The 249,574-nt window shown below is 45.5% G+C and overlaps 2 protein-coding genes across 5 annotated transcripts; both read right to left on the reverse strand.

Annotated features, from left to right (window-relative positions):
• Positions 1-67,679: 67,679 nt before the first annotated feature.
• On the reverse strand, positions 67,680-69,829 carry LOC109883902 (protein LRATD2-like). The gene has a single exon (XM_031793552.1). The coding sequence runs from the start codon at positions 69,350-69,352 to the stop codon at positions 68,489-68,491; it is 864 nt and encodes a 287-aa protein (XP_031649412.1). The 5' UTR covers positions 69,353-69,829; the 3' UTR covers positions 67,680-68,488.
• Positions 69,830-119,637: 49,808 nt separating this feature from the next.
• On the reverse strand, positions 119,638-235,324 carry LOC109886244 (protein FAM91A1). Of its 4 annotated transcripts, XM_031794999.1 has the most exons (25): positions 235,071-235,142; positions 232,231-232,315; positions 221,854-222,005; positions 220,572-220,629; positions 202,502-202,569; positions 202,043-202,156; positions 197,362-197,452; positions 196,263-196,325; positions 190,112-190,218; positions 189,856-189,894; positions 186,621-186,733; positions 174,150-174,259; positions 173,033-173,151; positions 168,591-168,677; positions 166,679-166,808; positions 155,305-155,453; positions 153,557-153,691; positions 153,013-153,126; positions 152,589-152,661; positions 152,233-152,379; positions 147,535-147,633; positions 135,339-135,462; positions 134,982-135,051; positions 127,436-127,591; positions 119,638-127,392 (listed from the first exon to the last, which is right to left on the reverse strand). In XM_031794999.1, the coding sequence occupies exons 1-25, from the start codon at positions 235,140-235,142 to the stop codon at positions 127,360-127,362; spliced, it is 2,508 nt and encodes an 835-aa protein (XP_031650859.1). In that variant the 3' UTR covers positions 119,638-127,359. The 4 variants fall into 4 exon arrangements, with proteins under 4 accessions (XP_031650859.1, XP_031650858.1, XP_031650860.1 ...); XM_031794998.1 differs by having other exon boundaries at positions 119,638-127,591; positions 235,071-235,324; XM_031795000.1 differs by lacking the exon at positions 232,231-232,315 and having other exon boundaries at positions 119,638-127,591; positions 235,071-235,323.
• Between the last annotated feature and the right edge of the window lie 14,250 nt (positions 235,325-249,574).

Genomic DNA, 249,574 nt, shown 5'->3' on the forward strand with positions numbered 1-249,574 from the left:
GTTCATCTGCCTCACCTAAAGCCCCTTCTGGTGGGAAGCTGCTATAGACCACCAAGTGTTAACAGTCAGTATCTGGATAATGTTAAATACTGTTGAAGTAATATGGCTACAGGTTCATCTGCCTCACCTAAAGCCCATTCTGGTGGGAAGCTGCTATAGACCACCAAGTGTTAACAGTCAGTATCTGGATAACGTGTGAAATGCTTGATGCTGTCCCTAGGAGGGGTGTGCCACAAGAGTGGGTTAAGTTGCTGACGTGGTCTTCCTGTCCTGTCCCGCCCCCCCCCTCTAGTGGTGTAGGGGATGTGCTTTGGTAAAGTGGGTTATGTCCTGTCTGTTTGGCCCCCCCCTGGGGGTATCATCGGATGGGGCCACACTATTTCTCCTGTCTTATCTGGTGTCCTGTCTGTCTGTCTGTCTGTCTGTCTGTCTGTCTGTCTGTCTGTCTGTCTGTCTGTCTGTCTGTCTGTCTGTCTGTCTGTGTCTGTCTGTCTGTGTCTGTCTGTCTGTGTCTGTCTGTCTGTGTCTGTCTGTCTGTGTACATACGTACGTACCTGAGCCCATGCCCTATGGCCATGCCTCAGGACTACCTGGCATGATGACTCCTGGCTGCCTCCAGTCCACTTGGTCATGCTGCTGCTCCAGTTTCAACTGTTTGCCTGCGGCTATGGAACCCTGACCTGTTCACCGGACGTGCTACCTTGTCCCAGACCTGCTGTTTTCAACTCTCTAGAGACAGCAGGAACGGTAGAGATACTCTGAATGATCGGCTATGAAAAGCTAACTGACATTTACTCCTGAGGTGCTGAACTGTGGCACCCTCTACAACCACTGTGATTCTTATTATTTGACCCTGCTGGTAATCTATGAACATCTTGGCCATGTTCTGTTATAATCTCCACCCGGCACAGCCAGAAGAGGACTGGCCACCCCTCATAGCCTGGTTCCTCTCTAGATTGCTTCCTAGGTTCCGGCATTTCAATGGAGTTTTTCCTAGCCGCCATGCTTCTACACCTGCATTGCTTGCTGTTTGGGGTTTTAGGCTGGGTTTCTGTACGGCACTTTGTGACATCAGCTGATGTAAGAAGGGCTTTATAAATAAATTTGATTAATTGATTGATTAATGATGCAGAAATGTGCTTGAAAGCAGCATCCATCAGATGTAGTGATCACAATATAGTAGTCTAGGAAAAACATAGTTCCAAAGGCTGGGCCTAATATAAGAGGTCATACAATATGTTTTGTAGTGATGACATTGTTTATTCCAGTTACTAATAAGCATGCACCCATTAAGAAAATGACTGTAAAAACTTATATCCCTGTGGCTTGATGAGGAATAAAAAAAAATTAAGTCTGGCTGTACAATCGATTGGCAAAAGTACTGAAAATTGAGAAATCATGTGACTAAACAGAATACAAAGAAGAAACTACACTATGAAACAGATAAATTATGTAAGGAATTATAGTAGAGCTTTGAAATTTTGTGAAAAATCACCATCCATCATTCCTTCAATTCTAACCAGTTTCCCAGTCCCTGCCAATGAAAACATCCCCACAGCAGGATGTTGCCACCACCATGCTTCACGGTGGGGATGTTATTCTCGGGGTGATGAGAGGTGTTGGGTTTGCGCCAGACAGTGTTTTTCGTGATGGCCAAAAAGCTACATTTTAGTCTCATCTGACCAGAGTACCTTCTTCCATATGTTTGGGGAGTCTCCCACGTGCCTTTTGGTGAACACCAAACGTGTTTGCTTATTTTTTTCTTTAAGCAATGGCTTTTTCTGGTCACTCTTCCGTAAAGCCCAACTCTTTGGAGTGTACAGGTTAAAGTGGTCCTATGGACAGATACTCCAATCTCCACTGTGGAGCTTTGCAGCTCCTTCAGGGTTATCTTTGGTCTCATTATGTTCCATAATGTCCAATACTAGTGTCCAATTAGCTGCATTTGCTAGCACTTTCAGTTCACGTGTCCAAAAGCTGACGCTGGTCCAGGAGAACTCAGACGAAAACTTCAAAAATATATATTCCAAGTCAAATAAACTGGTCAAACTAAGTAGAGAAACAATCTTCAGGATGTTATTTTCATATATATCCAATAATGTTCCAACCAGAGCATACGTTTTCATCTGCTGCCAAATGGAACAATGGTGACATCCACAGACAAATGCGCAACAGGGAAACTGCATTCTGCCAGGACAGTGACTATTGCCCCTCCCATTCGATCAAAGTTCACACCAGAGGCTCCATTCCATGTTCTACTGAAGGAGGACATCTAGTGGAAGGCGTAGGAAATGCTAACAGATCCATATCTTATTTGGAAGGGAAGAGGCAATGACATAAAATTAGACACGCATTCAGAACTTCACTTCCTGTTTGGAAGATTGCCTACCCTATGAGTTCTGTTATACTCACAGACATAATTCAAACAGTTTTAGAGACTTCAGAGTGTTTTCTATCCAATAGTAATATGCATATATTAGCAATCTAGGACAGAGTAGGATGCGGTTCACTATGGGCACGCAATTCATCCAAAGTGAAAATACTGCCCCCTATCCCCAACAAGTTTTAAAATTCATTTAAAATTCCTTCATATTTATATGAGGTTACAGTCTCAATCTCCTTGGACTGACAGGTAGTAATATGTGAAAGGTTCAGAGATCTATTTCTTGCTTTAGAAAACACCATTAGTTGTCCATGCTAGGTAAAGCTCCGCCTTATCTCAGCTCACTGGTCACGATGGCAACACCCATCCGTAGCACGCGCTCCAGCAGGTGCATCTCACTGATCATCCCTAAAGCCAACACCTCATTTGGCCGCCTTTCGTTCCAGTACTCTGCTGCCTGTGACTGGAACGAATTGCAAAAATCGCTGAAGTTGGAGACTTTTATCTCCCTCACCAACTTCAAACATCAGCTATCTGAGCAGCTAACCGATCGCTGCAGCTGTACATAGTCTATTGGTAAATAGCCCACCCTTTTTCACCTACCTCATCCCCATACTGTTTTTATTTATTTACTTTTCTGCTCTTTTGCACACCAATATCTCTACCTGTACATGACCATCTGATCATTCATCACTCCAGTGTTAATCTGCAAAATTGTAATTATTTGCCTACCTCCTCATGCCTTTTGCACACATTGTATATAGACTCCCCCTTTGTTTTCTACTGTGTTATTGACTTGTTAATTGTTTACTCCATGTGTAACTCTTTGTTGTCTGCTCACACTGCTATGCTTTATCTTGGCCAGGTCGCAGTTGCAAATGAGAACTTGTTCTCAACTAGCCTACCTGGTTAAATAAAGGTGTTCTCAACTAGCCTACCTGGTTAAATAAAGGTGTTCTCAACTAGCCTACCTGGTTAAATAAAGGTGTTCTCAACTAGCCTACCTGGTTAAATAAAGGTGTTCTCAACTAGCCTACCTGGTTAAATAAAGGTGTTCTCAACTAGCCTACCTGGTTAAATAAAGGTGTTCTCAACTAGCCTACCTGGTTAAATAAAGGTGTTCTCAACTAGCCTACCTGGTTAAATAAAGGTGTTCTCAACTAGCCTACCTGGTTAAATAAAGGTGTTCTCAACTAGCCTACCTGGTTAAATAAAGGTGTTCTCAACTAGCCTACCTGGTTAAATAAAGGTGTTCTCAACTAGCCTACCTGGTTAAATAAAGGTGTTCTCAACTAGCCTACCTGGTTAAATAAAGGTGAAATATAAAATAAATAAAAAAAAATGTTTAGTTTTGTCAGTATTGAGGATAAGCTTCAATTGACACAGGGTATGTTGAACAGTATAAAAGCAGCAAGTTCTGGAAAGCGAGAAACAAGGCACAACAATTAATAACAGCATCACCAGCATAAAAGCGAGGTTGCGCATCTTGTACATTTTTCTCTAAATTAGTTATATAAATAGTGAATAAGAGTACAGAGCTAGCGTCCCACCTCGACAACTTCCGGTGAAATTGCAGAGCACCAAATTCAAATGAAATTACTATAAATATTTAACTTTCATGAAATCACAATACATCAAAAATAAAGTTTAACTTGTTAATCCAGCCGCCGTGTCAGATTTAAAAAAGGCTTTACGGCGAAAGCAAATCATGTGATTTTCTGAGGACAGCGCTCAACACACAAAACATTAAACAGTTAGCAGCCAAGTAGATTAGTCACGAAAGTCAGAAATAAAATTAAATCACTTTGATGATCTTTGTATGGTTGCAGTTACACAATTAATGTTGTTTTGTTTGTTCTATAAAGTCCCTCTTTATATCCAAAAACCTTTGTTAGAGCGTTTTGTTCAATAATGCAATGGCTCAAATGCGGTCACAAGAGGCAGATGAAAATTCCAAATAGTTTCCGTAAAGTTCGTAGAAACATGTCAAACGATGTTTATAATCAATCCTCAGGTTGTTTTTAGCCGAAATAATCAATATAAAAGAAGGCGTGCTCTTGGGGTTGCGCACCAAACAGGTTGGGGATTTTCCACTGGCCTCTCATTGAAACTGCTCATTCTCCCTCATTTTTCAGAATAAAGGCCTGAAACAATGTCTAAAGACTGGTCACAGATAGTGGAAGCCATAGGAAACAGAATCTGGGTCCTAACCCTTTAAATGGTGGCTTTGATGGAAAAACACCCATTTCAAAATAATAGCACTTCCTGGATGGATTTTCCTCAGGTTTTCGCCTGCCATATCAGTTCTGTTATACTCACAGACATTATTGTAACAGTTTGGGAAACTTTAGAGTGAGATGTTGAACAATCAAGATAATTTCACTGTAAAGAGGTTTAGACATCAGGTGCATCAAAGAGCAGGGGGGGGGGGGTCTATCAGCCAATCACAGTTATAGAGAGCAGAGGGCGGGGGTCTATAACAGCCAATCACACATACAGAGAGCAGAGGGGGGTATATAGCAGCCAATCACAGTTATAGAGAAACCCTTGGAACAGACTTGCTGGGCCAGGTTTCAGAAAACATAATTACATCAGCATCAGTTGATTTAGACCAAATCCTAAACCCCATCAATTTTTGAAAACATGAAAAATACCAAAGCCAGAAGTAGATTTAAAATCAGAGGGGGTTTGGAGACATTGCATATCAGGGCCAGGGTTAGGTTGCACGTTACCTGATATCAACAACAGAATAATAACTAGGCATTTTCTCTGAGAGATGTAAGAAATAGAGGCCAAGGAATGGTAAGAGGAGAGAGGGACTGTGTGTATGTCTGAGGCTGGATGTGAGTGTGTGCGAGTGTGAGTAGATTGGATGTGAGGGTCGATTGAGAGAACGGGTTGGGGAGCTGCCGCTGACAGCCAGGTGGAGAGGGAAGAGGAGCAGGTTGGACCAGACACTCTACAGAGGGAAGAGGAGCAGCCTGGACCAGACACTCTACAGAGGGAAGAGGAGCAGGTTGGACCAGACACTCTACAGAGGGAAGAGGAGCAGGTTGGACCAGACACTCTACAGAGGGAAGAGGAGCAGGTTGGACCAGACATTCTGCAGAGGAGCAGGTTGGACCAGACACTCTGCAGAGGGAAGAGGAGCAGGTTGGACCAGACACTCTACAGAGGAGCAGGTTGGACCAGACACTCTGCAGAGGGAAGAGGAGCAGGATGGTCCAGACACTCTGCAGAGGGAAGAGGAGCAGGTTGGACCAGACACTCTACAGAAGGAAGAGGAGCAGGTTGGACCAGACACTCTGCAGAGGGAAGAGGAGCAGGTTGGACCAGACACTCTGCAGAGGGAAGAGGAGCAGGTTGGACCAGACACTCTGCAGAGGGAAGAGGAGCAGGTTGGACCAGGCACTCTGCAGAGGAGCAGGTTGGACCAGACACTCTGCAGAGGGAAGAGGAGCAGGTTGCCGTGGCGAAGATCTTTGTGGGCTATACTCAGCCTTGTCTCAGGATGGTAAGTTGGTGGTTGAAGATATCCCTCTAGTGGTGTGGGGGCTGTGCTTTGGCAAAGTGGGTGGGGTTATATCCTTCCTGTTTGGCCCTGTCCGGGGGTGTCCTCGGATGGGGCCACAGTGTCTCCTGACCCCTCCTGTCTCAGCCTCCAGTATTTATGCTGCAGTAGTTTATGTGTCGGGGGGCTGGGGTCAGTTTGTTATATCTGGAGTACTTCTCCTGTCCTATTCGGTGTCCTGTGTGAATCTAAGTGTGCGTTCTCTAATTCTCTCCTTCTCTCTCTTTCTTTCTCTCTCTCGGAGGACCTGAGCCCTAGGACCATGCCCCAGGACTACCTGACATGATGACTCCTTGCTGTCCCCAGTCCACCTGGCCATGCTGCTGTTCCAGTTTCAACTGACCTGAGCCCTAGGACCATGCCCCAGGACTACCTGACATGATGACTCCTTGCTGTCCCCAGTCCACCTGGCCATGCTGCTGCTCCAGTTTCAACTTCCACCTGACTGTGCTGCTGCTCCAGTTTCAACTGTTCTGCCTTATTATTATTCGACCATGCTGGTCATTTATGAACATTTGAACATCTTGGCCATGTTCTGTTATAATCTCCACCCGGCACAGCCAGAAGAGGACTGGCCACCCCTCATAGCCTGGTTCCTCTCTAGGTTTCTTCCTAGGTATTGGCCTTTCTAGGGAGTTTTTCCTAGCCACCGTGCTTCTACACCTGCATTGCTTGCTGTTTGGGGTTTTAGGCTGGGTTTCTGTACAGCACTTTGAGATATCAGCTGATGTACGAAGGGCTATATAAATAAATTTGATTTGATTTGATTTGACCAGACACTCTACAGAGGGAAGAGGAGCAGGTTGGACCAGACACTCTACAGAGGGAAGAGGAGCAGGTTGGACCAGACACTCTACAGAGGGAAGAGGAGCAGGTTGGACCAGACACTCTGCAGAGGAGCAGGTTGGACCAGACACTCTGCAGAGGGAAGAGGAGCAGGTTGGACCAGACACTCTACAGAGGGAAGAGGAGCAGGTTGGACCAGACACTCTACAGAGGAGCAGGTTGGACCAGACACTCTGCAGAGGGAAGAGGAGCAGGTTGGACCAGACACTCTACAGAGGGAAGAGGAGCAGGTTGGACCAGACACTCTGCAGAGAGAAGAAGAGCAGGTTGGACCAGACACTCTGCAGAGGGAAGAGGAGCAGGTTGGACCAGACACTCTGCAGAGGGAAGAGGAGCAGGTTGGACCAGACACTCTACAGAGGGAAGAGGAGCAGGTTGGACCAGGCACTCTGCAGAGGGAAGAGGAGCAGGTTGGACCAGACACTCTGCAGAGGGAAGAGGAGCAGGTTGGACCAGACACTCTGCAGAGGAGCAGGTTGGACCAGACACTCTGCAGAGGGAAGAGGAGCAGGTTGGACCAGACACTCTGCAGAGGGAAGAGGAGCAGGTTGGACCAGACACTCTACAGAGGGAAGAGGAGCAGGTTGGACCAGGCACTCTGCAGAGGGAAGAGGAGCAGGTTGGACCAGACACTCTGCAGAGGGAAGAGGAGCAGGTTGGACCAGACACTCTGCAGAGGGAAGAGGAGCAGGTTGGACCAGACACTCTGCAGAGGGAAGAGGAGCAGGTTGGACCAGACACTCTGCAGAGGGAAGAGGAGCAGGTTGGACCAGACACTCTGCAGAGGGAAGAGGAGCAGGTTGGACCAAACACTCTACAGAGGGAAGAGGAGCAGGTTGGACCAGACACTCTACAGAGGGAAGAGGAGCAGCCTGGACCAGACACTCTGCAGAGGGAAGAGGAGCAGGTTGGACCAGACACTCTACAGAGGGAAGAGGAGCAGGTTGGACCAGACACTCTACAGAGGGAAGAGGAGCAGGTTGGTCCAGACACTCTACAGAGGGAAGAGGAGCAGGTTGGTCCAGACACTCTACAGAGGGAAGAGGAGCAGGTTGGTCCAGACACTCTACAGAGGGAAGAGGAGCAGGTTGGTCCAGACACTCTACAGAGGGAAGAGGAGCAGGTTGGACCAGACACTCTACAGAGGGAAGAGGAGCAGGTTGGACCAGACACTCTACAGAGGGAAGAGGAGCAGGTTGGTCCAGACACTCTACAGAGGGAAGAGGAGCAGGTTGGTCCAGACACTCTACAGAGGGAAGAGGAGCAGGTTGGTCCAGACACTCTACAGAGGGAAGAGGAGCAGGTTGGTCCAGACACTCTACAGAGGAGCAGGTTGGACCAGACACTCTACAGAGGGAAGAGGAGCAGGTTGGTCCAGACACTCTACAGAGGGAAGAGGAGCAGGTTGGTCCAGACACTCTACAGAGGGAAGAGGAGCAGGTTGGTCCAGACACTCTACAGAGGGAAGAGGAGCAGGTTGGTCCAGACACTCTACAGAGGGAAGAGGAGCAGGTTGGTCCAGACACTCTACAGAGGGAAGAGGAGCAGGTTGGTCCAGACACTCTACAGAGGGAAGAGGAGCAGGTTGGTCCAGACACTCTACAGAGGGAAGAGGAGCAGGTTGGTCCAGACACTCTACAGAGGAGCAGGTTGGTCCAGACACTCTACAGAGGAGCAGGTTGGACCAGACACTCTACAGAGGAGCAGGTTGGACCAGACACTCTACAGAGGGAAGAGGAGCAGGTTGGTCCAGACACTCTACAGAGGGAAGAGGAGCAGGTTGGTCCAGACACTCTACAGAGGGAAGAGGAGCAGGTTGGTCCAGACACTCTACAGAGGAGCAGGTTGGTCCAGACACTCTACAGAGGAGCAGGTTGGTCCAGACACTCTACAGAGGAGCAGGTTGGACCAGACACTCTACAGAGGAGCAGGTTGGACCAGACACTCTACAGAGGAGCAGGTTGGACCAGACACTCTACAGAGGAGCAGGTTGGACCAGACACTCTACAGAGGAGCAGGTTGGACCAGACACTCTACAGAGGAGCAGGTTGGACCAGACACTCTACAGAGGAGCAGGTTGGACCAGACACTCTACAGAGGAGCAGGTTGGACCAGACACTCTACAGAGGAGCAGGTTGGACCAGACACTCTACAGAGGGAAGAGGAGCAGGTTGGTCCAGACACTCTACAGAGGGAAGAGGAGCAGGTTGGTCCAGACACTCTACAGAGGGAAGAGGAGCAGGTTGGTCCAGACACTCTACAGAGGAGCAGGTTGGTCCAGACACTCTACAGAGGAGCAGGTTGGACCAGACACTCTACAGAGGAGCAGGTTGGACCAGACACTCTACAGAGGAGCAGGTTGGACCAGACACTCTACAGAGGAGCAGGTTGGACCAGACACTCTACAGAGGAGCAGGTTGGACCAGACACTCTACAGAGGAGCAGGTTGGACCAGACACTCTACAGAGGAGCAGGTTGGACCAGACACTCTACAGAGGAGCAGGTTGGACCAGACACTCTACAGAGGAGCAGGTTGGACCAGACACTCTACAGAGGAGCAGGTTGGACCAGACACTCTACAGAGGGAAGAGGAGCAGGTTGGTCCAGACACTCTACAGAGGGAAGAGGAGCAGGTTGGTCCAGACACTCTACAGAGGGAAGAGGAGCAGGTTGGTCCAGACACTCTACAGAGGGAAGAGGAGCAGGTTGGACCAGACACTCTACAGAGGGAAGAGGAGCAGGTTGGACCAGACACTCTGCAGAGGAGCAGGTTGGACCAGACACTCTGCAGAGGGAAGAGGAGCAGGTTGGACCAGACACTCTACAGAGGGAAGAGGAGCAGGTTGGACCAGACACTCTACAGAGGAGCAGGTTGGACCAGACACTCTGCAGAGGGAAGAGGAGCAGGTTGTTCCAGACACTCTGCAGAGGGAAGAGGAGCAGGTTGGACCAGCCACTCTACAGAGGGAAGAGGAGCAGGTTGGACCAGACACTCTACAGAGGGAAGAGGAGCAGGTTGGACCAGACACTCTACAGAGGGAAGAGGAGCAGGTTGGACCAGACACTCTGCAGAGGGAAGAGGAGCAGGTTGGACCAGACACTCTGCAGAGGGAAGAGGAGCAGGTTGGACCAGACACTCTACAGAGGGAAGAGGAGCAGGTTGGACCAGACACTCTGCAGAGAGAAGAAGAGCAGGTTGGACCAGACACTCTGCAGAGGGAAGAGGAGCAGGTTGGACCAGACACTCTGCAGAGGGAAGAGGAGCAGGTTGGACCAGACACTCTACAGAGGGAAGAGGAGCAGGTTGGACCAGGCACTCTGCAGAGGGAAGAGGAGCAGGTTGGACCAGACACTCTGCAGAGGGAAGAGGAGCAGGTTGGACCAGACACTCTGCAGAGGAGCAGGTTGGACCAGACACTCTGCAGAGGGAAGAGGAGCAGGTTGGACCAGACACTCTGCAGAGGGAAGAGGAGCAGGTTGGACCAGACACTCTACAGAGGGAAGAGGAGCAGGTTGGACCAGGCACTCTGCAGAGGGAAGAGGAGCAGGTTGGACCAGACACTCTGCAGAGGGAAGAGGAGCAGGTTGGACCAGACACTCTGCAGAGGAGCAGGTTGGACCAGACACTCTGCAGAGGGAAGAGGAGCAGGTTGGACCAGACACTCTGCAGAGGGAAGAGGGGCAGGTTGGACCAGACACTCTGCATAGGGAAGAGGAGCAGGTTGGACCAAACACTCTACAGAGGGAAGAGGAGCAGGTTGGACCAGACACTCTACAGAGGGAAGAGGAGCAGCCTGGACCAGACACTCTGCAGAGGGAAGAGGAGCAGGTTGGACCAGACACTCTACAGAGGGAAGAGGAGCAGGTTGGACCAGACACTCTACAGAGGGAAGAGGAGCAGGTTGGTCCAGACACTCTACAGAGGGAAGAGGAGCAGGTTGGTCCAGACACTCTACAGAGGGAAGAGGAGCAGGTTGGTCCAGACACTCTACAGAGGGAAGAGGAGCAGGTTGGTCCAGACACTCTACAGAGGGAAGAGGAGCAGGTTGGACCAGACACTCTACAGAGGGAAGAGGAGCAGGTTGGTCCAGACACTCTACAGAGGGAAGAGGAGCAGGTTGGTCCAGACACTCTACAGAGGGAAGAGGAGCAGGTTGGTCCAGACACTCTACAGAGGGAAGAGGAGCAGGTTGGTCCAGACACTCTACAGAGGAGCAGGTTGGACCAGACACTCTACAGAGGGAAGAGGAGCAGGTTGGTCCAGACACTCTACAGAGGGAAGAGGAGCAGGTTGGTCCAGACACTCTACAGAGGGAAGAGGAGCAGGTTGGTCCAGACACTCTACAGAGGGAAGAGGAGCAGGTTGGTCCAGACACTCTACAGAGGGAAGAGGAGCAGGTTGGTCCAGACACTCTACAGAGGGAAGAGGAGCAGGTTGGTCCAGACACTCTACAGAGGGAAGAGGAGCAGGTTGGTCCAGACACTCTACAGAGGGAAGAGGAGCAGGTTGGTCCAGACACTCTACAGAGGAGCAGGTTGGTCCAGACACTCTACAGAGGAGCAGGTTGGACCAGACACTCTACAGAGGAGCAGGTTGGACCAGACACTCTACAGAGGGAAGAGGAGCAGGTTGGTCCAGACACTCTACAGAGGGAAGAGGAGCAGGTTGGTCCAGACACTCTACAGAGGGAAGAGGAGCAGGTTGGTCCAGACACTCTACAGAGGAGCAGGTTGGTCCAGACACTCTACAGAGGAGCAGGTTGGTCCAGACACTCTACAGAGGAGCAGGTTGGACCAGACACTCTACAGAGGAGCAGGTTGGACCAGACACTCTACAGAGGAGCAGGTTGGACCAGACACTCTACAGAGGGAAGAGGAGCAGCCTGGACCAGACACTCTACAGAGGGAAGAGGAGCAGGTTGGACCAGACACTCTACAGAGGGAAGAGGAGCAGGTTGGACCAGACACTCTACAGAGGGAAGAGGAGCAGGTTGGACCAGACACTCTGCAGAGGAGCAGGTTGGACCAGACACTCTGCAGAGGGAAGAGGAGCAGGTTGGACCAGACACTCTACAGAGGAGCAGGTTGGACCAGACACTCTGCAGAGGGAAGAGGAGCAGGATGGTCCAGACACTCTGCAGAGGGAAGAGGAGCAGGTTGGACCAGACACTCTACAGAAGGAAGAGGAGCAGGTTGGACCAGACACTCTGCAGAGGGAAGAGGAGCAGGTTGGACCAGACACTCTGCAGAGGGAAGAGGAGCAGGTTGGACCAGACACTCTGCAGAGGGAAGAGGAGCAGGTTGGACCAGGCACTCTGCAGAGGAGCAGGTTGGACCAGACACTCTGCAGAGGGAAGAGGAGCAGGTTGCCGTGGCGAAGATCTTTGTGGGCTATACTCAGCCTTGTCTCAGGATGGTAAGTTGGTGGTTGAAGATATCCCTCTAGTGGTGTGGGGGCTGTGCTTTGGCAAAGTGGGTGGGGTTATATCCTTCCTGTTTGGCCCTGTCCGGGGGTGTCCTCGGATGGGGCCACAGTGTCTCCTGACCCCTCCTGTCTCAGCCTCCAGTATTTATGCTGCAGTAGTTTATGTGTCGGGGGGCTGGGGTCAGTTTGTTATATCTGGAGTACTTCTCCTGTCCTATTCGGTGTCCTGTGTGAATCTAAGTGTGCGTTCTCTAATTCTCTCCTTCTCTCTCTTTCTTTCTCTCTCTCGGAGGACCTGAGCCCTAGGACCATGCCCCAGGACTACCTGACATGATGACTCCTTGCTGTCCCCAGTCCACCTGGCCATGCTGCTGTTCCAGTTTCAACTGACCTGAGCCCTAGGACCATGCCCCAGGACTACCTGACATGATGACTCCTTGCTGTCCCCAGTCCACCTGGCCATGCTGCTGCTCCAGTTTCAACTTCCACCTGACTGTGCTGCTGCTCCAGTTTCAACTGTTCTGCCTTATTATTATTCGACCATGCTGGTCATTTATGAACATTTGAACATCTTGGCCATGTTCTGTTATAATCTCCACCCGGCACAGCCAGAAGAGGACTGGCCACCCCACATAGCCTGGTTCCTCTCTAGGTTTCTTCCTAGGTATTGGCCTTTCTAGGGAGTTTTTCCTAGCCACCGTGCTTCTACACCTGCATTGCTTGCTGTTTGGGGTTTTAGGCTGGGTTTCTGTACAGCACTTTGAGATATCAGCTGATGTACGAAGGGCTATATAAATAAATTTGATTTGATTTGATTTGACCAGACACTCTACAGAGGGAAGAGGAGCAGGTTGGACCAGACACTCTACAGAGGGAAGAGGAGCAGGTTGGACCAGACACTCTACAGAGGGAAGAGGAGCAGGTTGGACCAGACACTCTACAGAGGGAAGAGGAGCAGGTTGGACCAGACACTCTGCAGAGGAGCAGGTTGGACCAGACACTCTGCAGAGGGAAGAGGAGCAGGTTGGACCAGACACTCTACAGAGGGAAGAGGAGCAGGTTGGACCAGACACTCTACAGAGGAGCAGGTTGGACCAGACACTCTGCAGAGGGAAGAGGAGCAGGTTGGACCAGACACTCTACAGAGGGAAGAGGAGCAGGTTGGACCAGACACTCTGCAGAGAGAAGAAGAGCAGGTTGGACCAGACACTCTGCAGAGGGAAGAGGAGCAGGTTGGACCAGACACTCTGCAGAGGGAAGAGGAGCAGGTTGGACCAGACACTCTACAGAGGGAAGAGGAGCAGGTTGGACCAGGCACTCTGCAGAGGGAAGAGGAGCAGGTTGGACCAGACACTCTGCAGAGGGAAGAGGAGCAGGTTGGACCAGACACTCTGCAGAGGAGCAGGTTGGACCAGACACTCTGCAGAGGGAAGAGGAGCAGGTTGGACCAGACACTCTGCAGAGGGAAGAGGAGCAGGTTGGACCAGACACTCTACAGAGGGAAGAGGAACAGGTTGGACCAGGCACTCTGCAGAGGGAAGAGGAGCAGGTTGGACCAGACACTCTGCAGAGGGAAGAGGAGCAGGTTGGACCAGACACTCTGCAGAGGGAAGAGGAGCAGGTTGGACCAGACACTCTGCAGAGGGAAGAGGAGCAGGTTGGACCAGACACTCTGCAGAGGGAAGAGGAGCAGGTTGGACCAGACACTCTGCAGAGGGAAGAGGAGCAGGTTGGACCAGACACTCTGCAGAGGGAAGAGGAGCAGGTTGGACCAGACACTCTGCAGAGGGAAGAGGAGCAGGTTGGACCAGACACTCTGCAGAGGGAAGAGGAGCAGGTTGGACCAAACACTCTACAGAGGGAAGAGGAGCAGGTTGGACCAGACACTCTACAGAGGGAAGAGGAGCAGCCTGGACCAGACACTCTGCAGAGGGAAGAGGAGCAGGTTGGACCAGACACTCTACAGAGGGAAGAGGAGCAGGTTGGACCAGACACTCTACAGAGGGAAGAGGAGCAGGTTGGTCCAGACACTCTACAGAGGGAAGAGGAGCAGGTTGGTCCAGACACTCTACAGAGGGAAGAGGAGCAGGTTGGTCCAGACACTCTACAGAGGGAAGAGGAGCAGGTTGGTCCAGACACTCTACAGAGGGAAGAGGAGCAGGTTGGACCAGACACTCTACAGAGGGAAGAGGAGCAGGTTGGACCAGACACTCTACAGAGGGAAGAGGAGCAGGTTGGTCCAGACACTCTACAGAGGGAAGAGGAGCAGGTTGGTCCAGACACTCTACAGAGGGAAGAGGAGCAGGTTGGTCCAGACACTCTACAGAGGAGCAGGTTGGACCAGACACTCTACAGAGGGAAGAGGAGCAGGTTGGTCCAGACACTCTACAGAGGGAAGAGGAGCAGGTTGGTCCAGACACTCTACAGAGGGAAGAGGAGCAGGTTGGTCCAGACACTCTACAGAGGGAAGAGGAGCAGGTTGGTCCAGACACTCTACAGAGGGAAGAGGAGCAGGTTGGTCCAGACACTCTACAGAGGGAAGAGGAGCAGGTTGGTCCAGACACTCTACAGAGGAGCAGGTTGGTCCAGACACTCTACAGAGGAGCAGGTTGGACCAGACACTCTACAGAGGAGCAGGTTGGACCAGACACTCTACAGAGGGAAGAGGAGCAGGTTGGTCCAGACACTCTACAGAGGGAAGAGGAGCAGGTTGGTCCAGACACTCTACAGAGGGAAGAGGAGCAGGTTGGTCCAGACACTCTACAGAGGAGCAGGTTGGTCCAGACACTCTACAGAGGAGCAGGTTGGTCCAGACACTCTACAGAGGAGCAGGTTGGACCAGACACTCTACAGAGGAGCAGGTTGGACCAGACACTCTACAGAGGAGCAGGTTGGACCAGACACTCTACAGAGGAGCAGGTTGGACCAGACACTCTACAGAGGAGCAGGTTGGACCAGACACTCTACAGAGGAGCAGGTTGGACCAGACACTCTACAGAGGAGCAGGTTGGACCAGACACTCTACAGAGGAGCAGGTTGGACCAGACACTCTACAGAGGAGCAGGTTGGACCAGACACTCTACAGAGGAGCAGGTTGGACCAGACACTCTACAGAGGAGCAGGTTGGACCAGACACTCTACAGAGGAGCAGGTTGGACCAGACACTCTACAGAGTGAAGAGGAGCAGGTTGGTCCAGACACTCTACAGAGGGAAGAGGAGCAGGTTGGACCAGACACTCTGCAGAGGGAAGAGGAGCAGGTTGGACCAGACACTCTGCAGAGGGAAGAGGAGCAGGTTGGACCAAACACTCTACAGAGGGAAGAGGAGCAGGTTGGACCAGACACTCTACAGAGGGAAGAGGAGCAGCCTGGACCAGACACTCTGCAGAGGGAAGAGGAGCAGGTTGGACCAGACACTCTACAGAGGGAAGAGGAGCAGGTTGGACCAGACACTCTACAGAGGGAAGAGGAGCAGGTTGGTCCAGACACTCTACAGAGGGAAGAGGAGCAGGTTGGTCCAGACACTCTACAGAGGGAAGAGGAGCAGGTTGGTCCAGACACTCTACAGAGGGAAGAGGAGCAGGTTGGTCCAGACACTCTACAGAGGGAAGAGGAGCAGGTTGGTCCAGACACTCTACAGAGGAGCAGGTTGGACCAGACACTCTACAGAGGGAAGAGGAGCAGGTTGGTCCAGACACTCTACAGAGGGAAGAGGAGCAGGTTGGTCCAGACACTCTACAGAGGGAAGAGGAGCAGGTTGGTCCAGACACTCTACAGAGGGAAGAGGAGCAGGTTGGTCCAGACACTCTACAGAGGGAAGAGGAGCAGGTTGGTCCAGACACTCTACAGAGGGAAGAGGAGCAGGTTGGTCCAGACACTCTACAGAGGAGCAGGTTGGTCCAGACACTCTACAGAGGAGCAGGTTGGACCAGACACTCTACAGAGGAGCAGGTTGGACCAGACACTCTACAGAGGGAAGAGGAGCAGGTTGGTCCAGACACTCTACAGAGGGAAGAGGAGCAGGTTGGTCCAGACACTCTACAGAGGGAAGAGGAGCAGGTTGGTCCAGACACTCTACAGAGGAGCAGGTTGGTCCAGACACTCTACAGAGGAGCAGGTTGGTCCAGACACTCTACAGAGGAGCAGGTTGGACCAGACACTCTACAGAGGAGCAGGTTGGACCAGACACTCTACAGAGGAGCAGGTTGGACCAGACACTCTACAGAGGAGCAGGTTGGACCAGACACTCTACAGAGGAGCAGGTTGGACCAGACACTCTACAGAGGAGCAGGTTGGACCAGACACTCTACAGAGGAGCAGGTTGGACCAGACACTCTACAGAGGAGCAGGTTGGACCAGACACTCTACAGAGGAGCAGGTTGGACCAGACACTCTACAGAGGAGCAGGTTGGACCAGACACTCTACAGAGGAGCAGGTTGGACCAGACACTCTACAGAGGAGCAGGTTGGACCAGACACTCTACAGAGTGAAGAGGAGCAGGTTGGTCCAGACACTCTACAGAGTGAAGAGGAGCAGGTTGGTCCAGACACTCTACAGAGGGAAGAGGGGGAATACATACACACCACTTTTCACTTTTAATTATTATTTTTTTGAATTGTTTGTAACAACTTATTTTTTGCATTTCACTATTTTGTTTATGTCCATTACATGAAATCCAAATAAAAATCCATTTTAATTCCAGGTTGTAATGCAACAGAATAGGAAAAATGCCAAGGGGGTGAATACTTTTCTGTAAATCTGCTTGTTGTTTAACCGACAAGAACTACCAGATATATGTCCTCACATTTGTTAGGATTTTGTAGTTGCGTTACGTAAGTGGTGATTAGGGAGGGCTAGATTAGAAATCAACTGGCTAACTGGAAGTTCCCTGTTGCTGGGACGCTGCCAAGGACTCTACTGATGCTGCACGCACAAACACACACAGACACACACACAGACACACACACACACACACACACACACACAGACACACACACAGACACTCACAGACACACACACGCACAAACACACACAGACACACACACACACACAGACACACACAGACACACACAGGTGATGCAATTACCTAACATGTCAGAGCCAGCCTGCCTGGGCTACCTGACAGGACCTTCTAACTTAGTGACAGCGACGCTGATGCATGATATAGAGGGTGGATATAGTATGGTGCATGATATGGAGGGTGTATATAGTATAGTATGGTGCATGATATGGAGGGTGGATATAGTATGGTGCATGATATGGAGGGTGGATATAGTATGGTGCATGATATGGAGGGTGTATATAGTATAGTATGGTGCATGATATAGAGGTTGTATATAGTATAGTATGGTGCATGATATAGAGGGTGGATATAGTATGGTGCATGATATGGAGGGTGTATATAGTATAGTATGGTGCATGATATAGAGGTTGTATATAGTATAGTATGGTGCATGATATAGAGGGTGTATATAGTATAGTATGGTGCATGATATAGAGGGTGTGTTTACAGTATGGTGCATGATATAGAGGGTGTTTACAGTATGGTGCATGATATAGAGGGTGTGTTTACAGTATGGTGCATGATATAGAGGTTGTATATAGTATAGTATGGTGCATGATATAGAGGGTGTATATAGTATAGTATGGTGCATGATATAGAGGGTGTTTACAATATGGTGCATGATATAGAGGGTGTATACAGTATGGTGCATGATATAGAGGGTGTATACAGTATGGTGCATGATATATAGGGTGTATACAGTATGGTGCATGATATATAGGGTGTATATAGTATGGTGCATGATATAGACGGTGTATACAGTATGGTGCATGATAGAGGTTGTATATAGTATAGCATGGTACATGATATAGAGGGTGTATATAGTATGGTGCATGATATAGAGGGTGTATATAGTATAGTATGGTGCATGATATAGAGGGTGTATACAGTATGGTGCATGATATAGAGGGTGTGTTTACAGTGTAGAGCATGATATAGAGGGTGTTTACAGTATGGAAAAGTGTTTGAGAAGTTGGCCTGTGAAACTACACATGTACGGTGATGGTCTGTGAAAGTATGGTATGCAAGCGTGTGTCTGCTCACTGCTCACTCACACACTCCCTAACCCTCACTGTTGGGGGTTAGGGAGTGTGTCTGTGTGTTGAGGGTTAGAGAGTGTGTCTGTGTGTTGAGGTGTGTCAGTAGTCTGGGACATTAAGGCAGCTGGTTCTACACTGTATTACAGTAGTCTGGTGATGTCAGTAGTCTGGTGATGTCAGTAGTCTGGTGATGTCAGTAGTCTGGGACATTAAGGCAGCTGGTTCTACACTGTATTACAGTAGTCTGGTGATGTCAGTAGTCTGGTGATGTCAGTAGTCTGGGACATTAAGGCAGCTGGTTCTACACTGTATTATAGTAGTCTGGTGATGTCAGTAGTCTGGTGATGTCAGTAGTCTGGGACATTAAGGCAGCTGGTTCTACACTGTATTACAGTAGTCTGGTGATGTCAGTAGTCTGGTGATGTCAGTAGTCTGGTGATGTCAGTAGTCTGGGACATTAAGGCATCTGGTTCTACATTGTATTACAGTAGTCTGATGCCAGATCTGTGTGCGTAGCTAACTCCAGCACAGACAGATCCGGGACCAGTTTAGTATCACAGTACATTAAGTTATGTTTTTAAACCAGTTGGGCCTGCAGGGGATCACAGTTTCTGCTCTAAGCCCCTGCTTTACAGGGTCCCTGGTCTAAAGTCGTGCCCTACCAGGGTCCCTGGTCTAAAGTAGTGCCCTACCAGGGTCCCTGGTCTAAAGTAGTGCCCTACCAGGGTCCCTGCTCTAAAGTAGTGCACTACCAGGGTCCCTGCTCTAAAGTCGTGCCCTACCAGGGTCCCTGCTCTAAAGTAGTGCACTACCAGGGTCCCTGGTCTAAAGTAGTGCCCTACCAGGGTCCCTGGTCTAAAGTAGTGCCCTACCAGGGTCCCTGGTCTAAAGTAGTGCCCTACCAGGGTCCCTGATCTAAAGTAGTGTACTACCAGGGTCCCTGGTCTAAAGTAGTGTACTACCAGGGTCCCTGGTCTAAAGTAGTGTACTACCAGGGTCCCTGCTCTAAAGTAGTGCCCTACCAAGGTCCCTGGTCTAAAGTAGTGCACTACCAGGGAATAGGGTTCCATTTGTGGGACATTCAGCATCTCTGTAGCTCGTGCTCCCGGAGGCGGAGATGGTTTGGCTCAGCCAGGTGCTCCATTGATGTAATGGAAACTGGGTAGTATTTAAATGTCACTATGGCCTGATTTATACCAAGCCCCAGAGGAATCTGAGGTATTGCATTGAACTGGGTTCAATATCACATTAATATTCCAGGCTTTGTGGAGCAATATGGAAGGAAGGTATTTCCACACACACAGACTATCACAAATCACTGGTGTAAAGGACGTCACACTGCTTGCTTAACGAGTAGCTCTTCCTCCTGATTCGGCCCATTCCTGGCGCAAACTCGGGACCTTTGCCTTGCTAGCACCTTTGCCTGCCTTCCTGAAGCATCTACCAGTTGGTGCCACGTGAAAAGCTGGTGCAAACTGGTGCAAGTGGGGACACTTCAGGCTGAGGAGTAAGTTTCACACATCCCCATGTGTTGCGCTGGCATACCACAAGTTAGGGGTAGGGTTGCGAAGTTACTGGTAATTTACCAAAGTTATCATAATCTTCTGTAATTTTGATAATTAACAGATAATCTATGGCAATCTATGGTAACTTTGGTAATTTATATTTGAATAACAAACAAAACCATATCTGTGTCCCTATTGTCCATGACTTTCTGCTATTAGACCATGTGGTTTAAGGGAAAATAGCGTAATTAATGAAAGAAACATCTGATCAACCACGGCATCCCACAAGCCAAACACTGGTTGGATGAAACATCTAATCAACCACGGCATCCCACAAGCCAAACACTGGTTGGATGAAACATCTGATCAACCACGGCATCCCACAAGCCACACACTGGTTGGATGAAACATCTGATCAACCACGGCATCCCACAAGCCAAACACTGGATGGATGAAACATCTAATCAACCACGGCATCCCACAAGCCACACACTGGTTGGATAAAACATCTAATCAACCACGGCATCCCACAAGCCAAACACTGGTTGGATGAAACATCTAATCAACCACGGCATCCCACAAGCCAAACACTGGTTGGATGAAACATCTGATCAACCACGGCATCCCACAAGCCACACACTGGTTGGATGAAACATCTGATCAACCACGGCATCCCACAAGCCAAACACTGGATGGATGAAACATCTAATCAACCACGGCATCCCACAAGCCACACACTGGTTGGATAAAACATCTAATCAACCACGGCATCCCACAAGCCAAACACTGGTTGGATGAAACATCTAATCAACCACGGCATCCCACAAGCCAAACACTGGTTGGATGAAACATCTAATCAACCACGGCATCCCACAAGTCACACACTGGTTGGATGAAACATCTAATCAACCACGGCATCCCACAAGCCACACACTGGTTGGATGAAACATCTGATCAACCACGGCATCCCACAAGCCACACACTGGTTGGATGAAACATCTAATCAACCACGGCATCCCACAAGCCAAACACTGGTTGGATGAAACATCTGATCAACCACGGCATCCCACAAGCCAAACACTGGTTGGATGAAACATCTAATCAACCACGGCATCCCACAAGCCAAACACTGGATGGATGAAACATCTAATCAACCACGGCATCCCACAAGCCACACACTGGTTGGATAAAACATCTAATCAACCACGGCATCCCACAAGCCAAACACTGGTTGGATGAAACATCTAATCAACCACGGCATCCCACAAGCCACACACTGGTTGGATGAAACATCTAATCAACCACGGCATCCCACAAGCCAAACACTGGATGGATGAAACATCTAATCAACCACGGCATCCCACAAGCCACACACTGGTTGGATGAAACATCTAATCAACCACGGCATCCCACAAGCCACACACTGGTTGGATGAAGCATCTAATCAACCACGGCATCCCACAAGCCAAACACTGGTTGGATGAAACATCTAATCAACCACGGCATCCCACAAGCCACACACTGGTTGGATGAAACATCTGATCAACGACGAAATCCCACAAGCCAAACACTGGTTGGATGAAATGACGTTGAACCAATGTGGAAATAACGTCTGCGCCCAGGGGGATTATTTTTGATGAACTCTGAAACTCCTCCAACTATTGACTTTTTTTCCACAACTGCAACCTGTTTGGTCCTAAAACATTTACAACAAAGATATATTTACATCCTGACCTAGTGAGCAGGGCCTTCGGAGCTGGACAACTGGCCAAAATGAGAAATCGGAGGAGAAGGACCTTAGTCGGGGAGGTGACCAAGAACCCAATTGTCACACTTACAGAGCTCCAGAGTTCCTCTGTGGAGATGGGAGAACCTTCCAGAAGGACAACCATCTCTGCCTCACACCACCAATCAGGTCTTTATGGTAGTGGCAACACGGAAGCCACTCTTCAGTAAAAATGCACATTACAGCCCACTTGGAGTTTGCCAAAAGGCACCTAAAAACTCTCAGACCATGAGAAACAAGATTATTTGGTCTGATTATGTCACGCCCTGGTCTAAGTATTTTGTGTTTTTCTTCATGTATTGGGTCAAGCCAGGGTGTGGCATGGAGTTTTTGTATTGTGGTGTGTTTTGTCTTGGGGTTTTGGTGTGTATGTATTTGGGATTGTAGCTAGTGGGGTTATCTAGCAAAGTCTATGGCTGTCTGGAGTGGTTCTCAATCAGAGGCAGGTGCTTATTGTTGTCTCTGATTGGGAACCATATTTAGGCAGCCATATTCTTTGAGTTTGTCGTGGGTGATTGTCCTTAGTGTCTTTGTTCCTGTCGCTGTGTTAGTTGACAAGTATAGGCTGTTTCGGTTTTATCGGTAGTGTTTGTGTTATTTCGTGTTTACTTTTGTTTGATTAAAAATGGATCGCAATCTACACGCTGCGTTTTGGTCCGACTCTCCTTCACCACACCTAGAAAACCGTTACAGATTAAACCAAGATTGAACTCTTTGGCCTAAATGCCAAGCGTCACATCTGGAGGAAACCTGGCACCATCCCTTCGGGGGAAGCATGGTGGTGGCAGAATCATGCTGTGGGAATGTTTTTCAGTGGCAGGGACTGGGAGACTAGTCAGGATTGAGGGAAAGATGAACGGATCAAAGTATAGTGAGATCCTTGATGAAAACCTGCTTCAGAGCACTCGGGACCTCAGACTGGGGAGAAGGTTTTACCTTCCAACGGGACAACGACCCTAAGCACACAGTCAAGACAACCCAGGAGTGGATTTGGATCAAGTCTCTGAATGAGTGGCCCAGCCAGAGCCCAGACTTGACCCCAATCAATCATCTCTGGAGATGCATGAAAATAGCTGTGCAGCAACACTCCCGCTCCAACCTGACCATCCAACCTAAATAACAGCTGGTGCACAATATCTAAGGAAGCCTCAAGGTTTTGCTCGCCTGAGGTAGAGTATCTCATGATAAGCAGTATCTACCTAGAGAGTTTTAATCTGTATTTTTCATAGTTGTCTACATACCACCACAGACTGATGCTGGCACTAAGACTGCACTGAAGGAGCTGTCTTCCGCCATAAGTAAACAGAAAAACGATTTCCCAGACGTAGCGCTCCTAGTGGACGGTGACTTTAATGCAGGGAAACTTAAATCGGTCTTACCAAGTTTCTATCAGCATGATACATGTGCAACCAGAGGGAAAAAAAACAACTCAGGACCACCTTTACTCCACACACAGAAACAAAGCTCTCCCTCAACCTCCATTTGGCAAATCTGACCATAATTATATCCTCCTGATTCCTACTTACAAGCAAAAATGAAAGCAGAAAGTACCAGTGACTCAAATCAATTAAAAAGTGGTCAGATAAAGCAGATGCTAAGCTACAGGACTATTTTTCACCCAGACTGGAATATTCCGGGATTCCTCCAATGGCATTGAGGAGTACACCACCTCAGTCATTGACTTCATCAATAAGTGCAGCCCCACAGTGACTGTACGTACATACCCCAACCAGAATCCACGGATTACAGGCAACATCCGCACTGAACTAAAGGCTAGAGCTACTGCTTTCAAGGAGCGAGACTCTAACCCGGAAGCTTATAAGAAATCCCGCTATGCCCTCCGACGAACCATCAAATAGGCAAAGCATCAATACAGGACTAAGATCGAATAACACTACACCAGCTCTGATGCTCATCGGATGTGGCAGGACTTGCAAACTATTACAGACTACAAAGGGAAGCACAGCCGACAGCTGCCCAGTGACACGAGCCTGCCATACGAGCAAAACTACTTCTATGCTTGCTTTGAGGCAAATAACACTGAAACATGCATGAGAGCACCAGCTGTCCCGGAAGACTGTGTGATCACGCTCTCCGCAGCGGATGTGAGTAAGACCTTTAAATAGGTCAACATTCACAAGGCCACAGGGCCAGACGGATTACCAGAATATTTGCATTCCCCCCCTTTAACACAACTGCTTTTCTCTGTTGTTGTTATCATCTATGCATAGTCACTTTAATAACTCTACCTACAGGTACATATTACCTCGACTAACCAGTGCCCCCACACATTGACTCTGTATCGGTACCTCCCTGTATATAGTCTCGCTATTGTTATTTCACTGCTGCTCTTTAATTACTTGTTACTTTTATTTCTTATTCATATTTTTTTTACTGCATTGTTGGTTAGGGGCTCGTAGCATTTCACTGTAAGGTTGTATTTGGCACATGTGACTAATACAATTTTATTTTATATGACAGAGCTTAAGAGGATCTGCAGAGAAGAATGTGAGAAGCTGTTCTCTGTCCAGTGTGCTGGCCTTCTAGGCAGAGTTCCTCTGTCCAGTGTGCTGGCCTTCTAGGCAGAGTTCCTCTGTCCAGTGTGCTGGCCTTCTAGGCAGAGTTCCTCTGTCCAGTGTGCTGGCCTTCTAGGCAGAGTTCCTCTGTCCAGTGTGCTGGCCTTCTAGGCAGAGTTCCTCTGTCCAGTGTGCTGGCCTTCTAGGCAGAGTTCCTCTGTCCAGTGTGCTGGCCTTCTAGGCAGAGTTCCTCTGTCCAGTGTGCTGGCCTTCTAGGCAGAGTTCCTCTGTCCAGTGTGCTGGCCTTCTAGGCAGAGTTCCTCTGTCCAGTGTGCTGGCCTTCTAGGCAGAGTTCCTCTGTCCAGTGTGCTGGCCTTCTAGGCAGAGTTCCTCTGTCCAGTGTGCTGGCCTTCTAGGCAGAGTTCCTCTGTCCAGTGTGCTGGCCTTCTAGGCAGAGTTCCTCTGTCCAGTGTGCTGGCCTTCTAGGCAGAGTTCCTCTGTCCAGTGTGCTGGCCTTCTAGGCAGAGTTCCTCTGTCCAGTGTGCTGGCCTTCTAGGCAGAGTTCCTCTGTCCAGTGTGCTGGCCTTCTAGGCAGAGTTCCTCTGTCCAGTGTGCTGGCCTTCTAGGCAGAGTTCCTCTGTCCAGTGTGCTGGCCTTCTAGGCAGAGTTCCTCTGTCCAGTGTGCTGGCCTTCTAGGCAGAGTTCCTCTGTCCAGTGTGCTGGCCTTCTAGGCAGAGTTCCTCTGTCCAGTGTGCTGGCCTTCTAGGCAGAGTTCCTCTGTCCAGTGTGCTGGCCTTCTAGGCAGAGTTCCTCTGTCCAGTGTGCTGGCCTTCTAGGCAGAGTTCCTCTGTCCAGTGTGCTGGCCTTCTAGGCAGAGTTCCTCTGTCCAGTGTGCTGGCCTTCTAGGCAGAGTTCCTCTGTCCAGTGTGCTGGCCTTCTAGGCAGAGTTCCTCTGTCCAGTGTGCTGGCCTTCTAGGCAGAGTTCCTCTGTCCAGTGTGCTGGCCTTCTAGGCAGAGTTCCTCTGTCCAGTGTGCTGGCCTTCTAGGCAGAGTTCCTCTGTCCAGTGTGCTGGCCTTCTAGGCAGAGTTCCTCTGTCCAGTGTGCTGGCCTTCTAGGCAGAGTTCCTCTGTCCAGTGTGCTGGCCTTCTAGGCAGAGTTCCTCTGTCCAGTGTGCTGGCCTTCTAGGCAGAGTTCCTCTGTCCAGTGTGCTGGCCTTCTAGGCAGAGTTCCTCTGTCCAGTGTGCTGGCCTTCTAGGCAGAGTTCCTCTGTCCAGTGTGCTGGCCTTCTAGGCAGAGTTCCTCTGTCCAGTGTGCTGGCCTTCTAGGCAGAGTTCCTCTGTCCAGTGTGCTGGCCTTCTAGGCAGAGTTCCTCTGTCCAGTGTGCTGGCCTTCTAGGCAGAGTTCCTCTGTCCAGTGTGCTGGCCTTCTAGGCAGAGTTCCTCTGTCCAGTGTGCTGGCCTTCCAGGCAGAGTTCCTCTGTCAAGTGTCTGTGTTCTTTTGCCCATCTTAAGCTTTTCTTTTTATTGTCCAGTCTGAGATATGGCTTTTTCTTTGCAACTCTTCCTAGAAGGCCAGCATCCCAGAGTCTCCTCTTCACTGTTTAAAAAACAAACATTTATTTAACTAGGCAAGTAACTTATTACGGATAGGCGGGACAGTTATTTTCAATGACGGCCTAGGAACAGTGGGTTAACTGCCTTGTTCAGGGGCATAACGACAGATTTTTACCTTGTCAACTCTGGGATTCAATCTTGCAACCTTTCGCTCTAACCACTAGGCAACCTGCCACTACATGTTGATGTTAAGACGGGTGTTTTGCGGGTACTATTTAATGAAGCTGCCAGTTGAAGACTTGTGAGGCATCTGTTTCTCAAACTAGACACTCTAATGTACTTGTCCTCTTGCTCAGTTGTGCACCGGGGCCTCCCACTCCTCTTTCTATTCTGGTTAGAGCAAGTTTGCGCTGTTCTGTGAAGGGAGTAGTACACAGCGTTGTACAAGATCTTCAGTTTCTTAGCAATTTCTCGCATGGAATAGCCTTCATTTCTCAGAACAAGAACAGACTGACGAGTTTCAGAAGAAAGTCTTTGTTTCTGGACAATTTGAGCCTGTAATCGAACCGACAAATGCTGATGCTCCAGATACTCAACTAGTCTAAAGAAGGCCAGTTTTGTTGCTTCTTTAATTAGTACAACAGTTTTCTGTGCTAACATAATTCCAAAAGGGTTTTCTAATGATCAATTAGCCTTTTAAAATGATACATTTGGATTAGCTAACACAACGTGCCATTGGAACACAGGAGTGATAATGGGCCTCTTGCTGATAATGGACCTCTGTGCGTCTATGTAGATATTCCATTAAAAATCAGCCGTTTCCAGCTACAATTGTCAACAACATTAACAATGTCTATACTGTGTTTCTGATCAATTTGATGTTATTTTAATAGACAAAAAGGCTTTTCTTTCAAAAACAAGGACATTTCTAAGTGACTCCAAACTTTTGAACGGTAGTGTGTGTGTATATATATATATATATATACAGTACCAGTCATAATTCGTACACACCTACTCATTCAAGGGTGTTTCTTTATTTTTACTATTTTCTACATTGTAGAATAATAGTGAAGACATGACTATGAAATAACACATATGGAATCATTAAGTAACCATAAAAGTGCTAAACAAATCTAAATGTATTGTATATTTGAGATTCTTCAAAGTAGCCACTCTTTGCCTTGATAACAGTTTATATGGATAGTGGAATTCTCTTCTAAATGTTTGTTCAAATATGGGCCTAATTGCACTCCAGTCTTACTACCCAGTGGCCACTAGAGGGCAGCATTCTAGTGCTTATTGCACTCCAGTCATACTACCCAGTGGCCACTAGAGGGCAGCATTCTAGTGCTTATTGCTCCTCTTCCCTCCTCCTCCTCTCTCTCTACTGTGTGTGTGTGTGTGTGCGTGCGTGCGCGTACAGACACAGTGTGCTGGGCCGACAGGATTTTTCCATTCTTTATTATTATTATGGGTCATGTGAGTTATTTTCTGCATGAGTGGTTGGTCTCATTTAGCTCTGAACATTTAGGTATAAACATTCAGTTATTAACATTTAGCTAAAAACATTTAGCTATGAACATTTAGCTCTGCCATCTCTTAATGCCACTGTCTCGAAGAGGGAGTGAAAATTAAACAAACATGTTTTCTATGAGGAAGTAGATTCTACAGGAACACTCCTGCCAACTGTTGGATTGTCCATGTGACATTGTTGGCAAACAGCAAACAATCAGGGACCTGTGACCTTGTTGTGAGGTATGGTTATATCATAAACATTTATCAAAACAAAAATGAGACAGATCGGCTATATTCGGTCTTATGTAGAAACATTTTACATTTTGTTTTTTCCATTAGATAAAAGTTTCGAATCAGAGCTAGAAAATAGCAACTCTCTGTTGGCTGGGCTCCCCTCTTGTCCTCTCCCATCTAGACTACTGCAACTCTCTGTTGGCTGGACTCCACTCTTGTCCTCTACCTTCTAGAGTCTCCAACTCTCTGTTGGCTGGGCTCCCTTCTTGTCCTCTCTCATCTGAACTACTGCAACTCTCTGTTGGCTGGGCTCTATTCTTGTCCTCTCCCATCTAGACTACTGCAACTCTCTGTTGGCTGGGCTCCCTTCTTGTCCTCTCTCGTCTGAACTACTGCAACTCTCTGTTGGCTGGGCTCCCCTCTTGTCCCCACCCACCTAGACTACTGCAACTCTCTGTTGGCTGGGCTCCATTCTTGTCCTCTCCCATCTAGACTACTGCAACTCTCTGTTGGCTGGGCTCCCTTCTTGTCCTCTCTCGTCTGAACTACTGCAACTCTCTGTTGGCTGGGCTCCCTTCTTGTCCTCTCCCATCTAGACTACTGCAACTCTCTGTTGGCTGGGCTCCCTTCTTGTCCTCTCCCGCCTGGACTACTGCAACTCTCTGTTGGCTGGCCTCCCCTCTTGTGCCATTAAACTTCTGCAACTTATCCAGAACGCCAAAGCCCGCCAACCTTCCCAAGATCATCCATGTCACCCTGCTCCTCCTCACACTCCACTGGCTTCCAGTTGAAGTTCTCATCCACTACAAGACCATGGTGCTTACCTACGGAGCAGCAAGAGGAACTTCCCCTCCCTACCTTCAGGCTATGCTAAAACCCTACTATGCCTGTGATAAGTGGTTATCCCACATATCTATCTTAAGATGAATGCACTAACTAAGACGGTCTGGAAAAGAGTGTCTGCTAAATGACTAACGTGTAAATGTAATTAATGTAACAGGCTTTTAAAATCCAATTTGTACTCAAAATATCAAAGGAAATTGTAAAATGTATCAAATAATATAGTCTTTGTTGCTATTATCACCATGTAATGTTGCCTTTTTGAAATAAACCAAATCGGTCACACTTTAATTGGACAGTTCAGATTTTAATACTATCAACAAATTATCTGTTGATAAGCAGCTGCTTGTTAAGGTTAGACTAAGTGCTAGGATTAGGGTTAAGGTTAGGTTAAGGGTTAGGTTTAGTGCTAGGGTTAAGGTTAGGATAAGGGTCAGGGTAAGGGTTAGGTTTAGTGCTAGGGTTAAGGTTAGGATAAGGGTCAGGGTAATGGTTAGTAGATAGTTTGTAGAGCATCTACAGATGGACTATCCAAATGAAGTGTTACCAACCATTCTCTCAACTTGGTCCACAGCCAGGTAGGATCCAGGCTGATGTTTTTTGGGGAAGGAGGGTTGGAAAACCGACAGTTGAAGTCGGAGGTTTACATACACTAAGTTGACTGTGCCTTTAAACCACTTGGAAAATTCCCGAAATTGATGTCATGGCTTTAGAAGCTTCTGATAGGCTAATTGACATAATTTGAGCCAATTGGAGGTGTACCTGTGGATGTATTTCAAGGCCTACCTTCAAACTCAGTGCATCTTTGCTTGACATCATGGGAAAATCAAAAGAAATCAGCCAAAACCTCAGAATTTTTTTTTGTAGACCTCCAGAAGTCTGGTTCATCCTTGGGAGCAATTTCCAAATGTCTGAAGGTACCACGTTCATCTGTACAAACAATAGAACTGTCACGGCTTTCTTCCTGGGAAGGAGAGGCGGACCAAAACGCAGCGTGGTTTTAGTTCATGGTTCTTTAATAAGAAAACTCAAACATGAACAAACTACAAAACAATAAACCGTAACAGTCCTGACTGGTGCATAAAACACAAAGACAGGAAACAATCACCCACAAAATACCCAAAGAATATGGCTGCCTAAATATGGTTCCCAATCAGAGACAACGATAAACACCTGCCTCTGATTGAGAACCACTCTAGGCAACCATAGACTTACCTAGACAACTAAACTGAACACAACCCCATCAATCTACAAAACCCCTAGACAAGACGAAACACAATAAATCCCCCATGTCACACCCTGGCCTAACCAAAATAATAAAGAAAACAAAGAATACTAAGGCCAGGGCGTGACAAGTACGCAAGTATAAACACCATGGGACCACGCAGCCGTCATACCGCTCAGGAAGGGAAAGCGTTCTGCCTCCTAGAGATGAATGTATTTTGGTGCGAAAAGTGTAAATCAATCCCAGAACAACAGCAAATGACCTTGTGAAGATGCTGGAGGAAACAGGTACAAAAGTATCTATAGCCACAGTAAAACGAGTCCTTTATCGACTTAACCTGAAAGGCCGCTCAGCAAGGAAGAAGCCACTGCTCCAAAACCACCATTAAAAAAGCCAGACTACGGTTTGCAACTGCACATGGGTACAAAGATTTTACGATTTGGAGAAATGTCCTCTGGTTTGATGATAAGGGTTAGGGTAAGGGTTAGGTTAATGACCATCGTTATGGTTGGAGGAAAAATGGGGAGGCTTGCAAGCCGAAGATCACCATCCCAACCGTGAAGCACGGCGGTGGCAGCATCATGTTGTGGAGGTGCTTTGCTGCAGGAGGGAATGATGCACTTCACAAAATAGATGGCATCATGAGAAACTAAAATTATGTGGAAATATTGAAGCAACATCTCAAGACATCAGTCAGGAAGTTAAAGCTTGGTCGCAAATGGGTCTTCCAAACGAACAATAACCCAAAGCATTCTTCCAAAATGGCTTAAGGACAACAAAGCCAAGGTGTTGGAGTGGCCATCACAAAGCCCTGGCCTCAGTCCCATAGAAAATGTGTGGGCAGAACTGAAAAAGCATGTGCGAGCAAGGAGGCCTACAAACCTGACTCAGTTACACCAGCTCTGTTAGGATGTTATTGTGGGAAGCTTGTGGAAGGCTACCCAAAACGTTTGACCCAAGATAAACAATTTAAAGGCAATGCTACCAAAAACGAATTGAGTGTATGTAAACTTCTGACCCACTGGGATTGTGATGAAAGAAATAAAAGCTGAAATAAATTGTTTAAATGTATTTGGCTAAGGTGTATGTAAACTTCTGACTTCAACTGTACAATAGCCCTAGAGCAGTAGCTCTAACAAATGGTTTTCTTTACATTGGAGAGGGACACAAGGCAGGGATGTTTTACCATCAGTACCATTAGAACCATTCAAAACATTAGAGCCATTAGAACCACTAGAGCCATTAGTACCATTAGAACCATTAGAGCAATTAGAGCCATTAGAACCACTAGAACCATTAGATCCATTAGAACTATTAGATCCACTAGAACCACGAGAACCATTAGAACCATTAGAGCTATTTGAACTCCTGGAACCATTAGAACCACTAGAACCATTAGAGCCATTAGAGCCATTAGAACCATTAGAGCCACTAGAACCATTAGAGCAATTGGAACCATTAGAGCCACTAGAACCACTCTAACCATTAGAACCATTAGAACCACTAGAACCACTAGAACTGTTAGAACCACTAGAACCAATAGAACCACAAGAACCATTAGAAACACGAGAACCATTAGATCCATTAGAACCATTAGATCCACTAGAACCACGAGAACCATTAGAACCATTAGAGCTATTTGAACTCCTGGAACCATTAGAACCACTAGAACCATTAGAACCATTAGAACCATTAGAACCATTAGAGCCATTAGAGCAATTAGAACCATTAGAACCATTAGAGCCATTAGAGCCACTAGAACCACTCGAACCATTAGAACCATTAGAGCTACTAGAACACCTGGAACCCTAAGAACCACTAGAACCATTATAGCCATTAGAACCATTAGAGACACTAGAACCATTAGAGCAATTAGAACCATTAGAGCCATTAGAGCCACTAGAACCATTAGAACCACTAAAACTATTAGAAACCCTAGAACCAGTTGTACCATTAGAGCTATTAGTGCATTAGTACCATCAGTACCATTAGAACCATCAGTACCATTAGAACCATTAGTACCATTTGAGCCATCAGTACCTTTAGAACCATTAGTACCATTAGAACCATCAGTACCATTAGAACCATTAGAGCCATTAGAGCCATTAGAGGCATTAGTACCATCAGAACAATTAGTAGCATTAGAACTATTAGAACCATTCATACCATTCTTACCATTAGAACCATATGTACCATTAGAACCATTCGTACCGTCAGTACCATTAGAACCAGTATAGCCATTAGAACCACTAGAACCATTAGAACCACTAGAACCATTAGAACCACTAGAACCAGTAGTACCATTAGAAAAAATAGTACCATTAGATCTATTAGTGACATTAGAGCCATTAGTGCTTCTACACCTGCATTGCTTGCTGTTTGGGGTTTTAGGCTGGGTTTCTGTACAGCACTTTGAGATATCAGCTGATGTAAGAAGGGCTATATAAATACATTTGATTTGATTTGATTTGATTAGTACCATCAGCAACATTAGAACTGTCAGTACCATTAGTACAATTAGAACCATCAGTACCATTGGAACGATCAGTACCATTAGAACCACTAGAACTATTAGTACCATTCAAACCATTCAAACCATTAGTACCATTAGAACCATAAATACCATTAGAACCATTAGAACCACTAATACCATCAGTGCCATTAGAACCATTAGTATCATTAGAACCATTCGTACCATTAGAACCATTCGTACCATTACAACCATTATTACCATTAGAACCACTCGATCCAGTAATAAAATTAGAACCATTAGAGCCATCAGCAACATTAGAATCATCAGTACCATTAGAACCATTAGATCCACTAGAACCACGAGAACCATTAGAACGATTAGAGCTATTCAAACTCCTGGTACCATTAGAACCACTAGAACCATTAGAGCCATAAGAGCCATTAGAACCATTAAATCAAAATCAAATCAAAAATCAAATCAAATCAAATCCATTAGAACCATTAGAGCCACTAGAACCACTAGAACCATTAGAATCACTGGTACCATCAGTACAATTAGAACCCTTAGAACCATTAGTACCATTAGTATAATTAGAACCATTAGTACCACTAGAACCATTAGAACCCCTAGAACCAGTAGTACCATTAGAGCTATTAGTGCCATTGGTACCATCAGTACCAATAGAACCATCAGTACCATTAGAACCATTTGTACCATTAGAACCATCAGTACCTTTAGAACCATTAGTACCATTAGAACCATATGTACCATTAGAACCATTCATACCCTCTCCCATCAGAATATACACCAGATACTGAGAATTAACCTCCCATCAGAATATACACCAGATACTGAGAATTAACCTCCCATCAGAATATACACCAGACACTGAGAATTAACCTCCCAGAGAAACAACAGATATAAGACTATATCTCCTTCCTCTGGCTAAGGAGAGGTTGTTAGATATTTTTTCTCTAAACTCCCACAGACTCATCCCAGCAGAGATCTAGAGCTTCTAACTAACCTCCCACAGGCTTAGCCCAGCAGAGATCTAGAGCCTCTAACTAACCTCCCACAGACTCTTCCCAGCAGCGCTCTCGAGCCTCTAACTAACCTCCCACAGACTCAGCCCAGCAGGACCTCTAACTAACCACCCACAGACTCAGCCCAGCAGAGATCCAGAGCTTCTTCAATAACTCTGGAAATGAAGATGACACATAGTATCTCTCATCCTGGTCCCTTGTTCTCTGAGCAGATGGCAAGAGGCCGTCAGATTCTACATTCACACACACACAGAGAGAGAGACAGCTGTCGATGGAGCTTGACTTAGCAGGGAGCTGGGTGGGCTGTCTGCCTACTGCTAGTTAGGTTAGTTAGATGCTTCCACCACATCAAAATTACATGACCAATATGTTCACATTGCTCACACTTTGAAGAGTTCTGCCAAATATACACCCTTAGGGGCTATTTCCATCATGTGTCTGTTCAGGTCAAATTAAGAGACTAACATTTAGACAATGAACATCGGAGATATTGTAAATGCAGGCCGGGCTACTGTACATCTAACAAGCTCCCCTTAGCCAGAGTAATGAGATATATTCCGCATCCCAAGTGGCTACCTATTCCCTATGTTGTGCACTACCTTGGACCAGGGCCCTTTGGGACACATCCATACTTGACAATTAGAGAGTAGACTATGAGTAGTGTCTGAGTAATGGTTATTCAAGGGAGCAGTCTGACAACTACCAGTATCATGGAGCATGGGACTACAGCTGCTACAGTAACCACTGGTCTACACCCAGACACTACATATGTGACCGACGGGGGTTCAAACCCAGGTCTCCTGAGCTCCACAAAACTGTGTTAGTCTACTGAGCTAAAGCCTAGATATTCAGGTCTCAGGCAAGGTTACAATTAGAATGTGAGTGATTCAGCAAACCACCTCTGTCACACAGATACCACTCTGAAAGCAGCTCACTGAAGAAAAAAACGATCTGCCATTCTGCCTTTGAGCAAGGCAGTTAACGCCCAACATCAACTGTTCCCCGGGGCGGAGATGACATGGATGTGGATTAAGGCAGTCCCCCATACCTCTCTGATTCAGAGGGTTAAATAGGAAGACACATTTCAGTTGAATGCATTCAGTTGTATAACTGACTATGTTTCCCCCCTTTCCTTTCCCTGAATATTACCAATTCAGTTTAGAGACAAAAACATATTTCAACCACAATGATTATTTACGGCAAGTGAGTTGCCACTCCTGCCTCACACTCCATCCACATTGAATATGAAAATTGACATTCACACGGTTATGAATCACTCGCTTTCAGAGAGTCATGCTTTAAACAAATAATTACTCACTCAGCCTGGTTGCATCCCAAGTGGAACACTGCTTTGGACCAAGGCCAATAGGAGGGTGAACATACAGTACCAGTCAAAGGTTTGGACACACAAACTCATTCAAGGGGTTTTCTTTATTTTTACTATTTTCTACATTGTAGAATAATGGTGACAACATCAAAAATATTAAATAACACATATGGAATCATGTAGTAACCAAGAAAGTGTTAAGAAAATCTAAATATATTTTAGATTCTTCAAAGTAACCACCCTTTGCCATGATGACAGCTTTGCACAAACTTGGCATTCTCTCAACCAAGAACAGCTCAACTAAACAAAGAGAAACGACAGTCCATCATTACTTTTAGACATGAAGGTCAGTCAATCCGGAAAATGTCAAGAACCTTGGAGGTTTCATCAAGGTCAGTCGCAAAAACCATCAAGTGCTATGATGAATCTGACTCTCATGAGGACCGCAACAGGAAAGGGAGACCCAGGAGCTCTGCTGCAGAGGATAAGTTAGAGTTAACTGCACCTCAGATTTCAGCACAAATATATGCTTCACGGAGTTCAAGTAACAGACGCATCTCAGCATCAACTTTTCAGAGGAGACTGCATGAATTGCTGCAAAGAAACCACTACTAAAGGACACCAATAATAAGAAGAGACTTGCTTGGGCCAAAAAAAACATGAGCAATGGACGTTAGACCGGTGGAAATCTGTCCTTTAGTCTGGAGTCCAATATTTTAGTTATTTGGTTACAACCGTGAGACGCAGAGTAGGTGAACGGATGATCTCTGCATTCAAGGGACACTTAACCAGCATGGCTACCACATCATTCTGCAGCAATACGCCATCCCATCTGGTTTCTGCTTAGTGGGACTATCATTTGTTTTTCAACAGGACAATGACCCAACACACCTCCAGGCTGTGTAAGGGCTATTTGACTAAGGAGAGTAATGGAGTGCTGCATCAGATAACTTGGCCTCCACAATCACCCGACCTCAACCCAATTGAGATGGTTTGGGATGAGTTGGACCGCAGAGTGAAGGAAAAGCAGCCAACAAGTGCTTAGCATCTGTGGGAACTCCTTCAAGACTGTTAGAAAGCATTCCTCATGAAGCTGGTTGAGAGAATGTGAAGAGTGTGCAAAGCTGTCAAAGCAAAGGCTGGCTACTTTGACAAATCTAAAATCTAAAATAAATTTTGATTTGTTTAACACTTTTTTGGTTTCTACAGTGCCTTGCAAAAGTATTCATCCCCTTGGCATTTTTCCTATTCTGTTGCCTTACAACCTGTAATTTAAATGGATTTTTATTTGGATTTCATGTAATGGACATAAACAAAATAGTCCAAAATGGTGAATTGAAATGAAAAAAATAACTTGTTTAAAAAAAATTCTAAACAGAAAAGTGTACATATGTATGTATATATGTATACTGTATGTTTTCACCCCCTTTACTATGAAGCCCCTAAATAAGATATGGTGTAACCAACTACCTTCAGAAGTCACACAATTAGTTAAATAAAGTCCACCTGTGTGCAATCTAAGTGTCACATTATCTGTCACATGATCTCAGTATAATTGTACCTGTTCTGAAAGGCCCCAGAGTCTGCAACACCACTAAACAAGGGGTACCAACAAGCAAGCAGCACCATGAACACCAAGGAGCTCTCCAAACAGGTCAGGGACAAACTTGTGGAGAGGTACAGATCAGGGTTGGATTATAAAAAAATATCTGAAACTTTGAACATCCCACAGAGCACCATTAAATCCATTATTTAAAAAATGAAAGAATATGGCACCACAACAAACCTGCCAAGAGAGGGCCACCCACCAAAACTCACGGCAAGGCAAGGAGGGTATTAATCAGAGAGGCAACAAAGAGAACAAAGAGAACCCTGAAGGAGCTGCAAAGCTCTACAGCAGAGATTGGAGTATCTGTCCATAGGACCACTTTAACCTGTACACTCCAAAGAGTTGGGCTTTACGGAAGAGTGGCCAGAAAAAGCCATTGCTTAAAGAAAAAAATAAGCAAACACGTTTGGTGTTCAGCAACAGGCATGTGGGAGACTCCCCAGACATATGGAAGAAGGTACTCTGGTCAGATGAGACTAAAATTGAGCTTTTTGGCCATCAAGGAAAACTCTATTTCTAGAACAATCCCAACACCTCTCATCACCCTGCTGTGGGGATGTTTTTCATCAGCAGGGACTGGGAAACTGGTCAGAATGGAAGGAATGATGGATGGTGCTAAATACATGGAAATTCTTGAGAGAAAGCTGTTTCAATCTTCCAGAGATTTGAGACTAGGATGGAGGTTCACCTTCCAGCAGGACAATGACCCTAAGCATACTGCTAAAGCAACACTCAGGTGGTTTAAGGGGAAACATGTAAAGGTCTTGGAATGGCCTAGTCAAAGCCCAGACCTCAATCCAATTGAGAACCTGGTATGACTAAAGATAGCTGTACACCAGCGGAACCCATCCAACTTGAAGGAGCTGGAGCAGTTTTGCCTTGAAGAATGGGCAAAAATCCCAGTGGCTATATGTGCCAAGCTTATAGAGAAATACCCCATGAGACTTGCAGCTGTAATTTCTGCAAAAGGTGCCTCTACAAAGTATTGACTTTGGGGGGAGGGGGAGGGGGGGTATTGTTATGCAAGCTCAAGTTTAATTTTTTTTTTGTCTCATATCTTGTTTCTTTCACAATAAAAAATATTTTGCACCTTCAAAGTGGTAGGCATGTTGTGTAAATCAAATGATACAAACCCCCCAAAAATCTATCCAGGCAACAAAATAGGAAAAATGTCAAGGGGGTGAATACTTTCGCAAGCCACTATACAATAGTTGTAAAGATTGTGTCTGATGCTCTGCTTTTTTGACACCACTCTCCAAAAGCAAGTCCTACAGGCTCTAGTTGTGTCTAATCTTGATTATTGTCCAGTTGTGGTCAGTAGTGTGGTCCAAGGAAAGAGTTAATCTGCAGCCGAACGTCTGTTCATTGTCATTAAAGGCTGATAGAAATACTTTGTATTGTTTCACATCTTCAAAGTGGATGTTGTGTAAATCAAATCATACAATCTCCCCAAAAAATCTATTTCTATTCCAGGCAACGAAATAGGAAAACTTCCAAGGGGGTGAATACTTTCACAAGCCTCTGTAGAACATAATTCCATGTGAGTTATTTCATAGTTTTGATGTCTTCACTATTATTCTACAATGTAGAAAATAGTTTTAAAAAAATTATATATATTTATACATTTTTTATATATATATATATCAAATGTCTTACCGAGCATTTCAAAAAGTCCACTCAAGTTACTCCAACTGTCTTCTGCCTGTGATTAGAGGACATCATCTTCATGGGGCGGCAGGTAGCCTAGTGGTTAGGGTGTTTGGCCAGTAACCAGCAGGTAGCCTAGTGGTTAGAGTGTTGGGCCAGTAACCAGCAGGTAGCCTAGTGGTTAGAGTGTTGGGCCAGTAACCAGCAGGTAGCCTGGTGGTTAGAGTGTTGGGCCAGTAACCAGCAGGTAGCCTAGTGGTTAGAGCGTTGGACCAGTAACCAGCAGGTAGCCTAGTGGTTAGAGTGTTGGGCCAGTAACCAGCAGGTAGCCTAGTGGTTAGAGTGGTGGGCCAGTAACCAGCAGGTAGCCTAGTGGTTAGACTGTTGGGCCAGTAACCAGCAGGTAGCCTAGTGGTTAGAGCGTTGGGCCAGTAACCGAAAGGTTGCTAGATCGAATCCCTGAGCTGACAGGGTAAAAATATGTGGTTCTGCCCCTGAACAAGGCAGTTAACCCACTGTTCCTAGGCTGTCATTGAAAATATGAACGTGTTCTTAGCTGACTTGCCTAGTTAAATAAAGGTAGCGTTTTTAAAAAGTCATCCATCAGTGAGTTGATGGATTGAATAGTCGGTAAATGGAATACAATGTAAAATTGTGCAACAGAGAGTAAAGACCAACAGTAGATTTATCTAAGAGTTATTTTTATCATTACTAGCCTATTGTACCCTACTGTACATGTTCAGAAGAAGCCATCCACTGGCTATCAACAGGACAATATACTCTTGATGGGCTTTCAGCAGGACAATTTACTCTTGATGGGCTATCAGCAGGACAATTTACTCTTGATGGGCTATCAGCAGGACAATATACTATTGATGGGCTATCAGCAGGACAATAGACTATTGATGGACTATCAACAGGACAATAAACTATTGATGGGCTATCAGCAGGACAATTTACTCTTGATGGGCTTTCAGCAGGACAATATACTATTGATGGGCTATCAGCAGGACAATTTACTCTTGATGGGCTATCAGCAGGACAATATACTCTTGATGGGCTATCAGCAGGACAATAGACTATTGATGGACTATCAACAGGACAATAAACTATTGATGGGCTATCAGCAGGACAATATACTCTTGATGGGCTATCAGCAGGACAATATACGATTGATGGACTTTCAGCAGGACAATAGACTATTGATGGACTTTCAGCAGGACAATAGACTATTGATGGGATATCAGCAGGACAATAGAATCTTGATGGGATATCAGCAGGACTCTTGATGGGATTTCAGCAGGACTCTTGATGGGATATCAGCAGGACAATAGACTCTTGATGGGATATCAGCAGGACAATAGACTCTTGATGGTCTATCAGCATGACAATATACTCTTGATGGGCTATCAGCAGGACAATAGACTCTTGATGGGCTATCAGCAGGACAATAGACTCTTGATGGGCTATCAGCAGGACAATAGACTATTGAGGGGATATCAGCAGGACTCTTGATGGGATTTCAGCAGGACTCTTGATGGGATATCAGCAGGACAATAGACTCTTGATGGGATATCAGCAGGACAATAGACTATTGAGGGGATATCAGCAGGACAATAGACTCTTGATGGGATTTCAGCAGGACTCTTGATGGGATTTCAGCAGGACTCTTGATGGGATATCAGCAGGACAATAGACTCTTGATGGGATATCAGCAGGACAATAGACTCTTGATGGGATATCAGCAGGACAATAGACTCTTGATGGGATATCAGCAGGACAATAGACTCTTGATGGGATTTCAGCAGGACTCTTGATGGGATATCAGCAGGACTCTTGATGGGATATCAGCAGGACAATAGACTCTTGATGGGATTTCAGCAGGACTATTGAGGGGATATCAGCAGGACAATAGACTCTTGATGGGATATCAGCAGGACAATAGACTCTTGATGGGATATCAGCAGGACAATAGACTCTTGATGGGATATCAGCAGGACAATAGACTCTTGATGGGATATCAGCAGGACAATAGACTCTTGATGGGATATCAGCAGGACAATAGACTCTTGATGGGATTTCAGCAGGACTCTTGATGGGATATCAGCAGGACTCTTGATGGGATATCAGCAGGACTCTTGATGGGATATCAGCAGGACAATAGACTCTTGATGGGATTTCAGCAGGACTATTGAGGGGATATCAGCAGGACAATAGACTATTGAGGGGATATCAGCAGGACAATAGACTCTTGATGGGATTTCAGCAGGACTCTTGATGGGATATCAGCAGGACTCTTGATGGGATATCAGCAGGACGATGGACTCTTGATGGGATTTCAGCAGGACTCTTGATGGGATATCAGCAGGACGATGGACTCTTGATGGGATATCAGCAGGACGATGGACTCTTGATGGGATATCAGCAGGACAATAGACTCTTGATGGGATATCAGCAGGACTCTTGATGGGATATCAGCAGGACTCTTGATGGTCTATCAGCAGGACAATAGACTCTTGATGGGATTTCAGCAGGACTCTTGATGGGATATCAGCAGGACTCTTGATGGGATATCAGCAGGACAATAGACTCTTGATGGGATTTCAGCAGGACTCTTGATGGGATTTCAGCAGGACTCTTGATGGGATATCAGCAGGACTCTTGATGGGATATCAGCAGGACTCTTGATGGGATATCAGCAGGACTCTTGATGGGATATCAGCAGGACAATAGACTCTTGATGGGATATCAGCAGGACTCTTGATGGGATATCAGCAGGACTCTTGATGGGATATCAGTAGGACTCTTGATGGGATATCAGCAGGACGATGGACTCTTGATGGGATATCAGCAGGACAATAGACTCTTGATGGTCTATCAGCAGGACAATAGACTCTTGATGGTCTATCAGCAGGACAATAGACTCTTGATGGGATATCAGCAGGACAATAGACTCTTGATGGGATATCAGCAGGACAATAGACTCTTGATGGGATATCAGCAGGACTCTTGATGGGCTATCAGCAGGACTCTTGATGGGATATCAGCAGGACTCTTGATGGGATATCAGCAGGACAATAGACTCTTGATGGGATATCAGCAGGACTCTTGATGGGATATCAGCAGGACTATTGATGGGATATCAGCAGGACTCTTGATGGGATATCAGCAGGACGATGGACTCTTGATGGGATATCAGCAGGACAATGGACTCTTGATGGGATATCAGCAGGACTCTTGATGGGATATCAGCAGGACTCTTGATGGGATATCAGCAGGACTCTTGATGGGATATCAGCAGGACGATGGACTCTTGATGGGATATCAGCAGGACTCTTGATGGGATATCAGCAGGACAATAGACTCTTGATGGGATATCAGCAGGACTCTTGATGGGATTTCAGCAGGACTCTTGATGGTCTATCAGCAGGACTCTTGATGGGATATCAGCAGGACAATAGACTATTGAGGGGATATCAGCAGGACTCTTGATGGGATATCAGCAGGACAATAGACTCTTGATGGGATATCAGCAGGACTCTTGATGGGATTTCAGCAGGACTCTTGATGGGATATCAGCAGGACTCTTGATGGGATTTCAGCAGGACTCTTGATGGTCTACCAGCAGGACGATGGACTCTTGATGGGATATCAGCAGGACTCTTGATGGGATTTCAGCAGGACTCTTGATGGGATATCAGCAGGACTCTTGATGGGATATCAGCAGGACTCTTGATGGGATATCAGCAGGACAATAGACTCTTGATGGGATATCAGCAGGACAATAGACTCTTGATGGGATATCAGCAGGACAATAGACTCTCAGGTTTAGGGACTTTAAATGTATTAATACATGTTTACGAGGCATGTCACTTCACCCATGTCTTTGCATAGCCCACTACATGCACTGGTTTCTAACCACATCTGGATGGATCCATAACGAATTACTATGGGAATAAATATCACTGAATGACAGAAATATTGGAATAAAACAGACTAATGAAGGCAACACATTGTTGCGTACTGGAACATCCACAGTCATCCAATTGTTATAATAGGATTTGAAGCAATAGCCTACCCGCATGTGGTCAACTATTTCAGCACCGAAACACGCTGCTCTGAGACGAGCATGGGGACTGGTCTTGATAAATCAATCAGATTTTTATTTTTACTGAATCTCCGTTTGGGTATCAGTTAGACTAGAATTATGCTGTGGAAATGTTAGGTTTACTCTGCTCTTCACTCAGTCACTTAGGTCTCCTCCCAACTGGTCACGTTGTACAGCGCCATATTGTCTAACGGAAACCCTACATAGGCTACTGCAAAATGCATTTTCGTTTTTTCTTGGAATAGAAACACCATAATATTAATCACTTACATTAAGCTACATTTAGAACAGTATATGTTGTAAAGTCTAGTACAACCAATATTAAAAACAGTCAAATGCATTTGTGAATTATATCACTTTAGCTATTATTCACGCACAATATACACACACACTTTACCCAACACAAACATTAGTTAACGTTACATTAATGACTTGAAGTTGAGCGTTTTGATTCAAGTACACCGCGGTTACATCAGAGTTCATGCTAAATTTACCTACCTAATCTTTGTCATGCAATATTTGCATAATTGTATACATGGCTTACCAGAATGAAGGAGACTCTGCTGCGTCACCCTGGGGGGAAAACTACTAAAGACAGGGGACACTGTGACCAATGACAATGAGTTGGAAGGAGCGAAGGCACAGCTCAGGTAAAAGCAGAACATAAGAAAAGAAAAACAACAAATGCTTAAAGCAACTCGCCTCCCCCTCTCTCTGTCCCTCAGTGTGTCAGCTGTAATCACTAGTCTCTCCCTGTCTCTCTCTCTGTTCTCTCTCTCCGTTGATCTATTTCTCTCTCTCTCTGGCTCTGTCTCCCCCTCTCTCTGTCCCTCAGTGTGTCAGCTGTAATCACTAGTCTCTCCCTGTCTCTCTCTCTGTTCACTCTCTCCGTTGATCTATTTCTCTCTCTCTCTGGCTCTGTCTCCCCCTCTCTCTGTCCCTCAGTGTGTCAGCTGTAATCACTAGTCTCTCCCTCTGTTCTCTCTCTCCGTTGATCTATTTCTCTCTCTCTCTCTCTGGCTCTGTCTCCCCCTCTCTCTCCCCCTCAGTGTGTCAGCTGTAATCACTAGTCTCTCCCTGTCTCTCTCTCTGTTCTCTCTCTCCGTTGATCTATTTCTCTCTCTCTCTGGCTCTGTCTCCCCCTCTCTCTGTCCCTCGGTGTGTCAGCTGTAATCACTAGTCTCTCCCTGTCTCTCTCTCCGTTCTCTCTCCGTTGATCTATTTCTCTCTCTCTCTGGCTCTGTCTCCCCCTCTCTCTGTCCCTCAGTGTGTCAGCTGTAATCACTAGTCTCTCCCTGTCTCTCTCTCTCTGTTCTCTCTCTCCGTTGATCTATTTCTCTCTCTCTCTCTGGCTCTGTCTCCCCCTCTCTCTGTCCCTCAGTGTGTCAGCTGTAATCACTAGTCTCTCCCTGTCTCTCTCTCTCCGTTGATCTATTTCTCTCTCTCTCTCTGGCTCTGTCTCCCCCTCTCTCTGTCCCTCAGTGTGTCAGCTGTAATCACTAGTCTCTCCCTGTCTCTCTCTCTGTTCTCTCTCTCCGTTGATCTATTTCTCTCTCTCTCTGGCTCTGTCTCTCTCTCTGGCTCTCTCTCTCTCTCTCTCTCTCTACCTCTGTCTCTCTCTGTCTCTCTCTCTTTCTGTCTCTCAATTCAATTCAAGGGGCTTTATTGGCATGGGAAACATGTTAACATTTCCAAAGCAAGTGAAGTAGATCATAAACAGAAGTGAAAAAAACTATTAAACTGTACAGTAAACATTACACTCACATAAGTTCCAAAAGAATAAAGACATTTCAAATGTCATATTATGTCTATATACAGTGTTGTAACGATGTGCAAATAGTTAAAGTACAAAAGGTAAAATAAATAAGCATAAATATGGGTTGTATTTATAATGGTGTTTGTTCTTCACTGGTTTCCCTTTTCTCGTGGCAACAGGTCACATCTTGCTGCTGTGATGGCACACTGTGGTATTTCACCCAGTGGATAAATTCTTTGAGAATATGTGTGAATCTCTCTCTCTCTCTGTGTCTGTCTCGCAGTGTCAGCTGTAATCATTTTGCCTCTCGCTATCTGTTCTCTCGCTCTGTCTCTCTACATCTCGCAGTGTGTCAGCTAAAATTACTAGCTTCTCTCCATCTCCCAGTGTGTCAGCTACAATTACTAGCTTCTCTCCATCTCCCAGTGTGTCAGAAGTAATTACTACCTTCTGTCCATTTCTGTGTGTCAACTGTAATCAATAGCCTGTCTCTGTCTCCTAGTATGTAAACTGTAATCACTAGTCTCTCCCCCTCTCTCTCTGTGTGTGTCAGATGTAATCAATAGCCTCTCTCTGTCTCTGCCTCTCAGTGTGTCAGATGTAATCAATAGTCTCTCTGTGTCTCTCAGTGTGTCAGATGTAATCAATAGCCTCTCTGTCTTTGTCTCTCAGTGTGTCAGATGTAATCACTAGTCTGTCTCTGCCTCTGTCTCTCAGTGTGTCAGATGTAATCACTAGTCGGTCTCTGGCTCCCAGTGTGTCAGATGTAATCACAAGTCTGTCTCTGTCTCTCAGTGTGTCAGATGCAATCATATAGTCGCTCTCTGTCTCTCAGTGTGTCAGATGTAATCACTGGTCTCTCTCTGTCTCAGTGTGTCAGATGTAATCACTAGTCTCTCTCTGTCTCTCAGTGTCTCAGATGTAATCACTGGTCTCTCTCTGTCTCTCAGTGTGTCAGATGTAATCACTAGTCTCTCTCTGTCACCCAGTGTGTCAGATGTAATCACTAGTCTCTCTCGGTCTCTGTGTCAGATGTAATCACTAGTCTCTCTCTGTCTCTCAGTGTGTCAGATGTAATCACTGGTCTCTCTCTGTCTCTCAGTGTGTCAGATGTAATCACTAGTCTCTCTCTCTCTGGCTCTCTCTCTCTCTCTGTGTCAGATGTAGTCACTAGTCTCTCTCTGTCTCTCAGTGTGTCAGATGTAATCACTAGTCTCTCTCTAAGTGTGTCAGATGTAATCACTAGTCTCTCTCTCTCTCTCTGTCTCCCAGTGTGTCAGATGTAATCACTAGTCTCTCTCTAAGTGTGTCAGATGTAATCACTAGTCTCTCTCTCTCTCTCTGTCTCTCAGTGTGTCAGATGTAATCACTAGTCTCTCTCTAAGTGTGTCAGATGTAATCACTAGTCTCTCTCTCTCTCTCTCTCTCTCTGTCTCCCAGTGTGTCAGATGTAATCACTAGTCTCTCTATCTCTCTCAGTGTGTCAGATGTAATCACTAGACTCTGTCTATCTCTCTGTCTCCCAGTGTGTCAGATGTAATCACTAGTCTCTCTCTAAGTGTGTCAGATGTAATCACTAGTCTCTCTCTCTCTCTCTGTCTCCCAGTGTGTCAGATGTAATCACTAGTCTCTCTATGTCTCTCAGTGTGTCAGATGTAATCACTAGACTCTGTCTATCTCTCTCTGTCTCTAAATTCAATTCAGTAGACTTTATTGACATGGCAAGTTACATTTCTTACATTGTCAAAGTACACATAAAACAGCAATGGTGGGCCCAGCATTAGTAAGCCATCAATAATAGTAGTAGTGGAAATGGTTTCACTATTAACAGGAGCTACACCAACAACATTAATGAGAGTAATAACACATTACAGCAATATTAGTAGACCAGTCTCAACCTGACTGAGAAGACACATGACGTGGTAGTAGACCAGTCTCAACCTGACTGAGAAGACACATGACGTGGTATGAAAGACAAAACAAAACTAAATGGAAATATTATCGACATTACACTTATCACTAGCTGTCCCTCAGGTTGTGGCAGAAGGACACATATTTGGCCTCCAAAACTGCACATTGAGGCTTTCCACCCAATAAATATGAGATTTTTTATTAGTCTTTTATAGTTTCAAATTCTTTGTACTGAATGATAATTTTGGGGAAGGAAGATTCTCTTCAGTCTAAGTATTTGTCACAGTGTAATAGGAAATGCAGCTCTGTCTCTACCTCTCCCCTGGAGCAGAGTGAGCACAGCCTGTCCTCTCTGGGCAGCCAGGTTTATCTGTGATGACCGGTCTCTATAGCCAGCCTGTCCTCTCTGGGCAGCCAGGTTTGTCTGTGATGACCCGTCTCAGACTGTGTTCACTGAGTCAAATCAAATATGATTTGTCACATGAGCCTAATACAAACAGGTGTAGACCTTACAAGCCCTTAACCAACAATGCAGTCAAGAAAAATGAGTGTTAAGTAAAAAATAGATTAGTAAAAAATGTAATTAAAATAAATTGTTAAAGAGCAGCATTAAAATAACAATAGCGAGGCTATATACAGGGGGTACAGGGAACAGAGTCAATGTGCGGGGCACCAGTTAGTCGAGGTTATTTTTGGTAGTATACATGTAGGTAGAGTTAAAGTGACTATGCATAGATAATAACCAGAGAGTAGCAGCAGCGTAAAGGGGGGGGGGGGCAATGCAAAAAGTCTGGGGAGCCATTTTACTAGCTGTTCAGGAGTCTTATGGCTTGGGGGTAGAAGCTGTTAAGAAGCCTTTTGGACCTAGACTTGGCGCTCCAGTACCGCTTGCCGTGCGATAGCAGAGAAAACAGTCTATGACTAGGGTGGCTGGGGTCTTTGACCATTTTTAGGGCCTTCCTCTGACTTCGCCTGGTACAGAGGTCCTGGATGGCAGGAAGCTTGGCCCCAGTGATGTACTGGGCCGTACGCACTACCCTCTGAAGAGACTTATGTTCAGATGCCCGAGCAGTTGCCATGCCAAGCGGTGATGCAACCCGTCAGGATGCTCTCAATGGTGCAGCTGTAAAACCTTTTGAGGATCTGAGGACCCATGCCAAATCTTTTCAGTCTCCTGAGGGGGAATAGGTTTTGTCGTGCCCTTTTCACTACTGTCTTGGTGTGTTTGGACTATGATAGACCATAATAGTTTGTTGGTGATGCAAGGAACTTGAAGCTCTCAACCTGCTCCACTACAGCCCCGTCAATGAGGATGTGTGCGTGCTCGGTCCTGTAGTCCACAATCATCTCGTTTGTCTTGATCACGTTGAGAGAGAGGTGTCACCACACGGCCAGGTCTCTGACCTCCTGCCTAAAGGCTGTGTCATCATCGTCAGCAAAGTCAATGATGGTGTTGGAGTCTGTACCTCGTCAGTGTTTTCCTCAGTTTTCTATCAGTCACAGTGGTCAAATCAAATCAAAGTTTATTTGTCACATGTGCTGTGTTGTGTCTTTACTATAATTAAATTGAAGACTTAGTTTTATCAAAGATTCTCTGTAATTAGTATTACACGATTAGACTGATTAATCATGTAACCGTAATTAACTAGGAAGTCGGGGCACCAAGGAAAATATTCAGATTACAAAGTTATCATTTCCTAAAATAACTTTTCAGAAATGTTATCTGATCAATTAGTCTTTGAATTAATTAATTATTTACTTTACCTCACGTTAGTCTCATTCCAAACGTCGTAAATTGTTGGTTATCTGCACGAACCCAGTCTTCACTATAAGTCATCCATACATCAATTGTCTTAAATCATTTATTTATTACTAACTAAGTAATTCACAGAAATGCATAAACAAACAAACAAATGTGGTTACAAAAAATAATAGGAGAATGTGCCCCTAGTGGGCTAAACCGGCATGGCGGCTTGTTAGACTAAAGGGGGAGTGGGGGTCACTACAGAGTTGATAATTATAACAATTGAAATGCTAATCCTTTACACATGAACGCTCACTCATTCGGGAACAATTGCAATCAATCAATATATTTACGCTCTTGATCGCTGGTGAAAAGTTTGTTTCTTTTGTAGAATTGTCCGTCTCTCTCTCTCCGTCTTGGTTATAGTGGATAGTTCAGAGTGACATTCATTCATGTTGTTGTAGGATGGATGTTTCAGCAGTTGTCATTCTTCGCGTTCAATGATACCGAATTCCTAGCTGCAGACTAGTAATTAATATCAAAGACTTGTTCTTATTCTGTCGGTATCGATAGTCTAAGAGTTTAACCACGTGGTATGGTTAAAAGATTCAGCAGTCTGGTCTGCAACCTTTGTCCTCTCCTAATGGAGAAAAACATGGTCTGGTGATAATTTCTCAAAGTTGGATTTTATTCGGAATTGCAGAAAAGGGCTGTCCCAGGACACCTGACCCTAACTGGGCTCAGGGGCGGTCCTCTGATTTAGTTAACTCCAATTCCCTTTTTGAGTTTTCATTCAACAGTCCCAAATCACATTGTAAAATTGTGTAAACAGTATCATACTCACTCACTCATCTTATACAACAATTAGATGTAAACCTCATATCTGAGACTATTATATAAACAGCGTTATGGTAATGTGGCCACACCCTCTCCCATGAGCTTCCCCAAGTTGTAACAAACGGACCAGTTCGTAGCTGGATTCTTCACCGATCTTCTATACTTTCTCCGGAACATGACATTTGTTCGTACCTCAAGTTCTGTGAGGTGGAAGAAATTCCCCTGTTCTCTATGAACATTTACTCTCTCTATATTGTGTGTCCATGAGGAGATCCTCAGGATCCTCAGACCTTACAGTAAAATGCTGAATACAACAGGTGTAGACCTCACAGGCTCTAACCAATAGTGCAAAAAAGGTGTCAGATAGTAAATGGTGTCAGACTGTCTGTTTAGAGACAAATAGCATTAAAGCTTACTTAGATTTTTTTGTGGTGTCTTTCCAATAGGTGATTATTTTTTTGCTTTGTGATGATTTGGTTGAGCTAGATTTTCTGAGTGCTGTCCTAAGGCTCTATGGGGTTGGTTTGGGTTAGTGAACTGAGCCTCAGAACCAGCTGGCTGACTGCTGTCCTAAGGCTCTATGGGGTTGGTTTGGGTTAGTGAACTGAGCCTCAGAACCAGCTGGCTGACTGCTGTCCTGAGGCTCTATGGGTTTGGTTTGGGTTGGTGAACTGAGCCTCAGAACCAGCTGGCTGACTGCTGTCCTAAGGCTCTATGGGGTTGGTTTGGGTTAGTGAACTGAGCCTCAGAACCAGCTGGCTGACTGCTGTCCTGAGGCTCTATGGGTTTGGTTTGGGTTGGTGAACTGAGCCTCAGAACCAGCTAGCTGAGGGGACTCTTCTCTTGTTTCATCTCTTGACATTGTAGAGCTGTGTGATGGAATGTTTTGGGGTCACTTGTTTTTAGATGGTTGTAAAATTTGATGGCTCTTTTTTCTATCTGAATGAGGAGGGGGTATTGGCCCCATTCTGCTCTACATGCCTTATTTGGAGTTTTTCTTTGGCACATGCATTTCAGTCTTGCAAAACTCTTTGAGCGAGATTGTAATTAGAATTTTGATTTGAATCTTCCTTTAAATGGCATAGAATGCTCTTGCGTTGCCTCTCAGCTTGTTTACAGCCATGTGAAAGCTGTGTTGCTGATATTTAGTCCTCGATACGTGTAGTTTTTGGTGTGTTCTAATAGAACTGTGTCCAAATATAATTTATATTTGTGACCGTGATTTCCGGACCTCTTTTGGAATGTCGTTTTTTTTTTTAGCTTAGCCGTCAGAACCTGTGCAGATGAACTAGATGCTGCTGTAACCCCTCCTTAGTGGCACCCACTACGTTGTAAAATACACTGTTGGAAAATACACTGTGTCTGTAAAATGTATAAGCTGGAAGTAGAAGCCTAAGTGTTGTTGTCCATTAGTCTACTCCAATTAGGGGAGGGGTGGTAGGGTTAGGGGACAATAATGTATGGGGGATTGGAAATGATGCAGACAATTACATTGATGGAAGCTACAATCTATCTGCAGTATTAAAGCTGATCTACATATACAGGGCATTCGGGAAAAGTATTCAGACCCTTTTACAACATTTTGTTACAGCCTTATTCTAAAACGAATGACATAATTTTCCCCCTCATCAATCTACACACAATAGCCCATAATGACATCACAATAGCCCATAATGACATCACAATACCCCATAATGTCATGTCCTCCATCATTCTTCAATGGAAGAAGTTTGGAACGACCAAGACTCTTCCTAGAGCTGGTCGCAAGTCCAAACTGAGCAAATGGGAGAGAAGGGCCTTGATCAGGGAGGTGACCAAGAACCTGATGGTCACTCTGACAGAGCTCTAGAGTTCCTCTGTGGATATGTGAGAACTTTCCAGAAGGACAACCATCTCTGCCCGCACATCTAGCATCACTACTCTGGACGGTTCTGACTTAGAATATGTGGACAACTACAAATACCTAGGTGTCTGGTTAGACTGTAAACTCTCCTTCCAAACTCATATTAAATATCTCCAATCCAAAATAAAATTGGCTTCCTATTTCGCAAACAAATCCTCCATTGCTCACGTCGCCAAACATACCCTCGTAAAACTGACTATCCTACCGATCCTCGACTTTGGCGATGTCATTTACAAAATAGCCTCCTAAACCCTACTGAGCAAATTGGATGCAGTCCATCACAGTGCCATCCGTTTTGTCACCAAAGCCCCATATACCACCCACCACTGCGACCTATGCTCTAGTCTGCTGGCCCTCGCTATATATTCATTGCTAGACCCACTGGCTCCAGGTCATCTATAAGTCTATGCTAGGCAAAGCTCCGCCTCATCTCAGCTCACTGGTCACCATAGCAACACCCACCCTTAGCACGCTCTCCAGCAGGTATATCTCACTGTTCATCCCCAAAGCCAACACCTCCTATGGCCGCCATTCTTTCCAGTTCTCTGCTGCCAATGACTGGAATGAATTGCAAAAATCACTGAAGCTGGAGACTTATATTTCCCTCACTAACTTTAAACCTCAGCTATCTGAGCAGCTAACCGATCGCTGCAGCTGTACATAGTCCATCTGTAAATAGCCCACCCAATCTACCTACCTCATCGCCATATTGTTTTTATTTATTTTCTGCTCTTTTGCACACCAGTATCTCTACCTGCACATCATCATCTGCTCATCTATCACTCCAGTGTTAATCTGCTAAATTGTAATTACTTTGCTACTATGGCCTATTTATTGCCTACCTCCTCACGCCATTTGCACACACTGTATATAGACGTTTTCTATTGTGTTATTGACTGTATGTTTGTTTATTCAATGTGTAACTGTGTTGTTGTTGTTTGTTGTAAATGAGAACTTGTTCTCAACTGGCCTACCTGGTTAAATAAAGGTGTTCTCAACTAGCCTACCTGGTTAAATAAAGGTGTTCTCAACTAGCCTACCTGGTTAAATAAAGGTGTTCTCAACTAGCCTACCTGGTTAAATAAAGGTGTTCTCAACTAGCCTACCTGGTTAAATAAAGGTGTTCTCAACTAGCCTACCTGGTTAAATAAAGGTGTTCTCAACTGGCCTACCTGGTTAAATAAAGGTGTTCTCAACTAGCCTACCGGGTTAAATAAAGGTGTTCTCAACTAGCCTACCTGGTTAAATAAAAGTGTTCTCAACTGGCCTACCTGGTTAAATAAAGGTGTTCTCAACTAGCCTACCTGGTTAAATAAAGGTGTTCTCAACTAGCCTACCTGGTTAAATAAAGGTGTTCTCAACTAGCCTACCTGGTTAAATAAAGGTGTTCTCAACTAGCCTACCTGGTTAAATAAAGGTGTTCTCAACTAGCCTACCTGGTTAAATAAAGGTGTTCTCAACTAGCCTACCTGGTTAAATAAAGGTGTTCTCAACTAGCCTACCTGGTTAAATAAAGGTGTTCTCAACTAGCCTACCTGGTTAAATAAAGGTGTTCTCAACTAGCCTACCTGGTTAAATAAAGGTGTTCTCAACTAGCCTACCTGGTTAAATAAAGGTGTTCTCAACTAGTCTACCTGGTTAAATAAAGGTGTTCTCAACTAGCCTACCTGGTTAAATAAAGGTGTTCTCAACTAGCCTACCTGGTTAAATAAAGGTGTTCTCAACTAGCCTACCTGGTTAAATAAAGGTGTTCTCAACTAGCCTACCTGGTTAAATAAAGGTGTTCTCAACTAGCCTACCTGGTTAAATAAAGGTGTTCTCAACTAGCCTACCTGGTTAAATAAAGGTGTTCTCAACTAGCCTACCTGGTTAAATAAAGGTGTTCTCAACTAGCCTACCTGGTTAAATAAAGGTGTTCTCAACTAGCCTACCTGGTTAAATAAAGGTGTTCTCAACTAGCCTACCTGGTTAAATAAAGGTGTTCTCAACTAGCCTACCTGGTTAAATAAAGGTGTTCTCAACTAGCCTACCTGGTTAAATAAAGGTGTTCTCAACTAGCCTACCTGGTTAAATAAAGGTGTTCTCAACTAGCCTACCTGGTTAAATAAAGGTGTTCTCAACTAGCCTACCTGGTTAAATAAAGGTGTTCTCAACTAGCCTACCTGGTTAAATAAAGGTGTTCTCAACTAGCCTACCTGGTTAAATAAAGGTGTTCTCAACTAGCCTACCTGGTTAAATAAAGGTGTTCTCAACTAGCCTACCTGGTTAAATAAAGGTGTTCTCAACTAGCCTACCTGGTTAAATAAAGGTGTTCTCAACTAGCCTACCTGGTTAAATAAAGGTGTTCTCAACTAGCCTACCTGGTTAAATAAAGGTGTTCTCAACTAGCCTACCTGGTTAAATAAAGGTGTTCTCAACTAGCCTACCTGGTTAAATAAAGGTGTTCTCAACTAGCCTACCTGGTTAAATAAAGGTGTTCTCAACTGGCCTACCTGGTTAAATAAAGGTGTTCTCAACTGGCCTACCTGGTTAAATAAAGGTGTTCTCAACTGGCCTACCTGGTTAAATAAAGGTGTTCTCAACTGGCCTACCTGGTTAAATAAAGGTGTTCTCAACTAGCCTACCTGGTTAAATAAAGGTGTTCTCAACTAGCCTACCTGGTTAAATAAAGGTGTTCTCAACTAGCCTACCTGGTTAAATAAAGGTGTTCTCAACTAGCCTACCTGGTTAAATAAAGGTGTTCTCAACTAGCCTACCTGGTTAAATAAAGGTGTTCTCAACTAGCCTACCTGGTTAAATAAAGGTGTTCTCAACTGGCCTACCTGGTTAAATAAAGGTGTTCTCAACTGGCCTACCTGGTTAAATAAAGGTGTTCTCAACTAGCCTACCTGGTTAAATAAAGGTGTTCTCAACTAGCCTACCTGGTTAAATAAAGGTGTTCTCAACTAGCCTACCTGGTTAAATAAAGGTGTTCTCAACTAGCCTACCTGGTTAAATAAAGGTGTTCTCAACTAGCCTACCTGGTTAAATAAAGGTGTTCTCAACTAGCCTACCTGGTTAAATAAAGGTGTTCTCAACTAGCCTACCTGGTTAAATAAAGGTGTTCTCAACTAGCCTACCTGGTTAAATAAAGGTGTTCTCAACTAGCCTACCTGGTTAAATAAAGGTGTTCTCAACTAGCCTACCTGGTTAAATAAAGGTGTTCTCAACTAGCCTACCTGGTTAAATAAAGGTGTTCTCAACTAGCCTACCTGGTTAAATAAAGGTGTTCTCAACTAGCCTACCTGGTTAAATAAAGGTGTTCTCAACTAGCCTACCTGGTTAAATAAAGGTGTTCTCAACTGGCCTACCTGGTTAAATAAAGGTGTTCTCAACTGGCCTACCTGGTTAAATAAAGGTGTTCTCAACTGGCCTACCTGGTTAAATAAAGGTGTTCTCAACTGGCCTACCTGGTTAAATAAAGGTGTTCTCAACTAGCCTACCTGGTTAAATAAAGGTGTTCTCAACTAGCCTACCTGGTTAAATAAAGGTGTTCTCAACTAGCCTACCTGGTTAAATAAAGGTGTTCTCAACTAGCCTACCTGGTTAAATAAAGGTGTTCTCAACTAGCCTACCTGGTTAAATAAAGGTGTTCTCAACTAGCCTACCTGGTTAAATAAAGGTGTTCTCAACGAGCCTACCTGGTTAAATAAAGGTGTTCTCAACTAGCCTACCTGGTTAAATAATGGTGTTCTAAACTAGCCTACCTGGTTAAATAAAGGTGTTCTCAACTAGCCTACCTGGTTAAATAAAAGTGTTCTCAACGAGCCTACCTGGTTAAATAAAGGTGTTCTCAACTAGCCTACCTGGTTAAATAAAGGTGTTCTCAACTAGCCTACCTGGTTAAATAAAGGTGTTCTCAACTAGCCTACCTGGTTAAATAAAGGTGTTCTCAACTAGCCTACCTGGTTAAATAAAGGTGTTCTCAACTAGCCTACCTGGTTAAATAAAGGTGTTCTCAACTAGCCTACCTGGTTAAATAAAGGTGTTCTCAACTAGCCTACCTGGTTAAATAAAGGTGTTCTCAACTAGCCTACCTGGTTAAATAAAGGTGTTCTCAACTAGCCTGCCTGGTTAAATAAAGGTGTTCTCAACTAGCCTACCTGGTTAAATAAAGGTGTTCTCAACTAGCCTACCTGGTTAAATAAAGGTGTTCTCAACTAGCCTACCTGGTTAAATAAAGGTGTTCTCAACTAGCCTACCTGGTTAAATAAAGATGTTCTCAACTAGCCTACCTGGTTAAATAAAGGTGTTCTCAACTAGCCTACCTGGTTAAATAAAGGTGTTCTCAACTAGCCTACCTGGTTAAATAAAGGTGTTCTCAACTAGCCTACCTGGTTAAATAAAGGTGTTCTCAACTGGCCTACCTGGTTAAATAAAGGTGTTCTCAACTAGCCTACCTGGTTAAATAAAGGTGTTCTCAACTAGCCTACCTGGTTAAATAAAGGTGTTCTCAACTGGCCTACCTGGTTAAATAAAGGTGTTCTCAACTAGCCTACCTGGTTAAATAAAGGTGTTCTCAACTAGCCTCCCTGGTTAAATAAAGGTGTTCTCAACTAGCCTACCTGGTTAAATAAAGGTGTTCTCAACTAGCCTCCCTGGTTAAATAAAGGTGTTCTCAACTAGCCTACCTGGTTAAATAAAGGTGTTCTCAACTAGCCTCCCTGGTTAAATAAAGGTGTTCTCAACTAGCCTACCTGGTTAAATAAAGGTGTTCTCAACTAGCCTCCCTGGTTAAATAAAGGTGTTCTCAACTAGCCTCCCTGGTTAAATAAAGGTGTTCTCAACTAGCCTACCTGGTTAAATAAAGGTGTTCTCAACTAGCCTCCCTGGTTAAATAAAGGTGTTCTCAACTAGCCTACCTGGTTAAATAAAGGTGTTCTCAACTAGCCTCCCTGGTTAAATAAAGGTGTTCTCAACTAGCCTACCTGGTTAAATAAAGGTGTTCTCAACTAGCCTACCTGGTTAAATAAAGGTGTTCTCAACTAGCCTCCCTGGTTAAATAAAGGTGTTCTCAACTAGCCTACCTGGTTAAATAAAGGTGTTCTCAACTAGCCTACCTGGTTAAATAAAGGTGTTCTCAACTAGCCTACCTGGTTAAATAAAGGTGTTCTCAACTAGCCTACCTGGTTAAATAAAGGTGTTCTCAACTAGCCTACCTGGTTAAATAAAGGTGTTCTCAACTAGCCTACCTGGTTAAATAAAGGTGAAATATATATAAATAAATAAAACATCTCTATTTAAAACATCGCTTTATGGAAGCCACTCTTCAGTAAAAAGCACATGACAGCCCGCTTGGTCTTTACCAAAAAGCACCTAAAGGATTCTCAGACTGTGAGAAACAAGATTCTCTGGTCTAGATGAGACCAAGATTGAAATCTTTGGCCTGAATGCCAAGCATCACGTCTGGAGGAAACCTGGCACAATCCCTATGGTGAAGTATGGTGGTGGCAGCATCATACTGTGGAGATTTTTTTTCAGCAGCAGGGACTGGGAGACTAGTCAGGATAAAAGATGAATGGAGCAAAGTACAGAGAGATCCTTAATGAAAACCTGCTCCAGAACGCTCAATACTTTAGACTGGGGCGAAGGTTCACCTTTCCAACAGGACAGCGATCCTAAGCACACAAGCAAGACAACGCATGAGTTGCTTCAGGACAAGTCTCAATGTCCTTGAGTGGACCAGCCAGAGCCCTGACATGAACCCAATCGAACATCTCTGGAGAGACCTGAAAGTAAATGCTGTGCAGCGACGTTCCCCATCCAACCTGACAGAGCTTGAGAGGATCTACAGAGAAGAATGGGAGGAACTCCCCCAAATACAGGTGTGCCAAGCTTGTAGCGTCATACCCAAGAAGCCTCGACGCTGTAATCAATGCCAAAGGTGCTTCAATAAAGTCTCAGTAAAGGGTCTGAATAAATATGTAAATGTGATATATATATATATATACACTTTACAAACATTTCTAGAAACCTGTTTTTGCTTTGTCATTATGGCGTATTGTGAGTAGATTGATGAGAGGGGGAAAGACTGGAATTTATTCCGTTTTTAATCCAACCACTAGGCTACCTGGGGCAGCATTGTGTTAGAGTGTTGGACTAGTAACCGAAAGGTTGCAAGATCGAATCCCTGACAAGGTTGACAAAAGACTAAATAAATATGTGGTTCTGCCCCTGAACAGGCAGTTAACCCACTGTTCCTAGACCAGTTGCCCCACTGTTCCTAGACCAGTTGCCCCATTGTTCCTAGGCCAGTTGACCCACTGTTCCTAGGCCAGTTGACCCACTGTTCCTAGGCCAGTTGACCCACTGTTGCTAGACCAGTTGACCCACTGTTCCTAGACCAGTTGACCCACTGTTCCTAGACCAGTTGACCCACTGTTCCTAGACCAGTTGACCCACTGTTCCTAGGCCAGTTGACCCACTGTTCCACTGTTCCTAGACCAGTTGACCCACTGTTCCTAGACAAGTTGACCCACTGTTCCTAGACCAGTTGACCCACTGTTCCTAGACCAGTTGACCCACTGTTCCTAGACCAGTTGACCCACTGTTCCTAGACCAGTTAACCCACTGTTCCTAGGCCAGTTAACCCACTGTTCCTAGGCCAGTTGACCCACTGTTCCTAGGCCAGTTGACCCACTGTTCCTAGACCAGTTGACCCACTGTTCCTAGACCAGTTGACCCACTGTTCCTAGACCAGTTGACCCACTGTTCCTAGACCAGTTGACCCACTGTTCCTAGGCCAGTTGACCCACTGTTCCTAGGCCAGTTAACCCACTGTTCCTAGACCAGTTGACCCACTGTTCCACTGTTCCTAGACCAGTTGACCCACTGTTCCTAGGCCGTCATTGAAAATAAGAAATGGTTCTTAACTGACTTGTAAAGGTCAAATAAAAATAAAATACACTTTTAGAATAAGGATGTAATGTAACAAAATGTGGAAAAAGTATATACAGTGCATTCTTAAAGTTCTCAGACCCCTGCAGAGAAATTTCATGAATCAGGATTGAGGCCTAAATTGCAACTTGGAAAATGGCCCGTTTTTATTATTGGGAAAAAGTATTGTGTTCGTGATCCGTCCATCCATGCATTCGTGCTTGTGAATGGAATTTGCAGTGCCAATTTCCTATAAATAGTGGAACAGCAGAGTGTTTTCAACAATAAACGCCTAGGCAAGTGGTTTCTCTTATTGTGCTAATTCATTCTTGGAGCGAATGTGATGCCGAACACCTGTTCTCTGTCAATGGAAGAAGAGTCCTTCATCGGTACTATAGAACAGGGCTAGTTGGTAGCTAGCCAGTAGATCCCTGTAGGGGTAGAGCCTAGTTAATTGTATAATTGGGTAAAGCTCCTGTATGCCCTCACGCTTTCAGATCCTATCCAACCTTACTGGGAGAGAGCCTCTGATAATTACAACTCCTGTTCTCCTGGTTCTAACACATGATCTAACTCCGTTAGAAACAGAGGAACAGATAGGCTAGTGTAACCGATGTGAAATGGCTAGCTAGTTAGCGGTGCGCGCTAGTAGTGTCTCAATCGTGACGTCACTTGCTCTGAGACCTTGAAGTAGTTGTTTCCCTGCAGCTTTTGTCGAACGATAGGAAAAAGATGCTTCAAGGGTGACTGTTGTCAATTTGTGCAGAGGGTCCCTGGTTCAAGCCCAGGTTGGGGTGAGGAGAGGGACGGAAGCAACACTGTTAAACTGGCAACATGTATAGACTGAAGCCTCCACATATTCCATTGACTGACAGTGCTTACTTCACACCAGCTGAAAATAAACCCCTAGATCTTGATACAGGGATTGACATTAAGGTCTGAAAGGCTCTTGCTCATCGGACAAGTCAGCACTATGTTTGGATTCCCCAAAGACTATTGTCACTTGCCCGAAAATGTGAAAATAGTTGTTTACACACAAAATTGCCATTACTTTGTCACTAAGTAAAAAAAAAACAGAAGAAGAAAAACAATGTTTTAATGAGTCCTGCTTCGTCGGATGCTCAACTTTGCAGAGCATGAGACGCTCCTATTCATTTCAATGGAACCTGGGCGTAAAAACGAGCCGACTACGAGAGAAACTTGAGCTGATCCAGCAAAAAAAAAAAAATGAAAAAACTTTTTGTTTCTATTTCACAAGATTTCGACGCACAGCTCACGCCAATAGGATGCCTTGAGAAAGTATTCATACCCCTGGACCTATTCCACATGTTGTTGTGTTACAGCCTGAATTCAACATGGATTCAATTTACACAATACCCCATAATGACAACCTGAAAACACATCTCACACCCGAGTCAATACATGCTAAAAACACCTTTGGAAGCAATTACAGCTGTCTTTTCCTGGGTAAGTCTCTAAGATCTTTGCATACCTGGATTGTACAATACTTGCTAATTATTCTTTTAACTCTTCAAGCTCTGTCAAGTTGGTTGTTGATTATTGCTAGACAGCCATTTTCAAGATTTTCAAGCCGATTTAAGTCAAAACTGTAACTCAGCCACTAAGAAACATTCAAATACGTCTTGGTAAGCAACTCCAGTGTATATTTGGCCTTGTGTTTTAGGTTATTGTCCTGCTGAAAGGTGAATTTATCAGTGTCTGTTGGAAAGCAGACTGAACCAGGTTTTCCTCTAGGATGTTGCCTGTGCTTAGCTCTATTCTGTTTCTTTTATCCTAAAAAACATCCTCGTCTTTGCCACTTGAAAATATGAAGAGTGGTACTCTGTGATGCGTTGTGTTAGATTTGTCCCACATAAAACACTTTGTATTCAGGACATAAAGTTCATTTCTTTGCTAACATTTTTTCAGTTTTACTTTAGTGCAAACAGGATGCATATTCTGTACAGGCTTCCTTCTTTTCACTCTGTCACATCCATCCGTTTTCTCTGTAACTGTTTTAAAGTCACCATTGGTCTCATGGTGAAATCCCTGAGCAGTTTCCTTCCTCTCCAGCAACTGAGTTAGGAAGGATGCCTGTCACTTTGTAGTGACTGGGTGTATTGACACTCCATCCAAAGTGTAATGAATAACTTATATTAATGGGATAGTCAATATCTGCTTTTTGTCAGTCCACCCTCAACACTAAAAACCTTCCTTTGTGGTTGAATCTGTGTTTGAAATTCACTGCTCGCCTGTGTGTATGTGTGGAGTACAGAGGTATTCAGGACACCAGGGGAGTCTCTCCAGTTGGATTTCATTTAATTTAGAATAGGAGGGATTCAGGACACCAGGGGAGTCTCTCCAGTTGGATTTCATTTCATTTAAATGGAATATTGAAGCCCATTTGTAAAGGCTATTAGCCAGACAAACCCCACTGAGTTCAACAATAAATAGTGAATTTATCCTCAAGCCTACTACTCTTTTCCTCTTAATAGGCTATTTGATGTGTAATTTTTACAAGTTTATAAATAGCAGCTAAATACTGTATATAGATAGTACACCACATTACAATTCCTAGTTAACTAGTGTTGATAGTACACCACATTACAATTCCTAGTTAACTAGTGTTGATAGTACACCACATTACAATCCCTAGTTAACTAGTGTTGATAGTACACCACATTACAATCCCTAGTTAACTAGTGTTGATAGTACACCACATTACAATCCCTAGTTAACTAGTGTTGATAGTACACCACATTACAATTCCTAGTTAACTAGTGTTGATAGTACACCACATTACAATCCCTAGTTAACTAGTGTTGATAGTACACCACATTACAATCCCTAGTTAACTAGTGTTGATAGTACACCACATTACAATCCCTAGTTAACTAGTGTTGATAGTACACCACATTACAATCCCTAGTTAACTAGTGTTGATAGTACACCACATTACAATCCCTAGTTAACTAGTGTTGATAGTACACCACATTACAATCCCTAGTTAACTAGTGTTGATAGTACTCTGCATAATGATCCCTAGTTAACTAGTGTTGATAATACTCTGCATTATAATCCCTAGTTAACTAGTGTTGATAGTACTCTGCATAATGATCCCTAGTTAACTAGTGTTGATAGTACTCTGTATAATGATCGCTAGTTAACTAGTGTTGAGGGTGGACTGATAGTACTCTGCATAATGATCCCTAGTTAACTAGTGTTGATAGTACTCTGTATAATGATCCCTAGTTAACTAGTGTTGATAGTACTCTGCATAATGATCCCTAGTTAACTAGTGTTGAGGGTGGACTGATAGTACTCTGCATAATGATCCCTAGTTAACTAGTGTTGATAGTACTCTGTATAATGATCCCTAGTTAACTAGTGTTGATAGTACTCTGCATTATAATCCCTAGTTAACTAGTGTTGATAGTACTCTGCATAATGATCCCTAGTTAACTAGTGTTGATAGTACTCTGCATAATGATCCCTAGTTAACTAGTGTTGATAGTACTCTGCATAATGATCCCTAGTTAACTAGTGTTGATAGAACTCTGTATAATGATCCCTAGTTAACTAGTGTTGATAGTACTCTGCATAATGATCCCTAGTTAACTAGTATTGAAAGTACTCTGCATAATGATCCATAGTTAACTAGTATTGATAGTAGTCTGCATAATGATCCCTAGTTAACTAGTGTTGAGGGTGGACTGATAGTACACCACATTATAATACCTAGTTAACTAGTGTTCATAGTACTCTGCATAATGATCCCTAGTTAACTAGTGTTGATAGTACTCTGCATAATGATCCCTAGTTAACTAGTGTTGATAGTACTCTGCATAATGATCCCTAGGAACTAGTGTTGATAGTACTCTGCATAATGATCCCTAGTTAACTAGTGTTGAGGGTGGACTGATAGTACTCTGCATAATGATCCCTAGTTAACTAGTGTTGATAGTACTCTGTATAATGATCCCTAGTTAACTAGTGTTGATAGTACTCTGCATTATAATCCCTAGTTAACTAGTGTTGATAGTACTCTGCATAATGATCCCTAGTTAACTAGTGTTGATAGTACTCTGTATAATGATCCCTAGTTAACTAGTGTTGATAGTACTCTGCATAATGATCCCTAGTTAACTAGTGTTGATAGTACTCTGCATAATGATCCCTAGTTAACTAGTGTTGATAGAACTCTGTATAATGATCCCTAGTTAACTAGTGTTGATAGTACTCTGCATAATGATCCCTAGTTAACTAGTATTGATAGTACTCTGCATAATGATCCCTAGTTAACTAGTGTTGAGGGTGGACTGATAGTACTCTGCATAATGATCCCTAGTTAACTAGTGTTGAGGGTGGACTGATAGTACACCACATTATAATACCTAGTTAACTAGTGTTCATAGTACTCTGCATAATGATCCCTAGTTAACTAGTGTTGATAGTACTCTGCATAATGATCCCTAGGTAACTAGTGTTGATAGTACTCTGCATAATGATCCCTAGTTAACTAGTGTTGATAGAACTCTGTATAATGATCCCTAGTTAACTAGTGTTGAGGGTGGACTGATAGTACTCTGCATAATGATCCCTAGTTAACTAGTGTTGATAGTACTCTGTATAATGATCCCTAGTTAACTAGTGTTGATAGTACTCTGTATAATGATCCCTAGTTAACTAGTGTTGATAGTACTCTGCATTATAATCCCTAGTTAACTAGTGTTGATAGTACTCTGCATAATGATTCCTAGTTAACTAGTGTTGATAGTACTCTGCATAATGACTCTGGTATGAGGCTGACTGTATGTAAAGCATGTAGAAACAGGCTAGTACTCTGGTATGAGGCTGACTGTATGTAAAGCAGGTAGAAACAGGCTAGTACTCTGGTATGAGGCTGACAGTAAAGCAGGTGGAAACAGGCTAGTACTCTGGTATGAGGCTGACTGTATGTAAAGCAGGTAGAAACAGGCTAGTACTCTGGTATGAGGCTGACTGTATGTAAAGCAGGCTAGTACTCTGGTATGAGGCTGACTGTATGTAAAGCAGGTGGAAACAGGCTAGTACTCTGGTATGAGACTGACTACAGCAGGTAGAAACAGGCTAGTACTCTGGTATGAGGCTGACTGTAAAGCAGGTGGAAACAGGCTAGTACTCTGGTATGAGGCTGACTGTAAAGCAGGTGGAAACAGGCTAGTACTCTGGTATGAGGCTGACTGGAAACAGGTGGAAACAGGCTAGTACTCTGGTATGAGGCTGACTGTATGTAAAGCAGGTGGAAACAGGCTAGTACTCTGGTATAAGGCTGACTGTATGTAAAGCAGGCTAGTACTCTGGTATGAGGCTGACTGTATGTAAAGCAGGTGGAAACAGGCTAGTACTCTGGTATGAGGCTGACTGTATGTAAAGCAGGTGGAAACAGGCTAGTACTCTGGTATGAGGCTGACTGTATGTAAAGCAGGTGGAAACAGGCTAGTACTCTGGTAAGAGGCTGACTGTATGTAAAGCAGGTGGAAACAGGCTAGTACTCTGGTATGAGGCTGACTGTAAAGCAGGTAGAAACAGGCTAGTACTCTGGTATGAGGCTGACTGTATGTAAAGCAGGTGGAAACAGGCTAGTACTCTGGTATGAGGCTGACTGTATGTAAAGCAGGTAGAAACAGGCTAGTACTCTGGTATGAGGCTGACTGTATATAAAGCAGGTGGAAACAGGCTAGTACTCTGGTATGAGGCTGACTGTATATAAAGCAGGTAGAAACAGGCTAGTACTCTGGTATGAGGCTGACTGTATGTAAAGCAGGTAGAAACAGGCTAGTACTCTGGTATGAGGCTGACTGTATATAAAGCAGGTGGAAACAGGTTAGTACTCTGGTATGAGGCTGACTGTATGTAAAGCATGTAGAAACAGGCTAGTACTCTGGTATGAGGCTGACTGTATGTAAAGCAGGTGGAAACAGGCTAGTACTCTGGTATGAGGCTGACTGTAAATCAGGTGGAAACAGGCTAGTACTCTGGTATGAGGCTGACTGTAAAGCAGGTGGAAACAGGCTAGTACTCTGGTATGAGGCTGACTGTATGTAAAGCAGGTGGAAACAGGCTAGTACTCTGGTATGAGGCTGACTGTAAACAGGTGGAAACAGGCTAGTACTCTGGTATGAGGCTGACTGTATGTAAAGCAGGTAGAAACAGGCTAGTACTCTGGTATGAGGCTGACTGTATGTAAAGCAGGTGGAAACAGGCTAGTACTCTGGTATGAGACTGACTACAGCAGGTAGAAACAGGCTAGTACTCTGGTATGAGGCTGACTGTATGTAAAGCAGGTAGAAACAGGCTAGTACTCTGGTATGAGGCTGACTGTAAAGCAGGTGGAAACAGGCTAGTACTCTGGTATGAGGCTGACTGTATGTAAAGCAGGTGGAAACAGGCTAGTACTCTGGTATGAGGCTGACTGGAAACAGGTGGAAACAGGCTAGTACTCTGGTATGAGGCTGACTGTATGTAAAGCAGGTGGAAACAGGCTAGTACTCTGGTATAAGGCTGACTGTATGTAAAGCAGGCTAGTACTCTGGTATGAGGCTGACTGTATGTAAAGCAGGTGGAAACAGGCTAGTACTCTGGTATGAGGCTGACTGTATGTAAAGCAGGTGGAAACAGGCTAGTACTCTGGTAAGAGGCTGACTGTATGTAAAGCAGGTGGAAACAGACTAGTACTCTGGTATGAGGCTGACTGTATGTAAAGCAGGTGGAAACAGGCTAGTACTCTGGTAAGAGGCTGACTGTATGTAAAGCAGGTGGAAACAGGCTAGTACTCTGGTATGAGGCTGACTGTAAAGCAGGTAGAAACAGGCTAGTACTCTGGTATGAGGCTGACTGTAAACAGGTGGAAACAGGCTAGTACTCTGGTATGAGGCTGACTGTATGTAAAGCAGGTGGAAACAGGCTAGTACTCTGGTATGAGGCTGACTGTATGTAAAGCAGGTGGAAACAGGCTAGTACTCTGGTATGAGGCTGACTACAGCAGGTAGAAACAGGCTAGTACTCTGGTATGAGGCTGACTGTATGTAAAGCAGGTAGAAACAGGCTAGTACTCTGGTATGAGGCTGACTGTATGTAAAGCAGGTGGAAACAGGCTAGTACTCTGGTAAGAGGCTGACTGTATGTAAAGCAGGTGGAAACAGGCTAGTACTCTGGTATGAGGCTGACTGTAAAGCAGGTAGAAACAGGCTAGTACTCTGGTATGAGGCTGACTGTATGTAAAGCAGGTGGAAACAGGCTAGTACTCTGGTATGAGGCTGACTGTATGTAAAGCAGGTAGAAACAGGCTAGTACTCTGGTATGAGGCTGACTGTATGTAAAGCAGGTGGAAACAGGCTAGTACTCTGGTATGAGGCTGACTGTATATAAAGCAGGTAGAAACAGGCTAGTACTCTGGTATGAGGCTGACTGTATGTAAAGCAGGTAGAAACAGGCTAGTACTCTGGTATGAGGCTGACTGTATATAAAGCAGGTGGAAACAGGTTAGTACTCTGGTATGAGGCTGACTGTATGTAAAGCATGTAGAAACAGGCTAGTACTCTGGTATGAGGCTGACTGTATGTAAAGCAGGTGGAAACAGGCTAGTACTCTGGTATGAGGCTGACTGTAAATCAGGTGGAAACAGGCTAGTACTCTGGTATGAGGCTGACTGTAAAGCAGGTGGAAACAGGCTAGTACTCTGGTATGAGGCTGACTGTATGTAAAGCAGGTGGAAACAGGCTAGTACTCTGGTATGAGGCTGACTGTAAACAGGTGGAAACAGGCTAGTACTCTGGTATGAGGCTGACTGTATGTAAAGCAGGTAGAAACAGGCTAGTACTCTGGTATGAGGCTGACTGTATGTAAAGCAGGTGGAAACAGGCTAGTACTCTGGTATGAGACTGACTACAGCAGGTAGAAACAGGCTAGTACTCTGGTATGAGGCTGACTGTATGTAAAGCAGGTAGAAACAGGCTAGTACTCTGGTATGAGGCTGACTGTAAAGCAGGTGGAAACAGGCTAGTACTCTGGTATGAGGCTGACTGTATGTAAAGCAGGTGGAAACAGGCTAGTACTCTGGTATGAGGCTGACTGGAAACAGGTGGAAACAGGCTAGTACTCTGGTATGAGGCTGACTGTATGTAAAGCAGGTGGAAACAGGCTAGTACTCTGGTATAAGGCTGACTGTATGTAAAGCAGGCTAGTACTCTGGTATGAGGCTGACTGTATGTAAAGCAGGTGGAAACAGGCTAGTACTCTGGTATGAGGCTGACTGTATGTAAAGCAGGTGGAAACAGGCTAGTACTCTGGTAAGAGGCTGACTGTATGTAAAGCAGGTGGAAACAGACTAGTACTCTGGTATGAGGCTGACTGTATGTAAAGCAGGTGGAAACAGGCTAGTACTCTGGTAAGAGGCTGACTGTATGTAAAGCAGGTGGAAACAGGCTAGTACTCTGGTATGAGGCTGACTGTAAAGCAGGTAGAAACAGGCTAGTACTCTGGTATGAGGCTGACTGTAAACAGGTGGAAACAGGCTAGTACTCTGGTATGAGGCTGACTGTATGTAAAGCAGGTGGAAACAGGCTAGTACTCTGGTATGAGGCTGACTGTATGTAAAGCAGGTGGAAACAGGCTAGTACTCTGGTATGAGGCTGACTACAGCAGGTAGAAACAGGCTAGTACTCTGGTATGAGGCTGACTGTATGTAAAGCAGGTAGAAACAGGCTAGTACTCTGGTATGAGGCTGACTGTATGTAAAGCAGGTGGAAACAGGCTAGTACTCTGGTATGAGGCTGACTGTATGTAAAGCAGGTAGAAACAGGCTAGTACTCTGGTATGAGGCTGACTGTATGTAAAGCAGGTGGAAACAGGCTAGTACTCTGGTATGAGGCTGACTGTATGTAAAGCAGGTAGAAACAGGCTAGTACTCTGGTATGAGGCTGACTGTATGTAAAGCAGGTAGAAACAGGCTAGTACTCTGGTATGAGGCTGACTGTATGTAAAGCAGGTGGAAACAGGCTAGTACTCTGGTATGAGGCTGACTGTATGTAAAGCAGGTGGAAACAGGCTAGTACTCTGGTATGAGGCTGACTGTAAAGCAGGTGGAAACAGGCTAGTACTCTGGTATGAGGCTGACTGTATGTAAAGCATGTAGAAACAGGCTAGTACTCTGGTATGAGGCTGACAGTAAAGCAGGTGGAAACAGGCTAGTACTCTGGTATGAGGCTGACTGTATGTAAAGCAGGTAGAAACAGGCTAGTACTCTGGTATGAGGCTGACTGTATGTAAAGCAGGTGGAAACAGGCTAGTACTCTGGTATGAGGCTGACTGTAAAGCAGGTGGAAACAGGCTAGTACTCTGGTATGAGGCTGACTGTATGTAAAGCATGTAGAAACAGGCTAGTACTCTGGTATGAGGCTGACTGTATGTAAAGCAGGTGGAAACAGGCTAGTACTCTGGTATGAGGCTGACTGTATGTAAAGCAGGTAGAAACAGGCTAGTACTCTGGTATGAGGCTGACTGTATGTAAAGCAGGTGGAAACAGGCTAGTACTCTGGTATGAGGCTGACTGTATGTAAAGCAGGTGGAAACAGGCTAGTACTCTGGTATGAGGCTGACTGTATGTAAAGCAGGTGGAAACAGGCTAGTACTCTGGTAAGAGGCTGACTGTATGTAAAGCAGGTGGAAACAGACTAGTACTCTGGTATGAGGCTGACTGTAAACAGGTGGAAACAGGCTAGTACTCTGGTATGAGGCTGACTGTATGTAAAGCAGGTGGAAACAGGCTAGTACTCTGGTATGAGGCTGACTGTATGTAAAGCAGGTGGAAACAGGCTAGTACTCTGGTATGAGGCTGACTACAGCAGGTAGAAACAGGCTAGTACTCTGGTATGAGGCTGACTGTATGTAAAGCATGTAGAAACAGGCTAGTATTCTGGTATGAGGCTGACCGTAAAGCAGGTGGAAACAGGCTAGTACTCTGGTATGAGGCTGACTGTAAAGCAGGTGGAAACAGGCTAGTACTCTGGTATGAGGCTGACTGTAACAGGTGGAAACAGGCTAGTACTCTGGTATGAGGCTGACTGTATGTAAAGCAGGTGGAAACAGGCTAGTACTCTGGTATGAGGCTGACTGTATGTAAAGCAGGTAGAAACAGGCTAGTACTCTGGTATGAGGCTGACTGTATGTAAAGCAGGTAGAAACAGGCTAGTACTCTGGTATGAGGCTGACTGTATGTAAAGCAGGTAGAAACAGGCTAGTACTCTGGTATGAGGCTGACTGTAAAGCAGGTGGAAACAGGCTAGTACTCTGGTATGAGGCTGACTGTAAACAGGTGGAAACAGGCTAGTACTCTGGTATGAGGCTGACTGTAAAGCAGGTGGAAACAGGCTAGTACTCTGGTATGAGGCTGACTGTAAAGCAGGTGGAAACAGGCTAGTACTCTGGTATGAGGCGGACTAAAGCAGGTAGAAACAGGCTAGTACTCTGGTATGAGGCTGACTAAAGCAGGTGGAAACAGGCTAGTACTCTGGTATGTGGCTGACAGTAAAGCAGGTGGAAACAGGCTTGTACTCTGGTATGAGGCTGACTGTATGTAAAGCAGTTGGAAACAGGCTAGTACTCTGGTATGAGGCGGACTAAAGCAGGTGGAAACAGGAAGTAAATGATGAAAAGACTATGGTTGTGTTCCAAACGTTACCCTGTCCCCTTCATAGTACACTACTTTGGAGGCCTGGGCAGAAGTAGTGCACTTCTTTGGAGCCCTGGGCAGAAGTAGTGCACTATAGGGAATAGGGGTCCACTTGGAAAGCATCCATTTTGGCCTAGAGAGTGTCTGAAGAAACACACACCTGTAGACAGCCAGGAATAAAAGCCAGTTCGATTGCAAAGATGTAATGATAATTTACTTGACTCAGATGATTGGTACGGTACAATAAGCGAGATGATTGATCAACCTATGCTCTGCAACATGTTTTCATCAGAATGAGATAACCTTACGCATATAGGTATGTTTGTATGATAGTTTCCTGTTAGAGACATGAAAACATGCAAAGTATATTATCATGTCAATCATTATGATCCATAAACAAATCATATTCTGCACCTTTGAGACAATTTTCTCCATCAATCAAAAAACAGAATGTGCCATTTGATTCTATTCATCAAAAACAGAATGTGCCATTTGATTCTATTCATCAAAAACAGAATGTGCCATTTGATTCTATTCATCAAAAACATAATGTGCCATTTGATTCTATTGATCAAAAAATAGAATGTGCCATTTGATTCTATTCATCCAAAAACAGAATGTGCCATTTGATTCTATTCATCCAAAAACATAATGTGCCATTTGATTCTATTGATCAAAAAATAGAATGTGCCATTTGATTCTATTCATCCAAAAACAGAATGTGCCATTTGATTCTATTCATCCAAAAACAGAATGTGCCATTTGATTCTATTCATCCAAAAACAGAATGTGCCATTTGATTCTATTCATCAAAAAACAGAATGTGCCATTTGATTCTATTCATCAAAAACAGAATGTGCCATTTGATTCTATTCTTCAAAAAACAGAATGTGCCATTTGATTCTATTAATCAACATGTATTATAAAATGTGTGTTTGGTACTCCACTTAGTGGTCTGTGATTAGATAGGAAAGGGACATCATCATCTTAAATCCATCAGATCACCGAGCAATCTGTGCAGTTATTGGATCACTGAGTGGATTCCTTTTGATCTCTTCCACACTGTTCAAATGATTGGCCAGCTCCTGGACCACTGATGTCCTTCCCACCTGGTCGTGTCTCCTCTTCTCCATGACCAAGTCCTCTAAACACTGAAACTCCAGCAAGTGAGACTGTTTATCTGACATCAGGATCTTTAACCTGTATGGCTGTTTTCCTATCCGGATCTCCCCGCCCATTTTGAACTCCCGTTTGCCAAACCTGCACCAAGCGGCAAAGCACTCTGAATTTCTCCAGCTCAACTCTCTGTCTTTAGCTCCTACCTGTTCCATAGCGTTCTGAACCACCATCTCGGCGCTGAGGGCTTTGAATTTATACAGCTCGTTGACTATCCTACATCTCCTTCCCTGGCTGGCGTCTGTCAGGAAGCTGTTCTTTATCTCTGCTCTGTGCAGGTGCACCACCTGGAAGTCACCGACATACACCGCCCAGTGGGGGTACTGCCCCGTGGTTACAAACTCCACCAGGTCACCTGCCTTGCATTTGTGTAGTAGATTCTCGGGGGAGTATATTTCCATGCCCGCGGTCTTGACGCTCTTCTCATAAATACATTCCTCGCGGTGGTAAACAGCGCAATCCACCTCGTTGCGCTTGTCGTAGTGTTTCTGTTCTGTACCAGTGTGGTGCTCCTTATCTGCTCCGTCTACGTTACTGTTTTCACCCTCCTGTTCCTCGTCATCTGTTGAGAAAATGTATGACACTCCGATCCGAGGACCCTCCTCAGTGTCCAGCCCGTTGGGGTCCACTGTGGGAACTTCTGCGTAACTTAGATGTGACAGTTTCATTTTATCCACCTGGTTGCCCATGCCCCCTCCCTGGTAGCTGATAGTGAAGATGTTGACGTTCCTGAAGGATGCTGCCGGGCTGTCCACCTCTTAAAAGCCGAGGATCATCGCCATCTGTAGCCGCCTCTGTAACACACAACCTGGGTAAACTAATGACAACCTCCCAATGGACTACGATCCATTTGTAGCCGCAGGTCACCCCCCCCAAAAAACTAAGTAGTACTCCCAAGCAGCGGACGGCTGTGAGGAAGCCTATTCAAATCAACAAGTGCCTTGATGTGGATTGATGTTGCCTAGTCTATTCTACGTGCGTAAAGTTAGAACATCATGCACAATACGATTAGATCGATCAATAGGCTACAGGCTCTTCGTGCCCGATGACTAAATGTATGTTATGTCCGTGCTCGCTGACAAAGTAGGCTGCATGAATAGTTTCCGTCAACAACACAGAGGCGATAGCGAAGCCTGCGGAGTAACTGTGGATTCGACTGCAGGCAGATCTCGACTTGGCACAGCTACAGCAACAAACAATCTCATTTAAAGCTGTAGTGCGCATTTTCTTTTCATGATCTTTTCCCAACTCCCATAAAGCATGGGCTAAAAAGTTAGTGATGGCATGAAATATACAACCCATTCTGCTCATAGGCCTACATTACATTCTACTCCTTGGGAATGAATAAGATTTAATCAATGTGTAAGACTTGACATAACTAATTCAGCAACATTTATTTACTCTATAACATTGTACATAGCACACTGATATTACAAAGATATTACTAACAAGCCTGTTTGTGGAAGAGGGATTGGTTTTGTTATAGCTTACACAAATGATATTTTCACCCTGCTGTTGTCTTCCTTCTACCCGTAACAGCATGGCACTAACATTGTCTAGTCTACTAAACTGTTCCTTACTGTCTCACATCCTCTAGTCTACTAAACTGTTCCTTACTGTCTCACATTGTCTAGTCTACTAAACTGTTCCTTAGTGGCCTTAATGTCTCACATCGTCTAGTCTACTAAACTGTTCCTTAGTGTCTCACATCGTCTAGTCTACTAAACTGTTCCTTACTGTCTCACATCGTCTAGCCTACTAAACTGTTCCTTACTGTCTCACATCGTCTAGTCTACTAAACTGTTCCTTACTGTCTCACATAATCTAGTCTACTAAACTGTTCCTTACTGTCTCACATCGTCTAGTCTACTAAACTGTTCCTTACTGTCTCACATCGTCTAGCCTACTAAACTGTTCCTTACTGTCTCACATCGTCTAGTCTACTAAACTGTTCCTTACTGTCTCACATAATCTAGTCTACTAAACTGTTCCTTACTGTCTCACATCGTCTAGCCTACTAAACTGTTCCTTACTGTCTCACATCGTCTAGTCTACTAAACTGTTCCTTACTGTCTCACATCATCTAGTCTACTAAACTGTTCCTTAGTGGCCTTACTGTCTCACATCGTCTTGCCTACTAAACTGTTCCTTAGTGTCTCACATCGTCTAATCTACTAAACTGTTCCTTACTGTCTCACATCGTCTAGCCTACTAAACTGTTCCTTACTGTCTCACATCGTCTAGCCTACTAAACTTTTCCTTACTGTCTCACATCGTCTAGCCTACTAAACTGTTCCTTACTGTCTCACATCGTCTAGTCTACTAAACTGTTCCTTACTGTCTCACATCGTCTAGCCTACTAAACTGTTCCTTACTGTCTCACATAGTCTAGCCTACTAAACTGTTCCTTACTGTCTCACATCGTCTAGCCTACTAAACTGTTCCTTACTGTCTCACATCGTCTAGCCTACTAAACTGTTCCTTACTGTCTCACATCGTCTAGCCTACTAAACTGTTCCTTAGTGTCTCACATCGTCTAGCCTACTAAACTGTTCCTTAGTGTCTCACATCGTCTAGCCTACTAAACTGTTTCTTACTGTCTCACATCGTCTAGTCTACTAAACTGTTCCTTACTGTCTCACATAATCTAGTCTACTAAACTGTTCCTTACTGTCTCACATCGTCTAGTCTACTAAACTGTTCCTTACTGTCTCACATAATCTAGTCTACTAAACTGTTCCTTACTGTCTCACATCGTCTAGCCTACTAAACTGTTCCTTACTGTCTCACATCGTCTAGTCTACTAAACTGTTCCTTACTGTCTCACATCATCTAGTCTACTAAACTGTTCCTTAGTGGCCTTACTGTCTCACATCGTCTTGCCTACTAAACTGTTCCTTAGTGTCTCACATCGTCTAATCTACTAAACTGTTCCTTACTGTCTCACATCGTCTAGTCTACTAAACTGTTCCTTACTGTCTCACATCGTCTAGCCTACTAAACTTTTCCTTAGTGTCTCACATCGTCTAGCCTACTAAACTGTTCCTTACTGTCTCACATCGTCTAGTCTACTAAACTGTTCCTTACTGTCTCACATCGTCTAGCCTACTAAACTGTTCCTTAGTGTCTCACATCGTCTAGCCTACTAAACTGTTCCTTACTGTCTCACATAGTCTAGCCTACTAAACTGTTCCTTACTGTCTCACATCGTCTAGCCTACTAAACTGTTCCTTACTGTCTCACATCGTCTAGCCTACTAAACTGTTCCTTACTGTCTCACATCGTCTAGCCTACTAAACTGTTCCTTAGTGTCTCACATCGTCTAGCCTACTAAACTGTTCCTTAGTGTCTCACATCGTCTAGCCTACTAAACTGTTTCTTACTGTCTCACATCGTCTAGTCTACTAAACTGTTCCTTACTGTCTCACATAATCTAGTCTACTAAACTGTTCCTTACTGTCTCACATCGTCTAGTCTACTAAACTGTTCCTTACTGTCTCACATCGTCTAGCCTACTAAACTGTTCCTTAGTGTCTCACATCGTCTAGCCTACTAAACTGTTCCTTACTGTCTCACATCGTCTAGCCTACTAAACTGTTCCTTACTGTCTCACATCGTCTAGCCTACTAAACTGTTCCTTACTGTCTCACATCGTCTAGTCTACTAAACTGTTCCTTAGTGTCTCACATCGTCTAGCCTACTAAACTGTTCCTTAGTGTCTCACATCGTCTAGCCTACTAAACTGTTTCTTACTGTCTCACATCGTCTAGTCTACTAAACTGTTCCTTACTGTCTCACATAATCTAGTCTACTAAACTGTTCCTTACTGTCTCACATCGTCTAGTCTACTAAACTGTTCCTTACTGTCTCACATAATCTAGTCTACTAAACTGTTCCTTACTGTCTCACATCGTCTAGCCTACTAAACTGTTCCTTACTGTCTCACATCGTCTAGTCTACTAAACTGTTCCTTACTGTCTCACATCATCTAGTCTACTAAACTGTTCCTTAGTGGCCTTACTGTCTCACATCGTCTTGCCTACTAAACTGTTCCTTAGTGTCTCACATCGTCTAATCTACTAAACTGTTCCTTACTGTCTCACATCGTCTAGTCTACTAAACTGTTCCTTACTGTCTCACATCGTCTAGCCTACTAAACTGTTCCTTACTGTCTCACATCGTCTAGTCTACTAAACTGTTCCTTACTGTCTCACATAATCTAGTCTACTAAACTGTTCCTTACTGTCTCACATCGTCTAGTCTACTAAACTGTTCCTTACTGTCTCACATCGTCTAGCCTACTAAACTGTTCCTTACTGTCTCACATCGTCTAGCCTACTAAACTGTTCCTTACTGTCTCACATCGTCTAGCCTACTAAACTGTTCCTTAGTGTCTCACATCGTCTAGCCTACTAAACTGTTTTACTGTCTCACATCGTCTAGTCTACTAAACTGTTCCTTACTGTCTCACATAATCTAGTCTACTAAACTGTTCCTTACTGTCTCACATCGTCTAGTCTACTAAACTGTTCCTTACTGTCTCACATCGTCTAGCCTACTAAACTGTTCCTTAGTGTCTCACATCGTCTAGCCTACTAAACTGTTCCTTACTGTCTCACATCGTCTAGTCTACTAAACTGTTCCTTAGTTTCTCACATCGTCTAGCCTACTAAACTGTTCCTTACTGTCTCACATCGTCTAGCCTACTAAACTGTTCCTTACTGTCTCACATCGTCTAGTCTACTAAACTGTTCCTTACTGTCTCACATCGTCTAGTCTACTAAACTGTTCCTTACTGTCTCACATAATCTAGTCTACTAAACTGTTCCTTACTGTCTCACATCGTCTAGTCTACTAAACTGTTCCTTACTGTCTCACATCGTCTAGCCTACTAAACTGTTCCTTACTGTCTCACATCGTCTAGTCTACTAAACTGTTCCTTACTGTCTCACATAATCTAGTCTACTAAACTGTTCCTTACTGTCTCACATCGTCTAGCCTACTAAACTGTTCCTTACTGTCTCACATCGTCTAGTCTACTAAACTGTTCCTTACTGTCTCACATCATCTAGTCTACTAAACTGTTCCTTAGTGGCCTTACTGTCTCACATCGTCTAGCCTACTAAACTGTTCCTTACTGTCTCACATAGTCTAGCCTACTAAACTGTTCCTTACTGTCTCACATCGTCTAGCCTACTAAACTGTTCCTTACTGTCTCACATCGTCTAGCCTACTAAACTGTTCCTTACTGTCTCACATCGTCTAGCCTACTAAACTGTTCCTTAGTGTCTCACATCGTCTAGCCTACTAAACTGTTCCTTAGTGTCTCACATCGTCTAGCCTACTAAACTGTTTCTTACTGTCTCACATCGTCTAGTCTACTAAACTGTTCCTTACTGTCTCACATAATCTAGTCTACTAAACTGTTCCTTACTGTCTCACATCGTCTAGTCTACTAAACTGTTCCTTACTGTCTCACATAATCTAGTCTACTAAACTGTTCCTTACTGTCTCACATCGTCTAGCCTACTAAACTGTTCCTTACTGTCTCACATCGTCTAGTCTACTAAACTGTTCCTTACTGTCTCACATCATCTAGTCTACTAAACTGTTCCTTAGTGGCCTTACTGTCTCACATCGTCTTGCCTACTAAACTGTTCCTTAGTGTCTCACATCGTCTAATCTACTAAACTGTTCCTTACTGTCTCACATCGTCTAGTCTACTAAACTGTTCCTTACTGTCTCACATCGTCTAGCCTACTAAACTTTTCCTTAGTGTCTCACATCGTCTAGCCTACTAAACTGTTCCTTACTGTCTCACATCGTCTAGTCTACTAAACTGTTCCTTACTGTCTCACATCGTCTAGCCTACTAAACTGTTCCTTAGTGTCTCACATCGTCTAGCCTACTAAACTGTTCCTTACTGTCTCACATAGTCTAGCCTACTAAACTGTTCCTTACTGTCTCACATCGTCTAGCCTACTAAACTGTTCCTTACTGTCTCACATCGTCTAGCCTACTAAACTGTTCCTTAGTGTCTCACATCGTCTAGCCTACTAAACTGTTCCTTACTGTCTCACATCGTCTAGTCTACTAAACTGTTCCTTAGTTTCTCACATCGTCTAGCCTACTAAACTGTTCCTTACTGTCTCACATCATCTAGTCTACTAAACTGTTCCTTAGTGGCCTTACTGTCTCACATCGTCTTGCCTACTAAACTGTTCCTTAGTGTCTCACATCGTCTAGCCTACTAAACTGTTCCTTAGTGTCTCACATCGTCTAGCCTACTAAACTGTTTCTTACTGTCTCACATCGTCTAGTCTACTAAACGGTTCCTTACTGTCTCACATAATCTAGTCTACTAAACTGTTCCTTACTGTCTCACATCGTCTAGTCTACTAAACTGTTCCTTACTGTCTCACATCGTCTAGCCTACTAAACTGTTCCTTAGTGTCTCACATCGTCTAGCCTACTAAACTGTTCCTTACTGTCTCACATCGTCTAGTCTACTAAACTGTTCCTTAGTTTCTCACATCGTCTAGCCTACTAAACTGTTCCTTACTGTCTCACATCATCTAGTCTACTAAACTGTTCCTTAGTGGCCTTACTGTCTCACATCGTCTTGCCTACTAAACTGTTCCTTAGTGTCTCACATCGTCTAGCCTACTAAACTGTTCCTTAGTGTCTCACATCGTCTAGCCTACTAAATTGTTCCTTAGTGTCTCACATCGTCTAGCCTACTAAACTGTTCCTTACTGTCTCACATCGTCTAGCCTACTAAACTGTTCCTTACTGTCTCACATCGTCTAGTCTACTAAACTGTTCCTTACTGTCTCACATAATCTAGTCTACTAAACTGTTCCTTACTGTCTCACATCGTCTAGTCTACTAAACTGTTCCTTACTGTCTCACATCGTCTAGCCTACTAAACTGTTCCTTACTGTCTCACATCGTCTAGTCTACTAAACTGTTCCTTACTGTCTCACATAATCTAGTCTACTAAACTGTTCCTTACTGTCTCACATCGTCTTGCCTACTAAACTGTTCCTTAGTGTCTCACATCGTCTAATCTACTAAACTGTTCCTTACTGTCTCACATCGTCTAGTCTACTAAACTGTTCCTTACTGTCTCACATCGTCTAGCCTACTAAACTTTTCCTTAGTGTCTCACATCGTCTAGCCTACTAAACTGTTCCTTACTGTCTCACATAGTCTAGCCTACTAAACTGTTCCTTACTGTCTCACATCGTCTAGCCTACTAAACTGTTCCTTAGTGTCTCACATCGTCTAGCCTACTAAACTGTTCCTTAGTGTCTCACATCGTCTAGCCTACTAAACTGTTTCTTACTGTCTCACATCGTCTAGTCTACTAAACTGTTCCTTACTGTCTCACATAATCTAGTCTACTAAACTGTTCCTTACTGTCTCACATCGTCTAGTCTACTAAACTGTTCCTTACTGTCTCACATCGTCTAGCCTACTAAACTGTTCCTTAGTGTCTCACATCGTCTAGCCTACTAAACTGTTCCTTACTGTCTCACATCGTCTAGTCTACTAAACTGTTCCTTAGTTTCTCACATCGTCTAGCCTACTAAACTGTTCCTTACTGTCTCACATCATCTAGTCTACTAAACTGTTCCTTAGTGGCCTTACTGTCTCACATCGTCTTGCCTACTAAACTGTTCCTTAGTGTCTCACATCGTCTAGCCTACTAAACTGTTCCTTAGTGTCTCACATCGTCTAGCCTACTAAATTGTTCCTTAGTGTCTCACATCGTCTAGCCTACTAAACTGTTCCTTACTGTCTCACATCGTCTAGCCTACTAAACTGTTCCTTACTGTCTCACATCGTCTAGTCTACTAAACTGTTCCTTACTGTCTCACATAATCTAGTCTACTAAACTGTTCCTTACTGTCTCACATCGTCTAGTCTACTAAACTGTTCCTTACTGTCTCACATCGTCTAGCCTACTAAACTGTTCCTTACTGTCTCACATCGTCTAGTCTACTAAACTGTTCCTTACTGTCTCACATAATCTAGTCTACTAAACTGTTCCTTACTGTCTCACATCGTCTAGCCTACTAAACTGTTCCTTACTGTCTCACATCGTCTAGTCTACTAAACTGTTCCTTACTGTCTCACATCATCTAGTCTACTAAACTGTTCCTTAGTGGCCTTACTGTCTCACATCGTCTAGCCTACTAAACTGTTCCTTACTGTCTCACATCGTCTAGTCTACTAAACTGTTCCTTACTGTCTCACATCGTCTAGCCTACTAAACTGTTCCTTAGTGTCTCACATCGTCTAGCCTACTAAACTGTTCCTTAGTGTCTCACATCGTCTAGCCTACTAAACTGTTTCTTACTGTCTCACATCGTCTAGTCTACTAAACTGTTCCTTAGTTTCTCACATCGTCTAGCCTACTAAACTGTTCCTTACTGTCTCACATCATCTAGTCTACTAAACTGTTCCTTAGTGGCCTTACTGTCTCACATCGTCTTGCCTACTAAACTGTTCCTTAGTGTCTCACATCGTCTAGCCTACTAAACTGTTCCTTAGTGTCTCACATCGTCTAGCCTACTAAATTGTTCCTTAGTGTCTCACATCGTCTAGCCTACTAAACTGTTCCTTACTGTCTCACATCGTCTAGCCTACTAAACTGTTCCTTACTGTCTCACATCGTCTAGTCTACTAAACTGTTCCTTACTGTCTCACATAATCTAGTCTACTAAACTGTTCCTTACTGTCTCACATCGTCTAGTCTACTAAACTGTTCCTTACTGTCTCACATCGTCTAGCCTACTAAACTGTTCCTTACTGTCTCACATCGTCTAGTCTACTAAACTGTTCCTTACTGTCTCACATAATCTAGTCTACTAAACTGTTCCTTACTGTCTCACATCGTCTAGCCTACTAAACTGTTCCTTACTGTCTCACATCGTCTAGTCTACTAAACTGTTCCTTACTGTCTCACATCATCTAGTCTACTAAACTGTTCCTTAGTGGCCTTACTGTCTCACATCGTCTTGCCTACTAAACTGTTCCTTAGTGTCTCACATCGTCTAATCTACTAAACTGTTCCTTACTGTCTCACATCGTCTAGTCTACTAAACTGTTCCTTACTGTCTCACATCGTCTAGCCTACTAAACTTTTCCTTAGTGTCTCACATCGTCTAGCCTACTAAACTGTTCCTTACTGTCTCACATCGTCTAGTCTACTAAACTGTTCCTTACTGTCTCACATCGTCTAGCCTACTAAACTGTTCCTTAGTGTCTCACATCGTCTAGTCTACTAAACTGTTCCTTACTGTCTCACATAATCTAGTCTACTAAACTGTTCCTTACTGTCTCACATCGTCTAGTCTACTAAACTGTTCCTTACTGTCTCACATCGTCTAGCCTACTAAACTGTTCCTTAGTGTCTCACATCGTCTAGCCTACTAAACTGTTCCTTACTGTCTCACATCGTCTAGCCTACTAAACTGTTCCTTAGTGTCTCACATCGTCTAGCCTACTAAACTGTTCCTTACTGTCTCACATCATCTAGTCTACTAAACTGTTCCTTAGTGGCCTTACTGTCTCACATCGTCTTGCCTACTAAACTGTTCCTTAGTGTCTCACATCGTCTAGCCTACTAAACTGTTCCTTACTGTCTCACATCGTCTAGGCTACTAAACTGTTCCTTACTGTCTCATATCGTCTAGTCTACTAAACTGTTCCTTAGTGTCTCACATCGTCTAGCCTACTAAACTGTTCCTTACTGTCTCACATCATCTAGTCTACTAAACTGTTCCTTAGTGGCCTTACTGTCTCACATCGTCTTGCCTACTAAACTGTTCCTTAGTGTCTCACATCGTCTAGCCTACTAAACTGTTCCTTACTGTCTCACATCGTCTAGCCTACTAAACTGTTCCTTACTGTCTCACATCGTCTAGGCTACTAAACTGTTCCTTACTGTTTCACATCGTCTAGTCTACTAAACTGTTCCTTACTGTCTCATATCGTCTAGCCTACTAAACTGTTCCTTAGTGTCTCACATCGTCTAGCCTACTAAATTGTTCCTTAGTGTCTCACATCGTCTAGCCTACTAAACTGTTCCTTACTGTCTCACATCGTCTAGCCTACTAAACTGTTCCTTACTGTCTCACACCGTCTAGTCTACTAAACTGTTCCTTACTGTCTCACATAATCTAGTCTACTAAACTGTTCCTTACTGTCTCACATCGTCTAGTCTACTAAACTGTTCCTTACTGTCTCACATCGTCTAGCCTACTAAACTGTTCCTTACTGTCTCACATCGTCTAGTCTACTAAACTGTTCCTTACTGTCTCACATAATCTAGTCTACTAAACTGTTCCTTACTGTCTCACATCGTCTAGCCTACTAAACTGTTCCTTACTGTCTCACATCGTCTAGTCTACTAAACTGTTCCTTACTGTCTCACATCATCTAGTCTACTAAACTGTTCCTTAGTGGCCTTACTGTCTCACATCGTCTTGCCTACTAAACTGTTCCTTAGTGTCTCACATCGTCTAATCTACTAAACTGTTCCTTACTGTCTCACATCGTCTAGTCTACTAAACTGTTCCTTACTGTCTCACATCGTCTAGCCTACTAAACTTTTCCTTAGTGTCTCACATCGTCTAGCCTACTAAACTGTTCCTTACTGTCTCACATCGTCTAGTCTACTAAACTGTTCCTTACTGTCTCACATCGTCTAGCCTACTAAACTGTTCCTTAGTGTCTCACATCGTCTAGTCTACTAAACTGTTCCTTACTGTCTCACATCGTCTAGTCTACTAAACTGTTCCTTACTGTCTCACATCGTCTAGTCTACTAAACTGTTCCTTACTGTCTCACATCGTCTAGCCTACTAAACTGTTCCTTAGTGTCTCACATCGTCTAGCCTACTAAACTGTTCCTTACTGTCTCACATCGTCTAGTCTACTAAACTGTTCCTTAGTGTCTCACATCGTCTAGCCTACTAAACTGTTCCTTACTGTCTCACATCATCTAGTCTACTAAACTGTTCCTTAGTGGCCTTACTGTCTCACATCGTCTTGCCTACTAAACTGTTCCTTAGTGTCTCACATCGTCTAGCCTACTAAACTGTTCCTTACTGTCTCACATCGTCTAGCCTACTAAACTGTTCCTTACTGTCTCACATCGTCTAGGCTACTAAACTGTTCCTTACTGTTTCACATCGTCTAGTCTACTAAACTGTTCCTTACTGTCTCATATCGTCTAGCCAACTAAACTGTTCCTTAGTGTCTCACATCGTCTAGCCTACTAAATTGTTCCTTAGTGTCTCACATCGTCTAGCCTACTAAACTGTTCCTTACTGTCTCACATCGTCTAGCCTACTAAACTGTTCCTTACTGTCTCACATCGTCTAGTCTACTAAACTGTTCCTTACTGTCTCACATAATCTAGTCTACTAAACTGTTCCTTACTGTCTCACATCGTCTAGTCTACTAAACTGTTCCTTACTGTCTCACATCGTCTAGCCTACTAAACTGTTCCTTACTGTCTCACATCGTCTAGTCTACTAAACTGTTCCTTACTGTCTCACATAATCTAGTCTACTAAACTGTTCCTTACTGTCTCACATCGTCTAGCCTACTAAACTGTTCCTTACTGTCTCACATCGTCTAGTCTACTAAACTGTTCCTTACTGTCTCACATCATCTAGTCTACTAAACTGTTCCTTAGTGGCCTTACTGTCTCACATCGTCTTGCCTACTAAAATGTTCCTTAGTGTCTCACATCGTCTAATCTACTAAACTGTTCCTTACTGTATCACATCGTCTAGTCTACTAAACTGTTCCTTACTGTCTCACATCGTCTAGCCTACTAAACTTTTCCTTAGTGTCTCACATCGTCTAGCCTACTAAACTGTTCCTTACTGTCTCACATCGTCTAGTCTACTAAACTGTTCCTTACTCTCTCACATCGTCTAGCCTACTAAACTGTTCCTTACTGTCTCACATCGTCTAGCCTACTAAACTGTTCCTTACTGTCTCACATAGTCTAGCCTACTAAACTGTTCCTTACTGTCTCACATCGTCTAGCCTACTAAACTGTTCCTTACTGTCTCACATCGTCTAGCCTACTAAACTGTTCCTTAGTGTCTCACATCGTCTAGCCTACTAAACTGTTCCTTAGTGTCTCACATCGTCTAGCCTACTAAACTGTTCCTTAGTGTCTCACATCGTCTAGCCTACTAAACTGTTTCTTACTGTCTCACATCGTCTAGTCTACTAAACTGTTCCTTACTGTCTCACATAATCTAGTCTACTAAACTGTTCCTTACTGTCTCACATCGTCTAGTCTACTAAACTGTTCCTTACTGTCTCACATCGTCTAGCCTACTAAACTGTTCCTTAGTGTCTCACATCGTCTAGCCTACTAAACTGTTCCTTACTGTCTCACATCGTCTAGTCTACAAAACTGTTCCTTAGTGTCTCACATCGTCTAGCCTACTAAACTGTTCCTTACTGTCTCACATCATCTAGTCTACTAAACTGTTCCTTAGTGGCCTTACTGTCTCACATCGTCTTGCCTACTAAACTGTTCCTTAGTGTCTCACATCGTCTAGCCTACTAAACTGTTCCTTACTGTCTCACATCGTCTAGCCTACTAAACTGTTCCTTACTGTCTCACATCGTCTAGGCTACTAAACTGTTCCTTACTGTTTCACATCGTCTAGTCTACTAAACTGTTCCTTACTGTCTCATATCGTCTAGCCTACTAAACTGTTCCTTAGTGTCTCACATCGTCTAGCCTACTAAACTGTTCCTTACTGTCTCACATCGTCTAGTCTACTAAACTGTTCCTTACTGTCTCACATCGTCTAGCCTACTAAACTGTTCCTTACTGTCTCACATCGTCTAGCCTACTAAACTGTTCCTTACTGTCTCACATCGTCTAGCCTACTAAACTGTTCCTGAGTGTCTCACATCGTCTAGCCTACTAAACTGTTCCTTACTGTCTCACATCGTCTAGCCTACTAAACTGTTCCTTAGTGTCTCACATCGTCTAGCCTACTAAACTGTTCCTTACTGTCTCACATCGTCTAGCCTACTAAACTGTTCCTTACTGTCTCACATCGTCTAGTCTACTAAACTGTTCCTTAGTGGCCTTACTGTCTCACATCGTCTAGCCTACTGAACTGTTCCTTACTGTCTCACATCGTCTAGCCTACTAAACTGTTCCTTAGTGTCTCACATCGTCTAGTCTACTAAACTGTTCCTTACTGTCTCACATCGTCTAGCCTACTAAACTGTTCCTTACGGTCTCACATCGTCTAGTCTACTAAACTGTTCCTTACTGTCTCACATCGTCTAGCCTACTAAACTGTTCCTTACTGTCTCACATCGGGTTGATATTGCTCCCTTTATCTGGCTGTCTCAATGTAAACACCTGACAGCTGCAACATTGGTTAGATTGTAAATGGCACCCTATTCCCTATATAGTCTACTACTTTTTACCTTTTTTGTGGTAGTGCATTATGTATGGAATTGGGAGCTATTTGAGAAGTACCCGTTGACATTTTCAGGACAAGCAGACTCCATGAGAGCCAGCCTTGGAAGTGGGTTATTATGTAGCTGTGAGAACATGGGCCCAGTATGGACCGGAATGTCTTTTGGTAAATAGCCTAAAGAGAATGTGTGTTATAGAGAAAAACATGTGTGAGCAGGAGAGTAGAAGAGAGAGAGACAAAGAGAGAATAAGAATGAGAGAGAGACAGAGAGCATTAGAATCAGAGAGAGAAAAAAGGACAGTGAGACTAGGAGAGAGAGACAGAAGGAAGGAAGGACAGCGACAGAGGGAAGGACAGCGACAGAGAGAAGGACAGCGACAGAGGGAAGGACAGGGGGAAGGACAGCGACAGAGAGAAGGACAGGGGGAAGGACAGTGACAGAGAGAAGGACAGGGGGAAGGACAGTGACAGAGAGAAGGACAGGGGGAAGGACAGCGACAGAGGGAAGGACAGGGGGAAGGACAGCGACAGAGGGAAGGACAGAGGGAAGGACAGCGACAGAGGGAAGGACAGAGGGAAGGACAGAGGGAAGGACAGCGACAGAGGGAAGGACAGAGGGAAGGACAGCGACAGAGGGAAGGACAGAGGGAAGGACAGCGACAGAGGGAAGAACAGAGGGAAGGACAGCGACAGAGAGAAGGACAGGGGGAAGGACAGCGACAGAGGGAAGGACAGAGGGAAGAACAGCGATAGAGAGAAGGACAGTGACAGAGAGAAGGACAGGGGGAAGGACAGCGACAGAGGGAAGGACAGGGGGAAGGACAGCGACAGAGAGAAGGACAGAGGGAAGGACAGCGACAGAGGGAAGGACAGAGGGAAGGACAGCGACAGAGAGAAGGACAGTGACAGAGAGAAGGACAGGGGGAAGGACAGCGACAGAGGGAAGGACAGAGGGAAGGACAGCGGCAGAGAGAAGGACAGGGGGAAGGACAACGACAGAGGGAAGGACAGCGACAGAGAGAAGGACAACGACAGCGGGAAGGACAGCGAAAGAGAGTAGGACAGTGGGAAGGACAGCGACAGAGAGAATGACAGGGAGAAGGACAGAGGGAAGAACAGCGATAGAGAGAAGGACAGTGACAGAGAGAAGGACAGGGGGAAGGACATCGAAAGAAGGAAGGACAGGGGGAAGGACAGCGACAGAGAGAAGGACAGAGGGAAGGACAGCGACAGAGGGAAGGACAGAGGGAAGGACAGCGACAGAGAGAAGGACAGAGGAAAGGACAGCGACAGAGGGAAGGACAGAGGGAAGGACAGCGGCAGAGAGAAGTACAGGGGGAAGGACAACGACAGAGGGAAGGACAGCGACAGAGAGAAGGACAACGACAGCGGGAAGGACAGCGAAAGAGAGTAGGACAGTGGGAAAGACAGCGACAGAGAGAATGACAGGGAGAAGGACAGCGACAGAGAGAAGGACAGGGGGAAGGACAGCGACAGAGAGAAGAACAGCGACAGAGGGAAGGACAGCGACAGAGAGAATGACAGCGACAGAGGGAAGGACAGCGACAGAGGGAAGGACAGCGACAGAGAGAAGGACAGCGACAGAGAGAAGGACTGCGACAGAGAGAAGGACTGCGACAGAGAGAAGGACTGCGACAGAGAGAAGGACTGCGGGAAGGACAGCGATAGAGAGAAGGACAGTGGGAAGGACAGCGATAGAGAGACAGACAGAGAGAAGGACAGCGATAGAGAGAAGGACAGCGATAGAGAGAAGGACAGCGACAGAGAGAAGTACAGCGACAGAGGGAAGGACAGCGACAGAGAGAAGTACAGCGACAGAGAGAAGTACAGCGACAGAGAGAAGTACAGCGACAGAGAGAAGAACAGCGACAGAGAGAAGAACAGCGACAGAGAGAAGGACAGCGACAGAGGGAAGGACAGCGACAGAGGGAAGTACAGCGACAGAGAGAAGGACAGCGACAGAGAGAAGTACAGCGACAGAGAGAAGGACAGCGACAGAGAGAAGGACAGCGACAGAGAGAAGGACAGCGACAGAGAGGACAGCGACAGAGAAGGACAGCGACAGAGAAGGACAGCGACAGAGAGAAGGACAGCGACAGAGAGAAAGAAAGACAGAGAGAAAGACAGGGACAGAGAGAAGGACAGGGACAGAGAGAAGGACAGCTACAGAGAGAAGGACAGGAGGAAGGACAGCGACAGGGGGAAGGACAGCGACAGAGAGAATGACAGCGACAGAGAGAATGACAGCGACAGAGAGAAGAACATCGACAGAGAGAAGGACATCGACAGAGAGAAGAACAGGGACAGAGAGAAGGACAGGGGGAAAGACAGCGACAGAGAGAAGGACAGGGACAGAGAGAAGGACATGGACAGAGAGAAGGACAGCGACAGAGAGAAGGACAGCGACAGAGAGAAGGACAGCGACAGAGAGAAGGACAGGGACAGAGAGAAGGACAGGGGGAAAGACAGCGACAGAGAGAAGGACAGGGACAGAGAGAAGGACAGCGACAGAGAGAAGGACATCGACAGAGAGAAGGACATCGACAGAGAGAAAGACACCGACAGAGAGAAGGACATCGACAGAGAGAAGGACAGGGACAGAGAGAAGGACAGGGGGAAAGACAGCGACAGAGAGAAGGACAGGGACAGAGAGAAGGACAGGGACAGAGAGAAGGACATCGACAGAGGGAAGGACAGTGACAGAGGGAAGTACAGCGGGAAAGACAGCGACAGAGAGAAGGACAGGGACAGAGAGAAGGCCAGCGACAGAGAGAAGGACAGGGACAGAGAGAAGGACAGGGACAGAGAGAAGGACAGGGGGAAAGACAGCGACAGAGAGAAGGACAGGGACAGAGAGAAGGACAGTGACAGAGGGAAGTACAGCGGGAAAGACAGCGACAGAGAGAAGGACAGGGACAGAGAGAAGGACAGGGACAGAGAGAAGGAGAGCGACAGAGAGAAGGACAGCAACAGAGAGAAAGACAGCGACAGAGAGAAAGACAGCGGGAAGCACAGCGATAGAGAGAAGGACAGGGGGAAGGCCAGCGACAGAGAGAAGGACAGCGACAGAGAGAAGAACAGCGACAGAGGGAAGGACAGCGACAGAGGGAAGGACTGCGACAGAGGGAAGGACAGCGACAGAGAGAAGGACAGCGACAGAGAGGACTGCGACAGAGAGAAGGACAGCGGGAAGGACAGCTATAGAGAAAAGGACAGTGGGAAACACAGCGATAGAGAGAAAGACAGAGAGAAGGACAGCGATAGAGAGAAAGACAGCGGGAAGGACAGCGACAGAGAGATGGACAGCGACAGAGAGAAGGACAGGGGGAAGAACAGCGACAGAGAGAAGGACAGGGACAGAGAGAAGGACATCGACAGAGAGAAGGACAGCGACAGAGGGAAGGACATCGACAGCGAGAAGGACATCGACAGAGAGAAGGACAGGGGGAAGGACAGCGACAGGGGGAAGGACAGAGGGAAGAACAGCGACAGAGAGAAGGACAGAGGGAAGGACAGCGACAGAGAGAAGGACAGAGGGAAGGACAGCGACAGAGAGAAGACAGCGACAGAGAGAAGGACATCGACAGAGAGAAGGACAGGGGGAAGGACAGCGACAGGGGGAAGGACAGAGGGAAGAACAGCGACAGAGAGAAGGACAGCGACAGAGAGAAGGACAGAGGGAAGGACAGCGGCAGAGAGAAGGACAGGGAGAAGGACAGCGACAGAGGGAAGGACAGCGACAGAGGGAAGGACAGCGACAGAGAGAAGGACAGCGGGAAGCACAGCGATAGAGAGAAAGACAGTGGGAAGGACAGCAACAGAGAGAAGAACAGGGGGAAGGCCAGCGACAGAGAGAAGGACAGGGGGAAGGACAGCGACAGAGAGAAGAACAGCGACAGAGGGAAGGACAGCGAAAGAGGTAAGGACAGCGACAGAGAGAAGGACAGCGACAGAGAGGACTGCGACAGAGAGAAGGACTTCGACAGAGAGAAGGACAGCGGGAAGGACAGCGATAGAGAGAAGGACAGTGGGAAGGACAGCGATAGAGAGAAGGACAGCGACAGAGGGAAGCCAGCGACAGAGGGAAGGACAGCGACAGAGAGAAGGACAGCGACAGAGAGAAGTACAGCGACAGAGAGAAGTACAGCGACAGAGAGAATGACAGCGACAGAGAGAATGACAGCGACAGAGAGAAGGACAGCGACAGAGAGAAGGACAGCGACAGAGAGATGGACAGGAGGAAGGACAGCGACAGGGGGAAAGACAGCGACAGAGAGAAGGACAGCGACAGAGAGAAGGACATCGACAGAGAGAAGGACAGGGGGAAGGACAGCGACAGGGGGAAGGACATCGACAGAGAGAAGGACAGGGGGAAGGACAGCGACAGGGGGAAGGACAGAGGGAAGAACAGCGACAGAGAGAAGGACAGCGACAGAGAGAAGAACAGAGGGAAGGACAGCGACAGAGAGAAGTACAGCGACAGAGAGAAGGACAGCGACAGAGAGAAGGACAGCGACAGAGAGAAGGACAGAGGGAAGGACAGCGACAGAGAGAAGGACAGCGACAGAGAGAAGGACAGAGGGAAGGACACCGGCAGAGGGAAGGATAGAGAGAAGGACAGCGACAGAGGGAAGGGCAGCGACAGAGTGAAGGACATAGAGAAGGACAGCAACAGAGAGAAGAACATGGGGAAGACCAGTGACAGAGAGAAGGACAGCGACAGAGAGAAGGACAGAGAGAAGGACAGCGACAGAGAGAAGGACAGAGGAAAGGACAGCGACAGAGGGAAGGACAGCGACAGAGGGAAGAAGGAAGGACAGAGTGAGAAAGAGAGAGGTAGAAATACATCTGAGAGTATCCTCCACTAAATCTGCACTAAACGAGCGCACACACGTGCATGTTGTTCTAAAAGTTCACTTGTTCAGTGGATAGGAATATATACATACAGTGAGGCAAAAAAGTATTTAGTCAGCCACCAATTGTGGCTTAAATAGATGAGAGGCCTGTACTTTTCATTATAGGTACACTTCAACTATGACAGACAAAATGAGGGGAAAAAATCCAGAAAATCACATTGTAGGATTTTTTATGAATTTATTTGCAAAGTATGGTGGAAAATAAGTATTTGGTCACCTACAAACAAGCAAGATTTCTGGCTCTCACAGATCTGTAACTTATTCTTTAAGAGGCTCCTCTGTCCTCCACTCGTTACCTGTATTAATGGTACTCTCATCTTTTTAAGTGGGAGAACTTGCACAATTGGTGGCTGACTAAATACTTTTTTTGCCCCACTGTACATATAGTTGGAGTCAGAAGTTTAAGAACACCTGAACCAAATACTTTTAAACTCAGTTTTTCACAATTCCTGACATTTAATCCTAGTTCAAATTCCCTGTTTTAGGTCGGTTAGGATCACCCCTCTATTGTAAGAATATGAAATGTCAGAATAATAGTAGAGAGAATGATTTATTTCAACTTTATTTTCCCTAACCCTAACCCAGTGGGTCAGAAGCGTGGTCCCATGGTGTTTATACTTGCATACTATTGTTTGTTCAGATGAATGTGGTAGCTTCAAGCGTTTGGAAATTGCTGCCAAGGATGAACCAGACTTGCGGAGGTCTACAATTTTTTTCTGAGGTCTTGGCTGATTTCCCCATGATGTCAAGCTAAGAGGCACTGAGTTTGAAGGTAGGCCTTGAAATACTTCCACAGGTACACCTCCAATTGACTCAAATGATGTCAATTAGCCTATCAGAAGCTTCTAAAGCCATGACATAATTTTCTGGAATTTTCTAAGCTGTTTAAAGGCACAGTCATCTTAGTGTATGTAAACTTCTGACCCACTGGAATTGTGATACAGTGAATTATAAGTGAAATAATGTCTGTAAACAATTGTTGGAAAAATGATTTATGTCATGCACGAAGTAGATATCCTAAACAACTTGCCAAAACTATAGTTTGTTAACAAGAAATTTGTTGAGTGGTTGAAAAATGAGTTTATGACTCCAACCGGAGTATATGTAAACTTCAGACTTCAACTGTGTGTGTGTGTGTGTGTATATATGTGCACACACACACCCATATATATATATGCACTTATACATATATACACACATATATATACACATATATATAAGTGTATACGTATAGGTGTATACACTATATACTCAACAAATTTTTCTAATGATCAATTAGCCTTTTAAAATAATAAACTTGGATTAGCTAACACAACGTGCCATTGGAACACAGGAGTGATGGTTGCTGATAATGGGCCTCTGTACGCCTATGTAGACATTCCATAAAAAAAATCTGCTGTTTCCAGCTACAATGGTCATTTACTACATTAACAATGTCTACACTGTATTTCGGATTATTTTTATGTTATTCTAAATGGACAATTATTTTTTATTTTTGCTTTCAATTGACCCTAAACTTTTGTTGTGTCTTTGGCTATGCCGGATTAAGTGATATGACATGCTATTCTATAAAATCCTTTCTCTGTAATTAATATTACCTGATTGAGCTTATCATGTAAATGTAATTAACTAGAAAGTCGGGGCACCACAAAATGATATTTATAGAGCTGTTATCTTCCGAATAAACTCTTAAAGACCGAGTAATATTTTACATCAATAGCAATCAATATTAATCGTCACCTTATTTCAGTCTCATCTGAAAGTTGTAAGTTCTTGGTTATCTTCACGAACCCTGGCTAACAAGTTGAATCAGCAATACAAAATTGTGTTTAATTATTTATTTACTAAATACCTAACTAACCACACAGAATTATATACAGAATGAATCATACCTTGATTACAAATTATTACATAAAGGAAAACGTCCCTAGTGGGCGGAACAGATATGACAGCTTGTTACACAAAAGAAAAGGGGCTGGGTTTGAGTGAAAGAGCGGGAAGACTGAGGAACAAAGGGCGAAGCTGTGCTATTGTAAATACAGTATTTTATGCATTCTAAATTACCACCCATTTGGAAAAGGAAAATGCAATAAATATTTACTCTGAGCTGCGCTTCAATAGGTTGGTGGTAGATGGATGGCCATGTTGCCCAACAGAGTCCTTTGAAGAGTCTCTGGTGGTGAACGGGATACGTTGTAGTGTCGTCGTTGGGTGGTAGATGGGATACTCCATCTGTCCTGGATGTTTTTTAGCTGCTGTTGCTAACTCAACGGCTAGGATGTCTCACTTCTTTAGTGAATAAGAGTTCAAAGTTCATACCATTCACAACCAAAGCTCACGCTGAGGTTGGCTTCGTTCTGTAGATGACATGTTAGTCCTTTTTAACGTATGGACCGTCGTCCTCACGTCCTCGGAACAGGAGGTTACATTTTCGTCAAGGGCTTATATAGTGGAGGGAGAAAGGTGTGTTTTCATAGTTTATAACCCATGTCCCTTCACAGGGGCGGGCCACTGATTGAGCAGAGCCCTATCTTATGAAAACCCAATCTCTCATTTGGAAGCTGATTTAATCTTTTCACCAAACATTTAAATTGCACTACGATTCAATGTGAATCTATAATGTGTAGACTTTCCCTATGTTAACCAAGGGGTTTTCAATAGTCACATCAGTAGGTTAGAGAGAGGAAAAAGGGGGGGGGGGGTGGTATTTATGACTGTCAGACCTACCCCCAGGCCAGCGTCATGACACTTTTGAACGGTAGGGTATGTATCTCACTCTGAACAACTCAGTAGTTGGTAGTTACTGTATTTCTGACTGCTATTCTTTCTTTCTGCAACATGAAATCACTATCAGTCAGCATGTGGAACATTCAGGATCTAAACTCAACAACCTATCAGTCAGCATGTGGAACATTCAGGGCCTAAACTCATCAACCTATCAGTCAGCATGTGGAACATTCATGGCCAAAACTCATCAACCTATCAGTCAGCATGTGGACCATTCATGGCCAAAACTCATCAACCTATCAGTCAGCATGTGGACCATTCAGGATCTAAACTCATCAACCTATCAGTCAGCATGTGGACCATTCAGGATCTAAACTCAACAACCTATCAGTCAGCATGTGGACCATTCAGGATCTAAACTCATCAACCTATCAGTCAGCATGTGGACCATTCAGGGCTTAAACTCATCAACCTATCAGTCAGCATGTGGAACATTCAGGATCTAAACTCATCAACCTATCAGTCAGCATGTGGACCATTCAGGATCTAAACTCAACAACCCTATCAGTCAGCATGTGGACCATTCAGGATCTAAACTCAACAACCTATCAGTCAGCATGTGGACCATTCAGGGCCTAAACTCATCAACCTATCAGTCAGCATGTGGAACATTCAGGGCCTAAACTCATCAACCTATCAGTCAGCATGTGGACCATTCATGGCCTAAACTCAACAACCTTTGGACTGAAGAGGTTAGCACTGGAGGTCAACAAACATTCTGCAGGAGACATGGTGTAAGGCTGACGTTGTCACTCACTGCCTTACAGGCTACAGAGAGGTCACTGCCCCACAGGCTACAGAGAGGTCATCATTCTGCAGGAGACATGGTGTAAGGCTGGTGTTGTCACTCACTGTCCCACAGGCTACAGAGAGGTCACTGCCCCACAGGCTACAGAGAGGTCACTGTCCCACAGGCTACAGAGCGGTCACTGTCCCACAGGCTACAGAGCGGTCACTGTCCCACAGGCTACAGAGAGGTCACTGTGCCACCGGCTACAGAGAGGTCACTGTGCCACAGGCTACAGAGAGGTCACTGTCCCACAGGCTACAGAGAGGTCACTGTGCCACAGGCTACAGAGAGGTCACTGTCCCACAGGCTACAGAGAGGCCATTGTGCCGTCACAGAAACACAGCTCTGTCAAGAGGCAGAGACCCTGGAGGACTGATCATTTGATACAAATCCGAACTACAACATCTAATTGATCCCTTCAAAATTGGTAAATATCACATTTGTTTAAAACTGAAAAAATAACTTGTACTGACAGAAAAATATATGTTCCTTTGCGCAATATATATCCCCCCTCAGAATCCCGATATTACTCAGAGGAGATCCCCCCCCCCCCTCAGAATCGCCATATTACTCAGAGGAGATCTCCCCCACCCCTCAGAATCCCCATATTACTCAGAGGAGATCTCCCCCCACCCTCAGAATCCCCATATTACTCAGAGGAGATCTCCCTCCCCCCCTCAGAATCCCCATATTACTCAGAGGAGATCTCTCCCCCCCCCCTCAGAATCGCCATATTACTCAGAGGAGATCTCCCCCCACCCCTCAGAATCCCCATATTACTCAGAGGAGATCTCCCCCCACCCCTCAGAATCCCCATATTACTCAGAGGAGATCTCCCCCCCCCCTCAGAATCCCCATATTACTCAGAGGAGATCTCTTCCCCCCCCCCCCCCCCCCCAGAATCCCCATATTACTCAGAGGAGATCTCCCCACCCCCCTCAGAATCCCCATATTACTCAGAGGAGATCTCCCTCCCCCCCTCAGAATCCCCATATTACTCAGAGGAGATCTCTCCCCCCCCCCCCTCAGAATCGCCATATTACTCAGAGGAGATCCCCCCCCCCCCTCAGAATCCCCCTATTACTCAGAGGAGATCTCCCCCCCCCCCCCCAGAATCCCCATATTACTCAGAGGAGATCTCCCCCCCCCTCAGAATCCCCATATTACTCAGAGGAGATCCCCCCCCCCTCAGAATCCCCATATTACTCAGAGGAGATCTCCCCCCCCCCTCAGAATCCCCATATTACTCAGAGGAGATCTCCCCCCCTCAGAATCCCCATGTTACTCAGAGGAGATCTCCCCCCCCCCAGAATCCCCATATTACTCAGAGGAGATCTCCCCCCACCCTCAGAATCCCCATATTACTCAGAGGAGATCTCCCCCCCCTCAGAATCCCCATATTACTCAGAGGAGATCTCCCCCCCTCAGAATCCCCATGTTACTCAGAGGAAATCTCCCCCCCCCCCCCCAGAATCCCCATATTACTCAGAGGAGATCTCCCCCCCCCCCCCCCCCCCCCTCAGAATCCCCATATTACTCAGAGGAGATCTCCCCCCCCCTCAGAATCCCCATATTACTCAGAGGAGATCTCCCCCCCCCCTCAGAATCCCCATATTACTCAGAGGAGATCTCCTCCCCCCCTCAGAATCCCCATATTACTCAGAGGAGATCTCCCCCCCCCTCAGAATCCCCATATTACTCAGAGGAGATCTCCCCCCCCCTCAGAATCCCCATATTACTCAGAGGAGATCTCCTCCCCCCCTCAGAATCCCCATATTACTCAGAGGAGATCTCCCCCCCCCTCAGAATCCCCATATTACTCAGAGGAGATCTCCCCCCCTCAGAATCCCCATGTTACTCAGAGGAGATCTCCCCCCCCAGAATCCCCATATTACTCAGAGGAGATCTCCCCCCCCCTCAGAATCCCCATATTACTCAGAGGAGATCTCCCCCCCCCTCAGAATCCCCATATTACTCAGAGGAGATCCCCCCACCCTCAGAATCCCCATATTACTCAGAGGAGATCTCCCCCCCTCAGAATCCCCATATTACTCAGAGGAGATCTCCCCCCCCCCCCCCCCCCTCAGAATCCCCATATTACTCAGAGGAGATCTCCCCCCCCCTCAGAATCCCCATATTACTCAGAGGAGATCTCCCCCCCCCCTCAGAATCCCCATATTACTCAGAGGAGATCTCCTCCCCCCCTCAGAATCCCATATTACTCAGAGGAGATCTCCCCCCCCCTCAGAATCCCCATATTACTCAGAGGAGATCTCCCCCCCCCCTCAGAATCCCCATATTACTCAGAGGAGATCCCCCCCCTCAGAATCCCCATATTACTCAGAGATCTTCCCCCCCCTCAGAATCCCCATATTACTCAGAGGAGATCTCCCCCCCCCCCCCTCAGAATCCCCATATTACTCAGAGGAGATCCCCCCCCCCTCAGAATCCCCATATTACTCAGAGGAGATCTCCCCCCCCCCAGAATCCCCATATTACTCAGAGGAGATCTCCCCCCCCCCCTCAGAATCCCCATATTACTCAGAGGAGATCATCCCCCTCCTCAGAATCCCCATATTACTCAGAGGAGATCTCCCCCCCCCTCAGAATCCCCATATTACTCAGAGGAGATCTCCCCCCCCCCTCAGAATCCCCATATTACTCAGAGGAGATCTCCCCCCCCCTCAGAATCCCCATATTACTCAGAGGAGATCTCCCCCCCCCCCCTCAGAATCCCCATATTACTCAGAGGAGATCTCCCCCCCCCCTCAGAATCCCCATATTACTCAGAGGAGATCTCCCCCCCCCCTCAGAATCCCCATATTACTCAGAGGAGATCTCCCCCCCCTCAGAATCCCCATATTACTCAGAGGAGATCTCTCCCCCCCCAGAATCCCCATATTACTCAGAGGAGATCTCCCCCCCTCAGAATCCCCATATTACTCAGAGGAGATCTCCCCCCCCAGAATCCCCATATTACTCAGAGGAGATCTCCCCCCCCCCTCAGAATCGCCATATTACTCAGAGGAGATCTCCCCCCCCCCCCCCCTCAGAATCCCCATATTACTCAGAGGAGATCCCCCCCCCCCCCCTCAGAATCCCCATATTACTCAGAGGAGATCTCCCCCCCCCCCCTCAGAATCCCCATATTACTCAGAGGAGATCTCCCCCCCCCCTCAGAATCCCCATATTACTCAGAGGAGATCTCCCCCCCCCTCAGAATCCCCATATTACTCAGAGGAGATCTCCCCCCCCTCAGAATCCCCATATTACTCAGAGGAGATCTCTCCCCCCCCAGAATCCCCATATTACTCAGAGGAGATCTCCCCCCCTCAGAATCCCCATATTACTCAGAGGAGATCTCCCCCTCAGAATCCCCATATTACTCAGAGGAGATCTCCCCCCCCCTCAGAATCGCCATATTACTCAGAGGAGATCTCCCCCCCCCCCCCCTCAGAATCCCCATATTACTCAGAGGAGATCCCCCCCCCCCCTCCTCAGAATCGCCATATTACTCAGAGGAGATCTCCCCCTCAGAATCCCCATATTACTCAGAGGAGATCTCCCCCCCCCCTCAGAATCGCCATATTACTCAGAGGAGATCTCCTCCCCCCCTCAGAATCCCATATTACTCAGAGGAGATCCCCCCCCCCCTCAGAATCCCCATATTACTCAGAGGAGATCTCCCCCCCCCTCAGAATCCCCATATTACTCAGAGGAGATCCCCCCCTCAGAATCCCCATATTACTCAGAGATCTTCCCCCCCCTCAGAATCCCCATATTACTCAGAGGAGATCTCCCCCCCCCCCCCTCAGAATCCCCATATTACTCAGAGGAGATCCCCCCCCCCCTCAGAATCCCCATATTACTCAGAGGAGATCTCCCCCCCCCCCAGAATCCCCATATTACTCAGAGGAGATCTCCCCCCCCCCCTCAGAATCCCCATATTACTCAGAGGAGATCATCCCCCTCCTCAGAATCCCCATATTACTCAGAGGAGATCTCCCCCCCCCCTCAGAATCCCCATATTACTCAGAGGAGATCTCCCCCCCCCTCAGAATCCCCATATTACTCAGAGGAGATCTCCCCCCCCCCTCAGAATCCCCATATTACTCAGAGGAGATCTCCCCCCCCCCCCTCAGAATCCCCATATTACTCAGAGGAGATCTCCCCCCCCCCTCAGAATCCCCATATTACTCAGAGGAGATCTCCCCCCCCCCTCAGAATCCCCATATTACTCAGAGGAGATCTCCCCCCCCTCAGAATCCCCATATTACTCAGAGGAGATCTCTCCCCCCCCAGAATCCCCATATTACTCAGAGGAGATCTCCCCCCCTCAGAATCCCCATATTACTCAGAGGAGATCTCCCCCTCAGAATCCCCATATTACTCAGAGGAGATCTCCCCCCCCCTCAGAATCGCCATATTACTCAGAGGAGATCTCCCCCCCCCCCCCCCTCAGAATCCCCATATTACTCAGAGGAGATCCCCCCCCCCCCCCCCCTCAGAATCCCCATATTACTCAGAGGAGATCTCCCCCCCCCCCCTCAGAATCCCCATATTACTCAGAGGAGATCTCCCCCCCCCTCAGAATCCCCATATTACTCAGAGGAGATCTCCCCCCCCCCTCAGAATCCCCATATTACTCAGAGGAGATCTCCCCCCCCCTCAGAATCCCCATATTACTCAGAGGAGATCTCTCCCCCCCCAGAATCCCCATATTACTCAGAGGAGATCTCCCCCCCTCAGAATCCCCATATTACTCAGAGGAGATCTCCCCCTCAGAATCCCCATATTACTCAGAGGAGATCTCCCCCCCCCTCAGAATCGCCATATTACTCAGAGGAGATCTCCCCCCCCCCCCCCCTCAGAATCCCCATATTACTCAGAGGAGATCCCCCCCCCCCCCTCCTCAGAATCGCCATATTACTCAGAGGAGATCTCCCCCTCAGAATCCCCATATTACTCAGAGGAGATCTCCCCCCCCCCCTCAGAATCGCCATATTACTCAGAGGAGATCTCCCCCCACCCCTCAGAATCCCCATATTACTCAGAGGAGATCTCCCCCCCCCACAGAATCCCCATATTACTCAGAGGAGATCTCTCTCTCCCCCCCCCCCCCCCAGAATCCCCATATTACTCAGAGGAGATCCCCCCCCCCCCCAGAATCCCCATATTACTCAGAGGAGATCTCCCCCCCCTCAGAATCCCCATTTTACTCAGAGGAGATCTCCCACCCCCCCCAGAATCCCCATATTACTCAGAGGAGATCTCCCCCCACCCCTCAGAATCCCCATATTACTCAGAGGAGACCCCCCCCCCCCACCTCAGAATCCCCATATTACTCAGAGGAGATCTCCCCCCCCCCCAGAATCCCCATATTACTCAGAGGAGATCTCCCCCCCACCTCAGAATCCCCATATTACTCAGAGGAGATCTCCCCCCCCCTCTCAGAATCCCCATATTACTCAGAGGAGATCTCCCCCCCCCCTCTCAGAATCCCCATATTACTCAGAGGAGATCTCCCCCCCCCCTCTCAGAATCCCCATATTACTCAGAGGAGATCTTCCCCCCCCCTCAGAATCCCCATATTACTCAGAGGAGATCTCCCCCCCCCCCCCTCAGAATCCCCATATTACTCAGAGGAGATCCCCCCCCCCCCCCTCAGAATCCCCATATTACTCAGAGGAGATCTCCCCCCCCCAGAATCCCCATATTACTCAGAGGAGATCTCCCCCCCCTCAGAATCCCCATATTACTCAGAGGAGATCTCCCCCCCCCTCAGAATCCCCATATTACTCAGAGGAGATCCCCCCCCCCCTCAGAATCCCCATATTACTCAGAGGAGATCTCCCCCCCTCAGAATCCCCATGTTACTCAGAGGAGATCTCCCCCCCCCCAGAATCCCCATATTACTCAGAGGAGATCTCCCCCCCCCCCCTCAGAATCCCCATATTACTCAGAGGAGATCTTCCCCCCCCTCAGAATCCCCATATTACTCAGAGGAGATCTCCCCCCCCCTCAGAATCCCCATATTACTCAGAGGAGAACTCCCCCCCCCCCTCAGAATCCCCATATTACTCAGAGGAGATCTCCTCCCCCCCCTCAGAATCCCCATATTACTCAGAGGAGATCTCCCCCCACCCCTCAGAATCCCCATATTACTCAGAGGAGATCTCTCCCCCCCCCCCCCTCAGGATCCCCATATTACTCAGAGGAGATCTCCCCCCCCCCCCCCACCCAGAATCCCCATATTACTCAGAGGAGATCCCCCCCCCCCCTCAGAATCCCCATATTACTCAGAGGAGATCTCCCCCCCTCAGAATCCCCATATTACTCAGAGGAGATCTCCCCCCCCTCTCAGAATCCCCATATTACTCAGAGGAGATCTTCCCCCCCCTCAGAATCCCCATATTACTCAGAGGAGATCCCCCCCCCCTCAGAATCCCCATATTACTCAGAGGAGATCCCCCCCCCCCCCCTCAGAATCCCCATATTACTCAGAGGAGATCTCCCCCCCCCCCATCAGAATCCCCATATTACTCAGAGGAGATCTCCCCCCTCAGAATCCCCATGTTACTCAGAGGAGATCTCCCCCCCCCCCAGAATCCCCATATTACTCAGAGGAGATCTCCCCCCCCCCTCAGAATCCCCATATTACTCAGAGGAGATCCCCCCCCCCCCTCCTCAGAATCGCCATATTACTCAGAGGAGATCTCCCCCTCAGAATCCCCATATTACTCAGAGGAGATCTCCCCCCCCCCCCCCCTCAGAATCGCCATATTACTCAGAGGAGATCTCCCCCCACCCCTCAGAATCCCCATATTACTCAGAGGAGATCTCCCCCCCCCCCTCAGAATCCCCATATTACTCAGAGGAGATCTCCCTCCCCCCCTCAGAATCCCCATATTACTCAGAGGAGATCTCCCCCCCCCCTCAGAATCCCCATATTACTCAGAGGAGATCCCCCCCCCCCTCAGAATCCCCATATTACTCAGAGGAGATCTCTCCCCCCCCCCCCCTCAGAATCGCCATATTACTCAGAGGAGATCTCCCCCCACCCATTAGAATCCCCATATTACTCAGAGGAGATCTCCCCCCACCCCTCAGAATCCCCATATTACTCAGAGGAGATCTCCCCCCCTCAGAATCCCCATATTACTCAGAGGAGATCTCCCCCCCTCTCAGAATCCCCATATTACTCAGAGGAGATCTCCCCCCCCCCCTCTCAGAATCCCCATATTACTCAGAGGAGATCTTCCCCCCCCTCAGAATCCCCATATTACTCAGAGGAGATCCCCCCCCCCCCCTCAGAATCCCCATATTACTCAGAGGAGATCCCCCCCCCCCCCTCAGAATCCCCATATTACTCAGAGGAGATCTCCCCCCCCCCCATCAGAATCCCCATATTACTCAGAGGAGATCTCCCCCCTCAGAATCCCCATGTTACTCAGAGGAGATCTCCCCCCCCCCCCCAGAATCCCCATATTACTCAGAGGAGATCTCCCCCCCCCCCTCAGAATCCCCATATTACTCAGAGGAGATCCCCCCCCCCCCTCCTCAGAATCGCCATATTACTCAGAGGAGATCTCCCCCTCAGAATCCCCATATTACTCAGAGGAGATCTCCCCCCCCCCCCTCAGAATCGCCATATTACTCAGAGGAGATCTCCCCCCACCCCTCAGAATCCCCATATTACTCAGAGGAGATCTCCCCCCCCCCCTCAGAATCCCCATATTACTCAGAGGAGATCTCCCCCCCCCTCAGAATCCCCATATTACTCAGAGGAGATCTCCCCCCCCCCCTCAGAATCCCCATATTACTCAGAGGAGATCCCCCCCCCCCTCAGAATCCCCATATTACTCAGAGGAGATCTCCCCCCCCCCTCAGAATCCCCATATTACTCAGAGGAGATCTCCCCCCCCCCTCAGAATCCCCATATTACTCAGAGGAGATCTCCCCCCCTCAGAATCCCCATATTACTCAGAGGAGATCTCCCCCCCCCTCAGAATCCCCATATTACTCAGAGGAGATCTCCCCCCCCTCAGAATCCCATATTACTCAGAGGAGATCCCCCCCCCCTCAGAATCCCCATATTACTCAGAGGAGATCCCCCCCCCTCAGAATCCCCATATTACTCAGAGGAGATCTCCCCCCCTCAGAATCCCCATGTTACTCAGAGGAGACCCCCCCCCCCCCCAGAATCCCCATATTACTCAGAGGAGATCTCCCCCCCTCAGAATCCCCATGTTACTCAGAGGAGATCTCCCCCCCCCCCAGAATCCCCATATTACTCAGAGGAGATCTCCCCCCCTCAGAATCACCATGTTACTCAGAGGAGATCCCCCCCCCCCCTCCTCAGAATCGCCATATTACTCAGAGGAGATCTCCCCCTCAGAATCCCCATATTACTCAGAGGAGATCCCCCCCCCCCCTCAGAATCGCCATATTACTCAGAGGAGATCTCCCCCCACCCCTCAGAATCCCCATATTACTCAGAGGAGATCTCCCCCCCCCCTCAGAATCCCCATATTACTCAGAGGAGATCTCCCTCCCCCCCTCAGAATCCCCATATTACTCAGAGGAGATCTCTCCCCCCCCCCTCAGAATCGCCATATTACTCAGAGGAGATCTCCCCCCACCCATTAGAATCCCCATATTACTCAGAGGAGATCTCCCCCCCTCAGAATCCCCATATTACTCAGAGGAGATCTCCCCCCCCTCTCAGAATCCCCATATTACTCAGAGGAGATCTCCCCCCCCCCCCCCCCACCCAGAATCCCCATATTACTCAGAGGAGATCCCCCCCCCCCCTCAGAATCCCCATATTACTCAGAGGAGATCTCCCCCCCTCAGAATCCCCATATTACTCAGAGGAGATCTCCCCCCCCTCTCAGAATCCCCATATTACTCAGAGGAGATCTCCCCCCCCCTCTCAGAATCCCCATATTACTCAGAGGAGATCTTCCCCCCCCTCAGAATCCCCATATTACTCAGAGGAGATCCCCCCCCCCCCCTCAGAATCCCCATATTACTCAGAGGAGATCCCCCCCCCCCCCTCAGAATCCCCATATTACTCAGAGGAGATCTCCCCCCCCCATCAGAATCCCCATATTACTCAGAGGAGATCTCCCCCCTCAGAATCCCCATGTTACTCAGAGGAGATCTCCCCCCCCCCCAGAATCCCCATATTACTCAGAGGAGATCCCCCCCCCCCCTCCTCAGAATCGCCATATTACTCAGAGGAGATCTCCCCCTCAGAATCCCCATATTACTCAGAGGAGATCTCCCCCCCCCCCCTCAGAATCGCCATATTACTCAGAGGAGATCTCCCCCCACCCCTCAGAATCCCCATATTACTCAGAGGAGATCTCCCCCCCCCCCTCAGAATCCCCATATTACTCAGAGGAGATCTCCCTCCCCCCCTCAGAATCCCCATATTACTCAGAGGAGATCTCCATATTACTCAGAGGAGATCCCCCCCCCCCCCTCAGAATCCCCATATTACTCAGAGGAGATCTCTCCCCCCCCCCTCAGAATCGCCATATTACTCAGAGGAGATCTCCCCCCACCCATTAGAATCCCCATATTACTCAGAGGAGATCTCCCCCCACCCCTCAGAATCCCCATATTACTCAGAGGAGATCTCCCCCCCTCAGAATCCCCATATTACTCAGAGGAGATCTCCCCCCCCCTCTCAGAATCCCCATATTACTCAGAGGAGATCTCCCCCCCCCCCTCTCAGAATCCCCATATTACTCAGAGGAGATCTTCCCCCCCCTCAGAATCCCCATATTACTCAGAGGAGATCCCCCCCCCCTCAGAATCCCCATATTACTCAGAGGAGATCCCCCCCCCCCTCAGAATCCCCATATTACTCAGAGGAGATCTCCCCCCCCCATCAGAATCCCCATATTACTCAGAGGAGATCTCCCCCCTCAGAATCCCCATGTTACTCAGAGGAGATCTCCCCCCCCCCCCCCAGAATCCCCATATTACTCAGAGGAGATCCCCCCCCCCCCTCAGAATCCCCATATTACTCAGAGGAGATCTCTCCCCCCCCCCCCTCAGAATCGCCATATTACTCAGAGGAGATCTCCCCCCCCCCCCTCAGAATCCCCATATTACTCAGAGGAGATCCCCCCCCCCCCTCAGAATCCCCATATTACTCAGAGGAGATCTCTCCCCCCCCCCCCCTCAGAATCCCCATATTACTCAGAGGAGATCTCCCCCCCCCCCATCAGAATCCCCATATTACTCAGAGGAGATCTCCCCCCTCAGAATCCCCATGTTACTCAGAGGAGATCTCCCCCCCCCCCAGAATCCCCATATTACTCAGAGGAGATCTCCCCCCCCCCCTCAGAATCCCCATATTACTCAGAGGAGATACCCCCCCCCCCCTCCTCAGAATCGCCATATTACTCAGAGGAGATCTCCCCCTCAGAATCCCCATATTACTCAGAGGAGATCTCCCCCCCCCCCCCTCAGAATCGCCATATTACTCAGAGGAGATCTCCCCCACCCCCTCAGAATCCCCATATTACTCAGAGGAGATCTCCCTCCCCCCTCAGAATCCCCATATTACTCAGAGGAGATCTCCCTCCCCCCCTCAGAATCCCCATATTACTCAGAGGAGATCTCTCCCCCCCCCCCTCAGAATCCCCATATTACTCAGAGGAGATCTCTCCCCCCCCCCCCTCAGAATCGCCATATTACTCAGAGGAGATCTCCCCCCACCCCCTCAGAATCGCCATATTACTCAGAGGAGATCTCCCCCCACCCCTCAGAATCCCCATATTACTCAGAGGAGATCTCCCCCCCTCAGATCCCCATATTACTCAGAGGAGATCTCCCTCCCCCCCTCAGAATCCCCATATTACTCAGAGGAGATCTCCCCCCCCCCCTCAGAATCCCCATATTACTCAGAGGAGATCCCCCCCCCCCTCAGAATCCCCATATTACTCAGAGGAGATCTCTCCCCCCCCCCCCCTCAGAATCGCCATATTACTCAGAGGAGATCTCCCCCCACCCATTAGAATCCCCATATTACTCAGAGGAGATCTCCCCCCACCCCTCAGAATCCCCATATTACTCAGAGGAGATCTCCCTCCCCCCCCCCCCCCCCCCCCCCCCCCCCTCAGAATCCCCATATTACTAGGAGGAGATCTCTCCCCCCCCCCCCAGAATCCCCATATTACTCAGAGGAGATCCCCCCCCCCCTCAGAATCCCCATATTACTCAGAGGAGATCTCCCCCCCCCCCTCAGAATCCCCATTTTACTCAGAGGAGATCTCCCACCCCCCCAGAATCCCCATATTACTCAGAGGAGATCTCCCCCCACCCCTCAGAATCCCCATATTACTCAGAGGAGATCTCCCCCCCCCACCTCAGAATCCCCATATTACTCAGAGGAGATCTCCCACCCCCCCAGAATCCCCATATTACTCAGAGAACCCCTCCCCCCCCTCAGAATCCCCATATTACTCAGAGGAGATCTCCCCCCCCCCCCCCCCCCTCAGAATCCCCATATTACTCAGAGGAGATCTCCCCCCTCAGAATCCCCATGTTACTCAGAGGAGATCTCCCCCCCCCCCCCAGAATCCCCATATTACTCAGAGGAGATCCCCCCCCCCCCCTCAGAATCCCCATATTACTCAGAGGAGATCTCCCCCCCTCAGAATCCCCATATTACTCAGAGGAGATCTCCCCCCCTCTCAGAATCCCCATATTACTCAGAGGAGATCTCCCCCCCCCCTCTCAGAATCCCCATATTACTCAGAGGAGATCTTCCCCCCCCTCAGAATCCCCATATTACTCAGAGGAGATCTCCCCCCCCCCCCTCAGAATCCCCATATTACTCAGAGGAGATCCCCCCCCCCCTCAGAATCCCCATATTACTCAGAGGAGATCTCTCCCCCCCCCATCAGAATCCCCATATTACTCAGAGGAGATCTCCCCCCTCAGAATCCCCATGTTACTCAGAGGAGATCTCCCCCCCCCCCAGAATCCCCATATTACTCAGAGGAGATCTCCCCCCCCCCCCCTCAGAATCCCCATATTACTCAGAGGAGATCCCCCCCCCCCCCTCCTCAGAATCGCCATATTACTCAGAGGAGATCTCCCCCTCAGAATCCCCATATTACTCAGAGGAGATCTCCCCCCCCCCCCTCAGAATCGCCATATTACTCAGAGGAGATCTCCCCCCACCCCTCAGAATCCCCATATTACTCAGAGGAGATCTCCCCCCTCAGAATCCCCATGTTACTCAGAGGAGATCTTCCCCCCCCTCAGAATCCCCATATTACTCAGAGGAGATCTCTCCCCCCCCATCAGAATCCCCATATTACTCAGAGGAGATCTCCCCCCTCAGAATCCCCATGTTACTCAGAGGAGATCTCCCCCCCCCCCAGAATCCCCATATTACTCAGAGGAGATCTCCCCCCCCCCCTCAGAATCCCCATATTACTCAGAGGAGATCCCCCCCCCCCCTCCTCAGAATCGCCATATTACTCAGAGGAGATCTCCCCCTCAGAATCCCCATATTACTCAGAGGAGATCTCCCCCCCCCCCCCCTCAGAATCGCCATATTACTCAGAGGAGATCTCCCCCCACCCCTCAGAATCCCCATATTACTCAGAGGAGATCTCCCCCCTCAGAATCGCCATATTACTCAGAGGAGATCTCCCCCCACCCCTCAGAATCCCCATATTACTCAGAGGAGATCTCCCCCCTCAGAATCCCCATGTTACTCAGAGGAGATCTTCCCCCCCTTCAGAATCCCCATATTACTCAGAGGAGATCTCTCCCCCCCCATCAGAATCCCCATATTACTCAGAGGAGATCTCCCCCCTCAGAATCCCCATGTTACTCAGAGGAGATCTCCCCCCCCCCCCCAGAATCCCCATATTACTCAGAGGAGATCTCCCCCCCCCCCCTCAGAATCCCCATATTACTCAGAGGAGATCCCCCCCCCCCCTCCTCAGAATCGCCATATTACTCAGAGGAGATCTCCCCCTCAGAATCCCCATATTACTCAGAGGAGATCTCCCCCCCCCCCCTCAGAATCGCCATATTACTCAGAGGAGATCTCCCCCCACCCCTCAGAATCCCCATATTACTCAGAGGAGATCTCCCCCCTCAGAATCCCCATGTTACTCAGAGGAGATCTTCCCCCCCCTCAGAATCCCCATATTACTCAGAGGAGATCTTCCCCCCCCTCAGAATCCCCATATTACTCAGAGGAGATCTCCCCCCCCCCCCCCCCTCAGAATCCCCATATTACTCAGAGGAGATCTCCCCCCCCCCCCCATCAGAATCCCCATATTACTCAGAGGAGATCTCCCCCCTCAGAATCCCCATGTTACTCAGAGGAGATCTCCCCCCCCCCCCCCAGAATCCCCATATTACTCAGAGGAGATCTCCCCCCCCCCTCAGAATCCCCATATTACTCAGAGGAGATCCCCCCCCCCCCCTCCTCAGAATCGCCATATTACTCAGAGGAGATCTCCCCCTCAGAATCCGCATATTACTCAGAGGAGATCTCCCCCCCCCCCTCAGAATCGCCATATTACTCAGAGGAGATCTCCCCCCACCCCTCAGAATCCCCATATTACTCAGAGGAGATCTCCCTCCCCCCCTCAGAATCCCCATATTACTCAGAGGAGATCTCCCCCCCCCCCTCAGAATCCCCATATTACTCAGAGGAGATCCCCCCCCCCCTCAGAATCCCCATATTACTCAGAGGAGATCTCTCCCCCCCCCCCCCTCAGAATCGCCATTTTACTCAGAGGAGATCTCCCCCCACCCATTAGAATCCCCATATTACTCAGAGGAGATCTCCCCCCACCCCTCAGAATCCCCATATTACTCAGAGGAGATCTCCCCCCTCAGAATCCCCATGTTACTCAGAGGAGATCTCCCCCCCCCCCCCCCCAGAATCCCCATATTACTCAGAGGAGATCCCCCCCCCCCCTCAGAATCCCCATATTACTCAGAGGAGATCTCCCCCCCCCCCCCCTCAGAATCCCCATTTTACTCAGAGGAGATCTCCCACCCCCCCAGAATCCCCATATTACTCAGAGGAGATCTCCCCCCACCCCTCAGAATCCCCATATTACTCAGAGGAGATCTCCCCCCCCCACCTCAGAATCCCCATATTACTCAGAGGAGATCTCCCACCCCCCCAGAATCCCCATATTACTCAGAGGAGATCTCCCCCCCCCACCTCAGAATCCCCATATTACTCAGAGGAGATCCCCCCCCCCCTCTCAGAATCCCCATATTACTCAGAGGAGATCTTCCCCCCCCTCAGAATCCCCATATTACTCAGAGGAGATCTCCCCCCCCCCCTCAGAATCCCCATATTACTCAGAGGAGATCTCCCCCCCCCCCCCAGAATCCCCATATTACTCAGAGGAGATCCCCCCCCCCCCTCAGAATCCCCATATTACTCAGAGGAGATCTCCCCCCCCCCCCAGAATCCCCATATTACTCAGAGGAGATCTTCACCACCCTTGAGGAAGAGACGTGTCATTTCCAGACCCAGGGAAATGTGCTCATCTGTGGGGACACAAATGCGCGCGCAGGAACACTACCTGATCTAACGAGCACACGAGGGGACAGCTTTATTACAGGCCATAGTGTCTCTGTCTTCATCTCCCCATAGAAACAACAGTGACAGACCACACGATGGGACAGCTTTATTACAGGCCATAGTGTCTCTAACTGTCTTCATCTCCCCATAGAAACAACAGTGACAGACCACACGAGGAGACAGCTTCATTACAGGCCATAGTGTCTCTGTCTTCATCTCCCCCATAGAAACAACAGTGACAGACCACACGAGGAGACAGCTTCATTACAGGCCATAGTGTCTCTGTCTTCATCTCCCCCATAGAAACAACAGTGACAGACCACACGAGGAGACAGCTTCATTACAGGCCATAGTGTCTCTGTCTTCATCTCCCCCATAGAAACAACAGTGACAGACCACACGAGGAGACAGCTTCATTACAGGCCATAGTGTCTCTGTCTTCATCTCCCCCATAGAAACAACAGTGACAGCACCGTCAACAACAACAGAAGGGATCTGTTGCAGCTCTGTAGAAGCCTGGGTCTGCACTTTGTCAATGGTAGGTTACGGGGGGACTCTTTGGGGAGATTCACCTACTGCTCACCTCTTGGTCACAGCACAGTAGACTATATGATCACAGACATCGACCCTTTCTCTCTCAGCTCATTCACTGTCAAGCCACTAACACCTCTGTCTGATCACAGCCAAATTACATTGTTCCTCAAAAGAACAGACATGGAAACAACCAGACATTCACAGCCCAGTCAGCTGTACAACATCAGACATTCACAGCCCAGTCAGCTGTACAACATCAGACATTCACAGCCCAGTCAGCTGTACAACACCAGACATTCACAGCCCAGTAAGCTGTACAACACCAGACATTCACAGCCCAGTGAGCTGTACAACATCAGACATTCACAGCCCAGTAAGCTGTACAACATCAGACATTCACAGCCCAGTAAGCTGTACAACATCAGACATTCACAGCCCAGTCAGCTGTACAACATCACAGCCCAGTCAGCTGTACAACACCAGACATTCACAGCCCAGTCAGCTGTACAACATCACAGCCCAGTCAGCTGTACAACATCAGAAATTCATACCTATGGGACCAAAATAGCAGAAAGCAACCTGTAACCAAAATATCCAAACACTCCTAGATAACTTCCTGGACACCACATTCACTCACAGTGAAGAAGGCGTCAATCTGGCAGTACAAAACATCAACTATATATTCAGGAAAACGACAAAAGAAGCACAACTGAAATTGATAATAAACAAAACAAAAAAGGCCACAGATGACAACTGGTTTGATGCAGATTGGAAATTTATAAGGAAAAACTTAGAACATTATCCAACCAAAAGCACAGAGACCCAAATAATGGTGAATTACGCCTTTATCACTGGCAGACTTTAAAACTCTATAAACGTACATTCAGAACCAAAAAAGAACAACAGCAAGCTGCTGACACTAATTGAGGAGTCCGTAAACACAAACAACTTCTGGCAACACTGGAAAAACCAAAAGAAAATTAAAACAAGAGGAATTAGATATACAAAATGGTGTCATTGGGCCGGCAGGGTAGTGGTTAGAGTGTAGAGGAGGTAGAGTAGTGGTTAGAGTGTAGAGGTGGCAGGGTAGTGGTTAGAGTGTAGAGGTGGCAGGGTAGTGGTTAGAGTGTAGAGGAGGCAGGGTAGTGGTTAGAGTGTAGAGGAGGCAGGGTAGTGGTTAGAGTGTAGAGGAGGCAGGGTAGTGGTTAGAGTGTAGAGGAGGCAGGGTAGTGGTTAGAGTGTAGAGGAGGCAGGGTAGTGGTTAGAGTGTAGAGGAGGCAGGGTAGTGGTTAGAGTGTAGAGGAGGTAGGGTAGTGGTTAGAGTGTAGAGGTGGCAGGGTAGTGGTTAGAGTGTAGAGGTGGCAGGGTAGTGGTTAGAGTGTAGAGGAGGCAGGGTAGTGGTTAGAGTGTAGAGGAGGCAGGGTAGTGGTTAGAGTGTAGAGGAGGCAGGGTAGTGGTTAGAGTGTAGAGGAGGCAGGGTAGTGGTTAGAGTGTAGAGGAGGCAGGGTAGTGGTTAGATTGTAGAGGAGGCAGGGTAGTGGTTAGAGTGTAGAGGAGGCAGGGTAGTGGTTAGAGTGTAGAGGAGGCAGGGTAGTGGTTAGAGTGTAGAGGAGGCAGGGTAGTGGTTAGAGTGTAGAGGAGGCAGGGTAGCCTAGTGGTTAGAGTGTAGAGGTGGCAGGGTAGCCTAGTGGTTAGAGTCTACACTATGCTACCCTGCCGCCTCTACACTCTAACCACTAGACTACCCTGCCGCCTCTACACTCTAACCACTAGGCTACCCTGCCGCCTCTACACTCTAACCACTAGACTACCCTGCCGCCTCTACACTCTAACCACTAGGCTAGTGTAGAGGCGGCAGTGTAGCCTAGTGGTTAGAGTGTAGAGGCGGCAGGGTAGCCTAGTGGTTAAAGTGTAGAGGCGGCAGTGTAGCCTAGTGGTTAGAGTGTTGGACTAGTAACCGGAAGGTTGCAAGTTCAAACCTCCGAGCTGACAAGGTACAAATCTGTCGTTCTGCCCCTGAACAAGCAGTTAACCCACTGTTCCTAGGCTGTCATTTTAAATAAGAATGTGTTCTTAACTGACTTGCCTGGTTAAATAAAGGTTAAATAAATAAAATAAAACAAAACATGGACAACCCATTTTAAAACACAAATTGATGCAACCGCAGAACCAAATTCATGAGAAGTTGAATGGATTAGAAAAAGCTATAAAGGACAATCAAAATCCATTGGACTCCCCAATTACTGACCAGGAGCTCTATAAGAAACTAAACTATTACTGACCAGGAGCTCTATAAGAAACTAAACTATTACTGACCAGGAGCTCTATAAGAAACTAAACTATTACTGACCAGGAGCTCTATAAGAAACTAAACTATTACTGACCAGGAGCTCTATAAGAAACTAAACTATTACTGACCAGGAGCTCTATAAGAAACTAAACTATTACTGACCAGGAGCTCTATAAGAAACTAAACTATTACTGACCAGGAGCTCTATAAGAAACTAAACTATTACTGACCAGGAGCTCTATAAGATACTTCAGGCCCTCAAATGTAAAAAAAAGGATGCAGACCTGATGGAATCCGAAATGAGCTAAATGTCAATTGATCCAGATCTGTCAATTTGTACAAAATATATAGAGTACTGCACACACAACAATTACTGAGGTTTACATTTATTTATGCTGAGTAGTTTGTGTCGGGGGGCTAGAGTCAGTCTGTTATATCTGGAGTATTTCTCCTGTCTTATCCGGTGTCCTGTGTGAATTTAAGTATGCTAACCTACAAAGCATTACATGGGCTTGCTCCTACCTATCTCTCTGATTTGGTCCTGTCGTACATACCTACACGTACGCTACGGTCACAAGACGCAGGCCTCCTAATTGTCCCTAGAATTTCTAAGCAAACAGCTGGAGGCAGGGCTTTCTCCTATAGAGCTCCATTTTTATGGAACGGTCTGCCTACCCATGTCAGAGACGCAAACTCGGTCTCAACCTTTAAGTCTTTACTGAAGACTCATCTCTTCAGTGGGTCATATGATTGAGTGTAGTCTGGCCCAGGAGTGGGAAGGTGAACGGAAAGGCTCTGGAGCAACGAACCACCCTTGCTGTCTCTGCCTGGCCGGTTCCCCTCTTTCCACTGGGATTCTCTGCCTCTAACCCTATTACAGGGGCTGAGTCACTGGCTTGCTGGGGCTCTCTCATGCCGTCCCTGGAGGGGGTGCGTCACCTGAGTGGGTTGATTCACTGTTGTGGTCATCCTGTCTGGGTTGGCGCCCCCCCCTTGGGTTGTGCCGTGGCGGAGATCTTTGTGGGCTATACTCAGCCTTGTCTCAGGATGGTAAGTTGGCGGTTGAAGATATCCCTCTAGTGGTGTGGGGGCTGTGCTTTGGCAAAGTGGGTGGGGTTATATCCTTCCTGTTTGGCCCTGTCCGGGGGGTGTCCTCGGATGGGGCCACAGTGTCTCCTGACCCCTCCTGTCTCAGCCTCCAGTATTTATGCTGCAGTAGTTTACGTGTCGGGGGGCTGGGGTCAGTTTGTTATATCTGGAGTACTTCTCCTGTCCTATTCGGTGTCCTGTGTGAATCTAAGTGTGCGTTCTCTAATTCTCTCCTTCTCTCTTTCTTTCTCTCTCTCGGAGGACCTGAGCCCTAGGACCATGCCCCAGGACTACCTGACATGATGACTCCTTGCTGTCCCCAGTCCACCTGGCCATGCTGCTGTTCCAGTTTCAACTGACCTGAGCCCTAGGACCATGCCCCAGGACTACCTGACATGATGACTCCTTGCTGTCCCCAGTCCACCTGGCCATGCTGCTGCTCCAGTTTCAACTTCCACCTGACTGTGCTGCTGCTCCAGTTTCAACTGTTCTGCCTTATTATTATTCGACCATGCTGGTCATTTATGAACATTTGAACATCTTGGCCATGTTCTGTTATAATCTCCACCCGGCACAGCCAGAAGAGGACTGGCCACCCCACATAGCCTGGTTCCTCTCTAGGTTTCTTCCTAGGTATTGGCCTTTCTAGGGAGTTTTTCCTAGCCACCGTGCTTCTACACCTGCATTGCTTGCTGTTTGGGGTTTTAGGCTGGGTTTCTGTACAGCACTTTGAGATATCAGCTGATGTACGAAGGGCTATATAAATACATTTGATTTGATTTGATTTGACAAAGAGAAAGAGAGAGAGATAAGGACAAAGAGAAAGAGAGAGAGAGAGAGAGATAAGGACAAAGAGAGAGAGATAAGGACAAAGAGAGAGAGAGAGAGAGATAAGGACAAAGAGAGAGAGAGAGAGAGAGATAAGGACAAAGAGAGAGAGAGAGAGAGAGAGATAAGGACAAAGAGAGAGAGATAAGGACAAAGAGAGAGAGAGAGAGAGATAAGGACAAAAGAGAGAGAGAGAGAGAGATAAGGACAAAAAGAGAAAGAGAGAGAGATAAGGACAAAGAGAGAAAGAGAGAGAGATAAGGACAAAGAGAGAGAGATAAGGACCGAGAGAGAGAGAGAGAGAGAGAGAGAGAGGGAGAGAGAGAGAGAGCGAGAGAGAGAGAGAGAGAGCGAGAGAGAGCGAGAGAGAGAGATACGGACAGAGAGAGAGAGCGAGCGAGAGAGAGAGATAAGGACAAAGCGAGAGAGAAGGAAGGAAGGACAAATAGAAAGAAGGAAGGACAAAGAGAGAGAACGAAGGACAAAGAGAGAGAGAGAAGGAAGGACAAAGAGAGAGACACTTACTAGTCTGAGGCCAAACCACACAACTAACAATATTGGACACTTTCTGGAACACAAAGCCTTCAGTATCTCATCCTGGAATATCCTGAGGTCATCTGCCTTTGGCCTAAAGAGCAGGAACCTTGACTTCATCAAAGAAATCCAGACAAATGTCATCCTACAAAAAACATGGTATAGAGGAGATGGACCCACTGGTTGCCCTCTACGTTACAGAAAGCTGGTAGTCCCATCCACCATACTACCAGGTATGAAATAGGGAAGGGACTCAGGGGGTATGCAAATTTGATATAGAGCAGACCCACTCTATTAAATTAATCAAAAGAGGAACATTTGGCTAGGAATTCAAAAGGAAATGATCTCAACAGAGTAAAATGTCCTCCTGTGTGCTACCTATATCCCCCCACTAGAATCCCCATACTTTAATGAAGACAGCTTCTCCATCCTGGAGGGGTAAATCAATTATTTTCAGGCCCAGGGACATGTACTAGTCTGTGGCGACCTAAATGCCAGAACCAGACAAGAACCTGACACCCTCAGCACACAGGGGGACAAACACCTGCCTGGAGGTGACAACACTCCCTCCCCCATATGCCCAACTACGACAGCATAACAACAAAAAAAAACGGATCACAACTCCTGCAGCTCTGTCGCATGCTGGGTATGTACATAGTCAATGGTAGGCTTCGAGGGGACTCCTATGGTAGGTACACTTATAGCTCATCTTTTGGCAGCAGTACTGTAGACTACTTTATCACTGACCTCAACCCAGAGTCTCTCAGAGCGTTCACATTCAGCCCACTGACACACCTATCAGACCACAGCAAAATCACAGTCTACTTGAACAGAGCAATAGTCAATGATGAGGCATCAAAGCCAAATGAACTGAAAACTATTAAGAAATGCTATAGGAAAGTAGTGTGGAAGGAAAGTAGTGTGGAAACCTACCAAAAAACTATTCGACAACAAATCCCTTTCAGACAACTTCCTGGACAAAACATTGCACTGTAATAGTGAAGGTGTAAACCTGGCAGCAGAAAATCTAAACAGTATATGTAACCTCTCAGCTTCCCCATCAAATAAAAAAAATGCCTGTGGGGTTGATGGTATTCTCAATGAAATGATTAAATATACAGACCACACATTCCAATTGGAATGAAATATTTAACATCATACTCAGCTCCGGCATTTTCACCAATATGTGGAACCAAGGACTGATCACCCCAATCTGCAAAAGTGGAGACAAATTTGACCCCAATAACTACCGGTATAAGCGTCAACAGGAACCTTGGGAAAATCCTAGCAGACTAGTTCATGTCCTCAGTGAAAACAATGTACTGAGCAAATGTCAAATTGGCTTCATACCAAATTACCATGTGACAGACCACGTATTCACCCTGCACACCCTAATTGACAAAGAAACAAAGGCAAAGTCTTTTCATCCTTTGTTGATATCAAAAAAGCTTTTGACTCAGTTTGGCACGAGGGTCTGCTATACAAATGTCACTCGTTTCAGGAAACTTTGCGTATGCCACTTAACAGCCATTTAAACCTTTTGGCAGAAATGCCTTCTGGAACATGTTAACTTTCATGTGCCTTAATAACAAACTTGGATGCCATCTGTAAATACGTTTAAAAAGGTTAAAATTACGAGCCTAGTTGGTTTAGCCACAGATTTTTTTTTTGCAATCTTCACACTAGGGGCGGCAGGGTAGCCTAGTGGTTAGAGCGTTGGACTAGTAACCGGAAGGTTGCAAGTTCAAACCCCCGAGCCGACAAGATACAAATCTGTCGTTCTGCCTCTGAACAGGCAGTTAACTCACTGTTCCTAGGCTGTTATTGAAAATAAGAATTTGTTCTTAACTGACTTGCCTGGTTAAATAAAGGTTGAGATAATGAGTGGGCTGGACATGCCGAGAGAGGAGTTCAGATTGGTCTCCGTATAGAAGGCTTCAGCCTATTTGAGCTGGTCAGTCTGTGCTGGTAATCCTGTCAAACGCGGCTTTTTAAAAATGTGTTGTGTAAAAAAATATATAGGACAAAATATACATCACGACAAGAGCACCACAACACTACATAAAGAGAGACCCAGCATGGTATCAACACAACATCGGCAAAATCAGTTATGAAATTGTTGCCAGCAGAGCTGGTTAGGCTGTTTTCATGTTATCCAGAGCTAAACCAATCATCGGCCAGAGTGTCAAGTTTTCGCTCTGAACGCTCTGAGAGCGAAATGAGATGGGTGGGGCTAAAGCTTAACCCTCCTGCTGTGTTCCGGTCCAATTGGACCAATTAACAAGTCCTCCCTCTAAAAAATGTAGTTAATTTAATCTGATTGTCATAAGGTTCCATGACTTTGTCCACACAGAGCATCTGAACACACAAAATCCATTTGGATGATCTTCAACACATTTTATTTAACTTTTTATTCAACTTTTGCACACCTGTGGTGTTCCTGGTCAAAAATGACCGGTCATTAGAAATGAATGGGTGAGACTAATCAAATTGAGTTCAGGCACATTCACACACTTCCTCTCTCAGACCTTCCTCACTTCCCTTCTTGACTTCCATGGCATCCCCCACGGGAACCTTTCCCTATTAGAATCTTTCCCCCAAGGGAACCACATCTGTTGGAATTCTCACAAACAATCACAACTTTCCTCACAGCTCTGGTATATAAAGCTTATTTGAGGCCTTGATCCCAATTCATTCTGTGGCAGCACAATGACCAAACGATATACTTATGTGATCTTTGATCAGGGCACTGGTGAGGAGGAGAGAGTCCTTGTTAAACTGACACAAAGTAGTCAGTGATAAATAGCACAGAGTATTTGTTATAGTCAAAATAATCCTTACATTAGGCTTTTTTTTTTTTACTCAAAAACGAGTTGTATGAGCTCAGGTCAACGAGGCCTACAGGCCATAAAGAGCTAATAGAAGTTCAAAACATGTAATGTTCACAAGAACTTGAATTGCTAAAAGTATCTAACACAACATTAGGTGATAATATATATATATATTATAATGGATTTATAATCAGCTATAATGGGGCGGTCATTTTGGACCGGGAACACAGAATTAATTAACATGAAACGAACACAACCTGAGGGTTAAGAGGGTGTGAACGATGATGAATGGGACAAAGAGGAGCTCTTCACTCAGTACCAAAACATTCAAGCGCCATTTTCTCAAAAGTGAGTTTACAAGTTGATCAACTTTCAAAGCAGAATTACTTTCCCATTGTTCCTCAAATGCAGTGTATGAAATACCATTTTGTAGCTCTGAATCTCTACTGTTATCCAATGTTAATAAAAACACCATTTTGAATTTTGCTATATAAGACCGATTTGAGCTGGTCACTCCCAAATTGACGGAAAGTGGTGTTGGGGGAAAAACATACAACATTATACAATCCATGAACACAAACAACAAGTGTGTGGTTAAAATTGGCAAAAAATATATATATTTCCAATCTGAAGTCAAATGTCTACTGTTTTTCTGTATTTGCTGATGATCTGGTGCTTCTGTCCCCAACCAAGGAGGGCCTACAACAGCACCTAGATCTTCTGCACAGATTCTGCCAGACCTGGGCTCTGACAGTAAATCTCAGTATGACCAAAATAATGGTGTTCCAAAAAAGGTCCAGTCACCAGGACCACAAATACAAATTCCATCTAGACACCGTTGTCCTAAAGCACACAAAAAACGATACATACCTCAGCCTAAACATCAACATACCTCGGCCTAAACATCAGCGCCACAGGTAACTATACATACCTCAGCCTAAACATCAGCGCCACAGGTAACTTCAACAAAGCTGTGAACGTGCTGAGATACAAGACAAGAAGGGCATTCTATGCCATCAAAGGGAACATCAAATTTGACATCCCAATTAGGATCTGGCTAAAAACACTTGAATCAGTTATAGAACCCATTGCCCTTTATGGCTGTGAGGTCTGGGATCCGCTCACCAACCAAGAATTCACAAAATGGGACAAACATCAAATTGAGACTCCACATGCATAATTCTGCAAAAATATCCTCAGTGTACAACGTGGAACACCAAATAATGCAGAGCAGAATTAGACCAATAACCGCTAATGAAATCCAGAAAAGAGCTGTTAAATTGTACAAACACCTAAAAGGAAGTGATTCCCAAACCTTCCATAACAAAGCCATCACCTACAGAGAGATGAACCTGGAGAAGAGTCCCCAAACACAAACACACCCCACAGAGCCCCAGGACAGCAACACAATTAGACCCAACCAAATCATGAGAAAAGAAAAAGATAATTCTTTCCAATGTGTCAAGTAATTAACATAAAAACAGAGCAAACTAGAATGCTTTTTGGCCCTAAACAGAGAGTACACATTGGCAGAATACCTGACCACGGTGACTGACCCAAACTTATGGAAAGCTTTGACTACGTACAGACTCAGTGAGCATAGCCTTGCTATTGAGAAAGGCCTCCGTAGGCAGACCTGGCTCTCAAGAGAAGACAGGCTATTGTGCACACTGCCCACAAAATGAGGTGGAAACTGAGCTGCACTTCCTAACCTCCTGCCAAATGTATGACCATATTAGAGACACATATTTCCCTCAGATTACATAGACCCCCAAATAATTTCAAAACAAATCCAATCTTGATAAACTCCCATATCTACTGAGTGAAATACCAGTGTGACATCACAGCAGCAAGATTTGTGACCTGTTGCCACGAGAAAAGGGCAACCAGTGAAGAACAAACACCATTGTAAATTCAACCCATATTTATGTTTATTTATTTTCCCTTTTGTAATTTAACTATTTGTACATTGTTACAACACTGTATATATACATAATATGACATTTTAAATGTTTACTGTTAATTTGTATTGTTTATTTCACTTTGGCAATGTCAGCATATGTTTCCCATGCCAATAAATCCTTTTGAATTGAAACGTGTACCACCAGCAGGGCTACCAGCAAGGCTACCAGCAAGGCTACAGTACCAGCAGGGCTACCAGCAAGGCTACAGTACCAGCAAGGCTACAGTACCAGCAGGGCTACCAGCAAGGCTACAGTACCAGCAGGGCTACAGTACCAGCAGGGCTACCAGCAAGGCTACAGTACCAGCAGGGCTACCAGCAAGGCTACAGTACCAGCAGGGCTACCAGCAGGGCTACAGTACCAGCAGGGCTACAGTACCAGCAGGGCTACCAGCAAGGCTACAGTACCAGCAGGGCTACCAGCAAGGCTACAGTACCAGCAGGGCTACCAGCAAGGCTACAGTACCAGCAGGGCTACCAGCAAGGCTACAGTACCAGCAGGGCTACCAGCAGGGCTACAGTACCAGCAGGGCTACCAGCAGGGCTACAGTACCAGCAAGGCTACCAGCAAGGCTATAGTACCAGCAGGGCTATCAGCAAGGCTACAGTACCATCAGGGCTACTAGCATGGCTACAGTACCAGCAGGGCTACCAGCAAGGCTACAGTACCAGCAGGGCTACCAGCAAGGCTACAGTACCAGCAGGGCTACCAGCAAGGCTACAGTACCAGCAGGGCTACCATCAGGGCTACCAGCAAGGCTACAGTACCAGCAGGGCTACCATCAGGGCTAACAACAAGGCTACAGTACCAGCAGGGCTACCATCAGGGCTACCAGCAAGGCTACAGTACCAGCAGGGCTACCAGCAAGGCTACAGTACCATCAGGGCTACCAGCAAGGCTACAGTACCAGCAGGGATACCAGCAAGGCTACAGTACCATCAGGGCTACCAGCAAGGCTACAGTACCATCAGGGCTACCAGCAAGGCTACAGTACCAGCAGGGCTACCAGCAAGGCTACAGTACCATCAGGGCTACCAGCAAGGCTACAGTACCAGCAGGGCTACCAGCAAGGCTACAGTACCAGCAGGGCTACCAGCAAGGCTACAGTACCAGCAAGGCTACAGTACTAGCAGGGCTACCAGCAAGGCTACAGTACCAGCAGGGCTACCAGCAAGGCTACAGTACCAGCAGGGCTACCAGCAAGGCTACAGTACCAGCAGGGCTACAGTACCAGCAGGGCTACCAGCAAGGCTACAGTACCAGCAGGGCTACAGTACCAGCAGGGCTACAGTACCAGCAAGGCTACAGTACCAGCAGGGCTACCAGCAAGGCTACAGTACCAGCAGGCTACCAGCAAGGCTACAGTACCAGCAGGGCTACAGTACCAGCAAGGCTACAGTACCAGCAGGGCTACCAGCAAGGCTACAGTACCAGCAAGGCTACAGTACCAGCAGGGCTACCAGCAAGGCTACAGTACCAGCAAGGCTACAGTACCAGCAGGGCTACCAGCAAGGCTACAGTACCAGCAGGGCTACCAGCAAGGCTACAGTACCAGCAGGGCTACCAGCAAGGCTACAGTACCAGCAAGGCTACAGTACCAGCAGGGCTACCAGCAAGGCTACAGTACCAGCAGGGCTACCAGCAAGGCTACATTACCAGCAAGGCTACAGTACCAGCAAGGCTACAGTACCAGCAAGGCTACAGTACCAGCAGGGCTACCAGCAAGGCTACAGTACCAGCAGGGCTACCAGCAAGGCTACAGTACCATCAGGGCTACCAGCAAGGCTACAGTACCAGCAGGGCTACCAGCAAGGCTACAGTACCAGCAGGGCTACCAGCAAGGCTACAGTACCAGCAAGGCTACAGTACCAGCAGGGCTACCAGCAAGGCTACAGTACCAGCAGGCTACCAGCAAGGCTACAGTACCAGCAGGGCTACAGTACCAGCAAGGCTACAGTACCAGCAGGGCTACCAGCAAGGCTACAGTACCAGCAAGGCTACAGTACCAGCAGGGCTACCAGCAAGGCTACAGTACCATCAGGGCTACCAGCAAGGCTACAGTACCACCAGGGCTACCAGCAAGGCTACAGTACCAGCAGGGCTACAGTACTAGCAGTGTGTTGGAGGATACACTGGCATGCCCCGGGGTGACAAGCTATTTCAGGATGATTGGTAGATGTGCCTGTCTCTCCTCTGCGGACGACACAGCCTGCCTGTCTAACATCCTCATCCACAGCCTGTCTCCCCTCCTCTGATTACCCAGCCTGCCTGTCTATCGTTCTTAGGTGACATGACCCACTTCCTGCCCTTTCTGCCCCCTGGTGTATTGTGCTTCCTGGTAATTACTGTGGCTGGGAGAGCTAGTGGCCAATCAGACGGCCTCATGGAGGGAGGATAAGGCACAGGCTGGTGGAGGACCGAATGCATTCAACCAGACAGCACAGGTTACAATAAATTACACCAGAAACCATTTGTGGTAGCTGGGACAGGGGTGGTGAATCAGGCAGCCTGGTGGAGGGAGACAGCCTGGTGGAGGGAGACAGCCTGGTGGAGGGAGACAGCCTGGTGGAGGGAGACAGCCTGGTGGAGGGAGACAGCCTGGTGGAGGGAGACAGCCAGGTGGAGGGAGACAGCCTGGGGTGAAAACCTATTTACCATAGACACCCCACAAGCACTGGAACAGCAAATGACAACACACCAGAAACCATTTGTGGGTCCTGGGACTGGGATGGCAGGAGGCACCAAGCAGTGCAGGACACAATGACACAACACCACAGCAACTAGCACAGCTACAACTAAAGTGATTACCCATCTTACACATGGCAGAAGAATATATGAAGGCATACCAGAAAAAAGCCAAAGGAGATGGACTGTATATGACAGAGTTTAGTTACAGTTGAAGTCAGAAGTTTACATACACTTAGGTTGGGGTCATTAAAACTTGTTTTTCAACCACTCAACAAATTTCTTGTGAACTAACTATAGTTTTGGCAAGTCAGTTAGGACATCTACTTTGTGCATGACAAAGTAGATGTGCCTGATGAAACAAAAATAGAACTGTTTGGCCATAATGACCATCGTTATGTTTGGAGGAAAAAGGGGGAGGCTTGCAAGCCAAAGAACAAATCAAATCAAATGTATTTATATAGCCCTTCGTACATCAGCTGATATCTCAAAGTGCTGTACAGAAACCCAGCCTAAAACCCCAAACAATGCAGGTGTAGAAGCACGGTGGCTAGGAAAAACTCCCTAGAAAGGCCAAAACCTAGGAAGAAACCTAGAGAGGAACCAGGCTATGTGGGGTGGCCAGTCCTCTTCTGGCTGTGCCGGGTGGAGATTATAACAGAACATGGCCAAGATGTTCAAATGTTCATAAATGACCAGCATGGTCATATAATAATAAGGCAGCACAGTTGAAACTGGAGCAGCAGCACGGTCAGATGGAAGTTGAAACTGGAACAGCAGCATGGCCAGGTGGACTGGGGACAGCAAGGAGTCATCATGTCAGGTAGTCCTGGGGCATGGTCCTAGGGCTCAGGTCCTCCGAGAGAGAAAGAAAGAGAGAATTAGAGAGAGCATATGTGGAACACCATCCCAACCGTGAACCACGGGGGATGCAGAACCATGTTGTGGGGGTGCTTTGCTGCAGGAGGGACTGGTGCACTTCACAAAATAGATGGCATCATGAGGGAGGAAAAGTATGTGGATATATTGAAGTAACATCTCAAGACATCAGTCAGGAAGTTGAAGCTTGGTCGCAAATGGGTCTTTCAAATGGTCAATAACCCCAAGCATACTTCCAAATTTGTGACAAAATGGCTTAAGCACAACAAAATCAAGGTATTGGAGTGGCCATCACAAAGCCCTGACCTCAATCCCCTTGAAAATGTGTTGGCAGAACTGAAAAAGCATGTGCGAGCAAGGAGGTCTACAAATCTGACTCAGTTACACCAGCTCTGTCAGGATGTTATTGTGGGAAGCTTGTGGAAGGCTACCCAAAACGTTTGACCCAAGTTAAACAATTTAAAGGCAATGCTACCAAATACTAATTGAGTGTATGTAAACTTGACCCCCTGGGAATGTGATGAAAGAAATAAAAGCTGAAATAAATAATTATCTCTACTATTATTCTGACATTTCACATTCTTAAAATAAAGTTGTGATCCTAACTGACCAAAGAAAGGGAATGTTTACTAGGATTAAATGTCAGGAATTGTGAAAAACTGAGTTTAAATGTATTTGGCTAAGGTTTATGTAAACTTCTGACTTCAACTGTATATAGACAGATACACATACATACCACAAACACATTAGTTGGGGGGGTATTATTTTATTGTAACATACAGTATTGATATTTACATTGAATAATAACAGGCGGTGAACAAGATGTCAGGAGGAATGCCACATTTTGTTCCCACTTCATGACACACATTCTTTGTATATCGTTTAATTTTACATTTTTGTGACTGTCCCATCGAACAAGCTACAACAAAGATTCCTAAAATGCATGGTTGGCATTATATAAAACAATTGGTAAATAATGGTAACTATTGGTAACTCTAACACTGTGATGGAGGTTATGACGGTGGATGTTCTGGTAAGGGTCTACCCAGGGATGGCTCTAGCATTTTGAAGACCCTAAACGAGATTTGGTTGCAAGCGAAACATTTTGGTTCCTCCCCCCTCCTCCGCTCCCGACGGCGGAGAGATTTTTGTGTGTAGAATTTTCTTCAATTCTACACATTTTGCCATGACTTACACTTCCGGGTATTTCAAGGTATTTTCTACATTGTAGAATAATAATGAAAACATCAAAACAATGAAATCACACATTTGGAATCATGTAGTAACCAAAAAAGTGTCAAACAAATCAAATAGCCACCCTTTTTCTTCATGACAGCTTTGCACACGCTTGGCATTCTCTCAACCAGCTCCACGAGGTAGTCACCTGGAATGTATTTCAATTGACAGGTTAATTTGTGGAATTTGTTTCCTTCTCAATGCGTTTTAGCCAATCAGTTGTGTTGTGACAAGGTAGGGGGAGTATACAGAAGATAGCCCTATTTGGTAAAAGACCAAGTCCATATTATGGCAAGAACAGCTCAAATAAGCAAAGAGAAACAACAGTCCATCATTACTTTAAGACATGAAGGTCAGTCAATACGGAACATTTCAAGAACTTTGAATGTTTCAAGTGCAGTCGCAAAAACCATCAAGCGCAATGATTACACTGGCGCTCATGAGGACCGCCACAGGAAAGGAAGACCCATAGTTACCTCTGCTGCAGAGGATAAGTTCATTAGAGCTACCAGCCTCAGAAACTGATTGAATCAGGCCTTCATGATCGAATTGCTGCAAAGAAACCACTACTAAAGGACACCAATAATAAGAAGAGACTTGCTTGGGCCAAGAAACATGAGCAATGAACATTAGACCGATCGGAATTTGTCCTTTGGTCTGGAGTCCAAATTTGAGATTTTTGGTTCCAACCGCCGTGTCTTTGTGAGATGCGGTTTTGCTGAACGGATGATCTCCGCATTGTGTATTTCCCATAAAGCATGGAGGAGGTGGTGTGATGGTGTGGGGGTGCTTTGCTGGTGACACTGTCAGTGATTTATTTAGAAGTCAAGGGACACTTAACCAGCATTCTGCAGCAATATGCCATCCCATCTGGTTTCTGCTTAGTGGGACTATCATTTGTTTTTCAACAGGACAATGACCCAACACACCTCCAGGCTGTGTAAGGGCTATTTGACCAAGGAGAGTGATGGAGTGCTGCATCAGATGACCTGACCTTTTTTATTTTATTTTTATTTTACCTTTATTTAACTAGGCAAATCAGTTAAGAACAAATTCTTATTTTCAATGACGGCCTGGGAACAGTGGGTTAACTGCCTGTTCAGGGGCTGAACGACAGATTTGTACCTTGTCAGCTTGGGGGTTTGAACTTGCAACCTTTCGGTTACTAGTCCAATGCTCTAACCACTAGGCTACCCTGCCGCCCCATCAAGCGCAATGATTACACTGGCGCTCATGAGGACCGCCACAGGAAAGGAAGACCCATAGTTACGAAGACACCTCCACAATCCCACGACCTCAACCCAATTGAGATGGTTTGATGATTCCAGGTGAAGCTGGTTGTGAGAGTGCCAAGAGTGTGCAAAGCTGTCATCAAGGCAAAGGGTGGATATTTGAAGAATCTGAAATATATAATATATTTCGATTTGTTTAACACATTTTTGGTTACTACATGATTCCATATGTGTTATTTCACAGTTTTGAGGTCTTCACTATTATCCTACAATGTTGAAAATAGTACAAATAAAGACAAACTCTTGAATGAGTCGGTGTTCTAAAACTTTTGACCGGTAGTGTATGCCATGTTAATGATATAAGTGATATTAGTGACTAACAAAATCAATGGGGGGGGGGGGGGGGGGGGGCCCTGGAAGTCAGGGCCTCTGGACACGTGCCCTGCGTGCCTGGTCGATATTTGACCATGATTACTACAAGCTGGCTAGACTAACTTACCAATCTAACAGTTGTTAGCGGACAAGGCTAATTGAGTGACTGTCAGTGACCGACATAAGAGAAAAACTGCAGATGCACAACCACATGTCCAACTTTCACCTGGTGTTACTATTCTAACTCTCTGTGAGTTGAGACCCCGACTGAACTTATGTCACTTATACCTGGAGCCGGCCCTGGGTCTACCAGACAGATAGGGGTCTGATAGATCAATCCATCGATAGGAGACTAGTTATGAAGGGTAGGGGTCAATAATAGATCAATCTATCGATAGGAGACTAGTTATGAAGGGTAGGGGTCAATAATAGATCAATCTATCGATAGGAGACTAATATGAAGGGTAGGGGTCAATAATAGATCAATAATAGATCAATCCATCGATAGGAGACTAGTTATGAAGGGTAGGTGTCTGATAGATCAATCCATCGATAGGAGATTAGTTATGAAGGGTAGGGGTCAATAATAGATCAATAATAGATCAATCTATCGATAGGAGACTAGTTATGAAGGGTAGGTGTCTGATAGATCAATCTATCGATAGGAGACTAGTTATGAAGGGTAGGGGTCAATAATAGATCAAGCCATCGATAGGAGACTAGTTATGAAGGGTTTAGGTATAGGTTAGGTTAGGTATTGGGTAGGTTGATGAGGTGATGGTGTAACACACACAATGGTCTCTACACACTCATCATCGTCATCAACAACGATAAACAACCACTATGGGGTGGAAATGGGAGACTGAACCATCCCATGCAAATAAAACAACCACTATGGGGTGGAAATGGGAGACTGAACCCTCCCATGCAAATAAAAAGGAAAACAGAGCACGGATGGATCACTGAGTGTACTGCTGAGTGTACTACTGAGTGTACTACTGAGTGTACTACTACTGAGTGTACTACTGAGTGTACTGCTGAGTGTACTACTACTGAGTGTACTACTACTGAGTGTACTACTGAGTGTACTGCTGAGTGTACTGCTGAGTGTACTACTACTGAGTGTACTGCTGAGTGTACTACTACTGAGTGTACTGCTGAGTGTACTACTGAGTGTACTACTGAGTGTACTACTGAGTGTACTACTGAGTGAACTACTACTGAGTGTATGCTGAGTGTACTACTACTGAGTGTATGCTGAGTGTACTACTACTGAGTGTACTGCTGAGTGTACTACTGAGTGTACTGCTGAGTGTACTACTACTGAGTGTACTGCTGAGTGTACTGCTGAGTATACTACTGAGTGTACTACTGAGTGTACTGCTGAGTGTACTGCTGAGTGTACTGCTGAGTGTACTACTACTGAGTGTACTGCTGAGTGAACTACTACTGAGTGTACTACTACTGAGTGTATGCTGAGTGTACTACTACTGAGTGTACTGCTGAGTGTACTACTGAGTGTACTACTACTGAGTGTACTGCTGAGTGAACTACTACTGAGTGTACTACTACTGAGTGTACTACTACTGAGTGTACTGCTGAGTGAACTACTACTGAGTGTACTGCTGAGTGTACTACTACTGAGTGTACTGCTGAGTGTACTGCTGAGTGTACTGCTGAGTGTACTGCTGAGTGTACTACTACTGAGTGTACTGCTGAGTGTAATACTGAGTGTACTACTGAGTGTAATACTGTACTCCTATTCCCGAAGTGGCATTACAGATTCTGACAGGGAAAAACTCCCACTATGAATAAACAGTATCATAGATAGATTGGATTGTAATATGGTTCTTCTCTGTGAGGGATTAGGTCCAGGCTTTGGTACTGTCTGGATAACCCAAGCAGACCTGGGTTCAAATAGTATTTGTTTTCTTAAAAAAAAAAAGACAAGCTCAGGTCAAGCTTTCTTCTGATTAGAATGACCAAAAGCCAACTGCACCTCCGGGAGTCATCACGAGCAACAACAATACCACTATGGGTGATAGTAAACTAGGATGAAAACGGAACAGGGTTTTGAGTCAACATGCTGTATGATGGATCCATAGGCTATAGAAGAGAAGAGCACCACACCAGTCTCACTGTGACATTTAAAGTCCCCACATTTTATCATGAAAGCAACAACACGTTAATGACAAAGTATTTTCTGAAATATTTAGTTCAGTGGTATCATGCAGGGTTGGGTTGGTTCTGATCATAGGACAATACGAGGAGGAGGAGGGGTTGGATTGGGTTGGTTCTGATCATAGGATAATATGAGGAGGAGGGATTGGTTCTGATCATAGGATAATACGAGGAGGAGGGGTTGGATTGGTTCTGATCATAGGACAATATGAGGAGGAGGGATTGGTTCTGATCATAGGATAATACGAGGAGGAGGGGTTGGATTGGTTCTGATCATAGGACAATATGAGGAGGAGGGATTGGTTCTGATCATAGGATAATACGAGGAGGAGGGGTTGGGTTGGTTCTGATCATAGGATAATACGAGGAGGAGGGGTTGGATTGGTTCTGATCATAGGACAATACGAGGAGGGGTTGGGTTGGTTCTGATCATAGGACAATACGAGGAGGAGGGTTGGGTTGGTTCTGATCATAGCACAATACAAGGAGGAGGGGTTGGTTCTGATCATAGGATAATATGAGGAAGAGGAGGGGTTGTGTTGGTTCTGATCATATGACAATATGAGGAAGAGGGGTTGGTTCTGATCATAGGACAATATGAGGAAGAGGAGGGGTTGGTTGGTTCTGATCATAGGACAAAAGAGGAAGAGGAGGGGTTGGTTGGTTCTGATCATAGGACAAAAGAGGAAGAGGGGTTGGGTTGGTTCTGATCATAGGACAATACGAGGAGGAGGAAGAAGGGATGGGTTGGTTCTGATCATAGGACAATACGAGGAGGAGGAAGAGGGGATGGTTTGGTTCGGATCAGAGGACAATATGAGGAAGAGGGGTTGGTTCTGATCATAGGACAATATGAGGAAGAGGAGGAGTGGTTGGTTCTGATCATAGGACAATATGAGGAAGAGGAGGAGGGGTGGGTTCTGATCATAGGACAATATGAGGAAGAGGGGGAGGATTTGGGTTGGTTCTGATCATAGGACAATATGAGGAAGAGGAGGGGTTGGTTCTGATCATAGGACAATATGAGGAAGAGGGGGAGGATTTGGGTTGGTTATGATCATAGGACAATATGAGGAAGAGGAGGGGTTGGTTCTGATCATAGGACAATATGAGGAAGAGGGGGAGGATTTGGGTTGGTTCTGATCATAGGACAATACGAGGAAGAGGAGGGTTTGGTTCTGATCATAGGACAATACGAGGAAGAGGAGGAGGGGTTGGTTCAGATCATAGGACAATATGAAGAGGAGGGAAGGAGGATGAGGAGGGAATGAGGAGGAGTCCATCAGAAACACGTACTTAAGGTGGCAAAACACTTTGGTCTTTCTGCAGGGCTTAGGTGTGGAGGGGTTTATAAGGTCTGGTCTTTCTGCAGGGCTGAGATGTGGAGGGGTTTATAAGGTCTGGTCTTTCTGCAGGGCTGAGATGTGGAGGGGTTTATGAGGTCTGGTCTTTCTGCAGGGCTGAGATGTGGAGGGGTTTATAAGGTCTGGTCTTTCTGCAGGGCTGAGATGTGGAGGGGTTTATAAGGTCTGGTCTTTCTGCAGGGCTGAGATGTGGAGGGTCTATAAGGTCTGGTCTTTCTGCAGGGCTGAGATGTGGAGGGGTTTATAAGGTCTGGTCTTTCTGCAGGGCTGAGATGTGGAGGGGTTTATAAGGTCTGGTCTTTCTGCAGGGCTGAGATGTGGAGGGGTTTATAAGGTCTGGTCTTTCTGCAGGGCTGAGATGTGGAGGGGTTTATAAGGTCTGGTCTTTCTGCAGGGCTGAGATGTGGAGGGGTCTATAAGGTCTGGTCTTTCTGCAGGGCTGAGATGTGGAGGGGTCTATAAGGTCTGGTCTTTCTGCAGGGCTGAGATGTGGAGGGGTTTATAAGGTCTGGTCTTTCTGCAGGGCTGAGATGTGGAGGGGTCTATAAGGTCTGGTCTTTCTGCAGGGCTGAGATGTGGAGGGGTCTATAAGGTCTGGTCTTTCTGCAGGGCTGAGATGTGGAGGGGTCTATAAGGTCTGGTCTTTCTGCAGGGCTGAGATGTGGAGGGGTTTATAAGGTCTGGTCTTTCTGCAGGGCTGAGATGTGGAGGGGTTTATAAGGTCTGGTCTTTCTGCAGGGCTGAGATGTAGAGGGTCTATAAGGTCTGGTCTTTCTGCAGGGCTGAGATGTGGAGGGGTCTATAAGGTCTGGTCTTTGTGCAGGGCTGAGATCTGGAGGGGTCTATAAGGTCTGGTCTTTGTGAAGGGCTGAGATCTGGAGGGGTCTATAAGGTCTGGTCTTTCTGCAGGGCTGAGATATGGAGGGTCTATAAGGTCTGGTCTTTGTGCAGGGCTGAGATGTGGAGGGGTCTATAAGGTCTGGTCTTTCTGCAGGGCTGAGATGTGGAGGGTCTATAAGGTCTGGTCTTTCTGCAGGGCTGAGATGTGTAGGGGTCTGTAAGGTCCGGTCTTTCTGCAGGGCTGAGATGTGGAGGGGTTTATAAGGTCTGGTCTTTCTGCAGGGCTGAGATGTGGAGGGGTCTATAAGGTTTGGTCTTTCTGCAGGGCTGAGATGTGGAGGGGTCTATAAGGTTTGGTCTTTCTGCAGGGCTGAGATGTGGAGGGGTTTATAAGGTCTGGTCTTTCTGCAGGGCTGAGATGTGGAGGGGTCTATAAGGTTTGGTCTTTCTGCAGGGCTGAGATGTGGAGGGTTCTATAAGGTTTGGTCTTTCTGCAGGGCTGAGATGTGGAGGGGTTTATAAGGTCTGGTCTTTCTGCAGGGCTGAGATGTGGAGGGGTCTATAAGGTTTGGTCTTTCTGCAGGGCTGAGATGTGGAGGGGTCTATAAGGTTTGGTCTTTCTGCAGGGCTGAGATGTGGAGGGGTTTATAAGGTCTGGTCTTTCTGCAGGGCTGAGATGTGGAGGGGTCTATAAGGTCTGGTCTTTCTGCAGGGCTGAGATGTGGAGGGGTTTATAAGGTCTGGTCTTTCTGCAGGGCTGAGATGTGGAGGGGTCTATAAGGTCTGGTCTTTCTGCAGGGCTGAGATGTGGAGGGGTTTATAAGGTCTGGTCTTTCTGCAGGGCTGAGATGTGGAGGGGTTTATAAGGTCTGGTCTTTCTGCAGGGCTGAGATGTGGAGGGGTCTATAAGGTTTGGTCTTTCTGCAGGGCTGAGATGTGGAGGGGTCTATAAGGTTTGGTCTTTCTGCAGGGCTGAGATGTGGAGGGGTCTATAAGGTTTGGTCTTTCTGCAGGGCTGAGATGTGGAGGGGTCTATAAGGTTTGGTCTTTCTGCAGGGCTGAGATGTGGAGGGGTTTATAAGGTCTGGTCTTTCTGCAGGGCTGAGATGTGGAGGGGTCTATAAGGTCTGGTCTTTCTGCAGGGCTGAGATGTGGAGGGGTTTATAAGGTCTGGTCTTTCTGCAGGGCTGAGATGTGGAGGGGTTTATAAGGTCTGGTCTTTCTGCAGGGCTGAGATGTGGAGGGGTCTATAAGGTCTGGTCTTTCTGCAGGGCTGAGATGTGGAGGGGTCTATAAGGTCTGGTCTTTCTGCAGGGCTGAGATGTGGAGAGGTGGAGGTGCTCGTCCACTCCACTCCCTCAGCTGTCCATCCTTGAAGATGAGGTTGAGAGCAGGCAGCGGAACACCAGACTCGGCCGGGGGCTGGCTGAGAGGACCGGACACTCCACTGTCAGGGTCGGGCTGACCCTGGCTGCCATCCTATAGGACACACAGGTCAGGGGTCAAAGGTCAGTTGTGTATAATACAGTACAGGGCCATGTTCATTTGGCACCAAGCGGAAGAAAATGGATTGAAAGGGCAGGAATTGTCCAATAAGAAATACCTGGAATTGTGCAATATGAAATTCAAATGTAAATGTACAGTTGGAAAACATTTAATAACATTTTCTGTTGTGTATCCAGGTACTTTCAAGTCTATGTTTGTATTGTTTTATTTAACTAGGCAAGTCAGTTAAGAACAAATTCTTCTTTGCAATGACGGCCTACCAAACGGCAAAAGACCTCCTGCGGGGACGGGGGCTGGGATTAAAAATATTAGGACAACACACACATCACGACAAGAGAGACACCACAACACTACATTAAGAGAGACCTAAGACAACAACATAGCACTGCAGCAACACAACATAACAACAACATGGTAGCAACACAACATGACAACAACATGGTAGCAACACAACATAACAACAACATGGTAGCAACACAACATGACAACAACATGGAAGCAACACAACAACAACATGGAAGCAACACAACAACAACATGGAAGCAACACAACAACAACATGGTAGCAACACAACAACAACATGGTAGCAACACAACATGGTAGCAACACAACATGGTAGCAGCACAACATGGTACACAGACAACAGCACAAAGGGCAAGAAGGCAGAGACAACAATACATCACACAAAGCAGCCACAACTGCCAGTAAGAGTGTCCATGATTGAGTCATTGAATGAAGAGGTTGAAATAAAACTGTCCAGTTTGAGTATTTTTTTCAGCTTGTTCCAGTCGCTAGCTGCAGCGAACTGAAAAGAGGTACAACCCAGGGATGTGTGTGCTTTGGGGACCTTTAACAATGTGACTGGCAGAACGGGTGTTGTATGTGGAGGATGAGGGCTGCAGTAGGTATCTCAGATAGGGGGGAGTGAGGACTAAGAGGGTTTTATAAATAAGCATCAACCAGTGGCTCTTGCGACTGGTATACAGAGATGACCAGTTTACAGAGGAGTAGAGAGTACAGTGATGATGAAAATTACAGGCCTCTCTCATCTTTTTATTTGCAAGAACTTGAACAATTGGTGGCTGACTAAATACTTTTTGCCCCAATGTACATTTTGCCATTAAATGTAATATCAAGGTAGTATCCCTAATGGCACCCTATTCCCTATATAGTGCACTACCCTAATGGCACCCTATTCCCTATATAGTGCACTACCATGACCAGGCACCCTATTCCCTATATAGTGCACTACCCTAATGGCACCCTATTCCCTATATAATACACTACCCTAATGGCACCCTATTCCCTATATAGTGCACTACCTTGACCAGGCACCCTATTCCCTATATAGTGCACTACCTTGACCAGGCACCCTATGCCCTATATAGTGCACTACCTTGACTAGGCACCCTATTCCCTATATAGTGCACTACCTTGACCAGGCACCCTATTCCCTATATAGTGCACTACCTTGACCAGGCACCCTATTCCCTATATAGTGCACTACCCTAATGGCACCCTATTCCCTATATAGTGCACTACCCTAATGGCACCCAATTCCCTATATAGTGCACTACCCTAATGGCACCCTATTCCCTATATAATACACTACCCTAATGGCACCCTATTCCCTATATAGTGCACTACCCTAATGGCACCCTATTCCCTATATAGTGCACTACCCTAATGGCACCCTATTCCCTATATAGTGCACTACCCTAATGGCACCCTATTCCCTATATAGTGCACTACCCTAATGGCACCCTATTCCCTATATAGTACACTACCCTAATGGCACCCTATTCCCTATATAATACACTACCCTAATGGCACCCTATTCCCTATATAGTGCACTACCCTAATGGCATCCTATTCCCTATATAGTGCACTACCCTAATGGCACCCTATTCCCTATATAGTGCACTACCCTAATGGCACCCTATTCCCTATATAGTGCACTACCATAATAGCACCCTATTCCCTATTTAATACACTACCCTAATGGCACCATATTCCCTATATAGTGCACTACCCTAATGGCACCCTATTCCCTATATAGTGCACTACCCTAATGGCACCCTATTCCCTATATAGTACACTACCCTAATGGCATCCTATTCCCTATATAGTGCACTACCCTAATGGCACCCTATTCCCTATATAGTGCACTACCCTAATGGCACCCTATTCCCTATATAGTGCACTACCCTAATGGCACCCTATTCCCTATATAGTGCACTACCCTAATGGCACCCTATTCCCTATATAGTGCACTACCCTAATGGCACCCTATTCCCTATATAGTGCACTACCCTAATGGCACCCTATTCCCTATATAGTGCACTACCCTAATGGCACCCTATTCCCTATATAATACACTACCTTGACCAGGCACCCTATTCCCTATATAATACACTACCTTGACCAGGCACCCTATTCCCTATATAGTGCACTACCTTGACCAGGCACCCTATTCCCTATATAGTGCACTACCTTGACCAGGCACCTTATTCCCTATATAGTGCACTACCCTAATGGCACCCTATTCCCTATATAATACACTACCTTGACCAGGCACCCTATTCCCTATATAGTGCACTACCCTAATGGCACCCTATTCCCTATATAGTGCACTACCCTAATGGCACCCTATTCCCTATATAGTGCACTACCCTAATGGCACCCTATTCCCTATATAGTGCACTACCCTAATGGCACCCTATTCCCTATATAATACACTACCTTGACCAGGTACCCTATTCCCTATATAGTGCACTACCCTAATGGCACCCTATTCCCTATATAATACACTACCCTAATGGCACCCTATTCCCTATATAGTGCACTACCCTAATGGCACCCTATTCCCTATATAGTGCACTACCCTAATGGCACCCTATTCCCTATATAGTGCACTACCCTACACCCTATTCCCTATATAGTGCACTACCCTAATGGCACCCTATTCCCTATATAATACACTACCCTAATGGCACCCTATTCCCTATATAGTGCACTACCCTAATGGCACCCTATTCCCTATATAATACACTACCCTAATGGCACCCTATTCCCTATATAATACACTACCCTAATGGCACCCTATTCCCTATATAGTGCACTACCCTAATGGCACCCTATTCCCTATATAATACACTACCCTAATGGCACCCTATTCCCTATATAGTGCACTACCCTAATGGCACCCTATTCCCTATATAGTGCACTACCCTAATGGCACCCTATTCCCTATATAGTGCACTACCATAATAGCACCCTATTCCCTATTTAATACACTACCCTAATGGCACCCTATTCCCTATATAGTGCACTACCCTAATGGCACCCTATTCCCTATATAGTGCACTACCCTAATGGCACCCTATTCCCTATATAGTACACTACCCTAATGGCACCCTATTCCCTATATAGTGCACTACCCTAATGGCACCCTATTCCCTATATAGTGCACTACCCTAATGGCACCCTATTCCCTATATAATACACTACCATGACCAGGCACCCTATTCCCTATATAGTGCACTACCCTAATGGCACCCTATTCCCTATATAATACACTACCCTAATGGCACCCTATTCCCTATATAGTGCACTACCCTAATGGCACCCTATTCCCTATATAGTGCACTACCCTAATGGCACCCTATTCCCTATATAGTGCACTACCATAATAGCACCCTATTCCCTATATAGTGCACTACCCTAATGGCACCCTATTCCCTATATAGTGCACTACCCTAATGGCACCCTATTCCCTATATAGTGCACTACCCTAATGGCACCCTATTCCCTATATAGTACACTACCCTAATGGCACCCTATTCCCTATATAGTGCACTACCCTAATGGCACCCTATTCCCTATATAGTGCACTACCTAATGCACCCTATTCCCTATATAGTGCACTACCCTAATGGCACCCTATTCCCTATATAGTGCACTACCCTAATGGCACCCTATTCCCTATATAGTGCACTACCCTAATGGCACCCTATTCCCTATATAGTGCACTACCCTAATGGCACCCTATTCCCTATATAGTGCACTACCCTAATGGCACCCTATTCCCTATATAGTGCACTACCCTAATGGCACCCTATTCCCTATATAGTGCACTACCCTAATGGCACCCTATTCCCTATATAATACACTACCCTAATGGCACCCTATTCCCTATATAGTGCACTACCCTAATGGCACCCTATTCCCTATATAATACACTACCCTAATGGCACCCTATTCCCTATATAGTGCACTACCCTAATGGCACCCTATTCCCTATATAGTGCACTACCCTAATGGCACCCTATTCCCTATATAGTGCACTACCATAATAGCACCCTATTCCCTATTTAATACACTACCCTAATGGCACCCTATTCCCTATATAGTGCACTACCCTAATGGCAACCCTATTCCCTATATAGTGCACTACCCTAATGGCACCCTATTCCCTATATAGTACACTACCCTAATGGCACCCTATTCCCTATATAGTGCACTACCCTAATGGCACCCTATTCCCTATATAGTGCACTACCCTAATGGCACCCTATTCCCTATATAATACACTACCATGACCAGGCACCCTATTCCCTATATAGTGCACTACCCTAATGGCACCCTATTCCCTATATAATACACTACCCTAATGGCACCCTATTCCCTATATAGTGCACTACCCTAATGGCACCCTATTCCCTATATAGTGCACTACCCTAATGGCACCCTATTCCCTATATAGTGCACTACCATAATAGCACCCTATTCCCTATTTAATACACTACCCTAATGGCACCCTATTCCCTATATAGTGCACTACCCTAATGGCACCCTATTCCCTATATAGTGCACTACCCTAATGGCACCCTATTCCCTATATAGTACACTACCCTAATGGCACCCTATTCCCTATATAGTGCACTACCCTAATGGCACCCTATTCCCTATATAGTGCACTACCCTAATGGCACCCTATTCCCTATATAGTGCACTACCCTAATGGCACCCTATTCCCTATATAGTGCACTACCCTAATGGCACCCTATTCCCTATATAGTGCACTACCCTAATGGCACCCTATTCCCTATATAGTGCACTACCCTAATGGCACCCTATTCCCTATATAGTGCACTACCCTAATGGCACCCTATTCCCTATATAGTGCACTACCCTAATGGCACCCTATTCCCTATATAATACACTACCCTAATGGCACCCTATTCCCTATATAATACACTACCATGACCAGGCACCCTATTCCCTATATAGTGCACTACCCTAATGGCACCCTATTCCCTATATAATACACTACCCTAATGGCACCCTATTCCCTATATAGTGCACTACCTTGACCAGGCACCCTATTCCCTATATAGTGCACTACCCTAATGGCACCCTATTCCCTATATAATACACTACCCTAATGGCACCCTATTCCCTATATAGTGCACTACCTTGACCAGGCACCCTATTCCCTATATAGTGCACTACCCTAATGGCACCCTATTCCCTATATAATACACTACCTTGACCAGGCACCCTATTCCCTATATAATACACTACCCTAATGGCACCCTATTCCCTATATAGTGCACTACCTTGACCAGGCACCCTATTCCCTATATAGTGCACTACTCTAATGGCACCCTATTCCCTATATAATACACTACCTTGACCAGGCACCCTATTCCCTATATAGTGCACTACCCTAATGGCACCCTATTCCCTATATAGTGCACTACCCTAATGGCACCCAATTCCCTATATAGTGCACTACCCTAATGGCACCCTATTCCCTATATAATACACTACCCTAATGGCACCCTATTCCCTATATAGTGCACTACCCTAATGGCACCCTATTCCCTATATAGTGCACTACCCTAATGGCACCCTATTCCCTATATAGTGCACTACCCTACACCCTTTTCCCTATATAGTGCACTACCCTAATGGCACCCTATTCCCTATATAATACACTACCCTAATGGCACCCTATTCCCTATATAGTGCACTACCCTAATGGCACCCTATTCCCTATATAGTGCACTACCCTAATCGCACCCTATTCCCTATATAGTGCACTACCCTAATGGCACCCTATTCCCTATATAGTGCACTACCATAATAGCACCCTATTCCCTATATAATACACTACCCTAATGGCACCCTATTCCCTATATAGTGCACTACCCTAATGGTACCCCATTCCCTATATAGTGCACTACCCTAATGGCACCCTATTCCCTATATAGTACACTACCCTAATGGCACCCTATTCCCTATATAGTGCACTACCCTAATGGCACCCTATTCCCTATATAGTGCACTACCCTAATGGCACCCTATTCCCTATATAGTGCACTACCCTAATGGCACCCTATTCCCTATATAGTGCACTACCCTAATGGCACCCTATTCCCTATATAGTGCACTACCCTAATGGCACCCTATTCCCTATATAGTGCACTACCCTAATGGCACCCTATTCCCTATATAATACACTACCTTGACCAGGCACCCTATTCCCTATATAATACACTACCTTGACCAGGCACCCTATTCCCTATATAGTGCACTACCTTGACCAGGCACCCTATTCCCTATATAGTGCACTACCTTGACCAGGCACCCTATATAGTGCACTACCTTGACCAGGCACCCTATTCCCTATATAGTGCACTACCTTGACCAGGCACCCTATTCCCTATATAGTGCACTACCATTGAGCAGGGCCCATAGGGTGCCATTAGCACAGCAGCCTATCAGAGCCTAGGGTGCCATTAGGCCAGCAGCCTATCAGAGCCCATAGGGTGCCATTAGGACAGCAGCCTATCAGAGCCCATGGGGTGCCATTAGGACAGCAGCCTATCAGAGCCCATAGGGTTCAATTAGGCCAGCAGCCTATCAGAGCCCATAGGGTGCCATTAGGACAGCAGCCTATCAGAGCCCATAGGGTTCAATTAAGGCAGCAGCCTATCAGAGCCCATAGGGTGCCATTAGGACAGCAGCCTATCAGAGCCCATAGGGTGCCATTAGGACAGCAGCCTATCAGGGCCCATAGGGTGCCAATACAGACCAGTCATATCATTACAGATCACTCTGATGGCCAGGACCTAATACAGACCAGTCATATCAGGGTTATTGGCTGGGTGAGGTACAGAACATGGAAGTAATGAAACCAGCAATACTTATTTTTATGTGGGGGATGTCTGTCTAGACTTGAGTGTTATTTCAAAGGGAAAGTGTTCTGATTGTCATTATGCGACTGGCTGGTTTGATAGGAGCGCTCTTCAAGTGGCAATGAGGCAGAATAGAACAGAACACAGAGACCTTTTACCTGGAACGACTGAACAAAACTCAGGACCTTCAATGATAGTTTTCGGCTGGAATGAAGTAAGTCTTGAAGGCTGAAACAACAAAGAATTACACCGTCAACTTACATTCTTAAAAAAATAATAATAGTAGTAAATAATAATAAAATATATGCCATTTAGCAGACGGTTTTATCCTGAGCGACTTACAGTCATGCGTGCATTTATTTTACGTACGAGTGGTCCAGGGAAACAAACCCACTAGCCTGGAGTTAACATCGCCATACTATACCAACTGAGCTACAAAGGACCGCTTATAAATGAACACTTCTCCCATTTCCCACCCAAGACGACAACAAAACCTCATTCTTTTCCTCCAGTACCTGTCTTTGCTACAGAGGCCGTGCGAGGCGATCTTTCGGCATATTTTGCGGTTGAGCTCGGAGCTGAAGAGAGGCATCCCAAAGCACAGCTCTAGAGGGACCCACTCATCTTCTGTCAACGGCACTGCAGGGGGGTACAAAACATTACATCATCAAACGGCCAAGGGGGAGCATGATGACGTCATCAAACGGGGACACAGAGGAGAGAGAAGTCATATAGAATGGAAAGCGAGAGTATAATAACACATTCCAATATAACTTTATGATCTATGCCAAGGATGGACATTCCCATTTGACATAACCTCACAGTAACACAGACACGTGTGCAGTCGTACTCGCCCCTATTTAAAAGAAATGGAATGGTGTCAGGAATAGGTTAGAAACTCACTGCAGCCATACTTGCATTAATCCAATGCTTTTAAAAGCGCAAGTAGACACGTCTGGAGAAGGGCAGAGAATAAGAACACAGTCATAAACTCTTCCAAAGAGACTAATATCCACACTATCATACTACTCAGAATGGGGTATCCACACTATCACTATCATACTACTCAGAATGGGGGTATCCACACTATCACTATCATACTACTCAGAATGGGGTATCCACACTATCTCTATCATACTACTCAGAATGGGGTATCCACCTATCATACTACTCAGAATATGGTATCCACACTATCACTATCATACTACTCAGAATGGGGTATCCACACTATCACACTACTCAGAATAGGGTATCCACACTATCACACTACTCAGAATAGGGTACCCACACTATCATATTACTCAGAATAGGGTATCCACACTATCATACTACTCAGAATAGGGTATCCACACTATCACACTACTCAGAATAGGGTATCCACACTATCATACTACTCAGAATAGGGTATCCACACTATCATACTACTCAGAATAGGGTATCCACACTATCATACTACTCAGAATAGGGTATCCACACTATCATACTACTCAGAATGGGGTATCCACACTATCATACTACTCAGAATGGGGTATCCACACTATCATACTACTCAGAATAGGGTCTCCACACTATCACACTACTCAGAATGGGGTATTCATACTATCACACTACTCAGAATAGGGTATCCACACTATCACACAACTCAGAATGGGGTATCCACACTATCACACAACTCAGAATTGGGTATCCACACTATCACACAACTCAGAATGGGGTATCCACACTATCACACAACCCAGATGGAACCCTATTCCCTATACTGGTGTGAATAGGGTCCGTACTCCCCCTACTGTATTACCTCATGCTGAGCAGCACTCCCTCTACTGTATTACCTCACACTGAGCAGCACTCCCCCTACTGTATTACCTCACGATGCACCTCCCCCTACTGTATTAACTCACGATGCACCTCCCCCTACTGTATTACCTCACGCTGTACCTCCCCCTACTGTATTACCTCACACTGAGCAGCACTCCCCCTACTGTATTACCTCACGCTGAGCAGCACTCCCCCTACTGTATTACCTCACGCTGAGCAGCCCTCCACCTACTGTATTACCTCACGCTGAGCAGCACTCCCCCTACTGTATTACCTCACGCTGAGCAGCACTCCCCCTACTGTATTACCTCACGATGCACCTCCCCCTACTGTATTACCTCACGCTGTACCTCCCCTACTGTATTACCTCACGCTGCACCTCCCCCTACTGTATTACCTCACGCTGCACCTCCCCCTACTGTATCACCTCACGCTGAGCAGCCCTCCCCTACTGTATTACCTTACGCTGAGCAGCCCTCCCCCTACTGTATTACCTCACGCTGCACCTCCCCCTACTGTATTACCTCACGCTGCACTCCCCCCTACTGTATTACGTCACGCTGCACCTCCCCTACTGTATTACCTCACGCTGCACCTCCCCTACTGTATTACCTCACGCTGAGCAGCCCTCCCCCTACTGTATTACCTCACGCCTCACGCTGAGCAGCCCTCCCCCTACTGTATTACCTCACGCTGAGCAGCCCTCCCCCTACTGTATTACCTCACGCCTCACACTGAGCAGCCCTCCCCCTACTGTATTACCTCACGCTGCACCTCCCCCTACTGTATTACCTCACGCTGAGCAGCACTCCCCCTACTGTATTACCTCACGCTGAGCAGCACTCCCTCTACTGTATTACCTCACGCTGAGCAGCACTCCCTCTACTGTATTACCTCAGCACTCCCCCTACTGTATTACCTCACGCTGAGCAGCATTCCCCCTACTGTATTACCTCACGCTGAGCAGCACTCCCCCTACTGTATTACCTCACGCTGAGCAGCACTCCCCCTACTGTATTAACTCACGCTGAGCAGCACTCCCCCTACTGTATTACCTCACGCTGAGCAGCACTCCCCCTACTGTATTACCTCAGCACTCCCCCTACTGTATTACCTCACACTGAGCAGCACTACCCCTACTGTATTACCTCACGCTGAGCAGCACTCCCCCTACTGTATTACCTCACGCTGAGCAGCACTCCACCTACTGTATTACCTCACGCTGAGCAGCACTCTCCCTACTGTATTACCTCACGCTGAGCAGCACTCCCCCTACTGTATTACCTCACACTGAGCAGCACTCCCCCCTACTGTATTACCTCACGCTGAAAAGCACTCCCCCTACTGTATTACCTCACGCTGCACCTCCCCCTACAGTATTACCTCACGCTGAGCAGCACTCCCCCTACTGTATTACCTCACGCTGCACCTCCCCCTACTGTATTACCTCACGCTGAGCAGCACTCCCCCCTACTGTATTACCTCACGCTGAGCAGCACTCCCCTACTGTATTACCTCACTGAGCAGCACTCCCCCTACTGTATTACCTCAGCACTCCCCCTACTGTATTACCTCACGCTGCACCTCCCCCTACAGTATTACCTCACACTGAGCAGCACTCCCCCTACTGTATTACCTCACGCTGAGCAGCACTCCCCCTACTGTATTACCTCACGCTGAGCAGCACTCCCCTACTGTATTACCTCACGCTGAGCAGCACTCCCCCCTACTGTATTACCTCACGCTGCACCTCCCCCTACAGCATTACCTCACGCTGAGCAGCACTCCCCCCTACTGTATTACCTCACGCTGAGCAGCAGTCCCCCTGACTGTATTACCTCACGCTGAGCAGCACTCCCCCTACTGTATTACCTCACGCTGAGCAGCACTCCCCCTACTGTATTACCTCCCACTCCCCCTACTGCATTACCTCAGCACTCCCCCTACTGTATTACGACACGCAGAGCAGCACTCCCCCTACTGTATTACCTCACGCAGAGCAGCACTCCCCCTTACTGTATTACTTCACGCTGAGCAGCACTCCCCCTACTGTATTACCTCACACTCCCCATACTGTATTACCTCAGCACTCCCCCTACTGTATTACCTCACGCAGAGCAGCACTCCCCTTACTGTATTACCTCACACTGAGCAGCACTCCCCCTACTGTATTACCTCACGCTGAGCAGCACTCCCCCCTACTGTATTACCTCACGCTGAGCAGCACTCCCCCTACTGTATTACCTCACGCTGCACCTCCCCCTACAGTATTACCTCATGCTGAGCAGCACTCCCCCTACTGTATTACCTCACGCTGAGCAGCACTCCCCCTACTGTATTACCTCACGCTGAGCAGCACTCCCCCCTACTGTATTACCTCACACTGAGCAGCACTCCCCCTACTGTATTACCTCAGCACTCCCCATACTGTATTACCTCACGCTGCACCTCCCCCTACAGTATTACCTCACGCTGAGCAGCACTCCCCCTACTGTATTACCTCACGCTGAGCAGCACTCCCCCTACTGTATTACCTCACGCTGCACTCCCCCCTACTGTATTACGTCACGCTGCACCTCCCCTACTGTATTACCTCACGCTGCACCTCCCCTACTGTATTACCTCACGCTGAGCAGCCCTCCCCCTACTGTATTACCTCACGCCTCACGCTGAGCAGCCCTCCCCCTACTGTATTACCTCACGCTGAGCAGCCCTCCCCCTACTGTATTACCTCACGCCTCACACTGAGCAGCCCTCCCCCTACTGTATTACCTCACGCTGCACCTCCCCCTACTGTATTACCTCACGCTGAGCAGCACTCCCCCTACTGTATTACCTCACGCTGAGCAGCACTCCCTCTACTGTATTACCTCAGCACTCCCCCTACTGTATTACCTCACGCTGAGCAGCATTCCCCCTACTGTATTACCTCACGCTGAGCAGCACTCCCCCTACTGTATTACCTCACGCTGAGCAGCACTCCCCCTACTGTATTAACTCACGCTGAGCAGCACTCCCCCTACTGTATTACCTCACGCTGAGCAGCACTCCCCCTACTGTATTACCTCAGCACTCCCCCTACTGTATTACCTCACACTGAGCAGCACTACCCCTACTGTATTACCTCACGCTGAGCAGCACTCCCCCTACTGTATTACCTCACGCTGAGCAGCACTCCACCTACTGTATTACCTCACGCTGAGCAGCACTCTCCCTACTGTATTACCTCACGCTGAGCAGCACTCCCCCTACTGTATTACCTCACACTGAGCAGCACTCCCCCCTACTGTATTACCTCACGCTGAAAAGCACTCCCACTACTGTATTACCTCACGCTGCACCTCCCCCTACAGTATTACCTCACGCTGAGCAGCACTCCCCCTACTGTATTACCTCACGCTGCACCTCCCCTACTGTATTACCTCACGCTGAGCAGCACTCCCCCCTACTGTATTACCTCACGCTGAGCAGCACTCCCCTACTGTATTACCTCACTGAGCAGCACTCCCCCTACTGTATTACCTCAGCACTCCCCCTACTGTATTACCTCACGCTGCACCTCCCCCTACAGTATTACCTCACACTGAGCAGCACTCCCCCTACTGTATTACCTCACGCTGAGCAGCACTCCCCCTACTGTATTACCTCACGCTGAGCAGCACTCCCCTACTGTATTACCTCACGCTGAGCAGCACTCCCCCCTACTGTATTACCTCACGCTGCACCTCCCCCTACAGCATTACCTCACGCTGAGCAGCACTCCCCCCTACTGTATTACCTCACGCTGAGCAGCACTCCCCCTGACTGTATTACCTCACGCTGAGCAGCACTCCCCCTACTGTATTACCTCACGCTGAGCAGCACTCCCCCTACTGTATTACCTCCCACTCCCCCTACTGCATTACCTCAGCACTCCCCCTACTGTATTACGACACGCAGAGCAGCACTCCCCCTACTGTATTACTTCACGCTGAGCAGCACTCCCCCTACTGTATTACCTCACACTCCCCCTACTGTATTACCTCAGCACTCCCCCTACTGTATTACCTCACGCAGAGCAGCACTCCCCTTACTGTATTACCTCACACTGAGCAGCACTCCCCCTACTGTATTACCTCACGCTGAGCAGCACTCCCCCCTACTGTATTACCTCACGCTGAGCAGCACTCCCCCTACTGTATTACCTCACGCTGCACCTCCCCCTACAGTATTACCTCATGCTGAGCAGCACTCCCCCTACTGTATTACCTCACGCTGAGCAGCACTCCCCCTACTGTATTACCTCACGCTGAGCAGCACTCCCCCCTACTGTATTACCTCACACTGAGCAGCACTCCCCCTACTGTATTACCTCAGCACTCCCCATACTGTATTACCTCACGCTGCACCTCCCCCTACAGTATTACCTCACGCTGAGCAGCACTCCCCCTACTGTATTACCTCACGCTGAGCAGCACTCCCCCTACTGTATTACCTCACGCTGAGCAGCACTCCCCTACTGTATTACCTCACGCTGAGCAGCACTCCCCCCTACTGTATTACCTCACGCTGCACCTCCCCCTACAGTATTACCTCACGCTGAGCAGCACTCCCCTCTACTGTATTACCTCACGCTGAGCAGCACTCCCCTACTGTATTACCTCACTGAGCAGCACTCCCCCTACTGTATTACCTCAGCACTCCCCCTACTGTATTACCTCACGCTGCACCTCCCCCTACAGCATTACCTCACGCTGAGCAGCACTCCCCCCTACTGTATTACCTCACGCTGAGCAGCACTCCCCCTGACTGTATTACCTCACGCTGAGCAGCACTCCCCCTACTGTATTACCTCACGCTGAGCAGCACTCCCCCTACTGTATTACCTCCCACTCCCCCTACTGCATTACCTCAGCACTCCCCCTACTGTATTACGACACGCAGAGCAGCATTCCCCTACTGTATTACCTCACGCAGAGCAGCACTCCCCCTTACTGTATTACTTCACGCTGAGCAGCACTCCCCCTACTGTATTACCTCACACTCCCCCTACTGTATTACCTCAGCACTCCCCCTACTGTATTACCTCACGCAGAGCAGCACTCCCCTTATTGTATTACCTCACACTGAGCAGCACTCCCCCTACTGTATTACCTCACGCTGAGCAGCACTCCCCCCTACTGTATTACCTCACGCTGAGCAGCACTCCCCCAACTGTATTACCTCACACTGCACCTCCCCCTACAGTATTACCTCATGCTGAGCAGCACTCCCCCTACTGTATTACCTCACGCTGAGCAGCACTCCGCCTACTGTATTACCTCACGCTGAGCAGCACTCCCCCCTACTGTATTACCTCACACTGAGCAGCACTCCCCCTACTGTATTACCTCAGCACTCCCCATACTGTATTACCTCACGCTGCACCTCCCCCTACAGTATTACCTCACGCTGAGCAGCACTCCCCCTACTGTATTACCTCACGCTGAGCAGCACTCCCCCTACTGTATTACCTCACGCTGAGCAGCACTCCCCTACTGTATTACCTCACGCTGAGCAGCACTCCCCCCTACTGTATTACCTCACGCTGCACCTCCCCCTACAGTATTACCTCACGCTGAGCAGCACTCCCCCCTACTGTATTACCTCAGCACTCCCCTACTGTATTACCTCACGCTGAGCAGCACTCCCCCTGACTGTATTACCTCACGCTGAGCAGCACTCCCCCTACTGTATTACCTCCCACTCCCCCTACTGTATTACCTCCCACTCCCCCTACTGTATTACCTCACGCTGAGCAGCACTCCCCCTACTGTATTACCTCATGCAGAGCAGCACTCCCCCCTACTGTATTACTTCACGCTGAGCAGCACTCCCCCTACTGTATTACCTCACACTCCCCCTACTGTATTACCTCACGCTGAGCAGCACTCCCCCTACTGTATTACCTCACGCAGAGCAGCACTCCCCCTACTGTATTACCTCACACTGAGCAGCACTCCCCCTACTGTATTACCTCACGCTGAGCAGCACTCCCCCTACTGTATTACCTCACGCTGCACCTCCCCCTACAGTATTACCTCATGCTGAGCAGCACTCCCCCTACTGTATTACCTCACGCTGAGCAGCACTCCCCCTACTGTATTACCTCACGCTGAGCAGCACTCCCCCTACTGTATTACCTCACGCTGAGCAGCACTCCCCCTACTGTATTACCTCACACTGAGCAGCACTCCCCCTACTGTATTACTTCAGCACTCCCCCTACTGTATTACCTCACGCTGCACCTCCCCCTACAGTATTACCTCACGCTGAGCAGCACTCCCCCTACTGTATTACCTCACGCTGAGCAGCACTCCCCCTACTGTATTACCTCACGCTGAGCAGCACTCCCCTACTGAATTACCTCACGCTGAGCAGCACTCCCCCCTACTGTATTACCTCACGCTGCACCTCCCTCTACAGTATTACCTCACGCTGAGCAGCACTCCCCCCTACTGTATTACCTCAGCACTCCCCCTACTGTATTACCTCACGCTGAGCAGCACTCCCCCTGACTGTATTACCTCACGCTGAGCAGCACTCCCCCTACTGTATTACCTCACGCTGAGAAGCACTCCCCCTACTGTATTACCTCCCACTCTCCTTACTGTATTACCTCACGCTGAGCAGCACTCCCCTGTCTGTATTACCTCACGCTGAGCAGCACTCCCCCTACTGTATTACCTCCCACTCTCCCTACTGTATTACCTCACGCTGAGCAGCACTCCCCCTACTGTATTACCTCACGCTGAGCAGCACTCCCCCCTACTGTATTACCTCACGCTGAGCAGCACTCCCTCTACTGTATTACCTCACGCTGCACCTCGCCCTACAGTATTACCTCACGCTGAGCAGCACTCCCCCTACTGTATTACCTCACGCTGAGCAGCACTCCCCCTACTGTATTACCTCACGCTGAGCAGCACTCCCCCCTACTGTATTACCTCACGCTGAGCAGCACTCCCCCTACTGTATTACCTCACACTGAGCAGCACTCCCCCTACTGTATTACCTCACGCTGAGCAGCACTCCCCCTACTGTATTACCTCACGCTGAGCAGCACTCCCCCTACTGTATTACCTCAGCACTCCCCCTACTGTATTACCTCACGCTGCACCTCCCCCTACAGTATTACCTCACGCTGAGCAGCACTCCCCCTACTGTATTACCTCACGCTGAGCAGCACTCCCCCTACTGTATTACCTCACGCTGAGCAGCACTCCCCTACTGTATTACCTCACGCTGAGCAGCACTCCCCCCTACTGTATTACCTCACGCTGCACCTCCCCCTACAGTATTACCTCACGCTGAGCAGCACTCCCCCCTACTGTATTACCTCAGCACTCCCCCTACTGTATTACCTCACGCAGAGCAGCACTCCCCCTACTGTATTACCTCACGCTGAGCAGCACTCCCCCTGACTGTATTACCTCACGCTGAGCAGCACTCCCCCTACTGTATTACCTCCCACTCCCCCTACTGTATTACCTCACGCAGAGCAGCACTCCCCCTACTGTATTACCTCACGCTGAGCAGCACTCCCCCCTACTGTATTACTTCACGCCGAGCAGCACTCCCCCTACTGTATTACTTCACACTCCCCCTACTGTATTACCTCATCACTCCCCCTACTGTATTACCTCACGCAGAGCAGCACTCCCCCTACTGTATTACCTCACGCAGAGCAGCACTCCCCCTACTGTATTACCTCACGCTGAGCAGCACTCCCCCTACTGTATTACCTCACGCTGAGCAGCACTCCCCCTACTGTATTACCTCACGCTGAGCAGCACTCTCCCCTATTGTATTACCTCACGCTGAGCAGCACTCCCCCTACTGTATTACCTCACGCTGAGCAGCACTCCCCCTACTGTATTACCTCACGCTGAGCAGCACTCCCCCTACTGTATTACCTCACGCTGCACCTCCCCCTACTGTATTACCTCACGCTGAGCAGCCCTCTCCCTACTGTATTACCTCACGCTGCACCTCGCCTACTGTATTACCTCACGCAGCACTCCCCCTACTGTATTACCTCACGCTGAGCAGCCCTCCCCCTACTGTATTACCTCACGCTGCTCCTCCCCCTACTGTATTACCTCACGCTGCACCTCCCCCTACTGTATTACCTCACGCTGAGCAGCACTCCCCCTACTGTATTACCTCACGCTGAGCAGCATTCCCCCTACTGTATTACCTCACGCTGAGCAGCACTCCCCCTACTGTATTACCTCACGCTGAGCAGCACTCCCCCTACTGTATTACCTCCCACTCTCCCTACTGTATTACCTCACGCTGAGCAGCACTCCCCTGTCTGTATTACCTCACGCTGAGCAGCACTCCCCCTACTGTATTACCTCACGCTGAGCAGCACTCCCCTACTGTATTACCTCACGCTGAGCAGCACTCCCCCCTACTGTATTACCTCACGCTGCACCTCCCCCTACAGTATTACCTCACGCTGAGCAGCACTCCCCCCTACTGTATTACCTCAGCACTCCCCCTACTGTATTACCTCAGCACTCCCCCTACTGTATTACCTCACGCAGAGCAGCACTCCCCCTACTGTATTACCTCATGCTGAGCAGCACTCCCCCTGACTGTATTACCTCACGCTGAGCAGCACTCCCCCTACTGTATTACCTCCCACTCCCCCTACTGTATTACCTCACGCAGAGCAGCACTCCCCCTACTGTATTACCTCACGCTGAGCAGCACTCCCCCCTACTGTATTACTTCACGCCGAGCAGCACTCCCCCTACTGTATTACTTCACACTCCCCCTACTGTATTACCTCATCACTCCCCCTACTGTATTACCTCATCACTCCCCCTACTGTATTACCTCACGCAGAGCAGCACTCCCCCTACTGTATTACCTCACGCAGAGCAGCACTCCCCCTACTGTATTACCTCACGCTGAGCAGCACTCCCCCTACTGTATTACCTCACGCTGAGCAGCACTCCCCCTACTGTATTACCTCACGCTGAGCAGCACTCCCCCCTATTGTATTACCTCACGCTGAGCAGCACTCCCCCTACTGTATTACCTCACGCTGAGCAGCACTCCCCCTACTGTATTACCTCACGCTGAGCAGCACTCCCCCTACTGTATTACCTCACGCTGCACCTCCCCCTACTGTATTACCTCACGCTGAGCAGCCCTCTCCCTACTGTATTACCTCACGCTGCACCTCGCCTACTGTATTACCTCACGCAGCACTCCCCCTACTGTATTACCTCACGCTGAGCAGCCCTCCCCCTACTGTATTACCTCACGCTGCTCCTCCCCCTACTGTATTACCTCACGCTGCACCTCCCCCTACTGTATTACCTCACGCTGAGCAGCACTCCCCCTACTGTATTACCTCACGCTGAGCAGCATTCCCCCTACTGTATTACCTCACGCTGAGCAGCACTCCCCCTACTGTATTACCTCACGCTGAGCAGCACTCCCCCTACTGTATTACCTCCCACTCTCCCTACTGTATTACCTCACGCTGAGCAGCACTCCCCTGTCTGTATTACCTCACGCTGAGCAGCACTCCCCCTACTGTATTACCTCACGCTGAGCAGCACTCCCCTACTGTATTACCTCACGCTGAGCAGCACTCCCCCCTACTGTATTACCTCACGCTGCACCTCCCCCTACAGTAATACCTCACGCTGAGCAGCACTCCCCCCTACTGTATTACCTCAGCACTCCCCCTACTGTATTACCTCAGCACTCCCCCTACTGTATTACCTCACGCAGAGCAGCACTCCCCCTACTGTATTACCTCACGCTGAGCAGCACTCCCCCTGAATGTATTACCTCACGCTGAGCAGCACTCCCCCTACTGTATTACCTCCCACTCCCCCTACTGTATTACCTCAGCACTCCCCCTACTGTTTTACCTCACGCAGAGCAGCACTCCCCCTACTGTATTACCTCACGCAGAGCAGCACTCCCCCTACTGTATTACCTCACGCTGAGCAGCACTCCCCCTACTGTATTACCTCACGCTGAGCAGCACTCCCCCCTATTGTATTACCTCACGCTGAGCAGCACTCCCCCTACTGTATTACCTCACGCTGAGCAGCACTCCCCCTACTGTATTACCTCACGCTGAGCAGCACTCCCCCTACTGTATTACCTCACACTCCCCATACTGTATAACCTCACACTGGACCTCTCCATTCACTAAACCTTCTTCCAGCCAGGACAATGGCAACAATAAAGATGCGACAAGATGTACACAAAGCAAACGTTTTACTTCATAATTATGTGAATCGTAATAGTGTACCAGATAGTTTCACAGGCAAAAATGACTTAAAACTAACGTTATGCAAAGTAGATGTCAATTATTTGTGGCTATCTAGATAGCTAACAGTAGTAGCTAGCCAGTTTGCCCTACTGACTTACAATGAGATTGCGATTTACGTACATTACTGTGGGTATTGTAGGCAGATAATTTAGTTATGTTTAACACAGCCTGAATTTATTAACGATACGTTAATGTTACAATATTGAAGTCAGGCAACATACGTGATGTGAAAGGGAAAAATCTCTGAAGTTGGAGTTCATTTTTTCTTGCTTCAGCCCAAATAATGGCGGACATTTTGATTTCAATGCATAGTTTTTTTACATGGTTGTGCCATATTTCTGTGCATACTTTCCGTTGAAGCTTTTCATTGATGCTTAAAAATATGTACAAACGGAGTACGCACACTCCAACCCTCCGGTGATCCACTAGCGCGCATTTTGAGAAACACCCCTACTGTCATGTCCCTTCTGCTGCTTGCTTTCCTTCTCCTTCTCCAAAAAGTAGTGCACTACATAGGGAATAGGGTGCTATTTCAGATCGCCCTTTTTGAGTAGACTGTACTATACCTTCTGCTGCTTGCTTTCCTCCATTGTTGTCCTCTGTGACCAGCTCAAAGGACTCCGTGCTGCTGTTGGCCTCCAACCCACCTCCCAGATGACTGTCTCCTGTATAGACAATATCAAATCACTATACACTGTGTGTACAAAACATTAGGAACACCTGCTCTTCCATGACAGACTGACCAGGTGAAAGCTATGATCTTTTATTGATGTCACCTGTTAAATCCACTTCAATCAGTGCAGATGAAGGGGAGGAGACAGGTTAAAGATAAAGGGGAGGAGTCAGGTTAAAGCTGAAGGGGAGGAGTCAGGTTAAAGCTGAAGGGGAGGAGTCAGGTTAAAGATGAAGGGGAAGAGGCAGGTTAAAGATGAAGGTGAGGAGTCAGGTTAAAGATGAAGGTCAGGCGTCAGGTTAAAGATGAAGGGGAGGCGTCAGGTTAAAGATGAAGCTGGGGAGTCAGGTTAAAGATGAAGGGGAGGAGTCAGGTTAAAGATGAAGGGGAGGAGTCAGGTTAAAGATGAAGGGGAGGAGTCAGGTTAAAGATGAGGGGAGGAGTCAGGTTAAAAATGAAGGGGAGGAGTCAGGTTAAAGATGAAAGGGGAGGGGTCAGGTTAAAGATGAAGGGGAGGTGTCAGGTTAAAGGATTATGAACACTTGGGACATGGATTGTGTCTGTGTGTCATTCAGAGGGTGAATGGGAAAGACACAATGTTTCAGGGGCTTTGAACGAGTTATGGTAGAAGTGCTGCTGGGTTTTTCACGCTCAACAGTTTCCCGTGTGTATTAACAATGGTCCAACGCCCTGGTCAGTCCCTAGACACACCCATTGTCACTTCCTGGTTTGAGTGGCTGTAGGAAGTGGGTGTGTCCAAGTCCAAGGACGGGCGTTTTGACAGGAGAGAGGTGGGAAAATAAAACATGTTAGTTGGAAAGACTAGTTTTCTTTGATGCTGGACAGGTGAGACTTGAGTTGGAGCATTACTAAGAAGAGGTTTACCTTCCTGTGTCTGACACCAGGAGAGAACAACGTTTTGGAAGGCTATTTCAATGGCCTGGTACCTTAACACCATTAAACCAGACTGATGGCTATCATTACCTCACTGGTACCATTAAACCAGACTGATGGCTATCATTACCTCACTGGTACCTTAACACCATTAAACCAGACTGATGGCTATCATTACCTCACTGGTACCATTAAACCAGACTGATGGCTATCATTACCTCACTGGTACCTTAACACCATTAAACCAGACTGATGGCTATCGTTACCTCACTGGTACCTTAACACCATTAAACCAGACTGATGGCTATCGTTACCTCACTGGTACATTACCACCATTAAACCAGACTGATGGCTATCGTTACCTCACTGGTACATTACCACCATTAAACCAGACTGATGGCTATCATTACCTCACTGGTACCTTAACACCATTAAACCAGACTGATGGCTATCGTTACCTCACTGGTACATTACCACCATTAAACCAGACTGATGGCTATCGTTACCTCACTGGTACCATTAAACAATACTGATGGCTATCGTTACCTCACTGGTACCTTAACAACATTAAACCAGACTGATGGCTATCGTTACCTCACTGGTACCTTAACACCATTAAACCAGACTGATGGCTATCATTACCTCACTGGTACCATTAAACCAGACTGATGGCTATCATTGCCTCACTGGTCCCTTAACACCATTAAACCAGACTGATGGCTATCGTTACCTCACTGGCACCATTAAACCAGACTGATGGCTATCGTTACCTCACTGGCACCATTGCATCAGACTGATGGCTATCGTTACCCTACTGGCACCATTAAACCAGACTGATGGCTATCGTTACCTCACTGGTACCATTAAACCAGACTGATGGCTATCGTTACCTCACTGGTACCATTAAACCAGACTGATGGCTATCGTTACCTCACTGGTACCATTAAACCAGACTGATGGCTATCGTTACCTCACTGGTACCTTATGTTAGGAATTTTATGAATAAATGACTAAACAATATCCCCATTTCAAATAGAACTGTAACTAAGTAAACTTATACTCTGTTTTATTATATCTGATTAACAATATGAATTCATAAGTGAGGGATTGTGGAGCCTGAAACAGGGGGTAATTCAATTAAATGAATACTATTCCAACCAGGTTGGATAAGATTGGAAGTGTTTTTTTTTAAGTAAGCAGAAAGGGTAATTAACCTATGGTTGAACCGACGCAACTTAGCTCTGGGATGTTCAGATAAGGCAGTGAGTGCTTTCCCAGGTTTTCCATTAACTGGAACTGTCCGCTAAGTGGTGATGGATAATGGTGAGGGGTCAAGAGTTAATTCAGTTATATTGTGTGTCGTGTGTGCGCTAGTAGGTCGGAATGAACTTTTGAACCTGCTTGTCTTGGTCGAGATGAGGAGATTCATTCTAGAACCAATGACGTCATATTTTGTATATAAACTGTTGTTCGTGATTACATGGCAGCGCGCTCCGAGAATAAATACTACCATCTAATTTTGACTGGTCTCTGTCTATTTTATGCAAATAGGAATCTTACAAGTTCTTATAAAATAGACTGAGTGATTTAATCAATATATAATTAATAGTAATTCCAGTGACACCTTAACACCATTAAACCAGACGGATGGCTATCGTTACCTCGCTGGTGCCACTAAACCAAACGGATGGCTAGCGTTACCTCGCTGGTGCCACTAAACCAGACGGATGGCTAGCATTACCTCGCTGGTGCCACTAAACCAGACGGATGGCTAGCGTTACCTCGCTGGTGCCACTAAACCAGACGGATGGCTATCGTTACCTCGCTGGTGCCACTAAACCAGACGGATGGCTAGCGTTACCTCGCTGGTGCCACTAAACCAGACGGATGGCTAGCGTTACCTCGCTGGTGCCACTAAACCAGACGGATGGCTAGCGTTAGCTCGCTGGTGCCACTAAACCAGACGGATGGCTAGCGTTACCTCGCTGGTGCCACTAAACCAGACGGATGGCTAGCGTTACCTCGCTGGTGCCACTAAACCAGACGGATGGCTAGCGTTACCTCGCTGGTGCCACTAAACCAGACGGATGGCTAGCGTTACCTCGCTGGAGCCACTAAACCAGACGGATGGCTAGCGTTACCTCGCTGGTGCCACTAAACCAGACGGATGGCTAGCGTTACCTCGCTGGTGCCACTAAACCAGACGGATGGCTAGCGTTACCTCGCTGGTGCCACTAAACCAGACGGATGGCTAGCGTTACCTCGCTGGTGCCACTAAACCAGACGGATGGCTAGCGTTACCTCGCTGGTGCCACTAAACCAGACGGATGGCTATCGTTACCTCGCTGGTGCCACTAAACCAGACAGATGGCTATCGTTACCTCGCTGGTGCCACTAAACCAGACGGATGGCTAGCGTTACCTCGCTGGTGCCACTAAACCAGACGGATGGCTAGCGTTACCTCGCTGGTGCCACTAAACCAGACGGATGGCTAGCGTTACCTCGCTGGTGCCACTAAACCAGACTGATGGCTATCATTATCTGATGGCAGTTCTTTTGCATTGGATGCGCCGCATACGCCAATGTCGCACTTCTGGTGAAAGGTGGCAAAGCTGGAGCGGTGTTTGTCAGACCACGAGACATCCCGAAAATCGGTCTTCTCACGAAAATGTCTGTAGCGAAAGAAAGGTTTGGCAACACACTAATATGGAAAGGTGAGACTCATCTGAAGGTCCCCCGGTACCCGTTTAAAAACCAGAACCCAGGATACCAACCAGACTGCCCTCCTCATTAGTTCTGGGTCTCCAGCTTAGGGAGCAGAACCCAGGATAACAACCAGACTGCTCTCCTCATTAGTTCTGGGTCTCCAGTTTAGGGAGCAGAACCCAGGGTGCCAACCAGACTGCTCTCCTCATTAGTTATGGGTTTCCTGCTTAGGGAGCAGAACCCAGGATACCAACCAGACTGCCCTCCTCATTAGTTCTGGGTCTCCTGCTTCTTCAGGGCCAGGAGTGTTTCCCATCCACCTGAGTTTCTCCTGGCCAGGTGATGCTTAGCAGATAGTTAGTGCATCAATGCCTTGGTAAATGTCACTGAAAAGACACAGTAACCTTCCTCCTGTCCACCCTACCCTATTACTGTTACCCACCTGCCATCAGACCTACTCCCACCCTGCACCACTACCCACCCCCGCCGTCTGATCCTACCCCCAATCCCACTCTGGTCCTCCACTCCACTCACCCCTGCCATCTGATCCTACCCCCAATCCCACTCCGGTCCTCCACACACCCCTGCCATCTGATGCTACCCCCAATCCCACTCCGGTCCTCCACTCACCCCTGCCGTCTGATCCTACCCCCAATCCCACCCCGGTCCTCCACTCACCCCTGCCGTCTGATCCTACCCCCAATCCCACCCCGGTCCTCCACTCACCCCTGCCATCTGATCCTACCCCCAATCCCACTCCGGTCCTCCACTCCACTCACCCCTGCCATCTGATCCTACCCCCAATCCCACTCCGGTCCTCCACTCCACTCACCCCTGCCATCTGATCCTACCCCCAATCCCACCCCGGTCCTCCACTCCACTCACCCCTGCCGTCTGATCCTACCCCCAATCCCACTCCGGTCCTCCACTCCACTCACCCCTGCCATCTGATCCTACCCCCAATCCCACTCCGGTCCTCCACTCCACTCACCCCTGCCGTCGGAGCTCTCGCTGGCCCTCCTGCGGTGCCTGTTGTTGGGGTTGAGCATGGTGATGTAACCACACTGGTGCTCCAGATCCACCTTCTCCCTCAGCAGCAGCAGGGCCTTGTGGACACACATGTTGGAGGAGGAGAACTCTGTGGGAGGGGGGGCAGAAAGGGTTAAACTAGGTTTATGCAGAAAGATTTGTATATCAACTCTTACATGTGATACTTCTAACGTGTCACTTCTTGTAGTCAACCAAATTCAAAAGAAGAGATGTCTCTGATTATCAGATACTATCGTCAGTTCTGCAGGCTCAGATAGATAGCAGTGCATCAACTACAGCAGCTTGAGAACCAGCTACCTCCTTTGAGATCCTCCCGGTCAAACGGGAAGGGGACATGAACCGTCTCTCCATGACCCTGCAGCCCATGGCCCTGTGGACCCAGAGAGACGTCCGTTAGAGTGTGTGGTTAAATTATATACTTTTTTTATTTAACCTTTATTTAACTAGGCAAGTCAGTGAAGAACACATTTTTATTTTACAATGACTGCCTACACCGGCCAAAGTCGGACAACGCTGGGCCAATTCTGTGCCGCCCTATGGGACTCCCGATTACGGCCGGTTGTGATACAGCCTGGAATCGAACCAGGCTGTCTGTAGTGACGCCTCTAGCACTGAGATGTAGTACCTTAGACCACTGAACCAGGGTCTGTAGTGATACCTCTACCACTGAGATGCAGAGCCTTAGACCACTGCGCCACTCAGGTGTGTATGTGTCTCTTACCTGTATGAGTACAGCGGAGTGTGTGAGGGCGTCATTGAGCATGGTCAGCACGTTAGACGAAGGTACCACACCAGGGTCGTGACCCCAGGAAGTGATCAGCAACCTGTCATAGACCTGGAACTCATACAACATATTAATCATCAGGGATCCTCACAACCAGAGAAACTGTATTTTGATGCAATAATTGGTTTACTGGAGTTTGTCTTTCTGATGACAGGTAGAAGGCTTAACAGCAAGGACCAGCGGTCTCCCAGACAGAGATAAAGCCAAGTCCTAGACTAAGACGGAAGTTCTCCATTGAATTATATTTTTAGTCCAAGACAAAGATTAATGTATGTCTTTGAAACCAGTCCACAGAATATTGGACAGTTAAAACTGACCTGGAAGGCAGTCGTAGTTTCTATAGACTGACCTGGAAGCAGTCTGGTAGTTTCTATAGACTGACCTGGAAGCAGTCTGGTAGTTTCTATAGACTGACCTGGAAGCAGTCTGGTAGTTTCTATAGACTGACCTGGAAGCAGTCTGGTAGTTTCTATAGACTGACCTGGAAGATATCTGGTAGTTTCCGGAGCCGGGAGCCCTTGGACAGCAGCAGGGAGGGAGGACCCTGGCCCGTCACATGGTACAGATAGAGCTTGAACCAGATGGAGCTCACCTCGGGGATGGCTGGTCCAATGTGCTGCAAGGGGAACAACAACACGATTAATGAATGTATGGTTGAATAGAGACAGGAAAAAGCACACGCAACTTTAAGCTGGATCCCAGCCAAGGATGGGGTCAGCTCAGTGTTCAATTCAATCCATCAACCAACAAAGTTTATTGAATTTACAAACCTGATCCTCCCTCCTGACTGGTACTGAATCCACCCCCTGACTGGTACTGATCCTCCCTCCTGACTGGTACTGATCCTCCCTCCTGACTGGTACTGACTGGTACTGATCCACCCCCTGACTGGTACTGATCCTCCCTCCTGACTGGTACTGATCCTCCCTCCTGACTGGTACTGATCCTCCCTCCTGACTGGTACTGATCCTCCCTCCTGACTGGTACTGATCCTCCCTCCTGACTGGTACTGATCCTCCCTCCTGACTGGTACTGATCCTCCCTCCTGACTGGTACTGATCCTCCCTCCTGACTGGTACTGATCCTCCCTCCTGACTGGTACTGATCCTCCCTCCTGACTGGTACTGATCCTCCCTCCTGACTGGTACTGATCCACCCTCCTGACTGGTACTGATCCTCCCTCCTGACTGGTACTGATCCTCCCTCCTGACTGGTACTGATCCACCCTCCTGACTGGTACTGATCCACCCTCCTGACTGGTACTGATCCTCCCTCCTGACTGGTACTGATCCACCCTCCTGACTGGAACTGATCCACCCTCCTGACTGGTACTGATCCTCCCTCCTGACTGGTACTGATCCACCCTCCTGACTGGTACTGATCCACCCCCTGACTGGTACTGATCCACCCTCCTGACTGGTACTGATCCACCTCCTGACTGGTACTGATCCACCCTCCTGACTGGTACTGATCCACCCTCCTGACTGGTACTGATCCACCCTCCTGACTGTACTGATCCACCCTCCTGACTGGTACTGATCCACCCTCCTGACTGGTACTGATCCACCCTCCTGACTGGTACTGATCCACCCTCCTGACTGGTACTGATCCACCCTCCCTGACTGCCACCCTCCTGACTGGTACTGATCCACCCTCCTGACTGGTGCTGATCCACCCTCCTGACTGGTGCTGATCCACCACCCTGACTGGTGCTGATCCACCACCCTGACTGGTACTGATCAACCACGGCAACATGTCCTGTTAGTCAGAGAGACAGGATTGGCAACATGTCCTGTTAGTCAGAGAGACAGGATTGGCAACATGTCCTGTTAGTCAGAGAGACAGGATTGGCAACATGTCCTGTTAGTCAGAGAGACAGGATTAGCAACATGTCCTGTTAGTCAGAGAGACAGGCTCGGCCACACAACACTGATGAATGAACAGAAAAACAAGTTAGCCTGTTTCCTCTGTGTGTGTGTGTCTATATGTGTGTGCACGCGGGCACGCACTGGGCAGCGTGCACTGAGATTGATCCAACCCAGACTACAGGGCTGGGGAGAGAGGCACACAACACAGGTTAGCCTGTAGTTGTATAGGACACACACACACAGATCCAGACACACACACACATTACATACACACACAACAGGCTCTAGTCAGAGACAGAGGAGCAGCCAGCATTGCCCGGGGTGGTGAGAGGAGGGGCTGTGAAGAGGGACCAGTGTGTACCTGAGGCGTGCAGCTGCTGATAGGTCGTATCTCGTTGCTGAGTGGTGCCATGGAGACCAGTAGTTTGTAGTTCTTGTTGAGGACACGGCTGCAGGTGGCCTGGTCTAGACCCAGCAGACTCTCACAGCGGAGCATATCCAGGGGGAGGCCTGGGGGGGGGTCAATCACACACGGACCAATTACACACGGACCAATCAGATGCAGCAGACTCTCACAGCGGAGCGAGCCCTGGGGGGGCCAATTACACACGGACCAATCAGATGCAGCAGACTCTCACAGCGGAGCATATCCAGGGGGAGGCCTGGGGGGGGGGTCAATCACACACGGACCAATTACACACGGACCAATCAGATGCAGCAGACTCTCACAGCGGAGCGAGGCCTGGGGGGGGGGTCAATCACACACGGACCAATTACACACGGACCAATCAGATGCAGCAGACTCTCACAGCGGAGCGAGGCCTGGGGGGGGTCAATCACACATGGACCAATCAGATGCAGCAGACTCTCACAGCAGAGCGAGGCCTGGGGGGGGTTAATCACACACGGACCAATCAGTTGCAGCAGACTCTCATAGCAGAGCGAGGCCTGGGCGGGGTTAATCACACACGGACCAATCAGATGAAGCAGACTCTCATAGCAGAGCGAGGCCTGGGGACCGAGGATGGGGACCGAGGAGAGGTTGGGTGGGGACCGAGGAGAGGTTGGGTGGGGACTGAGGAGAGGGTGGGTGGGGACCGAGGAGATGCTGGGTGGGGGCCGAGGAGAGGTTGGGTGGGGATCGAGGAGAGGTTGGGTGGGGACGGACCGAGGAGAGGTTGGATGGGGACGGACCGAGGAGAGGTTGGATGGGGACGGACCGAGGAGAGGTTGGATGGGGACCGAGGAGAGGTTGGATGGGGACCGAGGAGAGGTTGGATGGGACCGAGGAGAGGGTGGGTGGGGACCGAGGAGAGGGTGGGTGGGGACCGAGGAGAGGGTGGGTGGGGACCGAGGAGAGGGTGGGTGGGTGGGACCGAGGAGAGGTTGGGTGGGGACCGAGGAGAGGTTGGGTGGGGACCGAGGAGAGGGGGAATGGGGACCGAGGAGAGGGGGAATGGGGACTGAGGAGAGGGGGAATGGGGACTGAGGAGAGGGGGAATGGGGACTGAGGAGAGGGGGAATGGGGACTGAGGAGAGGGGAAATGGGGACTGAGGAGAGGGGGAATGGGGACTGAGGAGAGGGGGAATGGGTTATCATTTCATTGATTGTTTTTGTAACCTTCCCCCTCTAAAGAATGATTTTTTATAAAACGGAAAGTTGTTAAAAAAATCTAATAAAGGTACGTTCCTTCTGAATTCAGAGTGTGTGTCTCTACGTTCCTTCTGAATTCAGAGTGTGTGTCTCTACGTTCCTTCTGAATTCAGAGTGTGTGTCTCTACGTTCCTTCTGAATTCAGAGTGTGTGTCTCTATGTTCCTTCTGAATTCAGAGTGTGTGTCTCTACGTTCCTTCTGAATTCAGAGTGTGTGTCTCTACGTTCCTTCTGAATTCAGAGTGTGTGTCTCTACGTTCCTTCTGAATTCAGAGTGTGTGTCTCTACGTTCCTTCTGAATTCAGAGTGTGTGTCTCTATGTTCCTTCTGAATTCAGAGTGTGTGTCTCTACGTTCCTTCTGAATTCAGAGTGTGTGTCTCTACGTTCCTTCTGAATTCAGAGTGTGTGTCTCTACGTTCCTTCTGAATTCAGAGTGTGTGTCTCTATGTTCCTTCTGAATTCAGAGTGTGTGTCTCTATGTTCCTTCTGAATTCAGAGTGTGTGTCTCTACGTTCCTTCTGAATTCAGAGTGTGTGTCTCTACGTTCCTTCTGAATTCAGAGTGTGTGTCTCTATGTTCCTTCTGAATTCAGAGTGTGTGTCTCTATGTTCCTTCTGAATTCAGAGTGTGTGTCTCTATGTTCCTTCTGAATTCAGAGTGTGTGTCTCTATGTTCCTTCTGAATTCAGAGTGTGTGTCTCTACGTTCCTTCTGAATTCAGAGTGTGTGTCTCTACGTTCCTTCTGAATTCAGAGTGTGTGTCTCTATGTTCCTTCTGAATTCAGAGTGTGTGTCTCTATGTTCCTTCTGAATTCAGAGTGTGTGTCTCTACGTTCCTTCTGAATTCAGAGTGTGTCTCTATGTTCCTTCTGAATTCAGAGTGTGTGTCTCTACGTTCCTTCTGAATTCAGAGTGTGTGTCTCTACGTTCCTTCTGAATTCAGAGTGTGTGTCTCTATGTTCCTTCTGAATTCAGAGTGTGTGTCTCTACGTTCCTTCTGAATTCAGAGTGTGTGTCTCTACGTTCCTTCTGAATTCAGAGTGTGTGTCTCTACGTTCCTTCTGAATTCAGAGTGTGTGTCTCTACGTTCCTTCTGAATTCAGAGTGTGTGTCTCTACGTTCCTTCTGAATTCAGAGTGTGTGTCTCTACGTCCTTCTGAATTCAGAGTGTGTGTCTCTACGTTCCTTCTGAATTCAGAGTGTGTGTCTCTACGTTCCTTCTGAATTCAGAGTGTGTGTCTCTACGTTCCTTCTGAATTCAGAGTGTGTGTCTCTATGTTCCTTCTGAATTCAGAGTGTGTGTCTCTATGTTCCTTCTGAATTCAGAGTGTGTGTCTCTACGTTCCTTCTGAATTCAGAGTGTGTGTCTCTATGTTCCTTCTGAATTCAGAGTGTGTGTCTCTACGTTCCTTCTGAATTCAGAGTGTGTGTCTCTATGTTCCTTCTGAATTCAGAGTGTGTGTCTCTACGTTCCTTCTGAATTCAGAGTGTGTGTCTCTATGTTCCTTCTGAATTCAGAGTGTGTGTCTCTACGTTCCTTCTGAATTCAGAGTGTGTGTCTCTACGTTCCTTCTGAATTCAGAGTGTGTGTCTCTACGTTCCTTCTGAATTCAGAGTGTGTGTCTCTATGTTCCTTCTGAATTCAGAGTGTGTGTCTCTACGTTCCTTCTGAATTCAGAGTGTGTGTCTCTACGTTCCTTCTGAATTCAGAGTGTGTGTCTCTATGTTCCTTCTGAATTCAGAGTGTGTGTCTCTACGTTCCTTCTGAATTCAGAGTGTGTGTCTCTATGTTCCTTCTGAATTCAGAGTGTGTGTCTCTACGTTCCTTCTGAATTCAGAGTGTGTGTCTCTATGTTCCTTCTGAATTCAGAGTGTGTGTCTCTACGTTCCTTCTGAATTCAGAGTGTGTGTCTCTATGTTCCTTCTGAATTCAGAGTGTGGTGTCTCTACGTTCCTTCTGAATTCAGAGTGTGTGTCTCTACGTTCCTTCTGAATTCAGAGTGTGTGTCTCTACGTTCCTTCTGAATTCAGAGTGTGTGTCTCTATGTTCCTTCTGAATTCAGAGTGTGTGTCTCTATGTTCCTTCTGAATTCAGAGTGTGTGTCTCTACGTTCCTTCTGAATTCAGAGTGTGTGTCTCTACGTTCCTTCTGAATTCAGAGTGTGTGTCTCTACGTTCCTTCTGAATTCAGAGTGTGTGTCTCTACGTTCCTTCTGAATTCAGAGTGTGTGTCTCTATGTTCCTTCTGAATTCAGAGTGTGTGTCTCTATGTTCCTTCTGAATTCAGAGTGTGTGTCTCTACGTTCCTTCTGAATTCAGAGTGTGTGTCTCTACGTTCCTTCTGAATTCAGAGTGTGTGTCTCTACGTTCCTTCTGAATTCAGAGTGTGTGTCTTATTGTTCAATCTGAATTCAGTGTGTGTGTCTCTACGTTCCTTCTGAATTCAGAGTGTGTGTCTCTACGTTCCTTCTGAATTCAGAGTGTGTGTCTCTACGTTCCTTCTGAATTCAGAGTGTGTGTCTCTATGTTCCTTCTGAATTCAGAGTGTGTGTCTCTACGTTCCTTCTGAATTCAGAGTGTGTGTCTCTACGTTCCTTCTGAATTCAGAGTGTGTGTCTCTATGTTCCTTCTGAATTCAGAGTGTGTGTCTCTACGTTCCTTCTGAATTCAGAGTGTGTGTCTCTACGTTCCTTCTGAATTCAGAGTGTGTGTCTCTACGTTCCTTCTGAATTCAGAGTGTGTGTCTCTACGTTCCTTCTGAATTCAGAGTGTGTGTCTCTACTTCCTTCTGAATTCAGAGTGTGTGTCTCTATGTTCCTTCTGAATTCAGAGTGTGTGTCTCTATGTTCCTTCTGAATTCAGAGTGTGTGTCTCTACGTTCCTTCTGAATTCAGAGTGTGTGTCTCTACGTTCCTTCTGAATTCAGAGTGTGTGTCTCTATGTTCCTTCTGAATTCAGAGTGTGTGTCTCTACGTTCCTTCTGAATTCAGAGTGTGTGTCTCTACGTTCCTTCTGAATTCAGAGTGTGTGTCTCTATGTTCCTTCTGAATTCAGAGTGTGTGTCTCTACGTTCCTTCTGAATTCAGAGTGTGTGTCTCTACGTTCCTTCTGAATTCAGAGTGTGTGTCTCTACGTTCCTTCTGAATTCAGAGTGTGTGTCTCTATGTTCCTTCTGAATTCAGAGTGTGTGTCTCTACGTTCCTTCTGAATTCAGAGTGTGTGTCTCTATGTTCCTTCTGAATTCAGAGTGTGTGTCTCTATGTTCCTTCTGAATTCAGAGTGTGTGTCTCTATGTTCCTTCTGAATTCAGAGTGTGTGTCTCTATGTTCCTTCTGAATTCAGAGTGTGTGTCTCTACGTTCCTTCTGAATTCAGAGTGTGTGTCTCTATGTTCCTTCTGAATTCAGAGTGTGTGTCTCTATGTTCCTTCTGAATTCAGAGTGTGTGTCTCTACGTTCCTTCTGAATTCAGAGTGTGTGTCTCTACGTTCCTTCTGAATTCAGAGTGTGTGTCTCTATGTTCCTTCTGAATTCAGAGTGTGTGTCTCTATGTTCCTTCTGAATTCAGAGTGTGTGTCTCTACGTTCCTTCTGAATTCAGAGTGTGTGTCTCTACGTTCCTTCTGAATTCAGAGTGTGTGTCTCTACGTTCCTTCTGAATTCAGAGTGTGTGTCTCTATGTTCCTTCTGAATTCAGAGTGTGTGTCTCTACGTTCCTTCTGAATTCAGAGTGTGTGTCTCTACGTTCCTTCTGAATTCAGAGTGTGTGTCTCTACGTTCCTTCTGAATTCAGAGTGTGTGTCTCTATGTTCCTTCTGAATTCAGAGTGTGTGTCTCTACGTTCCTTCTGAATTCAGAGTGTGTGTCTCTACGTTCCTTCTGAATTCAGAGTGTGTGTCTCTACGTTCCTTCTGAATTCAGAGTGTGTGTCTCTACGTTCCTTCTGAATTCAGAGTGTGTGTCTCTATGTTCCTTCTGAATTCAGAGTGTGTGTCTCTACGTTCCTTCTGAATTCAGAGTGTGTGTCTCTACGTTCCTTCTGAATTCAGAGTGTGTGTCTCTACGTTCCTTCTGAATTCAGAGTGTGTGTCTCTATGTTCCTTCTGAATTCAGAGTGTGTGTCTCTATGTTCCTTCTGAATTCAGAGTGTGTGTCTCTACGTTCCTTCTGAATTCAGAGTGTGTGTCTCTACGTTCCTTCTGAATTCAGAGTGTGTGTCTCTATGTTCCTTCTGAATTCAGAGTGTGTGTCTCTACGTTCCTTCTGAATTCAGAGTGTGTGTCTCTACGTTCCTTCTGAATTCAGAGTGTGTGTCTCTACGTTCCTTCTGAATTCAGAGTGTGTGTCTCTATGTTCCTTCTGAATTCAGAGTGTGTGTCTCTATGTTCCTTCTGAATTCAGAGTGTGTGTCTCTATGTTCCTTCTGAATTCAGAGTGTGTGTCTCTACGTTCCTTCTGAATTCAGAGTGTGTGTCTCTACGTTCCTTCTGAATTCAGAGTGTGTGTCTCTATGTTCCTTCTGAATTCAGAGTGTGTGTCTCTACGTTCCTTCTGAATTCAGAGTGTGTGTCTCTACGTTCCTTCTGAATTCAGAGTGTGTGTCTCTACGTTCCTTCTGAATTCAGAGTGTGTGTCTCTATGTTCCTTCTGAATTCAGAGTGTGTGTCTCTATGTTCCTTCTGAATTCAGAGTGTGTGTCTCTATGTTCCTTCTGAATTCAGAGTGTGTGTCTCTACGTTCCTTCTGAATTCAGAGTGTGTGTCTCTATGTTCCTTCTGAATTCAGAGTGTGTGTCTCTACGTTCCTTCTGAATTCAGAGTGTGTGTCTCTACGTTCCTTCTGAATTCAGAGTGTGTGTCTCTACGTTCCTTCTGAATTCAGAGTGTGTGTCTCTATGTTCCTTCTGAATTCAGAGTGTGTGTCTCTATGTTCCTTCTGAATTCAGAGTGTGTGTCTCTATGTTCCTTCTGAATTCAGAGTGTGTGTCTCTACGTTCCTTCTGAATTCAGAGTGTGTGTCTCTACGTTCCTTCTGAATTCAGAGTGTGTGTCTCTACGTCCCTTCTGAATTCAGAGTGTGTGTCTCTATGTTCATTCTGAATTCAGAGTGTGTCTCTACGTTCCTTCTGAATTCAGAGTGTGTGTCTCTATGTTCCTTCTGAATTCAGAGTGTGTGTCTCTACGTTCCTTCTGAATTCAGAGTGTGTGTCTCTACGTTCCTTCTGAATTCAGAGTGTGTGTCTCTATGTTCCTTCTGAATTCAGAGTGTGTGTCTCTACGTTCCTTCTGAATTCAGAGTGTGTGTCTCTACGTTCCTTCTGAATTCAGAGTGTGTGTCTCTACGTTCCTTCTGAATTCAGAGTGTGTGTCTCTATGTTCCTTCTGAATTCAGAGTGTGTGTCTCTATGTTCCTTCTGAATTCAGAGTGTGTGTCTCTATGTTCCTTCTGAATTCAGAGTGTGTGTCTCTACGTTCCTTCTGAATTCAGAGTGTGTGTCTCTACGTTCCTTCTGAATTCAGAGTGTGTGTCTCTATGTTCCTTCTGAATTCAGAGTGTGTGTCTCTACGTTCCTTCTGAATTCAGAGTGTGTGTCTCTACGTTCCTTCTGAATTCAGAGTGTGTGTCTCTATGTTCCTTCTGAATTCAGAGTGTGTGTCTCTACGTTCCTTCTGAATTCAGAGTGTGTGTCTCTACGTTCCTTCTGAATTCAGAGTGTGTGTCTCTACGTTCCTTCTGAATTCAGAGTGTGTGTCTCTATGTTCCTTCTGAATTCAGAGTGTGTGTCTCTATGTTCCTTCTGAATTCAGAGTGTGTGTCTCTACGTTCCTTCTGAATTCAGAGTGTGTGTCTCTACGTTCCTTCTGAATTCAGAGTGTGTGTCTCTACGTTCCTTCTGAATTCAGAGTGTGTGTCTCTACGTTCCTTCTGAATTCAGAGTGTGTGTCTCTACGTTCCTTCTGAATTCAGAGTGTGTGTCTCTATGTTCCTTCTGAATTCAGAGTGTGTGTCCTCTACGTTCCTTCTGAATTCAGAGTGTGTGTCTCTACGTTCCTTCTGAATTCAGAGTGTGTGTCTCTACGTTCCTTCTGAATTCAGAGTGTGTGTCTCTACGTTCCTTCTGAATTCAGAGTGTGTGTCTCTACGTTCCTTCTGAATTCAGAGTGTGTGTCTCTATGTTCCTTCTGAATTCAGAGTGTGTGTCTCTATGTTTGTTTTCTACTGTGTTATTGACTTGTTAATTGTTTACTCCATGTGTAACTCTTTGTTGTCTGCTCACACTGCTATGCTTTATCTTGGCCAGGTCGCAGTTGCAAATGAGAACTTGTTCTCAACTAGCCTACCTGGTTAAATAAAGGTGAAATAAAATAAAAAATAAAAAATGTTCCTTCTGAATTCAGAGTGTGTGTCTCTATGTTCCTTCTGAATTCAGAGTGTGTGTCTCTATGTTCATTCTGAATTCAGAGTGTGTGTCTCTATGTTCATTCTGAGTTCAGTGTGTGTGTCTCGATGTTCATTCTGAATTCAGAGTGTGTGTCTTATTGTTCAATCTGAATTCAGAGTGTGTGTCTCTACGTTCCTTCTGAATTCAGAGTGTGTGTCTTATTGTTCAATCTGAATTCAGTGTGTGTGTCTTATTGTTCAATCTGAATTCAGAGTGTGTGTCTCTACGTTCATTCTGAATTCAGAGTGTGTGTCTCTACGTTCAATCTGAATTCAGAGTGTGTGTCTTATTGTTCAATCTGAATTCAGAGTGTGTGTCTTATTGTTCAATCTGAATTCAGAGTGTGTGTCTTATTGTTCAATCTGAATTCAGAGTGTGTGTCTTATTGTTCAATCTGAATTCAGAGTGTGTCTCTACGTTCATTCTGAATTCAGAGTGTGTGTCTCTATGTTCATTCTGAATTCAGAGTGTGTGTCTCTACGTTCATTCTGAATTCAGAGTGTGTGTCTCTACGTTCATTCTGAATTCAGAGTGTGTGTCTCTACGTTCATTCTGAATTCAGAGTGTGTGTCTTATTGTTCATTCTGAATTCAGAGTGTGTGTCTTATTGTTCATTCTGAATTCAGAGTGTGTGTTTGTTTTCATCTCATTTGGGTCTTATACTCTCAGTTCTGTTGGCACAAGTATTTAAAAAAAACTTGACTTGATGAAAGCACCCAGACCCCTAAAACAAAAAGAACCACCAAAAACACTAAAACCAAAAGAACACTTAGACAGGATGTTAAAGCTACTAACAGACAGGATGTTAAAGCTACTAACAGACAGGATGTTAAAGCTACTAACAGACAGGATGTTAAAGCTACTAACAGACAGGATGTTAAAGCTACTAACAGACAGGATGTTAAAGCTACTAACAGACAGGATGTTAAAGCTACTAACAGACAGGATGTTAAAGCTACTAACAGACAGGCTGTTAAAGCTACTAACAGACAGGATGTTAAAGCTACTAACAGACAGGATGTTAAAGCTACTAAGAGACAGGATGTTAAAGCTACTAAGAGACAGGATGTTAAAGCTACTAACAGACAGGATGTTAAAGCTACTAACAGACAGGATGTTAAAGCTACTAACAGACAGGATGTTAAAGCTACTAACTAATTACATGGTAAAGCTACTAACTACTTACAGACAGGATGTTAAAGCTACTAACTACTTACAGACAGGATGTTAAATCTACTAAGAGACAGGATGTTAAAGCTACTAACAGACAGGATGTTAAAGCTACTAACAGACAGGATGTTAAAGCTACTAACAGACAGGATGTTAAAGCTACTAACAGACAGGATGTTAAAGCTACTAACAGACAGGATGTTAAAGCTACTAACAGACAGGATGTTAAAGCTACTAACAGACAGGATGTTAAAGCTACTAACAAGACAGGATGTTAAAGCTACTAACAGACAGGATGTTAAAGCTACTAACAGACAGGATGTTAAAGCTACTAACAGACAGGATGTTAAAGCTACTAACAGACAGGATGTTAAAGCTACTAACAGACAGGATGTTAAAGCTACTAACAAGACAGGATGTTAAAGCTACTAACTAATTACATGTTAAAGCTACTAACTACTTACAGACAGGATGTTAAATCTACTAAGAGACAGGATGTTAAAGCTACTAACAGACAGGATGTTAAAGCTACTAACAGACAGGCTGTTAAAGCTACTAAGAGACAGGATGTTAAAGCTACTAACAGACAGGATGTTAAAGCTACTAAGAGACAGGATGTTAAAGCTACTAACAGACAGGCTGTTAAAGCTACTAACAGACATGCTGTTAAAGCTACTAACAGACAGGATGTTAAAGCTACTAACAGACAGGATGTTAAAGCTACTAACAGACAGGCTGTTAAAGCTACTAAGAGACAGGATGTTAAAGCTACTAAGAGACAGGATGTTAAAGCTACTAACAGACAGGATGTTAAAGCTACTAACAGACAGGATGTTAAAGCTACTAACAGACAGGATGTTAAAGCTACTAACAGACAGGATATTAAAGCTACTAAGAGACAGGATGTTAAAGCTACTAACAGACAGGATGTTAAAGCTACTAACAGACAGGATGTTAAAGCTACTAACAGACAGGATGTTAAAGCTACTAACAGACAGGATGTTAAAGCTACTAACTAATTACATGTTAAAGCTACTAACTAATTACATGTTAAAGCTACTAACTACTTACAGACAGGATGTTAAAGCTACTAACTACTTACAGACAGGATGTTAAAGCTACTAACTAATTACATGTTAAAGCTACTAACTACTTACAGACAGGATGTTAAAGCTACTAACTAATTACATGTTAAAGCTACTAACTAATTACAGACAGGATGTTAAAGCTACTAACTAATTACATGTTAAAGCTACTAACTAATTACATGTTAAAGCTACTAACTAATTACAGACAGGATGTTAAAGCTACTAACTACTTACAGACAGGATGTTAAAGCTACTAACAGACAGGATGTTAAAGCTACTAACAGACAGGATGTTAAAGCTACTAACAGACAGGATGTTAAAGCTACTAACTAATTACATGTTAAAGCTACTAACTACTTACAGACAGGATGTTAAAGCTACTAACTACTTACAGAAAGGATGTTAAATCTACTAAGAGACAGGATGTTAAAGCTACTAAGAGACAGGATGTTTAAAGCTACTAAGAGACAGGATGTTAAAGCTACTAAGAGACAGGATGTTAAAGCTACTAAGAGACATGATGTTAAAGCTACTAACAGACAGGATGTTAAAGCTACTAAGAGACAGGATGTTAAAGCTACTAACAGACAGGATGTTAAAGCTACTAACAGACAGGATGTTAAAGCTACTAACAGACAGGATGTTAAAGCTACTAACAGACAGGATGTTAAAGCTACTAACTAATTACAGACAGGATGTTAAAGCTACTAACTACTTACAGACAGGATGTTAAAGCTACTAACTAATTACATGTTAAAGCTACTAACTACTTACAGACAGGATGTTAAAGCTACTAACTACTTACAGACAGGATGTTAAAGCTACTAACTAATTACATGTTAAAGCTACTAACTACTTACAGACAGGATGTTAAAGCTACTAACTACTTACAGACAGGATGTTAAAGCTACTAACTAATTACATGTTAAAGCTACTAACTAATTACAGACAGGATGTTAAAGCTACTAACTACTTACAGACAGGATGTTAAAGCTACTAACTAATTACATGTTAAAGCTACTAACTACTTACAGACAGGATGTTAAAGCTACTAACTAATTACAGACAGGATGTTAAAGCTACTAACTAATTACAGACAGGCTGTTAAAGCTACTAACTAATTACAGACAGGCTGTTAAAGCTACTAACTAATTACAGACAGGCTGTTAAATCTACTAACTAATTACAGACAGGTTGTTAAAGCTACTAACTAATTACATGTTAAATCTACTAACATGTTAAATCTACTAATTACTTGCACACTGAATATCAATATCTCACAACTTTTAACTACAACTTTCATTTTTAATTCCAACTACTTTTAATAATAAGAGTTATTTCTTCCTAACTACAGGAAGAGGCTGTAAGTTGTGTTGTTAGTTACCGTTGTTAGGCAGGTCAGGGCCCTGGTCGGTGGTTAGTTCCTTGTTGTAGCGGAGAAACAGGATGGTGTTCCTGAGGGTCAGAGCGTGGTCAAAATACCTCTGGGCCTCGCCCTCCGCCGTGCTCTCTACCTGAGGTAGGGAGGAGAGAGACAGAGAGAGAGGGGTTAGTAACATGGTCAAAATACATCTGGGCCTCGCCCTCCGCCGTGCTCTCTACCTGAGGGAGGGAGGAGAGAGACAGAGATAGAGGGGTTAGTAACATGGTCAAAATACCTCTGGGCCTCGCCCTCCACCGTGCTCTCTACCTGAGGGAGGGGCAGAGAGAGAGAGGGGATAGTAACATGGTCAAAATACCTCTGGGCCTCACCCTCTGCAGTGCTCTCTACCTGAGGGAGGGGCAGAGAGAGAGAGGGGTTAGTAATATGGTCAAAATACCTCTGGGCCTCACCCTCTGCAGTGCTCTCTACCTGAGGGAGGGGCAGAGAGAGAGAGGGGTTAGTAATATGGTCAAAATACCTCTGGGCCTCACCCTCTGCTGTGCTCTCTACCTGAGGGAGGGGCAGAGAGAGAGAGTGGTTAGTAACATGGTCAAAATACCTCTGGGCCTCACCCTCTGCTGTGCTCTCTACCTGAGGGAGGGGCAGAGAGAGAGAGGGGTTAGTAACATGGTCAAAATACCTCTGGGCCTCACCCTCTGCTGTGCTCTCTACCTGAGGGAGGGGCAGAGAGAGAGAGTGGTTAGTAACATGGTCAAAATACCTCTGGGCCTCACCCTCTGCTGTGCTCTCTACCTGAGGGAGGGGGGGGGGGAGAGAGAGAGGGGTTAGTAACATGGTCAAAATACCTCTGGGCCTCGCCCTCCGCCGTACTCTCTACCTGAGGGAGGGGCAGAGAGAGAGAGGGGATAGTAACATGGTCAAAATACCTCTGGGCCTCACCCTCTGCTGTGCTCTCTACCTGAGGGAGGGGCAGAGAGAGAGAGGGGTTAGTAATATGGTCAAAATACCTCTGGGCCTCACCCTCTGCTGTGCTCTCTACCTGAGGGAGGGGCAGAGAGAGAGAGGGGTTAGTAACATGGTCAAAATACCTCTGGGCCTCACCCTCTGCTGTGCTCTCTACCTGAGGGAGGGGCAGAGAGAGAGAGTGGTTAGTAACATGGTCAAAATACCTCTGGGCCTCACCCTCTGCTGTGCTCTCTACCTGAGGTAGGGAGGAGAGAGACAGAGAGAGAGGGGTTAGTAACATGGTCAAAATACATCTGGGCCTCGCCCTCCGCCGTGCTCTCTACCTGAGGGAGGGAGGAGAGAGACAGAGATAGAGGGGTTAGTAACATGGTCAAAATACCTCTGGGCCTCGCCCTCCGCCGTGCTCTCTACCTGAGGGAGGGGCAGAGAGAGAGAGGGGATAGTAACATGGTCAAAATACCTCTGGGCCTCACCCTCTGCTGTGCTCTCTACCTGAGGGAGGGGCAGAGAGAGAGAGGGGTTAGTAACATGGTCAAAATACCTCTGGGCCTCACCCTCTGCTGTGCTCTCTACCTGAGGGAGGGGGGGAGGGAGAGAGAGAGAGGGGTTAGTAACATGGTCAATATACCTCTGGGCCTCACCCTCTGCTGTGCTCTCTACCTGAGGGAGGGAGGAGAGAGAGAGAGACAGACAGAGATGTTAGTACCTGTGCTCTCTTCCTGATTGACAACAAGACAACTCTCAACAACAACCCTGTCAAAAGATTGGGCTGGTGTGTGTGCAGTTATGTCTTATATACTGTCGTGTGTGTGTATGCATGCCTGTGTATGCGTTCCTGTGAGTGTGTTGTGTATTTGAGGCAGCCATATTATGTTGTCTCCCGCTTTACAGCCCCTCTGTTAGTTCACATAAAGCCTATTAAGACACACACAGACACACAGCTTACTTTATCCAGCTCCATCAGAAAGCTGTCCAGGGTCTCGTCAGACAGCTTCCCCACCTCAAACATGGTGACCGCATGGCTCTTCAGGTTCTGAGGGGGAGAACAGAGACATGGTTTAGGACCCTCAAACTCAACTCTGGACCTTGAAGCCAGTCCCACTGCTATGTTTTCATCGTTCCCCTCTAATCAGGGCCTGATTTAGACCTGGGACACCAGGTGGGTTATTCCCCTCTAATCAGGAACTGATTTAGACCTGGGACACCAGGTGGGTGATTCCCCTCTTATCAGGGCCTGATTTAGACCTGGGACACCAGGTGGGTGATTCCCCTCTAATCAGGGCCTGATTTAGACCTGGGACACCAGGTGGGTGATTCCCCTCTAATCAGGGCCTGATTTAGACCTGGGACACCAGGTGGGTGATTCCCCTCTAATCAGGGCCTGATTTAGACCTGGGACACCAGGTGGGTGATTCCCCTCTAATCAGGGCCTGATTTAGACCGGGGACACCAGGTGGGTGATTCCCCTCTAATCATTTAAAACTAAATGCATGCTCTTCAACCGATCGCTACCTGCACCTACCCGCCTGTCCAACATCACTACTCTGGACGGCTCTGACTTAGAATACGTGGACAACTACAAATACTTAGGTGTCTGGTTAGACTGTAAACTCTCCTTCCAGACCCATATCAAACATCTCCAATCCAAAGTTAAATCTAGAATTGGCTTCCTATTTCGCAACAAAGCATCCTTCACTCATGCTGCCAAACATACCCTTGTAAAACTGACCATCCTACCAATCCTCGACTTTGGCGATGTCATTTACAAAATAGCCTCCAATACCCTACTCAACAAATTGGATGCAGTCTATCACAGTGCAATCCGTTTTATCACCAAAGCCCCATATACTACCCACCATTGCGACCTGTACGCTCTCGTTGGCTGGCCCTCGCTTCATACTCGTCGCCAAACCCACTGGCTCCATGTCATCTACAAGACCCTGCTAGGTAAAGTCCCCCCTTATCTCAGCTCGCTGGTCACCATAGCATCTCCCACCTGTAGCACACGCTCCAGCAGGTATATCTCTCTAGTCACCCCCAAAACCAATTCTTTCTTTGGCCGCCTCTCCTTCCAGTTCTCTGCTGCCAATGACTGGAACGAACTACAAAAATCTCTGAAACTGGAAACACTTATCTCCCTCACTAGCTTTAAGCACCAACTGTCAGAGCAGCTCACAGATTACTGCACCTGTACATAGCCCACCTATAATTTAGCCCAAACAACTACCTCTTTCCCAACTGTATTTAATTTTAATTTATTTATTTATTTTGCTCCTTTGCACCCCATTATTTTTTATTTCTACTTTGCACATTCTTCCATTGCAAAACTACCATTCCAGTATTTTACTTGCTATATTGTATTTACTTTGCCATCATGGCCTTTTTTGCCTTTACCTCCCTTCTCACCTCACATTGTATATAGACTTGTTTATACTGCATTATTGACTGTATGTTTGTTTTTACTCCATGTGTAACTCTGTGTCGTTTTATCTGTCGAACTGCTTTGCTTTATCTTGGCCAGGTCGCAATTGTAAATGAGAACTTGTTCTCAACTTGCCTACCTGGTTAAATAAAGGTGTTCTCAACTAGCCTACCTGGTTAAATAAAGGTGTTCTCAACTAGCCTACCTGGTTAAATAAAGGTGTTCTCAACTAGCCTACCTGGTTAAATAAAGGTGTTCTCAACTAGCCTACCTGGTTAAATAAAGGTGTTCTCAACTAGCCTACCTGGTTAAATAAAGGTGTTCTCAACTAGCCTACCTGGTTAAATAAAGGTGTTCTCAACTAGCCTACCTGGTTAAATAAAGGTGTTCTCAACTAGCCTACCTGGTTAAATAAAGGTGTTCTCAACTAGCCTACCTGGTTAAATAAAGGTGTTCTCAACTAGCCTACCTGGTTAAATAAAGGTGTTCTCAACTAGCCTACCTGGTTAAATAAAGGTGAAATAAAAATAAAATAAATAAAAAAGGGCCTGATTTAGACCTGGGACACCAGGTGGGTGATGGGGACTGATTTAGGGGAGAGAGGGGATTCAGTCCCCTGGTAGGGTATGAATACCCGTCTGTAGGGGATAGATGGGCTCCAGTCCCCTGGTAGGGTATGAATACCCGTCTGTAGGGGATAGATGGGCTCCAGTCCCCTGGTAGGGTATGAATACCCGTCTGTAGGGGATAGATGGGCTCCAGTCCCCTGGTAGGGTATGAATACCCCTCTGTAGGGGATAGAGGGGCTCCAGTCCCCTGGTAGGGTATGAATACCCCTCTGTAGGGGATAGAGGGGCTCCAGTCCCCTGGTAGGGTATGAATACCCCTCTGTAGGGGATAGAGGGGCTCCAGTCCCCTGGTAGGGTATGAATACCCCTCTGTCGGGGATAGAGGGGCTCCAGTCCCCTGGTAGGGTATGAATACCCCTCTGTCGGGGATAGAGTGGCTCCAGTCCCCTGGTAGGGTATGAATACCCCTCTGTAGGGGATAGAGGGGCTCCAGTCCCCTGGTAGGGTATGAATACCCCTCTGTAGGGGATAGAGGGGCTCCAGTTCCCTGGTAGGGTATGAATACCCCTCTGTAGGGGATAGAGGGGCTCCAGTCCCCTGGTAGGAGATGAATACCTCTCTGTAGGGGATAGAGGGGCTCCAGTCCCCTGGTAGGGTATGAATACCCCTCTGTAGGGAATAGAGGGGCTCCAGTCCCCTGGTAGGGTATGAATACCCCTCTGTAGGGGATAGAGGGGCTCCAGTCCCCTGGTAGGGTAAGAGATGAATAACCCTCTATAGGGGATAGAGGGGCTCAGTCCCCTGGTAGGGTATGAATACCCCTCTGTAGGGGATAGAGGGGCTCCAGTCCCCTGGTAGGAGATGAATACCCCTCTGTAGGGGATAGAGGGGCTCCAGTCCCCTGGTAGGAGATGAATACCTCTCTGTAGGGGATAGAGGGGCTCCAGTCCCCTGGTAGGGTATGAATACCCCTCTGTAGGGAATAGAGGGGCTCCAGTCCCCTGGTAGGGTATGAATACCCCTCTGTAGGGGATAGAGGGGCTCCAGTCCCCTGGTAGGGTAAGAGATGAATAACCCTCTATAGGGGATAGAGGGGCTCAGTCCCCTGGTAGGGTATGAATACCCCTCTGTAGGGGATAGAGGGGCTCCAGTCCCCTGGTAGGAGATGAATACCCCTCTGTAGGGGATAGAGGGGCTCAGTCCCCTGGTAGGGTATGAATACCCCTCTGTAGGGAATAGAGGGGCTCCAGTCCCCTGGTAGGGTATGAATACCCCTCTGTAGGGGATAGAGGGGCTCCAGTTCCCTGGTAGGGTATGAATACCCCTCTGTAGGGGATAGAGGGGCTCCAGTCCCCTGGTAGGAGATGAATACCTCTCTGTAGGGGATAGAGGGGCTCCAGTCCCCTGGTAGGGTATGAATACCCCTCTGTAGGGAATAGAGGGGCTCCAGTCCCCTGGTAGGGTATGAATACCCCTCTGTAGGGAATAGAGGGGCTCCAGTCCCCTGGTAGGGTATGAATACCCCTCTGTAGGGAAGAGGGGCTCCAGTCCCCTGGTAGGGTATGAATACCCCTAATACTACTACATCTAACACTACATGAACGAGAGTAACAAGGCTCTACGTATTTTACTGGTCTGTGACCCAATTACTCTGTTGTTCGGAAGGATCGGAATCAGCACTGTGGGGGGATATGTGCCTTTGTTAGACCGAACATTGCATACAACGTCAGATTGGATTTAATCGCTGATCTGGAGATTGTCTGGCTGGATATCTGCTTTCCCAAAACCAAAACCGATTTGTTGGGGGTGTGTTACAAGCCACCCAATCAGAATGCATTCTATGAAGGTCTTGAAATTGTGTTGTCAAACTGTAATGATTCCCTGGTGAAGGAAATCATTTTGTTAGGAGATTTCAATACTGATGTTTGCAAAAGAGTCGAGTAATAGTCTATGGAATTAGTGATCATTTTAAAACATTTTGCAGAAAGAAGATTTTGAAAGATATATTGAAGTCACAGAACTCTTAGAATCAGAGGACTCAATGGAGAATAATAATAAAACAAATGAGGAAGGTGGTGAGGGTTAGGGGTCAGGGGTCAGAGGTTAGGGGACGTACTGGAGAGAGGTTCCCCATCATGCGGAAGGTTTTGAGGGTTAGGGGTCAGGGTTCAGAGGTTAGGGGACGTACTGGAGAGAGGTTCCCCATCATGAGGAAGGTGGTGAGGGTTAGGGGTCAGGGGTCAGAGGTTAGGGGACGTACTGGAGAGAGGTTCCCCATCATGAGGAAGGTGGTGAGGGTTAGGGGTCAGGGGTTAGGGGACGTACTGGAGAGAGGTTCCCCATCATGAGGAAGGTGGTGAGGGTTAGGGGTCAGGGGTCAGAGGTTAGGGGACGTACTGGAGAGAGGTTCCCCATCATGAGGAAGGCGGTGAGGGTGGAGTCAAACAGGAAGGCGATCCTCTTGGTGGGTGGGGCAGCAGGACCAGGGTTACTCAGGCTGCTCACACTGGTGTTGTCTAACACACAGAGAGAGAAGAACTCATAATCCCATGATGCTGTGGATTGGAATGTATTGTTTTGCAAGACAACAACCTTAATACAGCACAGGCTACAGCCGCCCTACGTAGGGGGGTACTACTCAGGGGGGTACTACTCAGGGGGGGATACTACTCTGGGTGGGGATACTCCTCTGGGGGGGGGTACTACTCTGGGGGGGGTACTACTCTGGGGGGGGTACTACTCTGGGGGGGATACTACTCTGGGGGGGGTACTACTCAGGGGGGTACTACTCAGGGGGGATACTACTCTGGGGGGGATACTACTCTGGGGGGGATACTACTCTGGGTGGGGTACTACTCAGGGGGGTACTACTCAGGGGGGGATACTACTCTGGGGGGGATACTACTCTGGGTGGGGATACTCCTCTGGGGGGGGGTACTACTCTGGGGGGGTACTACTCTGGGGGGGGTACTACTCAGGGGGGGGATACTACTCTGGGTGGGGATACTTCTCTGGGGGGGGGTACTACTCTGGGGGGGGTACTACTCTGGGGGGGGGGGGTTCTACTCTGGGGGGGTTCTACTCTGGGGGGGGGTACTACTCTGGGGGGGGGGGGGGGTACTACTCTGGGGGGATACTTCTCTGGGGGGATACTACTCTGGGGGGGGGGTACTACTCTGGGGGGATACTACTCTGGGGGGATACTACTCTGGGGGGGATACTACTCTGGGGGGGGGTACTACTCTGGGGGGGGTACTACTCTGGGGGGGGGGTACTACTCTGGGGGGGGGGTACTACTCTGGGGGGGAAACTACTCTGGGGGGGTACTACTCTGGGGGGGAAACTACTCTGGGGGGGAAACTACTCTGGGGAGGGGGGGGTACTACTCTGGGGGGGATACTACTCAGGGGGGTGATACTACTCAGGGGGGTACAACACAAAGGTTATTTTGGGCAGCCTGGGCCAAAGCCAGGGTTTGTGGTGAGCTTTGGGTGGTAACAGTGGAGACTCTCACCTTGGTCCTCCAGGCTGGTGGTGTCTGTGTCTGTAGCCGAAGATCCAGCCTCCATCACAGGACTCCCCTGTTCCCATGACAGCAGCATCTGTTTGGGATCCACTGTGCTCCTGGGACAGGGGGTGGTAAACCCCACACATACATTACACTGGGGCTATGTGTGTGTGTGTGTGCATTAGGGGGCTGTGTCTTAGTAGTGTGTGTGTGTGTGTGTGTCTGTGTGTATTAGGGGACTGTGTCTCAGTAGTGTGTGTGTGTGTGCGTGTATTAGGGGGCTGTGTCTTAGTAGTAGTAGTAGTGTGTGTGGTGTGTGTGTGTGTGTGTGTGTGTGTATTAGGGGGCTGTGTCTTAGTAGTGTGGGTGTGTGTGTGTATTTGGGGGCAGTGTCCTAGTAGTGTGGGTGTGTGTGTGTGTGTATATTAGGGGACTGTGTCTTAGTAGTGTGTGTGTGTGTGTGTGTATTAGGGGGCTGTGTCTTAGTAGTGTGTGTGTGTCTGTCTGTGTGTGTGTCTGTGTGTGTGTGTGTATTTGGGGGCTGTGTCCTAGTAGTGTGTGTGTGTGTGTGTATTAGGGAGCTGTGTCTTAGTAGTGTGTGTGTGTGTGTGTGTGTGAATGTGTGTGTGTGTGTGTGTGTGTATTAGGGGGCTGTGTCCTAGTAGTGTGTGTGTGTGTGTGTGTATTAGGGGGCTGTGTGTGTGTGTATTAGGGGGCTGTGTCTTAGTAGTGTGTGTGTGTGTGTGTGTGTGTGTGTGTGTGTGTGTGTGTGTGTGTGTGTGTGCGCACGGGCGCGTGTATTAGGGGGCTGTGTCCTAGTAGTGTGTGTGTGTGTGTGTGTGTGTGTGTGTGTGTTTATTAGGGGGCTGTGTCCTAGTAGTGTGTGTGTGTATGTGCGTGTGTGTGTGCGCATTAGGGGGCTGTGTCTTAGTAGTGTGTGTGTGTATGTGCGTGTGTGTGTGCGCATTAGGGGGCTGTGTCCTAGTAGTGTGTGTGTGTGTGTGTGTGCGCATTAGGGGGCTGTGTCCTAGTAGTGTGTGTGTGTGTATTAGGGGGCTGTGTCCTAGTAGTGTGTGTGTGTGTGTGTGTGTGTGTGTGTGTGTGTGTGTGTGTGTGTGTGTGTGTGTGTGTGTGTGTGTGTGTGTGTGTGTGTGCATTAGGGGGCTGTGTCCTAGTAGTGTGTGTGTGTGTGTATTAGGGGGCTGTGTCCTAGTAGTGTGTGTGTGTGTGTGTGTGTGCATTAGGGGGCTGTGTCCTAGTAGTGTGTGTGTGTGTGTGTGTGCATTAGGGGGCTGTGTCCTAGTAGTGTGTGTGTGTGTGTATTAGGGGGCTGTGTCCTAGTAGTGTGTGTGTGTGTGTGTGCATTAGGGGGCTGTGTCCTAGTAGTGTGTGTGTGTGTGTGTATTAGGGGGCTGTGTCCTAGTAGTGTGTGTGTGTGTGTGTGTGTATTAGGGGGCTGTGTCCTAGTAGTGTGTGTGCGTGTGTGTGTGCATTAGGGGGCTGTGTCCTAGTAGTGTGGGTGTGATTTATTAACGTGCTTCACAGTACTGTAATGTGGTTTTGTATTGTGTCGTGCTTCACAGTACTGTAATGTGGTTTTGTATTGTGTCGTGCTTCACAGTACTGTAATGTGGTTTTGTGTCGTGCTTCACAGTACTGTAATGTGGTTTTGTATTGTGTCGTGCTTCACAGTACTGTAATGTGGTTTTGTGTCGTGCTTCATTTCCCCGTTGGTTTGGAGCTGCTTCCCTTTCACTCAGTCAACTTCAGTACAACATACAATGAGCAGAGTTGCTCTCGAGACTTCGGTTGAACGATCTACAATCACGCCCCGACAAGTCAAATGAAATCCACGCCTCGCTGGAAGCCCCGCCTTCCACAGGTGATAACCCAGCTAGCACTTAACGTTCTGAGAACCATATGTTTCTTAGAGCTTGGTGAGAGTGTGGTATGCAACCTTCCTGCAACGCTCTGGGAATGGTTCAGGATACCCAGCTAGCACTTAACGTTCTGAGAACCATGCTTCTTAGGTGGGAATTTCAGTACTTCAGCATGTTTTCTACAGGTCTCCTCGTGGTTCTATTTAAAGTCATGTTCTCAGAACATTAAGAAAACACAAAAAAATAATTACTAACTTTCAAAGAACGTTATAAGAATGTTATTTAAAACATACGCTGAGTATACAACAACACTTGCTCTTTACATGACATAGAATGACCAGGTGAAAGCTATGATCCCTTATTGGTGTCACATGTTAAATCCACTTCAATCAGTGTAGATGAAGGGGAGGAGACAGGTTAAAGATGAAGGGGAGGAGACGGGTTAAAGATGAAGGGGAGGAGACGGGTTAAAGATGAAGGGGAGGAGACGGGTTAAAGATGAAGGGGAGGAGACGGGTTAAATGAAGGGGAGGAGACGGGTTAAAGATGAAGGGGAGGAGACGGGTTAAAGATGAAGGGGAGGAGACGGGTTAAAGATGAAGGGGAGGAGACGGGTTAAAGATGAAGGGGAGGAGACGGGTTAAAGATGAAGGGGAGGAGACGGGTTAAAGATGAAGGGGAGGAGACGGGTTAAAGATGAAGGGGAGGAGACGGGTTAAAGATGAAGGGGAGGAGACGGGTTAAAGATGAAGGGGAGGAGACGGGTTAAAGATGAAGGGGAGGAGACGGGTTAAAGATGAAGGGGAGGAGACGGGTTAAAGATGAAGGGGAGGAGACGGGTTAAAGATGAAGGGGAGGAGACGGGTTAAAGATGAAGGGGAGGAGACGGGTTAAAGATGAAGGGGAGGAGACGGGTTAAAGATGAAGGGGAGGAGACGGGTTAAAGATGAAGGGGAGGAGACGGGTTAAAGATGAAGGGGTGGAGACGGGTTAAAGATGAAGGGGAGGAGACGGGTTAAAGATGAAGGGGAGGTGACGGGTTAAAGATGAAGGGGAGGAGACGGGTTAAAGTGAAGGGAGGAGACGGGTTAAAGCTGAAGGGGAGGAGACGGGTTAAAGCTGAAGGGGAGGAGACGGGTTAAAGCTGAAGGGGAGGAGACGGGTTAAAGCTGAAGGGGAGGAGACGGGTTAAAGCTGAAGGGGAGGAGACGGGTTAAAGCTGAAGGGGAGGAGACGGGTTAAAGCTGAAGGGGAGGAGACGGGTTAAAGCTGAAGGGGAGGAGACGGAGTTAAAGCTGAAGGGGAGGAGACGGGTTAAAGCTGAAGGGGAGGAGACGGGTTAAAGCTGAAGGGGAGGAGACGGGTTAAAGCTGAAGGGGAGGAGACGGGTTAAAGCTGAAAGGGGAGGAGACGGGGTTAAAGCTGAAGGGGAGGAGACGGGTTAAAGCTGAAGGGGAGGAGACGGGTTAAAGCTGAAGGGGAGGAGACGGGTTAAAGCTGAAGGGGAGGAGACGGGTTAAAGCTGAAGGGGAGGAGACGGGTTAAAGCTGAAGGGGAGGAGACGGGTTAAAGCTGAAGGGGAGGAGACGGGTTAAAGCTGAAGGGGAGGAGACGGGTTAAAGCTGAAGGGGAGGAGACGGGTTAAAGCTGAAGGGGAGGAGACGGGTTAAAGCTGAAGGGGAGGAGACGGGTTAAAGCTGAAGGGGAGAGAGACGGGTTAAAGCTGAAGGGGAGGAGACGGGTTAAAGCTGAAGGGGAGGAGAGGGTTAAAGCTGAAGGGGAGGAGACGGGTTAAAGCTGAAGGGGAGGAGACGGGTTAAAGCTGAAGGGGAGGAGACGGGTTAAAGCTGAAGGGGAGGAGACGGGTTAAAGCTGAAGGGGAGGAGACGGGTTAAAGCTGAAGGGGAGGAGACGGGTTAAAGCTGAAGGGGAGGAGACGGGTTAAAGCTGAAGGGGAGGAGACGGGTTAAAGCTGAAGGGGAGGAGACGGGTTAAAGCTGAAGGGGAGGAGACGGGTTAAAGCTGAAGGGGAGGAGACGGGTTAAAGCTGAAGGGGAGAGACGGGTTAAAGCTGAAGGGGAGGAGACGGGTAAAGCTGAGGGGAGAGACAGGTTAAAGCTGAAGGGGAGGAGACAGGTTAAAGCTGAAGGGGAGGAGACAGGTTAAAGCTGAAGGGGCAGGAGACAGGTTAAAGCTGAAGGGGAGGAGACAGGTTAAAGATGAAGGGGAGGAGACAGGTTAAAGATGAAGGGGAGGAGACAGGTTAAAGATGAAGGGGAGGAGACAGGTTAAAGATGAAGGGGAGGAGACAGGTTAAAGATGAAGGGGAGGAGACAGGTTAAAGATGAAGGGGAGGAGACAGGTTAAAGATGAAGGGGAGGAGACAGGTTAAAGATGAAGGGGAGGAGACAGGTTAAAGATGAAGGGGAGGAGACAGGTTAAAGATGAAGGGGAGGAGACAGGTTAAAGATGAAGGGGAGGAGACAGGTTAAAGATGAAGGGGAGGAGACAGGTTAAAGATGAAGGGGAGGAGACAGGTTAAAGATGAAGGGGAGGAGACAGGTTAAAGATGAAGGGGAGGAGACAGGTTAAAGATGAAGGGGAGGAGACAGGTTAAAGCTGAAGGGGAGGGGACAGGTTAAAGCTGAAGGGGAGGAGACAGGTTAAAGCTGAAGGGGAGGAGACAGGTTAAAGCTGAAGGGGAGGAGACAGGTTAAAGCTGAAGGGGAGGAGACAGGTTAAAGCTGAAGGGGAGGAGACAGGTTAAAGATGAAGGGGTGGAGACAGGTTAAAGATGAAGGGGAGGAGACAGGTTAAAGATGAAGGGAGGAGACAGGTTAAAGATGAAGGGGAAAAGACAGGTTAAAGATGAAGGGGAGGAGACAGGTTAAAGATGAAGGGGAGGAGACAGGTTAAAGAAGGATTTTTATGTTTTGAGACAACTGAGACGTTGTTTGTGTGCCATTCAGAGGGTGAATGAGACTTAACTAAAAATACGTTAAAGTACTACTTAAGTAGTCTTTGAGGGGTACCTGTACTTTACAATTAATATTTTGGCAACTTTTACTTCACTACATTCCTAAAGAAACAAATTTACTTTTTCCCCGACACCCAAAAGTACTCGCTGCATTTTGACAGGAAAATTGTCCAATTCACACACTTATCAAGAGAACATCCCCGAGAACATCCCCGAGAACATCCCTGCTCATCCCCGAGAACATCCCCGAGAACATCCCTGCTCATCCCCGAGAACATCCCTGCTCATCCCTGAGAACATCCCCGAGAACATCCCTGCTCATCCTTGAGAACATCCCTGCTCATCCCTGAGAACATCCCTGAGAACATCCCTGAGAACATCCCTGCTCAACCCCTGAGAACATCCCTGAGAACATCCCTGAGAACATCTCTGCTCATCCCTGAGAACATCCCTGCTCATCCCTGAGAACATCCCTGCTCATCCCTGAGAACATCTCTGAGAACATCACTGAGAACATCCCTGAGAACATCCCTGCTCATCCCTGAGAACATCCCTGAGAACATCCCTGCTCATCCCTGAGAACATCCCTGCTCATCCCTGAGAACATCCCTGCTCATCCCTGAGAACATCCCTGAGAACATCTGAGAACATCCCTGCTCATCCCTGAGAACATCCCTGCCCATCCCTGAGAACATCCCTGCTCATCCCTGAGAACATCCCTGCTCATCGCTGAGAACATCCCTGCTCATCCCTGAGAACATCCCTGCTCATCCCTGAGAACATCCCTGCTCATCCCTGAGAACATCCCTGCTCATCCCTGAGAACATCCCTGCTCATCCCTGAGAACATCCCTGCTCATCCCTGAGAACATCCCTGCTCATCCCTGAGAACATCCCTGCTCATCCCTGAGAACATCCCTGCTCATCCCTACTGCCTTTGATCTGGCAGATTCATTAAACACAAATGCTTCTTTTGTAAATGATGTCTGAGTGTTGGAGTGTGACCCATTTAGGTACATACAAGTGTCTTATATCGGTTGAAAGCTTAAATTCTTGTTAATCTAACTGCGCTGTCCGATTTACAGTGAAAACATGCCATGCGATTGTTTGAGGATGGCGCCACACATTTTTCCACCGGCAAAGGTTTAAAAAAATCACAATAAGAGATGCCCTTACTTTTTGAAAATCGTCCTCTGATTTGTCATCCAAAGGGTCCCAGCTATAACATGCAGTGTTGTTTTGTTAGATAAAATCCTTCTTTATATCCCAAAACGTCAGTTTAGTTGGCGCCATCGATTTGAGTAACCCACTTGTTCAACTTGCAGAGAAAGGAATCCAAAAATCTACCGCTAAACTTTGTTAAAACAAGTCAAATTACGTTTCTATTGACTACTCAGATACCCTAAAATGTAATCAAACTATAATATTTATTACAGAAATAAGTATGTTCAATAGGAAACCGATATTAGCAGGTGCGTCTTGTCTTCATCGCACGCCCAAACACGAATTTCCAAGAGTGTGTCCTTCTACTAAAACTCATATTTCTTATTCGTTTTGGAAGGTACAAGCCTGAAACCATGACCATAGACTGCTGACACCCTGTGGAAGCCATAGGAATTGCATCCTGGGAGCTAGAATTCATTATGCCCCTATTATTTTCATTGGAAGAGCATTGGCTCTCCAAAAAAATATAATTCTGGTTGGTTTTTCTTTGGATGTTCTCCTACCATATCTATTGTGTTATAGTCTCCTACAATTATTTTAACAATTCTACAAACTTCAACGTGTTTTCTTTCCAATGGTACCAATTATACTGGGTGACTTTCACTTTGAAGTGTGACAATTGAGTACTTTTTCCACCACTGTCAAGAACTGCAGTGCTGCTGGGTTTTTCATGCTCAACAGTTTCCTGTGTGTTTCAACAATGGTCCCCCACCCAGAGGACATCCAGCCAACTTGACACAACAGTTGGAAGCATTGGAGTCAACATGGGTCAGCATCCCTGTGGAACGCTTTGGACTCCATGTAGAGTCCATGTCCCAACAAATTGAGGCTGTCTGAGGGCAAAGGGGGGTGCAACGCAATACTAGGAAGGTGTTCTTAATGTTTTGTACACTCAGTGTACATTCAGTTCTCAGCAACAACAAAACTCTCTATCCTCTACCTTGTTAAGTGTGTTCAGGTGGGTTGGCCACACTTTATCTTAATGAGTGCTTGTTTCCTTTGAAATGGGGTCTGTTTGAATAGACAAAAATTAACAGCTTTGTATGAGTTGAAGAAAATATGGCATGCAAGCTCCATCCTGGTGGCGCAGTGCACTAATTCCATGGCTAGAGAACAGAAGATCATAGGTTCATATCTCACTGATGCAGTGCACTAATTCCATGGCTAGAGAACAGAAGATCATAGGTTCATATCTCACTGATGCAGTGCACTAATTCCATGGCTAGAGAACAGAAGATCATAGGTTCATATCTCACTGATGCAGTGCACTAATTCCATGGCTAGAGAACAGAAGATCATAGGTTCATATCTCACTGATGCAGTGCACTAATTCCATGGCTAGAGAACAGAAGATCATAGGTTCATATCTCACTGATGCAGTGCACTAATTCCATGGCTAGAGAACAGAAGATCATAGGTTCATATCTCACTGATGCAGTGCACTAATTCCATGGCTAGAGAACAGAAGATCATAGGTTCATATCTCACTGATGCAGTGCACTAATTCCATGGCTAGAGAACAGAAGATCATAGGTTCATATCTCAATGATGCAGTGCACTAATTCCATGGCTAGAGAACAGAAGATCATAGGTTCATATCTCACTGATGCAGTGCACTAATTCCATGGCTAGAGAACAGAAGATCATAGGTTCATATCTCACTGATGCAGTGCACTAATTCCATGGCTAGAGAACAGAAGATCATAGGTTCATATCTCACTGATGCAGTGCACTAATTCCATGGCTAGAGAACAGAAGATCATAGGTTCATATCTCACTGATGCAGTGCACTAATTCCATGGCTAGAGAACAGAAGATCATAGGTTCATATCTCAATGATGCAGTGCACTAATTCCATGGCTAGAGAACAGAAGATCATAGGTTCATATCTCAATGATGCTGTGCCAAAATAAAAATAAAATGTGCTTGCATGATTAATGCCAAAGCAGATTCATTTCCATGTGTACTATCGGTGCTTGGAGTTCAAAACAGTTCAACCAAACTAAGCCAGCAGTGTTATTAAAAGACTTATTGCAACATGTTCTCAGAATGTTATTTAATTACCTTCAAATAACCTAGAATTGTCCTCTCACAACATTAACAAAACATCCCAGGAAACCTTTCAGGGAACCATAGCAAAAATGTTCACAGAACCTCCCTGGAACCAGAGTAAAACATTCTCAGAACCTCCCTGGAACCATAGTTAAAAATGTCCTCAGAACCTCCCTGGAACCATAGTTAAAAATGTCCTCAGATCCTCCCTGGAACCAGAGTAAAACATTCTCAGAACCTCCCTGGAACCAGAGTAAAAATGTTCTCAGAACCTCCCTGGAACCATAGTAAAACATTCTCAGAACCTCCCTGGAACCAGAGTAAAACATTCTCAGAACCTCCCTGGAACCAGAGTAAAACATTCTCAGAACCTCCCTGGAACCAGAGTAAAACATTCTCAGAACCTCCCTGCAAAAATGTACATTCACAGAACAGGCACATCTGGATTAGAAACCGTTTTACCGGAAAACGTATAGCTTTGTTCCCAGAACCAATAGTAAACCAAAAACATTTCCGGTTACCGGAACGCATTTTACCACCTAAAGCGAGTGAGCCTCATTGTGACAACAGTACCCACAGCTGTCCAATTAGGGCACCTCATTGATCACCAGAGCCCTGGTACCCAGAGTGGGCCAGATTTTAGGCCAATCTTGGCACATAAACACTGTTTTTTCAACCCTGAGTTCCACAGTGTCCCATAATCAGTCTCTTTATAAGAAACCAGGGGCTGTCTGACTTCATCTCAGCACATTGCATTTCTGGGTCTCGAGCTAGACACCCTTGCGTAACGCACTTCTCTACCCCACGGAGGAGGGTGTCCGGGTGAAATTTCGTCCTGGTCACACTGTGTTTTCACCAGTGCCTACGCCTACTGGGGATGATGTCTTGCGTGATGGAAGTTGTGTAGTAGTATAGTGAGTAGTGTAGTAGTAGTGTAGTAGTATAGTAGTGTAGTGTAGTAGTATAGTGATGTAGTATAGTGATATAGTGGTATAGTAGTATAGTGATATAGTGGTATAGTAGTATAGTGATATAGTGGTATAGTAGTATAGTGATATAGTGGTATAGTGATATAGTAGTGTGGTGGTATAGTAGTATAGTGATATAGTAGAGTAGTGGTATAGTAGTATAGTGATATAGCAGTATAGTGATATAGTGTTATAGTGGTATAGTGATAGTGGTATAGTAGTGTAGTGATATAGTAGTATAGTGATAGTGTTGTAGTAGTATAGTGATATAGTGTTGTAGTAGTATAGTGATATAGTGATATAGTAGTATAGTCATATATCAGTATAGTGGTATAGTGATATAGTAGAGTAGTGGTATAGTAGTATAGTAATATAGTGTTGTAGTAGTATAGTGATATAGTGTTGTAGTAGTATAGTGATATAGTAGTATAGTCATATAGCAGTATAGTGGTATAGTGATATAGTAGAGTAGTGGTATAGTAGTATAGTAATATAGTTTTGTAGTAGTATAGTGATATAGTAGTGTAGTGATATAGTGATATAGTAGTGTGGTGGTATAGTAGTATAGTGATATAGTAGAGTAGTGGTATAGCAGTATAGTGATATAGCAGTATAGTGATATAGTGATATAGTAGTATAGTGATATAGTAGTATAGTATAGTGTTATAGTGATATAGTGATATAGTAGTATAGTATAGTAGTATAGGGATAGTGTTATAGTAGTGTAGTGGTATAGTGATATAGTAGTGTGGTGGTATAGTAGTATAGTGGTATAGTAGGGCAGTGGTATAGTAGTATAGTGATATAGCAGTATAGAGATATAGTAGTATAGTGATATAGTGTTATAGTGATATAGTAGTATAGTATAGTAGTATAGTGATAGTGTTATAGTAGTGTAGTGATATAGTGGTATTGTGTTATAGTGATATAGTAGTATAGTAGTATAGTGATATAGTAGAGTAGTGGTATAGTAGTATAGTGATATAGTGATATAGCAGTATAGTGATACAGTAGTATAGTGATAGTGTTATAGTGGTAGTAGTATTATAGTGATATAGTAGTATAGTAGTATAGTGATAGTGTTATAGTAGTGTAGTGATATAGTAGTATAGTGATAGTGTTGTAGTAGTATAGTGATATTGTGTTGTAGTAGTATAGTGATATAGTAGTATAGTGTTGTAGTAGTATAGTCATATAGTGGTATAGTGATATAGTAGTATAGTGGTATAGTGTGACAGCAGTATAGTGGTATAGTAGAGTAGTGATATAGTGCCATAGTGGTATAGTGATATAGTAGTATAGTGATATAGTAGTGTAGTGATATAGTAGTGTGGTGGTATAGTAGTATAGTGATATAGTAGAGTAGTGGTATAGCAGTATAGTGATATAGTAGTATAGTGATAGTGTTATAGTGGTATAGTGATATAGTAGTATCGTGATATAGTAGTATAGTACCGTAGTATAGTGATAGTGTTATAGTAGTGTAGTGATATAGTAGTATAGTGATATTGTTGTAGTAGTATAGTGATATAGTGGTGTAGTAGTATAGTGATATAGTAGTATAGTGTTGTAGTAGTATAGTGATATAGCAGTATAGTGATATAGTAGAGTAGTGGTATAGTAGTATAGTAATATACTGTTGTAATAGTATAGTGATATGGTAGTATAGTGATATAGTAGGATAGCGATATAGTGGTATAGTGATATAGTAGTGTGGTGGTATAGTAGTATAGTGATATAGTAGAGTAGTGGTATAGTAGTATAGTGATATAGCAGTATAGTGATATAGTAGTATAGTATAGTAGTATAGTGATAGTGTTATAGTAGTGTAGTGATATAGTGTTATAGTGTTATAGTGATATAGTAGTATAGTGATATAGTAGTGTGGTGGTATAGTAGTATAGTGATATAGTAGAGTAGTGGTATAGTAGTATAGTGATATTGTGATATAGCAGTATAGCGATATAGTAGTATAGTATAGTAGTATAGTGATAGTGTTATAGTAGTGTAGTGATATAGTAGTATAGCAGTATAGTGATATAGTGTTGTAGTAGTATAGTGATATAGTAGTATAGCAGTATAGTGGTATAGTGTTGTAGTAGTATAGTGATATAGTAGTGTAGTGTTGTAGTAGTATAGTCATATAGCAGTATAGTGGTATAGTGATATAGTAGAGTAGTGGTATAGTAGTATAGTAATATAGTGTTGTAGTAGTATAGTGATATAGTGTTGTAGTAGTATAGTGATATAATAGTATAGTCATATAGCAGTATAGTGGTATAGTGATATAGTAGAGTAGTGGTATAGTAGTATAGTAATATAGTGTTGTAGTAGTATAGTTATATAGTAGTATAGTGATGTAGTGTTGTAGTAGTATAGTGATAGCGTTGTAGTAGTATAGTGATATAGTAGAATAGTGATATAGTGTTATAGTGATATAGTAGAGTAGTGATATAGTAGTATAGCAGTATAGTGATATAGTGTTGTAGTAGTATAGTGATATAGTAGTATAGTGTTGTAGTAGTATAGTCATATAGCAGTATAGTGGTATAGTGATATAGTAGAGTAGTGGTATAGTAGTATAGTGATATAGTGTTGTAGTAGTATAGTGATATAGTGTTGTAGTAGTATAGTGATATAGTAGTATAGTCATATAGCAGTATAGTGGTATAGTAGAGTAGTGGTATAGTAGTATAGTAATATAGTGTTGTAGTAGTATAGTTATATAGTAGTATAGTGATATAGTGTTGTAGTAGTTAGTGATATATTAGTAGTATAGTCATATAGTAGTATAGTCATATATCAGTATAGTGGTATAGTGATATAGTAGAGTAGTGTTATAGTTGTATAGTAATATAGCGTTGTAGTAGTATAGTGATATAGTAGAATAGTGATATAGTGTTATAGTGATATAGTAGAGTAGTGATATAGTTGTATAGTGATATAGTAGTATAGTGATATAGTGGTATGGTGATATAGTAGTGTGGTGGTATAGTAGTATACCACTACAACACTATACTACTATATCACCACACTATACTACTACAACACTATATCACTATACTACTATATCACCACACTACTATATCACTATACTACTACAACACTATATCACTATACTACTATACTGCCACAACACTATACAGTAGTATAGTGATAGTTTTATAGTAGTATAGTGTTATAGTAGTATACTGATATAGTAGTGTGGTGATATAGTGTTGTAGTGGTATAGTGATATAGTAGTGTGGTGGTATAGTAGCACAGTGATATAGTAGTATAGTGATATAGTGTTATAGTAGTACAGTGATATAGTGTTGTAGTAGTATAGTAGTGCAGTGATATAGTAGTGTGGTTATATAGTGGTATTGAAGACCTACTTCAGTCTGTTGACAGAGGGGGCAGTCTTCCACGTGGGGTGGAGCTGCTCTGAGCTGAACGAGCTTCCTTTCTTCAGGGCAAAACCCAGGCGACAGTACATAGACACAGCATTCTGAGAGAGGGAGGGGAGAGGGGAAAGAGAGTGTGGGTGAGAGAGGGGGAGAGGAAGAGGAGAAAGAGAAAGAGGGAGAGAGAACATAACATAGTGCACAGCCAGAAGCAGCCTTTTCCTAATCAATGGTATGCCATGAGGGTCAAACAGAACGTTGTCAGCCAAGTTAGATTCCATTGGCTGCTGATTTGTTCTGCTCCTCCGACTGACCTCTCAATGTAAAGACAATCTCCTGGTCGGTCAGACCACCTTCACACCAACAAATCATTATCAAGCACTGCAGCAATTTATTGTGAATCACCCTGCATCATTATGGTCACACAGAAAATAATAAAAGCTGTGGAAAAAGTTTCCTGCAGCTAACAACTAAAAGTTCATTGCTGTAGGAAATTCTCACTGACATCAACATTTCTGTTTTTGAGAGAGAGAGAGCAAGAGACAGAGACAGAGAGACAGAAAGACAGAGAGAGAGAGAGAGATACTGAGGGAGAAAGAGAGAGATATTGAGGGAGAGATATTGAGGGAGAGAGAGAGAGATATAATGAGGGAGAGAGATAGAGGGATAGAGAGATATTGAGGGATAGAGAGAGAGAGATATTGAGGGATAGAGAGAGAGATATTGAGGGATAGAGAGAGAGATATTGAGGGAGAGATATAATGAGAGAGAGAGAGAGAGATATTGAGGGAGTGATATAATGAGGGAGAGAGAGATATATTGAGGGAGAGAGAGAGATATTGAGGGAGAGAGAGAGATATTGAGGGAGAGAAATAATGAGGGAGAGAGAGAGAAAATGGCAGCCATAGGAAATTAGGCCAGACTTGGTGACGACATCCCGGGACTTCCCGACTCTTCCTCGATTCCCAAGATAAATGATGATGTGTCCCGTGAACCAATAAAATAGAGATTTTATGCAGAACATGAACGTGTGAATAGCTGCATGAAACAGACATATCAACTCTCTGGCTCGCGAGCAGCCTACCATATTGAGCCTACTGCACCTAAAGTCCCCAACAGAAAACATCACTTACTTGCATGACTTCTAGAAATTTCATTGCTTACATGTGTAGACTACACACAAACTCTCAACACGGTTTTGAAGGCAATCTCCATCTCACATTCACCGAACTTTGTGGCATTGGCAGAGGCTCAAAATATAAACTCCACATTGACTCTGTACCGGTACCCCCTGTATATAGCCTCCACATTGACTCTGTACCGGCACCCCCCTGTATATAGCCTCCACATTGACTCTGTACCGGTACACCCTGTATATAGCCTCCACATTGACTCTGTACCAGTACCCCCTGTATATAGCCTCCACATTGACTCTGTACCGGTACCCCCTGTATATAGCCTCCACATTGACTCTGTACCGGTACCCCCTGTATATAGCCTCCACATTGACTCTGTACCGGTACCCCCTGTATATAGCCTCCACATTGACTCTGTACCGGTACCCCCTGTATATAGCCTCCACATTGACTCTGTACCGGTACCCCCTGTATATAGCCTCCACATTGACTCTGTACCGGCACCCCCCTGTATATAGCCTCCACATTGACTGTACCGGTACACCCTGCATATAGCCTCCACATTGACTCTGTACCAGTACCCCCTGTATATAGCCTCCACATTGACTCTGTACCAGTACCCCCTGTATATAGCCTCCACATTGACTCTGTACCGGTACCCCCTGTATATAGCCTCCACATTGACTCTGTACCGGTACCCCCTGTATATAGCCTCCACATTGAATCTGTACCGTAACACCCTGAATATAGCCTCCACATTGACTCTGTACCGGTACCCCCTGTATATAGCCTCCACATTGACTGTGTACCGTAACACCCTGAATATAGCCTCCACATTGACTCTGACCGTAACACCCTGTATATAGCCTCCACATTGACTCTGTACCGTAATACCCTGTATATAGCCTCCACATTGACTGTACCGGTACACCCTGCATATAGCCTCCACATTGACTCTGTAGCAGTACCCCCTGTATATAGCCTCCACATTGACTCTGTACCAGTACCCCCTGTATATAGCCTCCACATTGACTCTGTACCGGTACCCCCTGTATATAGCCTCCACATTGACTCTGTACCGGTACCCCCTGTATATAGCCTCCACATTGAATCTGTACCGTAACACCCTGAATATAGCCTCCACATTGACTCTGTACCGGTACCCCCTGTATATAGCCTCCACATTGACTGTGTACCGTAACACCCTGAATATAGCCTCCACATTGACTCTGTACCGGTACACCCTGTATATAGCCTCCACATTGACTCTGTACCGTAATACACTGTATATAGCCTCCACATTGACTCTGTACCGTAATACCCTGTATATAGCCTCCACATTGACTCTGTACCGGTACACCCTGTATATAGCCTCCACACTGACTCTGTACCGTAATACACTGTATATAGCCTCCACATTGACTCTGTACCGTAATACCCTGTATATAGCCTCCACATTGACTCTGTACCGGTACCCCCTGTATATAGCCTCCACATTGACTCTGTACCGGTACCCCCTGTATATAGCCTCCACATTGACTCTGTACCGTAACACCCTGTATACAGCCTCCACATTGACTCTGTACCGGTACCCCCTGTATATAGCCTCCACATTGACTCTGTACCGTAATACACTGTATATAGCCTCCACATTGACTCTGTACCGTAATACACTGTATAGAGCCTCCACATTGACTCTGTACCGTAATACACTGTATATAGCCTCCACATTGACTCTGTACCGTAATACACTGTATAGAGCCTCCACATTGACTCTGTACCGTAATACACTGTATATAGCCTCCACATTGACTCTGTACCGTAATACACTGTATATAGCCTCCACATTGACTCTGTACCGTAATACACTGTATATAGCCTCCACATTGACTCTGTACCGTAATACCCTGTATATAGCCTCCACATTGACTCTGTACCGTAATACACTGTATACAGCCTCCACATTGACTCTGTACCGTAGATCTCGGCTTGCTTCTTGACTGTGAAAGTGATCTTGACTCATAAAAGGTTGGTGACCGCCGCCATGGACAATATAACAGTGTGTGATCTATATCGCTGTAGATACATACCTTCACCAGGCCCAAGTCAATCTCCAGAACATTAGCCAGCTGGAACAGAACGACCAGAGGATGAGGATCAAGACCAAATGGGACTGAAATCACTTTAATAAAGTCAATAAGAAAACACACCAATAAACAACATGGTTAAATAATTATAGTTATATTTTATTCACTTCGTTTGAGCATCCTGAAAGCTCCTACGGTATGAAATGGAATATGATCAAGACGGTCCAACGAGGCTGAGACGTAATGTTATTTCACCTACCTCTGACACATTAGTCTGCTCGTCGATGGAAACAAATATTTTGTACAAAAGGGTTTCAAAGTAGTCTCCCTGGACCCTGTTCATCACGAAGCCTTCCAGGGGGGGCACTGGGAAACACAGTAATGTTTCATTAATAGATCATATATAATATAAAATCATTACAAAGCCTTCCGGGGGGGGGGGGGGGGACTGGGAGAGAGATGGAGCGCAACAAAAATACAACCGACCGGCAAGTGAACAACCAACACTCAGCTCTAAGCCAGTTATAGACGGTAATGTCATGGGCCTCTTCACAGCCCTCAGTCAGTTACAGATGGTAATGTGGTGGGCCCTCTTCACAGCCCTCAGCCAGTTATAGATGGTAATGTGGTGGGGCCTCTTCACAGCCCTCAGCCAGTTACAGATGGTAATGTGGTGGGGCCTCTTCACAGCCCTCAGCCAGTTATAGATGGTAATGTTGTGGGGCCTCTTCACAGCCCTCAGCCAGTTATAGATGGTAATGTGGTGGGGCCTCTTCACAGCCCTCAGCCAGTTACAGATGGTAATGTGGTGGGGCCTCTTCACAGCCCTCAGCCAGTTATAGATGGTAATGTGGTGGGGCCTCTTCACAGCCCTCAGCCAGTTATAGATGGTAATGTGGTGGGGCCTCTTCACAGCCCTCAGCCAGTTATAGACGGTAATGTGGTGGGGCCTCTTCACAGCCCTCAGCCAGTTATAGACGGTAATGTGGTGGGGCCTCTCCAGTTATAGATGGTAATGTGGTGGGGGCTCTTCACAGCCCTCAGCCAGTTATAGACGGTAATGTGATGGGCCTCTACACAGCCCTCTGCCAGTTATAGACGGTAATGTGGTGGGGCCTCTTCATAGCCCTCAGCCAGTTATAGATGGTAATGTGGTGGGGCCTCTTCACAGCCCTCAGCCAGTTATAGATGGTAATGTGGTGGGGCCTCTTCACAGCCCTCAGCCAGTTATAGATGGTAATGTTGTGGGGCCTCTTCCCAGCCCTCAGCCAGTTATAGATGGTAATGTTGTGGGGCCTCTTCACAGCCCTCAGCCAGTTATAGATGGTAATGTGGTGGGGCCTCTTCACAGCCCTCAGCCAGTTATAGATGGTAATGTTGTGGGGCCTCTTCACAGCCCTCAGACAGTTATAGATGGTAATGTGGTGGGGGCTCTTCACAGCCCTCAGCCAGTTATAGATGGTAATGTGGTGGGGCCTCTTCACAGCCCTCAGCCAGTTATAGATGGTAATGTTGTGGGGCCTCTTCACAGCCCTCAGCCAGTTATAGATGGTAATGTGGTGGGGCCTCTTCACAGCCCTCAGCCAGTTATAGATGGTAATGTTGTGGGGCCTCTTCACAGCCCTCAGCCAGTTATAGACAGTAATGTTGTGGGGCCTCTTCACAGCCCTCAGCCAGTTATAGATGGTAATGTTGTGGGGCCTCTTCACAGCCCTCAGCCAGTTATAGATGGTAATGTCATGGGCCTCTTTCACAGCCCTCAGCCTTCAGTCAGTTTTAGATGGTAATGTTGTGTGGCCTCTTCACAGACCCAATTTTTTCTCCTTGCCCTCCATTATCTGATTTAGATCAAGGTGCTGCTGCCATTGCCCATGATCCCCGCGACCATTGCCCATGATCCCCGCGACCATTGCCCATGATCTCCGGCGTCCATTGCCCAGGATCGATCCCCGCTGCCATTACCCAGGATCCCCGCTGCCATTACCCAGGATCCCCGCTGTTATTACCCAGGATCCCCGCTGACATTACCCAGGATCCCCGCTGACATTACCCATGATCCCCGCTGCCATTACACATGATCCCCGCTGCCATTACACATGATCCCCGCTGCCATTACACATGATCCCCGCTGCCATTACCCATGATCCCCGCTGCCATTACCCATGATCCCTCCTGCCATTACCCATGATTCCTCCTGCCATTACCCATGATCCATTTAGCCATTACCCATGATCCCCGCTGACATTACCCATGATCCCCACTGCCATTATCATGATCCCAGCTTCCATTACCCATGATCCCCACTGCCATTACCCATGATCCCCGATTTCATCACCCATGATCCCCACTGGCATTACCCATGATCCCTGCTGCCATTACCCATGATCCCTGCTGCCATTATCATGATCCCAGCTGCCATTACCCATGATGCCTTGATGAATACACCACTGACACACTATAAGATAAACAGGAAGAAAGAGGTGTGTGAGTGTAAACTCCTCTGGAAAACAGATCTGAAGTGCACAATAGCAAATAGATGGACAATATAGTGAAGCAGTAAAGACCGAGGGGGTGTGCTATATGACCAATATACCACGGCTAAGGGCTGTGCTTATGCATTACGCAACGCGGATGCCTGGATACAGCCATTAGCCGTGGTATATTGGCCATGTACAACAAACCCCAGACATGCCTTATTGCTGTTAGAAACTGGTCACCAATGAAATGAGCAGCCATCTGTTTTGTGATATACCCCAAAGCACCACCACCACAACGTGTAATATTTTACAGAGAACTTCTCCCACCGCTTCTCTTTTTTTTTTTTTTTTTTTTTTAACCTTTATTTAACCAGGTAGGCTAGTTGAGAACACCTTTATTTAACCAGGTAGGCTAGTTGAGAACACCTTTATTTAACCAGGTAGGCTAGTTGAGAACACCTTTATTTAACCAGGTAGGCTAGTTGAGAACACCTTTATTTAACCAGGTAGGCTAGTTGAGAACACCTTTATTTAACCAGGTAGGCTAGTTGAGAACACCTTTATTTAACCAGGTAGGCTAGTTGAGAACACCTTTATTTAACCAGGTAGGCTAGTTGAGAACACCTTTATTTAACCAGGTAGGCTAGTTGAGAACACCTTTATTTAACCAGGTAGGCTAGTTGAGAACACCTTTATTTAACCAGGTAGGCTAGTTGAGAACACCTTTATTTAACCAGGTAGGCTAGTTGAGAACACCTTTATTTAACCAGGTAGGCTAGTTGAGAACACCTTTATTTAACCAGGTAGGCTAGTTGAGAACACCTTTATTTAACCAGGTAGGCTAGTTGAGAACACCTTTATTTAACCAGGTAGGCTAGTTGAGAACACCTTTATTTAACCAGGTAGGCTAGTTGAGAACACCTTTATTTAACCAGGTAGGCTAGTTGAGAACACCTTTATTTAACCAGGTAGGCTAGTTGAGAACACCTTTATTTAACCAGGTAGGCTAGTTGAGAACACCTTTATTTAACCAGGTAGGCTAGTTGAGAACACCTTTATTTAACCAGGTAGGCTAGTTGAGAACACCTTTATTTAACCAGGTAGGCTAGTTGAGAACACCTTTATTTAACCAGGTAGGCTAGTTGAGAACACCTTTATTTAACCAGGTAGGCTAGTTGAGAACACCTTTATTTAACCAGGTAGGCTAGTTGAGAACACCTTTATTTAACCAGGTAGGCTAGTTGAGAACACCTTTATTTAACCAGGTAGGCTAGTTGAGAACACCTTTATTTAACCATGTAGGCTAGTTGAGAACACCTTTATTTAACCATGTAGGCTAGTTGAGAACACCTTTATTTAACCAGGTAGGCTAGTTGAGAACACCTTTATTTAACCAGGTAGGCTAGTTGAGAACACCTTTATTTAACCAGGTAGGCTAGTTGAGAACACCTTTATTTAACCAGGTAGGCTAGTTGAGAACACCTTTATTTAACCAGGTAGGCTAGTTGAGAACACCTTTATTTAACCAGGTAGGCAAGTTGAGAACAAGTTCTCATTTACAATTGCGACCTGGCCAAGATAAAGCAAAGCAGTTCGACAGATAAAACGACACAGAGTTACACATGGAGTAAAAACAAACATACAGTCAATAATGCAGTATAAACAAGTCTATATACAATGTGAGCAAATGAGGTGGAGAAGGGAGGTAAAGGCAAAAAAGGCCAAGATGGCAAAGTAAATACAATATAGCAAGTAAAATACTGGAATGGTAGTTTTGCAATGGAAGAATGTGCAAAGTAGAAATAAAAATAATGGGGTGCAAAGGAGCAAAATAAATAAATAAATTAAAATTAAATACAGTTGGGAAAGAGGTAGTTGTTTGGGCTAAATTATAGGTGGGCTATGTACAGGTGCAGTAATCTGTGAGCTGCTCTGACAGTTGGTGCTTAAAGCTAGTGAGGGAGATAAGTGTTTCCAGTTTCAGAGATTTTTGTAGTTCGTTCCAGTCATTGGCAGCAGAGAACTGGAAGGAGAGGCGGCCAAAGAAAGAATTGGTTTTGGGGGTGACTAGAGAGATATACCTGCTGGAGCGTGTGCTACAGGTGGGAGATGCTATGGTGACCAGCGAGCTGAGATAAGGGGTGACTTTACCTAGCAGTGTCTTGTAGATGACATGGAGCCAGTGGGTTTGGCGACGAGTATGAAGCGAGGGCCAGCCAACGAGAGCGTACAGGTCGCAATGGTGGGTAGTATATGGTGCTTTGGTGATAAAACGGATTGCACTGTGATAGACTGCATCCAATTTGTTGAGTAGGGTATTGGAGGCTATTTTGTAAATGACATCGCCAAAGTCGAGGATTGGTAGGATGGTCAGTTTTACAAGGGTATGTTTGGCAGCATGAGTGAAGGATGCTTTGTTGCGAAATAGGAAGCCAATTCTAGATTTAACTTTGGATTGGAGATGTTTGATATGGGTCTGGAAGGAGAGTTTACAGTCTAACCAGACACCTAAGTATTTGTAGTTGTCCACGTATTCTAAGTCAGAGCCGTCCAGAGTAGTGATGTTGGACAGGCGGGTAGGTGCAGGTAGCGATCGGTTGAAGAGCATGCATTTAGTTTTACTTGTATTTAAGAGCAATTGGAGGCCACGGAAGGAGAGTTGTATGGCATTGAAGCTTGCCTGGAGGGTTGTTAACACAGTGTCCAAAGTCTTTCATCTGCGTGAGGCTACAATACATTTGAGTTTCCCAGGGAAGCTGTGAAGCCAGGCGAAGTCTATGTCTGCCTGTGTTTGTGAGTCTGTTATTAAATGGATGGAACAACAGGTCCCACACGTGCTCTTTGCTGGCCATGGCAGAACACTGACATTCCTGTCTTGCAGGAAATCACGCACAGAACGAGCAGTTTGGCTGGTGGCACTGTCATGCTGGAGGGTCATGTCAGGATGAGCCTGCAGGAAGGGTACCACATTTTTATTGTATTTTACCTTTATTTAACTAGGCAAGTCAGTTAAGAACAAATTCTTATTTTCAATGACGGCCTAGGAACAGTGGGTTAACTGCCTGTTCAGGGGCAGAACGACAGATTTGTACCTTCCGGTTACTAGTCCAACGCTCTAACCACTAGGCTACCCTGCCGCCCCACATGAGGGAAGAGGATGTCTTCCCTGTAAGGCATAGCGTTGAGATTGCCTGCAATGACAACAGGCTCAGTCCGATGATGCTGTGACACACCGCCCCAGACCATGACGGACCCTCCACCTCCAAATCGGGTGGTTCATTTTATTGATCTCAAGTATGTCAATATCAGAGTCTCTTGTCATGTTGGTAATACATGAGGTAGAAAATAAATATTATTGTAATGTCTCCAGTCATGTAAAAGGACAAAGAATTGCAGGATTTTTCATTTATTGTTTTCTCAGACCAGCAAAATACGATGATTTGCAGGTCCCTGTCACCCCCTGGTATTGGGGTCTGAGCTCCTGGTATTGGGGTCTGAGCCCCTGGTATTGGGGTCTGAGCCCCTGGTATTGGGGTCTGAGCCCCTGGTATTGGGGTCTGAGCCCCTGGTATTGGGGTCTGAGCCCCTGGTATTGGGGTCTGAGCCCCTGGTATTGGGGTCTGAGCCCCTGGTATTGGGGTCTGAGCCCCTGGTATTGGGGTCTGAGCCCCTGGTTTAGGCCATATGAAGAGCAGCTATGCATGATGTCATGAAAAGCAGCATAGAGACACATGTTTTCACATTCTGTAATAAGACTCAAACAAAAACAGGCAATAGGATATACAGCAGGCTTCACAGTTCCCGCTTAGTGGGCGAGGGGGTCTGTGCAGGGTGTGGTACCTTCCACAAAGACATGTAAGCGATATGCTGTACCACAGCTTTCAGCCAATCACCATTAAGGGCTAGAACCACTCAGTTTATAATGTAGAGTACCTGACATGCAGCTGTCATCAGAGATGGGCACGTCTAGATAGATGTATCCCCTGTTGTACAGACCTGAAGGAGAGAGAAGTCATGATCAGATTAACATATTCATGTGAAAACGATGAAAAAGCGCTAACAAAGTATTACCGCTAAGGAAGCATTTACAACGTATCACACCAGAATAAGTTCTGTTATGGCACAGCAGAATATGCACCTCTACCCAACATCTTTCCCAATCTTTAATAAACATAGAACAGAGCATAGATGCCCCAACATCTTGCCCATCTTACTGACCACCCTCCCTGACACTCCGCCACCCACCTCGAACACTCCGCCACCCACCCCGACACTGCGCCACCCACCCCGACACTCCGCCATCCGATAATTTATTCTATCATCTTTCACTACAATCCTAGCTGTCACTCTACCATCCTAGCTGTCACACTACCATCCTAGCTGTCACACTACCATCCTGGTACTCTCTTTCCTCCTACCTGGTACTCTCTTTCCTCCTACCTGGTACTCTCTTTCCTCCTACCTGGTACTCTCTTTCCTCCTACCTGGTACTCTCTTTCCTCCTACCTGGTACTCTCTTTCCTCCTACCTGGTACTCTCTTTCCTCCTACCTGGTACTCTCTTTCCTCCTACCTGGTACTCTCTTTCCTCCTACCTGGTACTCTCTTTCCTCCTACCTGGTACTCTCTTTCCTCCTACCTGGTACTCTCTTTCCTCCTACCTGGTACTCTCTTTCCTCCTACCTGGTACTCTCTTTCCTCCTACCTGGTACTCTCTTTCCTCCTACCTGGTACTCTCTTTCCTCCTACCTGGTACTCTCTTTCCTCCTACCTGTTACTCTCTTTCCTCCTACCTGGTACTCTCTTTCCTCCTACCTGGTACTCTCTTCCCTCCTACCTGGTACTCTCTTCCCTCCTACCTGGTACTCGCTTCCCTTCCCTCCTATCTCATCACACTAAACTGTTTTCCAATTCCCCCCAGACAAACACCCTGATGGCGAGCGACTACCATTTATCCAGACCACTGGGCCATTTAGCAGTGAGCTGGGATGAACATACACACAGAGACAGACACAATAATACATTCCACTCACTCAGCACCACATTGTACTCCATTGATCCAGCCAGTTGGGGTCCTGAATCTATCATCTTATCAATCGCCTTCCTCTCTGCCACCGAACAGATCTAAAATCAGACAGGACAGAGGGAGGACACAGACAGACGTTAGCTGGGTGGAGGGAGAGAGAAAGAAGGAGAGGAGTAAAAAGGTGGTTGGAGAGGAGGAGGAGAGGAGGAGGAGAGGAGGAAACAGGTGAAGAGGGGGAAACCACACACTTCATCTACCAGAAGAGAAAGAAACACATAAAATGAACACAGCAACTTCAGGCTGGAGATCAGTCTAGCTAGCGAGCTGAATCTTTTTTTCTTTTTGTAGTGTGGTATAACATTTAGACTTTTCTGGTGGAAACCTGCACAGATTCCGGATGACAAAGTCAGTGTGTAACTCCTAGCTAGATAGGTCGTGTCCTGGGTCAGATGTCGACAGGTCGTGTCCTGGGTCAGATGTCGACAGGTCGTGTCCTGGGTCAGATGTCGACAGGCCGTGTCCTGGGTCAGATGTCGACAGGTCGTGTCCTGGGTCAGATGTCGACAGGTCGTGTCCTGGGTCAGATGTCGGCAGGTCGTGTCCTGGGTCAGATGTCGGCAGGTCGTGTCCTGGGTCAGATGTCGGCAGGTCGTGTCCTGGGTCAGATGTCGACAGGTCGTGTCCTGGGTCAGATGTAGACAGGTCGTGTCCTGGGTCAGATGTAGACAGGTCGTGTCCTGGGTCAGATGTAGACAGGTCGTGTCCTGGGTCAGATGTAGACAGGTCGTGTCCTGGGTCAGATGTAGACAGGTCGTGTCCTGGGTCAGATGTAGACAGGTCGTGTCCTGGGTCAGATGTAGACAGGTCGTGTCCTGGGTCAGATGTAGACAGGTCGTGTCCTGGGTCAGATGTAGACAGGTCGTGTCCTGGGTCAGATGTAGACAGGTCGTGTCCTGGGTCAGATGTAGACAGGTCGTGTCCTGGGTCAGATGTAGACAGGTCGTGTCCTGGGTCAGGTGTAGATAGGTCGTGTCCTGGGTCAGGTGTAGATAGGTAGTGTCCTGGGTCAGATGTAATAGGTCGTGTCCTGGGTCAGGTGTAGATAGGTCGTGTCCTGGGTCAGGTGTAGATAGGTCGTGTCCTGGGTCAGATGTAGATAGGTCGTGTCCTGGGTCAGATGTAGACAGGTCGTGTCCTGGGTCAGATGTAGACAGGTCGTGTCCTGGGTCAGATGTAGACAGGTCGTGTCCTGGGTCAGATGTAGACAGGTCGTGTCCTGGGTCAGATGTAGACAGGTCGTGTCCTGGGTCAGATGTAGACAGGTCGTGTCCTGGGTCAGATGTAGACAGGTCGTGTCCTGGGTCAGGTGTAGATAGGTCGTGTCCTGGGTCAGGTGTAGATAGGTCGTGTCCTGGGTCAGGTGTAGATAGGTCGTGTCCTGGGTCAGGTGTAGATAGGTCGTGTCCTGGGTCAGGTGTAGATAGGTCGTGTCCTGGGTCAGGTGTAGATAGGTCGTGTCCTGGGTCAGGTGTAGATAGGTCGTGTCCTGGGTCAGGTGTAGATAGGTCGTGTCCTGGGTCAGGTGTAGATAGGTCGTGTCCTGGGTCAGGTGTAGATAGGTCGTGTCCTGGGTCAAGTGTAGATAGGTCGTGTCCTGGGTCAGATGTAGATAGGTCGTGTCCTGGGTCAGATGTAGATAGGTTGTGTCCTGGGTCAGATGTAGATAGGTAGTGTCCTGGGTCAAAAGTAGATAGTTCGTGTCCTGGGTCAGATGTAGATAGGTCGTGTCCTGGGTCAGATGTAGATAGGTCGTGTCCTGGGTCAGATGTAGATAGGTCGTGTCCTGGGTCAGATGTAGATAGGTCGTGTCCTGGGTCAGATGTAGATAGGTAGTGCCTAGTATCAGATATACAGTGCATACAGGAATTATTCAGACCACTTCCCTTTTCAACATGTTGTTACGTTACAGCCTAATTCTAAAATGGATTCAAATTGCCATCCTATGTAGAAGAATCGAGGCTGTAAAAAACTATTTAATCCAATTGAGAATAAAGCTGTAACGTAACAACATTTGGAGTCCAGGGATACTTTCCGAATGCGCTGTACATACCTTCTACAGATCCTACTGGGTATTCCCGACAATATTTTCACTGCTGCACCCAAAACAGTTATTGATCTAAGCCAATCTGTATTCTATATACAGTGATTGGCATTGGGGACATTCATTTGACTTTGGGACATGTTTTAAAACCTACATTTAATTCAAATGTTCACTTAAATATGAACAAATATGAATCCTTGTTAATTGACACATCTCTCTCTACGTGGGGAACTTTTATTTGGAACATTCAAAACATTCCGTGACCCAGAAGTACTCTTTAAACTGACGAGACGCTGAACATGTGATGAGTCCGCAAATCAAACGCCCAGGTGTGCTGCCACTGGACAGCGAAAAACGACTTTATTTATTGTCATTTAAATGAGTTTGTAGTAGTTAAGTTGAGTTAGAATACTTACTGTAGCTACCTCAATTGTTATTTCAAATAATTTGGGGTAAATTCACAGCAATTGCTAGCTAGCTAAAATGTTGCTTGCTAGCAGGCTTCCATAAATAAAATCCCCCTAGATACAGCCAAGTCTCAGAGTCACATCCTGAGATTTGCAAATGAAACAGGAATATAATAATACGAATTTAATTGGCCCAGCGTCGTCTGGGTTAGAAGAGGGTTTGGCCGGGGTAGGCCGTCACTGTAAACAATATTTTGACTAAATAAAGGTTCAATTAAAATAAAATACCCATCTTCCCATTTAGAGTTTCTGGCGCAGCACAAAAAGGCCGTTGACCAAATGGTGGGACAAAGGCATTTCCTAACCAGACCTGGGAACCAGATGGGACAAATGCATTTCCTAACAGACCTGGCAACCAGATGGTGGGACAAAGGCACTTCCTAACCAGACCTGGCAACCAGATGGTGGGACAAAGGAATTTCCTAACCAGACCTGGCAAACAGATGGTGGGACAAAGGCATTTCCTAACAGACCTGGCAACCAGATGGTGGGACAAATGCATTTCCTAACAGACCTGGTAACCAGATGGTGGAACAAAGGCATTTCCTAACAGACCTGGCAACCAGATGGTGGTACAAAGGCATTTCCTAACAGACCTGGCAACCAGATGGTGGGACAAATGCATTTCCTAACAGACCTGGTAACCAGATGGTGGAACAAAGGCATTTCCTAACAGACCTGGCAACCAGATGGTGGGACAAAGGCATTTCCTAACAGACCTGGCAACCAGATGGTGGAACAAAGGCATTTCCTAACAGACCTGGCAACCAGATGGTGGTACAAAGGCATTTCCTAACAGACCTGGCAACCAGATGGTGGAACAAAGGCATTTCCTAACAGACCTGGCAACCAGATGGTGGTACAAAGGCATTTCCTAACAGACCTGGCAACCAGATGGTGGGACAAATGCATTTCCTAACAGACCTGGTAACCAGATGGTGGAACAAAGGCATTTCCTAACAGACCTGGCAACCAGATGGTGGGACAAAGGCATTTCCTAACAGACCTGGCAACCAGATGGTGGAACAAAGGCATTTCCTAACAGACCTGGCAACCAGATGGTGGTACAAAGGCATTTCCTAACAGACCTGGCAACCAGATGGTGGAACAAAGGCATTTCCTAACAGACCTGGTAACCAGATGGTGGAACAAAGGCATTTCCTAACAGACCTGGCAACCAGATGGTGGGACAAAGGCATTTCCTAACAGACCTGGTAACCAGATGGTGGAACAAAGGCATTTCCTAACAGACCTGGCAACCAGATGGTGGGACAAAGGCATTTCCTAACAGACCTGGCAACTTTCTTTAAGGTTGGAACCAACATGCAGTACCTCCAGCAGGCAGAGAGGTAAGAACCATTCATCCACTAGCTCAGGGACAAGCTACACTAATCACAGCCCTGTATAAACATCAAAACTATGAAATAACTCATATGGAATCATGTAGTAACCAAACATGTGTTAAACAAATCAAAATATATTTTATATTTCAGATTCTTCAAAGCAGCCAGCCGTTGCATTAACGACAGCTTTGCACACTACATGATTCCATATGTGTTATTTAATAGTTTTAATGTCTTCACTATTATTCTACAATGTAGAAAATAGTCAAAAATAAAGATAAACCCTTGAATGAGTAGCTGTGTCCAAATGTTTGACTGGTACTATATTTGAATTGTTTAAGACATGTACAAATAAAATGAAATTATTTAAACATGTCTTTAATGTTTATTTGTTTTAGCTGTTAGTGATAATTCTAATACATGTGTTAATACATTATGTACACTATATATACAAAAGTATGTGGACACCCCTTCAAATTAGTACATTTGGCAATTTCAGCCCCAAGCACACAGCCACGCAATCTCCATAGACAAACATTGGCAGTAGAATGGCCTTACTGAAGAGCTCAGTGACTTTCAACGTGGCACCGTCATAGGATGGCCTGACATCAACCCCATCAAACACCTTGGCCTAACTCTGCAGGGGACGGTTGGCATAGTGACAGGAAAACCAATCAGTTGGTGTTTGGCTGTGTGTTGGTATGTTGTCTCTTCTGAATAAAAAAACAAAACAATTGAATGGCCATAAGAGTTCAAGGGTCACCATGCGGTTCTCACCCTGATGTCATCCTCTGTGATGTATCCGGTCTGAGCCACCCACCACGGCTCTACAGAGATCTCTACTGGCTTGGAGGGGAGCAGGTCTCGCGCCGTTTTCCTACGGAAGAATTTCTGACAAGAGACGACACAGGTAGGTTATGTAAAGTAATTCAATCAATAAAATGTATTTTTCAAGTCATTTTTACATCAGCGGACATCTAGTCAGCAGTGTTGGCCGACGTTTAGTGAAAGTCTGTCTCCACAGCCAGACAAGTGTATTCAACTAAAAATAGGAACTGAATCTTTTCAGGAAGCTCACTGCAATGTTTAGTCCCTAGAAAACATCTAGAATTAAAAACAATCTGTGTGTTGTGGGTGTAATAACTTAACTTATTGTCTAAGTATTTCATCACTTAGAGTACATGTTGACAAGCATAAATAAGGATATTATTTAATTATGTTTTAAGTTGCTCTTACCTTGGAAGACCTGCACTGGTTCATCAAGTCAATATACTGGTTCCTCCCGATGCCAAGCAGTCTTAAACCTAGAAGACAGACAGGAGACATTAATCACTGGTTCATCAAGTCAATATACTGGTTCCTCCCGATGCCCAGCAGTCTTAAACCTAGAAGACAGACAGGAGACATTAATCACTGGTTCGTCAAGTCAGTATACTGGTTCCTCCCGATGCCCAGCAGTCTTAAACCTAGAAGACAGACAGGAGACATTAATCACTGGTTCATCAAGTCAATATACTGGTTCCTCCCGATGCCCAGCAGTCTTAAACCTAGAAGACAGACAGGAGACATTAATCACTGGTTCGTCAAGTCAGTATACTGGTTCCTCCCGATGCCCAGCAGTCTTAAACCTAGAAGACAGACAGGAGACATTAATCACTGGTTCATCAAGTCAATATACTGGTTCCTCCCGATGCCCAGCAGTCTTAAACCTAGAAGACAGACAGGAGACATTAATCACTGGTTCGTCAAGTCAGTATACTGGTTCCTCCCGATGCCCAGCAGTCTTAAACCTAGAAGACAGACAGGAGACATTAATCACTGGTTCATCAAGTCAATATACTGGTTCCTCCCGATGCCCAGCAGTCTTAAACCTAGAAGATAGACAGGAGACATTAATCACTGGTTCATCAAGTCAATATACTGGTTCCTCCCGATGCCCAGCAGTCTTAAACCTAGAAGACAGACAGGAGACATTAATCACTGGTTCATCAAGTCAATATACTGGTTCCTCCCGATGCCCAGCAGTCTTAAACCTAGAAGATAGACAGGAGACATTAATCACTGGTTCATCAAGTCAGTATACTGGTTCCTCCCGATGCCCAGCAGTCTTAAACCTAGAAGACAGACAGGAGACATTAATCACTGGTTCGTCAAGTCAGTATACTGGTTCCTCCCGATGCCCAGCAGTCTTAAACCTAGAAGACAGACAGGAGACATTAATCACTGGTTCATCAAGTCAGTATACTGGTTCCTCCCGATCTGTGGCGACGCATCCTTCAGGGCAGTTGGGGAGGGACTTGCCGTTTAATGCATGTTATTTTGGCATTAATACATATCAGTTTGCAAACAAAGTAAAACATTTTTTTTTTATGTCATTGAGTTAATAAAGCTGGTCCCTTTTTTGTTTTCTTGAGGAAGACCTTTCCAAAATGCAGGTGTTTCAGCCTAGCCCAGTGCTTTCTGTGGTGGTGTGGCAAGACAGCAGAAAATACAGAGCATTGCGCCTGATTGGCTCAGTTTTCTGTCACATCATCCACAAGTCTAAGGTTAGAATGTTAGCCCCTTGTGTTCTGCCATAGAGTTATATTAGAAGTGCCCATCCAAGAAGGCTCAAGGTCATTGGCCACAGATAGAATGACATCAAAGCACATTCTATCTACAGTAGCTTTGATTGGACTCATCATGTCAACATCTTACTTTCAAAATCTCAGCTTTCAGTCATCATCTGTTGTCATCATGTCGACAATCTACTGGCAAATCCATTTTAAACCTTATAATATGAAGAGAAATAATGAAGGGAAATAATAGATCAAACGTATCGGTGCTTTAACAGAATGTGACTGGCAGAACGGGTGTTGTATGTGGAGGATGAGGGCTGCAGTAGGTATCTCAGATAGGGGGGAGTGAGGACTAAGAGGGTTTTATAAATAAGCATCAACCAGTGGGTCAGATATGTGTGACAGGTATACAGATGACCAGTTTACAGAGGAGTATAGAGTGCAGTGATGTGTCCTATAAGGAGCATCGGTGGCAAATCTGATGAACAAATGGTAAAGAACATCAAGCCGCTCGAGAGCAACCTTACCTACCGATCTATAAATTATGTCTCTGTAATCTAGCATGGGTAGGATGGTCATCTGAATCAGGGTTAGTTTGGCAGCTGGGGTGAAAGAGGAACGATTACGATAGAGGAAATCAAGTCTGGATTTAACTTTAGCCTGCAGCTTTGATATGTGCTGAGAGAAGGACAGTGCACCGTCTAGCCATACTCCCAAGTACTTGTATGAGGTGACCACCTCAAGCTCTAAACCCTCAGAGGTAGTAATCACACCTGTGGGGAGAGGGGCATTCTTCTTACCAAACCACATGACCTTTGTTTTGGAGGTGTTCAGAACAAGGTTAAGGGTAGAGAAAGCTTGTTGGGCACTAAGAACGCTTTGTTGTAGAGTATTTAACACAAATTCCTGACTGTATCATCTGCATATAAATGGATGAGAGAGCTTCCTACTGCCTAAGCTATGTTGTTGACGTAAATTGAGAAGAGCGTGGGGTCTAGGATTGAGCCCTGGGGTACTCCCTTGGTGACAGGCAGAGGCTGAGACAGCAGATGTTCTGACTTTCTACACTGCACTCTTTTAATTCTCATTTTCTTTATGGGGGATGTTTGTGAACAAAACCACTGAAAATATCAAAAAAGAAGGTCCAAGCGTCTTCGACAGAGGGGATCAAGCTGATTCTATACCATTTTACCGAGGTCAGTTCATGAAGGAAGGCTTGCTCATTAAAGTTGTTTAGCAAGTGTCTATGACAAATCAGGACAGGTTGTTTCACTTTGCAGCCATTACCAACACAGGCTGTAAAACAGTGATCACTAAGGTCATTACAGAAAACACCAGACTGATACCTATCAGGATTATTTGTGATGATAACATCAAAGAGAGTAGCCTTTTCTGGGTGTTTGGAGTCCTACCTTGTGGGATTGGTAATAATCTGAGAAAGAGAGGGAGTTCCATTGCTTTAGGACTTGGTCAGGTGGTTTAAGCATGTCCCAGTTTAGGTCACCAAGCAAGACAGATTCAGACTTAGTGTAAGGGGCGAGGAGAGAGCTTAGGACAGGTAGGGTACAGGGTGGTGCTGATGGTGGACAATAACACCCAGCAACAGTCAACAAAGGGCTATTTGAAAGTTTAATGCTTAAAACCAGCAAATCAAATTGTTTGGGGAAAAGACAACTGAGCACTTAAGGTGATCCTTGGAAAATATCTAACTTTAGTAGTTGTGGTGGTTGGCTTGCACACACACAACATTCTATAATAGAATAGTGTTATTTGATGTGTCAAATGAAAAGCTTATGCAACGCATCACATAGTGTTATAGGACCTATATCTTTCTTGACACGCAAAGAACCAAACAGCGTTCAAAGTGACTCGCGAAAATTGACCAAATTATTCGGGTTTCTTAATTTCACCTACTGTTCTAACTTGGTGGTGCACATGTAGCCTACAGCCTGTTTTAGAGAAATGTAATTATTGAATATTTTAAGAGCTTTCATTGTCTGTTTATATGCCCCCTTTATTTATCCTACAGTTCTGACTGCTACAGGGAGAACACTGTAAGAACGGCCCATGTTCTGAATTCTGTCGCTGTACATTTCAAAAGTGCTGAACAAATAGTTATATTGACTACGTTCGTCGTCGCTCATTAATGTCTTAATAAAAATTATAGATTTATCAGCTGATAACCAGGTGTAACAGTGGTAAGGTGTTGGGACTGTGCTGATAACCAGGTGTTGCGACTCTGCTGATAACCAGGTGTTGCAGTGGTATGGTGTTGGGACTCTGCTGATAACCAGGTGTAACAGTGGTAAGGTGTTGGGACTCTGCTGATAACCAGGTGTAACAGTGGTAAGGTGTTGGGACTCTGCTGATAACCAGGTGTAACAGTGGTAAGGTGTTGGGACTCTGCTGATAACCAGGTGTAACAGTGGTAAGGTGTTGGGACTGTGCTGATAACCAGGTGTTGCGACTCTGCTGATAACCAGGTGTTGCAGTGGTATGGTGTTGGGACTCTGCTGATAACCAGGTGTAACAGTGGTAAGGTGTTGGGACTCTGCTGATAACCAGGTTTAGAATAAACAGCTGGGGAATATTTGGCGTGCTTCCATAACACTCCTCTTTGATCTACAACATCTGAAATGCAAAGTGGTTTAATTGGTTTCCTGAAACTTCACCACCATCACAGAGCTGAGCTATTTCTGAGAAAGTGTGTGTGGGTGTGTGTCTGTGGCTCATCCAAAACTGTACAGCAATCTCTCCACTACCCAGCACCCCTCCCATTCCCGGTGTGTCACCAGCCTGTCCCTCTGCGTACACACACACACACACACACACACACACACACACACACACACACACACACACACACACACACACACACACACACACACACACACACACACACACACACACACACACACAGTGAATATGGAGGGGGAGCAGGGTGCTGGTTTTCCCTGTAATCCATTATTAATGTCATTCTGAAACGTGGTTCTGTAACGTGGTTCTGTAATGTCGTTCTGTAACGTGGTTCTGTAACGTGGTCCTGTAACGTGGTCCTGTAACGTGGTCCTGTAACGTGGTCCTGTAACGTGGTCCTGTAACGTGGTCCTGTAACGTGGTTCTGTAACGTGGTCCTGTAACGTGGTTCTGTAACGTGGTCCTGTAACGTGGTCCTGTAACGTGGTCCTGTAACGTGGTCCTGTAACGTGGTCCTGTAACGTGGTCCTGTAACGTGGTTCTGTAACGTGGTTCTGTAACGTGGTCCTGTAACGTGGTCCTGTAATGTCGTTCTGTAACGTGGTCCTGTAACGTGGTCCTGTAACGTGGTCCTGTAACGTGGTCCTGTAACGTGGTCCTGTAACGTGGTTCTGTAATGTCGTTCTGTAACGTGGTCCTGTAACGTGGTCCTGTAACGTGGTCCTGTAACGTGGTTCTGTAACGTGGTCCTGTAACATCGTTCCGTAACGTCGTTTTGCCTCTGATGGTCGTAGCTGATCTGTTTGAACACGTCAGTTCCCAGCGGTGGTTAAATCCGGTGGTTAAATCCCGTGGTTAAATCCCGTGGTTAAATGCGGTGGTTAAATCCCGTGGTTAAATGCAGTGGTTAAATCCCGTGATTAAATGCGGTGGTTAAATCCCATGGTTAAATGAGGTGGTTAAATCCCATGGTTAAATGCGGTGGTTAAATCCCATGGTTAAATGCGGTGGTTAAATCCCATGGTTAAATGCAGTGGTTAAATCCCATGGTTAAATGCGGTGGTTAAATCCCATGGTTAAATGCGGTGGTTAAATCCGGTGGTTAAATCCCGTGGTTAAATCCCATGGTCAAATGCGGTTGTTAAATCCCATGGTTAAATGCGGTGGTTAAATCCCATGGTTAAATGCGGTGGTTAAATCCCATGGTTAAATGCAGTGGTTAAATCCCGTGATTAAATGCGGTGGTTAAATCCCATGGTTAAATGCGGTGGTTAAATCCCATGGTTAAATGCGGTGGTTATATCCCATGGTTAAATGCGGTGGTTAAATCCCATGGTTAAATGCGGTGGTTAAATCCCATGGTTAAATGCGGTGGTTAAATCCCATGGTTAAATGCGGTGGTTAAATCCCATGGTTAAATGCGGTGGTTAAATGCGGTGGTTAAATCCCATGGTTAAATCCCATGGTTAAATCCCATGGTTAAATGCGGTGGTTAAATCCCATGGTTAAATGCGGTGGTTAAATCCCATGGTTAAATGCGGTGGTTAAATCCCATGGTTAAATGCGGTGGTTAAATGCGGTGGTTAAATCCCATGGTTAAATCCCATGGTTAAATGCGGTGGTTAAATCCCATGGTTAAATGCGGTGGTTAAATCCCATGGTTAAATGCGGTGGTTAAATCCCATGGTTAAATGCAGTGGTTAAATCCCGTGGTTAAATCCCATGGTTAAATGCGGTGGTTAAATCCCATGGTTAAATGCGGTGGTTAAATCCCATGGTTAAATGCGGTGGTTAAATCCCATGGTTAAATGCGGTGGTTAAATCCCATGGTTAAATGCGGGTGGTTAAATCCCATGGTTAAATGCGGTGGTTAAATCCCATGGTTAAATGAGGTGGTTAAATCCCGTGGTTAAATCCCGTGGTTAAATCCCGTGGTTAAATCCCGTGGTTAAATGCGGTGGTTAAATCCCATGGTCAAATGCGGTTGTTAAATCTCATGGTTAAATGCGGTGGTTAAATCCCATGGTTAAATCCCGTGGTTAAATCCCGTGGTTAAATCCCGTGGTTAAATCCTGTGGTTAAATGCAGTGGTTAAATGCAGTGGTTAAATGCGGTGGTTAAATCCTGTGGTTAAATCCTGTGGTTAAATGTGTTGGTTAAATTCCGTGGTTAAATCCCGTGGTTAAAAGTGCGGTGGATAAATCCTGTGGTTAAATCCCGTGGTTAAATACTCTGGATTGACGTGTACAAACACATGTTCCAGTTCCTGCCAATATACAGCAACTTCACACAGACATTTGAAGAGGAGTGGAACAACATTCCACAGACCACAATTAACAGCCTGATCAACTCTATGAGAAGGAGACGTGTCATGCTGCGTGAGGCAAATGGTGGTCACACCCGATACTGACTGGTTTTCTGGTCACACCCGATACTGACTGGTTTTCTGGTCACACCAGATACTGACTGGTTTTCTGGTCACACCAGATACTGACTGGTTTTCTGGTCACACCAGATACTGACTGGTTTTCTGGTCACACCAGATACTGACTGGTTTTCTGGTCACACCAGATACTGACTGGTTTTCTGGTCACACCAGATACTGACTGGTTTTCTGATCACACCCGATACTGACTGGTTTTCTGATCACACCCGATACTGACTGGTTTTCTGGTCACACCCGATATTGACTGGTTTTCTGGTCACACCAGATACGGACTGGTTTTCTGGTAACACCAGATACTGACTGGTTTTCTGGTCACACCAGATACTGACTGGTTTTCTGGTCACACCAGATACTGACTGGTTTTCTGATCACACCAGATACTGACTGGTTTTCTGGTCACACCAGATACTGACTGGTTTTCTGATCCACTCCCCTAACTTTATTGTACCTGTGATCAACATGATGTATTTCTGTATTCCCAGTCACGTGAAATCCATAGATTAGGGACTAATGAATTCATTTAAAGTGACCGATTTCCTTATATTAATTTATATGTAACTCAGTAAAATAATTTAAAACTGTTGCAATTATATTATATATATTATATGTGTGTGTATTGGGGGCGGCAAGTAGCCTAGTGGTTAGAGCATTGGGCCAGCAACTGGGATCTGAACTTCCTGAGGGGTTGCCCACAGGTGGGGAGGGTAGGAAACAACACCTCCACTTCGCTGAACCTCAACACAACAACACAGGGGGCCCCACAAAACTGGGGCCCCGCGTACTCAGCCATAAGACTGCTGAACAATTAATATAAATCGCCACCGGACAATTTACATTACCCCCCCTTCCTTTTGTACACTGCTGCAACTCTGTTTATCATCTATAGTCACTTCGCCCCCACCTACATGTACAGATTACCTGAACTAACCTGTACCCCCGCACACTGACTCTGTACAGTAACACCCTGTATAAAGCCTCCACATTGACTCTGTACCTTAATACCCTGTATATAGCCTCCACATTGACTATGTACCTTAATACCCTGTATATAGCCTCCACATTGACTCTGTACCGGTACACCCTGTATATAGCCTCCACATTGACTCTGTACTGGTACCCCCTGTATATAGCCTCCACATTGACTCTGTACCAGTACCCCCTGTATATAGCCTCCACATTGACTCTGTACCATAACACCCTGTATAGAGCCTCCACATTGACTCTGTACCGTAACACCCTGTATATAGCCTCCACATTGACTCTGTACTGGAACCCCCTGGATGTAGTCTCCACATTGACTCTGTACTGGTACCACCTGTATATAGCCTCCACATTGACTCTGTACTGTAACACCCTGTATATAGCCTCCACATTGACTCTGTACCGTAACACCCTGTATATAGTCTCCACATTGACTCTGTACCGTAACACCCTGTATATAGTCTCCACATTGACTCTGTACCGTAACACCCTGTATAGAGCCTCCACATTGACTCTGTACCGGTACTCCCTGTATATAGTCTCCACATTGACTCTGTACCGTAACACCCTGTATATAGTCTCCACATTGACTCTGTACCGTAACACCCTGTATATAGTCTCCACATTGACTCTGTACCGTAACACCCTGTATAGAGCCTCCACATTGACTCTGTACCGTAACACCCTGTATAGAGCCTCCACATTGACTCTGTACCGTAACACCCTGTATAGAGCCTCCACATTGACTCTGTACCGGTACCCCCTGTATATAGTCTCCACATTGACTCTGTACCATAACACCCTGTATATAGTCTCCACATTGACTCTGTACCATAACACCCTGTATATAGCCTCCACATTGACTCTGTACCGTAATACCCTGTATATAGCCTCCACATTGACTCTGTACCATAACAGCCTGTATATAGCCTCCACATTGACTCTGTACCGTAACACCCTGTATATAGCCTCCACATTGACTCTGTACCGGCACCCCCTGGATGTAGTCTCCACATTGACTCTGTACTGGTACCACCTGTATATAGCCTCCACATTGACTCTGTACTGTAACACCCTGTATATAGCCTCGGTACCGTAACACCCTGTATATAGTCTCCACATTGACTCTGTACCGGTACTCCCTGTATATAGTCTCCACATTGACTCTGTACCGTAACACCAGTTTAGGTCACCAAGCAAGACAGATTCAGACTTAGTGTAAGGGGCGAGGAGAGAGCTTAGGACAGGTAGGGTACAGGGTGGTGCTGATGGTGGACAATAACACCCAGCAACAGTCAACAAAGGGCTATTTGAAAGTTTAATGCTTAAAACCAGCAAATCAAATTGTTTGGGGAAAAGACAACTGAGCACTTAAGGTGATCCTTGGAAAATATCTAACTTTAGTAGTTGTGGTGGTTGGCTTGCACACACACAACATTCTATAATAGAATAGTGTTATTTGATGTGTCAAATGAAAAGCTTATGCAACGCATCACATAGTGTTATAGGACCTATATCTTTCTTGACACGCAAAGAACCAAACAGCGTTCAAAGTGACTCGCGAAAATTGACCAAATTATTCGGGTTTCTTAATTTCACCTACTGTTCTAACTTGGTGGTGCACATGTAGCCTACAGCCTGTTTTAGAGAAATGTAATTATTGAATATTTTAAGAGCTTTCATTGTCTGTTTATATGCCCCCTTTATTTATCCTACAGTTCTGACTGCTACAGGGAGAACACTGTAAGAACGGCCCATGTTCTGAATTCTGTCGCTGTACATTTCAAAAGTGCTGAACAAATAGTTATATTGACTACGTTCGTCGTCGCTCATTAATGTCTTAATAAAAATTATAGATTTATCAGCTGATAACCAGGTGTAACAGTGGTAAGGTGTTGGGACTGTGCTGATAACCAGGTGTTGCGACTCTGCTGATAACCAGGTGTTGCAGTGGTATGGTGTTGGGACTCTGCTGATAACCAGGTGTAACAGTGGTAAGGTGTTGGGACTCTGCTGATAACCAGGTGTAACAGTGGTAAGGTGTTGGGACTCTGCTGATAACCAGGTGTAACAGTGGTAAGGTGTTGGGACTCTGCTGATAACCAGGTGTAACAGTGGTAAGGTGTTGGGACTGTGCTGATAACCAGGTGTTGCGACTCTGCTGATAACCAGGTGTTGCAGTGGTATGGTGTTGGGACTCTGCTGATAACCAGGTGTAACAGTGGTAAGGTGTTGGGACTCTGCTGATAACCAGGTTTAGAATAAACAGCTGGGGAATATTTGGCGTGCTTCCATAACACTCCTCTTTGATCTACAACATCTGAAATGCAAAGTGGTTTAATTGGTTTCCTGAAACTTCACCACCATCACAGAGCTGAGCTATTTCTGAGAAAGTGTGTGTGGGTGTGTGTCTGTGGCTCATCCAAAACTGTACAGCAATCTCTCCACTACCCAGCACCCCTCCCATTCCCGGTGTGTCACCAGCCTGTCCCTCTGCGTACACACACACACACACACACACACACACACACACACACACACACACACACACACACACACACACACACACACACACACACACACACACACACACACACACACACACACACACACACACACACACACACACACAGTGAATATGGAGGGGGAGCAGGGTGCTGGTTTTCCCTGTAATCCATTATTAATGTCATTCTGAAACGTGGTTCTGTAACGTGGTTCTGTAATGTCGTTCTGTAACGTGGTTCTGTAACGTGGTCCTGTAACGTGGTCCTGTAACGTGGTCCTGTAACGTGGTCCTGTAACGTGGTCCTGTAACGTGGTCCTGTAACGTGGTTCTGTAACGTGGTCCTGTAACGTGGTCCTGTAACGTGGTCCTGTAACGTGGTCCTGTAACGTGGTCCTGTAACGTGGTCCTGTAACGTGGTCCTGTAACGTGGTCCTGTAACGTGGTTCTGTAACGTGGTTCTGTAACGTGGTCCTGTAACGTGGTCCTGTAATGTCGTTCTGTAACGTGGTCCTGTAACGTGGTCCTGTAACGTGGTCCTGTAACGTGGTCCTGTAACGTGGTCCTGTAACGTGGTTCTGTAATGTCGTTCTGTAACGTGGTCCTGTAACGTGGTCCTGTAACGTGGTCCTGTAACGTGGTTCTGTAACGTGGTCCTGTAACATCGTTCCGTAACGTCGTTTTGCCTCTGATGGTCGTAGCTGATCTGTTTGAACACGTCAGTTCCCAGCGGTGGTTAAATCCCGTGGTTAAATCCCGTGGTTAAATCCCGTGGTTAAATGCGGTGGTTAAATCCCGTGGTTAAATGCAGTGGTTAAATCCCGTGATTAAATGCGGTGGTTAAATCCCATGGTTAAATGAGGTGGTTAAATCCCATGGTTAAATGCGGTGGTTAAATCCCATGGTTAAATGCGGTGGTTAAATCCCATGGTTAAATGCAGTGGTTAAATCCCATGGTTAAATGCGGTGGTTAAATCCCATGGTTAAATGCGGTGGTTAAATCCGGTGGTTAAATCCCGTGGTTAAATCCCATGGTCAAATGCGGTTGTTAAATCCCATGGTTAAATGCGGTGGTTAAATCCCATGGTTAAATGCGGTGGTTAAATCCCATGGTTAAATGCAGTGGTTAAATCCCGTGATTAAATGCGGTGGTTAAATCCCATGGTTAAATGCGGTGGTTAAATCCCATGGTTAAATGCGGTGGTTATATCCCATGGTTAAATGCGGTGGTTAAATCCCATGGTTAAATGCGGTGGTTAAATCCCATGGTTAAATGCGGTGGTTAAATCCCATGGTTAAATGCGGTGGTTAAATCCCATGGTTAAATGCGGTGGTTAAATGCGGTGGTTAAATCCCATGGTTAAATCCCATGGTTAAATCCCATGGTTAAATGCGGTGGTTAAATCCCATGGTTAAATGCGGTGGTTAAATCCCATGGTTAAATGCGGTGGTTAAATCCCATGGTTAAATGCGGTGGTTAAATGCGGTGGTTAAATCCCATGGTTAAATCCCATGGTTAAATGCGGTGGTTAAATCCCATGGTTAAATGCGGTGGTTAAATCCCATGGTTAAATGCGGTGGTTAAATCCCATGGTTAAATGCAGTGGTTAAATCCCGTGGTTAAATCCCATGGTTAAATGCGGTGGTTAAATCCCATGGTTAAATGCGGTGGTTAAATCCCATGGTTAAATGCGGTGGTTAAATCCCATGGTTAAATGCGGTGGTTAAATCCCATGGTTAAATGCGGTGGTTAAATCCCATGGTTAAATGCGGTGGTTAAATCCCATGGTTAAATGCGGTGGTTAAATCCCATGGTTAAATGAGGTGGTTAAATCCCGTGGTTAAATCCCGTGGTTAAATCCCGTGGTTAAATCCCGTGGTTAAATGCGGTGGTTAAATCCCATGGTCAAATGCGGTTGTTAAATCTCATGGTTAAATGCGGTGGTTAAATCCCATGGTTAAATCCCGTGGTTAAATCCCGTGGTTAAATCCCGTGGTTAAATCCTGTGGTTAAATGCAGTGGTTAAATGCAGTGGTTAAATGCGGTGGTTAAATCCTGTGGTTAAATCCCGTGGTTAAATGTGTTGGTTAAATTCCGTGGTTAAATCCCGTGGTTAAAAGTGCGGTGGATAAATCCTGTGGTTAAATCCCGTGGTTAAATACTCTGGATTGACGTGTACAAACACATGTTCCAGTTCCTGCCAATATACAGCAACTTCACACAGACATTTGAAGAGGAGTGGAACAACATTCCACAGACCACAATTAACAGCCTGATCAACTCTATGAGAAGGAGACGTGTCATGCTGCGTGAGGCAAATGGTGGTCACACCCGATACTGACTGGTTTTCTGGTCACACCCGATACTGACTGGTTTTCTGGTCACACCAGATACTGACTGGTTTTCTGGTCACACCAGATACTGACTGGTTTTCTGGTCACACCAGATACTGACTGGTTTTCTGGTCACACCAGATACTGACTGGTTTTCTGGTCACACCAGATACTGACTGGTTTTCTGGTCACACCAGATACTGACTGGTTTTCTGATCACACCCGATACTGACTGGTTTTCTGATCACACCCGATACTGACTGGTTTTCTGGTCACACCCGATATTGACTGGTTTTCTGGTCACACCAGATACGGACTGGTTTTCTGGTAACACCAGATACTGACTGGTTTTCTGGTCACACCAGATACTGACTGGTTTTCTGGTCACACCAGATACTGACTGGTTTTCTGATCACACCAGATACTGACTGGTTTTCTGGTCACACCAGATACTGACTGGTTTTCTGATCCACTCCCCTAACTTTATTGTACCTGTGATCAACATGATGTATTTCTGTATTCCCAGTCACGTGAAATCCATAGATTAGGGACTAATGAATTCATTTAAAGTGACCGATTTCCTTATATTAATTTATATGTAACTCAGTAAAATAATTTAAAACTGTTGCAATTATATTATATATATTATATGTGTGTGTATTGGGGGCGGCAAGTAGCCTAGTGGTTAGAGCATTGGGCCAGCAACTGGGATCTGAACTTCCTGAGGGGTTGCCCACAGGTGGGGAGGGTAGGAAACAACACCTCCACTTCGCTGAACCTCAACACAACAACACAGGGGGCCCCACAAAACTGGGGCCCCGCGTACTCAGCCATAAGACTGCTGAACAATTAATATAAATCGCCACCGGACAATTTACATTACCCCCCCTTCCTTTTGTACACTGCTGCAACTCTGTTTATCATCTATAGTCACTTCGCCCCCACCTACATGTACAGATTACCTGAACTAACCTGTACCCCCGCACACTGACTCTGTACAGTAACACCCTGTATAAAGCCTCCACATTGACTCTGTACCTTAATACCCTGTATAGAGCCTCCACATTGACTATGTACCTTAATACCCTGTATATAGCCTCCACATTGACTCTGTACCTTAATACCCTGTATATAGCCTCCACATTGACTATGTACCTTAATACCCTGTATATAGCCTCCACATTGACTCTGTACCAGTACCCCCTGTATATAGCCTTCACATTGACTCTGTACAGTAACACCCTGTATAAAGCCTCCACATAGACTCTGTACTGGTACCCCCTGGATGTAGTCTCCACATTGACTCTGTACTGGTACCACCTGTATATAGCCTCCACATTGACTCTGTACTGTAACACCCTGTATATAGCCTCGGTACCGTAACACCCTGTATATAGTCTCCACATTGACTCTGTACCGTAACACCCTGTATATAGCCTCCACATTGACTCTGTACCGTAACACCCTGTATAGAGCCTCGACATTGACTCTGTACCGGTACCCCCTGTATATAGCCTCCACATTGACTCTGTACCGTAAAACCCTGTATAGAGCCTCCAAATTGACTCTGTACCGTAACACCCTGTATAGAGCCTCGACATTGACTCTGTACCGTAACACCCTGTATAGAGCCTCCACATTGACTCTGTACCGTAACACCCTGTATATAGCCTCCACATTGACTCTGTACCGTAACACCCTGTATAGAGCCTCCACATTGACTCTGTACCGTAATACCCTGTATAGAGCCTCCACATTGACTCTGTACCGGTACCCCCTGTATATAGTCTCCACATTGACTCTGTACCGGTACCCCCTGTATATAGCCTCCACATTGACTCTGTACCGGTACCCCCTGTATATAGCCTCCACATTGACTCTGTACCGGTCACCCTGTATATAGCCTCCACATTGACTCTGTACCGGTACCCCCTGTATATAGCCTCCACATTGACTCTGGACCGGTACCCCCTATATATAGCCTCCACATTGACTCTGTACCGGTACCCCCTGTATATAGCCTCCACATTGACTCTGTACCGGTACCCCCTGTATATAGCCTCCACATTGACTCTGTACCAGTACCCCCTGTATATAGCCTCCACATTGACTCTGTACCGGTACCCCCTGTATATAGCCTCCACATTGAATCTGTACCGTAACACCCTGTATATAGCCTCCACATTGACTCTGTACCAGTACCCCCTGTATATAGCCTCCACATTGACTCTGTACCAGTACCCCCTGTATATAGCCTCCACATTGACTCTGTACCTGGGTCTACTACACCTGTTGTATTCAGCATTTCACTGTAAGGTCTACTGCACCTGTTGTATTCAGCATTTCACTGTGAGGTCTACCTACACCTGTTGTATTCAGCATTTCACTGTGAGGTCTACACCTGTTGTATTCAGAATTTCACTCTAAGGTCTACTACACCTGTTGTATTCAGCATTTCACGGTGAGGTCTACACCTGTTGTATTCAGCATTTCACTGTGAGGTCTACCTACACCTGTTGTATTCAGCATTTCACTGTAAGGTCTACTACACCTGTTGTATTCAGCATTTCACTGTAAGGTCTACTACACCTGTTGTATTCAGCATTTCACTGTGAGGTCTACACCTGTTGTATTCAGAATTTCACTGTAAGGTCTACTACACCTGTTGTATTCAGCATTTCACTGTAAGGTCTACTACACCTGTTGTATTCAGCATTTCACTGTGAGGTCTACACCTGTTGTATTCAGAATTTCACTGTAAGGTCTACTACACCTGTTGTATTCAGCATTTCACTGTAAGGTCTACTACACCTGTTGTATTCAGCATTTCACTGTGAGGTCTACTACACCTGTTGTATTCAGCATTTCACTGTAAGGTCTACTACACCTGTTGTAATAAGCATTTCACTGTGAGGTCTACACCTGTTGTATTCAGAATTTCACTGTAAGGTCTACTACACCTGTTGTATTCAGCATTTCACTGTGAGGTCTACACCTGTTGTATTCAGAATTTCACTGTGAGGTCTACCTACACCTGTTGTATTCAGCATTTCACTGTAAGGTCTACTACACCTGTTGTATTCAGCATTTCACTGTAAGGTCTACTACACCTGTTGTATTCAGCATTTCACTGTAAGGTCTACTACACCTGTTGTATTCAGCATTTCACTGTGAGGTCTACCTACACCTGTTGTATTCAGCATTTCACTGTGAGGTCTACACCTGTTGTATTCAGCATTTCACTGTAAGGTCTACTACACCTGTTGTATTCAGCATTTCACGGTGAGGTCTACACCTGTTGTATTCAGCATTTCACTGTACGGTCTACTACACCTGTTGTATTCAGCATTTCACTGTAAGGTTTACTACACCTGTTGTATTCAGCATTTCACTGTGAGGTCTACTACACCTGTTGTATTCAGCATTTCACTGTGAGGTCTACTACACCTGTTGTATTCAGCATTTCACTGTAAGGTCTACTACACCTGTTGTATTCAGCATTTCACTGTAAGGTCTACTACACCTGTTGTATTCAGCATTTCACTGTGAGGTCTACCTACACCTGTTGTATTCAGAATTTCACTCTAAGGTCTACTACACCTGTTGTATTCAGCATTTCACGGTGAGGTCTACACCTGTTGTATTCAGCATTTCACTGTGAGGTCTACCTACACCTGTTGTATTCAGCATTTCACTGTAAGGTCTACTACACCTGTTGTATTCAGCATTTCACTGTAAGGTCTACTACACCTGTTGTATTCAGCATTTCACTGTGAGGTCTACACCTGTTGTATTCAGAATTTCACTGTAAGGTCTACTACACCTGTTGTATTCAGCATTTCACTGTAAGGTCTACTACACCTGTTGTATTCAGCATTTCACTGTGAGGTCTACACCTGTTGTATTCAGAATTTCACTGTAAGGTCTACTACACCTGTTGTATTCAGCATTTCACTGTAAGGTCTACTACACCTGTTGTATTCAGCATTTCACTGTGAGGTCTACTACACCTGTTGTATTCAGCATTTCACTGTAAGGTCTACTACACCTGTTGTATTCAGCATTTCACTGTGAGGTCTACACCTGTTGTATTCAGAATTTCACTGTGAGGTCTACCTACACCTGTTGTATTCAGCATTTCACTGTAAGGTCTACTACACCTGTTGTATTCAGCATTTCACTGTGAGGTCTACACCTGTTGTATTCAGAATTTCACTGTAAGGTCTACTACACCTGTTGTATTCAGCATTTCACGGTGAGGTCTACCTACACCTGTTGTATTCAGCATTTCACTGTAAGGTCTACTACACCTGTTGTATTCAGCATTTCACTGTAAGGTCTAATACACCTGTTGTATTCAGCATTTCACTGTGAGGTCTACTACACCTGTTGTATTCAGCATTTCACTGTAAGGTCTACTACACCTGTTGTATTCAGCATTTCACTGTGAGGTCTACTACACCTGTTGTATTCAGCATTTCACTGTAAGGTCTACTACACCTGTTGTAATAAGCATTTCACTGTGAGGTCTACACCTGTTGTATTCAGAATTTCACTGTAAGGTCTACTACACCTGTTGTATTCAGCATTTCACTGTGAGGTCTACACCTGTTGTATTCAGAATTTCACTGTGAGGTCTACCTACACCTGTTGTATTCAGCATTTCACTGTAAGGTCTACTGCACCTGTTGTATTCAGCATTTCACTGTAAGGTCTACTACACCTGTTGTATTCAGCATTTCACTGTAAGGTCTACTACACCTGTTGTATTCAGCATTTCACTGTGAGGTCTACCTACACCTGTTGTATTCAGCATTTCACTGTGAGGTCTACACCTGTTGTATTCAGAATTTCACTGTAAGGTCTACTACACCTGTTGTATTCAGCATTTCACTGTAAGGTCTACTACACCTGTTGTATTCAGCATTTCACTGTGAGGTCTAGTACACCTGTTGTATTCAGCATTTCACTGTAAGGTCTACTACACCTGTTGTATTCAGCATTTCACTGTAAGGTCTACTACACCTGCTGTATTCAGCATTTCACTGTGAGGTCTACTACACCTGTTGTATTCAGCATTTCACTGTGAGGTCTACACCTGTTGTATTCAGCATTTCACTGTGAGGTCTACTACACCTGTTGTATTCAGCATTTCACTGTAAGCTCTACTACACCTGTTGTATTCAGCATTTCACTGTACGGTCTACTACACCTGTTGTATTCAGCATTTCACTGTAAGGTCTACCTACACCTGTTGTATTCAGCATTTCACTGTGAGGTCTACTACACCTGTTGTATTCAGAATTTCACTGTAAGGTCTACTACACCTGTTGTATTCATCATTTCACTGTAAGGTCTACTACACCTGTTGTATTCAGCATTTCACTGTACGGTCTACTACACCTGTTGTATTCATCATTTCACTGTGAGGTCTACACCTGTTGTATTCAGCATTTCACTGTAAGGTCTACCTACACCTGTTGTATTCAGCATTTCACTGTGAGGTCTACACCTGTTGTATTCAGCATTTCACTGTGAGGTCTCCCTACACCTGTTGTATTCAGCATTTCACTGTGAGGTCTACACCTGTTGTATTCAGCATTTCACGGTGAGGTCTACACCTGTTGTGTGCATGTGACAAATAAAGTTAGATTTTTACAATACAACTAACAGTTAGCAGTTTATCCCTGAGAGAGGGAGTACTACAATACTAGTAACAGTCAGCAGTTGTGGAGGCAACACACACACACACACAGATCAGAAAAAGTACAGCAACAGTCTACTTACAGTCAGCAGCAGTGAAGTTGGGCAGCGAGTCGTAACTCTTCTCTACGTTCATGATGTCCTGGAGGTAGAGGGAGGAGAGGGAAGAGAAGAGAGGGAGGTGGAGAGAGGGAGGGAAGATAAGGAAGAGAGGGAGGAAGAGAGGGTGAGGGGGGAAGAGAGGGAGAGGGGGGAAGAGAGGGAGAGGGGGGAAGAGAGGGAGAGGGGGGAAGAGAGGGAGAGGGGGGAAGAGAGGGAGAGGGGGGAAGAGAAGGAGAGGGGGGAAGAGAAGAGAGGGGGGAAGAGAGGGAGAGGGGGGAAGAGAAGGAGAGGGGGGAAGAGAAGAGAGGGGGGAAGAGAGGGAGAGGGGGGAAGAGAAGAGAAGAGAGGGGGGAAGAGAAGAGAGGGAGGAGAGGGAAGAGAAGAGGGAAGAGAAGAGAGGGAGGAGAGGGAAGAGAAGAGGGAAGAGAAGAGAGGGAGGAGAGGGAAGAGAAGAGGGAAGAGAAGAGAGGGAGGAGAAGAGGGAAGAGGAGAGAGGGAGGGAAGAGAAGGTGAGGGGGGAAGAGAGGGAGGAGAGGGAAGAGAAGAGGGAAGAGGAGAGAGGGAGGGAAGATAAGGAAGAGAGGGAGGAAGAGAGGGAGAGGGGGGAAGAGAGGGAAGAGGAGAGAGGGAGGGAAGATAACGAAGAGGGGGAAGAGAAGAGGGAAGAGAAGAGAGGGAGGTGGAGAGAGGGAGGAGAGGGAAGGGAAGAGAAGAGAGGGAGGGAAGATAAGGAAGAGAGGGGGGAAGAGAAGAGGGAAGAGGAGAGAGGGAGAGAAGATAAGGAAGAGAGGGGGGAAGAGAAGAGGGAAGAGGAGAGAGGGAGGGAAGATAAGGAAGAGAGGGGGGAAGAGAAGAGGGAAGAGAAGAGAGGGAGGGAAGATAAGGAAGAGAAGACAGGGAGGAAAGAGAAGGATGGAGAAATTATCGAGGGAAATGGGAGCAGCAAATGAAACCACTTTCTCTTCCTACACCATTTCCTCCTTCCCTGAGCCTTCATTAATCACCAAATATGTCCCGAATGGCACCCTATTCCCCATTTAGTGCACAGCTTTTGACCATGACTCTATGGCACCCTATCCCCCATTTAGTGCACTACTTTTGACCATGGCTCTATGGCACCCTATTAGTACCTCCATGATGCTGATATAGTAGGAGAAGGGGTGACTACAGAAGATATATTATATAGTATTATAGTACCTCCATGATGCTGATATAGTAGGAGAAGGGGTGACTACAGTAGATATATTATATAGTATTATAGTACCTCCATGATGCTGATATAGTAGGAGAAGGGGGTGATGCGAAGGCCTTTGACCATGATGTCTGACAGGTGGTAGGGGTAGAGCATCAGGTGATCTCGGCTGTACTTCAGCAGCTCCTCATAGTACTTCCTCTCATCCTTCCTCACGTGTCTCACTGGACAGACATGGGGGGAGAGGACAGACACACTCAGATCAGACAGGGACTGATAAGGACAGAGACAGTCAGATGTGGTAGGACAGACACTCAGATCAGATAGGGACAGGGCAGGACAGAGACACTCAGATCAGATAGGGACAGGACAGACACTCAGATCAGATAGGGACAGGGCAGGACAGAGACACTCAGATAGGGATAGGGCAGGACAGACACTCAGATCAGATAGGGACAGGGCAGGACAAAGACACTCATATCAGACAGGGACAGGACAGAGACACTCATATCAGATAGGGACAGGACAGAGACACTCATATCAGATAGGGACAGGACAGAGACACTCATATCAGATAGGGACAGGACAGACACTCATATCAGATAGGGACAGGACAGACACTCAGATCAGATAGGGACAGGACAGACACTCAGATCAGATAGGGACAGGACAGACACTCAGATCAGATAGGGACAGGACAGAGACACTCATATCAGATAGGGACAGGACAGAGACACTCATATCAGATAGGGACAGGGCTGGACAGACAATCAGATCAGATAGTGACAGGGCAGGACAGAGACACTCATATCAGATAGGGACAGGGCTGGACAGACAATCAGATCAGATAGTGACAGGGCAGGACAGAGACACTCAGATCAGATAGGGACAGGACAGAGACACTCAGATCAGATAGGGACAGGACAGACACTCAGATCAGATAGGGACAGGGCAGGACAGAGACACTCATATCAGATAGGGACAGGACAGACACTCAGATCAGATAGGGACAGGACAGAGACACTCATATCAGATAGGGACAGGGCAGGACAGAGACACTCAGATAAGATAGGGACAGGGCAGGACAGAGACACTCAGATCAGATAGGGACAGGGCAGGACAGAGACACTCAGATCAGATAGGGGCAGGACAGAGACACTCAGATCAGATAGGGACAGGACAGAGACACTCAGATCAGATAGGGACAGGGCAGGACAGAGACACTCAGATCAGATAGGGACAGGACAGGGACACTCAGATCAGATAGGGACAGGGCAGGACAGACACTCAGATCAGATAGGGACAGGGCAGAGACACTCATATCAGATAGGGACAGGACAGGACAGACACTCAGATCAGATAGGGACAGGGCAGGACAGAGACACTCAGATCAGATAGGGACAGGGCAGGACAGAGACACTCAGATCAGATAGGGACAGGGCAGAGACACTCATATCAGATAGGGACAGGGCAGGACAGAGACACTCAGATCAGATAGGGACAGGGCAGGACAGAGACACTCATATCAGATAGGGACAGGACAGACACTCAGATCAGATAGGGACAGGGCAGGACAGAGACACTCAGATCAGATAGGGACAGGGCAGAGACACTCATATCAGATAGGGACAGGGCAGGACAGAGACACTCAGATCAGATAGGGACAGGGCAGGACAGAGACACTCAGATCAGATAGGGACAGGACAGGACAGACACTCAGATCAGATAGGGACAGGGTAGGACAGAGACACTCAGATCAGATAGGGACAGGGTAGGACAGAGACACTCAGATCAGATAGGGACAGGGCAGGACAGAGACACTCAGATCAGATAGGGACAGGGCAAGACAGACCCTCATATCAGATAGGGACAGGGCAGGACAGAGACACTCAGATCAGATAGGGACAGGACAGACACTCAGATCAGATAGGGACAGGGCAGAGACAGACACTCAGATCAGATAGGGACAGGACAGACACTCATATCAGATAGGGACAGGACAGGACAGACACTCAGATCAGATAGGGACAGGGCAGGACAGAGACACTCAGATCAGATAGGGACAGGGCAGGACAGAGACACTCAGATCAGATAGGGACAGGGCAGAGACACTCATATCAGATAGGGACAGGGCAGGACAGAGACACTCAGATCAGATAGGGACAGGGCAGGACAGAGACACTCATATCAGATAGGGACAGGACAGACACTCAGATCAGATAGGGACAGGGCAGGACAGAGACACTCAGATCAGATAGGGACAGGGCAGAGACACTCATATCAGATAGGGACAGGGCAGGACAGAGACACTCAGATCAGATAGGGACAGGGCAGGACAGAGACACTCAGATCAGATAGGGACAGGGCAGGACAGAGACACTCAGATCAGATAGGGACAGGACAGGACAGACACTCAGATCAGATAGGGACAGGGTAGGACAGAGACACTCAGATCAGATAGGGACAGGGTAGGACAGAGACACTCAGATCAGATAGGGACAGGGCAGGACAGAGACACTCAGATCAGATAGGGACAGGGCAAGACAGACCCTCATATCAGATAGGGACAGGGCAGGACAGAGACACTCAGATCAGATAGGGACAGGACAGACACTCAGATCAGATAGGGACAGGGCAGAGACAGACACTCAGATCAGATAGGGACAGGACAGACACTCAGATCAGATAGGGACAGGACAGACACTCATATCAGATAGGGACAGGGCAGGGCAGAGACACTCATATCAGATAGGGACAGGACAGAGACACTCAGATCAGATAGGGACAGGACAGACACTCATATCAGATAGGGACAGGACAGACACTCATATCAGATAGGGACAGGACAGAGACACTCATATTAGATAGGGACAGGACAGGACAGACACTCAGATCAGATAGGGAAAGGGCAGGACAGAGACACTCAGATCAGATAGGGACAGGACAGGACAGACACTCATATCAGATAGGCAGTAGTGTTTCACCTGTTTCCCTGCAATGATTAAAATGGTTTAGAAAAACATTTTCGGGATGGTAAACTGTTACCAACAATCACCAAAATGAAAACTAGACAGGCAGGAAGAAATGTCATGGAATGGTTGATGGAATGGGCCCCAATGATTTAGGTATAATGTTTTAGTTACTCAGGTAGCATAAGCCATGGCAAAATGTGTCGAATTGCACTGCTGCAATGGGCAGGGTAGGGAAGCTGTGATTCAGAAAGAACAGACCGTGTATCCAGCATCTCAGAGCAAGAGTGTTGATCTTATTGACTGTGATCCAAAAGGCACAACTGATCTTAAAATCAGCACTCCGACTCCACAGATGCAGGTGTGTCCCACTATCAGTCCATCAGAACTACCCCTGTTCCTTTAAAGGTGTGTCCCACTATCAGTCCATCAGAACTACCCCTGTTCCTTTAAAGGTGTGTCCCACTATCAGAACTACCCCTGTTCCTTTAAAGGTGTGTCCCACTATCAGAACTACCCCTGTTCCTTTAAAGGTGTGTCCCACTATCAGAACTACCCCTGTTCCTTTAAAGGTGTGTCCCACTATCAGAACTACCCCTGTTCCCTTAAAGGTGTGTCCCACTATCAGAACTACCCCTGTTCCTTTAAAGGTGTGTCCCACTATCAGAACTACCCCTGTTCCTTTAAAGGTGTGTCCCACTATCAGAACTACCCCTGTTCCTTTAAAGGTGTGTCCCACTATCAGTCCATCAGAACTACCCCTGTTCCTTTAAAGGTGTGTCCCACTATCAGTCCATCAGAACTACCCCTGTTCCTTTAAAGGTGTGTCCCACTGTCAGAACTACCCCTGTTCCTTTAAAGGTGTGTCCCACTATCAGAACTATCCCTGTTCCTTTAAAGGTGTGTCCCACTATCAGTCCATCAGAACTACCCCTGTTCCTTTAAAGGTGTGTCCCACTATCAGAACTACCCCTGTTCCTTTAAAGGTGTGTCCCACTATCAGAACTATCCCTGTTCCTTTAAAGGTGTGTCCCACTGTCAGAACTACCCCTGTTCCTTTAAAGGTGTGTCCCACTATCAGTCCATCAGAACTACCCCTGTTCCTTTAAAGGTGTGTCCCACTATCAGAACTACCCCTGTTCCTTTAAAGGTGTGTCCCACTATCAGAACTACCCCTGTTCCTTTAAAGGTGTGTCCCACTATCAGTCCATCAGAACTACCCCTGTTCCTTTAAAGGTGTGTCCCACTATCAGAACTACCCCTGTTCCTTTAAAGGTGTGTCCCACTATCAGAACTATCCCTGTTCCTTTAAAGGTGTGTCCCACTATCAGAACTACCCCTGTTCCTTTAAAGGTGTGTCCCACTATCAGAACTATCCCTGTTCCTTTAAAGGTGTGTCCCACTATCAGAACTACCCCTGTTCCTTTAAAGGTGTGTCCCACTATCAGAACTACCCCTGTTCCTTTAAAGGTGTGTCCCACTATCAGTCCATCAGAAATACCCCTGTTCCTTTAAAAGGTGTGTCCCACTATCAGAACTACCCCTGTTCCTTTAAAGGTGTGTCCCACTGTCAGAACTACCCCTGTTCCTTTAAAGGTGTGTCCCACTATCAGTCCATCAGAACTACCCCTGTTCCTTTAAAGGTGTGTCCCACTATCAGTCCATCAGAACTACCCCTGTTCCTTTAAAGGTGTGTCCCACTGTCAGAACTACCCCTGTTCCTTTAAAGGTGTGTCCCACTATCAGAACTATCCCTGTTCCTTTAAAGGTGTGTCCCACTATCAGTCCATCAGAACTACCCCTGTTCCTTTAAAGGTGTGTCCCACTATCAGTCCATCAGAACTACCCCTGTTCCTTTAAAGGTGTGTCCCACTATCAGAACTACCCCTGTTCCTTTAAAGGTGTGTCCCACTATCAGAACTACCCCTGTTCCTTTAAAGGTGTGTCCCACTATCAGTCCATCAGAACTACCCCTGTTCCTTTAAAGGTGTGTCCCACTATCAGAACTACCCCTGTTCCTTTAAAGGTGTGTCCCACTATCAGAACTATCCCTGTTCCTTTAAAGGTGTGTCCCACTATCAGAACTACCCCTGTTCCTTTAAAGGTGTGTCCCACTATCAGAACTACCCCTGTTCCTTTAAAGGTGTGTCCCACTATCAGAACTACCCCTGTTCCTTTAAAGGTGTGTCCCACTATCAGAACTACCCCTGTTCCTTTAAAGGTGTGTCCCACTATCAGAACTACCCCTGTTCCTTTAAAGGTGTGTCCCACTATCAGTCCATCAGAACTACCCCTGTTCCTTTAAAGGTGTGTCCCACTATCAGTCCATCAGAACTACCCCTGTTCCTTTAAAGGTGTGTCCCACTATCAGAACTACCCCTGTTCCTTTAAAGGTGTGTCCCACTATCAGAACTACCCCTGTTCCTTTAAAGGTGTGTCCCACTATCAGTCCATCAGAACTACCCCTGTTCCTTTAAAGGTGTGTCCCACTATCAGAACTACCCCTGTTCCTTTAAAGGTGTGTCCCACTATCAGAACTATCCCTGTTCCTTTAAAGGTGTGTCCCACTATCAGAACTACCCCTGTTCCTTTAAAGGTGTGTCCCACTATCAGAACTACCCCTGTTCCTTTAAAGGTGTGTCCCACTATCAGAACTACCCCTGTTCCTTTAAAGGTGTGTCCCACTATCAGAACTACCCCTGTTCCTTTAAAGGTGTTTAAAGTGTTGTCTATATATATGTATATATAACCATGACGAGCAGTAGTTATATCTATATCTATAGCAGCATGATATGTGTATATATTTATATACTGTGGATTCGGAAAGTATTCAGACCCCTTGATTTTTCCACATTTTGTTAGGTTACGGCCTTATTCTAAAATAGATTTGATTTTATATTCCCTCCTCAATCTACACACAATTCCCCATAACGACAAAGCAAAAACAGGTTTCTATAATTCTTTGCTAAGTTATTAAAATTAAAAATTGGAAAGAACACATTTACAGAAGTATTAAGTGCCTTTACACAGTACTGTGTTGAAGCACCTTTGGCAGCGATTACAGCCTTGAGTTTTCGTAGGTATGACGCAACAAGCTTGGCACAGTCTCTGAATGTCTTTAAGTGGCCCAGCCAGACCACGGACTTGAATCCGATCGAACATCTCTGGAGAGACCTAATTAGCTGTGCAGCAACGCTCCCCTTCTAACCTGACAGAGCTTGAGAGGATCTACAGAGAAGAATGGGAGAAACTCCCCAAATACAGGTGTGCCAAGCTTGTCATACCCAAGAAGACTCCAGGCTGTAATCACTGCCAAAGGTGCTTCAACAAAATACTGAGTAAAGGGTCTGAATACTTCTGTAAATGTACTGAGTAAAGGGTCTGAATACTTCTGTAAATGTACTGAGTAAAGGGTCTGAATACTTCTGTAAATGCACTGAGTAAAGGGTCTGAATACTTCTGTAAATGTACTGAGTAAAGGGTCTGAATACTTCTGTAAATGTACTGAGTAAAGGGTCTGAATACTTCTGTAAATGTACTGAGTAAAGGGTCTGAATACTTCTGTAAATGTACTGAGTAAAGGGTCTGAATACTTCTGTAAATGTACTGAGTAAAGGGTCTGAATACTTCTGTAAATGTACTGAGTAAAGGGTCTGAATACTTCTGTAAATGTACTGAGTAAAGGGTCTGAATACTTCTGTAAATGTACTGAGTAAAGGGTCTGAATACTTCTGTAAATGTACTGAGTAAAGGGTCTGAATACTTCTGTAAATGTACTGAGTAAAGGGTCTGAATACTTCTGTAAATGTACTGAGTAAAGGGTCTGAATACTTCTGTAAATGTACTGAGTAAAGGGTCTGAATACTTCTGTAAATGTACTGAGTAAAGGGTCTGAATACTTCTGTAAATGTACTGAGTAAAGGGTCTGAATACTTCTGTAAATGTACTGAGTAAAGGGTCTGAATACTTCTGTAAATGTACTGAGTAAAGGGTCTGAATACTTCTGTAAATGTACTGAGTAAAGGGTCTGAATACTTCTGTAAATGTACTGAGTAAAGGGTCTGAATACTTCTGTAAATGTACTGAGTAAAGGGTCTGAATACTTCTGGAAATGTACTGAGTAAAGGGTCTGAATACTTCTGTAAATGTACTGAGTAAAGGGTCTGAATACTTCTGTAAATGTACTGAGTAAAGGGTCTGAATACTTCTGTAAATGTACTGAGTAAAGGGTCTGAATACTTCTGTAAATGTACTGAGTAAAGGGTCTGAATACTTCTGTAAATGTACTGAGTAAAGGGTCTGAATACTTCTGTAAATGTACTGAGTAAAGGGTCTGAATACTTCTGTAAATGTACTGAGTAAAGGGTCTGAATACTTCTGTAAATGTACTGAGTAAGGGTCTGAATACTTCTGTAAATGTACTGAGTAAAGGGTCTGAATACTTCTGTAAATGTACTGAGTAAAGGGTCTGAATACTTCTGTAAATGTACTGAGTAAAGGGTCTGAATACTTCTGTAAATGTACTGAGTAAAGGGTCTGAATACTTCTGTAAATGTACTGAGTAAAGGGTCTGAATACTTCTGTAAATGTACTGAGTAAAGGGTCTGAATACTTCTGTAAATGTACTGAGTAAAGGGTCTGAATACTTCTGTAAATGTACTGAGTAAAGGGTCTGAATACTTCTGTAAATGTACTGAGTAAAGGGTCTGAATACTTCTGTAAATGTACTGAGTAAAGGGTCTGAATACTTCTGTAAATGTACTGAGTAAAGGGTCTGAATACTTCTGTAAATGTACTGAGTAAAGGGTCTGAATACTTCTGTAAATGTACTGAGTAAAGGGTCTGAATACTTCTGTAAATGTACTGAGTAAAGGGTCTGAATACTTCTGTAAATGTACTGAGTAAAGGGTCTGAATACTGATGTAAATGTACTGAGTAAAGGGTCTGAATACTTCTGTAAATGTACTGAGTAAAGGGTCTGAATACTTCTGTAAATGTACTGAGTAAAGGGTCTGAATACTTCTGTAAATGTACTGAGTAAAGGGTCTGAATACTTCTGTAAATGTACTGAGTAAAGGGTCTGAATACTTCTGTAAATGTACTGAGTAAAGGGTCTGAATACTTCTGTAAATGTACTGAGTAAAGGGTCTGAATACTTCTGTAAATGTACTGAGTAAAGGGTCTGAATACTTCTGTAAATGTACTGAGTAAAGGGTCTGAATACTTCTGTAAATGTACTGAGTAAAGGGTCTGAATACTTCTGTAAATGTACTGAGTAAAGGGTCTGAATACTTCTGTAAATGTACTGAGTAAAGGGTCTGAATACTTCTGTAAATGTACTGAGTAAAGGGTCTGAATACTTCTGTAAATGTACTGAGTAAAGGGTCTGAATACTTCTGTAAATGTACTGAGTAAAGGGTCTGAATACTTCTGTAAATGTACTGAGTAAAGGGTCTGAATACTTCTGTAATGTACTGAGTAAAGGGTCTGAATACTTCTGTAAATGTACTGAGTAAAGGGTCTGAATACTTCTGTAAATGTACTGAGTAAAGGGTCTGAATACTTCTGTAAATGTACTGAGTAAAGGGTCTGAATACTTCTGTAAATGTACTGAGTAAAGGGTCTGAATACTTCTGTAAATGTACTGAGTAAAGGGTCTGAATACTTCTGTAAATGTACTGAGTAAAGGGTCTGAATACTTCTGTAAATGTACTGAGTAAAGGGTCTGAATACTTCTGTAAATGTACTGAGTAAAGGGTCTGAATACTTCTGTAAATGTACTGAGTAAAGGGTCTGAATACTTCTGTAAATGTACTGAGTAAAGGGTCTGAATACTTCTGTAAATGTACTGAGTAAAGGGTCTGAATACTTCTGTAAATGTACTGAGTAAAGGGTCTGAATACTTCTGTAAATGTACTGAGTAAAGGGTCTGAATACTTCTGTAAATGTACTGAGTAAAGGGTCTGAATACTTCTGTAAATGTACTGAGTAAAGGGTCTGAATACTTCTGTAAATGTACTGAGTAAAGGGTCTGAATACTTCTGTAAATGTACTGAGTAAAGGGTCTGAATACTTCTGTAAATGTACTGAGTAAAGGGTCTGAATACTTCTGTAAATGTACTGAGTAAAGGGTCTGAATACTTCTGTAAATGTACTGAGTAAAGGGTCTGAATACTTCTGTAAATGTACTGAGTAAAGGGTCTGAATACTTCTGTAAATGTACTGAGTAAGGGTCTGAATACTTCTGTAAATGTACTGAGTAAAGGGTCTGAATACTTCTGTAAATGTACTGAGTAAAGGGTCTGAATACTTCTGTAAATGTACTGAGTAAAGGGTCTGAATACTTCTGTAAATGTACTGAGTAAAGGGTCTGAATACTTCTGTAAATGTACTGAGTAAAGGGTCTGAATACTTATCTTCTGTAAATGTACTGAGTAAAGGGTCTGAATACTTATCTTCTGTAAATGTACTGAGTAAAGGGTCTGAATACTTCTGTAAATGTACTGAGTAAAGGGTCTGAATACTTATCTTCTGTAAATGTACTGAGTAAAGGGTCTGAATACTTCTGTAAATGTACTGAGTAAAGGGTCTGAATACTTATCTTCTGTAAATGTACTGAGTAAAGGGTCTGAATACTTATCTTCTGTAAATGTACTGAGTAAAGGGTCTGAATACTTCTGTAAATGTACTGAGTAAAGGGTCTGAATACTTCTGTAAATGTACTGAGTAAAGGGTCTGAATACTTCTGTAAATGTACTGAGTAAAGGGTCTGAATACTTCTGTAAATGTAAGTTCAGTTTGTTTTATATACAGAAGCAGAAATGTCAACAACAAAATAATTGCATTGTCATTATGGAGTAGTGTGATGTCATTATGGAGTAGTGTGATGTCATTATGGAGTATTGTGATGTCATTATGGAGTATTGTGTGTAGATTGAGGAGGGGAAAAAATTATGCTAATCAATTTTAGAATATGGCTGTAACGTAATAAAATGTGGAAAAAGTCAAGGGGTCTGAATACTTTCCTAATGCACTGAATATATTTATATTCCTATCTCTGACAATGCTCGTTATATTTCTTAATATTTTTTTGTATATATTTTGGATTATGTGTGTATTGTTTTATTCTTATTGCGAGGTATTACTGTTGCAGCTAGAAACACAAGAATGTTGATGCTCCTGCGATAACAATTGCAAAACTGTGTACGTGACCAATAAACTTTGATTTGAGGCCTGGGTCTATGGACCGTTAGTATTGGCCTACCAGACAATAACAGATGATTTCAGATACATGTCAATGTAATAATGCATTTATACCGAGCAATACATAATTTATGATTGGTTATAATTGAAAGGATATAAGTGTATGGGATATGAGCCTGTGCTCGCACTGAAAAATGGGGTGGATATTATAGTCTACGGCATTGTTATTCTGACAAGCCTGACTCCTCCCATGCTGACTCCTCCCATGCTGACTCACCTAGGTTATTGCGGAACCTTAGCTGGTTGCGGATACTGTACAACTGCACATGTTTCTCATATTCACGCTGCGAGTTCCCAACACTCTGTAAATGAAAACAGGACATTGAGATCAATTAATATACGGAAACATATCCAGTAACTCAGTAGAAACATATCCAGTAACTCAGTAGAAACATATCCAGTAACTCAGTAGAAACATATCCAGTAACTCAGTAGAAACATATCCAGTAACTCAGTAGAAACATATCCAGTAACTCAGTAGAAACATATCCAGTAACTCAGTAGAAACATATCCAGTAACTCAGTAGAACCATATCCAGTAACTCAGTAGAACCATATCCAGTAACTCAGTAGAACCATATCCAGTAACTCAGTAGAACCATATCCAGTAACTCAGTAGAACCATATCCAGTAACTCAGTGGAAACATATCCAGTAACTCAGTAGAAACATATCCAGTAACTCAGTAGAAACATATCCAGTAACTCAGTAGAAACATATCCAGTAACTCAGTAGAAACATATCCAGTAACTCAGTAGAAACATATCCAGTAACTCAGTAGAAACATATCCAGTAACTCAGTAGAACATATCCAGTAACTCAGTAGAACATATCCAGTAACTCAGTAGAAACATATCCAGTAACTCAGTAGAAACATATCCAGTAACTCAGTAGAAACATATCCAGTAACTCAGTAGAAACATATCCAGTAACTCAGTAGAAACATATCCAGTAACTCAGTAGAAACATATCCAGTAACTCAGTAGAAACATATCCAGTAACTCAGTAGAAACATATCCAGTAACTCAGTAGAAACATATCCAGTAACTCAGTAGAAACATATCCAGTAACTCAGTAGAAACATATCCAGTAACTCAGTAGAAACATATCCAGTAACTCAGTAGAAACATATCCAGTAACTCAGTGGAAACATATCCAGTAACTCAGTGGAAACATATCCAGTAACTCAGTGGAAACATATCCAGTAACTCAGTGGAAACATATCCAGTAACTCAGTAGAAACATATCCAGTAACTCAGTAGGAACATATCCAGTAACTCAGTAGAAACATATCCAGTAACTCAGTAGAAACATATCCAGTAACTCAGTGGAAACATATCCAGTAACTCAGTAGAAACATATCCAGTAACTCAGTAGGCATGATTGCATACAGTAAGTATTATACCACATATGTCTCAAGTTATGAGGGAGCGTGCTGTTGGCATGCTGAGTGCAGGAATGTCCAACAGAGCTGTTGCCAGAGAAGGTAAATGTTCATTTCTCTACCATAAGCCACCTGTCATTTTAAAGAATTTGGCATTACCAACTGGCCTCACAACCGCAGACCACGTGTAACCACGGCGGACCTATTTCCATATTACAGAGCGTGTTTAACAGAAAAAAACTGACGGAAGACAGAGTGGACTACATGTGCTAATTAACAAACAAAAAAAGGTAACTGTAATCCATTACCAGCAAAAATATTGTTATCAGATTACATATACTTTTAAAAAACTAGATGATTACTTTGAGGATTCACTTATTTTGTATTATTTTTTTACACCAGTGGACAAACAGTGAAAAATGCACTCTTGCAACACCTGCATGGTGTGGACACCAGCCTATGGAATAACACCTGCATGGTGTGGACACCAGCCTATGGAATAACACCTGCATGGTGTGGACACCAGCCTATGGAATAACACCTGCATGGTGTGGACACCAGCCTATGGAATAACACCTGCATGGTGTGGACACCAGCCTATGGAATACAAGTGGGGCTAATTCATGCTGACAAAAGAATTCATCCATAGGCCTAACGGAGACATGCTCAAATCCACCCACTTTTGATAGATTTAAAGGGTCAATCTGTAGTTGCTACATCCATTTTTGGACGTGTAAATTATACATATTAATGTAAAGATATAATTTAATCACATTATTATATGTCGTAGAAAGTGATGGGTAAGAATAAACCTACAGAAGCAAACCATAAAGTAAAATTTAAACATCCATGTATGACCAGCTATGTAAACTTTAACATTGATTTATCCTGCAATAGATGTGGTTCAATTGGTAACATACATTTATTTATGTCTTCTTCTAATGCCTCTTAATAAGGGGAAAGTAATTGAATGTAATCAGATTACGTTACGGTGTTTGGGTAATCCAAAAATTACGTTACTGATTACAATTTTGGACAGATAACTAGTAACTAACGGATTACATTTAGCAAGTAACCTACCCAACCCTATTAGTTCAATCAAATATATTTATAAAGCCCTTTTTACATCAGCTGATGTCCTAAAGTGGTGTACAGAAACCCAGTCTAAAACCCCAAACAGAAAGCAATGCACATGTAGAAGCATCTCCAAACGCTCCTGTGTAAACGGAAAACATAGGCTACAAACATGTTGTCAATAAAAACATAATGTCTGCTGCAATGGAGTTAAAACAGTGTCCAGTAAGTGTATTATTTTACATTTGTGAAATGATTTTGATGTGATATGAAAGTAGAGGGATTTATGTTTTAAGAACCATACCGCAATTGTTTCACTGTTAGATGGACTATTTGGCTGTTTTGGTTTCCAGAATCAATTAGTCCTTCAAACAGAACATGTCAGGTCCTTGGACTAAGAAGTAAGGTTACTGGGCTAGACAGCTACCTAGCTAACGGAGCTGTGTGCTTTAGTGATGCTTTCAGGTTATTGACCAAATCACTGTTGTTGCATCTGCAACGGAGCCGGAGACTCGTCAGCTATTTATAAACGCACGGAGAACGTTAACGGACAGATGTGGCTGGCCAGCTGTGGCAAAACGTGTCAACAAGATCACATACCTGTTTGACATTTGTTGGTAGCTTGTTCCACGGATAATTCTGCCTAATGTGGAATTCAACGTCTGTGTTCATTGCTTGAGTGAATATGGATCCACGATACGACGAACTATAGTCCAAGATAACTATATCTCTCGAAACATCAAAAATCGACAAAAATTAACTTGATAATTCAAAACGTTTCCTATCTGAAGATAACTAATTTTCCTTTTTAATAAATATCCACTTCCTTGTTGTATTTTCGTCACGTTTTTGGGCTACATTCGTCACTTCCGTCCAAGACGTGACCAACGGATGATGATTGGTCGATGAGGGACTGCAGTTGAAGTGTACACTGATAAAAATGAGTATTGCATCAAACTCAATGGAAATGTTTTTGTGTCAATTAAGAAAATCATACGGTTGGCTCCCTTCCAGCAATGTGTACTGACCTTGTAAAGTAAATGTCCATAATTATTTTTTTTATACGAGCATAATGCTCATATAAACGGTCTGGCTGGTGGCTACTAATGTCAAACTATCATACGTGTCCACATGAAACTGGTCCAACAAGGTCTAATTGAGAAATGTTTAAATCAAACTTATTAGATAGAAATAAATAACCTCCAGTTGGTCTGATATGGCAATGCTTTTTGCATTTGACCACATAGATATTCCAACTTTCAGACTGTATACATTCATGACATAAATCAACTGTCTGAAATGCTGGACTGGCAGTCAACCTTACCACAGGCTTTCAGTGTGAGAAGACGTCGAGCTCAAAGATGAGTACAAGCACCGCAACTCACTTAGGCTGCATCCCAATGATAGTGCACTACTTTTGACCAGAACCACCCAGTAGAAACAGTGTTGGGGTACAGCTCTTGGTAACCACCCAGTAGAAACAGTGTTGGGGTACAGCTCTTGGTAACCACCCAGTAGAAACAGTGTTGGGGTACAGCTCTTGGTAACCACCCAGTAGAAACAGTGTTGGGGTGCAGCTCTTGGTAAACACCCAGTAGAAACAGTGTTGGGGTACAGCTCTTGGTAACCACCCAGTAGAAACAGTGTTGGGGTGCAGCTCTTGGTAACCACCCAGTAGAAACAGTGTTGGGGTACAGCTCTTGGTAACCACCCAGTAGAAACAGTGTTGGGGTACAGCTCTTGGTAAACACCCAGTAGAAACAGTGTTGGGGTACAGCCCTTGGTAACCACCCAGTAGAAACAGTGTTGGGGTACGGCTCTGACTACTAGCTGCCTAGTAGCTGACGTCTTACTCTAATTTTTATTTAATTGGACCTATATTTAACTAGGCTAGTCAGTTAAGAACAAATTCTTATTTACAGTTAAGCCTACCCCGGCCAAAACCAGATGATGCTGGGCCAATTGTGCGCCACCCTATGGGCTCCCAATCACGGCCGGCTGTGATACAGCCTGGAATCTAACCAGGGTCTACACAGTTCACACGATATGGATGTAAATACCCTCAAATTAAAGCTGAAAGTCTATACTAATAGCTCACATTTGTGATTTCAATATGCGGTGGTAGATAGCTAACAAAAAATAACTTGGTCAATGTCCAAATATTTATGGACCTGACTGTAAATAGTGGACTACTTTTGACCAGAGCTCATTGTGTAGTAGTAGTAGTGCCATGGGGAATAGGGTGCTATCTGGGATGCAGATGAAAATACAGCTATAGGAAAAGGATTCTGATTCTATAGATGAGTTCTGAGCTATAGGAAAGGATTCTTATTCTATAGATGAGTTCAGAGCTATAGGAAAGGATTCTTATTCTATAGATGAGTTCAGAGCTATAGGAAAGGATTCTGATTCTATAGATGAGTTCAGAGCTATAGGGAAGGATTCTGATTCTATAGATGAGTTCAGAGCTATAGGAAAGGATTCTTATTCTATAGATGAGTTCAGAGCTATAGGAAAGGATTCTGATTCTATAGATGAGTTCTGAGCTATAGGAAAGGATTCTGATTCTATAGATGAGTTCAGAGCTATAGGAAAGGATTCTGATTCTATAGATGAGTTCAGAGCTATAGGAAAGGATTCTGATTCTATAGATGAGTTCAGAGCTATAGGGAAGGATTCTGATTCTATAGATGAGTTCAGAGCTATAGGAAAGGATTCTTATTCTATAGATGAGTTCTGAGCTATAGGACAGCCTTCTGATTCTATAGATGAGTTCAGAGCTATAGGAAAGGATTCTGATTCTATAGATGAGTTCAGAGCTATAGGAAAGGATTCTGATTCTATAGATGAGTTCAGAGCTATAGGAAAGGATTCTGATTCTATAGATGAGTTCAGAGCTATAGGACAGCCTTCTGATTCTATAGATGAGTTAAATTTTCCCAAGTATGGTTGCCTTCTGTATACCACCATTACCTTGTCACAACAAAGTTTCTTCAAGTGCAGTCTCAAAAACCATCAAGCGGTATTATGAAACTGGCTATCATGAGGACCGCCACAGGAAAGGAAGACCCAGAGTTACTTCTGCTGCAGAGGATAAGTTCATTAGAGTTACCAGCCTCAGAAATTCCAGCCCAAATAAATGCTTCACAGAGTTCAAGTAACAGACACATCTCAACATCAACTCTTCAGAGGCGACTGTGTGAATCAGGCCTTCATGGTCAAATTGCTGCAAAGGAACCACTACTAAAGGACACCAAAAATAAGAAGAGACTTGTTTGGACCAAGAAACAGGAACAATGGACTTTAGACTGGTGGAAATCTGTCCTTTGGTATGGAGTCCACATTTTTTTGTGAGACGCAGAGTAGGTGAAAGGATGATCTTTGCATGTGTGGTTCCCACCGTGAAGCATGGAGGAGGTGGTGTGATGGTGCTTTGCTGGTGACACTGTCTGTGTTTTATTTAGAATTCAAGGCACACTTCACCAGCATGGCTACCACAGCATTCTGCAGCAACACGCCATCCCATCTGATTTGTGCTTAGTGGGACTATCAATGGTTTTCAACAGGACAATGACACAGCACACCTCCAGGTTGTGTAAGGGCTATTTGACAAAGAAGGAGAAAGATGGAGTGCTTCATCAGATGACCTGGCCTCCACAATATTTGTATTTATTTAACTAGGCAAGTCAGTTAAGAATAAATTCTTATTTACCCAACCTAAACCCAATTGAGATGTTCTGGTCTGTCGTAATTTAATAGAGACTGTAGATGTAGCTGGTCTGTCATAATATAATAGAGACAGTAGATGTAGCTGGTCTGTCATAATATAATAGAGACAATAGATGTAGCTGGTCTGTCATAAAATAATTGCGACAGTAGATCTAGCTGGTCTGTCATAAAATAATTGAGACAGTAGATCTAGCTGGTCTGACATAATATAATTGAGACAGTAGATCTAGCTGGTCTGCCATAATATAATTGAGACAGTAGATCTAGCTGGTCTGTCATAATATTAAAGAGGAAGTAGATCTAGATGGTCTGCCATAATATAATAGAGACAGTAGATCTAGACGGTCTGTCATAATATAATAGAGAAGGTAGGTCTAGCTGGTCTGTCATAATATAATAGAGACAGTAGATGTAGCTGGTCTGTCATAAAATATACGAGACAGTAGTTCTAGCTGGTCTGTCATAATATGAGAGAGACAGTAGATCTAGCTCGTCTGTGATAATATAAAAGAGGCAGGAGATCTAGCTGGTCAGTCATAATATAATAGAGACAGTAGATCTAGCTGGTCTGTCATAATATAATAGAGACAGTAGATCTAGCTGGTCTGTCATAATATAATAGAGATCAGATCTAGCTGGTCTGTCATAACATACTATAAACAGAATATCGAAATGGTCTGACATTATATAATAGAGACAGTAGATGTAGCTGGTCTGTCATAATATAATACAGAGGGTAGGTTAATCTGGTCTGTCATAATATAATAGAGACAGTAGATCTAGCTGGTCTGTCATAATATAATAGAGACAGTATACACATCTGGTCTGTCATAATATAGTAGAGACAGTAGATCTAGCTGGTCAATCATAATACAATAGAGACAGTACTTCTAGCTGGTCTGTCATATAATAGAGACAGTATATCTAGCTGGTCTGTCATAATATAATAGAGACATAGAGACAGTAGATCTAGCTGGTCTGTCATAATACAATAGAGACAAAGAGACAGTATATCTAGCTGGTCTGTCATAATATAATAGAGACAGTAGTTCTAGCTGGTCTGTCATAATACAATAGAGACAGTAGATCTAGCTGGTCTGTCATATTATAATAGAGACAGTAGATCGAACTGGTCTGCCATAATATATTAGAGACAGTAGATCTAGCTGGTCTGTCATAATATAATAGAGACAGTAGATCAAGCTGGTCTGTCAGTTTATAATAGAGACAGTAGATCTAGCTGGTCTGTCATAATATAATTGAGACAGTAGATCTAGCTGGTCTGTCATAATATTAAAGAGGAAGTAGATCTAGATGGTCTGTCATAATATAATTGAGACAGTAGATCTAGCTGGTCTGTCATAATATTAAAGAGGAAGTAGATCTAGATGGTCTGCCATAATATAATAGAGACAGTAGATCTAGACGGTCTGTCATAATATAATAGAGAAGGTAGGTCTAGCTGGTCTGTCATAATATAATAGAGACAGTAGATGTAGCTGGTCTGTCATAAAATATACGAGACAGTAGTTCTAGCTGGTCTGTCATAATATGAGAGAGACAGTAGATCTAGCTCGTCTGTGATAATATAAAAGAGGCAGGAGATCTAGCTGGTCAGTCATAATATAATAGAGACAGTAGATCTAGCTGGTCTGTCATAATATAATAGAGACAGTAGATCTAGCTGGTCTGTCATAATATAATAGAGATCAGATCTAGCTGGTCTGTCATAACATACTATAAACAGAATATCGAAATGGTCTGTCATTATATAATAGAGACAGTAGATGTAGCTGGTCTGTCATAATATAATACAGAGGGTAGGTTAATCTGGTCTGTCATAATATAATAGAGACAGTAGATCTAGCTGGTCTGTCATAATATAATAGAGACAGTATACACATCTGGTCTGTCATAATATAGTAGAGACAGTAGATCTAGCTGGTCAATCATAATACAATAGAGACAGTACTTCTAGCTGGTCTGTCATATAATAGAGACAGTATATCTAGCTGGTCTGTCATAATATAATAGAGACATAGAGACAGTAGATCTAGCTGGTCTGTCATAATACAATAGAGACAAAGAGACAGTATATCTAGCTGGTCTGTCATAATATAATAGAGACAGTAGTTCTAGCTGGTCTGTCATAATACAATAGGAGACAGTAGATCTAGCTGGTCTGTACCATAATATAATAGAGACAGTAGATCTAGCTGGTCTGTCATAATATAATAGAGGGACAGTAGATCTAGCTGGATCTGTCATAATACAAAAGAGACAGTAGATCTAGCTGGTCTGTCATAACATAATAGAGACAGTAGATCTAGCTGGTCTGTCATAATATAATAGAGAACAGTAGATCTAGCTGGTCTGTCATAATATAATAGAGACAGTAGATCTAGCTGGTCTGTCATAATTAATAGAGACAGTAGATCTAGCTGGTCTGTCATAATATAATAGAGACAGTAGATCTAGCTGGTCTGTCATAATATAATAGAGACAGTAGATCTAGCTGGTCTGTCATAAATAATAGAGACAGTAGATCTAGCTGGTCTGTCATAATATAATAGAGACAGTAGATCTAGCTGGTCTGTCATAATATAATAGAGACAGTAGATCTAGCTGGTCTGTCATAATATAATAGAGACAGTAGATCTAGCTGGTCTGTCATAATATAATAGAGACAGTAGATCTAGCTGGTCTGTCATAATATAATAGAGACAGTAGATCTAGCTGGTCTGTCATAAATAATAGAGACAGTAGATCTAGCTGGTCTGTCATAATATAATAGAGACAGTAGATCTAGCTGGTCTGTCATAATATAATAGAGACAGTAGATCTAGCTGGTCTGTCATAATATAATAGAGACAGTAGATCTAGCTGGTCTGTCATAATATAATAGAGACAGTAGATCTAGCTGGTCTGTCATAATATAATAGAGACAGTAGATCTAGCTGGTCTGTCATAATATAATAGAGACAGTAGATCTAGCTGGTCTGTCATAATATAATAGAGACAGTAGATCTAGCTGGTCTGTCATAATATAATAGAGACAGTAGATCTAGCTGGTCTGTCATAATATATAGAGACAGTAGATCTAGCTGGTCTGTCATAATATAATAGAGACAGTAGATCTAGCTGGTCTGTCATAATATAAAGAGACAGTAGATCTAGCTGGTCTGTCATAATATAATAGAGACAGTAGATCTAGCTGGTCTGTCATAATATAATAGAGACAGTAGATCTAGCTGGTCTGTCATAATATAATAGAGACAGTAGATCTAGCTGGTCTGTCATAATATAATAGAGACAGTAGATCTAGCTGGTCTGTCATAATATAATAGAGACAGTAGATCTAGCTGGTCTGTCATAATATAATAGAGACAGTAGATCTAGCTGGTCTGTCATAATATAATAGAGACAGTAGATCTAGCTGGTCTGTCATATTATAATAGAGACAGTAGATCTAGCTGGTCTGTCATAATATAATAGAGACAGTAGATCTAGCTGGTCTGTCATATATAATAGAGACAGTAGATCTAGCTGGTCTGTCATAATATAATAGAGACAGTAGATCTAGCTGGTCTGTCATAATATAATAGAGACAGTAGATCTAGCTGGTCTGTCATAATATAATAGAGACAGTAGATCTAGCTGGTCTGTCATAATATAATAGAGACAGTAGATCTAGCTGGTCTGTCATAATATAATAGAGACAGTAGATCTAGCTGGTCTGTCATAATATAATAGAGACAGTAGATCTAGCTGGTCTGTCATAATATAATAGAGACAGTAGATCTAGCTGGTCTGTCATAATATATACGAGACAGTAGATCTAGCTGGTCTGTCATAATATAATAGAGACAGTAGATCTAGCTGGTCTGTCATAATATAATAGAGACAGTAGATCTAGCTGGTCTGTCATAATATAATAGAGACAGTAGATCTAGCTGGTCTGTCATAATATAATAGAGACAGTAGATCTAGCTGGTCTGTCATAATATAATAGAGACAGTAGATCTAGCTGGTCTGTCATAATATAATAGAGACAGTAGATCTAGCTGGTCTGTCATAATATAATAGAGACAGTAGATCTAGCTGGTCTGTCATAATATAATAGAGACAGTAGATCTAGCTGGTCTGTCATAATATATATAGAGACAGTAGATCTAGCTGGTCTGTCATAATAATAGAGAGACAGTAGATCTAGCTGGTCTGTCATAATATAATAGAGACAGTAGATCTAGCTGGTCTGTCATAATATAATAGAGACAGTAGATCTAGCTGGTCTGTCATAATATAATAGAGACAGTAGATCTAGCTGGTCTGTCATAATATAATAGAGACAGATCTAGCTGGTCTGTCATAATATAATAGAGACAGTAGATCTAGCTGGTCTGTCATAATATAATAGAGACAGTAGATCTAGCTGGTCTGTCATAATATAATAGAGACAGTAGATCTAGCTGGTCTGTCATAATATAATAGAGACAGTAGATCTAGCTGGTCTGTCATAATATAATAGAGACAGTAGATCTAGCTGGTCTGTCATAATATAATAGAGACAGTAGATCTAGCTGGTCTGTCATAATATAATAGAGACAGTAGATCTAGCTGGTCTGTCATATAATAGAGACAGTAGATCTAGCTGGTCTGTCATAATATAATAGAGACAGTAGATCTAGCTGGTCTGTCATAATAATAAGACAGAGACAGTAGATCTAGCTGGTCTGTCATAATATAATAGAGACAGTAGATCTAGCTGGTCTGTCATAATATAATAGAGACAGTAGATCTAGCTGGTCTGTCATAATATAATAGAGACAGTAGATCTAGCTGGTCTGTCATAATATAATAGAGACAGTAGATCTAGCTGGTCTGTCATAATATAATAGAGACAGTAGATCTAGCTGGTCTGTCATAATATAATAGAGACAGTAGATCTAGCTGGTCTGTCATAATATAATAGAGACAGTAGATCTAGCTGGTCTGTCATAATATAATAGAGACAGTAGATCTAGCTGGTCTGTCATAATATAATAGAGACAGTAGATCTAGCTGGTCTGTCATAATATAATAGAGACAGTAGATCTAGCTGGTCTGTCATAATATAATAGAGACAGTAGATCTAGCTGGTCTGTCATAATATAATAGAGACAGTAGATCTAGCTGGTCTGTCATAATATAATAGAGACAGTAGATCTAGCTGGTCTGTCATAATATAATAGAGACAGTAGATCTAGCTGGTCTGTCATAATATAATAGAGACAGTAGATCTAGCTGGTCTGTCATAATATAATAGAGACAGTAGATCTAGCTGGTCTGTCATAATATAATAGAGACAGTAGATCTAGCTGGTCTGTCATATATAATAGAGACAGTAGATCTAGCTGGTCTGTCATAATATAATAGAGACAGTAGATCTAGCTGGTCTGTCATAATATAATAGAGACAGATCTAGCTGGTCTGTCATAATATAATAGAGACATATCTAGCTGGTCTGTCATAATATAATAGAGACAGTAGATCTAGCTGGTCTGTCATAATATAATAGAGACAGTAGATCTAGCTGGTCTGTCATAATATAATAGAGACAGTAGATCTAGCTGGTCTGTCATAATATAATAGAGACAGTAGATCTAGCTGGTCTGTCATAATATAATAGAGACAGTAGATCTAGCTGGTCTGTCATAATATAATAGAGACAGTAGATCTAGCTGGTCTGTCATATATAATAGAGACAGTAGATCTAGCTGGTCTGTCATAATATAATAGAGACAGACAGTATCTAGCTGGTCTGTCATAATATAATAGAGACAGAGAGTAGATCTAGCTGGTCTGTCATAATATAATAGAGACAGTAGATCTAGCTGGTCTGTCATAATATAATAGAGACAGTAGATCTAGCTGGTCTGTCATAATATAATAGAGACAGTAGATCTAGCTGGTCTGTCATAATATAATAGAGACAGTAGATCTAGCTGGTCTGTCATAATATAATAGAGACAGTAGATCTAGCTGGTCTGTCATAATATAATAGAGACAGTAGATCTAGCTGGTCTGTCATAATATAATAGAGACAGTAGATCTAGCTGGTCTGTCATATATAATAGAGACAGTAGATCTAGCTGGTCTGTCATAATATAATAGAGACAGTAGATCTAGCTGGTCTGTCATAATATAATAGAGACAGTAGATCTAGCTGGTCTGTCATAATATAATAGAGACAGTAGATCTAGCTGGTCTGTCATAAATAATAGAGACAGTAGATCTAGCTGGTCTGTCATAATATAATAGAGACAGTAGATCTAGCTGGTCTGTCATAATATAATAGAGACAGTAGATCTAGCTGGTCTGTCATAATATAATAGAGACAGTAGATCTAGCTGGTCTGTCATAATATAATAGAGACAGTAGATCTAGCTGGTCTGTCATAATATAATAGAGAGAGACAGTAGATCTAGCTGGTCTGTCATAATATAATAGAGACAGTAGATCTAGCTGGTCTGTCATAATATAATAGAGACAGTAGATCTAGCTGGTCTGTCATAATATAATAGAGACAGTAGATCTAGCTGGTCTGTCATAATATAATAGAGACAGATCTAGCTGGTCTGTCATAATATAATAGAGACAGTAATCTAGCTGGTCTGTCATAATATAATAGAGACAGTAGATCTAGCTGGTCTGTCATAATATAATAGAGACAGTAGATCTGGTCTGTCATATAACAGACAGTAGATCTAGCTGGTCTGTCATAATATAATAGAGACAGTAATCTAGCTGGTCTGTCATAATATAATAGAGACAGTAGATCTAGCTGGTCTGTCATAATATAATAGAGACAGTAGATCTAGCTGGTCTGTCATATAATAGAGACAGTAGATCTAGCTGGTCTGTCATAATATAAGATAGAGACAGTAGATCTAGCTGGTCTGTCATAATATAATAGAGACAGAGAGTATATCTAGCTGGTCTGTCATAATATAATAGAGACAGTAGATCTAGCTGGTCTGTCATAATATAATAGAGACAGTAGATCTAGCTGGTCTGTCATATATAATAGAGACAGTAGATCTAGCTGGTCTGTCATAATATAATAGAGACAGTAGATCTAGCTGGTCTGTCATAATATAATAGAGACAGTAGATCTAGCTGGTCTGTCATAATATAATAGAGACAGTAGATCTAGCTGGTCTGTCATATATAATAGAGACAGTAGATCTAGCTGGTCTGTCATAATATAATAGAGACAGTAGATCTAGCTGGTCTGTCATAATATAATAGAGACAGTAGATCTAGCTGGTCTGTCATATATAATAGAGACAGTAGATCTAGCTGGTCTGTCATAATATAATAGAGACAGTAGATCTAGCTGGTCTGTCATAATATATAGAGACAGTAGATCTAGCTGGTCTGTCATAATATAATAGAGACAGTAGATCTAGCTGGTCTGTCATAATATAATAGAGACAGTAGATCTAGCTGGTCTGTCATAATATAATAGAGACAGTAGATCTAGCTGGTCTGTCATAATATAATAGAGACAGTAGATCTAGCTGGTCTGTCATAATATAATAGAGACAGTAGATCTAGCTGGTCTGTCATAATATAATAGAGACAGTAGATCTAGCTGGTCTGTCATAATATAATAGAGACAGTAGATCTAGCTGGTCTGTCATAATATAATAGAGACAGTAGATCTAGCTGGTCTGTCATAATATAATAGAGACAGTAGATCTAGCTGGTCTGTCATAATATAATAGAGACAGTAGATCTAGCTGGTCTGTCATAATATAATAGAGACAGTAGATCTAGCTGGTCTGTCATAATATAATAGAGACAGTAGATCTAGCTGGTCTGTCATAATATAATAGAGACAGTAGATCTAGCTGGTCTGTCATAATATAATAGAGACAGTAGATCTAGCTGGTCTGTCATATATAATAGAGACAGTAGATCTAGCTGGTCTGTCATAATATAATAGAGACAGTAGATCTAGCTGGTCTGTCATAATATAATAGAGACAGTAGATCTAGCTGGTCTGTCATAATATAATAGAGACAGTAGATCTAGCTGGTCTGTCATAATATAATAGAGACAGTAGATCTAGCTGGTCTGTCATAATATAATAGAGACAGTAGATCTAGCTGGTCTGTCATAATATAATAGAGACAGTAGATCTAGCTGGTCTGTCATAATATAAGAGACAGTAGATCTAGCTGGTCTGTCATAATATAATAGAGACAGTAGATCTAGCTGGTCTGTCATAATATAATAGAGACAGTAGATCTAGCTGGTCTGTCATAATATAATAGAGACAGTAGATCTAGCTGGTCTGTCATAATATAATAGAGACAGTAGATCTAGCTGGTCTGTCATAATTAATAGAGACAGTAGATCTAGCTGGTCTGTCATAATATAATAGAGACAGTAGATCTAGCTGGTCTGTCATATAATAATAGACAGTAGATCTAGCTGGTCTGTCATAATATAATAGACAGTAGATCTAGCTGGTCTGTCATAATATAATAGAGACAGTAGATCTAGCTGGTCTGTCATAATATAATAGAGACAGTAGATCTAGCTGGTCTGTCATAATATAAAGAGACAGTAGATCTAGCTGGTCTGTCATAATAAATAGAGACAGTAGATCTAGCTGGTCTGTCATAATATAATAGAGACAGTAGATCTAGCTGGTCTGTCATAATATATAGAGACAGTAGATCTAGCTGGTCTGTCATAATATAATAGAGACAGTAGATCTAGCTGGTCTGTCATAATATAATAGAGACAGTAGATCTAGCTGGTCTGTCATAATATAATAGAGACAGTAGATCTAGCTGGTCTGTCATAATATAATAGAGACAGTAGATCTAGCTGGTCTGTCATAATATAATAGAGACAGTAGATCTAGCTGGTCTGTCATAATATAATAGAGACAGTAGATCTAGCTGGTCTGTCATAATATAATAGAGACAGTAGATCTAGCTGGTCTGTCATAATATAATAGAGACAGTAGATCTAGCTGGTCTGTCATAATATAATAGACAGTAGATCTAGCTGGTCTGTCATAATATAATAGAGACAGTAGATCTAGCTGGTCTGTCATAATATAATAGAGACAGTAGATCTAGCTGGTCTGTCATAATATAATAGAGACAGTAGATCTAGCTGGTCTGTCATAATATAATAGAGACAGTAGATCTAGCTGGTCTGTCATAATATAATAGAGACAGATCTAGCTGGTCTGTCATAATATAATAGAGACAGTAGATCTAGCTGGTCTGTCATAATTAATAGAGACAGTAGATCTAGCTGGTCTGTCATAATATAATAGAGACAGTAGATCTAGCTGGTCTGTCATAATATAATAGAGACAGTAGATCTAGCTGGTCTGTCATAATATATAGAGACAGTAGATCTAGCTGGTCTGTCATAATATAATAGAGACAGTAGATCTAGCTGGTCTGTCATATATAATAGAGACAGTAGATCTAGCTGGTCTGTCATATAATAGAGACAGTAGATCTAGCTGGTCTGTCATAATATAATAGAGAGACAGTAGATCTAGCTGGTCTGTCATAATAAATAGAGACAGAGACAGTAGATCTAGCTGGTCTGTCATAATATAATAGAGACAGTAGATCTAGCTGGTCTGTCATAATAATAGAGACAGTAGATCTAGCTGGTCTGTCATAATATAATAGAGACAGTAGATCTAGCTGGTCTGTCATAATAAATAGAGACAGTAGATCTAGCTGGTCTGTCATAATATAATAGAGACAGTAGATCTAGCTGGTCTGTCATAATATAATAGAGACAGTAGATCTAGCTGGTCTGTCATATTATAATAGAGACAGTAGATCTAGCTGGTCTGTCATAATATAATAGAGACAGTAGATCTAGCTGGTCTGTCATAATATAATAGAGACAGTAGATCTAGCTGGTCTGTCATAATATATATAGACAGTAGATCTAGCTGGTCTGTCATAATATAATAGAGACAGTAGATCTAGCTGGTCTGTCATAATTTAATAGAGACAGTAGATCTAGCTGGTCTGTCATAATATAATAGAGACAGTAGATCTAGCTGGTCTGTCATAATATAATAGAGACAGTAGATCTAGCTGGTCTGTCATAATATAATAGAGACAGTAGATCTAGCTGGTCTGTCATAATATAATAGAGACAGAGACAGTATATCTAGCTGTCTGTCATAATATAAGAGACAGTAGATCTAGCTGGTCTGTCATAATATAATAGAGACAGTAGATCTAGCTGGTCTGTCATAATATAATAGAGACAGTAGATCTAGCTGGTCTGTCATAATAAAAGAGACAGTAGATCTAGCTGGTCTGTCATAATAATAGAGACAGTAGATCTAGCTGGTCTGTCATAATATAATAGAGACAGTAGATCTAGCTGGTCTGTCATAATATAATAGAGACAGTAGATCTAGCTGGTCTGTCATATTATAATAGAGACAGTAGATCTAGCTGGTCTGTCATAATATAATAGAGACAGTAGATCTAGCTGGTCTGTCATAATAAATAGAGACAGTAGATCTAGCTGGTCTGTCATAATTTAATAGAGACAGTAGATCTAGCTGGTCTGTCATAAATATAGAGACAGTAGATCTAGCTGGTCTGTCATAATATAATAGAGACAGTAGATCTAGCTGGTCTGTCATAATATAATAGAGACAGTAGATCTAGCTGGTCTGTCATAATTAATAGAGACAGTAGATCTAGCTGGTCTGTCATAATATATAGAGACAGTAGATCTATGGTCTGTCATAATATAATAGAGACAGTAGATCTAGCTGGTCTGTCATAATATAGAGACAGTAGATCTAGCTGGTCTGTCATAATATAATAGAGACAGTAGATCTAGCTGGTCTGTCATAATATAATAGGACAGTAGATCTAGCTGGTCTGTCATAATATAATAGAGACAGTAGATCTAGCTGGTCTGTCATAATATAGAGACAGTAGATCTAGCTGGTCTGTCATAATATAATAGAGACAGTAGATCTAGCTGGTCTGTCATAATATAATAGAGACAGTAGATCTAGCTGGTCTGTCATAATATAATAGAGACAGTAGATCTAGCTGGTCTGTCAAATATAATAGAGACAGTAGATCTAGCTGGTCAGTCATAATATAATAGAGAGAGACAGTAGATCTAGCTGGTCTGTCAATATAATAGAGACATAGACAGTAGATCTAGCTGGTCTGTCATAATATAATAGAGACAGTAGATCTAGCTGTCTTATAATATAATAGAGACAGTAGATCTAGCTGGTCTGTCATAATAATAGAGAGACAGTAGATCTAGCTGGTCTGTCATAATTAATAGAGACTATTGAT

This window comes from Oncorhynchus kisutch, linkage group LG17 (genome assembly GCF_002021735.2).
Source record: "Oncorhynchus kisutch isolate 150728-3 linkage group LG17, Okis_V2, whole genome shotgun sequence".
In the NCBI taxonomy this organism is placed as follows: Eukaryota; Metazoa; Chordata; class Actinopteri; order Salmoniformes; family Salmonidae; genus Oncorhynchus; species Oncorhynchus kisutch.

What these genes read in the sequence shown, in the direction of transcription:
- LOC109886244 (XM_031794998.1), bottom strand. Translation starts at nt 235,142, where the DNA reads ATGAACACAGACGTTGAATTCCACATTAGGCAGAATTATCCGTGGAAC. An exon ending in ACTATATCAGCATCATGGAG is followed by an intron (nt 220,630 to 221,853) that starts GTACTATAATAC and finishes CTCTACCTCCAG; the next exon opens with GACATCATGAACGTAGAGAA. An exon ending in CACCAGCCTGGAGGACCAAG is followed by an intron (nt 173,152 to 174,149) that starts GTGAGAGTCTCC and finishes TCTGTGTGTTAG; the next exon opens with ACAACACCAGTGTGAGCAGC.
- LOC109883902 (XM_031793552.1), bottom strand. Translation starts at nt 69,352, where the DNA reads ATGGGCAACCAGGTGGATAAAATGAAACTGTCACATCTAAGTTACGCA.